General features: G+C 40.7%; 7 protein-coding genes and 4 long non-coding RNA genes across 16 annotated transcripts; 7 read left to right on the top strand and 4 right to left on the bottom strand.

Annotated features, from left to right (window-relative positions):
* Positions 1 to 883: 883 nt before the first annotated feature.
* LOC124144974 lies at positions 884 to 22,463 on the top strand. The gene is made up of 4 exons (XM_046514592.2): positions 884 to 1,348; positions 17,684 to 18,008; positions 19,697 to 20,461; positions 20,911 to 22,463. The coding sequence occupies exons 2-4, from the start codon at positions 17,688 to 17,690 to the stop codon at positions 21,565 to 21,567; spliced, it is 1,743 nt and encodes a 580-aa protein (XP_046370548.2). The 5' UTR covers positions 884 to 1,348; positions 17,684 to 17,687; the 3' UTR covers positions 21,568 to 22,463.
* Positions 22,464 to 24,388: 1,925 nt separating this feature from the next.
* Positions 24,389 to 31,087, top strand: LOC125374346. Its single transcript, XR_007218574.1, has 2 exons — positions 24,389 to 28,552; positions 30,728 to 31,087. It is a non-coding gene; the product is annotated as an uncharacterized LOC125374346 (long non-coding RNA).
* A 6,802-nt stretch (positions 31,088 to 37,889) lies between these two features.
* Positions 37,890 to 42,311, top strand: LOC124144932. Its single transcript, XR_007218579.1, has 2 exons — positions 37,890 to 38,237; positions 41,625 to 42,311. It is a non-coding gene; the product is annotated as an uncharacterized LOC124144932 (long non-coding RNA).
* Positions 42,312 to 49,279: 6,968 nt separating this feature from the next.
* LOC124144975 (solute carrier family 46 member 3-like) lies at positions 49,280 to 65,500 on the top strand. Of its 4 annotated transcripts, none has more exons than XM_046514593.2 (3): positions 49,280 to 49,494; positions 59,891 to 59,921; positions 63,199 to 65,500. In XM_046514593.2, exon 3 carries the CDS (start codon positions 63,255 to 63,257, stop codon positions 64,725 to 64,727), a length of 1,473 nt encoding a protein of 490 aa, XP_046370549.2. In that variant the 5' UTR covers positions 49,280 to 49,494; positions 59,891 to 59,921; positions 63,199 to 63,254; the 3' UTR covers positions 64,728 to 65,500. The 4 variants fall into 4 exon arrangements, with proteins under 4 accessions (XP_046370549.2, XP_046370550.2, XP_046370553.2 ...); XM_046514594.2 differs by having other exon boundaries at positions 49,280 to 49,490; XM_046514597.2 differs by lacking the exon at positions 49,280 to 49,494 and adding an exon at positions 51,614 to 51,724.
* Positions 65,501 to 70,991: 5,491 nt separating this feature from the next.
* Positions 70,992 to 96,738, top strand: LOC124144976 (transmembrane emp24 domain-containing protein 5-like). The gene is made up of 4 exons (XM_046514598.2): positions 70,992 to 71,264; positions 93,186 to 93,303; positions 95,574 to 95,719; positions 96,463 to 96,738. The coding sequence occupies exons 1-4, from the start codon at positions 71,040 to 71,042 to the stop codon at positions 96,694 to 96,696; spliced, it is 723 nt and encodes a 240-aa protein (XP_046370554.1). The 5' UTR covers positions 70,992 to 71,039; the 3' UTR covers positions 96,697 to 96,738.
* A 3,405-nt stretch (positions 96,739 to 100,143) lies between these two features.
* LOC124144933 lies at positions 100,144 to 102,132 on the bottom strand. Its single transcript, XM_046514560.2, has 4 exons — positions 102,004 to 102,132; positions 100,951 to 101,636; positions 100,616 to 100,806; positions 100,144 to 100,362 (listed from the first exon to the last, which is right to left on the bottom strand). The coding sequence occupies exons 1-4, from the start codon at positions 102,099 to 102,101 to the stop codon at positions 100,321 to 100,323; spliced, it is 1,017 nt and encodes a 338-aa protein (XP_046370516.2). The 5' UTR covers positions 102,102 to 102,132; the 3' UTR covers positions 100,144 to 100,320.
* A 1,058-nt stretch (positions 102,133 to 103,190) lies between these two features.
* LOC124144977 (ATP-dependent DNA/RNA helicase DHX36-like) lies at positions 103,191 to 180,177 on the top strand. The gene is made up of 27 exons (XM_046514600.2): positions 103,191 to 103,322; positions 105,490 to 105,680; positions 107,383 to 107,519; positions 109,975 to 110,350; positions 111,207 to 111,352; positions 112,127 to 112,201; positions 141,315 to 141,410; positions 147,429 to 147,511; positions 148,637 to 148,711; positions 149,561 to 149,727; positions 150,102 to 150,183; positions 151,590 to 151,703; positions 153,632 to 153,734; positions 160,155 to 160,242; positions 162,104 to 162,224; positions 163,727 to 163,870; positions 164,614 to 164,731; positions 165,033 to 165,131; positions 165,469 to 165,642; positions 167,156 to 167,242; positions 167,501 to 167,578; positions 171,410 to 171,509; positions 173,356 to 173,452; positions 174,864 to 174,987; positions 175,593 to 175,667; positions 177,299 to 177,376; positions 178,561 to 180,177. The coding sequence occupies exons 1-27, from the start codon at positions 103,276 to 103,278 to the stop codon at positions 178,768 to 178,770; spliced, it is 3,285 nt and encodes a 1,094-aa protein (XP_046370556.2). The 5' UTR covers positions 103,191 to 103,275; the 3' UTR covers positions 178,771 to 180,177.
* A 17,490-nt stretch (positions 180,178 to 197,667) lies between these two features.
* LOC124144978 (2-phosphoxylose phosphatase 1-like) lies at positions 197,668 to 216,076 on the bottom strand. 3 transcript variants are annotated; one of them, XM_046514602.2, is made up of 3 exons: positions 215,926 to 216,076; positions 206,342 to 206,548; positions 197,668 to 199,354 (listed from the first exon to the last, which is right to left on the bottom strand). In XM_046514602.2, exons 1-3 carry the CDS (start codon positions 215,990 to 215,992, stop codon positions 198,171 to 198,173), a joined length of 1,458 nt encoding a protein of 485 aa, XP_046370558.2. In that variant the 5' UTR covers positions 215,993 to 216,076; the 3' UTR covers positions 197,668 to 198,170. The 3 variants fall into 3 exon arrangements, with proteins under 3 accessions (XP_046370558.2, XP_046370559.2, XP_046370557.2); XM_046514603.2 differs by lacking the exon at positions 215,926 to 216,076 and adding an exon at positions 212,420 to 212,841; XM_046514601.2 differs by lacking the exon at positions 215,926 to 216,076 and adding an exon at positions 207,663 to 208,048.
* Positions 216,077 to 217,497: 1,421 nt separating this feature from the next.
* LOC124144935 (putative protein TPRXL) lies at positions 217,498 to 219,658 on the bottom strand. The gene is made up of 3 exons (XM_046514561.1): positions 219,506 to 219,658; positions 218,387 to 218,736; positions 217,498 to 217,605 (listed from the first exon to the last, which is right to left on the bottom strand). The coding sequence occupies exons 1-2, from the start codon at positions 219,540 to 219,542 to the stop codon at positions 218,393 to 218,395; spliced, it is 381 nt and encodes a 126-aa protein (XP_046370517.1). The 5' UTR covers positions 219,543 to 219,658; the 3' UTR covers positions 217,498 to 217,605; positions 218,387 to 218,392.
* A 4,256-nt stretch (positions 219,659 to 223,914) lies between these two features.
* LOC124144936 lies at positions 223,915 to 226,753 on the bottom strand. Its single transcript, XR_006862488.2, has 3 exons — positions 226,676 to 226,753; positions 226,243 to 226,449; positions 223,915 to 223,991 (listed from the first exon to the last, which is right to left on the bottom strand). It is a non-coding gene; the product is annotated as an uncharacterized LOC124144936 (long non-coding RNA).
* Positions 226,754 to 228,145: 1,392 nt separating this feature from the next.
* Positions 228,146 to 229,907, top strand: LOC124144937. The gene is made up of 3 exons (XR_006862489.2): positions 228,146 to 228,225; positions 228,976 to 229,182; positions 229,859 to 229,907. It is a non-coding gene; the product is annotated as an uncharacterized LOC124144937 (long non-coding RNA).
* The last annotated feature ends 29,373 nt before the right edge of the window (positions 229,908 to 259,280 follow it).

A 259,280-nucleotide genomic window follows, 5' to 3' on the forward strand; every position in this document is an offset into this window, starting at 1 on the left:
GTCCAATATTCAATGGCAGTATCAAATACAAAGTACGATGTCAGTGTTGAAGCCAAAGGTTCAGTGATAATAATATTTATCTATCCCCAGAAAGCTTCCAAGATAGGTCAAGGCTGGATATCCGGGGTCGTAATTGATCCTCACACGAAAGCTGGTCTTGATGTAATCAAATGTGAAATGACAGGCACACGCCCGCTCCACTTATATAATCTGGGTAAACAGGTGGCCCAGTCGTCTAAGGCGCCGCGTTCGCTGTGCAGAGTTGCGTCCCTTGGGCACGCCTGAAACCTATGATTGTGGGTTCGAATCCCGGTTCGTCCCGATTATTATTTTAGGTTTGTCAGCACAATACCCATGCTCGTGGGTTTGAGACCAGCATTACTTCGAGCTTTCCTCCCACATTAAGCTGACACGCCGTAACTTAACCGTAATACTGTTAAAAAGCAGCGTTAAACCCAACTCACTCACTTATATAATCTAACTAGTAATACATTATAATATACTTTTATCCTTATGTTGAAACCTTTCATTGTTTTTAGTGGTGAGGTGTAAAAGTCAGCGTCAACTTAATACGATGTATAATACTGTATTTCATTTTATTGATCAATGTGATCAATAAAAGTGACAAATGCGCTTAGGAATTGCGCAACACAGGTCGCGAACTAGTCTAGGTTTCTGCTATATCATCCGGGTACTCACGGAAAAACACAATAACAAAGGCAACAACCAGTCCCGGGGAATTGTTTTAGACCAGTGCCCCTTTAATGTGACATATTAATTGAGTTTGTTGTCTTTATTTTTGTGTGGCCGTTTTGACTTCGCTTTTTGAGGCCATTCTAACATTAGGCCGTTTTGGTCTGTCATCAAAATCGTTTACAGGGAACACCACAGAAATATGGTTGTTGCAGCTTTCCCGTGTACAAATTGATCAATGTAGTTCTATTGCTGATTTATTCCATAAGGTCTTTCCATAATGTGGCTAAAATATTATTTGGAATTTCGCTGATCTGTTTAGACCAATGAAATTGTTCATTAATCCCGCGGGACAAGGCTATAAATAGCTTCTCGGTCTTTCCTCGGGGCCGAGTTTACTGCGTCTCCAGTATATCCACCCCAACGACCTTGAAAGGGTGACTGGCAGAATCGCTGGGACACGAACACTTTGAAGATGATGATAATCAAATGCGGTTGATCTAGACCGTCTGAAAGCGATCATAAGTCAACTGAACAACTCGTCAAGCTATCGAAAGTCAACCCAAGAGAAGACGCGCCACCCGGAGACTTGCAACGCCTTCAGCAACAGCAGGTACCTCCTTCGCGGTGATTGTTTCGCCCAGAATTGCAGAAGGTAACGCCCCTAGAATTTCTCATTATGTATCTAATAACAATCGCAATGCACTAAAATGAAGTCTTACCTATATATGAGCACATTTATTTCTGTTTACAATTAAAAAATAATGACCACATCTTGTCAATTTAATCGTGATAATGCCCCGCCTATGCTAGACGAGTCAATCAGGCGAAATCTTGTTAACGTCACCTGATTTCGTATATCTTCCCAAGCTCCTTCCCAGTGTTAGACATGTTCGACACACGTTATGTGAAGAACATTCTCGATGTACTGCTCTTTGAAAACTTTGCAGTCAGAAGAAATGTCTCTGTCTTAGAACTTCCAATAAAAACGTATATTCTGTTCGATGCTACATCAATCAAACTGCCATAAAACAATCAAGTCTCGTTAATCCGACAATCGGCTTTATCCGACACTAATGATGGGAACCGATTAAATCAGTGCTATTTAGACCCGTTAATCCGACATTCTCGCACTCCGACTCCGACACACCTAATTTGCAACGAATTACCGAAATAACTCATTAATCAGTCTCGTTAATCCGACACCACAGTGATCAGCGTACTCCGTGGTCATCTGCCCTTTACTTCTATTTTAAGTGAAAGAATTTAATAATTATCTAGAAAATAATAATGTGTTATCAGAATCACAAGGAGGATTTCGACACGGATATTCTACTGTTGATAACATGTTCGTATTGCACTCCCTCATCTAATCTATCGCCAATTCTCTTTGCCCTGTACCTAAATGACCTTGAAGAATATCTAAGACAGAAAATATGTAAAGGTATTGATGTTATATCGAAGATGAAGCTATTATTATTTGATCAAACAATCGTGCCTATATTAACATATGGTTCCGAAATTTGGGGATTTGGTAAACTAGATATGACAGAAAAGGTTCACACGGATTTAATTAAACAAAGAATGTTAAAATATTGGTCTAAGATAACTTATAATAAACCAACGAAATTGTGTACTGTTATGTATAATGTATTATTTGCAGACTCCTGTAACCATAAATACAGCTGGCTCGAATATGTTAAAAGACTATTCGATGGATTGGGCCTTTGTTTTATACGGACCCAACAATTCATGCCAAATATAAACGGATTAAAATGTGTTATTAAACAACTATCTTTGATCAGATTAGCCAGACGTGGACAAGTTATGTAAACAACTCTCCCAAGGCAGTATTTTACCGAATAATTAAACATAAACTCCATTTAGAAAATTATCTGCTGTCGCTACCCTGAAGACTCAGTATCCCGATTACTAAAATAACATAGATTACCAATAGAAAAGGGTTGATGGGAAAATATACCGCGGGAAGACATCAGATATTAGCTGATGAATATCACTATCTACTAATATGTCCTTTTCTGCATAACTTCCGTGAGTTATATCTTCAAAAGAAGTATTTTACAAGACCTAGTGCGATACTACTTGATATGTTACTCAATACTGAAAGTTTATCAGATCAAAGAAAACTAGCACAGTTTGTAAAAGAAATCCTCAAGATGCTTAATTAAATGTATGAGTGTGTTGCAGTTAAACGTAAAGTCTCCTGCCTCGTGTCAACATACATCTCCATTTGTACCTTCAATATGTCACAGCTATGACCTTGAAGCGAAATATACGTTTGTTGCTTGTTATTGTGTTGTTGTTGCCCGCGAGTACACAGACTTGTGTTTTGATGCGTGCGAGACGAGTCGTCGAGTAGCTGCATATTTCAACGGCTGCAGACATAAACTTGCTCAACAATAAATAATTACTGCTTTAAATAAACAAAACAGGATTTATCACATACCTAGATTACCTCAATCTCATAAAATCGGATACAAGTTCTCGCTACCACTGAGGACATCCCATTACAAGTATAGTACAAACCGTAAATAACTTTGAAATCGTTGTCGGATTTTTCGAGAGATTTCTGGACATTAGACACTTAAGCTCTCTCAACTGCCCACGACTGACAGTGAGAGTGTGTGTGTTTGGGGAGAGACAGTAGCATCAGTAAATATTCCTGTCAGACACACTTTCAGTGGCCTGTCAGTGATGGGTGATAGCAATCTTTACGTGTGTTGTGAATTTCCAGGCAATTAGAGCTCTACAGATTTGTCTCTGAAAATGAAGAGAGTATTTATTATTAATATATTTCATAACTAATATTTAACAACTGGTATTGTCTGTAAAATATGTTAATTTCAGAGACAAGATGTTCGTCTAAGACATAGCATGTCGTCATTGTTACTGTTTGTGGCTGTTTTAGTTTTGAGGCACACTCACCAAGAAAGGGTGATGACCAACAGTAACACAACCCGAGACACCAACCAATTCCAGATGTAAAATGCAGAGATTGTATAAGAAGATATGAAGATAATATGGAGTAAAAGATATAGCAGAATAGCATTTATCTAGTCAGTTGTGTACGAAAATATCAAAAGTACAGTAGACATTGATGAATAATTAAAACAAATGTTCATTATTAACAAATCAAGTGGGATTTTTACATGAAGCAGAAACAGTATATACTAACTGGATTCAACATTTCACATAATAAGAAATATCTTTCAAGGGCTATAAGCGTGTTCATAAACCTGCAGGTGCAATGGACATCATGTTACTGCCCAGTACATGTGGTGCACGTGGTCTTCTGGTGACATTCATGTAGATGTGAGAAGTTCAGTTAAAACAAACTATATAGAAATAGTTTCATCTTGGTTTTCCTTTCATGTAAATACCATAGTCACCGCTATTTCTTCTAACTTTGATGGCATAAATAAACCATAAAACATAAAACATAAATAAGTACAAAGTAATAAATGTCATATTTGGGATAAAACTTTCTTTGTAAAGTGCAAACCCTAGTAATTTTTGGAGTTGAGTCCCATCTGGGACAAAAATGGAAGTTTGATAAATGGTACTCACAAACTTCGTGTACCACTCTGACAATTGTATATTGGCACGGGTACAACTTTGCAATATGTTCGCTACTTATTAAACCCACTAATTATAAAGTTTAAAATTTTACCCACCATATTATTCTCAAAAAGGTTTGAGGAACCATTTTACATTGCTACGTTAGATTTTGATGAGGTTATTGAGGTATATAATATATCCTTTTAATAATCTGAAGTGGCAGTCAAACATAACAAATGTTATATTTGGGATGACACTTTCTTTGCAAAGTACAGTTTCTCCAGGATTCAAACCCACACTGCCAGAGTGAGGCACCAATCGCCAGCACACAAAGTCAGCGATCTAACCCACTCAGCCACCGAAGTTTCAACAAAAATGAAAGTCCGACAACTGGTAGTCTAAATCACGTACTTTGTGTACCCCCCTGACAAGTGTAAATTGGCACTGCTCCCATGTGCCATTTAGAAAGTGGTCAAATGTAACAAATGTTATATTTGGGATAACACTTTCTTTTCAAAGTACAGATTCTCGTACTTTTTCGGGTTGAGTCATACATCGTATTTTAAGAAAACAAGTGGCTCAAAGTGAACCATTTTTACTGTATTTTCTTAAGAAAATCTATGTCAGAATTGTTCGGTCCGACTTGGCCCGGGCTGTAAAAATCAACTTAAACCTCACAGATGTATCATCAAATGGATTCACATCTTTAGATTAGTATTATATCTACCTAAATACCTCTTTATAGTGTCTCAGATCGCTGTAATTAAAGAAAACAAGGGGCTCAAAGTGAAGCCCCTTTCCCTCTACATTCTCAACATAGTCTCTATCAGAAGTGTTTGTCTTGTGTTGGGTCCGACTTGGCCCGGGCGGTCAAAATCAACTTTAAGCACACAGACGTATCTTCAAATGTGTTAACATCTATAGATTAGTGTTATATCTACCTATATACCACTTTATAATGTCACGGTTCATCGTATTTAAAGAAAACAGGGGGTCTCAAAGTGAATTTTTCTACTGTATTTTCTCAAGAAAATTTATGTCAGAAGTGTTCGGTCCGACTTGGCCCGGGCTGTCTAAATAAACTTAGACCTCACAGATGTATCATCAAATGGATTCGCATCTATAGATTAGTGTTATATCTACCTATATACCACTTTATTATGTCACGGTACATCGTATTTAAAGAAAACAAGGTGCTCAAAGTCAAGCATTTTTACTGTATTTTCTTAAGAAAATCTCTGTCAGGAGTGTTCGGTCCGACTTGACCCGGGCTGTCACAATCAACTTTAAAACACAGATGTATCTTCAAATGTGTTTACATCTATAAATTGGTGTTATATCTACCTATATACCACTTTATAATGTCTCGGTACATCGTATTTTAAGAAAACTAGTGGCTCAAAGTGAACCATTTTTACTGTATTTTCTTAAGAAAATCTATGTCAGAAGTGTTCGGTCCGACTTGGCCCGGGCTGTAAAAATCAACTTAAACCTCACAGATGTATCATCAAATGGAATCACATCTTTAGATTAGTATTATATCTACCTAAATACCTCTTTATAGTGTCTCAGATCGCTGTAATTAAAGAAAACAAGGGGCTCAAAGTGAAGCCCCTTTCCCTCTACATTCTCAACATAGTCTCTATCAGAAGTGTTTGTCTTGTGTTGGGTCCGACTTGGCCCGGTCGGTCAAAATCAACTTTAAACACACAGACGTATCTTCAAATATGTTTACATCTATAGATTAGTGTTATATCTACCTTGGAGCTTCGCATGTTTTGCATGGAAATAGTTTAAAATACGTGTTTGAAATATTATTATCTCTTTCCTGAACCATTTAGACATAAAATGAAGTAAAAGTAATTAGTATTATATCTACCTAAATACCACTTTATAGTGTCTCAGGTCGCTGTACTTAAAGAAAACAAGGGGCTCAAAGTGAAGCCCTTTTCCCTCTACATTCTCAACATAGTCTCTATCAGAAGTGTTTTGCTTGTGTTGGGTCCGACTTGGCCCGGGCGGTCAAAATCACATTTAAACACACAGATGTATCTTCAAATGTGTTTACATCTATAGATTAGTGTTAAATCTACCTACATACCACTTTATAATGTCACGGTACATCGTATTAAAAGAAAACAAGGTGCTCAAAGTCAAGCATTGTTACTGTATTTTCTTAAGAAAATCTATGTCAGAAGTGTTCGGTCCGACTTGGCCCGGGCTGTAAAAATCATCTTAAACCTCACAGATGTATCATCAAATGGATTCACATCTATAGATTAGTATTATATCCACCTAAATTCCACTATATAGTGTCTCAGATCGCTGTACTTACAGAAAACAAGGTGCTCAAAGTGAAGCCCTTTTCCCTCTACATTCTCAACATAGTCTGTATCAGAAGTGTTTTGCTTGTGTTGGGTCCGACTTGGCCCGGGCTGTCAAAATCCACTTAAACTTCACAGATGTATCATCAAATGGATTCACATCTATAGATTAATGTTATATCTACCTATTTACCACTTTATAATGTCACGGTACATCGTATTTAAAGAAAACAAGGTGCTCATAGTGAAGCATTTTTACTGTATTTTCTTAAGAAAATCTATGTCAGAAGTGTTTTTGTGCTTAAGTCACTTGGACATTGTTCAGCTTCATAAACTGTTCATAAGAAACATGTCAGACAGCTTTGACATCATTGATGACTTAGTCTTATGAGATGTGTAAACCTTAGGGGAAATGAGCTCAAGTAAATACAGAAACAGAGGGTCTAAAATTGCCACAGTGTTGGGCCCGAAAGTCTATTTAGGATTTAAACTGTGATTAAGGAAGTAGAGGGTAGAGAGAGAACCAGATAACAAATCTTAACAAAACCTACCTGCCAAACAAGTGCTAGTTCGTTCGTATCCGTCACAAACTGTGATGAACGCACAGTGTGTTCGATGATGGAAATACAGCCCTTCAGATCTTTGTTTACTGAATACACCTGGACCTATGTTCAGTGATATAATTTATAAGATATTGAAGCTACATGGCCGCCCATAGTTTCGTGGAAATGTCCTGGCTACACTTCAAGGTTTCATGCTCAACTAATATATATGAATGTATATAAAGTCTCATCTTGATGTACTTTAATAATGCAACTCGACAAAGAAGATGTACAGATGACTCGACAGCATTTTTGGCAGTCAACTACAAGTACAGGTAAACATGGCTTTTAATGCTCGTGTGTGTCAGGTTGCCCTTACCTCGCCGTCACATCTGTACACAAAGCAAGTGCATATTCTAAACAAGGCTACATTTGAATTTCTTAGCCGTTTACAGATGCCTCGACAACATTTTTCACACATGAATGACTTCAACCTTGGCTCTCAACTAATACAGGTAAACATGGCTATTAATGCTCATGTGTGTCAGGTTGCCCCAACCTCGCCCTCGTATCTGTACACAAAACAAGTCTATAGTCTTAACTAGGCTACAAATGCATTTCTTCAGCCGTTTCAATAATGCAGCGCGCTGTCACAGCATGCTGTGTTAGTCTGTACAGCACAATGTATTTTATTAGTAATTGGTAGATCCTTCATATATCATATTTTTGCCATTCATTTCACATATGCCTCGGTAGAACTGAGGTAGGGGAAGGACTTCTGGTCAGTTAACAAGGTATTCAAATATCCAGAAACTCGTTTATCCGGACAACATTTAAGAAAATTGTCCGGATAAGCGAGGTTCGACTGTATAGCGCGTGATACATGACAAAACAGAAGTGTTAGGGCCTGATTCGCACTTGCTGAAGGGATACCAATGGACCCTGATCATTATACATGACCAAGGGATTGGGCACAAGTGCAGCACTTATTACCACCTTCACCCTATATACAGTTATACATAATATTGCATAATGAAAATTAACAATTTACAGTTGAAGCATCACATTGTGGAAACATAGTGCGCAATATAAATTTATATACAGTGCCAAAGGGAAAAGGGCTTCACTTTGAACTCATGGTTTTCTTTAAATGCGATAAACTGTGACATTATAAAGTGGTATATAGGCAGTTATAACACTTATCTATAGATGTAAACACATTTGAAGATACATCTGTGTGTTTAAAGTTGATTTTGACCGCCCGGGCCAAGTCGGACCCAACACAAGCAAAACACTTCTGATAGAGACTATGTTGAGAATGTAAAGGGAAAAGGGCTTCACTTTGAGCCCCTTTTTTTCTTTAAGTACAGCCATCTGAGACTCTAAAAAGTGATATTTAGGTAGATATAATACTAATCTAAAGATGTGAATCCATTTGATGATACATCTGTGAGGTTTAAGTTGATTTTGAGAGCCCGGGCCTAGTCGGACCGAACACTTCTGACATAGATTTTCTTAAGAAAATACAGTAAAAATGGTTCACTTTGAGCCACTAGTTTTCTTAAAATACGATGGACCGAGACATTATAAAGTGGTATATATGTAGATATAACATTAATCTATAGATGTAAACACATTTGAAGATACATCTGTGTGTTTAAAGTTGATTTTGACCGACCGGGCCAAGTCGGACCCAACACAAGCAAATCACTTCTGATAGAGACTATGTTGAGAATGTAGAGGGAAAAGGGCTTCACTTTGAGCCCCTTGTTTTCTTTAAGTACAGCGATCTGAGACACAATTAAGAGGTATTTAGGTGGATATAATACTAATCTAAAGATGCGAATCCATTTGATGATACATCTGTGAGGTCTAAGTTGATTTAGACAGCCCGGGCCAAGTCGGACCGAACACTTCTGACATAAATTTTCTTGAGAAAATACAGTAGAAAAATTCACTTTGAGACCCCCTGTTTTCTTTAAATACGATGAACCGTGACATTATAAAGTGGTATTTACTTATATATAGATCTTTCCTATAAATATAAACACTATGCACACAGATGGAAAGTTGTATCACGATAGCTAGAAGTATTTGATACGTTTCAAATCTTATTTCGTTTAACGATTGCTCTTTTACATGTTACCAAGATCAGCGACGCTTACACACCGCTCCACTTTCTGGTTTTCAAGCGATTTACTCCGAATTACTTATTTATGGTGCACTTTTTGTTTGGTGATTGTTCATTAATGTCATGTGTGTATGTTGCATCAATTATATGTAGGTATGATCGCCGATAATGAAGTAATTAGCCAGTAACACTTTGGCCCGTCTTGGCCCGGCCCGGCCCGACTTTTAGGCAATGCCTTAAGTAAAGATATAATAATATTTTCAACATGTATTTTAAACCATTTCCATGCGAAAAATGCGAGGCTCCCAGATGTGCCACTAAGTTTTCAGGCTTTTTCCATATGGACGTTTGTATAGACGACCCCCTGTGGTAAAGGGAAGCAATATAGTTTCCAAAAGGGGATATAGAGCGACTGTTTTCAAGTTATTGTATGCCTAAATGGTTCAGGAAAGAGATAATAATATTTCAACACGTATTTTAATCTATTTCCATGCGAAAAATGCGAAGCTCCCAGATGTGCCACTAAGTTTTCAGGTTTTTTCCAAAGGGACGTTTGTATAGACGATCCCCTGTGTTAAAGGGAAGCTATATAGTTTCCGAGACAGGATATAGAGTTACACCTTTTACTTCATTTTATGTCTAAATGGTCCAGGAAAGAGATAATAATATTTCAACACGTATTTTAATCTATTTCCATGCGAAACATGCGAGGCTCCCAGATGTGCCACTAAGTTTTCAGGCTTTTTCCATAGGGACGTTTGTATAGACGACCCTCTGTGTTAAAGGGAAGCTATATAGTTTCCAAAAGGGGATACAGAGCGACTGTTTTATAGTTATATCATGCCTAAATGGTTCAGGAAAGAGATAATAATATTTTAAACCCGTATATTAAACTATTTCCATGCGAAACATGCGAAGCTCCCAGATGTGCCACTAAGTTTTCAGGCCTTTTACATAGGGACGTTTGTATAGACAACACCCTAGCCTGTGTTAAAGGGAAGCTATATAGTTTCCGAGACAGGATATAGAGCTACTCCTTTTACTTCATTTTGTGCCTAAATGGTTAAGTAAAGATATAATAATATTTTCAACACGTATTTTTAACTATTTCCATGCGAAAAATGCGAAGCTCCCAGGTGTGCCACTAAGTTTTCAGGCTATTTCCATGGGGACGTTTGTATAGACGACCCCCTGTGGTAAAGGGAAGCAATATAGTTTCAAAAAGGGGATATAGAGCGACTGTTTTCAAGTTATTGTATGCCTAAATGGTTCAGGAAAGAGATAATAATATTTCAAACCCGTATTTTAAACTATTTCCATGCGAAACATGCGAGGCTCCCAGATGTGCCACTAAGTGTTCCATATTTTTCCAGTTACGACACACATGAGTTCATGGTCAGATCTTTTAACGAATCAAAATGAGGTATGATGACATGTGACAAGGACAGGCCAGGCTCGAAGAGAGCGCGGTTTGCAGTCGATCGAGTCGAATCCCGATCGTTCTAAGTTTCCCCCAGCTAGTGCCGAGTCTGGCCAGTCTGATCCTGTCCTGTATTGATAGATGGGCTGAGAGTAAGTAAAACTATGTGAGTATAAACTGGTGTTGCGTTTCTTTATTATGCGTGTGTGAATGCTGATAGAGACAACTTGGAGTAAGTGTCGTCAGCCCAATCACTCCTTGACGGAGCCGAGCCGCGGTGGACAAGGCGAGTGCTGGTCCCACGTGAAATGTTCTTCATGAATACTGTAATCATGAAACTAACGCAATAATAAGTCAGCACATTAATGCGAGTATAAAGGAACCCTGGCCTCAAATGCGTCATGACATTTATGAGAGTAGCCTTGCAAAAATCACTGTAGTTTCACAATTTAATAATGTAGTATTGGCTGATAGATGTTCGACCGAATAATATCATTTGTTCAATCAACTGTTCATCTAATTTCCATAAATGTATGTTACATTGATAATATGTTCATGGGTTTCTTCTCTGAACGTATAGTGTTGAGGACTACTTCAGTTGAGGATAAGTAACATAAATAATGATGATACTATTTTGATATTATTGTCATTTTTATTCCTTCAGATCATTAAAAAGAGTTATTATGTTTCACATTAAACATAGAGAAAGAGGTATGGATATTGTGGAGATTATTTTTTAGCATCGACATTATTAACATAATTCTTAAAGATATTATGTTTTGTTTATGGTCTAATGCCGCACTCAGCAACTTAAGGATATTACAACATACATTTAGGTTCAGTTGTATTATTTAATTTGTTTTATATTGCAAATGTTACAGAGACCTGATAAAGTAATATAAAAATGTATAGTCGCTATTCTTAAAAGTAAGCATATGTTAGATTTATCAACCGGAAATATTGCACACCAAAGGATAATTATATATCATGACACTATTCTATGTCGAAGTCAACTATATTTGTGTTTGTTATTGCTACATGATTGGTTATGACTCGGTTACGTCATGATAAAGCAATGAGAAATTGACATTTGATGATATAAGACAGCTACGCGATAAATCACAAAGAAGAAGGAAGCGATTTTTATTTCACGATAAAACCTTGTTCTATCATGACGTCATTTATGGAGATTCGAACATGCACTCGCAACTTGAGGACGTCGTAACTTTGATGTTATGAGTGAGAGGGACATGTCCAGTAAGTTGTTCCCAATAGATGTAGCAGTGGCAGGTAGATAAATGCAATGCCCGAACAATCGCATCAGAAAGTGAGAGGGAAATGTTAATCGGTATTGGGAGAAAAGGTACAGACGAGAAAATTGTGAGAATATGCGGGAAAGACCAAATTCAAACCCTCCTGTTCATAAAACGGATTTATCTGGCATTGCCGCGGTCGTACGTAATGTTGATATCACATATAAGAAATAAACGAGTCGTGGTCGTTGTTTATCTACAATAAACAACCCCCAATCGCGGTTTGTTTCTTAATTACATGACCATATACCTTGACATTATATCACAGTTGATTATATCAGTGGACAAAAACGACATAAGCCGTTCCGTCATTACAAAAAACCCTTGCCAAAAGTAGCGCCAACTGCACGATTCCGACAACACCAGGAGCATGCATGTTTCATTATTCACCTTATGAAATGATGACACTGGGTGCTCGCAAAAAGGCGAGCTCATCCCGATCCACTAGTGGCACCCGCTACAAACACATGCAAAGGCAAGCCAATTGTTCACCCGAAAATGCACGGAAACACACGGTACAAGTTAAAATAGAGAATTGCATCAGACATCATTTTGGTCATTGATACGTCAAACCTGGAAATGCCAGCTACACGTCCAACACAAAGACCAAGCCAGGACCCGAATCCTTTAAACCCGCCCAAACAACCCCCTGAGCACGAAGCTTGCATACATTTTCTCCTAACCTAAATTAATCTATACTAGTTCTGAAGTAAATCGTATTTACCCGCATGAATCGCCTTATGTCATTTATTCCCGATAAACAGAGCATGCACACTTTCCGACAGTAATGTGGGGTAAGTCACGCACCAAACCTATACTCTCGATATACATGTTGCTCTTACTTGCCCAACACTATTGGGCTTACAAGATACGTATATTAAAGTGCCATGCTTTCCTGATGTGCTATCATTCTAATTCGAAATAATGACATAAATAGTCACCCTTCAATATTTTTCAAGTTCGGGTTAATCACAAACATATTTGAATATATACCACATCTATACTTACATGTACATGTACTTATCTTTTATACTTTAAAGAATTAGGTGTGTCTATCATACAGACCCCGAAACAAATATGTCCAATACAGCCCAAATTTGGCAAAATGAAGAAAGTCTCTTGGCTCCTTTTTGTTATATTTTATAACTATTGTTTAACAACTTTTTTATTCTGTAAAATATGTTCATTTCAGAGATTAAATGTTATTCTAGCATCATGTCTGTGGTACGTTCACTGCATCAGCGTTGACATAAAAACGATTTTTACATATATAAATACATACAGAGGAAATGCTTAGCATTTATCTTTTAAGGAAGAATGTGGGACTTGCTTAATACATATGTATGTGGACATATATGTATGTACATTTGGATGAATATAGATATACCTCCTTATAGATAGTGATCGTAGATGATTGTAGAACGTGCACGAAGAAAATGGAATAATCATGTGAGTAATCGGGTAAATACCACGTTTAGCAATATTCAGCCATGTTGCGATAATTGTTTCCAACATACAAGACGGACCATGAAATTATGACTTGAATTTGGACCTGGCTTTCTGATGTGATGTAACAACCCATAATCTAATGTAGAAAAAGAGCTAAAAAGCACGAATAAAGATCACGAGATGAAACTTATGTATACATCTGGGCATATATTTGCGTAGTATTACTACGTTAATTCATCAGTATATATGTATTTTGCGCAAAGGATATTGTAGATCGACGCTTACATGCGCATATAACCTATTCACCAGTGCTGTACTATTTAAATCATTTGTCTTGTGATACATATAGATAGGAACATGGAGAGTCTGTCTGAAGAAATATAGACATGCATGGGATCTTTTGGATAGTTGTACTTCACGGTTAGACAAACGCTTAGTCTCTGAAAATACATTATTTTGGTTAAAACGAGAAACTATATTTAAATTTAAAAGGAGCCCAAGTGGGATGGAAATTTCAGCCTGAACCCGTTGAACATCTAGGCTTTTTTCATGTGGGGCTATAGCATTGCAGTAAGGCCTGGGCGGAAGGAAAAATAATTCTTCCCCGGGGAAGTATACGGGAGAGGTTAATTTAATAGCATGTAAGTCGACATGTTGGTTTCTTTGAAATTTCAAGCCACACAGATACCGAAACGAAACATACAAATCATGTGAAATGTGCGTGAAATGTTGATGTTTATCTTTTCCAGCAATAAGAGATACTTCGTCTTGCTATTCTGAGACTTAGTCACTTTTCGTAATGCTGATAACCCATAAAATTTGTTCATTTTGTTTTTAAAAGAGCTCAAAATGATCCCATTTTGCTAAAGTTAACCGGTCTATATTTTTTAAGAATATACTATTGCACATTGAGCGATTATCTCCTTTAGCTATAGGCGTAGTATAGAAGTGATAAATCACGCACTGACCTTGCATTGCTGTACATCGTATCTTATTCAAGCTGTATCACTGAGAGTGAGTGATTAACTCCCTTATCCGAACAGCTCAATTGCGCACTACCTTTGCAATGTATCGTATGTTATTCAGGCAGCCATCGAGAAACGTTCCAGGAAGGAATTTAGGCCAAGCCTGTCACGCGCACTCAATTTTCACACTGCTATTGCGACATATTGTTCAACACGATTAAATACCAGGCTTCTATAAAGTATGACTTTGTTCAATTAACAACACATGTAAAACAACCGGTTTGATATGAGAATTGTTTTATTAGTTGTCTGAATGAACCGGCCACATTTACCGGCTCCAAGCTTGCGCAATTTTGACGACGGACACAGAGATCCGGGAACATTAAAACTTACAATATTGCATGTCACGTCTATGACACATTTCATGCAATGGATATATTTCTTTGTGTTTGTGAATAATTGATAATCCATTTCAAACTTGCTGCCATTTGATAGTGAGTGAGTGAGTGAGTTGGGTTTAACGCCGCTTTAAACATTATTCCAGTTATATCACGGCGTGTCAGCTTAATGTGGGAGGAAAGCCCGAAGTGATGCAGGTCTCAGACGTTTACCACTTCGGTGAAACCCACGAGCACGGGTATGGCGCTGACAAACCTAGAAACATAATTGGGGCGAACCGGGATTCGAACCCACAATCATAGGTTTCTGGCGTGCCCAAGGGACGCAACTCTGCACAGCGAATCGCGGCGCCTTAGACAGAGTCGATTGTACAATTCCGACCAACTCATGACCCTAGGTTTATGAATCACCACCAAACAGTGATGATACCAGGTGTCCGCGGAAAGATGTGCATATCCTGCCCCCACCCCGTCACAAACACATGCAAAGGCAAGTCAATTGTTCACCTAAAAAAACAACAAATAAAAACCAAAATAGGGAATTGCATCGGACATCATTTTTGTCACTGATGCTTCGAATTTGGAAATGTCCACATGTCAACCACAAATCTTGTTGAAAGCTTTACGGGGGCCTTGTATGTTGTAACCTTGATCAAACAACATCTGTGCAAGAGTTGTATGACGCTCTTTAAAATCTTGGTAGAAACAGCATGCTCGATTATATCTCGAAAGTTGTGAAATGTAGTCATCAAGGGCTGCGAGTATATTGCTTGACATTTAGGGAAAATTAAAGTAATCCCTCTTGAAATAGCATTGTGGGAGTGTTTAGTTACTCTGAATCTTTATGCATAGATGTAAACATGAAACATGGCCAAATGACCTTGTTTTGACTTCGAAGTTCTAAATTTATATTCATAAGGAAACAGATGTGCAAGAAGGGGGTACAATTGGGCCCCATGGGGTTGCCCACTTCTTACTTAAATGTCTTACCCCCAAATATTTCATAGATGTTATCAGTGAGGAGGTCGAGAATTTCAGTAGGCTTATGCTTTTATTTTTTGACAAAATGACCTGAATCTGTGATTTTGTTTGTTTGTTTGTTTGTTGTTTAACGCCGCACTCGGCAATATTCCAGCTATTTGACGTCGGTCTGTAAATAATCGAGTCTGGACCAGACAATCCAGTGATGGACATCATGAGCATCAATCTACGCAATTGAGCTCGATGACATGCATCAACCAAGTCAGCAAGCCTGACCACCCGATCCCGTTAGCCGCCTCTTACGACAAGTACAGTCGCCTTTTACATCAAGCATGGGTTGCTGAAGACCTGTTCTACCCCGGATCTTCACGGGTCTGAACCTATGAAGATAGATATGTAGCTATACCAATAATCACCACGTTATGTAACAAAAGCCCAATGGATCAAGGAATAAAGTTTGTCACGTGGGATAGTGGTGTACAAAGTTGGGAAATCAAAAGTTTCACAGACTTGAACCTGGTTCTTTTCATCTTCCCGAGGCAAGAGAGTTAACTGACTCTGAAAGTCCAGTTTACATCCTTGCCAACCTTGCTGGTATTTACATGGAGTTACATTTTGGCTTGACTAACGAGTCTTTGCATAGTCCAATCAAAATCGCGCACCGAAATCGAAACCCGGTTCGTAAACTGTCGTGCAGATTTCGGTCGATTGCAGGATTTACAAAGCATGTGCACCGCCAACTCGTTGTCAGCAGATATTTTCCAAATCTTTTCATGTTTTTAATCAAGGTGCTCACGGGATTTGATGCACTTCGCGATGTAGGACCCGTTTAATCACTATATAGATCTTGATTATCGATCAGATACTATTGACTGGCTGCCACCATTTTGTTTGAAGCAAATGTGATACGAGAGGTGGAATCTGATAAGTCCATAGAAGAGGGTTACAAGGGACATAACTCGTAACAGCCACTGGTGGCGCTACGATCGAGCCCAGTTTTTTAAAGTCAGTTAGCGTTCTTGCCTCGGGAAGATGGTACAAAATAGGAATGGACATGTCTACATGTTTTTGAGTCAAGTCAAACGGTGATGGTTCTGATGCATGTTTTTTCAAGACCCGCATCACTTCGGGCTTTCCCCCTTCATCAAGCAGTCGCACTTTGATAAAACTGAAATACAGTTCAAAACGACGTTAAACCAAACTATCTTCTATAGTCTGGAAGGTAATTTAAGGTACCGACGTTTACTACAATATCTGAAAAACTATCGGACCTACTCCAGTCAAAGTTGGTATGAGATTATTAAACAGTTAAACAGTCGAGAGAGTGCATGGAAATCATGCACGCACGAATACGGTGTTAGCGTTGGGCGTCTCAACGTACGTGATTCCCGCGCACCCTTTCGAGTTGAGTTGATTGGTTCAACTGTGTCATATGGCCCTGTGACGCAGGGGTAGCATTATGCAGATGGCTGTTTCAATGAATGCTCTTTCCACCCGTGACGAACAGGTCTGGTTGTTGATGAAATATAGTGATAGCTAAATAGACAGAGTGTTTATTCATGCACCGATTGTCTTTAAATGTAATATCCAGTTATGTATGACTGTTTAAAAATCTCATACCAACGTTGACCAGAGTAGGTCCAATAGTTTTTTTCAGATATTGTAGTAAACGTTGGTACCTTAAATTACCTTCCAGACTAAATATAACGACGAAATTTGGTTTTATTTTCGTACGTTTGCATTTGATTTTTGTTGATTGGTTGTTTTGAAAGCTTTCGGGTGTGTTTATCTCGGTTACACACAGTATATTTCCCAATATTTTTGTTGTGTTTTATACATGTGCGTATACAGTTAGAGTTCCAGTGTTCACGTGTGACATTCTTTACAGAACCATGCAGACGGAGTCGGTTCCATACCAGCCAGGCATGACCCTGGGCCGAGAATATGACCTGAAGACCTACAGTTCCGGCCTGGACCTATTCACAGACGAATCGATGTCCAAAGTGGAAAAAATAGATCGTCACCGGAATATAGCACACTATTCTGTAATCCAAAAAGCACAAGACGTGAAAGATATGCTTAACGTATCCGGGGAACTCTCACTGAAGGTCAAGGCCAACTTGGTCAAGGTTGAAGGAGCAGGGTCATATCTGAAGGAGTGCCGTAATGATGACAACACGCTGGAAATCATTGCTGTGTCCAACGTTGAAACGGTATGAATCTCTGGTCGTATTACCATGACGGTGTGATGGTTTCACGGTATGAGTCCGATAGGTGTCACTCGCAAGGTCATATGACTCGCATGACAGCATGACTCGATTGACTCTCCCGACAGTTTGACTCACATGACGTTCAATGGTATGAGTCGTATAACGAGACGATGGTATGCCTCGCATGACGGTACGATGGTATGAGTCGCATGACGGTACGATGGTGTGACTCGCATGACGGTACGATGGTGTGACTCGCATGACGGTACGATGGTATGAGTCGCATGACGGTACGATGGTGTGACTCGCATGACGGTACGATGGTATGACTCGCATGACGGTACGATGGTATGAGTCGCATGACGAGACGATGGTATGCCTCGCATGACGGTACGATTGTATGCCTCGCATGACGGTACGATGGTATGAGTCGCATGACGGTACGATAGTATGAGTCGTATGACGAGACGATGGTATGAGTCGCATGACGGTACGATGGTATGAGTCGTATGACGAGACGATGGTATGAGTCGTATGACGAGACGATGGTATGAGTCGTATGACGGTACGATGGTATGAGTCGCATGACGGTACGATGGTATGCCTCGCATGACGGTACGATGGTATGAGTCGTATGACGGTATGATGGTATGAGTCGTATGACGAGACGATGGTATGAGTCGCATGACAGTACGATGGTATGAGTCGCATGACGGTACGATGGTATGAGTCGCATGACGGTACGATGGTATGAGTCGCATGACGGTACGATGGTATGAGTCGCATGACGGTACGATGGTATGAGTCACATGACGGTACGATGGTATGACTCGCATGATGGTACGATGAGTCGCATGACGGTACGATGGTATGAGTCGTGTGACGGTATGATGGTATGTCGCATGACAGTACGATGGTATGAGTCGTATGACGGTACGATGGTATGAGTCGTATGACGGTACGATGGTATGTCGCATGACGGTACAATGGTGTGACTCAAATGACGGTACAATGGTATGAGTCGTATGATGGTACGATGGTATGAGTCGCATGACGGTACGATGGTATGACTCGTATGAGAGTACGATAGTATGATTCCCGTGACTCGTACACTGGTTTCAGACATATAACGGAATGACCCGCATAAAGTATGACGAGTATGACGCGTATAAATGCATGTCATTGACAAGAGTGATAAAAATTGCATACTGCGGGACGTTATGGGGGTATTGCTCGTATAAAGGTATAATTCGTGTGAAAACATCTCTCATGTAGTTTTATTTTAGGAACCACCTTGTGTAGTATGTTTTAAGATGCTTGGGCGAAAGATCAAAGACGACGACGGTACTTTATCCTGTGATAAAGTACATATTTTGAGTTTCATCATCCTGGGCGGAAGTCATATTTACTGTTTTGTTTTTACGACTTAGGGGACTTCTGTAAGGCGGGTTTCTGGGCTAACCTTCACATTTCACATCGGACATCGGGGCGGTCGGGTAGCCTAGTGGTTAAAGCGTTCGCTCGTCACGCCGAAGACCCGGGTTCTATTCCCGACATGGGTACAATGTGTGAAGCCCATTTCTGGTGTCCCCCGACGTGATATTGCTGGAACATTGCTAAAAGTTCGAAATATGTCACATATGTAATTCGTCAAAAAAAAGGAATTAATTAAAAAGGAATTTCTATTACAGGGAACAGAAACCATGAAAGAAACGAAGTTGAAGTCGGGTATAAAGAAAAAACTTAAAGGGAGCCATTTTGTCCGGAGCATCACATACGGAGGTGAATTGCTTGTTCGAATACGGATAAAGAATTCAGACAAAAAACAATTAAACGATATCCATGCTGATTTGAAAGGCAAACTATCATTCAAGGGCGTGGTCGATGCCGGAGCCAAAGCAAAGTTCAAGCAACTGGAAAACGACTTAAGCAGCAGCTCCGAGATCAACATCGACTACTTTTCTACAACACCGACTAGCTACATGCCACGAGATGTTGATGGGATGCTTCAAGTGCTGGATGACTTCAAACGTGAAGTAATGAAGCAAAATGATGGGAAAGGATGCCCATGCAGATGTGAGCTTGTACCTTTGAAATCCCTTTCATCCAACCTCCCAGACATGTTGAAGGACAAGGGCTTAGAGGTTCTTCTTGAACAACTCGAGGCAAATTTTGATGACCTCCTCGCGGCAAGGGATATGTTGGATTCATTTCTGGGAGACGTTGATGTTGAACTGACAGAAAGTCAAGAGGAAGAGGCTCGTGCCATTGAACAGCGTCTCGCGAAATTGCTACGGGTCTACCTGAAGGTAGTAGCAGAGCTGGACCTGACAAAGAAGAAGAGGAGACAGTCTGAACCAATTGATATGGCCTTCAAAGACTACGACTCCGAGAAGAAATTGGGTGGTTTCAGAAAGGAAGTCTCAAAGTTTATATCTAAATTGAAGTCACCCAAGGTAATAAAAATTGCCTTCAAGACAGATGTGTCAGAAAAATAATGCTGAAAAAGATAATTGTGATTTAGATACAGAAAAGGTCGAACAATGGTTCTTATTATGATGCAGTTGATATCCAATCAGTCGAATAGGCGTGTAGATATATCCGCAGAATATTATGTAGACTTAGGGTCTTTCGAGTGATATTTCTGTTAGATTTGTGACATATAAACATTTTTGTTATTGATGAAACATATTCCTCCTTAAAAAGGTCATGGGTGTCATTGCAGCGAAATGACCATTCTGTAGAGTTTTGTGCTTATGTCAAATCCGCTGGTTTCAAGTCAAGATTCCTCCCGATTATGATCCTTGGCCTGTGACAACCATAACATCTAAAGTTGATACGTCATAATGTAACTGGATTTCCAGCTCATAGAGCGATATGACTAACCTTAACCTTGTTGTTTTAGGAGAGCGTTACACCCGTGGCAGACCTACCCCCAGGGGAACCTTTGGATATAATTCTGATGGGTAAGACGAATCGTGGTGCCAGCACAACGGGAAACACAATTTTTGGAGAGAAAAAGTTTTCGAGCCAAATAAGAACAGCTACAATGCTCGTTCAGAATCTGAAGATCAGCGATGCAGTTGGGGGACGGGATCTTAATGTGCTTGATCTTGATGGCGCGGTTGATCAGGCTCTGACCCAGGATGTGATGGTCATGCTTCATCAATCTCGTGTGTGGTTCCGTCACGGCGTTCATGTGGTTCTACTGATCCTGTCCGCCACCGAGCGTCTGAGCAAGGAAGAGATCTCTGCAGTGGAGTCTCTCCGTCAGGCGGATCAGGACATCCTGAAGAAGCACGTCATCTGCGTCTTTACTCGCGGGGACTCATTTCACCGTCAGATGGAGCTGGATGGAAAATCGCTTACATTTAATCAGCATATAGAGTCGGCCAGCGGTCCAATGCGAATGTTACTGCAGGATTGTCAAAATCGTTACGTCTTATTCAACAACACTGAAGCAGATCTTGGGAAGAAAAGAGAAATGGTCATTGATCTTGTTAAACTGATTGACAGCCTAATGAGAGAGAATGGGGGAGAGAAATTGTCCCTAGGCCCTTGAAAACTTATCCGATGACAATGACTCTTGAATTGCTACCTTTAAGTTTGAGGCTTAGTGGTTCGGAGATTCACCTTTGGTTTGAAAATTGGAGAGTGCACCCCTCCTGGTGCATGCAATTTTCTATAGGAAATGGGAGAAAAGTTTCGACGTTGCCAATAGCTAGGAGCAGTTATAGCTAGCTCATTGCTGGTCATAAACAGCAAATCAGGATACCGTGTTTCCTGTATGACACCGGACCTCTTATAATCATCGAGTCTGGACTGAGCAATTTAATTGAAGGTTAATGTCGTGCCTTCAATACGATCCAGGTACGTCAGCATTCACTGACCTTTTGTGTGATATATCAACCCGCCTCCGTGTTGTGGTTTGAGCGTCTGTAGGGGCAGTTGAAGGTCGGTGGTTCGATCCCCTGGCCGCGCCGTACCATAAGATATGCCTTGTGCTCGGTATTTAGGTGATAAACACGGGCTGGTCGGCTTGGAGTCTGTGTCTGAGGGGGGTATTCATGTAACACTGTAGCACTATAAAACCGACATACGTCCGGACACGTACAGTAAGCTACTTTCACTTCACATATAATGTATCAGTGCATAGTTGCACTGTATGTAGTACGGTAATCTTGAAAGTAAATAATCTCAGCGTCTCTATGTACCAGTTACCACAGAGCCTCTATATATCGCCAGCTCAGTGTCCATTTTCACAGCTCTATTTACCACCGGGCCTGTATTTACTGTCTGTTGTGCGTTGGGGAAGCTGGGTGAAATATTTGGAAATACGGTACTGGGCCGCGATCCACATAGCGATCGAAGCGTTAAGACGATCGTAACTCCCACACTTTGTACTGATGTAGCATGGTAATCTTGATATTATACAACCGCCTCTATTTATCGTTAGGTCGGTGTCCATGTACAAATCTCAGTTTACCGCCGGAAACTGGCCGAAGTATTAGGAATTACGGTAATGAGGATTGTTGTTAGTGGGAGACCTCATCGTTAATTGTTTGCACATCATCCCTGTGAAGAATTTGAGTTACAATATTGTCAAAGTGGAAACAATCCACTTCAATCGTGTCCAAAATACCTAATTGTTTCAGTATGTTTCCAAAGTGATGTTAGTCTTTCTTTAACTGTTTTATATATTCAGTAAATGTTCAGCTTAGTTTCAACCGCCCTATCAACATACAGTAAACTACGGTTATAACGAACACGTTTATAACGAACTTACGGATATAACGAATTACTTTTTTGGTCCCAACTATTTGCTGTAGTTATGCTGTATATATGCTTATAACGAACTACGGTTATACCTAACTAAAATTAGTAGTCCCTTTGAGTTCGTTATAACCGTACTTTACTGTACAAGATTAATCAACGTATTAACGACGTCGTCAAGATTCCAACAACAAACTACCCCACCCCAATATATGTTCTTGTGCCACGATGTGTGAACACTGGTTGTCAGATGTGTACCTTGCACATTGACAGTGGTACGTTGTCTATTATCCAGCCATTGCTTCATGTGTGTTCATAGAGTAAACTACGGTTATAACGAACTCAAAGGGGCCACTAATGGTAATTCGAAATAACCGTACTTCGTTATAAGCATATATACAGCATATATACAACAAATGGCCGGGACTAAAAAAAAGGTTCGTTATATCGGTCAGTACGTTATAAGCGTGTTCGTTATAAACGTAGTTTATTGTATTTGGTAAACAGATGTGATGATGCAAAACAAAAGCTTTACAACCTATTTTTTATTAATCAGCTTGGTTCTTGTACATGTTCTACTGTTAAAAGCGGCGTTAAACCCAACTCACTCACTCACTCACTCACTCACTCACTCACTACACCATACATTTCGACCATCCACGGATTCTGCGGGCTCCGAGTCGCCATACTCAAATCAGATCCTGGTTGGAAGGATTTTTCTTATGATTTGTTGTTTGTTGTATTTTAACCATGACTCTAGGTTTATGCAAGTTTTTCAATACCGTTTATATTAATAAAACACTTTCTTTTTATTGCTGGGGGCAAGGGCGGCCAAGTCATCTTAGGCGCCGCGATTCGCTGTACAGAGTTACGTCCCTTGGGCACGCCAGAAACCTATGATTGTAGGTTTGAATCCCGGTTCGCCCCGATTATGTTTCTAGGTTTGTCAGCGCCATACCCGTGCTCTTGGGTTTCACCGAAGTGGTAAACGTCTGAGACCTTAATCACTTCGGGCTTTCCTCCCACATTAAGGTGACACGCCGTGATATAACTGGAATACTGTTAAAAGCGGCGTTAAACCCAACTCACTCACTCACTCTTTTTATTTCTTCATTTTTTCGCGCCTGTATATCTTACCTCATTTCATTTCCCTCATCTGAGTCATGGTCCTTACCTGTAGTAAATTCATGTCAACCTGTCGATGTCGCGTGCTTTTTTACTGTATATTGTTCTTTGAACATTGCTTCTATTTTCTTAACGCTTTTGAGGGCAAGGGGTCAACGACGGTCAGGGTTTTGCCATAGTGGTAGAGCGTCTGCCCGGTAAGCGGATGGTCTGGGGTTCGATCCCCGGCCTCGTCATACCAAAAAGACGTTAAAAGATGGTACTTGTTGTTACCCTGTCTGGCGATCGGGCTAAGACAAGGACAGGTCGGCTCGGAGTCAGTATACTTTGTCTGTGTGGGATATTCACGTTACACTGCGGCATGGTATCTCAGTGAGCCAGCACTATAAATCGGCATCAGTCCGGACTAACACACACACACACACACACACACACACACACACACACACACACACACACACACACACACACACACACACACACACACACACACACACGTCGCTATATAAGTACATTCTTGGACGCGACGTTAAACCTAATTTCACCACGCCTCATAGTTGAAACCACTTTAATAGGTTCTTTTTAAAACTCATCCAAGATATCGAACTGTTTCAATATCTTTCCAAAGTACACCGAAATTCTATCACCTCCTTACGTCGTCGGATCTTACTTCCGATCTTACATGGGTCATTGACCTTGCACCACGTGTTGTAATACCTCCACCTGCAAACTCTGAGAGACATGCTCAAACGCTGAAACCTGCTCAGATCATCTACAGGAGGAGACGGTTTGCGCAGCCAGTCATGGCGTCGGCTGCTGTCGCCGCACCACCGACGACTACGTCCTCGATGAATAATCACCGCCCGTCTTCCTGTATGTGTGCAGGGGCAGTCGGGTAGCCTAGTGGTTAAAAAAGCGTTCGCTCGTCATCCCGAAGACCCGGGTTCGATTCCCGACATGGGTACAATGTGTGAAGCCCATTTCTGGTGTCCCCCGCCGTGATATTGCTGGAATATTGCTAAAAGCGGCGTAAAACCATACTCAGTCAGTCAGTATGTGTGCAAAAGTGCTGTCATGTGTTTGTCATTACTTGTATCATTTCATTCGCCTCTTACGACAAGCATAGTCACTTTTTACGGCAAGCATGGCACACACCTCTGAAAGGGTCCGACCAGGTGGACTGTCCCACTTGTGGTGAGTAAACTGTTGTCTTGTAGAAATGTGAATGCGAATCAACATCTAAAACCTCTGATCGCAAGAGGTGATTCACTGACGACGATATGGCTACATGACAACGTTGTTTTACCAAAATTAGGTCACATTGTATTGCGTGAGTACCAACGTCTTCCCGAGGCAATGGAGTTAACCGACTTTTAAACTTCAAGGGGAAACTTGTCTGTGGAAGATCTTGAATAACATGACGCTGTAACAGAGCACAGTTGTTCCCGTGCAGTGTGGCACAGCTTGGCATCACACACGTGCATATACGTACAAACACACACAAACATGTACACCTCTCACAGCACACACACGTACCCACCCCCGGCACATACATACATGTGCACACACCCCACGCACACACACGTACACTGTAATCTGTAGTCGTGTATGTAATCTGTAGTGTACTATGTAAATCTGTAGCCTTGTATGTAATCTGTTGTGTACTATGTAATCGGTAGCCGTGTGTGTAATCTGTAGCCGTGTATGTAATCAGTAGTGTACTATGTAATTTGTAGCCGTGTGTGTAATCTGTAGCCGTGTATGTAATCCGTAGCCATGCATGTAATCCGTAGCCGTGCATGTAATCTGTAGCTGTGCATGTAATCTTAAGCCGTGTGTGTAATCTGTAGCCGTGTATGTAATCTGTAGCTGTGCATGTAATCCGTAGCCATGCATGTAATCCGTAGCCGTGCATGTAATCTGTAGCTGTGCATGTAATCTTAAGCCGTGTGTGTAATCTTAAGCCGTGTATGTAATCTGTAGCTGTGCATGTAATCCGTAGCCGTGCATGTAATCTGTTGCCGTGCATGTAATCTGTAGCCGTGCATGTAATCGGTAGCCGTGTTTGTAATCTGTTGCCGTGCATGTAATCTGTAGCCGTGCATGTAATCTGTAGCCGTGTATGTAATCTGTAGCCGTGTGTGTAATCTGTAGCCGTGCATGTAATCCGTAGCCGTGTGTGTAATCTGTAGCCGTGTATGTAATCTGTAGTGTACTATGTAAATCTGTAGCCGTTGATTTAATCGGTAGTGTACTATGTAATCTGTAGCCGTGTATGTAATCAGTAGTGCACTATGTAATCGGTAGCCGTGTATGTAATCTGTAGCCGTTCATGTAATCTGTAGCCATGCGTGTAATCCGTAGCCGTGCGTGTAATCTGTAGCCGTGCATGTAATCTGTAGCCGTTGATGTAATCTGTAGCCGTGTGTGTAATCTGTAGCCGTGTATGTAATCTGTAGCCGTGTATGTAATCTGTAGTCGTGTATGTAATCTGTAATCGACTCTGTAAGTTGAAGTGTATTCTGTAAGCTGTATTTTTAACTCTTCCTGGTCCCAGTTTGATCAAGGGAAAGAATGTTGACGAACACCAACGTGTAGGTCACGGGTGGGGCGAGAAGATGACGGCGTCAAGAATGTAAATATTTCACAACATACACAGTCACAGTCGTCATTGATATTTATCCTTGTAATGTAGAAAGTGTATTTTTTGTCATTGTTATTTAATAATATACACGGTAACTGTACAGTATGTATTACACGTAAAACCCGATCCAACACTTCCAGCCGATTGTCTGTGGAATGTCAATACGTGTACATAGAACGTCACCCCGTAACAATGATTCTAAAATCGGCAAATTTGCTAATCAAGACGATTTTATTGAGAAATCACAATTATGAGAGAAGATTTGGGTGATGTCTTAGGATGTTTTGACGCCACAACTCGCGTCTTTCCATAATAATAATAATAATAATAATAATAATAATACATGTAAGTGCATTTATAACGCGCCAGATTCCATTCACCAAGTGGATGCTCATGGCGCTGCACTTTTATTATCCTGGTCATTACTCGATTTTCATTCTCAGCTCCCTGGGGAGTAAACAACCGTAATCTATAGAAAGACGGCAAAAGTTTGAGTGAGCAACGTTAATGTACAAACGTGTGTCTAATTCTCTCCTTTCTGTCATTTAATGTTTCAATTGTAAAAAAGCATACATGTAAATCTAGTTTGTGATAACTTGTGCCCAGTCATGTTCTTGAGAATAGTATTATGTTTTAACTTTAAACTAAGGGACTCGTCATTTATTTTAGGGGGTTGGCGTGGGGATTGGGGTGAGGTTGGCCTCAGGATCCCCCCCGTCTCTCTCTCACACACACACACACACACACACACACACACACACACACACACACACACACACACACACACACACACACACACACACACACACACACACACACACACACACACACACACACACACACACACACACACACACACACACACACACACACACACCTCATTAATGACAAGTCCCTTAGTCACACATTGATGATTCGAGCGGCCCCGACTGTCATTCCGATTTCAACGAAAATACAAGAGTATTACATATAAATATACATCTCTCCTCTTACCTACATCGTGTTTGAAGAGATGTTACTTCAAACCGCCTGACTAAACACGGACCAGGAAGTGGGAGGCTTGTTGAACTTGCAGGAGTAGACGACAGCGAGTTAATGACGGTCGCCATACATAGACGGGGGAATTCTTTTCACAAAATCCATCATTGTCCCCGTGAAGATTTTACTCTCAGTCATCTTATATATTCGTGTAAGATAATATACCTGGTGACATATTTGAAAACATATTTGTTTCTATCTGTTCATATCACGATGATCTCGGGCTTCATATGAGATACAAAGTTGCCTAAAAGCCTTCAAATAGGAGTTCAATTTGCACAGAGGAAGTTTAGCCGCCCTTTGTAAATATTGGTATATCACTGTGCGTCGTGGGGTATGTTTTCTGTTCATTGTGTCCAAGTTTTCATTCCCGCTAAAACAAATTCAGGACCCATGGGATTCTTGGAAAAATGTTAACACAAAGACAGGAGTCCCTTATTTAAAACATATGATGACGTAGAAAACCTTCCACGTTTCACATGACTTGCACTTGACTGGGTAAATCCCTCAACAACACATTTAAATATTTTGTTTAACTTATCCAATATTTAACGAGAAGGGCATATGCACAACTTAAAAACGTTGCCAAAACTCATTCACTATTCAATAATCAAAATTTGTCAAAAACTAGTTTTCCCTGCTTTTGTTAATAACTTAATATTATATTTCAAGATCTATCGAAAACAGGACAGAACACGTGACATACGACGTGCGTTGTCACTATAAGTAAACGTGATGTCAATCTGTCCTTGTATTGTGTGAATCCAAAAGATGGGCTGAAGATGATCCAAAAAACGATGTACATAAAGAGCACCTCTCAACCGGAGTACGCCACTGAGCTTCAGCCGAGACTTGAGGATGGAGGTACTGACGTGTGCACTTACCCTTGTTGCCTGTGTTCTGCTTGTGGATGCAGCTCCTCCTACGGACACAGCGCCTCCTTTTCGCCCTACTTATGAGATACAAGGTGTGTATCAGAGTTTGAGTTGGTATGACTACATCCCCGTGTATGGGTTTAACGCTTAAGAAACATTTGTAATATTCTCTTTAATCACCAGAACAACTGTAAAATATCTCTCACTTTTAAAGGACGACTTTATCTTAAAATCAGTTCATCATCTGAGTATAGACAATGCCTGTGTGACGCAACACCCCTTGTTGCAGCGCGAGAAATCGCGATAAACATGGCCGTCCGAAAACGTATGATGTCCGAAAACCCATGATCCGACGATATATTGGGGACATCCTATTAACCTGCAACTCTTTATATCTATTTTACGATTCACGTTCAATTGAAAATATAACGATAATTGTTTAGTTCAGGTGAAGAAATTAACAGTCGTTACTACTTATAAACACATCAGGGGCGGTCGGGTAACCTGGTGGTTAAAGCGTTCACTCGTCACGCCGAATACCCGGGTTCGATTCCCGACATGGGTACAATGTGTGAAGCCCATTTCTGGTGTCCCCCGACGTGATATTGTTGGAACATTGCTAAAAGCGGCGTAAAACCATACTCACTGACACTATAAACACATCGCAGTTACACGAGTGAATGGATGTTTTTTGAAAGACTATGCCACTACAATAATCCAGCTGATGTTACTGTATCCCTTCATCCGATCGTCTTTTAATAGTCGTTTTTCTTTATGTCACTGTCGGTGGCCACGGATCTTCCTCAAAGAAAAGTCTGCCAATGTGCGTTTTAGAATTTTTAGCGCAAATCTACATCTCCGATTGGCTACAAATCAAAACTAGATTTAACGTGTGCTTCCTATCTCTTCGTTAATCACTAACCTCAATACAACCTCTGAACTCAAACTCGGAACAAAGATCCATGATAAAAAATACAAAAGCGGTGGTGTTTTTTAAGGGCCGCCATCTTACCGGTTTCGATCTGAATTCCATATTCAGAGATAAGTTATGATAAAATGAACTTAACGTATTTGAAGATATAAGTGCTTAAGATAGAGAATTTCGTCGCCTCTTACAACAATCACTGGATACAAGGGATCTACTGTGCCCTGACTCGAACGGAGATCTACTGAACGTGCATGGTGATAACATCCTTATTGATTCGTACACAGATGGCGTTAATCAGTTTTCATGCCATCACCCATTGAAATATCAGGATTTTGTTGTCAATGACGTAATGTACGGACCATTGTTGACGAAATGCAGATTTAAAAACAAATCATAGCGCTGTTTCGAAATTTTACACCAACAATTACACAAGACTCGGTGGGCAAGCCAGAGTTTTTAAAATTATTTTTCTGGTTCCCGTCCGCGTTGGTCCTTTTATTTTCCGGATGTTTAACAAAGGGCAGGTAACTCTAACATTATTTTCTAAAAACGAACGTAGAAATTGGTAATGGCGCACGTGTCAGTGCATGGTGTCTGTCAGGGGATAGTTTTCAGGCTTGTCGAGTGCATTTTAGACATCATGCTACTGAACCTTTATGAATCGCTACGAATTTTTTTTATCTTATCAAGGAGACAACCACTTTTTCCCACCAGGATACGAAGATTGTAAATGACATGCAAACGAGCATGTCTCAAAAGAATCCTAAAACCCGATTTATCGCGTCAGTTTAGGACATACCGAAAGTTCAGACATATAATACTTTTATTTTGGTCCTAATCACCCACCAGCATCGATATAATTTAGTTACTTAACTTAGTCCGTCATCTGCAGATATCTACCTCGTGGGTTCGAATCCTAAATCCACCCTCAGTATGTTTCTAGCTTGATTTGCATTCTACTGATGCTCTAGGTTTACAATGAAATGGTAAGCGTCTGAAATCTGCGTCACTTCGGGCTTTCTTTGCCAACACAACGTGATATAGGCTATAACTGGAACCCCCTTTAAGGTCTTGGTTAGAATTGGTCTTCAGCAACCCGTGCTTGTCGTAAGATGGTCATGCTCGCTGACTTGGTTTATGCATGTAACCCAATTGCGTAGATCGATGTTCATGATGGCAATAACTGGATTGTCAGATCCGGATTCAACTATTTACAGACCGCCGTCATACAGCTGGAATATTGCTGAGTGCGGCGTTAAACAACAAACAGCCATGTGATACCGTTAAAAGCGACGCTAAACCAAACCCATTCACTGATTCACTGTATTTGCTTTTCCAGCTACCATCCTGCCAAGGATTTTTGACTCCCTCTGTCGTATCTGTGCCCAGTTCAACTTACCATGCAGAGGAATTCGATGTTATAATTCATGATGCGGGCACGGCAACACACAGGAAACTCAACACCCGTGAACTATGTGACATGGCTACCACACAGAACAGAACATAGTTAAGAAGAATATCCTGGTGTCTAGCCTATTCCATGTCAACAATACCATGTCATCGGTTATCACACAAAATGTTTTGATTATCTTGTTATAATCATTTGTACTGAAAATATTATATCCCCACTGAAATCAGTTGTTATACTTGATGAGAATCGTGTTATCTGAATATATTTGTGAAAACAAGCCCAAATTAGTGTTTACTTGTTCATTATTATTTTCATACGAACCTTGCCACTTTGCAGATGTCAGTGGTAAGTGCATTCGTGACCACTCGTGTCATTCCGGGATTAGTTGAACGGCGACTCATGCCCCTCTCGTGGTCATTTTACCAACTTGGTCATGTCTTCGCGCAAACGAGCATAGCGAAAAACACAGTTTTGTTCTTACTCAGCCGTCATTGCTGGAGCTGTTAGGTAGCCCAGTGGTTAATGCGTTCGTCACACCGGATGCACTGGTTCGATTCCCTACATGGAAACAAGGTGTGAATCCTATTTGGTGTGTCCCCTGCCGTTACTGTCACTCACTCACTCGTCATTGCTTTGTAATTTTGACACGATTGCCATTTGTTATTCAGTATGGTGAAAAGAATTTGACTGTCACTTTGATTCATGATAAATACAAACTGTATCTAAAATAAAATCGAGCATGCCGTGTTAAGCATTCATTTGTAGTTGGCAGGAAGGAGAGTTGGGCGAGGTGGAACGAAATACGGAAGAGGCATACCGTATTCGACGTAATAAGCGCCCAGGGCGCTCCCCCTATTAGAAATAGGGGGCTCTTATTAGAATATTATTTTGGTGAAAAAAACAGTTTAAAGATAAATTTCGTGGTTTATGCTGACAGCCTGAATGTTCATGTACGACAGATATATTTTTCCAGAATTTAATTGCCCATAATAAAGGTTGCATATAACACACGAATGCGTATCATACGCGAATAAATAAGTCTTGTGTACATTGATCAATCGGAAGGGGTGCTAATTGGGATTGTTCACTAGCCAATATATTAGCAAACATCGCCGTGGGCGCTTATTAGAGCGGGGCGCTTATTACGTCGAATACGGTAATATGCCTTTGTCAGTTACGTGAACCCACAAAGATCCGGGTTAGAATTGGTGTCTATCAACCAATGCTTGTCATAAGAGGCGACTAACGGGATCGATTGTTCAGACTCGCTGACTTGGTTGATGCATGTCATCGTATCCCAATTGCGTGGATCGATGCTCGTGATATCAATCCCTGGATTGTCTGGTCTTAGCTCGATTATTTACAGAGCTCCGTCATGTAGCTGTAACGTTAAACAAGAAACACACACACAGATTGTGTTGGACCACTTACCGCAGTTAGACACTTGTCCAGTACTGTTCACAGCAGGTGACTCTTCGAGTTGCCAGGATATTACGTAATATTAGCAGAAACTAGTGCGGCGTTAAACAACAAACAAACAGTTATTTAACCACAACTGACAGCAAGTCGTATGGCTTTAAAGGTTATTGAAAAGGGGCGAGAAGTGACGAATCTGGTAAGAGAGCATCCATTTGATATGTATGTGTATGTTGGTGTTATTTTTTAGAACAATCCATTTTTTTTCCCGCTATATCAAACAACTATTAATTTATTGAAAATCATCAAACGATTTTGGAAATATTTCTGAAAAAAAAATTCATTTAAAACATCTTCCCAGCCCCGAAAAGAAATCCAATGGATGCTCCCTAACTGGCCGTTGATGCCAAGCTGTGACACACTGCACGGGAACCATTGTGCACTGTTACAGCGTCATGTTATTCCAGATCTTCCACAGACATGTTTCCCCTTGAATTTTAAAAGTCGGTTAACTCCCTTGACTCGGGAAGACGTTGGTACTCCCGCAATACAATGTGACCTAATTTTGGTAAAACAACGTTGTCATGTCGTCATATCGCCGTCAGTGAATCATCTCTTGCGATCAGAGGTTTCAGATGTTGATTCGCATTCACATTTCTACAAGACAGCAGTTTACTCACCACAAGTGGGACAGTCCGCCGGGCGGAGCCTTTCAGAGGTGTGTGTGTGTGTGTGTGTGTGTGTGTGTGCTTGTGTGCTTGTGTGATATTACGCAAATTTGAACAGGTGGGGAGTTTTTGCCACAGAGAGTGTGTGTGTGTGTATGTGTGAGAGTGTGTGTATGTGAATGTGTGTGTGTGTGTGAGAGAGTGTGTGTGTAAGTGGTGTGTGTGTGTGTGAGAGAGAGAGAGCGTGTGTGTGTGTGTGTGCGAGTGTGAATGTGTGTGTGAGAGTGCGAATGCCGGTGAATGTGTGTGTGTGTGTGTGTGAGAGAGAGAGCGAGTGTGAATGTGTGTGTGTGTTTGAGAGAGAGAGAGAGAGTGTGTGTGTGTGTGAAAGAGAGAGTGTGTAAGTGGTGTAAATTCATTGTAACTTTATTACGTTGTTTCCACTGGAATATTTATTGTAACTAACCTAGTTTGTATCTTGTGTGAATACTCACTCGGGTAATGTATTATTTAGTTAGAGTGTGTGTGTGTGAGAGAGAGAGAGAGCGAGTGTGTGCGAGTGTGAATGTGTGTGTGAATACCCACTCGGGTAATGTATTGCGACTAACGTGTGTGTGTGTGTGAATACCCACTCGGGTAATGTATTAGTTAGTGTGTGTGTGTGTGTGTGTGAGAGAGAGAGAGTGTGTGCGAGTGTGAATAGCGAGTGTGTGTGTGTGTGCGAGTATGAATGTGTGTGTGTGAAAGAGCAGAGAGAGAGTGTGTGCGAGTGTGAATGTATGTGTGTGTGAGAGAGAGCGAGTGTTTGTGTGTGTGCGAGTGTAAATGTGTGTGAGGGTGTGTGTGTAAGTGGTGTAAGTTCAATGTAACTTTATTACGTTGTTTCCACTGGAATATTTATTGTGACTAAACTAGTTTGTATCTTGTGTGAATACCCACTCGGGTAATGTTTTAGTTAGTTAGAGAGTGTGTGCGTGTGTGTGCATGTGTGCGTGTGAGCGAGTGTGTGTGCGAGTGTGAATGTATGTGTGTGAGGGAGAGAGTGTGTGCGAGTGTGAATGTGTGTGTGAAAGAGAGAGAGTGTGTGTGTGAATGTGTGAGAGTGTGTGAATGTGTGCGAGTGTGTGTGTGTGAGAGAGAGAGAGCGTGTGTGTGTGTGTGTAAGTGGTGTAAGTTCGGGTAGTGTATTAGTTAGAGTGTGTGTGTGAGAGAGAGAGAGTGTGTGTGAGTGTTCGAGTGTGTGTGATTGTGTGTGTGTGTGTGAGAGAGAGAGAGAGAGAGAGTGTGTGTTTTAATGGTGTAAGTTCAATGTAACTTTATGACGTTGTTTCCACTGGAATATTTATTGTGACTAAACTAGTTTGTATCTTGTGTGAATACCCACTCGGGTAATATATTAGTTAGTTAGAGAGTGTGTGCGTGTGTGTGTGCGTGTGTGTGTGTGTGTGTGTGTGAGTGAGCGAGTTTGTGTGCGAGTGTGAACGTATGTGTGTGAGGGAGAGAGTGTGTGCGACTGTGAATGTGTGTGTGTGTGTGAGAGTGTGTGTGTGTGTGAATGTGTGAGAGAGTGTGTGCGAGTGTGAATGTGTGCGAGTGTGTGTGTGTGAGAGAGAGAGAGTGTGTGTGAGTGTTCGAGTGTGTGTGAATGTGTGTGAGAGAGAGAGAGAGAGAGTGTGTGTGTAAGCGGTGTAAGTTCAGTGTAACTTTATTACGTTGTTTTCCCTGGAATATGTATTGCGACTAACATAGTATCAGGTAGAGTGTGTCGGGTATATTATATTCAGTCCTATGTCAAGTGTTGTATGTTGTAGAATAAGGATCCTGCTGTATATAATTCAATATGTATCAATCATTCTCAATCCTTATAGCATGTTCATTAGATGTTCGTCGTACGAATGTACACGTATGATTGATTGTAAACATTGAGATATAATTGACTGCTGAAAAATGACTCTGTGGCGACTTATACACTCACTGTCTGTTCACTCGGGTCTCGTGTTGTTGTGTGGGATGGTCGTGTACAGTGGTACCTCTGCTTTGTGAGTTGATCACCAATCTCGCGGCCCGTGAAGATCCGGGGTAGAACAGGTCATCAGCAACCCATGCTTGCCGTAAAAGGCGACTAACGGGATCGGGTGGTCAGCGTCGCTGATTTGGTTGATGCACGTCATCTATCTCAATTGCGTGGATCGATGCTCATGATGTCAGTCACTGGATTGTCTAGTCCAGACTCGATTACTTACAGACCGCCGTCATATAGCTGGAATATTGCTGAGTGCGGCGTTAAGCAACAAACAAACCAATCTCGCGGGTTTATATACACCATCTGATTCTCCGTTTGAATCCACCAGGCTTACCCTGACCTGTCTCTTTGTGAACATATTGCATCTAGTGAGGAAGCCCTTCATCCACGGAAGCTGTGCAACCCCATACAGAAGCGTCTTTGGAAGAGATTATCTTCCGAAATTACACACCAGTCAATTAACAGTGCATTACAAGCACTTTGGGTAGGTTCTTCCTCAGCGAGGCAGGACTCAGTCAACTTTATACTCGACCTTTGAAATGAGTTAAGTAAAGATCTTTTAGATGTTTAATTTTCATGGATCCCTGCTCATGTTGGACTACTTGGAAGTGAGAAGGCTGAAAAATTGGCGAAAGCTGCATTAGAATTTGATGAATCAGAACAGAATGACTCAATTTACCTTCTGCAGAATTAGACACCGTCAGTATGACCCATGCTAAAAAAAATGGCAACAAAAATGGGCAACATCCTTAAAAGGACGTCATCTCTCCTTTTATTAATACAGTAAACTACGTTTATAACGAACACGCTAATAACGAACTGACGGATATGACGAACTATTTTTTTGTCACAGCCACTGCTCTATATATGCAGTTCATATGCTTATAACGAACTCCGGTTATAACGAATAAACATTAGTGGCCCCTTTGAGTTTGTTATAACCGTAGTTTACTGTACATTACAAATATCTCGAAACAATCGGAGAGAGGAGATTCTCCTTATCAGACATCGTCTTGGACATTGTGGTCTTAGTGGATATCGCCATGTTCTTTATAAAGACCTTTCTGCACATTGTACAGTGTGTAATCAGCTTGTCAATGTGGCTCACTATTTACTGCATTGACAAAAATATGTAAATCAACGTATGGCAATGGTGGAGTCTCTCAAAGTTCTCAACACTGACCTGGGCGGTCGGGTAGCCTAGTGGTTAAAGCGTTCGCTCGTCACGCCGAAGACCCTGGTTCGATTCCCGACATGGGTACAATGTGTGAAGCCCATTTCTGGTGTCCCCCGCCGTGATATTGCTGGAATATTGCTAAAAGCGGCGTAAAACCAAACTCACTCACTCACTCACTCAACACTGACCTCTCATTGGCTGGACTTTAATGTTCTAATAATATTGTTCGCCATGACGTTCAGAATGTCATTCTTGCTTATATGAAAGCGAGTGGCAGTTTTACTACGTTATTCTCATTTACAATGCCAAGTTCAAGGTCGTAAGTCGACGCGGCGATGACCGCTGTGATCTTTCAACAAAATAATTTGTGAGTGATGCTCTGAAACTTTGTAAAGCAACGATGCTCAAACTATTCCGATACAAGTGGAGTCCGAATATTCTATTTCAAAGTATATTTGGTCGCGATTTCTGCAGATCACGGGCAACTGTTAAAGTTAATGGACTTGACATATGCAAGTAGAATATGTCGATATTACTGTTTTGAGATCTTTTTGTAGTGTGTCTGTGAATTACTGGTGTTTTGTGAAAAATGGTAGTGACTTTTCGGGAGTAGAGTAGACGTTGCAGAGTACAGGTGCACAGTGATTACGACGGCTCCATTCGAATGGCCACCTAATGCCAAAAATAGTCCCGTCCGCATGTGATGTTATTACGTACGAAAGCCCATCAGGACCATATTGGTATTTTGTTTTTTCTCTTTTAAAAGTCGTAATTACGACTTTTTTTCTCGAAATTACGACTTTTAAAAGAGAAAATAAACAAAATACCAATATGGTCCTAATGGGCTTTCGTAATTACGCAAAGTGTAAGAAAGATGTATTTTTATTCAACGGATGAGTAATACGCAGGTGTACCAAATAACAAAGAAAGATACATTTACAGAAAGAGACTATAACAGTTTTAGTATTCCAACAACGTTCAGAGTAAAGAATGCCTTGATCTTGCTTCACAATACTGTTGCAATACAGACCTACATTTCAAACGATATGTGTTATTCTGATCACTAATACTTCAGCTTGAACGTGACCGCCTCCGTGGTATAGTGGTAGAGCGTCCGCCCGGAGAGCGGAAGGTCCGGGGTTCGATCCCCGTCCGCGTCATACCAAAAGACGTTAAAAGATGGTACTTGTTGTTACCCTGTCTGGCGCTCGGCATTAAGGGGCTAAAACAAGGACTGATCGGCTCGGAGTCAGTATACTGTGTCTGAGTGGGGTATTCATGTTAAACTGCGTATTAAACTGGTATCTCAGTGAGCTAGCACTATAAATCGGCATCAGTCCGGACTAGTACAAGCAGCCACACACACACGCACACACGTGCATGCACGTCGCTAAGTGCAATAATCTTGGACGCAACGTTAAACCCAATTTCACCTCACCTCACCTCTTTTAGATAGATAACCTGAAATATTTCCCATCTGCTCGAAAAGCTGAAACATTTGCTCCAGAACATTCCTTTGATGCCGAGTCTTCATTGAAGGTGCATTGCGCACAAAACCAGCCTCCCTGTGATGGATTTGACATGGGTTTTGGGTTACATATGACAGGCCTCACGGTGAGGGGAAGTGTGGTTTAACCTCGCGGTCAAGATATGTGCACTTGAAAGCGGCGTGACAAACCTCAAGGCAATGTAAACGTATTTACCTTTCAAACAATCCCAGAATCCGAGGGGCTCAACCCCGATTAACCAGCTGGCAAATATATGTATAACGTCGTAGTCGGAGTTTGTATACCATTATCTGAAGTGGCCACGCACTCGACAAGCCGAATGGTGACGAAAATGGGCAATGGGCGACGAATGCTCCCTTCGTGAACACTCGCGCCTTTCCGGAACGAAACGAACCCTATTTTTGGCTCCGGAAACTTTCAACTCTTTGTTACGGAACAGTGCGACGTTTGGTGGACAATTCCGAAGATGAAGTATATTCACAGCGTTTAGAGAATGTGTCATTCTGCTTCAGCGGCTGCGGGATGAAGCTGTGGACAAGTGCTCTGCTCCTGTGTGTTCTTGCTGCCATGGTGACAGCAAGACCTGACAGCCATGGTAGAGTCGGCCGTGTTGACAGGAGACCTACTGAGGGCCCTAGTAATCCATGTAAGTAGACATGTAGACATGTATAGTATTTTTATCATGATGTCTGATGAAAATGCTCATAAAATAAACAGAGAGGAAGGCACGTGTGATTGCCTTAACATTCCGATATGCTTGGAGTTGGGTAAAAGAAATCAATCCATGTGTCTCTCTGCCTCTGTCTCTGTCTCTCTCTGTGTGTCTGTCTCTCTCTGTGTCTCTCTGTGTCTGTCTCTCTCTCTGTGTGTCTCTGTCTCTCTGTGTCTCTCTCTGTATCTCTCTCTGTGTGTGTCTGTCTCTGTGTCTCTCTCTCTGTGTGTCTGTCTGTCTGTGTGTCTGTCTCTCTCTGTGTGTGTCTCTGTCTCTCTGTGTGTGTCTTTGTCTCTCTCTGTGTCTCTGTCTCTCTCTGCCTCTCTGTGTGTCTTTGTCTCTCTCTGCCTCTCTGTGTGTCTCTGTCTCTCTCTCTGTGTCTCTCTCTGTGTGTCTCTGTCTCTCTCTCTCTGTGTCTCTCTCTGTGTCTCTGCCTCTCTGTGTGTCTCTGTCTCTCTCTCTCTGTGTCTCTCTGTGTGTGTCTCTGTCTCTCTCTCTCTCTGTCTCTCTATGTGTCTCTGCCTCACTGTGTGTCTCTGTCTCTCTCTCTCTGTCTCTCTCTCTCTGCCTCTCTGTCTCTGTGTCTGTCTCTCTCTCTCTGTGTCTCTGCCTCTCTGTGTGTCTCTGTCTCTCTCTCTCTGTCTCTCTGCCTCTGTGTCTGTCTCTCTCTCTCTGTGTCTCTGCCTCTGTGTGTCTGTCTCTCTCTCTCTGTCTCTCTCTGTGTCTCTCTCTCTGTGTCTGTCTCTCTCTCTCTGTGTCTCTGCCTCTCTGTGTGTCTCTGTCTCTCTCTCTGTGTCTCTCTGTGTGTGTCTCTGTGTGTGTCTTTGTCTCTCTCTGTGTCTCTGTCTCTCTCTGCCTCTCTGTGTGTCTCTGTCTCTCTCTGCCTCTCTGTGTGTCTCTGTCTCTCTCTCTCTGTCTCTCTGTGTGTGTCTCTGTCTCTCTCTCTCTGTGTCTCTCTGTGTGTGTCTCTGTCTCTCTCTCTCTCTGTCTCTCTATGTGTCTCTGCCTCACTGTGTGTCTCTGTCTCTCTCTCTCTGTCTCTCTCTCTCTGCCTCTCTGTCTCTGTGTCTGTCTCTCTCTCTCTGTGTCTCTGCCTCTCTGTGTGTCTCTGTCTCTCTCTCTCTGTCTCTCTGCCTCTGTGTCTGTCTCTCTCTCTCTGTGTCTCTGCCTCTGTGTGTCTGTCTCTCTCTCTCTGTCTCTCTCTGTGTCTCTCTCTCTGTGTCTGTCTCTCTCTCTCTGTGTCTCTGCCTCTCTCTGTGTCTCTGTCTCTCTCTCTGTGTCTCTCTGTGTGTGTCTCTGTGTGTGTCTTTGTCTCTCTCTGTGTCTCTGTCTCTCTCTGCCTCTCTGTGTGTCTCTGTCTCTCTCTGCCTCTCTGTGTGTCTCTGTCTCTCTCTCTCTGTCTCTCTGTGTGTGTCTCTGCCTCTCTGTGTGTCTCTGTCTCTCTCTCTGTCTCTCTCTCTCTGCCTCTCTGTCTCTGTGTCTGTCTCTCTCTCTCTGTGTGTCTCTGCCTCTCTGTGTGTCTCTGTCTCTCTCTGTCTCTCTGCCTCTGTGTGTGTCTCTGTCTCTCTCTGTGTCTCTGCCTCTGTGTGTGTCTCTGTCTCTCTCTGTGTCTCTCTCTCTGTCTGTCTCTCTCTCTGTGTGTCTCTCTCTGAGTCTCTGTCTCTCTGTGTGTGTCTTTGTCTCTCTCTCTGTGTCTCTGTCTCTCTCTCTGCCTCTCTGTGTGTCTTTGTCTCTCTCTCTGTCTCTCTCTCTGTGTCTTTGTCTTTCTGTGTGTCTCTCTCTGTGTGTGTCTTTGTCTCTCTCTGTGTCTCTCTCTGTGTGTCTTTGTCTTTCTGTGTGTCTCTCTTTCTGTGTGTCTGTCTCTCTCTATGTGTGTCTCTGCCTCTCTGTGTCTCTCTGTGTGTGTCTCTGTGTGTGTCTCTCTGTGTGTGTCTTTGTCTCTCTGTGTGTCTCTGTCTCTCTCTGCCTCTCTGTGTGTCTCTGTCTCTCTCTGTGTCTCTCTCTGTGTGTCTGTCTCTCTCTCTGTGTGTCTCTGTCTCTCTCTGTGTCTCTCTCTGTGTGTCTGTCTCTCTCTCTGCCTCTCTCTCTCTGTGTCTCTCTCTGTGTGTCTCTGTCTCTCTCTGTCTCTCTCTGCCTCTCTGTGTGTCTGTCTCTCTCTGTGTGTCTGTCTCTCTCTCTCTGTGTGTCTGTCTCTCTCTGTGTCTGTCTCTCTCTGTGTGTCTGTCTCTCTCTCTGTGTCTCTGTCTCTCTCTGTGTCTCTCTCTGTGTGTCTGTCTCTCTCTCTGTGTGTCTCTGTCTCTCTCTCTGTGTGTCTCTGTCTCTCTCTGTCTCTCTCTCTGCCTCTCTGTGTGTCTCTGTCTCTCTCTGTGTGTCTCTGCCTCTCTGTGTGTCTGTCTCTCTTTGTGTCTTTGTCTCTCTCTGTGTGTCTGTCTCTCCCTCTGTGTGTCTCTCTCTGAGTCTCTGTCTCTCTGTGTGTGCCTTTGTCTCTCTCTCTGTGTCTCTGTGTCTCTCTCTTCCTCTCTGTGTGTCTTTGTCTCTCTCTCTGTCTCTCTGTCTGTCTTTGTCTCTCTCTTCCTCTATGTGTGTCTCTGTCTCTTTCTGTGTCTCTCTCTGTGTCTGTCTCTCTCTGTCGCAGAGATTTCTTTTGACAATGACAGGGGTGTGCCGCCTTTAATTAACGTATCTCCAGTGGTTCAGACTGACTGAGTGTCCATTTCTACCTGGTAAAGGCGGGAGTGCCTAGGAATGTAACTATGGAATCACCCAGTCGTTACTTCTGTACACATTTGGAATGTTACACCCTTCAAGTATTATGGTAATGATTAACGCTCCGTGCCGTCTTAAAATGACCAATTCATCTTTACAAACTTGGAATATTACACCCCAATGTATTGTGATAAGGCAGAGATTTGGGTAAATGAACCGCAGTGACTCCGTACTATCTGTTAATATGTTATCTGTTAATATATTATTTGTTAATATGTTATTTGTTATTATGTTATTGTTAATATGTTATCTGTTAAAATAAAGGGGCACGTGTGGCCTCATCGTCAAAGGCGCCGCAATTCGCTGTACCGAGTTGCGTCCCTTGGGCGCGCAGGAGCCTATGATCTTTGGTTCGCCCCGATTTTGTTTCTAGGTTTGTCCGCACCATATCCGTGCTCGTGGGTTTCACCGAAGTGGTAAACGTCTGAGACCTGCATCACTTCGGGCTTTCCTCCCACATTAAGCTTACACGACGCGATATAACTGGAATACTGTTAAAAGTGGCGTTAAACCCAACTCACTCGCTCTGTTAATATGATTGTATTATGGTTTCAGATGGGGCGCTGTCGATGTACTATGACATACTCTGCTTCTACTGTAGGATGACAAACTTAACATGCCGGAATTTGGACTGCTACACGTTTGGTAGGAAATGAAGAATGATAAAGTTCTTTGCAGAAGCATCGTTCTGAAGATACAATACTTTACAATTGTGTATTAACAGGCATCGTTCTGAAGATAAAGTTCTTGACAGATATGGAACAAGCGTCGTTCTGAAGATGCAATACTTTACAATTGTGTATTAACAGGCATCGTTCTGAAGATAAAGTTCTTTACAGATGTGGAACAAGCATCGTTCTGAAGATGCAATACTTTACAATTGTGTATTAACAGGCATCGTTCTGAAGATAAAGTTCTTGACAGATATGGAACAAGCATCGTTCTGAAGATGCAATACTTTATAATTGTGTATTAACAGGCATCGTTCTGAAGATAAAGTTCTTTACAGATGTGGAACAAGCATCGTTCTGAAGATGCAATACTTTACAATTGTGTATTAACAGGCATCGTTCTGAAGATAAAGTTCTTTACAGATGTGGTACAAGCAGGACATACTTCCCCTTTTCGCGAACACCCGGTGTCATTTCTGATTTTCGGTGATCAATTCATATAATTTCCACCCAATGGAATCGGTTTCGTCGCATAATCGAGATTCTCTGGTGTAAACGTTATATATTTACATTTCTTTTCATGTTTTTGAATTATCAATTGAGGAGAATAATTAATTGATTAGTATATTATTTATCCGACCCAGTTTTGTCTTACGTGCTTGGTAAAATAACCAGTGAATGTCCTCATATTTATTCTTGGAAAGAACAAAACAGAAATCCATGCTTAATTACTACCATTAACATATCAAAGTTCAACAGATGCGTGTATGCGTACGTGCGTGGATGGGTGCTCATCCGTCGCGCACATTTCAAATGATTCTGAGGACACAAGCCACTTCAAAGCTGTACAACACAGACGCATATACTTCAGTCACTTGTCGAGCGGAAGGAGTTCAAACGGAGTTTCATAAACGCGGAGTGTTTGATAACGATAGAATGAAATGGTTTACGAAAATTGATCTTTGAAAATAGAAAAATATTCTTATATTGTTCGTTCGTTGTTTAACGCAACACTTGGCAATATCTCAGCTATGTGACGGCGGTTTGTAAATAATCCAGACAATCCAGTTACTGACATCCACGCCATTGGGATCGATGACATGCATCAACCAAGTCAGCGAGCCTGACCACCCGATCCCGTTAGTCGCCTCTTACGACACGCATGGGTTGCTGCAGACCTATTCCAACCCGGATCCTCACGGGTCAATCTTCTTATAGATATAATTAAACATTAAGGTGTAGCGACGTGGTGACGATTAAGCCAACGGCATCTCATGTGAAGTGAAGTGCAGGGCGACACTGTCGTGTTGTATATAGTGTAAAGCTACACTGTAGTGTTGTATATAGTGTAAAGCTACACTGTAGTGTTGTATATAACTAGTGAAGTGGAGGGCTTCATTGTAGTGTTGTGTATAACGTATATCGTTTAGGGCTCCACTTTCGTGTTGTATCTAATGTAGGGCTATACTGTAGTGTTGTATATAGTGTAAAGCTACATTGTAGTGTTGTATCTAGTGAAGGGCTACACTGTAGTGTTGTATATAACTAGATAAGTGGAGGGCTTCATTGTAGTGCTGTGTATCACATATATATCGTTTAGGGCTCCACTTTAGCGTTGTATATAGTCTAGGGCTCCCCTGGAGTGCTGTGTATAGTGTAGGGGTACACTGTAGTGTTTTATATAACTAGATAAGTGGAGGGCTTCATTGTAGTGCTGTGTATCACGTATATCGTTTAGGGCTCCACGTTAGTGTTGTATATAGTCTAGAGCTCCACTGGAGTGCTGTTGTTATAGTGTAGGGCTACACAGTGTTGTATAAAACTAGATAAGTGGAGGGCTTTATTGTAGTGTTTTGTATCACGTATATCGTTTAGGGCTCCACTTTAGTGTTGTATATAGTCTAGGGCTCCACTGGAGTGCTGTGTATAATGTAGGGGTACACTGTAGTGTTGTATATAACTAGATAAGTGGAGGGCTTCATGGTAGTGCTGTGTATCACGTATATCGTTTAGGGCTCCACTTTAGTGGTGTATATAGTCTAGGGCTCCACTGGAGTGCTGTTGTTATAGTGTAGGGCTACACAGTGTTGTATATAACTAGATAAGTGGAGGGCTTCATTGTAGTGTTTTGTAACACGTATATCGTTTAGGGCTCCACTTTAGTGTTGTATATAGTCTAGGGCTCCACTGGAGTGCTGTGTATAGTGTAGGGCTACACTGTAGTGTTGTTTATAGTGTAAGGCTACACTGTAGTGCTGTATATAACTAGATAAGTGGAGGGCTTCATTGTAGTGCTGTGTATCACGTATATCGTATAGGGCTCCACTTTAGTGTTGTATATAGTCTAGGGCTCCACTGGAGTGCTGTGTATAGTGTAGGGCTACACTGTACTATTGTATATAACTAGATAAGTGGAGGGCTTCATTGTAGTGCTGTGTATCACGTATATCGTTTAGGGCTCCACTTTCGTGTTGTATCTAGTGTAGGGCTACACTGTAGTGCTGTATATAGTGGAGGGCTTCATTAATATATTGTAGTGTTGTGTATCACGTATATCGTTTAGGGCTCCACTTTAGTGTTGTATATAGTCTAGGGCTCCACTTGAGTGCTGTGTATAGTGTAGGGCTACACTGCACTATTGTATATTCATTAGTGTTGTACATAACGTGTATAGTGGAGTGTGTTTGCTTTAATGTTTGTGGATGATATATCGCCAATGACTTATTCCAGTTAACAATTACGAAAGAAAATCAATGCCTTGGAGAAATTTTGTGATACCACGGGTCTGAAAGTAAATTTAGACAAAACTAAAATCATATTTTTTCGTAATGGTTGCCCTTTGCGAAATTATGAAAAACTGTTTTTAATGGTACTCAAACAGAGGTAGTATATTTTTTTATAGATATCTTCGACAGTGTTTTTACTCCAAACATTGTGTGGAGTAGAGCTGAATGAAAGTGGACTCTTAATTGGGTTACCAATATAGAGAATATACTGTTTCATTTGTGTTTGGATTTGCGTAGACAGCCCAAGATGTTGGAAAAATAAAAAAGGTATTAAGAGAAATATATCTCAGCAACCAACTTCCACGTGTTAATGATATTTATCAATCTACCTATCATCTTGTAAATCTATTGTTGTTATCCTGTCTGTCGCTCGGCTATTAAGGGGCTAATACAAGGACTGGTCGGCTCGGAGTCAGTATATTGTGTCTGAGTGGGGTAGTCATGGTAAACTGCGGCATGGTATCTCAGTGGGCCAGCACAATAAAATCGGTATCAGTCCGAACTAGTACAAGCAAACACACACACAGACACTAACACATGCACACGCACGCACGCTTTTCACCTCACCTCACGTTGGAGTGAGTGAGTGAGAACGGTTTTACGCCGCTCTTAGCAATATTCCAGCAATTTCAATCTATTGTGTTCTTAATATCCGCAAAATGTAAACCAAAATAAGCTTGCGTCTCCTAATCTCCAATGACTGTATCATGCCCCCCTGGCCTTTATTTCGAACCCTTGTTTGTTTTCATTTCATATGGGCTGTTCGGGTGGAATTTCCCGAAATGCACACTTGGAAGTCGTGATGTCGTAATTCAGAAACACCTTTGATCTTAAGGGTTTATATATAGGTATGATCACATGTACAGAGCGGTGGTACGTTGTTGAACACCGCAAACATTTTCCAGCACAAACACAGAGGTTTGTTAATAGACTAATCTGAACCAGGCAAACAAGCTATGGGCAATTTTCAAACCACGACCCACTGTCAACGAATCAGCCAAACTACCAAGCCATAGCACCCGCTCTTCAGTCAGGTCTTATGACAAGTAATATCTACAGTAAACAAGGCAGACACAATTTTATGGATAACAACTTCTTTAATACTGTTAAAAGCGGCGTTTCGGTATAGATCCTTATACCGTTGTCAAGCAAGACTGAATGAGTACTTACTTACTTACATTGGAGATTTAACGTGCGCTTTCCGACTGATGCGTATTTCGCACACGGGCCCGGCCAGGCCATTTGATGTGTGCAACCCAAGAGGGGGCTTATATAGAATTTGGGAATTTTGAGATTTGGAATAGATGCCGATGAGGTTGGGGAGGAGAACTAAGGGAGCTGGGTGTAGTGGATGTTTGTTTGTTTATGTGATTTTGATTTGGTAGGTTATTGTGTTTTTAGATGCGTTTTATTAGTTCCGTTTTGATTAAGAATACGCCTAAGGCCTTGAAGTTTTCTGGTTTATTTTGTGGGTTTAGTATTGCTTCTAGAGTGAGAGCCTTGCTTAGATTGAGGGTGGTTTGTAATGCGGTTCGATGTGTTAGGTAGTGTGTGCAGTGGATGAGTGCATGTTCTGGGGTTTCTAGTTGTTTGCAGTGTGGGACATTGTACAGAATATATATAGTATGGGGAGGATTAACAGTAACAACAATTGCATACATGAGTGGTATAACATGAGTAAGTGTTGACAACAAGGGGATATTACTGTCACAACACGATGGACAGAGAACACATAGGTGGAAGCCAATGGGACATGAAGCCAATAAACAGGATAAGTGATTATTGCTCGATGAGTTCATAGTAGGCGGATGGGATGAAATAGCCTTGATCTCTGTTGATTGATGGCTTATGGCGGCGAATGTGGACTGCTTCTATTAGTTTTCTTTTAGTGAAATCATGGAGGTTGTTGGAGAGGATTTGGACGTTGTCCCAGTTGATGTTGTGATTAGGACAGTTGCTGATATGGTCCGAGATGGCTGATTTACTGTCGGATTTAATGGTGGGGGTTTTGTGCTCTTTGATTCTGGTGTTGATGGGGCGGGATGTTTCACTTAAGTAAGATTGTCCAAGGTTGCAGTCAATTTTGTAAACTACAGCTTTAGGCTCTTGGGGGCTGGTTGTGTTCCTGCCGTTGGATCTTGGCATGGTGTTGAGGGAGTTGGAGCTGGTGAAGTGGGTGTCGATGTTGGCTTGCTGTGTGAGGAGGCGGCTGATGATGTGGGAGGTTTTTCCTATGAACGGGAGGGCGATGCGGAAGGGCGCTGATTCGGGTTTAAGGGTCTCAGATCTGGGTGTGGGATAGAGTACAGAGGAGATGACTTTGTCGACGAGATTAAGTGGATAATTGGTGAGGTGGTTGAAGACTTGGCGGAGGTGTTCGATCTCAGGTTTGGGGTAATACACTGTGTGAATGTTATGTTAATATCACAGGAGAGAAGCGCATTCCCTAACAGTCGGCTGACTAAGGGGTCTGGGGCGCTGCCTTTAGCTGTGCAGAGTTGTGTCCCTTAGACTTGCCAGCATATGCTTTCTCTGTCAGCACCACATCTCGGATTATGGATGTCGCCAAAGTTATATAATGTACGACATGCATCTCTTTCCCTCCCACGTAATGTGTGAAGCCCATTTCTGGTGAAATTGCTGGAATATTGCTAAGAGCGGCGTAAAACCGTACTCACTCACTCCAACGTGAGGTGATGTGAAATGCGTCCGTGCGTGCATGTGTGTGTGTGTGTGTGTGTTTGGTTGCTTGTACTAGTTCGGACTGATACCGATTTTATAGTGCTAGCCCACTGAGATACCATGCCGCAGTTAAACATGAATACCCCACTCAGACACAGTATACTGACTCCAAGCCGACCAGTCCTTGTTTTAGCCCCTTAATGCCGAGCGCCAGACAGGGTAACAGCAAGTACCATCTTTTAACGTCTTTTGGTATGATGCGGCTGGGGATCGAACCCCGGACGCGTCGCAATGTAAGTGCAATAATCTTGACGTTAAACCCCATTTCACCTCAACCCACTTTTTTCAAAGGTGCAGTTATAAGACGCACTGATATACTTACGCCGCTTTTAACAGTATTCCAGTTATATAACGGCGTGTCACCTTAATGTGGGAGGAAAGCCCGAAGTGATGCAGGTCTCAGACGTTTACCACTTCGATGAAACCCACGAGCACGGGTATGGTGCTGACAAACCTAGAAACATAATCGGGGCGAACCGAGATTCGAACCCACAATCATAGGTTTCTGGCGTGCCCAAGGGACGCAACTCTGCATAGCGAATAGCGGCGCTTATCAGGACGTGTATATACAACACTTTAATTATTTCCTTAGTTATATCAACGTGAAGTTTTCTAACAATCGCTACAGTTTGTCATAAACACAATTACAACCGCTCTGCACTTCCGATCCTTAAGTGGTCAATGGCGTTTTGTTCGCTGTTGGGGATTGTGACCTTCCGCTCGAATGACCTGAACTGTCTGAATACAACTAGATGTAGTGTGTGGCGTGTTATGAATTATTTACATGGGTTATTAATTCCGATTGGACTCAAAGGTCGAAGATTTAACTAGATCAATAACATTACGACAGTACCACCAAATGTACACGTCCTGCAAGTCGTTCCATTTGTATTGTGTTCGCTTCGAAAATTAACATAGCCGTGGTCAGCAAAACATTTCTTCACACCAGGTGTGGGGGTTGCGAGGCGCCGAAAAGGGGCACGTGGCTCATAATAATCAGGTTTACTTTTATTAATTTGCAACGAACTAAATAAAGTGAAGATCATAAGACCTCCCTCCCTGCAATCAGTTTTGAGTGAGTGAGAGAGTGAGTTTTTCGCCGCTTAAAGCAATATTCCAGCAATATCACGGCGGGGGACACTAGAAATGGGCTTCATAAATTGTACCCATGTGGGGAATCGAACCCGGGCCTCCGGCGTGACGACCGAACGCTTTAACCACAAGGCTAATTTCCTTTGCGTGTTTAATGGAAATAAAAATGACTGACGCGCAGGATTTAAAGTGAGCCGATGCCGAGAAACATAACTGTACGCACAAATAACCTGCAACAGCAGAGCAGTACCTTGATGTAGTCTTATTGCATATTGAGGTGAGAAAGAAAGAAAAAAGAGACACACACACACGTCACTCTCTCTCTCTCTCTCTCTCTCTCTCACACACACACACACACACACACACACACACACACACACACATGGAATGAAGTGGGGAGTTATAAACATCTTTCTTAAATATAATGATGACGGCAACTTTTGCTTGTGCTGTGCGTACACATACACAGATCCGGGTTACAAAAGGTCTCACCAACCCATGCTTGTCGTAAGAGGCGACGAACACGATAGGGTGGTCAGGCTCGCTGACTTGTTTTGATGCATGTCATCGTATCCTAATTGCGTAGACCGATGCTGGTGACGTCAGTCACTGGAGTATCTGGTCCACACTCGATTATTTACAGACCGCCGTCATATAGCTGGAATATTGCTGAGTGCAGCGTCAAAAACGAACAACCAAAAACGTGTACAAACTTAATATAAATATATTTTACAACTTAAATACCGCCGATGCGACATAAATCACCATTCACACGCTCGCTGTTACCCTATAATGTGTTGACCACATAGATAAAAAGCGGAAGGTGCTATTTTTAAAGCATTTTTTTTAAAATTTCGCCGTGTCATGCACACTATCTGAAAGTACTAAATTTATATTCGCCTTTTGACAAAAGTTACATTTACTCGGCAGCTCCCATTCAAGTAAAAACGTTCCTTGGTGCACTCCACGGAACGAGGTTTTCAATATTGCACTGTGCACATAAACCTCGCTGTGAAATGTGTCGCGTCATTGCCGCTTGAGGGGACTGGACTGTCACAATGCAAGGGCGCTGTATATAAGATATAGATTTCGACGTGGGAAATCCTGATCAACATCAACCAGGAAGCATCGTAAGTAAGTCAATATTTGCTTGATATTGTAGATGTAATTATACGCTATTTTCAAATATTTCATTTCTTTTGAAGTCGCCTGATCTGTCGCTGACAGTTGTCTATTTTTAGATCACGTACGCCTGGAAAGCATACATGGATATAACACTTGGACAAATTCCTCTGTTGTTAAGGAAGTATACAGCAAATCTAGCGCCCAATAAATATACCCGTCATACACCTATGATTATTTTCCTTGGTAATGGTTTTGAAGGAAAAGCAGGTCGGTTTTAGGAATTATTTATGATAGCATGAAAAGGGTGTCAATTTCAATCAGGAAGGCGAGATCGTAGCTCCGAGTGTCTGTCATGTAAACTAACAGCTCGTTAGGGAACGTTAACCCTCTGGATGCCGAGTTTTTAGTAGGGTTGTAGAGGAGGGACATATAATTATGTCCAAATGGCATCCAGGAGGTTAAGGTATCATAGGGACGAGTAGAAATTTGCCCTTTTTATCAGCTTAGCTCCATGTTATCATTATAAGGACTAGTTGACTAAAACTGTTAGTTTCTATTGCTGATTCACATAAAAAGTGTGAAAATGAGGACAAATAATAAGACTGGCAAATAAATGTGAACGGAATGACGTAAAGGCAGTCTAGCCCACTTGAAACGTGGCCGATTGCATTATGAAAGTCTTTGACATTTTACCCATTTATATTTTTATGAATGTCAGGCAGGGTTGTCACCCGTTTGTGTTGTGTAGCATGGTAAATAGAAGGTGTGTGTGTGTGTGTGTTTGTGTGTGTGCGTGCGTGCGTGTGTGTGTGTGTGTGAGTGTGTGTGTGTTTTGGCTGAGTGTGGGGGTGTTATAGACTAACATCTAGAGGGTGTGGGTATGAGTGAGGGTAAGGATGAGAGTGTGGTTAAGGGTGTGGGTATGAGGTGAGAGAGCATGTGCGTCTGCGTTGTCGCGACATATGCGGAAAGATAATTTGATTTACTGGTTGAACGTTTTAAGACGCCCAATACTGAACAACTAGTTTTGGACAGTGATGGGTAACGGAAGAAAGTCAAGTTCAACGAGGTTGAGGTGCTGGGCCCCGTTCCTCAAAGCGATCTTAGCACTAAGGTGACCGTAAGTCCCATACTTTAACATTGGCTTACGATCATCGTAGCGCTAAGATCGCTTTGAGGAACGGGGCCCTGGTGAAAAGATGTTGTTTAATAAAGTTTTTAAAAAAATACTTCACTATTTTTTGTCTCTATTTCTACAATCTGTTACCCCTTCTTTGAGAGATGTCATGTTTTCAAGAAGTACAATACATGCAAGAGGTTCGAACATCTATCTATGGAGGGTTGCTTGATCAATTATTTTTTTTTAAACTGTGATTCTGTTACCATCATTTCGAACCAGTCAATGATACAAGGAATTTATCTTGAATATGATTAATATTTGTTTCGGAATGTTCTAAGATAGTTGAAATGTTAACCCTTGAACGCGTTCAGAAATGGTAACGACTTCAAAGCGTTCGTCGAGGTAGATGGAGATAAACCTCATTTGATTTAAATCTTAGGTAATCTATCTGTAGATACGTTCGATTTGTACATTTGCTTAAGCACTCGGTTCCAAATAAAAAAAATAGGCATCGAATCTGTGCTTAGAGTATCTCAAATTTTAAAACACTGGGTTTATCTCTTAATTTAATACCCCCCAAATCTATCAATACCTAATGTGACTGACAACATGTAGGTCATACTCAGGGTCACAACAAAGAATGAATGAATGTTTTATATCCTCTAATAGTGTCGTTATCAAACTAAATAATGTTAACACAGCAAACTACATGTATGTGCATGAACAATGAGTTGTAAGATCACACAGGTCAGTTGGACTGGATTATTTACATTGCTGATATTCTTTCATAGGCATAGAAAAGATTTTAGGTTCTTGAACTATTTCTTTTGACACAATTCTGGTGGATTTGGCCAAAGGTTGTATCTAGAGCTCTGTTGTGACGTGGGTCTTGTGACTCGAGGCTGCTGTGACCTGTCCTTTATACGTACTGAGTGATTCACACACAACGGGATGTTAGTGGGTCCCTCAATAACACAGTCACCTGACTGATAAAATGTGTAGAACCATTTGTCATGGTGAACATTATGTCAGTAACTCCGTGGTCATTATACAGGTTTCATATCATAGGTTGTGGAACACGGCCCCAACAATGGACATGGTAACAGGACCACGTGTCCGGTGAGCATGTGATCATTCATACTGTTTAGTCGATAGAAATGGTATGTGTGTGATGTGAAATGGGTTTGACGCCGTGTTCGAGATAATTATCCCCCGCCCCAACGAAGTTGGCGGGGGATATAAAATTGGGTTCCGCCCGTGTGTGCGTGCGTGTGTGCGTCCCGAAATCGTTTCCGGACCATAACTCAGAAACCGTTAAATATTTCTCTACGAAACATTGCATGTCTATCAGACTCATGCTGAACTGCTGCCTTTTGCTATTTAGGAGTTTTATAAATTTATATTTTTTACGTTTCCATGGCAACAAGTTGGACTTAGGTTCTATAAGGGTGCTGTCCGTTTCCGGAGGGTAACTCAAAAACCGTTAAATAATTTCTTAAAGAACTTTGCATGTGTACCAGACACATACTGAACTGGTGCCTTTTGCTATTTAGGAGTTTTATAAGTTAGACTTAGGTTCTATAAGGGTGCTGTTCGTTTCCGGAGCGTAACTCAAAATCCATTACTTACTTTCTTACAAAACTTTGCATGTCTACTAGGCACATACTGAACTGCTGCCTTTTGCTATTTAGGAATTTTTTAAATTTTTATTTTTTACGTTTCCATGGCAACAAGTTGGACTTAGGTTCTATAAGGGTGCTGTTTGTTTCCGGGGCGTAACTCAAAAACCATTAAATACTTCTTGCAAAACTTTGCATGTCTACTAGGCACATACTGAACTGGTGCCTTTTGCTATTTAGGAGTTTTATAAATGTTTATTTTAGAATTTCCATTGCAGCTATTTTGACATGGCCTAAGAGAAAGGTTGGGTCAGTAACCTGGTTTGGGACCATAACGTGTGAAAATGGCGGGGGATATGGATGACTTCGTCGACTATACGCTTGTTGCATTTTGCGACACGCAAACACGTGTCTCCGTGTCGTCCGGACTAATGCAGGTTTGACAGTGTGCATGCACGTGTGTGTGTGTGTGTGTGTGTGTGTGTGTGTGTGTGTGTGTGTGTGTGTGCTTGTACTAGTCCGGACTAATGCCGATTTATAGTGCTAGCAAACTGAGATACCATGCCGCAGTATAACACGGATAAACCACTCAGACACAGTATACTGACTCCAACCAATCAGGGTAACAACAGGTACAATCTCCTAACGTCTTTTGATAGGACGCGGACAGGGATCGAACCACCGACCTTCCGCTCACCGGGAAGACGCTTTTCCCACTCGACCACGGAGGCGGTCGCATTAATGGAAATCTATATGGAATCTCAATGGGAATTACCCAATTTTCAAGTCCTTATACAGTAAACTACGTTTATAACAAACACGCTTATAACGAACGGACCGATATAACGAACTTATTTTTTAGTCCCGGCCATTTGTTGTATGTATGCTGTATATATGCTTATAACGAACTACGGTTATTACGAACTAAAATTAGTGGTCCCTTTGAGTTCGTTATAACCGTAGTTTACTGTATAATAAGCAGACCCAAAGGAAATGATACTCATAACGCACAGACAATTTCTTATTGTAGAAAATACATTTAAGGTGTGTATCAATATGAAGTCGTACAACCGATATCGGAATTTAGCTAATGATAGCTTGTATCTCCTTACAGCAAGTATTGAAATATATTCTTTAGAAAAAAACCTTTAAATTGCGAATATGTTAAACAGCAGGACCTGTTTTGCACACCACTCTTTCACACCAGTTTCGTTGAAACTGCATCACTCTTCGAGTAAATATGACCAGTTAATTAAAATTGTTCCATGCTCCGACTCCTAAATGCATCCACACATACCCAAATGTCAAAGGGGCGGTCGGGTAGCCTGGTGGTTAAAGCGTTCTCTCGTCACGCGAACTGGGCATGCCAGAGGTTTCAGTACGCTGGGTTCCGCTGGGCTCCAAGGTTCCAAGATTAATTTACCTCGTTAGAGACCAAACAACAGTCACAACATCAACGTCTCCTCCGAAGAAGGCAAAGTCTGTTCGGTTTTCCGCGATTCCAAAGGAATCCTACTGGCGCACTTCCTTCCGAAAGGTTAGGCTGTTAATGGCAAATATTATGCTAATCCGCGTAGGCAACTGTATGAAAATATGAAGGCTAAATGTCGTATAAAACTCATCAAAGGTGTTTTCTACCAGGACAATGCACATATGCACGCGTGTGTTGACTAGGTGGCAACGCATGACTGGCATTGACCACATTGAACATTCTCCGTATTCACCAGATTTGGACCGCCTCCGTGGTCTAGTGGTAGAGCTTCCGCCCAGAGAGCGGAAGGTCCGGGGTTCGATCCGCGTCATACCAAAAGATTGTTGTTACATTTGACATGAATGGACATCATACACGTCTGTGCAGTAACTACCGCCTCCGTGTTCTAGAGGTAGAGCGTCCGCCCGGAGGCGTTAAAAGATGGTACCCTGTCTGGCGCTCGGCATTAATGGGCTGGTCGGCTCGAAGTCAGTAAACTGTGTCTGAGTGGGGTATTAATGTTAAACTGCGGCATGGTATCTTGTGTGCTAGCATTATAAATCGGCACCAGTCTGGACTAGTACAAGCACACACACACACACACACACACACACACACACACACACACACACGTGTGCTTGCACGTTGCTGTTTTAGTACAATAATCGAGACGTGCGAGACGTTAAACCCCATTTCACCTTCTCCCCCCTCCCTCACCAGTTTTGGCGCCGTTAAATGTCTGGCAAGCATAATGCAAATGATGATGACGTCATTTCGGCTTTAGAGGCCTTTTCACACCACCAGGAGAAAGCCTTCCCCACCGGTGGGATCCAGGCATAAAAAAACAAACTGTAGGACCAGTGAAAGAAATGTAGGCCCAAACCTTTTAGCTGAAGCAGGGAGATATACTCTTGAAAAATAAATTACAAAACACAGAGACTGTGGTGATAGATGAAGCCTACGTTTATCAGGAAATTATCAGCTTGTAAAACATCTTTGCGATTACATGTTATACACCATTTGAAAGGTCTAATCCTTCTGTTTATAGACATGACAGTTATGTTTGTCACATGTCTTGAATAATGCTTAACAAATAATTACTTAAATAAACTGCCGTAACTATCAGCCCGAGAGCAAATCTGTCGACCTCGGGCCCACGGGCCGATGTCTATTTCGAACACTGTGTAGGGAGGACCCACCATGACGACTTAAAGAGGTCTCAGTGATGGCCCCTGCGGGTAGTGAACCTGGCGCTGCAAGACGAATGGCCGCAAACCTACTATCAATGCCTGCTTGGAGATCAAAGACAATATCGATCACGTGATTTTGATCCTCCTACCCTCCTTTGCGGGTAACCTCCCAAAACCCCTACATCCCATTTCCCCTACAGCTTAAGACAACAAAGTTCACGGTCCATGGCACTGCTAATCCCTAGTCTGTGATACATGGTTTTCATGACCCCAAGGATGCGCTCAGAGACAGTGTTGTCCTAATTACTTACTATTTGTGAGCAGAATACAGAATACATATTTAACATTAATATCAGATTCGAATTCGTGTTATCACATTTCTTTAAATCACGAAGCAAAAATATATCGTTTATTGTAGAAATAATGCTGGTCATAATAATGATAGCGATGTTGTTTATAAACCAGGTACCAAAAGACTATGGCATCAGATTTGTTTGTTTGTTTGTTGTTAAACGCCGCACTCATCAATATTCCAGCTATGTGACGGCGGTCTGTAAATAATCTAGTCTGGACCAGACAATCCAGTGATTGGCATCATAAGCATCGATCCACGCAATTGGAATACGATGTTATTTAATTAACTTACCTTTTAAAAATAAATAATCAAAATTAAATTGAGCATGCATTTTCACATACACAGCTTGTAATGCTTCAGCATATGTGTTCCTGGATAGCGTGTTTGCCTGGAGGCCGGAAGGTCTGTGGTTCGATCCTATTTCCTTGTCATATCAAAAGACATTAAAAGATGGTACTTGTTGTTACCCTGTCCGGCGCTCGGCATTAAGGGGCTTAAACAAGGACTGGTCGGCTCGGAGTCAGTATATTGTGTCTGAGTGGGGTATTCATGTTAAACTGCGGCATGGTATCTCAGTGAGCTAGCACTATATATTCGGCATAAGTGCAGGCCAGTACAAGCAGCCACACGCTTGGCATCACAATGAAATCACAAACAATGAAGTCAAGACTGATATACAGTCTAGATTCTTTTTGACGGGACATACTTAGTAGAGAGGTCCATTAATCTTTCCAAGGTTAAAATATGTAGTTTTTCCGGAATGACTTAGTCAGCATTATAGCGACATACATTTAAGTGTCATTCCCCGAGGTCAGATAATGCAGGGCTGACGCTTTCTTACTAACAGCACAGGTAAATGCTTTTAAATTTTCATTGCTTTTCGTCAGCTGCTGAAAGAATGATATTAACGTTTCAAGTGTTTACAAGTAAATTAATGTGAACTTCTTTGCGTCTGGTGTTTTTGAAAAAAGGAGTTTGCATCTTTGAAGTTTTTATATTAATTTGTAACACTTTCCTGCGTAACGTTATGTACGAGGTACACAGGTGTGTGGGGGTGATGGCGGCGGGTAGGGGGAGTGTATCTACCGAGGAGCATCGCATATCAACACACCTTTAAACCGTGAACGCCTAATGGGCGAGGTCGACGTCGGTTGTAGAAGAGCTCCAAACCTGATTCGGGGTGGTCGGGTAGCATAGTGGTTCAAGCGTTCGCTCGTCACGCCGAAGACCCGGGTTCGATTCCCGACATGGGTACAATGTGTGAAGCCCATTTCTGGTGTCCCCCGCCGTGATATTGCTGGAATATTGCTAAAAGCGGCGTAAAACCATTCTCACTCACTCACTCCCAAACCTGATTCAGGCGCATCTGTTGAGATCATTTGTGTCAAAACACAAAACCTCCGTTGGGCTATATAGTTATGTGATGATCGTGTGCTAGATATAATAACAGATTTGTGCACCCAGTATGCACACGGACTATCGATCGTCCTCGTTTGTTTTATATTTCTCTCAAAGAACCGGAATTACCATTCGATACTTGGAATCCAAATTTGGCCCGATTTTCATAATCTTTCAAATGACAACATCAAAGAAGAAGGAACAGTTTCGAAGAATTTCAATTCCATGTAAGTATCAACGTTGATACATAGTGTCATAGGAGGGATACACATTATGTCATAGAAAGGATACACATAGTGTCATAGGAAGGATACACATAGTGTCATAGGAAGGATACACATTATGTCATAGAAAGGATACACATAATGTCATGGAAAGGGTACACATTATGTCATGGAAAGGGTACACATTATGTCATGGAAAGGATACACATAGTGTCATAGGAAGGATACACATAGTGTCATAGGAAGGATACACATAGTGTCATAGGAAGGATACACATAGTGTCATAGAAAGGGTACACATAATGTCATAGGAAGGATACACATAGTGTCATAGAAAGGGTACACATAATGTCATGGAAAGGGTACACATTATGTCATGGAAAGGATACACATTATGTCATGGAAAGGGTACACATTATGTCATGAAAAGGGTACACATTATGTCATGGAAAGGATACACATTATGTCATGGAAAGGGTACACATAATGTCATGGAAAGGATACACATAATGTCATGGAAAGGGTACACATTATGTCATGGAAAGGGTACACATTATGTCATGGAAAGGGTACACATTATGTCATGGAAAGGATACACACAATGTCATGGAAAGGGTACACATAATGTCATGGAAAGGGTACACATTATGTCATGGAAAGGGTACACATAATGTCATGGAAAGGATACACATAATGTCATGGAAAGGGTACACATTATGTCATGGAAAGGGTACACATTATGTCATGGAAAGGGTACACATATGTCATGGAAAGGGTACACATAATGTCATAACTTCAACTTACGACTTAATAAATCCACATACTGTTCAGGCTGTCTAGGTCTCACCTTCCACGTAAGGTTGGTTGGTTGTTTGTTTGTTGTCTAACGCCACACTCAGCAATATTCCAGCTATATGACGGCGGTCAGGAAATAATGGAGTCTGGACCAAGACAATCCAGTGATTGACATCATGAGCATCGATCCACGCAATTAGGATCGATGACATGCATAAACCAAGTCAGCGAGCCTGACCACCCGATCCCGTTAGTCGCCTCTTACGACAAGCATAGTCGCCTTTTACGGCTAGCATGGGTTGCTGAAGACCTATTCTGACCCGGATCTTTACGGGTCCTGCCCTCAACGGACCTACCATTTGTATTTTTGTGACAGAGAATTTCTTTACCTTTCAAGGGGAGGAAACATAATTATTATAATTTTTTCAAGCATTTTCTGGGACAAAGGTTTTTAGATAAAATCCCACCCGCATACAAGTATTTGCTACGGATATTTCCAAATTACAATCAAACCATTCAGATACGATGTTACTAATCATTACTCTCTTTAAAAAAGTATTTCCTCTTTAAGGATGAAACAGGGATAGAGGAAGACCCTGTACCGGATCCCTTACCCGTGTCTGTCACCATGACAACTACCTCCAGTGAAGACCCTGTACCGGATCCCTTACCTGTGTCTGTCACCATGACACCTACCTCCAGTGAAGACCCTGTACCGGATCCCTTACCTGTGTCTGTCACCATGACAACTACCCCCAATAAAGACCCTGTACCGGATCCCGTACCTGTGTCTGTCACCATGACACCTACCTCCAATGAAGACCCTGTACCGGATCCCTTACCTGTGTCTGTCACCATGACAACTACCCCCAGTGAAAACCCTGTACCGGATCCCTTATCTGTGTCTGTCACCATGACAACTACCTCCAGTGAAGCCCCTGTATCGGATCCCTTACCCGTATCTGTCACCATGACAACTATCTCCAGTGAAGACCCTGTACCGGATCCCTTACCTGTGTCTGTCACCATGACAACTACCTCCGGTGAATACTCTGTACCGGATCCCTTACCAGTGTCTGTCACCATGACAACTACCTCCAGTGAAAATCCTGTACCGGATCCCTTACCTGTGTCTGTCACCATGACACCTACCTCCAGTGAAGACCCTGTACCGGATCCCTTACATGTGTCTGTCACCATGACACCTACCTCCAGTGAAATTCCTGTACCGGATCCCTTACCCGTATCTGTCACCATGACAACTACCTCCAGTGAAGACCCTGTACCGGATCCCTTACATGTGCCTGTCACCATGACACCTACCTCCAGTGAAAATCCTGTACCGGATCCCTTACCTGTGTCTGTCACCATGACACCTACCTCCAGTGAAGACCCTGTACCGGATCCCTTACCCGTATCTGTCACCATGACAACTACCTCCAGTGAAGACCCTGTACCGGATCCCTTACCTGTATCTGTCACCATGACAACTACCTCCAGTGAAATTCCTGTACCGGATCCCTTACCTGTGTCTGTCACCATGACACCTACCTCCAGTGAAGAGAAAAAGACAACGGAAACTTTTCCACTTTGTTTCGCGAGGATTCTGCTTCAAGGCTTTTAGTTTGATACTGACTCTTGTTCGTGCGAAAGTAAGGGACACGAATAGACCAGTCGTCTGAGGTGCCGCATTTCGCTGTGCAGAGTTGCGTCCCTTTGCTCGTCGGTTCGATTCCCAAATTTATCCTGATTACGTATCAAGGTGTGTCAGCACCATACCCGAGCCGTGCATCACCATCCTACATCCAGCTGACACGCCGCGTTGCACATTAAGTTCTGTTCAAAGGGCAATAAACCAAACCAACTCAATCACTAAAGTTATTTCTGAATTATGCATGAGCGCGCTTTATATATGCAGTCACCGCCAATTGTTCAGGGCGTCAATATTCAAACAAGCGGCACCTGTTGTGATAAAACCCCATGATATTAACGGTCCCGTGATAAAATTATTTCACGAAATCAAATCAAACAATCACATTACTGAAGCTATTTTTTTTATTATAGGGTTGGCTACATGGCGTTTGTATCAGGAAAATAAATTGATATTAGATTAATATTATAGCCCATGGTTCGCAATTGTCCCAGGAGAACGTATCATCTAAAATGGTCTGATTTATCATACAGCATTTTATCGCAAGCTGTTTCCTGAAATGTTCGCATGTTCTGTTTCCAGCTTGAAACTGGAAAACATCGGATGCTGTCAGGTAAGTCACATTATTTCCTGGTTAAGTCTGCCCAGGGACCCGGCACGTAGTTGGTCCATAACACGCCATACTTGTCTCTAGAGACGACAGGTCCCTGTACAGGGTTGGTCCATAACACGCCATGCTTGTCTCTAGAGACGACAGGTCCCTGTACAGGGTTGGTCCATAACACGCCATGCTTGTCTCTAGAGACGAAAAGCCCCGACACAGGGTTGGTCCATAACACGCCATGCTTGTCTCTTGAGACGACATGTCCCTGCACAGGGTTGGTCCATAACACGCCATACTTGTCTCTAGAGACGAAAAGCCCCTGCACAGGGTTGGTCCATAACACGCCATGCTTGTCTCAAGAGACGACATGTCCCTGCACAGGGTTGGTCCACAACACGCCATACTTGTCTCTAGAGACGACATCTCCCTGCACAGGGTTGGTCCATGACACTCAATGCTTGTCTCTAGAGACGAAAAGCCCCGACACAGGGTTGGTCCATAACACGCCATGCTTGTCTCTAGAGACGACATGTCCCTGCACAGGGTTGGTCCATAACACGCCATACTTGTCTCTAGAGACGACATGTCCCTGCACAGGGTTGGTCCATAACACGCCATGCTTGTCTCTAGAGACGACATGTCCCTGCACAGGGTTGGTTCATAACACGCCATGCTTGTCTCTAGAGACGACATGTCCCTGTACAGGGTTGGTCCATAACACGCCATGCTTGTCTCTAGAGATGACATGTCCCTGCACAGGGTTGGTCCATAACACGCCATGCTTGTCTCTAGAGACGACATGTCCCTGTACAGGGTTGGTCCATAACACGCCATGCTTGTCTCTAGAGACGACATGTCCCTGCACAGGGTTGGTCCATAACACGCCATGCTTGTCTCTAGAGACGACAGGTCCCTGTACAGGGTTGGCCCATAACACGCCTTGCTTGTCTCTAGAGACGACATGTCCCTGTACAGGGTTGGTCCATAACACGCCATGCTTGTCTCTAGAGACGACATGTCCCTGTACAGGGTTGGTCCATAACACGCCATGCTTGTCTCTTGAGACGACAGGTCCCTGAACAGGGTTGGGCCATAACACGCCATGCTTGTCTCTAGAGACGACAGGTCCTTGCACAGGGTTGGTCCATAACACGCCATGCTTGTCTCTTGAGACGACAGGTCCCTGCACAGGGTTGGTCCATAACACGCCATGCTTGTCTCTAGAGACGACATGTCCCTGCACAGGGTTGGTCCATAACACGCCATGCTTGTCTCTAGAGACGACAGGTCCCTGCACAGGGTTGGTCCATAACACGCCATGCTTGTCTCTAGAGACGACAGGTCCTTGCACAGGGTTGGTCCATAACACTCAATGCTTGTCTCTTGAGACGACATGTCCCTGCACAGGGTTGGTCCATAACACTCCATGCTTGTCTCTAGAGACGAAAAGCCCCGACACAGGGTTGGTCCATAACACGCCATGCTTGTCTCTTGAGACGACATGTCCCTGCACAGGGTTGGTCCATAACCTGCCATGCTTGTCTCTAGAGATGACAGGTCCCTGCACAGGGTTGGTCCATAACACGCCATGCTTGTCTCTAGAGATGACAGGTCCCTGCACAGGGTTGGTCCATAACACGCCATGCTTGTCTCTTGAGACGACATGTCCCTGCACAGGGTTGGTCCATAACCTGCCATGCTTGTCTCTAGAGATGACAGGTCCCTGCACAGGGTTGGTCCATAACACTCAATGCTTGTCTCTTGAGACGACATGTCCCTGCACAGGGTTGGTCCATAACACGCCATGCTTGTCTCTAGAGACGACAGGTCCCTGCACAGGGTTGGTCCATAACACGCCATGCTTGTCTCTAGAGACGACAGGTCCTTGCACAGGGTTGGTCCATAACACTCAATGCTTGTCTCTTGAGACGACATGTCCCTGCACAGGGTTGGTCCATAACACTCCATGCTTGTCTCTAGAGACGACAGGTCCCTGCACAGGGTTGGTCCATAACACGCCATGCTTGTCTCTAGAGACGACATGTCCCTGCACAGGGTTGGTCCATAACACGCCATGCTTGTCTCTAGAGACGACAGGTCCCTGCACAGGGTTGGTCCATAACACTCCATGCTTGTCTCTAGAGATGACATGTCCCTGCACAGGGTTGGTCCATGACACGCCATGCTTGTCTCTAGAGACGACAGGTCCCTGTACAGGGTTGGTCCATAACACGCCATGCTTGTCTCAAGAGAGGACATCTCCCTGCACAGGGTTGGTCCATAACACGCCATGCTTGTCTCTAGAGACGACAGGTCCCTGCACAGGGTTTGTCCATAACACGCCATGCTTGTCTCTAGAGATGACAGGTCCCTGCACAGGGTTGGTCCATAACACGCCATGCTTGTCTCTAGAGACGACAGGTCCCTGCACAGGGTTGTCCATAACACGCCATGCTTGTCTCTAGAGACGACAGGGCGCGGCACGAAGCTGCTCCATAACACGCCATGCTTGCTGCAAATGGTGGCATGAAATGTTTTGTTGAGCACGATATCCCTAATGCATATGCCGTTTTGACAATGCTCGTCTCATGAGACGACAATCCTCGCTCCATGTTTGCACAGGTTTGGTCCATAATAGGCCACATTTGCAGGAAAAAGACGATGGTGATCTGGAATCGATTCCTTGTCTAGCTAGAAGTTTATTTGGGATAACACTTTCTTAGTAAAGTACAGATGTTCGTACTTTTTGGGGTTGAGTCCCGTCCGGAATTCGAACCCACACTTGCCAGAGTGAGGCACCTAATCGCCAGCACACAAAGTCAGCCATCTAACCCACTCAGCCACCGAGGCTTCCACAAAATGACAGTCCGACAACTGGTAGTCTAGATCACGTACTTTGTGTACCCCTCTGACAACTGGAAACAGGCACGGCTCCCATGGCCGAAATCTATGAACACACGATGCAATTTAGAAAGTGGTCAATTGTAACAAATGTTAAATTTGGGAAAACACTTTCCTAGTAAAGTAAAGATGCTCGAACTTTGTGTGTGTTCATAGCCTTCGGGAATGGGAGCCGTGGCAGTTAACACGTGTGTAGGGATACAGGATAGTTACAGACTGAATTTCTTCTCCAAGGATGACAACAAACAACATTCATTGCAAATTGGAATATTGCTGAGTGGGGCGTTAAACAACAAACAAACAAATTATGCCTTGTATTATTGATTTTCAAACGATTTCGTCACGGGGTAACTTTCAATGTAATTTGCTTTTCAATTTCTTTCAGATATCCGTCTGCGCTACATGCTCAAAACATTACAAGTGTAAACTGACCTCTTTAAAATGGACAGGAAGGAGAATTCCCCTCTTCTTCCAGAAAAGCACGAGAACCGGAAGGTCAGATCCGTTCCTTTCCTCTGGTGCGCAACAGCATGCGCAGTGATCACTTTCCTCGTAGCCCTGGCCAATGCGTCGTCCACGCCGATCCTCAGCCAGTATGTCCACGCCCAAATCCTCAACGGCTACAACACAAGCACGTCCAACGACGGAAGCTCCGCCTGCGGGGTCAACACGACATCTACGACAGATGACCCTTTAGTGAAGGTGCAACAAGAGACGTCCGACTTCCTCCTTCTCCTCGCCGTCGTCAACAACGTCCCTGCGATCTTCATCAACGTCATCCTGGGTTCTAGCTCCGACTACCTCGGCAGGAAGATGTTGTTCTTCATCCCTAGCTTCGGTTACTTTCTCCGATACGTTTTCTGTGTGGTTATCATGGCTCTAGAGCTGGATATCCAATATTTTTACATAGCGTATTTTCTCGACGGCCTCGGGGGGTCAATGTGTGCCTTCCTCGTGGCGAGTTTCGCGTACACGGCTGACATCACGTCTAATGGACGGGAGAGGATCCTGGCAACGTCTGCCGTGGAGGCATGCCTGGCGTTAGCTACCTGCACTGGCATGCTAGTCACTGGGTTCCTTATACCGTTAGTTGGATATCTAAACCTGAACATCATGATGACATGTACGATGTTCCTTGCCAGCATCATAATAATGTTCCTCCCTGAAACAATGGAGAGAGGACCTAACAAGCCGTGGTCTCCTCTGAAGCATTTCAAAAACGTTTTTGGATTCTACTTCTTCAAGAGGGGAAACAGAAGAGGGGCCTACAGCTTAATGCTTTCAATTTTTCTTTTCGGAGTTTTAAGCGTCCTTGGTCGATTTGGCGTTGAAACGTTATACGCTTTAGATCGACCTTTTTGTTGGGATTCTGTTCAGGTTGGTTATTTCGGTGCGCTCAGAAGTGGGCTAACAAGTGTAGGGTCTTTGTTAGCCATCAAATTCCTCCAAAGACACGTTCGTGATCAAACTATTGCTTTGGTTGGCACTGTAGACGCTGCCTTAGCATGTATTTTGGAAGGCTTAGCTACAACCGGATGGATGCTGTATCTAGTTCCGGTGGTCGGCGTGGTGAGTGCGACAACGATACCCATCATCCGGGGCAGTATGTCTCGCATGACGTCACCAACAGAACAAGGCGCCATCTTTGCCGGAATAGGAGTTGTTGAGACTGTTATGAACTTGATATCGCAGGTTGCGTACACCTCCGTGTATTCCGCGACTGTTGGTTCAGTGAAGGGGGCGGTGTTCTTCCTCATGGCGGGGTTAAGTGGGGTGACAGCGGTTTTAATTATTATTTGGATGGCCATTACGCCCCGCTTCGAGCACCTGTACACGGTTCATGTCTCTCCGGCTGAATCGGCTTCGAATTCGAATGAAAATAACGCCCATATTGATAAAAACACAAAAATGTAACTGCAAAGGCAGTGAGTAATTTAACAAATACTGTTTTTGGATTTGTGACTATTTATTAAATCTGTCATGTAAATTATAATTAATTTATTATATGTTTAAAAATTCCATATACTCCACTGCATCTGCCAACTTTCACAAAACGATTCACCATATGACTGAGATGGCTATGTCCAAATGGATAATGTGATAGTTTGTTGGGGTGAAGTTCGTAAACGTTTCTCGGTTTTGTGAAACGCATGTGCACCGGTGAAACCATAGTGCTACGAACTCCTTGTCGGATCCAGGAACGCTTAAGGGAGGTAACTTTGCACAGAGACAAACGTGCCAACCACTGCCCTCATTCATTCTGAACATGTACTGCTAAAAATCATCGGTTTTTTCTCGGTCATTCAGTGAACAGAAGACGGTTTTAGGAATACAGATGTGGACATTATCTCTTGTCCAATGAAAAACCGCTATTTGGTCACATGGAGGACAGTTTTCTTCCCGTAAATGTAACGCGGACAGTTCGAATGGTTGTTTTCTTTAAAATTCTTGAGCGATACGATAATGTAGTACAGATGAGTAAGACACGCACTGAAACAAACCTTATGACAGAGTGGCCTTATGGACTGTCACACATCGTCTGTCGATTATTCAGCACCCGTGAAGCTCCGGGGTAGAATAGGTCTTCAGCAACCAATGCTTGTAAAAGACGACTATGCTTGTCGTAAGAGGCGACTAACAGGATGGGGTGGTCAGGTTCGCTGATTTGGTTGATGCTAATTTTCGTAGATCGATGCTTATGATGTCAATCACTGGATTGTCTGGTCCAGACTCGATTATTTACAGACCGGCGTCATACAGCTGGAATGTCGCTGAGTGCGGCGTTAAACAACAAACAAACAAACAAACAAAACCAGCAATATCCAAGAGATCCATTTTTAGATTGAAAATTCATGTGAATCCCCATTTGCCAGATAAGTTGTTTTAGTCTCTGTATAGAGTTAAATAAAATCATACAACGGGATTACCGAGTCAACACACTGTCTATACAGTGTACAATTTGAGCTAATAACCGAAACAGTGTTATGTATTTTTATTGTACACCAGTGAAGGTCCAGGTCAGAATAGATCTTCAGCAGCCTATGCTTGTGGAAAGAGGCGACTAGCGGGATCGGGTGGTCAGGCTAGCTGACTTGCTTGATGCGTGTCGTATCCCAATTGCGTAGATCGATGCTCTTGATGTCAATCACTGGATTGTCTTGGTCCAGACTGGATTATTTACAGACCGCCGTCATATAGCTGGAATATCGCTGAGAGTGGCGTTAAACAACAAACAAACAGTTTTATACAATGAATCCATTTTACCCAAGTCGGAATCGTCACACGTATCGTCGGATACATAATACGTTTTCGGACGGTCATGATTACTCGCGCTATAACGGAGGTGTAGCATCACATAGACATTGTAAATACTCAGATGAGGGCTTATTAAGAGAAAGTTGTCTTTTATAAGCGAATGAGATGTTTTACAGTTATTCATGTGATTAGAGTGAAAACTGCGGAGATATATTTTGTATGACATCACTGTAATGCCCATGACATTTTAATGATTTACCATTATGTATTATCAATTTATTACTTACATATCTTTCTGTTTAGATGATATTATGCCACACAGCAATAAAATGTTGTTTCTATTGAATGTTTTAAAATTGTTAAGAGGGACGGGAACATTATCAGAGGGTATTATCAGAGGAACATTATGAGAGGAGCGTTATCAGATGGGCGGGAACATTATCAGAGGGCATTATCACAGGAACATCGTGAGAGGAACATTTTCAGAGGGCATTATCACAGGAAGATCGTGAGAGGAGCATTATCAGAGGGGCGGGAACATTATCAGAGGGCATTATCACAGGAACATTGTGGGAGGGGTATTATCAGAGGAACATTATCACAGGAACATTGTGAGAGGGGTATTATCAGGGGAACATTATCAGGGGGTATTATCAGAGGAACATTATCAAAGGGGCGTTTATGTTGAATGTTGTTTTACGCCGCTGTCATCAATATTCGACTCGGCGCGGCCTCTAACTAATCTGGGCCATACCAAGCAGTGGTTCAGGCCACCAGCAACGTAGGATAGGCCGACATACTCCACCAGGCCACACAGCCACCCGATACTCGGTAGTCGTCCTTCCGATAGACATGGAACACCGGGACTTGCTGGCACCCGGAATCCCCACGGAGAGAACCTCTGGAAAATTCATACTCATAAAAACAAAGTCATGAGAAACATGAAATTTATTTTTTTATAGAATTCGCTTCAATATTATTTGCTTGTGAGGGGGTATATACGTAAAACTGGTGTGCACACTGTGTAAATCTGCGTTTTTTTACGTTTGTACACACAGACAATTTATATTAATAAGTCAATAATAATAATAATAATTTCACAGACTACTTATTTTAACAAAAACGCACAAAAACTAAACAACAACACATAAAAGTGAATAATGAACCCAAGCCCCGCCCACCCTATTACCAGCCAATCAACAAACAGTAGTCCGCTACTGGGCGTGGCCTGAAAATGTTTCGGTATGTGGGAACGTAAATGCAACAATTGTGTTTGGTAGGCCAATCAAAAGCCATGAAATCACTTGCAACATATTTAAATGGCGTTATTTATATTTCACCATAACTACGCAAACATTTTCTATGGATATGACCAGTTTTCTTTCTCTAACATTATAGCAACTATCTTGGTTTCCTGGGTTAAGGAGCGCCCACAGGGTACAACTACAGTAAACTACGGTAATAACGAACTCGAGGGGACCATTAATTTTAGTTCGTAATAACCGTAGTTCGTTATAAGCATTCATACAGCATATATACAACAAATGGTCGGGACTAAAAATAAGTTCGCTATATCCGTCAGTTCGATATAAGCGTGTTCGTTATTAACGTAGTTTACTGTAGTTGTATACAATTTCTTGCATGCAACACATTGCATCGTGTGAACAGGCCAAGTCGGGCCAACTTAGACTAATGCAACTTATTGGACGTGGGTTCTACGAAATAGGATGTGCTCTATTATCATGCGACAAGTTGTACGCAACCAGCCAATCAAAACGCTGTGTAGAGCACTATTCCAGGAGAACCGGGCAATCTGTCTATTTAGGTTTATCGTCCCTTATGCACGTCTTTTACAGAACTGGCACACATTGCTGATACCAATGCGGCTTTCTTATCTAGCTTTTACATGTCGGTATAGTGTAAGTAACTTGCAGTGCAGAGTTGCTTCCCTCAAACACCTGACAGGATCCGAATCCCAGAATCCTCAAGCGTGTTTTCATCAAAGCTGTTAACGTCTTAGACCTGCATCACTTCGGGCTTTCTTCCCATAGTAAGCTGACACGTTATGGTATGACTGAAATACTGTTTAAAGCGGCATTCATTTCTGTTCCGTCCGTCTGCTTTCCAGATATATATCATTGATTTTGAAAGGTGGTCGGGTGGCCTAAAGGTTAAAGCGTTCGTTCGTCAAGCCTAAGACCCAGGTTCGATTCCATTTCTGGTGTCGCCCGCCGTGATATTGATGGAAGATTGCTAAATGCGGCGTAAAACCAAATTCACTCACTCACGGATTTTGAACTATTTTTCATACATGATAATCTCTTTTTCGTTCAATGACTATCATTCCGAAATAATCCTGCAGCATGTAATTTCACAGCCGAGACGATCCAATTACAGGGAGGTAACTCTGCCAACCCTGCTCTCCCCGCCACACACCTGTGTGAACAGAATTAAACAGAACTTTATTCACCTCAAGCCGAGGACCTCGGAATATGATTTTTGTTTGTTTGTTGTTTAACGCCGCACTCAGCAATATTCCAGCTATATGACGGCGGTCTGTAAATAATCGAGTCTGGACCAGACAATCCAGTGAGCATCGATCCACGCAATTGGGATGGATGACATGCATCAACCAAGTCAGAGAGCCTGACCACCCGATCCCGTTAGTCGCCTTTTACGACAAGCATAGTCGCCTTTTACGGCAAGCATAGGTTGCTGAAGACCAATTCTACCCCGGATCTTCACGGATCTCGGAATATGAGATTCAAAATACAATGACATTGTATTAGCAGGCATGGTTTAGTCTGAGGCCTTTAACAGTTTTCCTGATAATATCTGTAAATTTACATAATTCTTTAAAGTACTGATAGCTTGAGATAATTAAATAAAATCACGGTGAATCTGTAATGCATTAGGCCTATTCGTTTACGGTATTTTTACAATTTGCGTTGATAATTGAATACGGAAATTTGAAGCAACATCATCAAAATTCAGATTTCTGATCACGCAAGCCAACCATTCGTTATCACTCGGATCTTTCCGTCATCTATTTTTGGCTTGTCTCGGAATGATACGAATGACAACGAATGCATCGATACTGTGATCTAACGCAACGCTCCAGGACATTGGCGCTCTATAGCATAAATCACAATGTATGTTTATTGGGCCCGAGGGGGTCATGAGACCATAAACTATTTTGAAACACGCTTAACGTTCACATGCTGAGGTCATGTCTGTTTAGGCATACCTGCCACAAAGGCGAACGTATTATGTCTCACTTTCGTACCTCTGTGTGGTATTTAGTAGCTGTGGTATTCAGTAGCTGTGGTATTCAGTAGATGTGGTATTCAGTAGCTGTGGTATTCAGTAGATGTGGTATTTTGCAGCAGTGGTGTTTAGTAGCTGTATAAATGAAGACAGAAGTAAATTTTGGATTTGAACTTATTCTTGTCTTGCGACGTATCGATTCAGCTGTACCGTTATCGGTCTTAATTGTGTTATAAACCGTTTTGGAATATTTAGTATCTGTGGTCATTAACTCTTAACATCCATAATTATAAGTTTTTTTTATTTTTAGCGAGTTGTTATTGTTCATTAGTATTTATATGAAGGCTTACACTTTGAATGTATTAAATATTATTATTTGTGATGTTTATAAGTGTTGAATGTAACTATCGTCAAGGCATAGGGGTGACTGCTGAAGCTATCTTCACCATTGCAGTAATTTGTTTAACGTTGCAATATATGACAGCTTGTGAGAAATCAAGTCTGGACCAGACAAACCAGTATTTGGTATGATAAGAAATGACCCACGCCGTTGGGTTAGGATGGAACGCGATAAACCGAGAACATGATCACCCGATCAACTGAATCACCTCTCCTCATCGGCATACTGGGGACCTGTCTAACCCGGATTTCTCGCGAGGCAGCGTATTAGAATGATATATGCCATTAACTTATATAATAATATCAAAAGGTCTTCTTCTACATGGGGCGGTCGGGTAGCCTAGTGGTTAAAGCGTTCGCTCGTCACGCCGAAGACCCGGGTTCGATTCCCGACATGGGTACAATGTGTGAAGCCCATTTCTGGTGCCCCCCGCCGTGATATTCTGGAATATTGCTAAAAGCGGTGTAAAACAACATTCACTCACTATTCTATATACCAAGCCAACGTCCAGTAAGTGCACTACGAAAATATATGTATGTGCCTTTGTCCTGACAGTTTAGTCATGCAGCATCCGTAACACATCCCAATGATTCCATCCTACCGGGTACCCACTTACCGACCAGGTCATACAGTTTAAGACGACGGGGTGTCGTACAAGCCGGTGGACTCACGAACTGACCCCTTTGGAGGAAACACTGCGCACATAGGTTTGCATGTATGTGTAGCCCATGAGGCGCCTTGTCGTCACGACAACAGAGGTTTTACGGTGGCCAAAGACAGCCAGGCTTAGTCTGGTTACCATGGCATTCGCGTGGGAAGAGGGCAAAATATATTTAATAGATATCATTTACGGTTCCACCATGTGTCATGGCAAAGCAGAAGTTCTGCCGTCTTCATGGCACTCCTGTGCACAGTACAGCAAAATATTGATCAGTATTTTATGATACTTCTAAACACCACACGTGTATAACAATGCATGTCACTGCACAATACTTCTAAACACAACACAGGAATACGAAAACGATGAACATATTGCTAATTCACAGAAAAAATACATCGATCTGAAACTCATACAAATAATTTCCAATGAACCGGCAACAAAACTTATATGATAAATCACGAACGCCAAACGCTCAAGGCGACATTTCGAACAGGACAATTAACAGTTTAACAACCGTTATCTTAGCCAATCTACAACAACCTGTTCCCCCTTGAACACACTTGGAAGCGCCCATTTTTATCGACCGCTGTGTTGACATGAAATGTGACAACAGAGGACGGGCATATACAGTGGGTGAGTGAAAATGGCGGCCCGTTACTGTGTTCACTTTCTATCCACGCTTGTTATCACGAACAGATTGTTCCTGGTTTCTACTGAAACTGTACTCGGAGAAAAAGTGGACGATGAATTTGACTTCGATGGCTTGCCAGGTGTTCAACACGAGTTTAAATTTGAAATTGCTGCGGGAAGAGAGGAGTGTTTTTTTCAACGGGCAGCGAAGGGAGCCAAACTCCACGTGTCTTATGAGGTAAGTTGACATATGGTGGGTCTCATTCCCACGTGGTGATTGTTTACAATGACAGGAACCCTTCGTTTAATGATAGTGTTTATCTTTCCACGAACAAACTGTCATATATTCCCAGAGTTGACGTTGAGGCATGATGTATTGAATATTTCTGTATTTGGTTTTTATGGAAAGTATTTATCTTAAACGGTTTAGATATTAAACAAACGTTTTGGTATTCATATCCATGGACATACTGTATCCTTTAATATCAGAAATGACGAATGCCTGCGTCCCAGTGTTTATGGATAAAATGACCCTATTAACTTTGTTTCGAGAGTGAAAAATGCTGTCCTTTTAAAGCAGGATGGTTGTAATTTATTTGACGCAAAGTACATTAAACTGATGAAAATAAATCACGGAACGGATATAAATAGAAGCATGTGTTTGGAAGACCACTATGTTCACCGACCATCACAAAATTTGATTAGATTGTGAATGAATATTCTTTAACGCCGCAGTCAGCAATACTCCATATGTTGCAGCTATATCACGACAGCCTGTTATTCGAGTCTCAAGTTATCTGTCCTCAGCATTGTATTTTATTGTTGTTTATCGCCGCCCTCAGCAATATTCCGGTCTGTAAATCGTCGAGTCTAACCAGTGATTGATATCATGAGCATCGATCCGCGCCCTGTAGGCTCGACGGCATGCAATCGGCCAAGTCGCAGACCCTGGCCAACTGATGAAATGTATACGCTATAGAGTGCTGTGGAACGCGTGCTACTTTATTATATGTTTGTTTGTTTGTTGTTTAACGCCGCACTCGGCTCGGGAAATACCGGAATTTAGACACACGTGTCGTCTTTGTCTTTTGTGTTTTGTTGTTTGACGCCGCACTCAGCAATATTCCAGCTATATGACGGCGGTCTGTATAGAATCGAGTTCTGGACCAGACAATCCAGTGAGCATCGATCCACGCAATTGGGAAACAATGACATGCATCAACCAAGTCAGCGAGCCTGTCCACCCGATCCCGTGACAAGCGCCGTCGCGTTTTATGGCAAGCATGGGTTGCTGAAGACCTATTCTATCCCGGATCTTCACGGGTCCTACTTTATTATAGGTCGGCATGATGTAACGGGAATCTTGTTGACTGCGGCCTTAAGCCCCAAGCACATATACTCGGACAAACCCACAAACGTCGACTGTGAAACATACGGTGATGAATTGTTTCAGATTTAGTAGCCGCGAGACATCACTGTCCCAAAATGATTATTTTATATTCGTCATAAAACAACAGTTATCATTGATACCGTAGTGTTCACAAATAATATACCCCTAGCAGCGTTCGAGTTGAAGTCGCCAAATGTTTAGGAACGCCACACACTTTTTTGTCACTCATAGCTTCATGTGCACGTCTTATCAGTTCTGACCAACATCAATTATAACACAATTTAAACAATAAAATCAAGTTAAATGTGAGGATTCCGGGGTGGAATTTCTCCACAGCAACCTGTGTTGGTCGTAAGAGGATCTTAATGGATCGGGTGGTTAGACTTGGTGACTTGGCGTGTCATCGGACCCCGACGGCGTGAATTGTAGCTCAACAGCTACCTGAACATCACGCACGCACGCACACACGCACGCACACACACACGCACGCACGCACGCACGCACGCACGCACGCACTTGCAATTAGCTTAATATGAAAACCTGTAATATGAAACTACAAACCAAAGACCTTGATCAAGGTCATTCGTGATAGGCTGCGATGGTACACGAATGCCCGATGGAGAATAACAATTGCCTACTGTTGCCTCATCGTAGACAACAGGGCTTATTGTCAACTATCACATCTCTCAATGGCAACGTGTCTATGTTTATATTATGCCAGTATTGATGAGTGAGCGGCCGAAGACAGGTGCGTGTGTCATGATGGAGGGGCTGTGACGTCGGGACGAACAAAAACGTTTTTGATACATGAATGTTATTGTTCACTGACCCACTATATTGTTTGTTTGGTGTTTAACGCCGCATTGTTCAAACTATATGACGGTGGTCTATAAATAATTGAGTCTGGACCAGCCAATCCAGTGATTGACATCATGAACACCGATCCATACAATTGGGATACGATGATATGCATCAACCAAGTCAGCGAGCCTGACCACCCGATACCGTCAGTCGCCTCTTACGACAAGCACAGTTGACTTTTACGGCAAGCATGGGTTGCTGAAGACCTGTTCTACCCCGGATGTTCGCGGGTATGACCCACTATAGAATAGATGGCTGCCTAGTAGATACAGGGTCTGACCGGAGAGCGGAAAGTAGGTGGTTCGATCACCTGGTCAGGTCAGAGCAAAAGACGTTAAAATATGGTACTTGTTGTTACCCTGCCTGGCGAAGTGAGCCAAAATATATGTGTGGTGGTGAGGATGGGGGTGGTGGTAGTGGTTGGGATGGGATGACATTTTATCACGTGACCATCGTCGTGACATCATTTTAGTGACACAGTTGGCATGTTATGGAGTGTTCCGTTGCATTAAGATGGTGTATATCACAAATTTCCCAGAAGTCACATACACTCAGTTTCGCCAGAGTGAGATTTAGATTTGCGTTGACAATCAGTCCTAAAGACTTCAAGGAATATTATTCATAACCCAGGCCACAGAAACCATACATTGTTTATGATAAAAGAGTTATGTTTATTATAAATGTAATATGAAACTTCACTTACGCACATTGCCTGATGAATCCTCATTTAGAAGTTGTTCTACACTGAATGATGAAAAAGTTCTAACAAATTTCAACACGCATGGCTTCTGTCGTCTAGCGTTAGGAACTGAAAGGGAAGTGCGTAATTATGAACAGTGTGAGTTTAGACTGACGTCGATTTATGCAGTATCTCAGCTGTAACACGGCGTCATGAACGTCAGTCTAGACTGACGTCGATATGTGCAATATCTTAGCTGTAACACGGCGTCATGAACGTGAGTCTAGACTGACGTCGCTATGTGCAATATCTTAGCTGTAACACGGCGTCATGAACGTGAGTCTAGGCTGACGTCGATATGTGCAACATCTCAGCTGTAACACGGCGTCATGAACGTGAGTCTAGACTGACGTCGATTTATGCAACATCTAGGCTGTAATACGGCGTCATGAACGTCAGTCTAGACTGACGTCGATATGTGCAATATCTTAGCTGTAACAGGGCGTCATGAACGTCAGTCTAGACTGACGTCGATATGTGCAATATCTTAGCTGTAACACGGCGTCATAAACGTGAGTCTAGACCGACGTCGATATATGCAACATATCAGCTGTAACACGGCGTCGGTATATGCAACATCTCAGCTGTAACACGGCGCCATGAACGTGAGTCTAGACTGACTTCGATATGTGCAATATCTCAGCTGTATCGTTGTATATTGCACACTCCACATAGAGCTGAGAATGAAAATCCATTGATTGGGGGAGGCTATTCACATGGGTGGAATTTCGACACACAGGTCCGACATCCCACATTGGCCACGACAACGTTTTCTTGATGGAACCATTGCGAAATTACTGGAATATTTCTAACAGCGGTGTAAAACCCATCTCACTTAAACTATTATGGCTGGTGTCGGTGCGTCGCATGCAATGATACGGCGCTGGGGTTCAATTCGACCCAACCTTTGACATTTGGAGAAGAAAGCTCTGATCGCTTCGCTATATGTCACCGTGTGATCACGAGATGTCGTGGCCCCCAGAAGATTAAAAGGCACCTTTATAGGTTTCATATGCACAAGCGCTGCATTTAAACGTCTTCCCGTCACTCGTTATAGACGATAGTCCTGAGTCTGGAACACCTAACTGTCATGAAGACTCACCGATGTGAGGCGCTTTAAAGAGGCACCTGCGTTTGTCAAATAATCGCCATCTTGTTTGATTGGGGTCTGAGTCAATAGGAAGTGAACTAGTCAAATCCTTCTTGGCGAACAAACTTCAAATCTTTCCAACAATCGTGGACATGGCCTTGTTGCGTAAGAATTATTTACTGAACACAAATGTCCTTGCCAGAACTAAATATTCGGCTACTCACGCATTCATGAACGGCCTCTGAACCCAATGCTGAATATCATAATAATTTATTGAAAAGGATGTAAATATACATTTGGATTGGATTGCGTTTTGAAAGAGTTATGGAATATTCAGTCGTATATATATTTTGTTCTTTTATGTTCACCTTGAGGAAAATGTCTCGCTTTCCTATTAAATGTTGATGATGATCATTGAAGTAAATTCAAAGCACACATTACGTTTGCTTTTATATCGTAGATACAACGGTTTATGGTAAACGTTTCTTGAATATAGGTGTCAGTTTCACTCGCTTCCCCTTAAACATGTTCATCACATGGCTTGTTCTGTTGTCTGCTCTGTTCCATGTCCTGTTGTCTGCTCTGATGGCTTGTCCCGTTGTCTGCTCTGATAACTTGTTCTGTTGTCTGCTCTGTTCCATGTCCTGCTGTTTGCTCTGATGGCTTGTCCTGTTGTCTGTTCTGGTGGCTTGTCCTGTTGTCTGCACTGTTCTATGACCTGCTATCTGCTCTGATGGCTTGTCCTGTTGTCTGCTCTGATGGCTTGTCCTGTTGTCTGCTCTGATGACTTGTTCTGTTGTCTGCTCTGATGGCTTGTCCTGTTGTCTGCTCGTATGGCTTGATCTGTTGTCTGCTCTGTTCTATGTCCTGTTGTCTGCTCTGATGACTTGTCCTGTTGTCTGCTCTGATGGCTTGTCCTGTTGTCTGCTCTGATTGCTTGTCCTGTTGTCTGCTCTGATGGCTTGTCCTGTTGTCTGCTCTGATGGCTTGTCCTGCTATCTGCTCTGATGGCTTGTCCTGTTGTCTGTTCTGGTGGCTTGTCCTGTTGTCTGCTCTGTTCTATGACCTCATATCTGCTCTGATGGCTTGTCCTGCTATCTGCTCTGATGGCTTGTCCTGTTGTCTGCTCTGTTCTATGTCCTGCTGTCTGCTCTGTGCTATGTCCTGCTGTCTGCTCTGATGGCTTGTCCTGCTGTCTGCTCTGATGGCTTGTCCTGCTGTCTGCTCTGATGGCTTGTCCTGTTGTCTGTTCTGTTCTATGTCCTGCCATCTGCTCTGATGGCTTGTCCTGTTGTCTGCTCTGATGGCTTGTCCTGTTGTCTGCTCTGATGGCTTGTCCTGTTGTCTGCTCTGATTGCTTGTCCTGTTGTCTGCTCTGATGGCTTGTCCTGTTGTCTGCTCTGATGGCTTGTCCTGCTATCTGCTCTGATGGCTTGTCCTGTTGTCTGTTCTGGTGGCTTGTCCTGTTGTCTGCTCTGTTCTATGACCTCATATCTGCTCTGATGGCTTGTCCTGCTATCTGCTCTGATGGCTTGTCCTGTTGTCTGCTCTGTTCTATGTCCTGCTGTCTGCTCTGTGCTATGTCCTGCTGTCTGCTCTGATGGCTTGTCCTGCTGTCTGCTCTGATGGCTTGTCCTGCTGTCTGCTCTGATGGCTTGTCCTGTTGTCTGTTCTGTTCTATGTCCTGCCATCTGCTCTGATGGCTTGTCCTGTTGTCTGCTCTGATGGCTTGTCCTGTTGTCTGTTCTGTTCTATGTCCTGCCATCTGCTCTGATGGCTTGTCCTGTTGTCTGCTCTGATGGCTTGTCCTGCTGTCTGCTCTGATGGCTTGTCCTGTTGTAATCTCGCTTCGTCAGACCTATGTTTACATGGTATGAACTGGTCAACCAATCTTGTAGTTGTTGCTAATCTTTAAAGATCCGCCAAATGAATATTCACTGTATTCCCAAGAAGCTGAAGTAATTTCATGAGCATTTCGGGAAAGCCTAACATCTAAATATATGTCCCTTTCATACATCTGTACATCGTTAATGGGAATTGAAACTACGCTGATAGAAACGAACAAGGAAACAAGGAAAAATATAGGGAAATAAGCTTTACTGTGAGTACATTTGAAATAGCGCATACACATTCAATACATGTCAGAATCAAATGTTCAGATGTGTTTGCGTGCATTGTTTCCAACGCGTATTTGGTAGGCTGGGAACCCAGGATAGCATATCATTTTACTGTGTCTAAAACTAAGTGTTCCCGTATATATTTCAGTATACTCTCAGTATGATCAATACGTGTGTTCAGAACACAGAAGTTGATTAACAAGAAGTCCATGTTAATTTAATTTATTTTTGTTACTTAAAATTGTTTAAATGTTTATTAGACCCGTCTCAACTAAACTCAGTACGGTTTGAATCATTACAGAGCACAGAAATGTGCTTCTAAAGAATCATACTAGAACAGATAGTTAAGCACATGTGTACCGTTTCTAAATTCGAGTATACACGCGTGTGTTTGTCCAGATACTTCTCCTGTCCCCATGTGGGTTTATGAGAACAGGTGGTCATATTGACATTCCCGACCCTGCGGCAGACGTTGCCACCACACGAGGGAAGTTGCTGTGTTATTTGTTTGTGAACACCTTGATAGCGTGTTGTTTACGATGCACACCTCTCCCCTGTCTGCAGATGTGTAGGGTTAGGTCTGATATACAGTAACTATAGGTGCTAGGTCTGATATACAGTAACTATAGGTGCTAGGTCGACGTTTTGTTTGTTTGTTGTTTAACGCCGCACTCAGCAATATTCCAGCTATATGACGGCTGTCTATAAATAGTCGCCTCTTACGGCAAGTATGGCTTCCTGAAGACCTATCCTAAGCCAGGTCTTCACGGGTATTAGAATGAAAATGAGTCCCATACAGTTAATCCTTGTTAGTCCGGACACCGTCATGCCGTTTGCCAGGAACGTCTACGTGTAAGTTTGAGATATTAGTCTTTATCAATAATTAATTCTTGAATTGTTTTTTATTAATCCGAAATAATTCGGAGGGACATTGCCGTCCGGTATAACGGGGTCTCCCGCTGCGAACTAAGAGTTTCTCGTGTGTGAGTCTTGTGTTTTACGTGACATGTTCGAAAAGAAAAAATAACCATCATTCTAATAGCACATTGCGTGTGCGTGTTGGATGGTATATATGGTAATATGATATTCACAAAAGAAACGGTTGTTGCAGCCATGTTAATCGGGGATAACATCGACCTATCGACCCGTGAAGATCCGGGATAGAATAGGTTTTCAGCAACCCATGCTTGCCGTAAAAGGCGACTATGCTTGTCGTAAGAGGCGACTAACGGGATCGGGTGGTCAGACTCACTGACTTGGTTGATGCATGTCATCGATCCCAATTGTATGGATCGGTGCTCATGATGTCAATCACAGGATTGTCTGGTCTAGACTCGATTATTATTAAAAATAATACCTGAGGTTTTAATTTGAAATGCAACGTATCTGATCCACTTGTAAGAAATAATATTTTTTATACATGTGTTCATGCGTGCCAGAAAGCTGATGATGTACAAAATGATGTATTTCATCAAAGATCTCGGTTCATCATCCGCAGGAAGTTACCATGACAATATTTATCCCAGACACCGACTTAATACTTTAGTAGATGCTGTGAAAGAATCGGATGGCGTCTGAGACAGCGTACCAGAGTGGTAGGGTCTTTCATGGGAAGGTGCAATTTGGCGACATCCCCCTGACAGCCATTACTGCTGCATTCATTCCCCACTAACAGTCTAACAAGACATGGGTTTCATCCACGAAACTCGACAGCACTGCCTGTTCTAATCCTGGCCTCGCCAAGGCCCAGTTCAAATATTTACCCACTTGTTTTAGTGAAGTGGGAACGATGCTTGGATAAGGCTGCAGCAATGGTGTCAGTCTGGAGACAAGGTCAAGGCCACATTCCAACGTCGTATCACGGAACTCGTCAACTCATGTCACTCTGTATAAAACATTCGCTTTCATGTTCAGCGAGGGATGCAATACATGGGAAGTATTAATATCTTGTAATAATGCAAGGTTGAATTGGCAGTTTTGCAGCCGCAGAATAACGATCAACTGATCAATCTAATGTACTTGAACACATTGTTTGTGAATTTGTTTTAACAGCAAACATACCAAGGCGAAATATTAGGTAATGCAAAGGTTCTAACACCGAAACTCAAATTGATATTTTTTTAAATGAAAAAGTTAAAATTTTAAATTAAAATTATGTTATAACGATGAAAACAATATGACATTTCTACTGTTTCAAAGAGGACCTAGTCAATCTCAGTATGTTTGAGTAATTAAAACACCACTTTCCTTGTTTTGCTGACTCATAGTGCGATGTAGATAGTTTTGTAGCCGTTGCTTGTCGTGAGAGGCGACTGTATGCTTGTCGTAAGAGGCGACTAACGGGATCGGGTGGTCTGGCTCGCAGACTTGATTGATGCATGTCACCGTATTTCTAGTGCGTAGATTGATGCTCATGATGTCAATCACTGGATTGTCTGGTCCAGGCTCAGTTATTTACAGACCGCCGTCATACAGCTGGAATATTGCTGAGTGCGGCGTTAAACAACAAACAAACAGAGACAACAAATGGCATTGAGTTTGTCGAGACCTTGAGAAGCTCGAGTGCATTTTTTATGCTGAATAAAAGGTTCCAATCCCACTCTGATACTCATCATGAAATATAATACTGTCAACTACGGTTATAACGAACACGGTTATAACGAACTTACGGATATAACGAACTTACTTTTTTTGTCCCGACTATTTGCTGTAGTTATACTGTATATATGCTTATAACGAACTACGGTTATAACGAACTAAAATTAGTAGTCCCTTCGAGTTCGTTATAACCGTACTTTACTGTAGATGTTTGTTGATGGGTGAACTGGGGAGAATGGAGTAGGAAAATACACAATAATGTTACATAAGTTCGTGACATGCAAAAAAGTCATCTTCGCGAGGCAAGGGCATTAACTGACTATAAACCGCTATGGTCAGTTAATGCCCTTGCCTCGAGAAGATGGCAGAGAAGTTTGTTGAACAGTGATGTAAAATATGTTCTCCCGTCCCGTTGTGTTGTCACGTGTGTCCTAAGGATGAAGGTTTGAGTGAGGGATTGAGTGCAGTTTTAAGCCATTCTCACTATGCAAGGTCGCGACAGTTGCTCAATTACTCAATGTCAAGGCCGTAATGGTAGATAACTGTCAGTACGCACACAACCACTGGGGTGGAGATAAGAGAAGTTATTAATGACATTTCCGTTGTGATTTCCCGATATGTAATAGGCTGTCAAATGTGTTGATTTGACCTTATGGTGACCTTTGAACAAAGGTTACACCGTCGAATAGCTATTAATGTGGTTGATTAATGATAAAAACGGTGTTTGCCAAATGATGCCGTCAGCAGATGTTCACAGACCCTGATGATGAAAATAATTTACCGCAAATGGTGATGAGTTATTTTTATATACAAGGAAGTTCAAATTACTTTTACTGGAGTTGTCCAGTGTGTTAGTAGTAGTAGTAGTTGTATAGATCCTGGGGTCCTGGGGGTCACGGGTGTCCCAGCTCAGGAATGCGTCCTATGACAGATCAGTAGTGTCAGGATCCGCTTATCGTAACATACAATTCCCCGATTATGACCCTTGGTCTCTTAGTACCATAACGGGGCGGTAGGGAACCCTAGTGGTTAAAGCGTTCGCTAGTCACACAGAACGCCTCGGGTTCGGTTCCCCACATGGGTACAATGTGTGAAGCCCATTTCTGATGTCCCCCGTCGTGATATTGCTGGCATATTGCTAAAAGCGGCGTAAAACCTCACTCGGCATAATGGGGACCTTTTTAACCCGGATTTCTCGCGAGGCGGTGTATTCACTAAGTAGCATAATCATTGGTTCACCAAAGTGAAAAAAACCATCACCAGACTGCGTCACTTTGGGCTTACCTATCACATTGAATGTTGCCATTACACAGATGAGTAGAGTGTTGGTTTTATTTAATGAAAACACAGGGCTGCTGAGAATTCAAATGTGACGTAATTAGGTCAGGTGTTACTTCGGGTCTTCTAGCCTTTTACTATTACTCGATGAGTATCTTTAAGCTGACACGCAGTGATGTTACTGACACACTGTTCAACGCGGCGTAAAACACAACTCGGTCGCTTGATTCAACAAATTGCTTCCTGTTTTCGTCTTCCCCTCGGTGGGGGCGGTCGGGTAGCCTACTGGGTAAAGCGTTCGCCCGTCACGCCGAAGACCCGGGTTCGATTCCCGACATGGGTACAATGTGTGAAGCCCATTTCTAGTGTCCCCCGCCGTGATATTGCTGGAATATTGCTAAAAAGCGGCGTAAAACCATACTCACTCACTCCCCTCGGTGGACCCAACCAGTGGTATGCAGCACTGAGTTACGAGAAAGGTCAGTCTAACATTAACTGCATGGTGGACTATTAGGTGGTGTGTGATATTTGAGTAATGGGGCTATTATCAAGGAAGTGGAAGGTCGCTATAGTCCGTATTAACATGTGCTGTAGGCAAGATGTCATGAATAATACATTAGTTGTTGAATAATAGTGTGAGAGATCGATGACGTTTGTATATATAATAAAAATAAATATTAATCAAAGGTAATCTTTGTTAAACGTAAAGATAATTAATCAAAGGTAATGTTTGTTAAACGTAAACATTCCAAAGTTAATTTTCTTTGAAATATTTGTATTTTTAAATGTTCATGTGGAGAAATATTTCTCTTGCTTGTTCAGTTTCGATTAGATATTTCTTGGACCGTAAAGCTAAGTTAATTCAACGTTAAACACAGGCAATCGCGTCCATTTACGCGCCACTAATTGTGATGTCACAGAATTTCTGTTAACAAATTTGACCAAACTCCAAACATCGATCTCCCGATTCCTACCAGTGCGTAACACTGATCTGAACCATTCTTCATAAAGACTGGTTTCCGTATGCATTTGCGTTGCGTCGCTTTTAATACGCATTGACGCGGAATTTTGGTATCGTTCTCCAATGAATCTGTTTGCATTAGCCGTCATGTGTTCAAACGGATGAAAAATATATATACAGTAAAGTACGGTTATAACGAACTCGAAGGGACTACTAATTTTAGTTCGTTATAACCGTAGTTCGTTATAAGCATATATACAGCATAACTACAGCAAATAGTCTGGACCAAAAAAGTAAGTTCGTTATAACCGTAAGTTCGTTATAAGCGTGTTCGTTATAACCGTAATTTACTGTACCTTGTAATCGGATCTTTTGCCTATAGTGTGCTGCTTCAGTTCATTGACCCCGTGGAGATTAAGGGTTAGAATAGGTAAAAAGTAAATAGAAGGTCAAGCAAAACTAGATTTGTAAACACACATAAGGAGATTATAGGAACAGGAGATATTGAATACACTGCTTGAAGCGGGTCCGGTCGCCCAACCCGTGTAACGTGATACATCCCGTGAAGAAGCTGAGATGAAATGGGGTTTAACGCCGCGTTCATGATTATTTCACTTATAACGCGACGTGAGCTTGCACGTTGTGTGGGTGGCAGTTTGTACTAGTCCAGACAAATGCCGGTTTTATTGTGCTGGCCCATGCCATGCCCAACTTAGACAAACTTCACTTACTCCAATCCCAATTGTGTGGATCGGTGCTCATGATGTCAATCACTGGATTGCCCGGTCCAGATTCGATTCTTTACAGACCGCTGGCATATAGCTGGAATATTTCTAAGTGCGGCGTTAACCTTTAGCCTGCTGAATTGTTTTCACACTTCTTAGCCCTGCCTGCTGGATTAATTTTAGCATATGGCACTGTAAAGAGGGTGGGTGATTTCAAACGGTCAGTGCTTCATTAAACATGGGCCAACTAAAGAAATATTTCGCACATTTATTCCTGATAGAAAAATACACATTACTATATAAAAATATCCTGATGTTTTCGATCATACCAAGGTTAAGACCAAAGCGAACACAAAATTTGTAAATTTTCTTGAACTTACCTTAATTACGTGATTGAATGTTGAATGTGTTACATATTAGGAATGTATTTAAATCGTTGAATCTGTGCAAACTGATTCCAGTAATCATATCTCCTATATCTTAAATTTAACTGAGGCGAAATTCGATTTTTTTTATCGCGAAACAACAGCACGATGGTAAATTATAAACCATTTCAGTAAATATATTACGCAAAGGTTAGACAAAATAAAAACGTAATTTTCGAGGTCATCAAGTCAATTGCTAAAAAGTAAATATTAGGCTTTTTACAACGTGTCATGTTATAAAATCTGGAGGATACAATAACTGACTCATAAATATTCACCAACCCTAATTTCAAATGTTTGGGTTGATTATTTTCGATATTAAAACACAAATCCCCTGTCGTAATTGCAAACAGACGAACGAAAATCAAACATGGCGCGCTTCGTCCGACCTCATCATAAAATATTGCTATTTTTATAACAACAAAGTATACATTGCCTTCATATGTACACCTTAGGGAAAGTTGATGATCTTCGCAATCGACGAGTGTTTCATTTGTAATGTTTAGTTTAATTTGACGAGAGTGACACGAAAATAGAAATCACGAAATCTGACAGCAGAAGTGCAAAGGTTACCGGATGTGATGTCACAGACAGGGGTCGTCTGCTGATATCCTTTGTTGAGATAAAATAACAGTAAATGTTTACACATTTCGTCTGTCACAGCCAGAATAAACACATACCACTACATAGGCTTAGTAATAGCCACTCATAAGAAATAACAAGTGACTTTGACCATATAATTCACATAATAGCAATACCCATTTGACCTTGTATGCTCCCGTGACCCGGAAACGGTAGTAGATGTCAAAGTGAAGCAGGCAAGTTTCTCAGTATCTTTCATTTGAAGTTTTGGTGGTTTAATATTCAGCCTTTTATTTTAAGTTGAATACAGATATGATTCATGTAACTGTGAGGTATGCTGGTGATATTGTTACCATGATCATTGTGTCAAACGCAATAATTGTACAGATTTCGTCGATCGGCAATGACCACCCTCCTCAGCAGGTGCGCGAAAATGGGCGTAACAAAAACAATATTTCAAAATAACATTCATGCTTTCCTGAATGTGATAAGATATTCGCATCTGCATGATCATATGTTAATAAAATACTCATTAAATATATTTCAGTTTCAGTTCCACATTATATGAGGGATATTTTAGTGTGTTTTATGAGTGTTGCTCTTATAATACTATGACTGAATTAAGAACAATTTCAGACAACATTTATAAATAAAATTGCACCATAAATTGTAATACCTCCCTGGTTGCATATTCTGTTCTGTTGGAGGAAAGTACATGGGAAAACATCCTGCCTTATGTGTTTTCCTGAGTTCTTAGTAATTAAAAATTATGTATTTTTTGTTTGGTGTTTAACAAAGCACTCATCAATATTTCAGCTATACGAAGGTGGTCTATAAATAATAATAATAATGATAATAATGTATTTAGTTGGGCTACTTTCATAGCATACGCAGGTGTCTTGACAGTGATGCTAGTTTTGGGAGCATTAGAACAAGTATGTACCATATTTTACATCATCAATTAATGTTTCCATGACAATATCCATAAATAAATAAATAACAACGATTTTCAACAAATATATATACATTTCATAGGCACAATTTGTTTTTGTTTTTTGTTTTTTTTTGCAAACAAAATAATTGTCAACAACCATAACAGTAAAGAGTAATATGAACATGATTAACAGGACAAACATATGTGCAATCTTTTAATCATGGAGACCTGGGTAGCACGTTATTTTATAATTTACCAATGAATGGTACCTTTCGAAACATGGAACGGGACACATGTAAACATTGCAGCTCTTGCAAATGAAAACGGTCTGATGCCTTCTTGCAGATCTGTTTGAGCAAACTACACAATCGTTGCACGACATCTTACCTTTTGGAGTCTTTTCCTGTGTCTTACCTGGGAAATGGCGAGCTGTAAGTCTGGCAGGACGCTCCAGGTTGGCTGCAGGACGCCCAGGTCTTCCACTTCCAAGTCGCTCGTATCCCTCCAGGAACTTGGTTGCAATAACCAATCTAAATTTCTCAGAATTGACCCTCTTACCTGGGTGTGCAGCTTTGTAAATGACAAGTGCATTGTTGAAAGAGAGTTCCATGAGGTACAAAAATACCTTTTTCCACCACTTACAACACCTGTGGAGCACCATGTAATACTGCAGTTGCTTGTCTGCCAGGTCCACGCCTCCCATGTGCTGACTGTATAACTGAACTGCCTTTGGTTTTCTTACCTCCCTGAAGTTGTTTGGTGCAGACCTTGATCTTACTCTTTTCAAACAACAAGAACCATTGTGAACACTGGTCAAAAGGTTTACTTTTCTTTTATCTGTCCATGTGATATACAGGAATTCATTATCACGAAATAAATGCGGATCATCACCAGCCTTGGGTCGGGCATCCTTGACAGGCTGCGGTACATCCAGTCGGTAGGCCCTCAGTGTTCCACAAGCTCCTGTCTGGTTGTCAGATAATTCCTGGAAAAGAGTGGGAGAAGTGAAAAAATTGTCCATGTACACATGGTGACCCTTACCATACAGTGGTTGACACAATGACGTGACAACCTCGTAAGTCAAACCATGTGGTCTCCCTCCCTCCTGTCTCCCTGTATAAACCTGCCAGTTCCACATGTACCCGGTCCTGCTGTCTGCCAGACCCCATGACTTGATCCCCCACTTATGTGGCTTATTTGGCATATATTGCAGCAAACCTGTTCGACCCTTGTATGCTATCATACTTTCATCAACAGATACCTCCCTGTCTGGTTGAAAGTGCCCCTGCCATCCTGAAACAAGAATTGTCATTAGAGGTCTTATTTTGAATAATTTGTCATGCCTTGGATCCTCTTTGGGGAAGTCTTTGGCATTGTCATTTAAATGAAAAAACATCATGATCTGTATAAACCTATCCCTGGACATGATGGCTTTGAACCCTTTACATTCAATTAGTGGGTCACTTGACCAGTAGGATTCATAAGATGGCTTTTTTGACAGGCCCATCACTAACAAGATAGAAATGAAAGCCCTCATTTCGGAGGTGTCAACATTTTTCCAGTTATTCGCACGTGAATGTACTTTCAACGTGTCCATGTTATCAGCCATAAATTGCGCCGCATACCTGTTAGTTTCAGTGACAAGTAAAGCAAACACTTCATCACTGAAAAAAAGTGAGAAGGCATCAAACTCACTGAGATTTTCACAAATATTTCTTGGCCCCGATCGATCAACAAAATCTCTTAGCCATGGTGTTTCGCTGGCTCCGACTGAGGGGTCCTCTAAAATTTCTTCTTCGGCGTCTTCAATGTCCAAATTGTCCACTTCTTCCAAATTCACGTCATCGAACCCGAAAAAATCGTCATCCCCCTCGCTGTCCGAATTTCCGAAAATTTCCCTAAAATCTTCGATCGCGGAAGCCATAATGTAACTTCAAACGTTTTGTTGCCTTTGGGCGGAACGCAAAGTAATTCGAAAACTTTTGAAATTTCTATCAACCGTGACTACCCAGGTCAATTAGTAATAAACAAGTGATTATGTTTACAATAGATAATTACGTCATTTCCTTTTATTTTGGCGGGAAAAAAATTCCGGAACTTTCTCGAAGCCATCCATTTTAGATCGGGGCGTGGCTGTCCGCTTTCAGCAGGTACGATAAAATTGCAAGTATTTCGATATATTTTTAATCTACATCATATTTTGTTATTGCATTCTTCAGTCATAAAGCTATTGCGTTCAGGTTTTGTGTTTTATCAGTTATTTTCATGTATCAGCTCGGCGATAAGCTTATTAGTGGTTATGTTTTCAACAAAACAAATCGCGAGTTATGTCACGCCCACACGTGTCATCTTCGCTCATCAACAGCTGGTCAATGCCGATGTTCGCGAAAGTTTTTCTCACGAAACCATTTACGAATTCATTAAATATTAGATTTTTAAAAAGACTGATAAATTTAAGCATTTGAATTTAGAAACTTAAGTTACATATTAAAAATGTGAAGTTATGGTATTACGGCATCGCGGTGCAGGTAGAGTTGTTTGTTTACCACCGTTGCCATGATCGTGTCCGCTTTATCCAGTCGATGGTGTGACGACCAAAGTTGTTTTTGTTTACATTTAATTAAACCTAAAGTTGCTAATTTTTAGAAATGAAGGTACTCCAGTGTTTTTAGTTCATAAAAGAACACACAATTGGGATCAAATTAAAAAAAAATACTACATCTAAAAGAAAATATCGGACGGCATGCCACTCAACGTGAAGCGCCTGGAGTCAACAATGGCCGTTACGGATGGCTATGTGCCGAGAAAGTGGGTAGATAGTTTTTTAACTCGCGGGATTTTCTTTTTGAGGTAAATAAACTAATTAAGGTTGTGATATTTAGCAAGCTTAGCATTTATGCATATCATCCGTCATTTAATTGATACGCAAAGCCAACTTGGTATGCAGTTATTGCGAGTTTTATTTTGGGGTGTCGTTATGCTATTCGCCTGTCGAACTGGTTCGACAGTAGCAACACGGGTAGTGACAAACTCTGTCGAACTGGTTCGACAGTAGCATTGAGAGCATTAAACAACAAACAAACTTACTCCAAGCCAACCAGTCCTTGTTTTATTCCTTGTTGAGCGGGGACAGGGAATCGAACCCCGACCTTCAACACTCCGGGGAGACTCTCTATCCACAAGACCACTGCGGAGGCTGTCCAAAAAGGGGCCTGCATGGGGTGTATATGTTTCTGTAGGCAGGAAGGTTGTGTATATAGGAGCCCGGTCCCGTCTATGTATCACTTGTACAGGGGACACAGCAACCCATACGTGCCGTAAGAGGCCACTATGCTTGTCGTAAGAGGCGACTAACGGGTTCGGGTGGTCAGGCTCGCTGACTTGGTTGATGCATGTCATCGATCCCAATTGCGTAGATCGATGCTCATGATGTCAATCACTGGATTGTCTGGACCAGACTCGATTATTTTTCGACCGCCGTCACAGAGCTGGAATATTGATAAGTGTGGCGTTAAACGACAAACACACGAAAAGGGGACAAAGTCAGCTGACTACGTATTGTTGCCTTACTTTAACTGCGGAGTCAAGGGTGTGGAAAGATATTTCCGGTTTAATGTTGTCTTTTTTTTAATATATTCCATCTTTTTTAAGTTTATCTTGTATCATCTTTTAATCTAGTATCCGTCGTTCCAGAGGTCTGAGACACTGCAATTTGTTGTGAGGAGTTGCTCCCCTAAGTCATGCCCGGATCATATGGTATTTGAATTAACATGAACGCTTTTTTTCGACACCACAAGACGCTTTCCTCTACGATGTCGATAGCTTTCTGCTCTGCATAACACAAAGTCGTCTCATTATCAAGTGTATCAAAGTGTCCAGGGTTAGAATAGCACCTGGCATACCATTGTTGGTCGCAAGAGGCGACTAAATTGTGTCCGTCTGTCAGGTTTTGTGACTTGGCTGTTATCATGCACGGTGCTTGTCGTAAGAGGCGACCAACGGGATCGGGTGGTCAGTCTCGCTGTCTTGGTTGATGCATGTCATCGTAACCCAATTGCGTAGATTTATGTTCAAGATGTCAATCACTGGAATACCTGGTCCATGGCCCCTTATTGATAGACTGCCGTCCTATAGCTGAAATGTTGCTGCGTGCGGCGCTAAACAACACTCACTCACTCACTGAAGTGTGATATGCTGACATGTTTGTAAGACACGTCAGAGTGTAAAATTTGGGTTGGAAGTGACTTTGGGGTAAACTATCTGAATAAATGATGCTTTAGTAACATTGCACTTTCTGAAGGAACCAGATTGAACGGTTAATAGCACACTGAATGCAATTACCATGACTTGGCAAATGAATTTAACATTTCATCACCGTTGAAACAACTGGCGCGCGGGTCCCAATTTTCAACGCGAGAGTGATGACAGCTTTTGCACAGACATGTCGACAGCTGTCTCCGTTCAACATGTACCACGCTATTGACTAAAGCCCACAAACCAAATTAAATACACACAGTCAGACATTGACTGCGAATGCATACTGTTTTAATTATTTATTGATAAACAATTAAATTAATTTAGCTTTATTTGGCTATTTTAGTTTTAGGCCTATTTTTATCACTTATGTCGATCCGGAAATCAGATCCTGATTGCGGACGAAAAATTTAAATTATAGTACAGTAAACTACGGTTATAACGAACACGCTTATAACGAACTGACGGATAAAACGAACTTACTTTTTTGGTCCCGACTATTTGCTGTAGTTATGCTGTATATATGCTTATAACGAACTACGGCTATAACAAACTAAAATTAGTAGTCCCTTTGAGTTCGTTATAACCGTACTTTACTGTATTATGTTTTCTCTCCACATTGTGACTGTTCACATTGCCATCTCTTAAGTTTGTTAAGCATTAAGATAAAAGGGATGCATGGATAATGGACCGTAATCTTTTCACAATTTATAGCTTAACCGGTACTTCTAGTGTGTGCCTTTGATGCCATGTAATCCTCTGTAATCAAATATTTAACATTCCTGTCATATTTCACAAAAAATGCTAAAAGGAATATAAAATAGGAAATTCTTTCAAAAACAGACCCATAATAAGTGTAAATTTATATTTTAATCTTTATTTCGAGCACCGACCATTGATTTTGAAAAAAAAAACATCCATAAACCACACGCTTTATTATACAGGGCAAAAGAAAGCTTACACTTGAAACTTGGATTTGACCAAACGGCATCAAAACGGTTCTATGCTGGAAACAATTACTGACACATTGCCAATTTTTGGCACAAAAACACAACTATGATACCCGTATCAAATACAGCACCTCCGAGTAACTATTTCTTGTTTGTTTCATTTCTAGCGGGGCGGTCAGGTAGCCTAGTGGTTAAAGCGTTCGCTTGTCACACCGAAGACCCGGGTTCGATTCCCGACATGGGTACAATGTGTGAAGCCCATTTCTGGTGACCCCCGCCGTGATATTGCTGGAATATTGCTAAAAGCGGCGTTAAACCATCACTCACTCACTCACTCATTTCTAGTCGCCATCAAATATGGACATATACTTTCTTTTGACCGGCAGTTTATATGATTCGCCGCCTACCCGTGCGTACAGGAGGCTTTAAACTAAACACAAATCCTTTACGATTGAGAGTCATTCAGAAGTTGGAGCACAAAGTAAGGAAGAGATATGTGGATCAAAAATTGTAATAAAGAAGTTGTTTATCCATATATCTTATCCTTGCTTACAACTCTTTTACAGACCGTAATAGTTAGAGAGAAAAAAAGATACCACAATGTTTTCCAAACGTATTTAATTCCATAAATTCACTAGGCTAATGTTTAAGCAATACAATGAATACATGTTAATCAAGATCGAATTCGTGCCATATTGTAAATTAATATGTAAATATGATAGTTGGTCAAGAAGTTCACAATGTCGCGAGAACTTCAGTCTGAAAAAGGTGCACATATTTTAGGTGAAATGACATTACGTAACAAGACTGTTTCCTAGACAGCTTAATCTCAGCTCAACGCCCGAGGAGATATTTTCGGATGACATTTCAGCTTTTGAGAAAATACGGCTGTCATATACGTCAGATAAAAGCGATTATATGCACTACTTCTCACTTAGACATACTGTGTGGATGACAAAGATGAATGATGCAAATTACTGTACTGATGTTGGCTGACTGGTGACACAGACGCACGCTACAGACTAGCATCTGTATCCAAGACTAATGACAAGCCTCGATACGCCAGATGTTCAAATGCACCTGTCTCGCAAACGGTATCGACCACACGCTATAAACCGACTATACTCTGTACATTGATTTCGCGATTGTTGTCACCCAAGCTGCATTTAATAGACATTTGACATGTTATTACTAATAGTTGCGACATAATTAAACTTTAGATTATATTTATCAATGGAGTTTGGCACCACCTTGTTTTGCTGGAATCGTCCATTGTGGAAGAAGGGGGGCGTTTTCTGAATTGACATTTGTGGGCAGTGTCGGAGTGTTTGTTACTGCGATTTACATTGCCATGTACATGATAGCCCGATCCGTCTTGTTGATTGTCCACATGTCACACTTTGCAACAAATATCACATGAATGGAGGGTTATGATTTGCGGGTCAAATATTTATTCATCCATCGTCAATCACGGTCTGCAAAGGCAGTCGTGTGCAACATCAGGATATTTAAGTTTTAAAATGGGGCCTTGGTTGCTCAATCGTCACCATTTTCAACGAATGATGAATTCAAACCTGTTCTTTTAAGAATTATTTTATACATGTACTTTCCCTTTGAAAAATGCGTTAAGCTAGGAAGAGATACTTAAATATGTGTAGTTTGAACCAATTGCATCATGTTTAATAATACGCTGTCGCAGTAAACATATAAACATATGTGTCATGCTTAAGGTGAGTGTGTGCGCGTGTTTGGATTGAAGAAAAGTTACAGAAAAAAGGTTACGGGAATAAAGTCTTTGGAAAAAGGTTACATAAAATAATAATTTTAATTTTAATATAACAATATGTGTAATATTATCACACATTGTGAATGCACGGGTGTTTGGTTATATATTGTTGAGTGAGTGAGTGAGTGAGTTTTACGCCGCTTTTAGCAATATTCCAGCAATATCACGGCGGGGGACACCAGAAATGGGCTTCACACATTGTACCCATGTCGGGAATCGAACCTGGGTCTTCGGCGTGACGAGCGAACGCTTTAACCACTAGGCTACCCGACCGCCCATATATTGTTGAGAGAAAGTATTCTTTCAATTGGTAATTAATCTTAAGGTTAATATGGGGATATGTGATGGGTTTGTTTGTTCGTTTCTTGTTTAACGCCGCCCTCGGCAATACTCCAGCTATAAGACAGAGGTCAGTAAATAATCGAGTCTGGACCCGACAATCCAGTGACTGACATCCTGAGCATCGATCACGCAACTGGGAAACGATGACATGCATCACCCAAGTCAGTGAGCCTGACCGCCCGATTCCGTTAGTAGCCTCTTACAACAAGCATAATTGCCTTTTATGTCAAGAATGGGTTGCTGACGGCCTATTCTACCCCGGATCTTCACGGGTCTATGATGGGACAATGTGGTCAGGTCACAAGGGATAACAATTAATTTAATTTACGTTATACTTAACTCAGGGTACATGTGACGCTATGGGACTTTAAGGAACAATGTGGTGTCTATGGAATGACCACGAGGCAACGGTTGCCAGTGATTCGCGAACAAGGGTGGGGGAAAATATCAACCTTGTTGGCCACCACCATTCCACCGTAAGCTAGGAATGAAAATGCAACCGTCGCCATTGTCCTAGCATAAAGTGCCATCGGCAATCCTGTCAAAAAAGGTTTTTGAGGAAGTTTGTCCGTCTTCAAAAACATTTTAAGAATCAGTATGGACATCGCTGAAGAAAATATGTAGTTTTGGCAAGGAGTTGGGTGGAAAATCAGACTCCACAAGCAACTTTAGACTTTGAATAAAACACAGTGAATAATGCTGTGTAAATTTTGTGAATCCAATAAATTGTCATCGATGAGTTTGTAACTTTTTTTTCCCTGTAACTTATTTTCGTACCCAAATCTGTAACTTCTTTTCCGGTAACATTTCTTCCGGTCATCCGAGTTTGAACCCGAACAATATTTCAGGTATATTACAGCATGTGAAGGTAAGCCCGGCTCTAAAACCTTGGAGAAAACCTCGAGCACTGGCATGGTGGTAACAAACCAAGCATAACAATCAAGTTAATTCTGGAACCAGAACCAACAAATATTGGATCCTTGCTCGCCTAAGGGACACAACTCTGTGGGAATGGCGACGCCATAGACGACTGGGCCACTCGTGTCCCCTGCTGAAGATGATGTTGCTCTATGTACATGTATCCTGGTTGGCAAATATTTAACGGGCTACTATTTGTTTGTTTGCAGGTTTTACGAGGAGGAGATAGGAATATCGACTTTTTCTTGCGGGATCCCTATTTTAACGTAGTGGACGCGTATTATATGAAGACAGACGGAGCTGTAGAAAAAGATATAATTGAACCAGGTAATATATCTACGCATGTTACTGTACAATTGAACCAAGTATATAATCGGCGTATTTTACAGTATGATAGAATCAGCTAAGATCTATACGTATTTTTACTTTATAATAGAACCAGCTGAAATATCTACGCATGTTACTGTATAATTGAACCAGGTAATATATCTACGCATGTTACTGTATAATTGAACCAGGTAATATATCTACGCATGTTACTGTGTAATCGAACCAGGTAATATATCTACGCATGTTACTGTATAATTGAACCAGGTAATATATCTACGCATGTTACTGTATAATTGAACCAGGTAATATATCTACGCATGTTACTGTGTAATCGAACCAGGTAATATATCTACGCATGTTACTGTATAATCGAACCAGGTAATACATCTACGCGTGTTACTGTATGATTGAACCAGGTAATATATCTACGCATGTTACTGTACATTAGAACCAAGTATATAATCTGCGTTTTTTACAGTATGATAGAATCAGGTAAGATCTATACGTATTTTACTTAAAAATAGAGCCAGCTGAAATATTTACGTATAATTGGACACTTAATATATCTACGTACATGTATTTGACTGTATAATTGGACAGTTTAATATATCTACGTACATGTATTTGACTGTATAATTGGACAGTTTAATATATCTACGTACATGTATTTGACTGTATAATTAGACCAGGTAATATATCTACGTACATGTATTTGACTGTATAATTGGACAAGGTAATACATCAACGCACATGTATTTGACTGTATAATTAGACCAGGTAATATATCTACGTACATGTATTTGACTGTACAATTGGACCAGGTAATATATCTACGTACATGTATTTGACTGTATATTTGGACCAGGTAATATATCTACGTACATTTATTTGACTGTACAATTGGACCAGGTAATATATCTACGTACATTTATTTGACTGTATAATTGGACCAGGTAATATATCTACGTACATGTATTTGACTGTATAATTGGACAAGGTAATATATCTACGTACATGTATTTGACTGTATAATTGGACCAGGTAATATATCTACGTACATGTATTTGACTGTACAATTGGACCAGGTAATATATCAACGCACATGTATTTGACTGTATAATTGGACAAGGTAATATATCTACGTACATGTATTTCACTGTACAATTGGACCAGGTAATATATCTACGTACATGTATTTGACTGTACAATTGGACCAGGTAATATATCTACGTACATGTATTTGACTGTATATTTGGACCAGGTAATATATCTACGTACATGTATTTGACTGTACAATTGGACCAGGTAATATATCTACGTACATTTATTTGACTGTATAATTGGACCAGGTAATATATCTACGTACATTTATTTGACTGTATAATTGGACCATGTAATATATCCACGTATGTTACTATATAATTTTACAAAGGAATATATCTGCGTATTTTATTGCATAATAGAGCCAGATAAAATGGCTACTTACATTGTGCATGTTGAATAAGGTTATCATAAGCAGATATGAGTGAGTCAGTTGGATTTTACACCTCTTGTAGCAATATTTCAGTTACGACATGGTGGGGACACCAGAAAAAGAAAGCTTATAGTGCACTCATATGGAAATAGAACCCGCGTCTTCAGCGAACATCAGAGGACCTCGCGATATGGAATGTTAAGATCGAATCACGGCACTATTCTCCAACTTTTAGTTTGATATGATATAGAGCTATTGCAGTGATTATAATTCAGATTCGAGTGGGTTATTCTTTGAGTTTTGGAATTGTAAAATCAGCTAATTTATGTTTTGTGACAAAGTTGAAAAGCGATGATCAGGTGCCCGTATCACTGCCACCTGGCCCGGCATGTGTGTCATTGTATGTGATTCTCGTTAAAAGATGGTACTTGTTGTTACCCTGTCTGGCGCTCGGCATTAAGGGGCTAAAACAAGGACTGGTCGGCTCGGAGTCAGTATACTGTGTCTGAGTGGGGTATTCATGTTAAACTGCGGCATGGTATCTCAGTGTGCTAGCACTATAATCCGGCATCAGTCCGGACTAGTACAAGCTGCAACACACACACGTGCATGTACGTCGCTATATAAGTGGAATAATCTTGGACGCGACGTTAAACCCAATTTTACCTCACCTGTATGCGATTCTGCAGTTAGTTGAGCCTTTTACGGACGCTTCGACGACCTTTCATAAACCACTTGTCTCAGGTGCACGTGTCTTCTGATTTATCTGACCTCTTTGTCTTTTGCCTTTCAGGAATCTATCAAGTATGTTTTGACAACACACAGAGTCGATTCGGCTCTAAATTAGTATTTTTCTATCTTGTGACGTTTGTCATGGAACAATGGTCCAAGTACGTCATGGAAGTGACGGAGATACAAGGACTTGCATCCAATTTTTCGGTATGTACGGTAAAGGTACCCGACTTCCAATATCCCAACCCTGATACCACGACTTTTAACTTGATGGCACTTATGTAAAATTTATCCGACCTGGTTCAATTCTGTTGCAGTGGGATTTATTTCAGCCCAAATCTGTTTTCTTTTTAGATTCGATAACGACATTGAAATAATTCATGAATTAATGCAATTAGAGTTTTATGCAAATCCATTCATGATATACAAATGTAATATATTATGGCTTCTTAGTGAATTCCCCGTGATGATCCGGGTTAGAATTGGTCTTCATCAACCCATGCTTGTCGAAAAAGGCGACTAACGGGATCGGGTGGTCAGTCTCGATGCATGTCATCTTATCCCAATTGCGTGGATCGATGCTCATGATGTCAATGACTGGATTGTCTGGACCAGAATCGATTATTTAAAGATCGCCGTCATTTAGCTGGAATATTGCTGAGTGCGGCGTTAAACAACAAACAAACAAGACCACATACAATATACATCTGTTATATGATATATGTGTATCTGAGTGAGTGAGTGAGTGAGTATGGTTTTACGCCGCTTTTAGCAATATTCCAGCAATATCACGGCGGGGGACACCAGAAATGGGCTTCACACAATGTACCCATGTCGGGAATCGAACCCGGGTCTTCGGCGTTACGAGCGAACGCTTTAACCACTAGGCTACCCGACCGCCCCTAATTTATGATATATATATATGATATACGTGTATCTGATATACCCAGGCCTCGCTGTCGGATGTGGAGATCTCCCTGAATGAGGTCAAGAAGCACCAGATGTCGAGCCGGCTCAACGTCATCCGAGACTGGTACCTCATCATGGGCAACAACCGCTACGTCGGCTACTGGTCCGTGGCGCAGTGTGCTGTCGTCGTTGTTGCTGCAGCGTGTCAAGTTTACTTTCTCAGACGCCTCTTTACAGTTCCCGTCGTCACATCCTCATCTAAACCTCGTGCCTAAATAAATCATGCTTTTTTTATATATAAAAATTGAGAAATAGTTGGTTGGTTTCCTTATTGCTTCAGAAAGATCTTTGAAACATTCGTCACCACTCGCCCTTTTCCGTAACCTTCAAGAAGCGGCTTGTGCCGGAAGGAATGCATTCGTCACCACTCGCCCCTTTCCGTAACCTGCCGAGAAGACTCGTCCCCTATCGATGAATGTTATGTGAGATAATACCACAAACCAATCAGACTGCGCGTTTGACTTCCAGTACTTCGGTCAAAGAATCCATCAGTAATTAGTTTTTACTTACCATATGCCTTGAATTAAAAATATATCCAACATACAGTTAAGTGTGTTCAAACATGCTGTATAATACCGTAGGTCACGATGTGTTTTAAATAGCATCTGGGAAATATATATATGTGGGGAAGATATAGGTGAATCATTACGCAAGGAGTTGACAATTCTTTTCGCTATGCTCGTTTGCGCTCAGACGGAACCCAGTTGTAAACAAATGCCACGAGAGGGGCACGAGTCGCTATTCGGCTTGTCCCGGAATTACACGAGTTGGTCACGAATGGGAAGGAGTGGTCACGAATGCTGTTTTTTCTCGAACTGACACGATTGGTATCGAACACGTGTCTTTTCGGGACAGTTCAAGTGGCATTCGTTACCAACTCGTGTCATTTCGAGACAAGCAGTATTGCGGCTCCGTATGAATTATGTAAAGGCGCGAAAAGCAAAAGTCTCCATTCATCTTATTCCTGACCAGACAATCCAGTGATTGACATGAGCATTGATCCATGCAATCAACCAAGTCACCGGGCCTGACCACCCGTTACATTTAGTCGGCTGACCCGTGAAGATCCGGGGTAGAATAGGTCTACAGCAACCTATGCTTGTCGTAAGAGGCGACGAACGGGATCGGGTGGTCGGGCTCGCTGACTCGGTTGATGCATGTCATCGTATCCCAATGGAATGGCTAGATGCTCATGGTGTCAGTCGCTGGATTGTCTGGTCCAGATTCGATTATTTACAGACCGCTGTCATATAGCTGGATTACTGTGCGGCGTTAAACAACAAATAAACAAACAAAAACTGCTGAAACGTTGGTACAAGATTATGTATGTTCCTGCAGGTGGTGAGGGCAGGGGTGGCCCAGTCGTCTGAGGCGCCGCTATTCGCTGTGCAGAGTTGCGGCCCTTGGGCACGCCAGAAACCTATGATTGTGGGTTAGCCCCGATTATGTTTCTAGGTTTGTCAGCACCATACCCGTGCTCGTGTGTTTCACCGAAGTGGTAAACGTCTGACACCTACATCACTTCAGGCTTTCCTCCCACATTAAGCTGACACGCCGTGATATAACTGGAATACTGTTAAAAGCGGCGTTAACCCAACTCACTCACTCACTCCTCCGGGTGGTCGCAAGTACTGAGTCAGTTCAGAGGATACAAAGAAAGAGAGGACGATCTTGTATGGGTAGCGACTACTATTGTCATGGAACAATTACAGACAATGCCTTTAGATAATCGATTTTGGTGTCTGTATTTCAATATGAGTATGACACTCTCGTCAGCAAATTATTACATGATACGAATTTTAAGAATTGCTATTTTACACAGAAAGTGAGATGGAATATTATTAAGAGTGATATGCATGCACGCTTGTGTACGGCTGCTGTATTGTCCGCTCTGTGCCGGTTTTATAGTACTAGCGAACTAATATGCCATGACGCTGTTTAACACGGATAACCCACTCAAACACAGTATATTGTCTCGGGCTGACAAGTCCTTGAATGTCCCTTTAAGCCGAGCGCCAGGCAGGGTAACAACAAGTGCCATCTTTTAACGCCTTTTGGTATGACGCGGCCGGGGGGTCGGAGCACCGACATTGAGTTCTATCCACCAGACTATAGAGGTGGTCTTATTACAAAATCACAATAAGTGGTGCTTCACTTTTTTCCATATGTATATATTGTTAAGATGCCTGCAACCTCCTTAAAATCAGATCTAAGTACGATGTGTAACGGTAGCGAGCACTGTGATCTGATTTAAATGAGCTTGAGATGTCTGTCAAAGATTTACCGTTTTCGTTACCAGTGGAATCAGCAATGGTGCATCTTTGACAAATAAAAGATCTTATTAATCAAATTCATGTAGTTTTACGCCGCAGTCATCAATAGTCCATCAAAATCAAGGTGGTCTGTAAATATTGAATCTTGGTCCGGCAATCCAGTGGAGCCAGAGTACGAGTAAAGATTAATACCGTCGCCACACAAACAACGAGCAGACACATAACAACCACTCATTTTAGTCTGCTTTTACAACCAATGCAGACCGAAGACCTTTCTGAATCCGAATGCCCACATGGTTAAATTGATGTATTGTAGAAATACTATAATAATAATGAGTCCATTTGTATGGCGCCAAACTCCATACCAGCTCGTATGCTCGTGGCATACATTATTAACCCAGTCAATGGATCAGTGAGCACTGGACTCTCATTCTCAGCTCCCTTGGGGAGTATACAACCCAAGCTGGCTGTGAAGCGTTAAAAGGTTAACAGCCACATCTCATCCTTCCGGGTACCCACTTGCCACTTACCAAAGGAGACACCACATGTGGTACATGTGCTTCAGTGTGGAGCAGGACCGAAGCCCTAGAAACTCTCAGGAGTCAAGCTGCTGAACGCGGTCACCCCTCGTCTACTCTCCGAGACCGACGTTGCTTAACTTCACCTGATTAGTGATTAGTGATCTGTGGGCTGTGCACAGGACCACATGCCACCACTACTCCACATTTTATAGGGACATTTTTTTTTTTATCTTTCCACGATACACAAACATGATTCTCATTATGTGTCAAACTATATGACATATCAGATTATCCCTATGAGTGAGTGAGTTGGGTTTTACGCTGCTTTTAACAGTATTCCAGTTATATCACGGCGTGTCAGCTTAATGTGGGAGGAAGGCCCGAAGTGATGCAGGTCTCATACGTTTACCACTTCGGTGAAACCCACGAGCACGGGTATGATGCTGACAAACCTAGAAACATAATCGGGGGGAACCCACAATCATAGGTTTCTGGCGTGCCCAAGGGCCGCAACTCTGCACAGCGAATCGCGGCGCCTCAGATGACTGGGCCATCCGTGCCCCCACCATCTAACATACAGAATCTTGTACCAACGTTTCAGCAGTTTTTTTGTTTATTTGTTGTTTAACGCCGCACATTAATCCAGCTATATGACAGCGGTCTGTAAATAATCGAATCTGGACCAATCATAGGTTTCTGGTGTGCCAAAGGGACGCAACTCTGCACAGCGAATCGCGGCGCCTTAGACGACTGGGCCACCCGTGCCCCCTATCCCTATGAAACGTTGAGTAGAATTCAATACCTGCCATGAAATGCAAAGACATGTCATGGTTTGAACAAATTCCACCGACAAATATCAGGTGCGGTAGAGACAGTTTAATTCAGTCTTGACAGAGATAATACATTGAAACGAAAAGCACTTTATGTACACTTTATAAAAAATGTTGAACAGACATACAAGAATTCTTTCTATAATACGAAAGATTTGTTTCATTTCCACATGATGACAAGGGTCATCCAGAATGGCGCAGTGATGGTTTCGCTTTCATCTTGGTCTGAGAAAGAAGCCAACGAATCTATGGAGAACCTGAAACACAACATGCTTACATTATATTAACGTCCAGCCATGGCAGCGGTAGATGCAGCCTTAATTTTATCGACCACGTCTGCACGTAAAACATACATAATGTTCAAAAATAAGTTTGCTATAGTCGTCGAAAACGAGATGTCTTAGGCAGTACAAATGGGCCTGTAGTACAATCAACTTTAGAAAGTTTAATTATGAATTATGAAAGGCTAAAGGCAAGTGTTTCATTTTGTATGTGAAAATATTAACTTACCGAGGAAATTCGTTTCCGAAGAGATTTACTTTTCTGACACTTCACTCTAAGGGTTGTCGGTTCATCCGAGTGTTCATTGATATCCCCGGTGTCAGGTGTTGGGCGGCCAAACAGGCAGTACATAATATTTACAGGCTGCACACCAAGGTCACGGCCGTCTGTGGGGTCGCTGGTGTAGCAATGATCTTGTACTAAAATGAAATGATGATTAAACCTTAAAATTCACCTTAAACTTCTTTAATAGTATAACATTATTTCGATTTTTTTTTTTAATAAAAGAAAGAATAGCTATCTGTCTGTGTCTATTTGGGAAACTTTCAAAGTATTGGACATACCGTTTAACTTGAAGTCCGGATCTTCTATGCAATAGCGTGAGATCGGCCATGGAGGTACGATGTCAAATCGATCAACGTTCATGTCCTTGTTGTTAATTAAAGCCTCCGAGCTGACCTCCTGGATATTGGTGGTCATCAGACTCGCCAGCTGAACTTTATCAATCCATTCCTTCACCTTCTCTCTGCCTCCAACTCGCTCCACCTCAACAACAACTCTCTCCTTCCTCGAATCTTTATGTCTCCTGCTAAGATTCTTCCTTCCCAATTTTGACCTTCCAGTTTTGTCTGCGTCTTTCTCAAGAGCCAGTCTGTATACATCTCCCAGCTGCCACCTCTTTCCAGCATCTCTTATATTATTATCCTTCTTCGCTACTTTCGGTCCATTCTTTCCGGCTTCTATCACATCCATCCGTGTTTTCTCGGGACCATCCGCCATCGTACTCCTCTTTCTATCCTCCTTCACCATCCTTTCTTTCCTCTTTATGCTCTCTTCATATCTCCTCGCTCTCTCTATCTCCTTCCTGTATCTACTTCCTTTTGTCTTCTGCTCTCTTCCTTTCTTCATCAGTCTCGCAGACTCTCCGCTTCCGCCTCCAACTTTTCTTGACTTACAAAGTTTGGAATCATTCATCCATTCCGGCACTGGCTCAAAATCGTCAGGTGGTATATAGAATATACGTGGCATCCTTAAAAGAAGTCATGGTTAAAATAATAAGAGGACTAAAAGGAAAATGGGACATTCGTGCTTTCACATTCACATTTAATGGCATCTAAGTAAAATGAACGCTTTAAGTATAATGTAACTTGCTTTGTCCGTTATGTACATGTTAACTACAACTTGTAATGGCGCGGTTTAGTACATAGCCTTGTGGTTAATGCGTTCGCTCGTCACGCCGAAGACCCGGGTTCGATTCCCCACAAGTCCATTTTTGTTATGCATTAAATATTTCTAAAACCTTTACTCATTCACTTAGCAATAAAAAATGAAAACGTATTCTCTTGTGTGAATATTAGAAAATATTGATAAGAAATAAACACATATTAAGTACTTACTTTGCTGAAGATGGTGATACAGTATTCAATTTCAAACAAAACAGATAACTCGTGGATCTTGTCGTTTTATAGTCACAACTACTTTTCAATGTCTGCATAGATCTGCATGAACAGAACAATAGGCCCACTCACCTGGCAACCACATCCCATCATGCTTACATTGTGTTCTTGTGACGTCATTCGGATTGTGACGACAAAGACACTCTGACGTCATGAGCAAGACTAGGCTCGGCAATCTGCCAACAGAGGGCGCTGACAACACCAGTGACTTTTTTCCAGACTTGTGTTTGTGACGAAACATATAGAAGTAACGAAGGGGAGGTTGATTACTAGTGAGTGAGTGAGTGAGTGAGTGAGTGAGTATGGTTTTACGCCGCCTTTAGCAATATTCCAGCAATATCACCGCGGGGGACACCAGAAATGGGCTTCACACATTGTACCCATGTTGGGAATCGAACCCGGGTCTTCGGCGTGACGAGAGAACGCTTTAACCACTAGGCTACCCGACCGCCCTCTTGATTACTATGTTTATATATCCGGAATGAAATTTAAAACAAACAATATGTCCCAATTCCTTCTTATTGTTGTCAGTGTTATTATATTCGACACCAAACAATTGACAGAAAACAATTTTATTCTTTGATCTGGGGCGGTGGGGTAGCCTAGTGGCTAAAGCGTTCGCTCGTCACGCCGAAGACGATTTCTAACATTACAACGCGTGAAGCCCATTTCTGGTGTCCCCCGCCGTGATATTGCTGGAATATTGCTAAAAGCGGCGTAAAACCATACTCACTCACCCATATGCTTAGATCAGACGTAACAAACTGTATGTATTCAATATATTATAGGACAGAATGAAGGTACAAGAGCATAATATTTCATCATATATGACAGTAAATACAAATTAATGCAAGAAGAATGATTGATGGTGAATTAAGTTTAGTGATGAATACAAGAATGTCTCCATGTTCTGTCCGTGTTTGGACACTGCGTGCTAATAACATGGGCCTGTGATAGAAAACCTTTTAATATACGAAATGTTGAGAGGTCTCCATGAAAGCATAAAAAATAACTAGATGCATCGTACCAACTTCATTTTAAGTCGATTTTGAAAAACAAGTAATTCGCCGTTTTGTTACATTTTCGTTTCGTTTACAACAGACTCCGCAATTTCATACATTAAATGTCGCTTCCGGTTTTGGTCATCACCAAACAACACTACATGTGATTCTAAGTGATGCTACTGACATTATACTTTTGTGAATCTGATATATGATCAGACGGCTGCTCATTGCAGCTGACGCCTCAAAATTAACGAGGTATTATTTTCAAGTTTATTACCGATTTAAAATAAGACCGCTGTCATTAGACGAGTAGTGCTGTTTGACCGTGCAGTGGTGTTGACGATTCTCTGTTCAGACACAGTCGCTCTGTCGGACTCACTGTGTCTGTGGGATGAGATGGGGTTTCTGGATTCGATAACAGATTCACAGACACATCACAATCAAATATATAAATACAATATTAATATCTACCTTGAGTTTAAATGCTGGTTGTTATGTTGCAAGAAAACACCTGCAATGGTATCCGTCGTGTTTTTTGCAAACAGATACATTCAATTACAGAACCGAAGATTTCCTAAGTAGAATCTGTACTCAATACAAACATATTGTATCAAACATCGTTAGAAACTAACAGTTTTCGTCCATGAGTCCTTATAATGATAACATATAGCAAAACCCTTAAAAAGGGCAAATTTCAACTAGTCCTTATGATACCTTTACCATTGGGCAGTTTGACAAGGACTACAGGACTAGTGCCAATTTCTAATTAAAATTAGATTAAAAAAACATATTTAATATTTTCGTGGTGGAAAAACCCAGGAAAGTTCTTTTCATGCTGAATAGCCATTGTCGTCACTTCTGATTTTAATAAGGTGTGTTGTCAGTGAACTGGGCCATCATACTCTAAAGTGACAGGACGTCGACTGTTCTGAAGCACTGTTTTGTAAACAATAGCCGATAACCCCCGAGCTCACTGGGTTCTGCTTGCCTTATTTCGCGCGAGAATTTTCCAGTGACCACAACACGGATGTAGGCTTATCATGTGACCAGACATTTCTCTAACAAACTCACTTACTCTGAAATTGGAACAGACGGGCCTAATGCAAGCCTTTTGGTGGGCTTTACATATTGTTTTGCATAATTATATAGACATACTACCACAACCGTGACACTGAGGTGTATCACAGTATAGCTTTACACATCAAAGTGACCGTATCGCTAGCTCTCCATAGGGCTTTGATATCAACACATGGAGGACAAATACGCAAATGAAAATAATTTTTCACGTTTTAAAATGTTTTCGGAATGAGTAATGTTTTTCTAAATGTGTAGAATCGTACAAACTTAAACAGATGAAAAACACATGACTTCATAAGATGTGATAATACGATAGGTACAAGGCAGGCTGCAAGGAACTCTGGGTAGGAGAGTGATTGGCTTCATATAACCGAGGCACGTTTATATTGTAATCTTGGCTTTGATAAACACTGGCTTCTAATCTAATCAAGCTGATAATTATTTTTTTGTAACTCATCCGCTTGCTACAATTTGCCTCTAATAAAAAACATGACTGACGCCAGTGTGCCTTGTGCAGCGGCAGAGCTTGTGTTGTCAGCTTCACTGTGCGGAGCTCATTTGTTTTGGTTTGAGAATTGAATAGGTCATTATTTCATGCATGATTTAAGAATACACAGAACCAACGATGTACTGTCCTTTGGAAAACAAAAGAAGTTTTAGTTATTTCTGGGTAGATTTCTTGGCTCAAATCCTGACTCAGTTTACATGGTTTCACTCTCTTATCATTCTTATAGCTGTCGTCCAGAACACCAAAAAGGGTTACACTTAGACGATCATGATACAAAACCAACAATATTGTCATGTTTCTACTGAGAGCGGGGGCACGGTTAGCCCAGTCGTCTAAGGCGCCGCGATTCGCTGTGCAGAGTTGCGTCCCTTGAGCACGCCAGAAACCTATGATTGTGGGTTCGAATCCCGGTTCGCCCCGATTATGTTTCTAGGTTTGTCAGCACCATACCCGTGCTCGTGGGTTTCACCGAAGTGGTAAACGTCTGTGACCTGCATCACTCCGGGCTTTCCTCCCACATTAAGCTGACACGCTGATATAACTGGAATACTGTTAAAAGTGGCATTAAACCCAACTCACTCACTCATTCTCCTGAGAGGCAACTATACTTGTTGTAAGAAGCAACGAACGGGGAAGGGTGGTCAGACTCGCTGACTTGGTTGTTGCATGTCATTGTATCCCAAATGCTCATAATATCAATCACTGGATTGTCTGGTCCAGACTCAATTATTTACAGACCGACGTCAACAGCTGGAATATTGCTGTGTGCAGTGTTAAACAAAAACAAACAAACAAAGTATTGTTCAAATGTTCTTTACTGCTGATATTTTGTTTCAGATTCCTGTCGACTGCAGATATGTACGGCCGGGGTAGGGGGCAGAGAAGTGACTCCTGGGGAGGACGCTCAGGCAGAGGGGGGCGAAGTTATGGAGGCAGGAGGCACGACGATGATGGGGACAGGCATGGCAGGAGGGACCGAGGTCACCAGAGACATGGCGGCAGAGGCTGGAGGGATAGCAATGTGGATGGTAACCATGGTAATTTGTCAATACTGTAACAGCCCGACCGCCTCCGTGGTCTAGTGGTAGAGCTTCCGCCCAGAGAGTGGAAGGTCCGGGGTTCAATCCCTGGCCGCATCATACCAAAAGACGTTAAAAGATGGTACTTGTTGTTACCCTATCTAGCGCTCGGCATGAAGGGGCTAAAACAAGGACTGGTAGTACAAGCAGCCACACACACACACACACGTGCATGCACGCCGCTATATAAGTGCAATAATCTTGGATGCGACGTTAAACCCCATTTCACCTCACCTCACTGTAACAGCCCTCAAGGCTCGGTGACTTGGGTGAGTACGAGTCATTATATCCCAATGCCTTGGATCTTTGCTCTTAATATCAATCACCGGTTTGTCAGGTCCAGACTGGATTATTTACACCCGCTCATCATACTGATGGAATATTGCTGAGCGCAGCGTTGAACATCAAATGTAAGATAGCTACGTGATAAATTGCAAAGAACAATGAAGAATGAAGCCTGGTTTATATCACAGTAAAATTGTTCTGTCATGACGTCATTTCTGGAGATTCGAACATGTGCTAGCAATTTGATGATGTCGTAAAGTGGACAGCATTATTTTTGAGAGGGAAGTGTCTTGTGTCTAGTTGTTCCGCATAGATGTAGCTAGGCAACGCAGATAAAACGCAATGGCCAAACAATAGCATCATAAAGTGGGCGAGAAATGACTATCGGTATTGGGAGAAAAGGTACAGATAATCGCCAATTGACAATTGTGAGAATATCTGGGAAGTACCAAACTTAACTCCCCTGTTCATAAAATGGACTTGTCTGACATTGCCAAGATTGAATTGTATTCAGGGAGTCATCATTATTTAAATACGGGTAAATATTTTCAAATATTGTACAATTTGTTGATTTCTCATATATGAAATAAACTCATGCGCCCGTCATGGTTTATTCTCCATGTACTTTTTTATTGTACGATAAACATCTCCCACTCATCTTTTTTTTCTTTAATAAGCAAACTACAGCAGGATGAATCGCTTCAGGTTAATTAGTCCCAGACTATCTCTGAGTGTGTCAGGAAGATTTGGAATAATTTGAAAGAACTTACTCAGTTAACATATACCCTTGTGGGGAGACCTGTGAAGATTCCGGGGTAGAATTGGTCTTCAGCAACCCATGCTTGCCTTAAAAGGTGACCATGCTTGTCGTAAAAGGCGACTAACGGGATCGTGTGGTCAGGCTCGCTGACTTGGTTGCTACATGTCATCGATCCCAATTTCGTGGATCGATGCTCATGATGTCAATCACTGGATTGTCTGGTCCAGACTCGATTATTTACAGACCGCCGTCATATAGCTGGAATATTGCTGTGTGCGGTGTTAAACAACAAACCAACCAACCAATCTAAACGTAGTCCCTTGTGTTGAGCCGGGTTAGAATTGCTACTCTGCAACCTGTGCTGGTTGTAAGAGTCTACGTAATGGATCGGAGGGACAGATGACTTGGATGATGGTCATCATACCTCATTGGTGTGAGTCGTTGCTCACAATATCGACCACTGGTTTGTCTGGTCCAGGCTCAATTATTTACTGACTGTATGGTGCTGAGTGCCGCATTGAACAATAAAGATGCACAGTTAACATGTGACAAGTATGACGCTACATACCAATATTTCCCTGATGATGCTTATGACTGTACATACAGGCAGCAATGATGGTGATAGTCGTGGCGGCGGCAGTGGCGGCGGTGGTCGGCCCCCTCCTGGTCTTCGAGGTCGAGACATTGGAATGTGGTACGCAAGACGAAGCAAGGACAAGAAGGAGAAGCAGGACAGAGAACAGGTGGGTGGCGCTGGTGTCAGTAGTAGGTGGGTGGTGCTGGTGTCAGTAGCAGGTGGGTGGCGCTGGTGTCAGCGCAGGTGGGTGGTGCTAGTGTCAGTAGTAGGTGGGTGGTGCTAGTGACAGTAGTAGGTGGGTGGTGCTAGTGTCAGTAGTAGGTGGGTGGCGCTAGTGACAGTAGTAGGTGGGTGGTGCTAGTGTAAGTAGCAGGTGGGTGGTGCTAGTGTCAGTAGTAGGTGGGTGGTGCTAGTGTCAGTAGTAGGTGGGTGGTGCTAGTGTAAGTAGCAGGTGGGTGGTGCTGGTGTCAGTAGTAGGTGGGTGGTGCTAGTGTCAGTAGTAGGTGGGTGGTGCTAGTGTCAGTAGTAGGTGGGTGGCGCTGGTGTCAGTAGTAGGTGGGTGGTGCTAGTGACAGTAGTAGGTGGGTGGTGCTAGTGACAGTAGCAGGTGTGTGGTGCTAGTGTAAGTAGCAGGTGGGTGGTGCTGGTGACAGTAGTAGGTGTGTGGTGCTAGTGTCAGTAGTAGGTGGGTGGCGCTGGTGTCAGTAGTAGGTGGGTGGTGCTAGTGACAGTAGTAGGTGGGTGGTGCTAGTGACAGTAGCAGGTGTGTGGTGCTAGTGTAAGTAGCAGGTGGGTGGTGCTGGTGACAGTAGTAGGTGTGTGGTGCTAGTGTCAGTAGTAGGTGGGTGGCGCTGGTGTCAGTAGTAGGTGGGTGGTGCTAGTGACAGTAGCAGGTGGGTGGTGCTAGTGACAGTAGCAGGTGGGTGGTGCTAGTGACAGTAGCAGGTGGGTGGTGCTAGTGACAGTAGCAGGTGGGTGGTGCTAGTGACAGTAGCAGGTGGGTGGTGCTGGTGACAGTAGTAGGTGGGTGGTGCTAGTGTAAGTAGCAGATGGGTGGTACTGGTGCCAGTAGTAGGTGGGTGGTGCTGGTGTCAGTAGCAGGTGGGTGGTGCTAGTGTCAGTAGCAGGTAGGTGGTGCTAGTGATTGTAGCAGGTGGGTGGCGCTGGTGTCAGTAGTAGGTGGGTGGTGCTGGTGTCAGTAGCAGGTGGGTGGTGCTAGTGTCAGTAGCAGGTGGGTGGTGCTAGTGTCAGTAGCAGGTGGGTGGCGCTGGTGTCAGTAGCAGGTGGGTGGTGCTGGTGTCAGTAGCAGGTGGGTGGTGCTAGTGTCAGTAGCAGGTGGGTGGTGCTGGTGTCAGTAGTAGGTTGGTGGTACTAGTGTCAGTAGTTGGTGGGTGGTGCTAGTGTTTGTAGCAGGTGGGTGGTGCTAGTGTTAGTAGCAGGTGGGTGGTGCTGGTGTCAGTAGTAGGTGGGTGGTGCTGGTGACAGTAGCTGGTGGGTGGTGCTAGTGTTAGTAGCAGGTGGGTGGTGCTAGTGTCTGTAGCAGGTTGGTGGTGCTAGTGTCAGTAGCAGGTGGGTGGTGCTAGTGTCTGTAGCATGTGGGTGGTGCTGGTGTCAGTAGCAGGTGGGTGGTGCTAGTGTCTGTAGCATGTGGGTGGTGCTGGTGTCAGTAGCAGGTGGGTGGTGCTGGTGACAGTAGCAGGTGGGTGGTGCTGGTGTCAGTAGCAGGTGGGTGGTGCTAGTGTCAGTAGCAGGTGGGTGGTGCTAGTGTCAGTAGCAGGTGGGTGGTGCTGGTGTCAGTAGCAGGTGGATGGTGCTAGTGATTGTAGCAGGTGGGTGGTGCTAGTGTCAGTAGTAGGTGGGTGGTGCTAGTGTCAGTAGCAGGTAGGTGGTGCTGGTGTCAGTAGCAGGTGGGTGGCGCTAGTGTCAGTAGCAGGTGGGTGGTGCTGGTGTCAGTAGCAGGTAGGTGGTGCTAGTGATTGTAGCAGGTGGGTGGTGCCAGTGTCAGTAGCAGGTTGGTGGTGCTAGTGATTGTAGCAGGTGGGTGGTGTTAGTGTCAGTAGCAGGTGGGTGGTGCTAGTGTCAGTAGCAGGTTGGTGGTACTAGTGTCAGTAGCAGGTAGGTGGTGCTGGTGTCAGTAGCAGGTGGGTGGCGCTAGTGTCAGTAGCAGGTGGGTGGTGCTGGTGTCAGTAGCAGGTAGGTGGTGCTAGTGATTGTAGCAGGTGGGTGGTGCCAGTGTCAGTAGCAGGTTGGTGGTGCTAGTGATTGTAGCAGGTGGGTGGTGTTAGTGTCAGTAGCAGGTGGGTGGTGCTAGTGTCAGTAGCAGGTTGGTGGTACTAGTGTCAGTAGCAGGTGGGTGGTGCTAGTGTCAGTAGTAGGTGGGTGGTGCTAGTGTTAGTAGCAGGTAGGTAGGGCTAGTGCCAGTAGTGGGTGGATGATAACACTAGCTTGTTGTTGGTGCTAGTGACAACTTTTTATTTTGTTACATCAAATTAATATATTATATATCAATGCATATTTACCATGTTTACATTTTATATTTTCATACATGCATCTTTGAATACAGTGTGCACATTTAAATGTTTATTGATGTACAATACTGAACTAAATATGACTGCTTTCAGAGGCCAACAGTTGCCATGGATTCAAGCAGAGAAAATCACATTCGTGACCTCCTTGACAAAATCAACTCTTCAGAGCCACGTGTAGACATGTTCGACAACCAACACACAGGGCCAGCTTCACAATCCAACTCGCTCGACAACAAAGCCTGGGCATCCAGCTCTCCTCCAGACATGTTCGACAACCCGTACGGCGAGGCCAGCAGCCGGCCGCAGACTGCAGGGAAAGGAGCAAGTGCATTCCCCAAAACTAGAGACTTGAGAGACGACAAGGAGGAAGAAGACACAGAAGAGGAAGTGCCGTCCATGTCGGCCATTATAGAATATTCAAAGGCAGAGGATGAATACCCACTGGCAGAGAGCTCTGTGGATTTTGAAGGTTCGTCTTCGATTTTGGTACTAGGATCGAAAAATTCATTTGGCACATCGCTATACTTTGGGCCATGCATCAGTGAGAGACTGATGGAGTGAGTTGGGTTTAACGCCGCTTTTAACAGTATTCCAGTTATATCACAGCGTGTCAGCTTAATGTGGGAGGAAAAGCAGAAGTGATGCAGGTGTCAGACGTTTACCACTTTTGTGAAACCCACGATCACGGGTATGGTGCTGACAAACCTAGAAACAAAATGAGGGGGAACACACGCTCATGCCCATACATGTATCATGAGACTAAGTATTGATACTTATTAAGCCTCAAAGTGAGATTGACCAATCAGAGAGCAAAACTACTGACCCCACCTGAGCCCATATACCGTCAGTAATTTTTTTTTATTTTTGCATGTAAATGTAATAAATGGTGTGCAGCAGATTTACTCAATGCGTGCATCCCGGGTAGCCTAGTGGTTAAAGCGTTCGCTCGCCACGCCAAAGACCCAGGTTTGATTCCCGACATGGGTACAATATGTGAAGCTGGAATATTGCTAAAAGCAGCGTAAAACCATACTCTCACTCACTCACTCACTCACTCACTCACTCACTCACTCACTCACTCTTATAAATGAATATGTGAAAAATAACTTCACAGACCTCTTATTTAACCATTAACACTCAAAATACTGTGGAGAACAATACGAAATCAGTGATATTAATCAGTTCAATAATGCAATACAAGCCCCACCTATTCTTTTCGCAGCCAACCAGGAAAGTAGTCTGCTAGTGGGCGTGGCCTATTTGCTTGGTTAGCTAACCAAATGCCTTGGAAACACTTGCAATCTATTCATTGGTCATTGTTCTAGGTGCCAAGTATGCTGATGAGCCGTGGGATCAGCTAGGTCATCTGAGTGACAGTCTCCTGAAGGAGTACAACGAGAAACAGCTGCAGCCCAACTTCCGGAAGATGATGACATTCAGGGAGAAGCTGCCATCATTTGAAATGAGGGAGGTGAGAGCTTTCTAACTAACCTCTGTACAGACAGTGCTAATGAGAGCTCTAAGCTAAACTCTAGGGCGGTAACGATTCACTGATACCTACAATATCATCGATACATAGGTGCACACGATACTTGAATCGGTGATGTGAGATCGCGCTAAACAATAAATAGAGACCTCCGTGGTCTAGTTGAAGTGCGTTCGCCCGGAGAGCGGAAGGTCCGGGGTTCGATCCCGGCCACGTCCTACCAAAAGACGTTAAAAGATGGTACTTGTTGTTACCCTGTCTGCTGCTCGGCATTAAGGGGCTTAAACAAGGACTGGTCGGCTCGGCGTCAGTATACTGTGTCTGAGTGGGTTATTCATGTTAAACTGCAGCATGGTATCGGAGTTAGCACTATAAATCGTCATCAGTCCAGACTAGTACAAGCAGCCACACAAACACACACACACGCACACACAAACACACACACGTACATGCATGTCACTATATAAGTGCAATAAACTTGGACACGACGTTAAAGCCAATTCCACCTCACCTGCAAATAGAACAGGAACTCAAAGAGTTACCTGCCATAGTGGCAGAAGTAGCATTGCGTATGGCAGAACACAAAACATGGTGGCTGAGGCACGCCAACTAACTGTCACATTTAATAACCATCCCTTCATATAAGACTACTCTTTGGTGTTGTTTTTATTGTTCAAGTTTTTGAGATAACAATAAATAAATGTATGAAGAAAACGTGTGTTTATGTGTAAATGTCAAAAACATGTGATTGCATTTCAGAAACTGATGGATGACATAAACAACAACCAGGTTGTTGTGATCAGCGGTGAAACTGGCTGTGGTAAAACAACACAGGTAGGTTGTTTGTTGTTGTCACCAGCTATGATGCAACTACTGAAATAAAATCTATGGGGATTTTTCAGGTTTTCAGTAGGTCCTCAGCAACTTATGCTGGTCGTAGAGGCGACTAAAATGTAGAAGAAACTAACATTTTAGTCCACTTGTCCTTATAATGATTATATACAGCAAAACCCTTAACAATGACAAGTTTCTACTTGTCCTTATGATACCTTAACTATTGGGCAGTTTGGCAAGGACTACAGGACTAGTGCCGATTTCTACTGCTGCTAAACAGATGGTCAGACTCGGGGACTGAACTTGTGTGTCGTCCCTCCGATGATGTGGGACATGTTCATACTATCAATCACTGGTTTGTCTGCTCCAGATTTGCCTGTTACAGGGCATTGTCATATAGCTAGAATATTGAGTCTGGCGAAAGAACACAGACAAAGAACTACATTCACTATATTCCACCTTTTCATACATTTCTTGTTGGCAGCCGTGAAGATCCGGGGTAGAATATGTCTTCAGCAACCCATGCTTGTTGTAAGAGGTGACTATGCTTGTCGTAAGAGGTGATTGGGTTGTCAGGCTCGCTGACTTGGTTGATGCATGTCATCGTATCCCAATTGTATAGATCTCATGATGTCAGTCACTGGATTGTCTTGTCCAGACTATTATTTACATACAGCTGGAATATTGCTGAGTGCGGTGTCAACATAAAACAAACAAAAATCATGTTGGTTGGTTGGTTTGTTGGTTGTTGATTAATAGCATGAGCATCGATCCACACAGTTGGGGATCAATGACATGCATCAACCAAGTCAGCAAGTCTGACCACCCGATCCCGTTACTCACCTCTTACGTCAAGCATTGTCGCCTTTTACAGCAAGCATGCGTTGCTGAAGACCTATTCTACGCCGGATCTTCACGGGTCCAAAAATCATGTAGGCAGGGGTGTCCAAAAAGGGAATTAGGTGGACTCTTGCCCAGTCACTGGTTTGAGTGAGTGTTGTCTGTTGTAATATGACTGTAATAACGTTAAATGTGTATCAAACATCTATGAAGACATTGAACATCAGAATGTGTTTGTGACTTTTACAGCTGTGTGTTGTCTGTTGTAATATGACTGTAATAACGTTAAATGTGTATCATACATCTATGAAGACATTGAACATCAGAATGTGTTTGTGACTTGTACAGCTGTGTGTTGTGTGTTGTAATATGACTGTAATAACGTTAAATGTGTATCATACCTGTATGAAGACATTGAACATCAGAATGTGTTTGTGACTTGTACAGCTGTGTGTTGTGTGTTGTAATATGACTGTAATAACGTTAAATGTGTATCATACCTGTATGAAGACATTGAACATCAGAATGTGTTTGTGACTTGTACAGCTGTGTGTTGTCTGTTGTAATATGACTGTAATAACGTTAAATGTGTATCAAACATCTATGAAGACATTGAACATCAGAATGTGTTTGTGACTTGTACAGCTGTGTGTTGTCTGTTGTAATATGACTGTAATAACGTTAAATGTGTATCAAACATCTATGAAGACATTGAACATCAGAATGTGTTTGTGTCTTGTACAGCTGTGTGTTGTCTGTTGTAATATGACTGTAATAACGCTAAATGTGTATGAAACATCTATGAAGACATTGAACATCAGAATGTGTTTGTGACTTGTACAGCTGTGTGTTGTCTGTTGTAATATGACTGTAATAACGTTAAATGTGTATCATACCTGTATGAAGACATTGAACATCAGAATGTGTTTGTGACTTGTACAGCTGTGTGTTGTATATCGTAATATGACTGTAATAACGTTAAATGTGTATCAAACCTGTATTAAGACATTGAACATCAGAATGTGTTTGTGACTTGTACAGCTGTGTGTTGTCTGTTGTAATATGACTGTAATAACGTTAAATGTGTATCAAACATCTATGAAGACATTGAACATCAGAATGTGTTTGTGACTTGTACAGCTGTGTGTTGTCTGTTGTAATATGACTGTAATAACGTTAAATGTGTATCAAACATCTATGAAGTCATTGAACATCAGAATGTGTTTGTGACTTGTACAGCTGTGTGTTGTATATCGTAATATGACTGTAATAATGTTAAATGTGTATCAAACCTGTATGAAGACATTGAACATCAGAATGTGTTTGTGACTTGTACAGCTGTGTGTTGTCTGTTGTAATATGACTGTAATAACGTTAAATGTGTATCAAACATCTATGAAGACATTGAACATCAGAATGTGTTTGTGACTTGTACAGCTGTGTGTTGTCTGTTGTAATATGACTGTAATAACGTTAAATGTGTATCAAACATCTATGAAGACATTGAACATCAGAATGTGTTTGTGACTTGTACAGCTGTGTGTTGTCTGTTGTAATATGACTGTAATAACGTTAAATGTGTATCAAACATCTATGAAGACATTGAACATCAGAATGTGTTTGTGTCTTGTACAGCTGTGTGTTGTCTGTTGTAATATGACTGTAATAACGTTAAATGTGTATGAAACATCTATGAAGACATTGAACATCAGAATGTGTTTGTGACTTGTACAGCTGTGTGTTGTCTGTTGTAATATGACTGTAATAACGTTAAATGTGTATCATACCTGTATGAAGACATTGAACATCAGAATGTGTTTGTGACTTGTACAGCTGTGTGTTGTCTGTTGTAATATGACTGTAATAACGTTAAATGTGTATCAAACATCTATGAAGACATTGAACATCAGAATGTGTTTGTGACTTGTACAGCTGTGTGTTGTCTGTTGTAATATGACTGTAATAACGTTAAATGTGTATCAAACATCTATGAAGACATTGAACATCAGAATGTGTTTGTGACTTGTACAGCTGTGTGTTGTCTGTTGTAATATGACTGTAATAACGTTACATGTGTATCAAACATCTATGAAGACATTGAACATCAGAATGTGTTTGTGACTTGTACAGCTGTGTGTTGTCTGTTGTAATATGACTGTAATAACGTTAAATGTGTATCAAACATCTATGAAGACATTGAACATCAGAATGTGTTTGTGACTTGTACAGCTGTGTGTTGTCTGTTGTAATATGACTGTAATAACGTTAAATGTGTATCAAACATCTATGAAGACATTGAACATCAGAATGTGTTTGTGACTTGTACAGCTGTGTGTTGTCTGTTGTAATATGACTGTAATAACGTTAAATGTGTATCAAACATCTATGAAGACATTGAACATCAGAATGTGTTTGTGACTTGTACAGCTGTTTGTTGTCTGTTGTAATATGACTGTAATAACGTTAAATGTGTATCAAACATCTATGAAGACATTGAACATCAGAATGTGTTTGTGACTTGTACAACTGTGTGTTGTCTGTTGTAATATGACTGTAATAACGTTAAATGTGTATCAAACATCTATGAAGACATTGAACATCAGAATGTGTTTGTGACTTGTACAGCTGTGTGTTGTCTGTTGTAATATGACTGTAATAACGTTAAATGTGTATCAAACATCTATGAAGACATTGAACATCAGAATGTGTTTGTGACTTGTACAGCTGTGTGTTGTCTGTTGTAATATGACTGTAATAACGTTAAATGTGTATCAAACATCTATGAAGACATTGAACATCAGAATGTGTTTGTGACTTGTACAGCTGTGTGTTGTCTGTTGTAATATGACTGTAATAACGTTAAATGTGTATCAAACATCTATGAAGACATTGAACATCAGAATGTGTTTGTGACTTGTACAGCTTTGTGTTGTCTGTTGTAATATGACTGCAATAATGCTAAATGTATATCAAACATCTATGAAGACATTGAACATCAGAATGTGTTTGTGACTTGTACAGCTGTGTGTTGTGTGTTGTAATATGACTGTAATAACGTTAAATGTGTATCAAACATCTATGAAGACATTGAACATCAGAATGTGTTTGTGACTTGTACAGCTGTGTGTTGTCTGTTGTAATATGACTGTAATAACGTTAAATGTGTATCAAACATCTATGAAGACATTGAACATCAGAATGTGTTTGTGACTTGTACAGCTGTGTGTTGTCTGTTGTAATATGACTGCAATAATGCTAAATGTATATCAAACATCTATGAAGACATTGAACATCAGAATGTGTTTGTGACTTGTACAGCTGTGTGTTGTCTGTTGTAATATGACTGCAATAATGCTAAATGTATATCAAACATCTATGAAGACATTGAACATCAGAATGTGTTTGTGACTTGTACAGCTGTGTGTTGTCTGTTGTAATATGACTGTAATAACGTTAAATGTGTATCAAACATCTATGAAGACATTGAACATCAGAATGTGTTTGTGACTTGTACAGCTGTGTGTTGTCTGTTGTAATATGACTGCAATAACCTTAAATGTGTATCAAACATCTATGAAGACATTGAACATCAGAATGTGTTTGTGACTTGTACAGCTGTGTGTTGTCTGTTGTAATATGACTGCAATAACCTTAAATGTGTATCAAACATCTATGAAGACATTGAACATCAGAATGTGTTTGTGACTTGTACAGCTGTGTGTTGTCTGTTGTAATATGACTGTAATAACGTTAAATGTGTATCAAACATCTATGAAGACATTGAACATCAGAATGTGTTTGTGACTTGTACAGCTGTGTGTTGTCTGTTGTAATATGACTGTAATAACGTTAAATGTGTATCATACCTGTTTGAAGACATTGAACATCAGAATGTGTTTGTGACTTGTACAGCTGTGTGTTGTCTGTTGTAATATGACTGTAATAACGTTAAATGTGTATCAAACATCTATGAAGACATTGAACATCAGAATGTGTTTGTGACTTGTACAGCTGTGTGTTGTCTGTTGTAATATGACTGTAATAACGTTCAATGTATATCATACCTGTATGAAGACATTGAACATCAGAATGTGTTTGTGACTTGTACAGCTGTGTGTTGTCTGTTGTAATATGACTGTAATAACGTTAAATGTGTATCAAACATCTATGAAGACATTGAACATCAGAATGTGTTTGTGACTTGTACAGCTGTGTGTTGTCTGTTGTAATATGACTGTAATAATGCTAAATGTGTATCATACCTGTATGAAGACATTGAACATCAGAATGTGTTTGTGACTTGTACAGCTGTGTGTTATATATCGTAATATGACTGTAATAACGTTAAATGTGTATCAAACATCTATGAAGACATTGAACATCAGAATGTGTTTGTGACTTGTACAGCTGTGTGTTGTCTGTTGTAATATGACTGTAATAACGTTAAATGTGTATCAAACATCTATAAAGACATTGAACATCAGAATGTGTTTGTGACTTGTACAGCTGTGTGTTGTCTGTTGTAATATGACTGCAATAACGTTAAATGTGTATCAAACATCTATGAAGACATTGAACATCAGAATGTGTTTGTGACTTGTACAGCTGTGTGTTGTCTGTTGTAATATGACTGTAATAACGTTAAATGTGTATCAAAAGTGTATGAAGACATTGAACATCAGAATGTGTTTGTGACTTGTACAGCTGTGTGCTGTCTGTTGTAATATGACTGTAATAACGTTAAATGTGTATCAAAAGTGTATGAAGACATTGAACATCAGAATGTGTTTGTGACTTGTACAGCTGTGTGTTGTCTGTTGTAATATGACTGTAATAACGTTAAATGTGTATCAAACATCTATGAAGACATTGAACATCAGAATGTGTTTGTGACTTGTATAGTTGTGTGTTGTCTGTTGTAATATGACTGTAATAACGCTAAATGTGTATCAAACATCTATGAAGACATTGAACATCAGAATGTGTTTGTGACTTGTACAGCTGTGTGTTGTCTGTTGTAATATGACTGTAATAACGTTAAATGTGTATCAAACATCTATGAAGACATTGAACATCAGAATGTGTTTGTGACTTGTACAGCTGTGTGTTGTCTGTTGTAATATGACTGTAATAATGCTAAATGTGCATCATACCTGTATGAAGACATTGAACATCAGAATGTGTTTGTGACTTGTACAGCTGTGTGTTGTGTGTTGTAATATGACTGTAATAATGCTAAATGTGTATCATACCTGTATGAAGACATTGAACATCAGAATGTGTTTGTGACTTGTACAGCTGTGTGTTGTCTGTTGTAATATGACTGTAATAATGCTAAATGTGTATCATACCTGTATGAAGACATTGAACATCAGAATGTGTTTGTGACTTGTACAGCTGTGTGTTGTCTGTTGTAATATGACTGTAATAATGCTAAATGTGTATCATACCTGTATGAAGACATTGAACATCAGAATGTGTTTGTGACTTGTACAGCTGTGTGTTGTCTGTTGTAATATGACTGTAATAACGTTAAATGTGTATCAAACATCTATGAAGACATTGAACATCAGAATGTGTTTGTGACTTGTACAGCTGTGTGTTGTCTGTTGTAATATGACTGCAATAACGTTAAATGTGTATCAAACATCTATGAAGTCATTGAACATCAGAATGTGTTTGTGACTTGTACAGCTGTGTGTTGTCTGTTGTAATATGACTGCAATAACGTTAAATGTGTATCAAACATCTATGAAGACATTGAACATCAGAATGTGTTTGTGACTTGTACAGCTGTGTGTTGTCTGTTGTAATATGACTGTAATAATGTTAAATGTGTATCAAACCTGTATGAAGACATTGAACATCAGAATGTGTTTGTGACTTGTACAGCTGTGTGTTGTCTGTTGTAATATGACTGTAATAACGTTAAATGTGTATCAAACATCTATGAAGACATTGAACATCAGAATGTGTTTGTGACTTGTACAGCTGTGTGTTGTCTGTTGTAATATGACTGTAATAACGTTAAATGTGTATCAAATATCTATGAAGACATTGAACATCAGAATGTGTTTGTGACTTGTACAGCTGTGTGCTGTCTGTTGTAATATGACTGTAATAACGTTAAATGTGTATCAAACATCTATGAAGACATTGAACATCAGAATGTGTTTGTGACTTGTATAGCTGTGTGTTGTCTGTTGTAATATGACTGCAATAACCTTAAATGTGTATCAAACATCTATGAAGACATTGAACATCAGAATGTGTTTGTGACTTGTACAGCTGTGTGTTGTCTGTTGTAATATGACTGTAATAACATTAAATGTGTATCAAACATCTATGAAGACATTGAACATCAGAATGTGTTTGTGACTTGTACAGCTGTGTGTTGTCTGTTGTAATATGACTGTAATAACGTTAAATGTGTATCAAACATCTATGAAGACATTGAACATCAGAATGTGTTTGTGACTTGTACAGCTGTGTGTTGTCTGTTGTAATATGACTGTAATAACGTTAAATGTGTATCAAACATCTATGAAGACATTGAACATCAGAATGTGTTTGTGTCTTGTACAGCTGTGTGTTGTCTGTTGTAATATGACTGTAATAACGCTAAATGTGTATGAAACATCTATGAAGACATTGAACATCAGAATGTGTTTGTGACTTGTACAGCTGTGTGTTGTCTGTTGTAATATGACTGTAATAACGTTAAATGTGTATCATACCTGTATGAAGACATTGAACATCAGAATGTGTTTGTGACTTGTACAGCTGTGTGTTGTATATCGTAATATGACTGTAATAACGTTAAATGTGTATCAAACCTGTATTAAGACATTGAACATCAGAATGTGTTTGTGACTTGTACAGCTGTGTGTTGTCTGTTGTAATATGACTGTAATAACGTTAAATGTGTATCAAACATCTATGAAGACATTGAACATCAGAATGTGTTTGTGACTTGTACAGCTGTGTGTTGTCTGTTGTAATATGACTGTAATAACGTTAAATGTGTATCAAACATCTATGAAGTCATTGAACATCAGAATGTGTTTGTGACTTGTACAGCTGTGTGTTGTATATCGTAATATGACTGTAATAATGTTAAATGTGTATCAAACCTGTATGAAGACATTGAACATCAGAATGTGTTTGTGACTTGTACAGCTGTGTGTTGTCTGTTGTAATATGACTGTAATAACGTTAAATGTGTATCAAACATCTATGAAGACATTGAACATCAGAATGTGTTTGTGACTTGTACAGCTGTCTGTTGTAATATGACTGTAATAACGCTCAATGTGTATCAAACATCTATGAAGACATTGAACATCAGAATGTGTTTGTGACTTGTACAGCTGTGTGTTGTGTGTTGTAATATGACTGTAATAACGTTAAATGTGTATCAAACATCTATGAAGACATTGAACATCAGAATGTGTTTGTGACTTGTACAGCTGTGTGTTGTCTGTTGTAATATGACTGTAATAACGTTAAATGTGTATCAAACATCTATGAAGACATTGAACATCAGAATGTGTTTGTGTCTTGTACAGCTGTGTGTTGTCTGTTGTAATATGACTGTAATAACGTTAAATGTGTATCAAACATCTATGAAGACATTGAACATCAGAATGTGTTTGTGACTTGTACTGCTGTGTGTTGTCTGTTGTAATATGACTGTAATAACGTTAAATGTGTATCAAACATCTATGAAGACATTGAACATCAGAATGTGTTTGTGACTTGTACAGCTGTGTGTTGTCTGTTGTAATATGACTGCAATAATGCTAAATGTATATCAAACATCTATGAAGACATTGAACATCAGAATGTGTTTGTGACTTGTACAGCTGTGTGTTGTCTGTTGTAATATGACTGTAATAACGTTAAATGTGTATCAAACATCTATGAAGACATTGAACATCAGAATGTGTTTGTGACTTGTACAGCTGTGTGTTGTCTGTTGTAATATGACTGTAATAACGTTAAATGTGTATCAAACATCTATGAAGACATTGAACATCAGAATGTGTTTGTGACTTGTACAGCTGTGTGTTGTCTGTTGTAATATGACTGCAATAATGCTAAATGTATATCAAACATCTATGAAGACATTGAACATCAGAATGTGTTTGTGACTTGTACAGCTGTGTGTTGTCTGTTGTAATATGACTGCAATAATGCTAAATGTATATCAAACATCTATGAAGTCATTGAACATCAGAATGTGTTTGTGACTTGTACAGCTGTGTGTTGTCTGTTGTAATATGACTGTAATAATGTTAAATGTGTATCAAACCTGTATGAAGACATTGAACATCAGAATGTGTTTGTGACTTGTACAGCTGTGTGTTGTCTGTTGTAATATGACTGCAATAACCTTAAATGTGTATCAAACATCTATGAAGACATTGAACATCAGAATGTGTTTGTGACTTGTACAGCTGTGTGTTGTCTGTTGTAATATGACTGCAATAACCTTAAATGTGTATCAAACATCTATGAAGACATTGAACATCAGAATGTGTTTGTGACTTGTACAGCTGTGTGTTGTCTGTTGTAATATGACTGTAATAACGTTAAATGTGTATCAAACATCTATGAAGACATTGAACATCAGAATGTGTTTGTGACTTGTACAGCTGTGTGTTGTCTGTTGTAATATGACTGTAATAACGTTAAATGTGTATCATACCTGTTTGAAGACATTGAACATCAGAATGTGTTTGTGACTTGTACAGCTGTGTGTTGTCTGTTGTAATATGACTGTAATAACGTTAAATGTGTATCAAACATCTATGAAGACATTGAACATCAGAATGTGTTTGTGACTTGTACAGCTGTGTGTTGTCTGTTGTAATATGACTGTAATAACGTTCAATGTATATCATACCTGTATGAAGACATTGAACATCAGAATGTGTTTGTGACTTGTACAGCTGTGTGTTGTCTGTTGTAATATGACTGTAATAACGTTAAATGTGTATCAAACATCTATGAAGACATTGAACATCAGAATGTGTTTGTGACTTGTACAGCTGTGTGTTGTCTGTTGTAATATGACTGTAATAATGCTAAATGTGTATCATACCTGTATGAAGACATTGAACATCAGAATGTGTTTGTGACTTGTACAGCTGTGTGTTGTATATCGTAATATGACTGTAATAACGTTAAATGTGTATCAAACATCTATGAAGACATTGAACATCAGAATGTGTTTGTGACTTGTACAGCTGTGTGTTGTCTGTTGTAATATGACTGTAATAACGTTAAATGTGTATCAAACATCTATAAAGACATTGAACATCAGAATGTGTTTGTGACTTGTACAGCTGTGTGTTGTCTGTTGTAATATGACTGCAATAACCTTAAATGTGTATCAAACATCTATGAAGACATTGAACATCAGAATGTGTTTGTGACTTGTACAGCTGTGTGTTGTCTGTTGTAATATGACTGTAATAACGTTAAATGTGTATCAAACATCTATGAAGACATTGAACATCAGAATGTGTTTGTGACTTGTACAGCTGTGTGCTGTCTGTTGTAATATGACTGTAATAACGTTAAATGTGTATCAAAAGTGTATGAAGACATTGAACATCAGAATGTGTTTGTGACTTGTACAGCTGTGTGTTGTCTGTTGTAATATGACTGTAATAACGTTAAATGTGTATCAAACATCTATGAAGACATTGAACATCAGAATGTGTTTGTGACTTGTATAGTTGTGTGTTGTCTGTTGTAATATGACTGTAATAACGCTAAATGTGTATCAAACATCTATGAAGACATTGAACATCAGAATGTGTTTGTGACTTGTACAGCTGTGTGTTGTCTGTTGTAATATGACTGTAATAACGTTAAATGTGTATCAAACATCTATGAAGACATTGAACATCAGAATGTGTTTGTGACTTGTACAGCTGTGTGTTGTCTGTTGTAATATGACTGTAATAATGCTAAATGTGTATCATACCTGTATGAAGACATTGAACATCAGAATGTGTTTGTGACTTGTACAGCTGTGTGTTGTGTGTTGTAATATGACTGTAATAATGCTAAATGTGTATCATACCTGTATGAAGACATTGAACATCAGAATGTGTTTGTGACTTGTACAGCTGTGTGTTGTCTGTTGTAATATGACTGTAATAATGCTAAATGTGTATCATACCTGTATGAAGACATTGAACATCAGAATGTGTTTGTGACTTGTACAGCTGTGTGTTGTGTGTTGTAATATGACTGTAATAATGCTAAATGTGCATCATACCTGTATGAAGACATTGAACATCAGAATGTGTTTGTGACTTGTACAGCTGTGTGTTGTCTGTTGTAATATGACTGTAATAATGCTAAATGTGTATCAAACATCTATGAAGACATTGAACATCAGAATGTGTTTGTGACTTGTACAGCTGTGTGTTGTCTGTTGTAATATGACTGTAATAATGCTAAATGTGTATCATACCTGTATGAAGACATTGAACATCAGAATGTGTTTGTGACTTGTACAGCTGTGTGTTGTGTGTTGTAATATGACTGTAATAATGCTAAATGTGCATCATACCTGTATGAAGACATTGAACATCAGAATGTGTTTGTGACTTGTACAGCTGTGTGTTGTCTGTTGTAATATGACTGTAATAATGTTAAATGTGTATCAAACATCTATGAAGACATTGAACATCAGAATGTGTTTGTGACTTGTACAGCTGTGTGTTGTCTGTTGTAATATGACTGTAATAACGTTAAATGTGTATCAAACATCTATGAAGACATTGAACATCAGAATGTGTTTGTGACTTGTACAGCTGTGTGTTGTCTGTTGTAATATGACTGCAATAACGTTAAATGTGTATCAAACATCTATGAAGTCATTGAACATCAGAATGTGTTTGTGACTTGTACAGCTGTGTGTTGTCTGTTGTAATATGACTGTAATAATGTTAAATGTGTATCAAACCTGTATGAAGACATTGAACATCAGAATGTGTTTGTGACTTGTACAGCTGTGTGTTGTCTGTTGTAATATGACTGTAATAACGTTAAATGTGTATCAAACATCTATGAAGACATTGAACATCAGAATGTGTTTGTGACTTGTACAGCTGTGTGTTGTCTGTTGTAATATGACTGTAATAACGTTAAATGTGTATCAAATATCTATGAAGACATTGAACATCAGAATGTGTTTGTGACTTGTACAGCTGTGTGCTGTCTGTTGTAATATGACTGTAATAACGTTAAATGTGTATCAAACATCTATGAAGACATTGAACATCAGAATGTGTTTGTGACTTGTATAGCTGTGTGTTGTCTGTTGTAATATGACTGCAATAACCTTAAATGTGTATCAAACATCTATGAAGACATTGAACATCAGAATGTGTTTGTGACTTGTACAGCTGTGTGTTGTCTGTTGTAATATGACTGTAATAACATTAAATGTGTATCAAACATCTATGAAGACATTGAACATCAGAATGTGTTTGTGACTTGTACAGCTGTGTGTTGTCTGTTGTAATATGACTGTAATAACGTTAAATGTGTATCAAACATCTATGAAGACATTGAACATCAGAATGTGTTTGTGACTTGTACAGCTGTGTGTTGTCTGTTGTAATATGACTGCAATAACCTTAAATGTGTATCAAACATCTATGAAGACATTGAACATCAGAATGTGTTTGTGACTTGTACAGCTGTGTGTTGTCTGTTGTAATATGACTGTAATAACGTTAAATGTGTATCAAACATCTATGAAGACATTGAACATCAGAATGTGTTTGTGACTTGTACAGCTGTGTGTTGTCTGTTGTAATATGACTGTAATAACGTTAAATGTGTATCAAACATCTATGAAGACATTGAACATCAGAATGTGTTTGTGACTTGTACAGCTGTGTGTTGTCTGTTGTAATATGACTGTAATAACGTTAAATGTGTATCATACCTGTATGAAGACATTGAACATCAGAGTGTGTTTGTGACTTGTACAGCTGTGTGTTGTCTGTTGTAATATGACTGTAATAATGTTAAATGTGTATCAAACATCTATGAAGACATTGAACATCAGAATGTGTTTGTGACTTGTACAGCTGTGTGTTGTCTGTTGTAATATGACTGTAATAACGTTAAATGTGTATCAAAAGTGTATGAAGACATTGAACATCAGAATGTGTTTGTGACTTGTACAGCTGTGTGTTGTCTGTCGTAATATGACTGTAATAATGCTAAATGTGTATCAAACATCTATGAAGACATTGAACATCAGAATGTGTTTGTGACTTGTACAGCTGTGTGTTGTCTGTTGTAATATGACTGTAATAACGTTAAATGTGTATCAAACATCTATGAAGACATTGAACATCAGAATGTGTTTGTGACTTGTACAGCTGTGTGCTGTCTGTTGTAATATGACTGTAATAACGTTAAATGTGTATCAAACATCTATGAAGACATTGAACATCAGAATGTGTTTGTGACTTGTACAGCTGTGTGCTGTCTGTTGTAATATGACTGTAATAACGTTAAATGTGTATCAAAAGTGTATGAAGACATTGAACATCAGAATGTGTTTGTGACTTGTACAGCTGTGTGTTGTCTGTTGTTATATGACTGTAATAACGTTAAATGTGTATCAAAAGTGTATGAAGACATTGAACATCAGAATGTGTTTGTGACTTGTACAGCTGTGTGTTGTCTGTTGTAATATGACTGTAATAACGTTAAATGTGTATCAAACATCTATGAAGACATTGAACATCAGAATGTGTTTGTGACTTGTACAGCTGTGTGTTGTCTGTTGTAATATGACTGTAATAACGTTAAATGTGTATCAAACATCTATGAAGACATTGAACATCAGAATGTGTTTGTGACTTGTACAGCTGTGTGTTGTCTGTTGTAATATGACTGTAATAACGTTAAATGTGTATCAAACATCTATGAAGACATTGAACATCAGAATGTGTTTGTGACTTGTACAGCTGTGTGTTGTCTGTTGTAATATGACTGTAATAACGTTAAATGTGTATCAAACATCTATGAAGACATTGAACATCAGAATGTGTTTGTGACTTGTACAGCTGTGTGTTGTCTGTTGTAATATGACTGTAATAACGTTAAATGTGTATCAAACATCTATGAAGACATTGAACATCAGAATGTGTTTGTGACTTGTACAGCTGTGTGTTGTCTGTTGTAATATGACTGTAATAACGTTAAATGTGTATCAAAAGTGTATGAAGACATTGAACATCAGAATGTGTTTGTGACTTGTACAGCTGTGTGCTGTCTGTTGTAATATGACTGTAATAACGTTAAATGTGTATCAAACATCTATGAAGACATTGAACATCAGAATGTGTTTGTGACTTGTACAGCTGTGTGCTGTCTGTTGTAATATGACTGTAATAACGTTAAATGTGTATCAAACATCTATGAAGACATTGAACATCAGAATGTGTTTGTGACTTGTACAGCTGTGTGCTGTCTGTTGTAATATGACTGTAATAACGTTAAATGTGTATCAAAAGTGTATGAAGACATTGAACATCAGAATGTGTTTGTGACTTGTACAGCTGTGTGTTGTCTGTTGTAATATGACTGTAATAACGTTAAATGTGTATCAAACATCTATGAAGACATTGAACATCAGAATGTGTTTGTGACTTGTATAGTTGTGTGTTGTCTGTTGTAATATGACTGTAATAACGTTAAATGTGTATCAAACATCTATGAAGACATTGAACATCAGAATGTGTTTGTGACTTGTACAGCTGTGTGTTGTCTGTTGTAATATGACTGTAATAACGTTAAATGTGTATCAAAACTGTATGAAGACATTGAACATCAGAATGTGTTTGTGACTTGTACAGCTGTGTGTTGTCTGTTGTAATATGACTGTAATAACGCTAAATGTGTATCAAACATCTATGAAGACATTGAACATCAGAATGTGTTTGTGACTTGTACAGCTGTGTGTTGTCTGTTGTAATATGACTGTAATAACGTTAAATGTGTATCAAAAGTGTATGAAGACATTGAACATCAGAATGTGTTTGTGACTTGTACAGCTGTGTGTTGTCTGTTGTAATATGACTGTAATAACGTTAAATGTGTATCAAAAGTGTATGAAGACATTGAACATCAGAATGTGTTTGTGACTTGTACAGCTGTGTGTTGTCTGTTGTAATATGACTGTAATAACGTTAAATGTGTATCAAACATCTATGAAGACATTGAACATCAGAATGTGTTTGTGACTTGTACAGCTGTGTGTTGTCTGTTGTAATATGACTGTAATAACGTTAAATGTGTATCAAACATCTATGAAGACATTGAACATCAGAATGTGTTTGTGACTTGTACAGCTGTGTGTTGTCTGTTGTAATATGACTGTAATAACGTTAAATGTGTATCAAAAGTGTATGAAGACATTGAACATCAGAATGTGTTTGTGACTTGTACAGCTGTGTGCTGTCTGTTGTAATATGACTGTAATAACGTTAAATGTGTATCAAACATCTATGAAGACATTGAACATCAGAATGTGTTTGTGACTTGTACAGCTGTGTGCTGTCTGTTGTAATATGACTGTAATAACGTTAAATGTGTATCAAACATCTATGAAGACATTGAACATCAGAATGTGTTTGTGACTTGTACAGCTGTGTGCTGTCTGTTGTAATATGACTGTAATAACGTTAAATGTGTATCAAAAGTGTATGAAGACATTGAACATCAGAATGTGTTTGTGACTTGTACAGCTGTGTGTTGTCTGTTGTAATATGACTGTAATAACGTTAAATGTGTATCAAACATCTATGAAGACATTGAACATCAGAATGTGTTTGTGACTTGTATAGTTGTGTGTTGTCTGTTGTAATATGACTGTAATAACGTTAAATGTGTATCAAACATCTATGAAGACATTGAACATCAGAATGTGTTTGTGACTTGTACAGCTGTGTGTTGTCTGTTGTAATATGACTGTAATAACGTTAAATGTGTATCAAAACTGTATGAAGACATTGAACAGCAGAATGTGTTTGTGACTTGTACAGCTGTGTGTTGTCTGTTGTAATATGACTGTAATAACGCTAAATGTGTATCAAACATCTATGAAGACATTGAACATCAGAATGTGTTTGTGACTTGTACAGCTGTGTGTTGTCTGTTGTAATATGACTGTAATAACGTTAAATGTGTATCAAAAGTGTATGAAGACATTGAACATCAGAATGTGTTTGTGACTTGTACAGCTGTGTGTTGTCTGTTGTAATATGACTGTAATAACGTTAAATGTGTATCAAAAGTGTATGAAGACATTGAACATCAGAATGTGTTTGTGACTTGTACAGCTGTGTGTTGTCTGTTGTAATATGACTGTAATAACGTTAAATGTGTATCAAACATCTATGAAGACATTGAACATCAGAATGTGTTTGTGACTTGTACAGCTGTGTGTTGTCTGTTGTAATATGACTGTAATAACGTTAAATGTGTATCAAACATCTATGAAGACATTGAACATCAGAATGTGTTTGTGACTTGTACAGCTGTGTGTTGTCTGTTGTAATATGACTGTAATAACGTTAAATGTGTATCAAACATCTATGAAGACATTGAACATCAGAATGTGTTTGTGACTTGTACAGCTGTGTGTTGTCTGTTGTAATATGACTGTAATAACGTTAAATGTGTATCATACCTGTATGAAGACATTGAACATCAGAATGTGTTTGTGACTTGTACAGCTGTGTGTTGTCTGTTGTAATATGACTGTAATAATGTTAAATGTGTATCAAACATCTATGAAGACATTGAACATCAGAATGTGTTTGTGACTTGTACAGCTGTGTGTTGTCTGTTGTAATATGACTGTAATAACGTTAAATGTGTATCAAAAGTGTATGAAGACATTGAACATCAGAATGTGTTTGTGACTTGTACAGCTGTGTGTTGTCTGTCGTAATATGACTGTAATAATGCTAAATGTGTATCAAACATCTATGAAGACATTGAACATCAGAATGTGTTTGTGACTTGTACAGCTGTGTGTTGTCTGTTGTAATATGACTGTAATAACGTTAAATGTGTATCAAACATCTATGAAGACATTGAACATCAGAATGTGTTTGTGACTTGTACAGCTGTGTGCTGTCTGTTGTAATATGACTGTAATAACGTTAAATGTGTATCAAACATCTATGAAGACATTGAACATCAGAATGTGTTTGTGACTTGTACAGCTGTGTGCTGTCTGTTGTAATATGACTGTAATAACGTTAAATGTGTATCAAAAGTGTATGAAGACATTGAACATCAGAATGTGTTTGTGACTTGTACAGCTGTGTGTTGTCTGTTGTTATATGACTGTAATAACGTTAAATGTGTATCAAACATCTATGAAGACATTGAACATCAGAATGTGTTTGTGACTTGTATAGTTGTGTGTTGTCTGTTGTAATATGACTGTAATAACGTTAAATGTGTATCAAACATCTATGAAGACATTGAACATCAGAATGTGTTTGTGACTTGTACAGCTGTGTGGTGTCTGTTGTAATATGACTGTAATAACGTTAAATGTGTATCAAACATCTATGAAGACATTGAACATCAGAATGTGTTTGTGACTTGTACAGCTGTGTGTTGTCTGTTGTAATATGACTGCAATAACCTTAAATGTGTATCAAACATCTATGAAGACATTGAACATCAGAATGTGTTTGTGACTTGTACAGCTGTGTGTTGTCTGTTGTAATATGACTGTAATAACGTTAAATGTGTATCAAACATCTATGAAGACATTGAACATCAGAATGTGTTTGTGACTTGTACAGCTGTGTGCTGTCTGTTGTAATATGACTGCAATAACGTTAAATGTGTATCATACCTGTATGAAGACATTGAACATCAGAATGTGTTTGTGACTTGTACAGCTGTGTGCTGTCTGTTGTAATATGACTGTAATAACGTTAAATGTGTATCAAACATCTATGAAGACATTGAACATCAGAATGTGTTTGTGACTTGTACAGCTGTGTGTTGTCTGTTGTAATATGACTGTAATAACGTTAAATGTGTATCAAACATCTATGAAGACATTGAACATCAGAATGTGTTTGTGACTTGTACAGCTGTGTGTTGTCTGTTGTAATATGACTGTAATAACGTTAAATGTGTATCAAACATCTATGAAGACATTGAACATCAGAATGTGTTTGTGACTTGTACAGCTGTGTGTTGTCTGTTGTAATATGACTGTAATAACGTTAAATGTGTATCAAACCTGTATGAAGACATTGAACATCAGAATGTGTTTGTGACTTGTACAGCTGTGTGTTGTCTGTTGTAATATGACTGTTATAACGTTAAATGTGTATCAAAAGTGTATGAAGACATTGAACATCAGAATGTGTTTGTGACTTGTACAGCTGTGTGTTGTCTGTTGTAATATGACTGTAATAACGTTAAATGTGTATCAAAAGTGTATGAAGACATTGAACATCAGAATGTGTTTGTGACTTGTACAGCTGTGTGTTGCCTGTTGTAATATGACTGCAATAACCTTAAATGTGTATCAAACATCTATGAAGACATTGAACATCAGAATGTGTTTGTGACTTGTACAGCTGTGTGTTGTCTGTTGTAATATGACTGTAATAACGTTAAATGTGTATCAAACATCTATGAAGACATTGAACATCAGAATGTGTTTGTGACTTGTACAGCTGTGTGTTGTCTGTTGTAATATGACTGTAATAACGTTAAATGTGTATCAAACATCTATCAAGACATTGAACATCAGAATGTGTTTGTGACTTGTACAGCTGTGTGCTGTCTGTTGTAATATGACTGAAATAACGTTAAATGTGTATCAAACATCTATGAAGACAGTGAACATCAGAATGTGTTTGTGACTTGTACAGCTGTGTGTTGTCTGTTGTAATATGACTGTAATAACGTTAAATGTGTATCAAACATCTATGAAGACATTGAACATCAGAATGTGTTTGTGACTTGTACAGCTGTGTGTTGTCTGTTGTAATATGACTGTCATAATGTTAAATGTGTATCAAACATCTATGAAGACATTGAACATCAGAATGTGTTTGTGACTTTTACAGCTGTGTGTTGTCTGTTGTAATATGACTGCAATAACCTTAAATGTGTATCAAACATCTATGAAGACATTGAACATCAGAATGTGTTTGTGACTTGTACAGCTGTGTGTTGTCTGTTGTAATATGACTGTAATAACGTCAAATGTGTATCAAACATCTATGAAGACATTGAACATCAGAATGTGTTTGTGACTTGTACAGCTGTGTGTTGTCTGTTGTAATATGACTGTAATAACACTAAATGTGTATCAAACATCTATGAAGACATTGAACATCAGAATGTGTTTGTGACTTGTACAGCTGTTTGTTGTCTGTTGTAATATGACTGTAATAACGTTAAATGTGTATCAAACCTGTATGAAGACATTGAACATCAGAATGTGTTTGTGACTTGTACAGCTGTGTGTTGTCTGTTGTAATATGACTGTAATAACGTTAAATGAGTATCCAACATCTATGAAGACATTGAACATCAGAATGTGTTTGTGACTTGTACAGCTGTGTGTTGTCTGTTGTAATATGACTGTAATAACGTTAAATGTGTATCAAACATCTATGAAGACATTGAACATCAGAATGTGTTTGTGACTTGTACAGCTGTGTGTTGTCTGTTGTAATATGACTGTAATAACGTTAAATGTGTATCAAACATCTATGAAGACATTGAACATCAGAATGTGTTTGTGACTTGTACAGCTGTGTGTTGTCTGTTGTAATATGACTGTAATAACGTTAAATGTGTATCCAACATCTATCAAGACATTGAACATCAGAATGTGTTTGTGACTTGTACAGCTGTGTGTTGTCTGTTGTAATATGACTGTAATAACGTTAAATGTGTATCAAACATCTATGAAGACATTGAACATCAGAATGTGTTTGTGACTTGTACAGCTGTGTGTTGTCTGTTGTAATATGACTGTAATAACGTTAAATGTGTATCAAACATCTATGAAGACATTGAACATCAGAATATGTTTGTGACTTGTACAGCTGTGTGGTGTCTGTTGTAATATGACTGTAATAACGTTAAATGTGTATCAAACATCTATGAAGACATTGAACATCAGAATGTGTTTGTGACTTGTACAGCTGTGTGTTGTCTGTTGTAATATGACTGCAATAACCTTAAATGTATGTCAAACATCTATGAAGACATTGAACATCAGAATGTGTTTGTGACTTGTACAGCTGTGTGTTGTCTGTTGTAATATGACTGTAATAACGTTAAATGTGTATCAAACATCTATGAAGACATTGAACATCAGAATGTGTTTGTGACTTGTACAGCTGTGTGCTGTCTGTTGTAATATGACTGCAATAACGTTAAATGTGTATCATACCTGTATGAAGACATTGAACATCAGAATGTGTTTGTGACTTGTACAGCTGTGTGTTGTCTGTTGTAATATGACTGTAATAACGTTAAATGTGTATCAAACATCTTAGAAGACATTGAACATCAGAATGTGTTTGTGACTTGTACAGCTGTGTGTTGTCTGTTGTAATATGACTGTAATAACGTTAAATGTGTATCAAACATCTATGAAGACATTGAACATCAGAATGTGTTTGTGACTTGTACAGCTGTGTGTTGTCTGTTGTAATATGACTGTAATAACGTTAAATGTGTATCAAACATCTATGAAGACATTGAACATCAGAATGTGTTTGTGACTTGTACAGCTGTGTGTTGTCTGTTGTAATATGACTGTAATAACGTTAAATGTGTATCAAACATCTATGAAGACATTGAACATCAGAATGTGTTTGTGACTTGTACAGCTGTGTGGTGTCTGTTGTAATATGACTGTAATAACGTTAAATGTGTATCAAACATCTATGAAGACATTGAACATCAGAATGTGTTTGTGACTTGTACAGCTGTGTGTTGTCTGTTGTAATATGACTGTAATAACGTTAAATGTGTATCAAACATCTATGAAGACATTGAACATCAGAATGTGTTTGTGACTTGTACAGCTGTGTGTTGTCTGTTGTAATATGACTGTAATAACGTTAAATGTGTATCCAACATCTATCAAGACATTGAACATCAGAATGTGTTTGTGACTTGTACAGCTGTGTGTTGTCTGTTGTAATATGACTGTAATAACGTTAAATGTGTATCAAACATCTATGAAGACATTGAACATCAGAATGTGTTTGTGACTTGTACAGCTGTGTGTTGTCTGTTGTAATATGACTGTAATAACGTTAAATGTGTATCAAACATCTATGAAGACATTGAACATCAGAATGTGTTTGTGACTTGTACAGCTGTGTGGTGTCTGTTGTAATATGACTGTAATAACGTTAAATGTGTATCAAACATCTATGAAGACATTGAACATCAGAATGTGTTTGTGACTTGTACAGCTGTGTGTTGTCTGTTGTAATATGACTGCAATAACCTTAAATGTGTGTCAAACATCTATGAAGACATTGAACATCAGAATGTGTTTGTGACTTGTACAGCTGTGTGTTGTCTGTTGTAATATGACTGTAATAACGTTAAATGTGTATCAAACATCTATGAAGACATTGAACATCAGAATGTGTTTGTGACTTGTACAGCTGTGTGTTGTCTGTTGTAATATGACTGCAATAACGTTAAATGTGTATCATACCTGTATGAAGACATTGAACATCAGAATGTGTTTGTGACTTGTACAGCTGTGTGTTGTCTGTTGTAATATGACTGTAATAACGTTAAATGTGTATCCAACATCTATCAAGACATTGAACATCAGAATGTGTTTGTGACTTGTACAGCTGTGTGTTGTCTGTTGTAATATGACTGTAATAACGTTAAATGTGTATCAAACATCTATGAAGACATTGAACATCAGAATGTGTTTGTGACTTGTACAGCTGTGTGTTGTCTGTTGTAATATGACTGTAATAACGTTAAATGTGTATCAAACATCTATGAAGACATTGAACATCAGAATGTGGTTGTGACTTGTACAGCTGTGTGTTGTCTGTTGTAATATGACTGTAATAACGTTAAATGTGTATCAAACATCTATGAAGACATTGAACATCAGAATGTGTTTGTGACTTGTACAGCTGTGTGTTGTCTGTTGTAATATGACTGTAATAACGTTAAATGTGTATCAAACCTGTATGAAGACATTGAACATCAGAATGTGTTTGTGACTTGTACAGCTGTGTGTTGTCTGTTGTAATATGACTGTAATAACGTTAAATGTGTATCAAAAGTGTATGAAGACATTGAACATCAGAATGTGTTTGTGACTTGTACAGCTGTGTGTTGTCTGTTGTAATATGACTGTAATAACGTTAAATGTGTATCAAAAGTGTATGAAGACATTGAACATCAGAATGTGTTTGTGACTTGTACAGCTGTGTGTTGTCTGTTGTAATATGACTGCAATAACCTTAAATGTGTATCAAACATCTATGAAGACATTGAACATCAGAATGTGTTTGTGACTTGTACAGCTGTGTGTTGTCTGTTGTAATATGACTGCAATAACCTTAAATGTGTATCAAACATCTATGAAGACATTGAACATCAGAATGTGTTTGTGACTTGTACAGCTGTGTGTTGTCTGTTGTAATATGACTGTAATAACGTTAAATGTGTATCAAACATCTATGAAGACATTGAACATCAGAATGTGTTTGTGACTTGTACAGCTGTGTGTTGTCTGTTGTAATATGACTGTAATAACGTTAAATGTGTATCAAACATCTATGAAGACATTGAACATCAGAATGTGTTTGTGACTTGTACAGCTGTGTGTTGTCTGTTGTAATATGACTGTAATAACGTTAAATGTGTATCAAACCTGTATGAAGACATTGAACATCAGAATGTGTTTGTGACTTGTACAGCTGTGTGTTGTCTGTTGTAATATGACTGTAATAACGTTAAATGAGTATCCAACATCTATGAAGACATTGAACATCAGAATGTGTTTGTGACTTGTATAGTTTTGTGTTGTCTGTTGTAATATGACTGTAATAACGCTAAATGTGTATCAAACATCTATGAAGACATTGAACATCAGAATGTGTTTGTGACTTGTACAGCTGTGTGTTGTCTGTTGTAATATGACTGTAATAACGTTAAATGTGTATCAAACATCTATGAAGACATTGAACATCAGAATGTGTTTGTGACTTGTACAGCTGTGTGGTGTCTGTTGTAATATGACTGTAATAACGTTAAATGTGTATCAAACATCTATGAAGACATTGAACATCAGAATGTGTTTGTGACTTGTACAGCTGTGTGTTGTCTGTTGTAATATGACTGTAATAACGTTAAATGTGTATCAAACATCTATGAAGACATTGAACATCAGAATGTGTTTGTGACTTGTACAGCTGTGTGTTGTCTGTTGTAATATGACTGTAATAACGTTAAATGTGTATCCAACATCTATCAAGACATTGAACATCAGAATGTGTTTGTGACTTGTACAGCTGTGTGTTGTCTGTTGTAATATGACTGTAATAACGTTAAATGTGTATCAAACATCTATGAAGACATTGAACATCAGAATGTGTTTGTGACTTGTACAGCTGTGTGTTGTCTGTTGTAATATGACTGTAATAACGTTAAATGTGTATCAAACATCTATGAAGACATTGAACATCAGAATGTGTTTGTGACTTGTACAGCTGTGTGGTGTCTGTTGTAATATGACTGTAATAACGTTAAATGTGTATCAAACATCTATGAAGACATTGAACATCAGAATGTGTTTGTGACTTGTACAGCTGTGTGTTGTCTGTTGTAATATGACTGCAATAACCTTAAATGTGTGTCAAACATCTATGAAGACATTGAACATCAGAATGTGTTTGTGACTTGTACAGCTGTGTGTTGTCTGTTGTAATATGACTGTAATAACGTTAAATGTGTATCAAACATCTATGAAGACATTGAACATCAGAATGTGTTTGTGACTTGTACAGCTGTGTGTTGTCTGTTGTAATATGACTGCAATAACGTTAAATGTGTATCATACCTGTATGAAGACATTGAACATCAGAATGTGTTTGTGACTTGTACAGCTGTGTGTTGTCTGTTGTAATATGACTGTAATAACGTTAAATGTGTATCCAACATCTATCAAGACATTGAACATCAGAATGTGTTTGTGACTTGTACAGCTGTGTGTTGTCTGTTGTAATATGACTGTAATAACGTTAAATGTGTATCAAACATCTATGAAGACATTGAACATCAGAATGTGTTTGTGACTTGTACAGCTGTGTGTTGTCTGTTGTAATATGACTGTAATAACGTTAAATGTGTATCAAACATCTATGAAGACATTGAACATCAGAATGTGTTTGTGACTTGTACAGCTGTGTGTTGTCTGTTGTAATATGACTGTAATAACGTTAAATGTGTATCAAACATCTATGAAGACATTGAACATCAGAATGTGTTTGTGACTTGTACAGCTGTGTGTTGTCTGTTGTAATATGACTGTAATAACGTTAAATGTGTATCAAACCTGTATGAAGACATTGAACATCAGAATGTGTTTGTGACTTGTACAGCTGTGTGTTGTCTGTTGTAATATGACTGTAATAACGTTAAATGTGTATCAAAAGTGTATGAAGACATTGAACATCAGAATGTGTTTGTGACTTGTACAGCTGTGTGTTGTCTGTTGTAATATGACTGTAATAACGTTAAATGTGTATCAAAAGTGTATGAAGACATTGAACATCAGAATGTGTTTGTGACTTGTACAGCTGTGTGTTGTCTGTTGTAATATGACTGCAATAACCTTAAATGTGTATCAAACATCTATGAAGACATTGAACATCAGAATGTGTTTGTGACTTGTACAGCTGTGTGTTGTCTGTTGTAATATGACTGCAATAACCTTAAATGTGTATCAAACATCTATGAAGACATTGAACATCAGAATGTGTTTGTGACTTGTACAGCTGTGTGTTGTCTGTTGTAATATGACTGTAATAACGTTAAATGTGTATCAAACATCTATGAAGACATTGAACATCAGAATGTGTTTGTGACTTGTACAGCTGTGTGTTGTCTGTTGTAATATGACTGTAATAACGTTAAATGTGTATCAAACATCTATGAAGACATTGAACATCAGAATGTGTTTGTGACTTGTACAGCTGTGTGTTGTCTGTTGTAATATGACTGTAATAACGTTAAATGTGTATCAAACCTGTATGAAGACATTGAACATCAGAATGTGTTTGTGACTTGTACAGCTGTGTGTTGTCTGTTGTAATATGACTGTAATAACGTTAAATGAGTATCCAACATCTATGAAGACATTGAACATCAGAATGTGTTTGTGACTTGTATAGTTTTGTGTTGTCTGTTGTAATATGACTGTAATAACGCTAAATGTGTATCAAACATCTATGAAGACATTGAACATCAGAATGTGTTTGTGACTTGTACAGCTGTGTGTTGTCTGTTGTAATATGACTGTAATAACGTTAAATGTGTATCAAACATCTATGAAGACATTGAACATCAGAATGTGTTTGTGACTTGTACAGCTGTGTGTTGTCTGTTGTAATATGACTGAAATAACGTTAAATGTGTATCAAACATCTATGAAGACATTGAACATCAGAATGTGTTTGTGACTTGTACAGCTGTGTGTTGTCTGTTGTAATATGACTGTAATAACGTTAAATGTGTATCAAACATCTATGAAGACATTGAACATCAGAATGTGTTTGTGACTTGTACAGCTGTGTGTTGTCTGTTGTAATATGACTGTAATAACGTTAAATGTGTATCAAACATCTATGAAGACATTGAACATCAGAATGTGTTTGTGACTTGTACAGCTGTGTGTTGTCTGTTGTAATATGACTGTAATAACGTTAAATGTGTATCAAACATCTATGAAGACATTGAACATCAGAATGTGTTTGTGACTTGTACAGCTGTGTGTTGTCTATTGTAATATGACTGCAATAACCTTAAATGTGTATCAAACATCTATGAAGACATTGAACATCAGAATGTGTTTGTGACTTGTACAGCTGTGTGTTGTCTGTTGTAATATGACTGTAATAACGTTAAATGTGTATCAAACATCTATGAAGACATTGAACATCAGAATGTGTTTGTGACTTGTACAGCTGTGTGTTGTCTGTTGTAATATGACTGTAATAACGTTAAATGTGTATCAAACATCTATGAAGACATTGAACATCAGAATGTGTTTGTGACTTGTACAGCTGTGTGTTGTCTGTTGTAATATGACTGTAATAACGTTAAATGTGTATCAAACATCTATGAAGACATTGAACATCAGAATGTGTTTGTGACTTGTACAGCTGTGTGTTGTCTGTTGTAATATGACTGTAATAACGTTAAATGTGTATCAAACATCTATGAAGACATTGAACATCAGAATGTGTTTGTGACTTGTACAGCTGTGTGTTGTCTGTTGTAATATGACTGTAATAACGTTAAATGTGTATCAAACATCTATGAAGACATTGAACATCAGAATGTGTTTGTGACTTGTACAGCTGTGTGTTGTCTGTTGTAATATGACTGTAATAACGTTAAATGTGTATCAAACATCTATGAAGACATTGAACATCAGAATGTGTTTGTGACTTGTACAGCTGTGTGTTGTCTGTTGTAATATGACTGTAATAACGTTAAATGTGTATCAAACCTGTATGAAGACATTGAACATCAGAATGTGTTTGTGACTTGTACAGCTGTGTGTTGTCTGTTGTAATATGACTGTAATAACGTTAAATGAGTATCCAACATCTATGAAGACATTGAACATCAGAATGTGTTTGTGACTTGTATAGTTTTGTGTTGTCTGTTGTAATATGACTGTAATAACGCTAAATGTGTATCAAACATCTATGAAGACATTGAACATCAGAATGTGTTTGTGACTTGTACAGCTGTGTGTTGTCTGTTGTAATATGACTGTAATAACGTTAAATGTGTATCAAACATCTATGAAGACATTGAACATCAGAATGTGTTTGTGACTTGTACAGCTGTGTGTTGTCTGTTGTAATATGACTGAAATAACGTTAAATGTGTATCAAACATCTATGAAGACATTGAACATCAGAATGTGTTTGTGACTTGTACAGCTGTGTGTTGTCTGTTGTAATATGACTGTAATAACGTTAAATGTGTATCAAACATCTATGAAGACATTGAACATCAGAATGTGTTTGTGACTTGTACAGCTGTGTGTTGTCTGTCGTAATATGACTGTAATAACGTTAAATGTGTATCAAACATCTATGAAGACATTGAACATCAGAATGTGTTTGTGACTTGTACAGCTGTGTGTTGTCTGTTGTAATATGACTGTAATAACGTTAAATGTGTATCAAACATCTATGAAGACATTGAACATCAGAATGTGTTTGTGACTTGTACAGCTGTGTGTTGTCTATTGTAATATGACTGCAATAACCTTAAATGTGTATCAAACATCTATGAAGACATTGAACATCAGAATGTGTTTGTGACTTGTACAGCTGTGTGTTGTCTGTTGTAATATGACTGTAATAACGTTAAATGTGTATCAAACATCTATGAAGACATTGAACATCAGAATGTGTTTGTGACTTGTACAGCTGTGTGTTGTCTGTTGTAATATGACTGTAATAACGTTAAATGTGTATCAAACATCTATGAAGACATTGAACATCAGAATGTGTTTGTGACTTGTACAGCTGTGTGTTGTCTGTTGTAATATGACTGTAATAACGTTAAATGTGTATCAAACATCTATGAAGACATTGAACATCAGAATGTGTTTGTGACTTGTACAGCTGTGTGTTGTCTGTTGTAATATGACTGTAATAACGTTAAATGTGTATCAAACATCTATGAAGACATTGAACATCAGAATGTGTTTGTGACTTGTACAGCTGTGTGCTGTCTGTTGTAATATGACTGTAATAACGTTAAATGTGTATCATACCTGTATGAAGACATTGAACATCAGAATGTGTTTGTGACTTGTACAGCTGTGTGTTGTCTGTTGTAATATGACTGTAATAACGTTAAATGTGTATCAAACATCTATGAAGACATTGAACATCAGAATGTGTTTGTGACTTGTACAGCTGTGTGTTGTCTGTTGTAATATGACTGTAATAACGTTAAATGTGTATCAAACATCTATGAAGACATTGAACATCAGAATGTGTTTGTGACTTGTACAGCTGTGTGTTGTCTGTTGTAATATGACTGTAATAACGTTAAATGTGTATCAAACATCTATGAAGACATTGAACATCAAAATGTGTTTGTGACTTGTACAGCTGTGTGTTGTCTGTTGTAATATGACTGTAATAACGTTAAATGTGTATCATACCTGTATGAAGACATTGAACATCAGAATGTGTTTGTGACTTGTACAGCTGTGTGTTGTCTGTTGTAATATGACTGTAATAACGTTAAATGTGTATCAAACATCTATGAAGACATTGAACATCAGAATGTGTTTGTGACTTGTACAGCTGTGTGTTGTCTGTTGTAATATGACTGTAATAACGTTAAATGTGTATCAAACATCTATGAAGACATTGAACATCAGAATCTGTTTGTGACTTGTACAGCTGTGTGCTGTCTGTTGTAATATGACTGTAATAACGTTAAATGTGTATCAAACATCTATGAAGACATTGAACATCAGAATGTGTTTGTGACTTGTATAGTTGTGTGTTGTCTATCGTAATATGACTGTAATGATGCTTAATATGTATCATACCTGTATGAAGACATTGAACATCAGAATGTGTTTGTGACTTGTACAGCTGTGTGTTGTCTGTTGTAATATGACTGTAATAACGTTAAATGTGTATCAAACATCTATGAAGACATTGAACATCAGAATGTGTTTGTGACTTGTACAGCTGTGTGTTGTCTGTTGTAGTATGACTGTAATAACGTTAAATGTGTATCAAACATCTATGAAAACATTGAACATCAGAATGTGTTTGTGACTTGTATAGTTGTGTGTTGTCTATCGTAATATGACTGTAATGATGCTTAATATGTATCATACCTGTATGAAGACATTGAACAGCAGAATGTGTTTGTGACTTGTATAGTTGTGTGTTGTCAGGTCCCCCAGTTTATCCTGGACAACTACATCAAAAATGGGATCGGGTCTCAGTGCCGAGTCATCTGTACACAACCCAGGAGGATCAGTGCAATATCCGTGAGTCACATGTTGACATAGTCGCGCGTTAACATAGTCACACATTAACATAGTCACACGTTAACATAGTCACACGTAAACATGGTCACATGTTAACATGGTCACATGTTAACATAGTCAAACGTTAACAGTCACACGTTAACATAGTCGCACGTTAACATAGTCACACGTTAACATAGTCGCGCGTTAACATAGTCACACATTAACATAGTCACACGTTAACATAGTCACACGTTAACATGGTCACATGTTAACATAGTCAAACGTTAACAGTCACACGTTAACATAGTCGCACGTTAACATAGTCACACGTTAACATAGTCACACATTAACATAGTCACATGTTAACATAGTCAAACGTTAACAGTCACATGTTAACAGTCAAATGTTAACATAGTCACGTTATAATGGTGACACGTTAACATTGTCACACATTAACATAGTCACACGTTAACATGGTGACACATTAACATAGTCACATGTTAACATAGTCAAACATTAACATAGTCACACATTAACATGGTCACAAATTAACATAGTCACATATGATCGTAGTCTCAAATCACTTTGACATAGTCACATGTCATGTTAGTCACCCGATCACTGTCATACACCACATTTCAACAACATGTCTCACGTTAACATAGTCACAAGTTAACGTAGTCACACATAAACATAGTCACACGTTAACATGGTGACACATTAACATAGTCACATGTGATTGTAGTCACATGTTATGTCCTTACAAACTAACTTGTCACATATCATTAACATTGTCTCATATGAAGATAAGTATATAATGTGAAGTTTTCTGCCATATTCATTGGCCAGGAAGTGTACACCCTATGGTTATGACTTGAGTTTCTGAAAACAAAATGGGAAATACCTGGAATTGTAAATACCAAAGCCAATCAAATGTCTCCGTTTGTTGGAACCTCCTAATGTTATTGTAGCTGATATGTTGAATCTGCTTGATCTCTTTATTATTTAATATAAGAATGTTGTGTTGTTTATTTCACGATAAAACATTTTTCTATCACAACGTCATTTCTGGAGATTTGAACATGCACTTGCAACTTGATGACGTCATATATTGGAAGACGTTATGTCGGAGAGGGAGATGTCTAGTGAGTTATTCCCCATAGATGTAGCTGTGCAACGCAGATAAACGCTCTGCCCCTCGTGGTTTATTCTCCCTGCAGTGTTTTATTGTATGATAAACAACTCCCACTTGTCGTTTATTTCTTAAATAAAACGGCGGTCGGGTAGCCTAGTGGTTAAAGCGTTCGCTCGTCACGCCCAAGACCCGGGTTCGATTCCCGACATGGGTACAATGTGTCAAGCCCATTTCTGGTGTCCCCCGCCGTGATATTGCTGGAATATTGCTCACATAAACAAAGTCATATGTGATAATACAGTGCACAATACCAGTCACGTGATAATACAGTGCACAATAACAGTCACGTGATAATACCGTGCTCAATAACAGTCAAATGATAATACAGTGCACAATAACAGTCACGTGATAATGCAGTGCACAATAACAGTCACGTGATAATACAGTGCTCAATAACAGTCACATGATAATACAGTGCACAATAACAGTCACTTGATAATACAGTACACAACAACAGTCACATGATAATACAGTGCACAATAACAGTCACGTGATAATACAGTACACAATAACAGTCACGTGATACTACAGTACACAATAACAGTCACGTCATAATACAGTGCACAATAACAGTCACTTGATAATACAGTACACAACAACAGTCACATGATAATACAGTGCACAATAACAGTCACGTGATAATACAGTACACAATAAACAGTCACGTGATAATACAGTACACAATAACAGTCACGTGATAATACAGTGCTCAATAACAGTCACATGATAATACAGTGCTCAATAACAGTCACGTGATACTACAGTACACAATAACAGTCACGTCATAATACAGTGCACAATAACAGTCACTTGATAATACAGTACACAATAACAGTCACGTGATAATACAGTAAACAATAACAGTCACGTCATAATACAGTGCTCAATAACATTCACTTGATAATACAGTTCACAATAACAGTCACGTGATAATACAGTGCTCAATAACAGTCACATGATAATACAGTGCACAATAACAGTCACGTGATAATGCAGTGCACAATAACAGTCACTTGATAATACAGTGCACAATAACAGTCACGTGATAATACAGTGCACAATAACAGTCACGTGATAATACAGTGCACAATACCAGTCACTTGATAATACAGTACACAATAACAGTTACTTGATGATACACAGCTCAATAACAGTCACGTGATAATACAGTGCTCAATAACATTCACTTGATAATACAGTACACAATAACAGTCACGTGATAATACAGTACACAATAACAGTCACGTGATAATTCAGTGCACAATAACAGTCACGTGATAATACAGTGCTCAATAACATTCACTTGATAATACAGTTCACAATAACAGTCACGTGATAATACAGTACACAATAACAGTCACATGATAATACAGTGCACAATAACAGTCATGTGATAATGCAGTGCACAATAACAGTCACTTGATAATACAGTACACAATAACAGTCAAGTGATAATACAGTGCACAATAACAGTCACGTGATAATACAGTGCACAATACCAGTCACTTGATAATACAGTACACAATAACAGTCACGTGATAATACAGTACACAATAACAGTCACGTGATAATACAGTACACAATAACAGTCACGTCATAATACAGTACACAATAACAGTCACGTGATAATACAGTGGACAATAACAGTCACGTGATAATACAGTACACAATAACAGTCACGTGATAATTCAGTTCACAATAACAGTCACGTGATAATACAGTGCACAATAACAGTCACGTGATAATACAGTGCACAATAACAGTCACATGATAATACAGTACACAATAACAGTCACGTGATAATACAGTACACAATAACAGTCACGTGATAATACAGTGCTCAATAACAGTCACATGATAATACAGTGCACAATAACAGTCACGTGATAATACAGTGCACAATACCAGTCACTTGATAATACAGTACACAATAACAGTCACGTGATAATACAGTACACAATAACAGTCACGTGATAATTCAGTTCACAATAACAGTTAAATGATAATACAGTGCACAATACCAGTCACGTGATAATACAGTACACAATAACAGTCACGTGATAATACAGTGCTCAATAACAGTCACATGATAATACAGTGCACAATAACAGTCACGTGATAATACAGTGCACAATACCAGTCACTTGATAATACAGTACACAATAACAGTCATGTGATAATACAGTACACAATAACAGTCACGTGATAATACAGTATACAATAACAGTCACGTGATAATACAGTGCACAATAACAGTCACGTGATTATAGCCACAATAAAAAAGTTGCGTGATAACAAAGTCATACAATAACACATTTGCACAATAACACTGACACATAATAATAATATTGTCAATCCAGAGCTCTAGATAAGCTTTTCATTATTTGGGTATTTTACCCATGGGTTTGATTTTTATTGGGTATTCAAATTTTTTACCCACATGTTTCTTTACATTTGGGTATTTTAACTTGAAAACCTGTTTCATAACAATCCCTGTAAGTCATGATCATTTAACCAAATAAATAGTAGTTTACACGAATGTTATTGTCTGTAAATGAATTTCGCGATCGGCTGACAGTTGTTCTAGGTAGAGGTATGCATGTGGTCAGCTTGAGCTGGCTTGCCGTGCACGGGAGCACTTAATTGACCGAGCTGCTAAACGTAACCATGGAGATGCTGGGGGTGTTTGGGTGAATGTTTTTATTTTAGAAGTTGGGAACATGGTTTAACCCTTTCGCCCCGACTGCCCGATTTATCGGGCAGGATAAACCGTGTCCCAGGACCCGGCTGCCCGAAATATCGGGCAGCGTAAGCCGAGGCCCAGAACCCGGCTGCCCGATAAATCGGGCGGCGCGAGCGTGTTTACAAAATCGCTCTTTCTACTTCCTTTCTCGTGTGTAATCTCGTTCTAAATATGGAAACGAGATCTACACGTATTGACACGTCATTCGATGGAATTTCCCCGTCTTTTTGGCGCGAAAATCGCGGGTATGTCACCTGTTTTCGCGACAGGTATTTTTCTCGCTTGAATCGTAAATCAAGCGTAATGGCGGCCAACTACGATTCGGATAGCGATCAGATGATTAACAACGACTATATCGGGAATAATAATGTGTTTGAATTGAATAATTTACGCGAAGGGGAGAGGGAATTTCGCGAATATTTTCGTGAAGATTTTGACGGTTTCGACGAGGTGTCCCCCCCCCGCCAACTTTCGAGAATGGGAGTGGCAGAGGGACACACGACAGTGGAGACATGAGGGATTTTGAAGAGGCGACCGGATTCAAGAATATATATTGACACGGTGAGTGAAGAGTCGTGCTATTGATTTTTTCCAACTGTTTTACAATGATTCTGTGTTTGAACAGATTATCAGTGCGACGAATGAGAATGCAGCCTACACGTGAACGAGCGATCACAACAACAACAAAGGTGAGTGGCATGACGTATCTGTTTCTTTTTTTAAAAATTTATTTTTCTGATCGCAATCCGAATTGTAGTTTGCCGGTTTGTCGTATGTCCTTATATTTCGCTCAATTTGAATAAAATTTATTTCCATATTCATGTTTGTTTTCTTGTTTTTTACATCTTAATTTAAATTTTAGTAACTGTAATGATTATTTATTTATTAATTGATTTAATAAAGTACTGATTTAATTTATTATGCAATTGTAAATAGCAGTGTATTGTAAGTATGTTATCACAACTTGTATATTTGCAGAACTTGAATTTACGATCTTTCCGTCCTTTTACAATGTTTCCCTCTTCAGATCAATCTGTGTTATCTTCCCTGTGATGTCATTCTTATAGTAGCTGTGGTTCAATGTTCAGATAATGTGATAAATAACTTTTTAAAAACTTAAATACTTAATTTTTGTTTCAAATCCTGAAAAAGAACAAAATAAATCAAATATTTGTGTTTTTACCTGTGTTAACGAGTTTACCTGCGTTAACAAGTTTACCTGTGTTAACGAGTTTACCTAAGAGGCTGTAAGTGTATCATAAGTAATATGTGACATCAGTATAGAAAACAAAGTCAGTACCAAGAGTTGTAAACTTGTTTATTTGTTTACAGATGTGCATGAAGAGAATTTACCTGTAACACCTGGGATTACCTGTGCCGTCCAAGATGACAAGACCACTGTGTTATGTTTACCTTGTATCTGTGATTTATTTTTGTGATTTGTAATACAATTTGAGCCAAAATTCATTGTCTGTTTTCATTTTTTCAGTGTTTTCAAGTTTTATTTCACTTGTAAACACCTGTAATTAGAAAATAACAAAGGTTAGAGACAATAACAACAAAGAATATTAAAGTATACTTAATCCTCTTTACAATGGTATATGATAAATGTATATTAAAAGCAAGTTTCTGGTAGAAAAAGTGCATCAAAAATGATAGTGTGATTTTCCAATAATACTGCCAGGGAGGCCAGTGTACAGGCCTTGTCAGTGTCAGGGACTGCAGGGTCTCAAGGGACATAACTCTGGGGCAGCCAGTGATGAAAGAGTTAAGCACGTTTCCACATAGGATCGAAGAAGAAGGAAAAATGCAAAGTGTGAGATAGGATAAGGATATGAATATACAATTTTTACTAAAATTTCCAATAACATAGTTTGACAACAGTCACAATATCACCATGATACTGGCAATTTCTGAAGACTTAGGGGTCAGATATTGGCTGATGAGCAGGTCGGATATTGGCTGATGGGGTCCAGATAATTCCCTGAAGTGGTAAATAAGTTCTTTAACATAAATAATTTGTTTACTCTCTGTGTCCTGAACTTAAGTATTTCCATTATTTCGATGTAACCCTGGCAACCATTATTATCTTTTCCAGGTGGCAGAGAGAGTGGCGGCGGAGCGGTGTGAGAGGTGTGGGGGGACAGACAGCAGTGTGGGGTACCAGATACGTCTCGAATAGTGAGTTACACTCAACAATTACTTCCTAAACACTATACATGAGATCTGCTCTTTGAAGTTTATATTCATGCTTGACGAGTTGGTGACATGCACATATATAAATAGAAAGTTGCGGTACATTGGAATCTGTCGAATCCGGACTACATTGGAGCCACACATGTATTCCACTTTAGGCAGAAGTCCAGATTAGTGAGGTTAAGGCAGGAGATGAGAAACGGTTGCCAAAAGTATTTATTTTTGTAGTTAATTCAGATGGTAAGTGTAGTTTAGTTTTATTGGATTCTGGTGTATGGTGATGACGAACTCAAAGGAACCACTAATTTTAGTTCGTTATAACCATAGTACGTTATTGGCACATATACAGCATATGGCCGGGACCAAAATCACAATTTTTTACTTATCCTGCATTACTCCTAAATGCAAACACTGCTTACCTTATGACAACAAGAAGTCAGCACAAGGGTGATGGTCTTGGGTGAAGAAATACAGATGTTGTTGATTCCAAGTCCCATTTTTTATACGGACCAATTACCACCACAGAGTGTTTGAAATCAACACCCGAACAAAATGCCTCTCCTGAATGTGACTTCGACATAGACCATACAAAGTTTTAGTTTAAAAAACTGTTTCCCAAAGTAGTAAGAGGAGGGAAGTCCTTATTCAAAAAGACGTCCTGGTTGTGTTGAGTACTGGTGCTATTGCCCTTTGCTTCAGTCATGAAAGAAGACTGATTGGACACCTATTTTTAGGATTGTGTCATTCCAACAGGAATCCAAACTATGGTGTTATTGTGATCGGGGTTCAGGGTATTTATGATAATAGGATGGATATACAGTGCCCTGGATGATCAAGGATCGGAATGGTGATGATGATGATGATAAATCTAGTGTGTGAGTGAGTATGGTTTTACGCGGCTTTTAGCAATATTTCAGCAAAATCCCGTCAGGGGGACACCGGAAAATGGGCTTCACACATTGTACCCATGTGGTAAATTGAACCAAATCGCCCGATAAATATGATGATGATGATGATGATGATGATGATGATGATGGTGGTAATTACGATAATGACGATGGAAGTCATGATTGATGGTGATGATTATGAAGATGATGTCCTATTTTACAGCAAGTTACCGCGATTGAATGGCTCCATTCTGTACTGCACGACTGGGATTGTCCTCAAGTTTCTTGAATCTGATCCGTGAGTATATAGTGATTTGACACAATATTTTCTGATTCATCTAACATTTTGCTTAACATGTTTAATTCAGTTTGGAATTGCACTGGTCTATAGCAAGCATGTTTGTCAATGTACATTATGGGGATCTTTAAGATAGCTACGCGATAAATCGCAAAGAACAATGAAGAATGAAACATGGTTTATTTCATGATAAAACATTTTTCTATCATGACGTCATTTCACCCACCTTTGCATAAAATAGATTTTTCCAACATTTCCGAGGTAGGATTCTATTGAGGGAGTCATCATTTTTTAATATGGGTAAATATTTTTAAAGCTTTTACATTTTATTGTCATCCTAAAAGAGGTTGTCCATAAGGCTAAAAAAATGTTTTGGTTCTCAGGCACCACCCGCATCATCTTAAAGCCTGCAGCACATTTTGTTTTTATTTCCATTTTTAAAAAAAATAAAAAAATCCTAATACTTACCGTAAAACTTACAAAAACAAAACGTGCAATGAACTTTATGATGATGTGGGCAGTGCCTGAGAACCAATACTATTATTTTCTTTAGCCGTATGTTGATCCCTCATGGTTTATTCTCCCTGCAGTGTTTTATTGCATAAATAAACAACTCCCACTCGTCGTTTATTTCTTAAACAATTGCACTGCACATGATGCACATGATGAACACCCATTAAAATACAGCCTTCAGAAGTACACATATATCTGTTTAATACCGGCCCAGGGACAGTATTCTGACCTTGGATCTCCAACTGGTTATCCCACCATGTGTAAGACCATGTTTCAGGTCTACAGTAAACATAAAAGTGTATGTTTGATAAAGCGTGTTCCTTCTCTTGTCTCCAGGCTGCTGCAGAGAGCGACCCACATTGTCCTAGATGAGATCCATGAGCGTGACCTTCAGTCTGACTTCCTCATGATCATTCTCAAGGACATTCTACCTCGCCGACCTTCACTCAAGGTCATACTGATGAGTGCCACACTAAATGCAGCAATGTTCTCCAAATACTTCAGTGAGTATTACTTGATATAACAATAATATCCTTCACAGTGTTGTTGCCGATAATTAACTCCTTCAAAAATGAACTCACTGTCCAAATACTCTTCTGTTGCCAGGCAAAACATTGATGACAGTTTAATTGTGAATTATAATCGTGATAACTTTCATTCACAACTATCAATACACATAATATTTGTCATATTTTGACCAAGAAATGCAAACATTGCTGAAGGAGTTAAAATCAGCAGCACCAATAAATAAAGGTTCATGACAGAATGAACCTCCATCATCAGTAACAGAGGTTGACAAGTTGTCCGCAGGTAGGAATTTTCATGTAATTGTTGGATGCCCATATCTTTACTGGGAGCTGATCTGCTTTGTCTACAGATGACTGCCCTCAGCTGAACATCCCCGGCTACACATTCCCTGTGGAGGAGTTCCTGTTGGAGGACGTCATCGAAATGCTGAAGTAGGAACCTTACTCTTGCTATAGGGAGCCTGTCTTTCCTCTGCACTCACCATAGGGAGCCTGTCTTTTCTCTGCACTCACCATAGGGAGCCTGGCTTTTCTCTGCACTCACCATAGGGAGCCTGGCTTTACTCCACGCTCACCATAGGGAGCCTCGCTTTACACCAGATTCACTGTAGGGAGCCTCACTTTACTCCACACTCACTATAGGGAGCCTCACTTTACTCCACACTCACTATAGGGAGTCTCACTTTACTCCACACTCACCATAGGGAGCCTCACTTTACTCTACACTCACCATAGGGAGCCTCACTTTACTCCACACTCACCATAGGGAGCCTCACTTTACTCTCCATTCACTATAGGGAGCCTCATTTTACTCCACACTCACCATAGGGAGCCTCACTTTACTCTACACTCACCATAGGGAGCCTCACTTGACTCCACACTCACCATAGGGAGCCTCACTTTACTCTACACTCACCATAAGGAAGCCTCACTTTACTCCACACTCACCATAGGGAGCCTCACTTTACTCTACACTTACCATAGGGAGCCTCATTTTACTCCACACTCACCATAGGGAGCCTCACTTTACTCCACTCCACCATAGGGAGTGAGTGAGTGAGTGAGTTGGGTTTTACGCCGCTTTTAACAGTATTCCAGTTATATCACGGCGTGTCAGCTTAATGTGGAAGGAAAGCCCGAAGTGATGCAGGTCTCAGACGTTTACCACTTCGGAGAAACCCACGAGCATGGGTATGGTGATGACAAACCTAGAAACATAATCGGGGCGAACCGGGATTCGAACCCACAATCATAGGTTTCTGGCGTGCCAAAGGGCCTCAACTCTGCACAGCGAATCGCGGCACCTTAGACGACTGGGCCACCCGTGCCCCCCTTACCATAGGGAGCCTCACTTTACTCCACACTCACCATAGGGAGCCTCGCTTTACACCATACTCACCAAAGGGAGCCTCGTTTTACACCATACTCACCAAAGGGAGCCTCGCTTTACTCCACACTCACTATAGGGAGCCTCGCTTTACTCCACACTCACCATAGGGAACCTCACTTTACTCCACACTCACCATAGGGAACCTCACTTTACACCACACTCACCATAGGGAACCTCACTTTACACCACACTCACCATGGGGAACCTCACTTTACTCCACACTCACCATAGGGAACCTCACTTTACAATCAACCATGGCATTGTTAGATTTAACCATCCTAAATTTCATTTTGAACCAAACACAAAGGTGTTTCAAGGTAGTTGGACCCATCAGAATTGAGTATGTTTGAATTCATGGTAGACTCTGGTTTAATGAGTGTAATGTATAATATCAGAGGTTGATGCAGACCAGATTCCACAGTTAACGCTTGGTCCTACATCCTGTCAGGTATCAGCCGGACTCAAGTCAGCCACAGCGTCGGCGACCTCGGGGGAAGCGTAGCCGTGAGGCGGATGAAGAGCGGTGGAACTTTGAGGCCTGGTGCAGAAACCTGGAGGGGAGGTAACTCTACCTTTGCATGTCATCTCCAAGTATTGCTATGCAAGTCACGCCAATGTTAAGAAAGCGTCACCTCGCCAACTTAAATTTGCAAACAGAGGTTGTTAAACCCACAATAAGTTTGCCAACTTGTGTTTTCACATGACAGATATGTGTTGTTAGTTAGTTTTGCTTCAATTCTCTCGAGACCGCCTCTGCGGTCTAGTGGATAGAGCGTCTGACTGGAGAGCGGAGGGTCAGGGCGTTTGTTAAACCCCATTTGACTTCAGCTCACCTCATTTCTCACAAACTATGACGCCACTTTGCAGCGGGCATAAGTAAAAATCATGTGATATGTTTGTGGTATTTGACTGGTTGTAAGTACAAACCTATGTTAGAAAACCATTCTCACATCAAAATCAAGTTTGAAAACTGTGACTAGAGCGGAAGGTTCGGGGTTCGATCCCCAGCTGCATCATAACAAAAAACGTTAAAAGATGGTACTTGTTGTTACCCTGTCTGGTGCTCGACATTAAGGGGCTAAAACAAGGACTGGTCGGCTCGGTGTCAGTATACTGTGTCTGAGTGGGGTATTCATGTTAAACTGTGGCATGGTATCTCAGTTGGCTAGCACTATAAAATCGGCAAAAGTCCTGACTCGTGGAAGACACACGCAGACACACACATGCATGCACATCGCTATATAAGTGCAATAATCTTGAAGGCGACGTTTAACCCAATTTCACCTTACCCCACCACCCCAGACCCGTGATTGTCTGGTCCAGACTCGATTATTTTACAGACCGCCGTCACATAGCTGGAATATTGCTGAGTGCGGCGTTAAACAACAAACAAACAAAACCTCACCACCTCAAAATGTATATGTGTGTGTATTAGACAACAACAACTTTCTTTACGCATCCTCATACAGAAGGAGACCACTTTCTGACATGGAGTCATGGATTAAGAGAGTGTGTAGACGATATGTTGCTTGACCCATGTGGATGAGGGAGGGTGAGACCAGAAATGGTCTTCACACATTTTTAGCTGTGTGAGAAATCACTTGGGCATTGACGGTTTAACAATTAGGGTACCCTGCCACACCCATTCACACATTTTAGCCATGAGGGGAATCTCTGTGACAAGTTAACAGTTTAACCAGTAGGGTAAACTGCCACACCCAGCATCTTGGAGTCTCCCATTTGAGAAAGCTGATTGTGGGATGAGGTCAAAAATAGATTTTTGTTGTTGAAAATAACAACTGCTTTCTGACAATGTGAAGCCCGTGAAGATCCAGGTTAGAACTGGTCTTCAGCAGCTTATGTCATTGTTTTCCAATTAAATTGATGCTTGTGATGTTAGTCACTGAATTGTCTGGTCCAGCATCGATTGTTTACAGCCTGCTGGAATATTGGTCCCCCGCCATGATATTGCTGGAATATTGCTGAAAGCGGCGTAAAACCATACTCACTCACTGAAGAGTGCGGCTTTAAACAAACAAACAAACAAACAAACAAACAATAATTAACCAAATGAATCAGGAAACCCCTTCTTCTAGGTAAATACTACTTGAAATGTTGAAGTGTATACAAAGTAACATTACTTTTCAGATGTTAAGTGGGGGCACGGGTGGCCCTGTTGTCTAAGGCGCTGCAATTCGCTGTACAGAGTTGCGTCCCTTAGCATGCCAGAACCCTATGATTGTTGGTTCGATTCCCGGTTAGCCCCGATTATGTTTCTAGGTTTGTCAGCACTATACCCGTGCCCGTGGGTTTCACCGAAGTGGTAAACGTCTGAGACCTGCATCACTTGGGGCTTTCCTCCCACATTAAGCTGACACGCTGTGATATAACTGGAATACTGTTAAAAGCGGGGTTAAACCCAACTCACTCACTCACTCCGATGTTTTGTGATTGGTGCAAGTGATATGCAGTTTTGGTGTTCTGTTACAGCTACTCCCGCTCCACCATCACCGCCTTGCAGAACATGGACTTTGACAAGATCGACTTGGACCTGATTGTCTCCCTTATCAGGCACATTGCTTTAAAAAAGTCGGTGAGTTGAAAGATAGTACTTGTTGTTACCCTGCTTGTCATAAGGGAATAAAACACAGTCTGGTCATCTGAGAGTCAGTTTACTGTGTCTGGGTTGGGTATCCATGTTACACTGTGGCATGGCATTTGAGAGGGCTCACACCATAAAACTGGCTTTAGTGGTCGCAGTTGGTCCTGTGCACAGCGCACATAGCACAAATCAGATAAAGTTAAGCAACGTTGGTCTCGGAGAGTAGTCGGATGGGTGACCACGTTCAGCAGCTTGACTCCTGAGAGTTTCTAGGGCTTCGGTCCTGCCCCACAATGAAGCACATGTACCACATGTGGTGTCTCCTTAGGCAAGTGACTTTGTTCACAATGTGCCTCTGTTCACCCAGCAGTGAGTGGGTACCCGGTAGGATGAGATGGTAATGTGGCTGTTAACCTTCTAGTGCCTCACAGGCAGCTTGGGTTGTATACTCCCCAGGGAGCTGAGAATGATTGTTGAGTGCACTCTGATCCAGTGACTGGGGTAATAATGTCAAAGCACTTAGAGCATGCTTATGCATGGAGAACAGTGCCACATAAATGGACTGTTATTATTATATTTAGTCCAGACTAATACAATCACAGACAAACACATGCACGCATGCAAGCACACACACACACACACAATGTCCGAACATTGTATGTCTTATCAGATGTCATTCCAACATTTTGTCTTTGGGGGGAGCAATCCTGGTATTTGTCCGTGGCTTGGGGGAGATCGGTTCATGTCTACCTGTATCTTGTAGGAGGGGATCCTGGTGTTAGTCCCTGGCTGGGGGGACAACAGTGGTTATGTTCATGTCTACCTGTATGTTGTAGGAGGGAGCGATCCTGGTGTTTGTCCCAGGCTGGGGGGACAACAGTGGTTATGTACATGTCTACCTGTATGTTGTAGGAGGGAGCGATCCTGGTGTTAGTCCCTGGCTGGGGGGACAACAGTGGTTATGTTCATGTCTACCTGTATGTTGTAGGAGGGAGCGATCCTGGTGTTTGTCCCTGGCTGGGGGGGACAACAGTGGTTATGTACATGTCTACCTGTATGTTGTAGGAGGGAGCGATCCTGGTGATTGTCCCTGGCTGGGGGGACAACAGTGGTTATATTCATGTCTACCTGTATCTTGTAGGAGGCGATCCTGGTGTTAGTCCCTGGCTGGGGGGACAACAGTGGTTATATTCATGTCTACCTGTATCTTGTAGGAGGCGATCCTGGTGTTTGTCCCTGGCTGGGGGGACAACAGTGGTTATATTCATGTCTACCTGTATCTTGTAGGAGGCGATCCTGGTGTTTGTCCCTGGCTGGGGGGACAACAGTGGTTATATTCATGTCTACCTGTATCTTGTAGGAGGCGATCCTGGTGTTAGTCCCTGGCTGGGGGGACAACAGTGGTTATATTCATGTCTACCTGTATCTTGTAGGAGGCGATCCTGGTGTTTGTCCCTGGCTGGGGGGACAACAGTGGTTATATTCATGTCTACCTGTATCTTGTAGGAGGCGATCCTGGTGATTGTCCCTGGCTGGGGGGACAACAGTGGTTATATTCATGTCTACCTGTATCTTGTAGGAGGCGATCCTGGTGTTAGTCCCTGGCTGGGGGGACAACAGTGGTTATATTCATGTCTACCTGTATCTTGTAGGAGGCGATCCTGGTGTTTGTCCCTGGCTGGGGGGACAACAGTGGTTATATTCATGTCTACCTGTATCTTGTAGGAGGCGATCCTGGTGTTTGTCCCTGGCTGGGGGGACAACAGTGGTTATATTCATGTCTACCTGTATCTTGTAGGAGGCGATCCTGGTGTTAGTCCCTGGCTGGGGGGACAACAGTGGTTATATTCATGTCTACCTGTATCTTGTAGGAGGCGATCCTGGTGTTTGTCCCTGGCTGGGGGGACAACAGTGGTTATATTCATGTCTACCTGTATCTTGTAGGAGGCGATCCTGGTGATTGTCCCTGGCTGGGGGGACAACAGTGGTTATATTCATGTCTACCTGTATCTTGTAGGAGGCGATCCTGGTGTTAGTCCCTGGCTGGGGGGACAACAGTGGTTATATTCATGTCTACCTGTATCTTGTAGGAGGCGATCCTGGTGTTTGTCCCTGGCTGGGGGGACAACAGTGGTTATGTTCATGTCTACCTGTATGTTGTAGGAGGGAGCAACCCTGGTGTTAGTCCCTGGCTGGGGGGGGGGGGGGGGGACAACAGTGGTTATGTTCATGTCTACCTGTATGTTTTAGGAGGGAGCGATCCTGGTGTTTGTCCCAGGCTGGGGGGACAACAGTGGTTATGTTCATGTCTACCTGTATGTTTTAGGAGGGAGCGATCCTGGTGTTAGTCCCTGGCTGGGGGGACAACAGTGGTTATGTTCATGTCTACCTGTATGTTGTAGGAGGGAGCGTTCCTGGTGTTTGTCCCTGGCTGGGGGGACAACAGTGGTTATGTTCATGTCTACCTGTATCTTGTAGGAGGCGATCCTGGTGTTAGTCCCTGGCTGGGGGGGGGGGACAACAGTGGTTATGTTCATGTCTACCTGTATGTTGTAGGAGGAAGCGATCCTGGTGTTTGTCCCTGGCTGGGGGGACAACAGTGGTTATGTTCATGTCTACCTGTATGTTGTAGGAGGAAGCGATCCTGGTGTTTGTCCCTGGCTGGGGGGACAACAGTGGTTATGTTCATGTCTACCTGTATCTTGTAGGAGGCGATCCTGGTGTTAGTCCCTGGCTGGGGGGACAACAGTGGTTATGTTCATGTCTACCTGTATGTTGTAGGAGGGAGCGATCCTGGTGTTTGTCCCTGGCTGGGGGGGACAACAGTGGTTATATTCATGTCTACCTGTATGTTGTAGGAGGGAGGGATCCTGGTGTTTGTCCCTGGCTGGGGGGGGGGGGGACAACAGTGGTTATGTTCATGTCTACCTGTATGTTGTAGGAGGAAGCGATCCTGGTGTTTGTCCCTGGCTGGGGGGGACAACAGTGGTTATATTCATGTCTACCTGTATGTTGTAGGAGGGAGGGATCCTGGTGTTTGTCCCTGGCTGGGGGGGGGGGACAACAGTGGTTATGTTCATGTCTACCTGTATGTTGTAGGAGGGAGTGATCCTGGTGTTTGTCCCTGGCTTGGGTGACAACAGTGGTTATGTACATGTCTACCTGTATGTTGTAAGAGGGAGCGATCCTGGTGTTAGTCCCTGGCTGGGGGGACAACAGTGGTTATGTTCATGTCTACCTGTATGTTGTAGGAGGGAGCGTTCCTGGTGTTTGTCCCTGGCTGGGGGGACAACAGTGGTTATGTTCATGTCTACCTGTATGTTGTAGGAGGGAGCGTTCCTGGTGTTTGTCCCTGGCTGGGGGGACAACAGTGGTTATGTTCATGTCTACCTGTATCTTGTAGGAGGCGATCCTGGTGTTAGTCCCTGGCTGGGGGGGGGGGGACAACAGTGGTTATGTTCATGTCTACCTGTATGTTGTAGGAGGAAGCGATCCTGGTGTTTGTCCCTGGCTGGGGGGACAACAGTGGTTATGTTCATGTCTACCTGTATGTTGTAGGAGGAAGCGATCCTGGTGTTTGTCCCTGGCTGGGGGGACAACAGTGGTTATGTTCATGTCTACCTGTATGTTGTAGGAGGGAGCGATCCTGGTGTTTGTCCCTGGCTGGGGGGACAACAGAGGTTATATTCATGTCTACCTGTATGTTGTAGGAGGCGATCCTGGTGTTTGTCCCTGGCTAGGGGGGGGGTGGGGGGGACAACAGTGGTTATGTTCATGTCTACCTGTATGTTGTAGGAGGGAGCGATCCTGGTGTTAGTCCCTGGCTGGGGGGACAACAGTGGTTATGTTCATGTCTACCTGTATGTTGTAGGAGGGAGCGATCCTGGTGTTTGTCCCTGGCTGGGGGGGACAACAGTGGTTATATTCATGTCTACCTGTATGTTGTAGGAGGGAGGGATCCTGGTGTTTGTCCCTGGCTGGGGGGGGGGGGGACAACAGTGGTTATGTTCATGTCTACCTGTATGTTGTAGGAGGAAGCGATCCTGGTGTTTGTCCCTGGCTGGGGGGGACAACAGTGGTTATATTCATGTCTACCTGTATGTTGTAGGAGGGAGGGATCCTGGTGTTTGTCCCTGGCTGGGGGGGGGGGACAACAGTGGTTATGTTCATGTCTACCTGTATGTTGTAGGAGGGAGTGATCCTGGTGTTTGTCCCTGGCTTGGGTGACAACAGTGGTTATGTACATGTCTACCTGTATGTTGTAAGAGGGAGCGATCCTGGTGTTAGTCCCTGGCTGGGGGGACAACAGTGGTTATGTTCATGTCTACCTGTATGTTGTAGGAGGGAGCGTTCCTGGTGTTTGTCCCTGGCTGGGGGGACAACAGTGGTTATGTTCATGTCTACCTGTATCTTGTAGGAGGCGATCCTGGTGTTAGTCCCTGGCTGGGGGGACAACAGTGGTTATGTTCATGTCTACCTGTATGTTGTAGGAGGGAGCGATCCTGGTGTTAGTCCCTGGCTGGGGGGACAACAGTGGTTATGTTCATGTCTACCTGTATGTTGTAGGAGGGAGCGTTCCTGGTGTTAGTCCCTGGCTGGGGGGACAACAGTGGTTATGTTCATGTCTACCTGTATGTTGTAGGAGGGAGCGTTCCTGGTGTTAGTCCCTGGCTGGGGGGACAACAGTGGTTATGTTCATGTCTACCTGTATGTTGTAGGAGGGAGCGATCCTGGTGTTTGTCCCTGGCTGGGGGGACAACAGTGGTTATGTTCATGTCTACCTGTATGTTGTAGGAGGGAGCGATCCTGGTGTTTGTCCCTGGCTGGGGGGACAACAGTGGTTATATTCATGTCTACCTGTATGTTGTAGGAGGGAGGGATCCTGGTGTTTGTCCCTGGCTGAGGGGGGGGGACAACAGTGGTTATGTTCATGTCTACCTGTATGTTGTAGGAGGAAGCGATCCTGGTGTTTGTCCCTGGCTGGGGGGGACAACAGTGGTTATATTCATGTCTACCTGTATGTTGTAGGAGGGAGGGATCCTGGTGTTTGTCCCTGGCTGGGGGGGGGGGGACAACAGTGGTTATGTTCATGTCTACCTGTATGTTGTAGGAGGAAGCGATCCTGGTGTTTGTCCCTGGCTGGGGGGGACAACAGTGGTTATATTCATGTCTACCTGTATGTTGTAGGAGGGAGGGATCCTGGTGTTTGTCCCTGGCTGGGGGGGGGGGACAACAGTGGTTATGTTCATGTCTACCTGTATGTTGTAGGAGGAAGCGATCCTGGTGTTTGTCCCTGGCTGGGGGGACAACAGTGGTTATGTTCATGTCTACCTGTATCTTGTAGGAGGCGATCCTGGTGTTAGTCCCTGGCTGGGGGGACAACAGTGGTTATATTCATGTCTACCTGTATGTTGTAGGAGGGAGCGATCCTGGTGTTTGTCCCTGGCTGGGGGGACAACACTGGTTATGTTCATGTCTACCTGTATGTTGTAGGAGGGAGCGATCCTGGTGTTAGTCCCTGGCTGGGGGGACAACACTGGTTATGTTCATGTCTACCTGTATGTTGTAGGAGGGAGTGATCCTGGTGTTTGTCCCTGGCTGGGGGGGGGACAACAGTGGTTATGTTCATGTCTACCTGTATGTTGTAGGAGGGAGTGATCCTGGTGTTTGTCTCTGGCTGGGGGGACAACAGTGGTTATGTTCATGTCTACCTGTATGTTGTAGGAGGGAGTGATCCTGGTGTTTGTCCCTGGCTGGGGGGACAACACTGGCTATGTTCATGTCTACCTGTATGTTGTAGGAGGGAGTGATCCTGGTGTTTGTCTCTGGCTGGGGGGACAACAGTGGTTATGTTCATGTCTACCTGTATGTTGTAGGAGGGAGTGATCCTGGTGTTAGTCCCTGGCTGGGGGGACAACAGTGGTTATGTTCATGTCTACCTGTATGTTGTAGGAGGCGTTCCTGGTGTTAGTCCCTGGCTGGGGGGACAACAGTGGTTATGTTCATGTCTACCTGTATGTTGTAGGAGGGAGCGATCCTGGTGTTTGTCCCTGGCTGGGGGGACAACAGAGGTTATATTCATGTCTACCTGTATGTTGTAGGAGGCGATCCTGGTGTTTGTCCCTGGCTAGGGGGGGGGTGGGGGGGACAACAGTGGTTATGTTCATGTCTACCTGTATGTTGTAGGAGGGAGCGATCCTGGTGTTTGTCCCTGGCTGGGGGGACAACAGTGGTTATGTTCATGTCTACCTGTATGTTGTAGGAGGCGATCCTGGTGTTTGTCCCTGGCTGGGGGGACAACAGTGGTTATGTTCATGTCTACCTGTATGTTGTAGGAGGGAGCGATCCTGGTGTTTGTCCCTGGCTGGGGGGACAACAGTGGTTATGTTCATGTCTACCTGTATGTTGTAGGAGGGAGCGATCCTGGTGTTTGTCCCTGGCTGGGAGGAGATCAGCAAAATCCACAAGATGATGCAGGCAGACAGGATGTTCACCTCAGGTGAGTTGCCTCCCCCTACTGTCAAAAACCACTACCAGAGGGACTGGACACAAGCAGAGTAGTAATTGAGATGGCTGAAGCCAGGGATTTTCCTGTATCTTTCTATTTCTGAGGCCAAGGGAACCACAGTCATGCTTTGTGTGGATCCCAGTCATGGTTATTGGGGGTCCATACACCAAACAACAACTAATGAATCTGGTATTTGAGAAGCCGACCTGTGAAGATCCAGGGTAGAATAGGTCTTCAGTAACCCATGCTTGCCGCAAAAGGCGACGCTGCTTGTCGTAAGAGGCGACCAATGGCATCGGGTGGTCAGACTCGCGGACTTGGTTGATACATGTCATCTTATCCATATTGTTTGTGTTCCTATCCATTTTTCATGCAATATTGTGTGCCCTGTCCAACCATAGGTGGCAGACATGTGTTCATTTGCACAATAGGCCTACACAAGGTTGTCAAAAGTGGCACAAGGGGGCACAGGTGGCCTAGTCGTCTGAGGTGCCGCGATTCGCTGTGCAGAGTTGCATCCCTTGGGCACGCCAGAAACCTATGATTGTGGGTTTGAATCCCGGTTCGCCCAAATTATGTTTCTAGGTTTGTCAGCACCAACCGTGCTCATGGGTTTCACCGAAGTGGTAATCGTCGGTGACCTGCATCACTTCGGGCTTTCCTCCCACATTAAGCTGACACACCGTGATATAACTGGAATACTGTTAAAAGCGGCGTTAAACCCAACTCACTCACGAAGGTGGCACAATATTTGGTATTCAAAGTTGTGGGTTGGAGGCTCCAATTTGTCCTGATTCAGTCCATTTCCCATCATGCCCATGTATTTTACAAATATGGTAAATGTCATTTGGGGCACAAAGGTAAAAGTAATCCTATTAATGCCAAGATGGCGCGAAAAAGAGAGAATGATGAGTTAATGGGCTTGGTCACATGGTTCCGGTGCGCATGCGCAGAGTGAGGGTGCGTTTGGGTGAGCTGTTTTCTCTGTTCTTTGGGAACAGCACAGGACTTTTCCACTACCTATTCGGAAGAGAGAGAGAGATAAGCAATAAGTATGAGTCAGGATAAGTATAAATGATATTTTTACTCTAAAAAATACATTTTTTAAGTAAGGGACATTATTTATTGATATTGTACAAATGAGCTATTTCAAACATAGAAAACATAAAATGAGAAATTACTTTATACTATGACACAGCCAAATGTTTTTGTCAGCTGGTGCAGAAGAACAGGTGTTTTTCATTTTTGGTCATCTCTGCTTTTGTTGTTTAGGCTGAAAAAAAATAGTCTTGGTTCTCATCATAAAATCTGCCGCACATTTTGTTTTCATTTCCATTTTCCCCCCAAAATATAAAAGAATCATAATACTAAAAACAAATATGATCCAATATAACACGCAGTTACTTACCTTAACATACGCGCTGCTTTACCGTGCATCAAATTTCACAAACTAGTGGGGACGGTCGGGTAGCCTAGTGGTTAAAGCATTCGCTCGTCTCGCCGACAACCTGGGTTCGATTCCCGACATGGGTACAATGTGTGAAGCCCATTTCTGGTGTCCCCCGCCGTGATATTGCTGGATTATTGCCAAAAGCGGCGTTAAACCATACTTACCCTAACCTACTTGCCTTTACATGCGCACTGGACCGCCTCCGTGGTCTAGTGGTAGAGCGTCCGCCTTTGTGGCCATTTTGACTTTTTTGAGGCCATTTTGACTTTTTGGAGGCCGTTCTGACATGAGGCTGTTTCGACTACAACCCCAACCAGGCGGGTAGCTCAGTTGATAAAGCATATGTCGAAGGTCGTGGTTCACTTCTGGCCATGTGTGATTTCACCGTGTCACTTGTTTCAGATAAGTTTCGCATCATCCCACTTCACTCACTCATGCCAACCGTCAATCAGAGGGAGGTGTTTGATAGGCCGGCACCTGGAGTCAGGAAGGTTGTCATAGCAACCAATATTGCTGAAACAAGGTTTGTTGATTTCATTGTTAGAATTTTGTAGATGTAATGGAAATGAACAGAATTTTTTTAATGATTAGGAAACATGATAGGACTTTGAATTGTGTCTGTGTGCCACACGTTTTCGATCTTAAAACAGTTGTCCAACCCACATAGCACTTAAAAAGTCTGTGACAGTGAACAAGTTGATTTTCTTTTCCTAGCTGTCTATTCAGTTTTCTCACTTTATCTGCCCCAATAAGTAAGTAATAAGTAATAAGTAAGACCCAAAACCTTGAAGTTTGAGGTCTGTCATGAATAATCCTTAAATACAGATTATTCCTTGAAGATCGATAATCCTTAAATACAGATTATTCCTTAAAGATCGATAATCCTTAAATACAGATTATTCCTTAAAGATCGATAATCCTTAAAAACAGATTATTCCTTGAAGATCGATAATCCTTAAATAAAGATTATTCCTTGAAGATCGATAATCCTTAAATACAGAATATTCCTTGAAGATCGATAATCCTTAAATACAGATTATTCCTTGAAGATCGATAATCCTTAAATACAGATTATTCCTTGAAGATCGATAACGTGCCTTGAAACAACTTTGAATTTTCCTGACTAGTCCCCACATAAAGAAATTTAAATACCTAACAATAAATATATCTTTTAATAGTTTGGAATTAAAATTGCAATCTGTTATAAATTCCAAAAAAACAATTTGTGTCTGATCTATTTAGTGTCAGTAACCATAGAGTTATGGCCTTTCCAATGGCTGCTTCAGTTACTGCTTCTTTTAACAGATGACTAAATTGGATTGGGTAATCTGTCTTGGTGACTTGGCTGATTGGTGTCATTGTCCCCCGCCGCGCGAAAGCGCGAAGCGGGGGATATAGTATTCACGACCGTCCGTACGTACGTCCCACCTGTTTGTTGCCACGATATCTCAAGAACTAAACACTGGATTGTCTTCATATTTGGAACTATGGTGTATATACAGACTCCGTAGACACCAGTCGGTTTTGGTGACCTTGACCTCATTTTCGAAAATCTGCTTTTGGAGTTGGAAAACAGTGTTGCCACGATATCTCAAGAACTAAACACTGGATTGTCTTCATATTTGGAACTATGGTGTATATACAGACACCGAAGACACCAGTCGGTTTTGGTGACCTTGACCCCATTTTCAAGGTCACAGCAGGCAAATCTGCTTTTGGCGTTGGAAAACGGTGTTGCCGCGATATCTCAAGAACTAAACACTGGATTGTTTTCATATTTGGAACTATGGTGTATATACAGACTCTGCAGACACCAGTCGGTTTTGGTGACCTTGACCCCATTTTAAAGGTCAAGGCAGGCAAATCTGCTTTTGGAGTTGGAAAACGGTGTTGCCGCGATATCTCAAGAACTAATTGCTGAATTGTCTTCATATTTGGTACTATGGTGTATATACAAGCGGGGGACATTTCGTCACTTTGTGACAAATACTTGTTGTACTCTGACTCTGACGTTGTGTGTTTCAGCATTACTATCGACGACGTCGTGTACGTTATCGACTGCGGCAAGATCAAGGTGAAGGACTTTCAGCCAGAGAACAACCTCAGCACCCTGGAGGCCAAGTGGGTCTCCAAGGCCAACTCGAAACAGAGGCGTGGCCGAGCGGGCAGGTGGGTGTCTGGAGTCTTTGGTCAAATTCAGAGACTTTTGATTGTGGGTTTGATTCTCAGATTTGTCTTAATTATGTTTCTTGGTTTGTGAGCACAATACACATTTTCATGGATTTCATCAAGGTAGTAAACATATACGAGCTGCATTACTTCAGACTCCCTCCCACTGTGTAACTTAAATACTGTTAAAAAGGTGTTAACCCCATCCATCCAGCCATCCATCTATTAAGCCAGCCAGCCAGCCATTCATCCATTCATCCATCCATCCATCCATCCATCCATCCATCCATTCAGCCATCCATCCATACACGCACGCAGCCAACTAATCACCCGACTACCCAACGAACCAACCCTCCAAGTAACCATCCATCCATCCTTCCATCACTCCATTCATCCATCCAGCCATCCAGCCATTCAGCCATCCATCCATACACGCACACAGCCAACTAATCACCCAACTACCCAACAAACCAACTCCCCAAGTAACCATCCATTCATCCATTCATCCATCCATTCATCCATCCATCCATCCATCCATCAATACACGCACGCAGCCAACTAATCACCCGACTACCCAACGAACCAACCCCCCAAGTAACCATCCATTCATCCATCCATCTGTCCGTCCATCCAACCAACCTAACGCCCCAGTAAATGGCATAAAGACATTTTCCTTTTTCAATCAACATCCTTCTATTTCATTACAAAATTTGAAAATAGTCTTTTGGAATGGTCTGTTCCAGAGTTCAGCCCGGTGTGTGCTACCATCTGTATACGGGTCTGAAGTGGACGGAGGTCGATGATTACCTCCCCCCAGAGATTCTGCGGACTCGACTTGAGGAACTTTGCCTGCACATCAAGGTCAGACATACTCTTGCAATTTTATATCCCATAAAAGTAAATGAAATGTAGGAGCAACACTAATTAAGAAAAAAAATTATTTGATGATTTTTTTGTGAAAAGATTTTCTCTCGTCTTTTTTACTATGTTAATTTTGAAAAATCAAATTAATTATTTTCTTGTTATGAATTGTAACCATAGTATTCTCTTTTAATAATTGAAGAATTTATTGGTTTCATTCAGCAAGAACAACAGACTGTACTGTTGTAATGCATTATTCGTCATCATGATAGTTCTGGAATTGTGGTCTTGGTGTTTTCAGCTGTTAAAGTTGGGGAAGATTGAACCGTTCATAGCTAAGGCTATCCAACAGCCATCTATGGAGGCGCTACACAGGGCCATCATCACGCTGCAGAATTTGGTGAGGCGCTGACCGTCATGTGAAAATCAAGATTGGGGACAGTTGTTCAGTGATAGTCAAGGGGAGATAATTCAGTCGGCTAATTTTTCAAATTATCCCCCCTTGACCATTGACATTTGAAATGATGCAGTTAAATAATTATGATGCGAAATGTTATTTTTATGAAGTCCTTTTGTTTTCATGGAGACGTGTGACATTACTATCACAGTAGGGATCTTTTTACTCTAATGTAGACATGTTTCTGAGGAAGAATCCCTTCTAAGACAGACATAGTCAATAGGATCGTAAGCTGGTGATTGTGATTTTATGGCCACTATAATTTATATATGTGTCTCAGAATGCCTTGGACAAGGATGAGAACCTGCTTCCTCTCGGCTATCATCTGGCGCGTATGCCGGTCGACCCTCACACGGGGAAGATGATCCTGTTCGGCGCCATGTTCTGCTGTCTGGACCCCATCCTCACTGTTGCTGCCAGCCTCAGCTTCAAGGACGCCTTCTTTATACCTCTGGTAAGACTCAGCATTGTAGTGTATGACTTGGGAATAACCATCAACAACAATAAGTGCATTTATAATGCGCCAGATTCCATTCACCAAGTGGATGCTCATAGCGCTACACTATTATTACCCTGGTCAATGGATCAATATGCACCTGATTTTCATTCTCAGCTCCCTGGGGAGTATACAACCCAAGCCGCCTGTGAGGCGCTAGGTTAACAGCCACATTACCATCTCATCCTGCCGGGTACCCACTCACTGCTGGGTGAACAGAGGCACATTGCGAACAAAGTCACTTGCTTAAGGAGACACCACATGTGGTACATATGCTTCATTGTGGGGCAGGACCTAAGCCCTTGAAACTCTCAGGAGTCAAGCTGCTGAACGTGGTCACCCATCCAACTACTCTCCGAGACCAACGTTGCTTATTTTCACCTGATTTGTGATCTGTGCGCTGTGCACAGGACCACATGCCACCACTATAAGTGGAATAAGTGGAGATGTTGTTTTGTTTCAATTAGTTCCCTTCCAATGGAGCAAACATTTGAGTTTCACTGGATGGATGGGGGTGGTAGGGTGTTCTGAAAAAATAATCCCTTGTTTTACTGAAAACATTTCATATGCTTTGCGTAGTAGGAACAGGGGCAGTCGGGTAGTCTAGTTGTTAAAGTTCGCTCGTCACGCCGAAGACCTGGGTTCGATTCCCGACATGGGTACAATGTGTGAAGCCAATTTCTGGTGTCCCCCGCCGTGATATTGCTGGAATATTGCTAAAAGCGGCATAAAACCATACTCACTCACTCATAGTAGGAACAAATAGAATGGGCCCTTTTCTTGCAGACAAGTGTCCAAAGAATATATTTCTTTATTTATACGGGGCGGTCGGGTAGCCTACTGGTTGAAGCGTTCCCTCGTCACGCCGAAGACGCGGGTTCGATTCCCGACATGGGTACAATGTGTGAAGCCCATTTCTGGTGTCCCCCACCATGATATTGCTGGAATATTGATAAAAGCAGCGTAAAAACTTCACTCACTCACTTAATGCATACAATTTTTTAACTTATCCTGCATTACCTCTTTATGAATTTACTGCTGTTATTTGACAGAGAGATGAAGCTCTGTGAGAATGATATAAATCATAAATAAACGCTGAATAGTGAACAAGCAAGGGATGACAGAAGATAGCTGGAGCTTTATTACACATGACTTGTCAGTCTGGTTGACAAGCAGCAATGTGATGATCCGTGACGTCATCACTCACTCACTCACATAAACAATTGCCTGTAAAAGGCGACTATGCTTGTGGTAAGAGGAGACTAACAGAATCAGGTGGTCTGGCTCGCTGACTTGGTTAATGCATGTCATCGTATCCCAAATGCGTGGATCGATGCTCATTTTGTCAATCAATGGTCCAGACTCAATTATTTACAGACCGCTGTCATATAGCATGAATGTTTCTGAGTGTGGCGTTAAACAAATAAATAATTGCCCGAATGTGTTTGTAAATTACCTGGTTATTCCGCAGGGCAAGGAGGAGGAAGCTGACCGGGCGCGGAAGGCGTTGTCCGAGGATTCCAAGAGTGACCACGTCATGCTCATCAAGGCGTACGAGGTAAGGACAACAGTAAAGCAGTGCACATGTTAAGGGAAGTAACTGCGTCCTATGTTGAATCACATTTTTTTTATGTGTTATCTTTTTTAATTTTTGTTTTTTGAAAATGGAAATAAAAATGAAACATGCAGCAGACTTTATGATGATGCGGGCGGTGCCTGAGAACCAAGACTATTAATTTTTTTAAGTGGTTAATTTGGTAAAAGAACCCATTGCTGAAACTAATCATTGCTTTTAAAAGTTATCTTTCCTTATCAGGGCTGGGAGAGGGCAAAGTCCCGAGGAAACGATCGAGACTATTGCTGGCAGAACTTCCTGTCTCCGAGCACATTGCGGGTAAGTAAACGTTCCCTCCACTGCCACTGTGTGCTACAGTTCACCAGGGGGCAAGGGGGGCCCAGACGTCTAAGGCGCTGCGACTCGCTGTGCAGAGTACTGTCCCTTGGGCACGCCAGAAACCTATGATTGTGGGTTAGAATCCCTGTTCACCCTGATTATGTTTCTAGGTTTTATCAGCCCCATACCCGTGCTCGTGGGTTTCACCAAAGTGGTAAACATCTGAGACCTGCATCACTTAGTGCTTTCCTCCCACATTAACCTGACACACCGCGATGTGACTGGAATACTGTTAAAAGTGGCGTTAAACCCAACTCACTCACTCACTCACTACAGTTCACCATATGCACAATATAGCATATGTACACAACACCCCAAACTTGTCTTTATGCATTCATTTCAGAAAAGTTTAGCCTTGGTTGCCCAATAGAAATTGTACTAGACGAAGGCTTCCGTCATCTTCCTGAGGCAAGGGTGTTAACTGACTATAAAAGTCCAGATTCCACCCTTGCCGAACAAGGCTGGAATTCCGGAGTTACATTTTGGCTGGACAAACGAGTCTATGCATAGTCCAATCAAAATCGAATAACGAAGAAGACATCCAGTTTTTAAACAACATGGCTTCAAATGTGCAAATTTCAGTTTTTGCAGGATTTGCAAAACATATGTAATATTTTCATATTATTAATCAAGGTGCTGAAGTGATTTGATGCACTTAACAGTGTAAGACCCGTTTTATCACAATATAGATCTTGATTATCGATCAGATCGTCCTGACTGGGCTCAGCCATTTTGTTTGAAGCAAATACAAGTGACATTGGAGATGGAACCTGATTGGTCAATAGAAGGGACATAGATGGGACATAACTCATAATAGTCACTGGTGGCACTAGGTTCGAGCGCAGAAATTCCATCCTATAGGTTTGAAACTGGACTTATATAGCCAGTTGGCTCCCTTGCCTCTGGAAGATGGGCTTCTGTCAACATGGCCTGGGACCAAACTTTGCAGACTGATATATTCAATGTAGTGTGTAATCGTACAGTTTGCCTTTACAGCTGTTGACAGACAATAAGGTGTGTATTGTACAGCTTGCTATTACAGCTGTTGACAGACAATATAGTGTGTAATCGTACAGTTTGCCTTTACAGCTGTTGACAGACAATAAGGTGTGTATTGTAGAGCTTGCTATTACAGCTGTTGACAGACAATAAGGTGTTTATTGTACAGCTTGCTATTACAGCTGTTGACAGACAATGTGGTGTGTATTGTACAGCTTACTATTACAGCTGTTGACAGACAATATAGTGTGTATTGTACAGCTTGCTATTACAGCTGTTGACAGACAATAAGGTGTGTATTGTACAGCTTACTATTACAGCTGTTGACAGACAATAAAGTGTGTATTGTACAGCTTGCTATTACAGCAGTTGACAGACAATATAGTGTGTATTGTACAGCTTACTATTACAGCTGTTGACAGACAATAAGGTGTGTATTGTACAGCTTGCCATTACAGCTCTTGACAGACAATAAGGTGTGTATTGTACAGCTTGCCATTACAGCTGTTGACAGACAATAAGGTGTGTATTGTACATCTTACTATTACAGCTGTTGACAGACAATATAGTGTGTGTTGTACAGCTTGCTATTACAGCAGTTGACAGACAGTATAGTATGTATTGTACAGCTTACTATTACAGCTGTTGACAGACAATATAGTGTGTATTGTACAGCTTACTATTACAGCTGTTGACAGACAATATAGTATGTATTGTACAGCTTACTATTACAGCTGTTGACAGACAGTATAGTATGTATTGTACAGCTTACTATTACAGCTGTTGACAGACAATGTGGTGTGTATTGTACAGCTTACTATTACAGCTGTTGACAGACAATAAAGTCTGTATTGTACAGCTTACTATTACAGCAGTTGACAGACAATATAGTGTGTATTGTACAGCTTACTATTACAGCTGTTGACAGACAATATAGTGTGTATTGTACAGCTTACTATTACAGCTGTTGACAGACAATAAGGTGTGTATTGTACAGCTTACTATTACAGCTGTTGACAGACAATATAGAGTGTAATCGTACAGCTTGCCATTACAACTGTTGACAGACAGTATAGTGTTTAATCATACAGCTTGTTATTACAGCTGTTGACAGACAAAATAGTGTGTTATCGTACAGCTTGCTGTTACAGCTGTTGACAGACAATAGAGTGTGTTATCATACAGCTTGCCATTACAGCTGTTGACAGACAATATAGTGTGTATTGTACAGCTTGCTGTTACAGCTGTTGACAGACAATATAGTGTGTATTGTACAGCTTACTATTACAGCTGTTGACAGACAATATAGTGTGTATTGTACAGCTTACTATTACAGCTGTTGACAGACAATAAGGTGTGTATTGTACAGCTTGCTATTACAGCAGTTGACAGACAATATAGTGTGTATTGTACAGCTTACTATTACAGCTGTTGACAGACAATAAAGTGTGTATTGTACAGCTTGCTATTACAGCAGTTGACAGACAATATAGTGTGTATTGTACAGCTTACTATTACAGCTGCTGACAGACAATACGGTGTGTATTGTACAGCTTACTATTACAGCAGTTGACAGACAATATAGTGTGTATTGTACAGCTTACTATTACAGCCGTTGACAGACAATGTGGTGTGTAATCGTACAGCTTGCCATTACAACTGTTGACAGACAGTATAGTGTGTAATCGTACAGCTTGTTATTACAGCTGTTGACAGACAAAATAGTGTGTTATCGTACAGCTTGCTGTTACAGCTGTTGACAGACAATATAGTGTGTTATCGTACAGCTTGCCATTACAGCTGTTGACAGACAATATAGTGTGTATTGTACAGCTTGCTGTTACAGCTGTTGACAGACAATGTAGTGTGTATTGTACAGCTTACTATTACAGCAGTTGACAGACAATATAGTGTGTATTGTACAGCTTGCTATTACAGCTGTTGACAGACAATATAGTGTGTTATCGTACAGCTTGCCATTACAGCTGTTGACAGACAATAAGGTGTGTATTGTACAGCTTACTATTACAGCTGTTGACAGACAATGTGGTGTGTATTGTACAGCTTACTATTACAGCTGTTGACAGACAATAAGGTGTGTATTGTACAGCTTACTATTACAGCAGTTGACAGACAATATAATGTGTATTGTACAGCTTGCTATTACAGCTGTTGACAGACAATATAGTGTTTATTGTACAGCTTACTATTACAGCTGTTGACAGACAATATAGTGTGTATTGTACAGCTTACTATTACAGCTGTTGACAGACAATATAGTGTGTATTGTACAGCTTACTATTACAGCAGTTGACAGACAATATAGTGTGTATTGTACAGCTTACTATTACAGCTGTTGACAGACAATATAGTGTGTATTGTACAGCTTACTATTACAGCAGTTGACAGACAATATAGTGTGTTATCGTACAGCTTGCCATTACAGCTGTTGACAGACAATATAGTGTGTATTGTACAGCTTACTATTACAGCTGTTGACAGACAATATAGTGTGTATTGTACAGCTTACTATTACAGCTGTTGACAGACAATAAGGTGTGTATTGTACAGCTTGCTATTACAGCTGTTGACAGACAATATAGTGTGTAATCATACAGCTTGCTATTACAGCTGTTGACAGATAATATAGTGTGTAATCATACAGCTTGCTGTTACAGCTGTTGACAGACAATATAGTGTGTAATCGTACAGCTTGCTGTTACAGCTGTTGACAGACAATATAGTGTGTAATCGTACAGCTTGCTGTTACAGCTGTTGAAGGACATGAAGGGCCAGTTGGCCCAGCTGTTACTGGAGCTGGGGTTCATCAAAAACAAGAATCCGAAAGACCTGGCGGCCAACGTCAATTCTAGTAAGTCAAATTTCTAAGACCTGGGTACCTTCTGAATATATTTGTGAAAAATAGTGTAACAGTTTTTCATATTGTGCTGATAAAGACCATGAGTAGAGAGAGGTTTCCCTGTTGCTGTAGGCAGAGTAAGTTGCAGTGAAGTATTGTTTGTTTTGTTTGTTTGTTTGTTGTTCAACGCTGCACTCTGCAATATTCCAGCTATATATGACAGCGGTCTGTAATAATCAAGTCTTGACCACACTCCAGTGATGGACGTCATGAGCATCAATCTACGCAACTGGGTTATGATGACATGCATCAACCAAGTCAGCAAGCCTGATCACCTGATCTCGTTAGTCTCCTCTTACGACAAGCCTTTAATAGAAAGTCACTGCTGTCAGAAAAGTCTTTAAGCCTGTAAAGTTTATATCAGGATAAGATTGTTTTCTGTTCTCTCGTTGAACAAGACCTTAGCCATGATAGTTGGGGTTTAATAAAGAAAATAATTAAATACACTACTGCTCACAAGTATTTACCTCTTCTTATTGTGAAATTTTTGTGATTGTTTTACCACAGCAGCACAAATACAGTAATTCTGCAAAGTCGGCCCATTCTGCAAATTTTCAACAGTAATTCTGCAAACATCCCACAGTAAATCCACAAAAGTTTTCAGAACTATACCATCATAAACATGTTGTTTGTTTGTGTGTAACACTGCACCCAGCATTATTCCAGTAGAGATGTAAGTATATTTGAGTAGTAGTGTATTTCTATGCATTTTGTATTTCTTGTAGACATTAAGGACAGCTACATTGATAAGATCCATATTAATTTGTTTACGCAACTGTTATAGTTAGGTTTATATTTCTTAAAGACAAATAAAGATGTTTCTGATACAGATGTCTTGCAAAATCTTTAAAATCATTTCTTTCCTGGAACTTAAAAGTTCTTTTTGGATTTTCTGGCTAAACAAATATCTTATTCCTTTGTGTTTCATATCATCCTTTGTTCATCGTTCTTGTGATGCAGAGGGCGGTCGGGTAGCCTAGTGGTTAAAGCGTTTGCTCCTTACGCCGAAGACCCGGTACAATGGGTACAATGTGTGAAGCCCATTTCTGGTGTCCCCCGCCGTGATATTGCTGGAATATTGCTATAAGCGGCGTAAAACCATACTCACTCACTTACTGTTCAACACTTAAGGACTGACTTGTATTTATTTGCTGTTTCATTCCTTTTCGGCCTTCAGTCTCAAAAGGATTATATGGACAATGAATATGTCAAAATGTCCTGTGCATGATACATGTGAACAGAGAGGGAATTCCCTCGGCTGTAATCTTGGGATTCCCCGACATTCCGCAGTAATAAAAGTAGTCCGCCTCGGTGGACGTGGCTTAATTTTTTACATTCATTGGGAAATGAATGCAATAACAGGTGACCAATTCAGCTAATCAGAATGCAGGAATTTCAATGAACACAACGAAATTTTAATTATTGTGATATACCGTATTCGACGTAATAAGCGCCCAGGGCTCTCTCAAAATTAGAAAAAGGGGGCTCTTATTAAAATATTATTTTGGTGAAAAAATCAGAGTTGAAAGATAAATTTCGTGGTTTATGCTGACAGCCTGAAATGTTTATATCCGATTGATGTATTTTTCCAGAATTTAATCATAATTAAGAGTGCATAAATACATCTTTTGTACATTGATCAATCGGAAGGGGTGCTTATTGGGATCGTTCACTAGCCAATATATTAATAATATCATCGTGGGCACTTATTAAAGTGGGGCGCTTATTACGTCGAATACGGTAACTGAAATACTATTCAAAGCAGCGTTAAAACCAACTCACTCTCTCCTTTGTGCAGATAACTACGGGCTGGTGAAGGCAGTGCTCTGTGCAGGACTTTATCCCAATGTAGCCAAAGTGGCTAAATGTCCGAGACCAGGGGCACCGCCGTACAAGTAAGTGACATGATCATCACCATGTTTAACTCAGCAAATCCACCGAGGAACCCTCAACTTCAGTAAGGGGTGGTCGGGTAGCCTAGTGGTTAAAGCGTTCGCTTGTCACGCTGAAGACCCAGGTTCGATTCCCGACATGGGTACAATGTGTGAAGCCCATTTCTGGTGTCCCCCGCTGTGATATTGCTAAAAGCGGCGTAAAACCATACTAACTCACTAAGATGGAGAGAGTTTGTAGCTAATCCCACAATCAAAAAACAAACAGCTGCATTAGTTTAGTGGCTGTTTAGAAAACATCACAATGGAGGTCACTCATCTACAAATAGCACTCACTCAACTTCAGTGAACTAGGCTTATATGTTATAATTTGGGGGAAACTCCTGAATTTGGCTTATCAGGACGACTTCAACACAATGAAAATATTGAAAAATCAAATCAAGATATCCGGGAACAGTTAATGATGAATGAAGAAGAAATCAACCCGAAACCAGACATTTCATTTTCAGGCAACTGTAAATTTATCTGGTGAAAGTGAGGTAGTCATATTAATCCCACTGATGTGGAAAACTTTTAATAATGCTGCAAAAATGATCATACCTCTGGCATGTCCAAGTACACAAGAATGGCTAAAATGAGAGAAAATGGAGAAAGTCATACTATGGGCCAAGACCCAGCAGGAATTATTTACCATGATATTATGTTTCACTGCTTTTGTCCACATCCTAATGACTTGCTCATGTTCAAAAACACGCTTCCTGAAAACATCAAAATCACGCTTCCTGAAAACATCAAAATAGGCAGATTGGACACAGTCTTGCCTTTCCTGTTCATCTTTTGTTGATGTAAGTCGCAACATGCAGTTTTTGAGTCGGACAAATGAACAATAAACACATCTGATAATTTTCATCATTTGAAAAACCTCTCGTTTCTGTAATTATGCAAATCCCCGGGCTGATACAGCTCTTATCTTACATTGTCCTTTGATGTCCATGATGCTTCATGGAATGGTCTTTATGCATGAGAAATAATGATTAAAATGCTCTTTGGACAATATATATACGAGACTTTTTATAACTCATTCATGCAGTACTTGAGGGACAGGTTCAAGTTCTTTGTCATTTATAGGGGCACGGGTGGCACAGTCATCTAAGGCACTGCGATTCGCTGTGCAGAGTTGTGTCCCTTGGGCACGCCAGAAACCTATGATTGTGAGTTCGAATCCCGGTTCACCCCGATTATGTTTCTAGGTTTGTCAGCTCCATACCCGTGCTCGTGGGTTTCACCAAAGTGGTAAACGTCTGAGACCTGCATCACTTGGGGCTTTCCTCCCACATTAAGCTGACATGACGTGATATGACTGGAATACCGTTAATAGGGGTGCTAACACTAACCCACTCTTCGTTATTTTCAGAATGGTGTCACTCTACACTCGACATGAAGGCAAAGCCGATGTACATCCTAAGTCTGTCAACTCCAGAGAGAATTTCTTTGAGTCCAAGTGGATGGTGTTCTACCACAAGTTAAAGACGACAAAGGTACTTTTGCAGTGGGACCCGTGAAGATCCGGGGTAGAACAGGTCTTCAGCAACCCATGCTTGCCATAAAAGGCGGCTATGCTTGTCGTAAGAGGCTCAGTTGATGCATGTCATAGTATCCCAATTACGTGCTCATGACATCAATCACTGGATTGTCTGGACCAGACTCGATTATATACAGACCGCCATCATATAGCTGGAATATATAGCTGTCCGTTTTTGCTATAATTGATGGTAGTGGTCCCGTTGGCTATGTGAGGTGAAATTGGGTTTAACGTCACATCCAAGATTATTGCACTTATAGGGGGCACGGGTGGCCCAGTCGTCTAAGGCGCCGCGATTTGCTGTGCAGAGTTGCGTCCCTTGGGCACGCCAGAAACCTATGATTGTGGATTTGTCAGAACCATACCCGTGCTTTCCTCCCACATTAAGCTGACACGCCGTGATATAACTGGAATAATGTTAAAAGCAGCGTTAAACCCAACTCACTCACCCCCTATGATGCTCTAATATATGTGAAATCGTGAAATCGTGAAATATAACTTCTGGAAGCCTGTCGTATGAATCAAGTGTTGGGTGTATTCCTGGTATGTTGTTTGTTGTAGGTGTACGTCCACGACTGCACGATGGTGTCGCCATATCCACTGCTGTTCTTCGGAGGAGACATTGGTTATGGGAAGGTTAGATTTCTCCATGACTTTTCAATTAGTGCCATCATGATAGTAATCCTTTGACAATACTGCAATGAATAACTGCAAATCTACTCGCGTGCTGTCAATCACTATAACTACGCTGTCAGTTTCAAATAAAATTTCATGGCAACAGACTTTTGCTGATTAAACATGTCTTCATGCAGTATTGTCTTTGGCTGTTTCTACAGATGCACACAATTTGACGTATTTCTTTTTAAAGTGGTGGGGCGGTCGGGTAGCCTCGTGGTTAAAGCGTTCGCTCGTCAGGCTGAAGACCTGGGTTCAAATCCCGACATGGGTACAATGTGTGAAGCCCATTTCTTGTCTCCCCTGCTGTGATATTGCTGGAATATTGGCGTAAAATAGCGGCGTAAAACCAAACTCACTCACTCACTTTTAAAGTGGTGATCCTTAGCAAACTTTGAGTAGTATGCCTCAAATGAGTGAAAAGGGCAGATTTTTCAAACTTCAAATGGAAATTTCAGTATGAGCGAGTCCTTGACCCAAGATGAAGTTTGTATTGTTTATAGCAACATCTCCTATAAAAATCAGCTGGCGTCAAAGATTTGCTCATGTTCAAGTATTAGTAAAGTCTTTACAAAACCTCTCAAATCTGCCGACCCGTGAACATCGGGTAGGAATAGGTCTTCAGCAACCCATGCTTGCCATAAAAGGTGACTATGCTTGTCATAAGAGGCGACTTTTGGGATGTTATCTTGTCCCAATTGCATGGATCGATGCTCAAATCACTGTCTGATCCGGACTCGATTATTTACAAACCGTCGTCATATTGCTGGAATATTGCAGAGTGCGACATTAAACAACAAACAAACTCAAATCTGTCTTTTTGATACTTTTTATCTTTGTCTTGGTATTTAGCATCATCAGAATTTCCGAAATGAACAGTGATTCGTGCTCATTCATCTAAACATATCTGTAATTACTTTCATAAATTCTCAAATGTATTGCTCAGCTTCTAAATTATGCAGATCTTGTGGGGCAGAAAGAGCCTTTATCCTACCTCACCCTTTGTCATCTTCCAAGATGAAGAATGTTGTTTTTGTTGTGATTCGATCTCCCACAATGTAGATTCTGGCCCAAATAAGTCCCAGTACCCCAGGGGATTACTGATTTCTCATTAGTTGTACCTCTGTTGCATTTGGATAGTTAACCCTTGTGAAGATCCGGGGTAGAATAGGTCTTCAGCAACCCATGTTTGCTGTAAAAGACGACTATGCTTGTCGTAAGAGGCGACTAACTGGATCGGGTGGTCAGGCTCTTGACTCTGTTGATGCATGTCATTGTATCCCAATTGCGTGGATCGATGCTCATGATATTAATCACTGGATTGTCTGGTCCAGACTGAAATATAAACATGCCGTCATATAGCTGGAATATTGCTGAGTGTGGTGTCAAACAATAAACAGATAGCCCATATAACAATCTCATTAAAGTCGGGTCTTTATTCCACTTTGATACCTCTCTGCGTGAAGATCTGAAAAACCTTCCCTCCTTTGAAGAAACACAGAGGAATTGATAGAGTCTGAGTAGAAGGTCCAATATTGGTGAGATTGCCCACATGTGGAAGATGTCTAACTGTCTGTTGTTTTGTTGATGAGGATGGGGACCAGGACACTGTGTCTGTAGATGACTGGATCGTCTTCAAAGCCTCACCCACCACAGCACAACTAGTCAAGGTATGTATTCTCCACGGTGGGGAATCACTGCCATGATCTTTCATAGCCCAGTGGAGATTCTGTGTTCCCAGCAACCTATGCTGGTTGTAATAAGCAGGGGCGGTCGGGTAGCCTAGTGGTTAAAGCGTTAGCTTGTCACGCCGAAGACCCGGGTTCGATTCCCGACATGGGTACAATGTGTGAAGCCCATTTCTGGTGTCCCACGTCGTGATATTGCTGGAATATTGCTAAAAGTGGCGTAAAACCATACTCACTCACTCACTCACTGTAATAAGCGACGAACAGGATCGAGTGCAGTGACTTAGTTGATTGTGTGTCCACGTGCTCCAATGGAGTGGATCGATGCTCATGATATCAATCACTGGATTGTCAGGTCCAGACTAGATTATCTACAGGCCGCTGTCATGTAGCTTGAACATTGCTGAGTGCAGCGTTAATCACATACACATGCAGGTATGCTTGAAGACACACACACACACACACACACACACACACACACACACACACAAAGTATGGTTCATGATAAAGGTTTTAACAGATTCACCACAGCACAACTAGTCAAGGTAAGTTCTGTGTGGAATCACTGCCGTGATTCTGTGTTAGAATTGGTTTCCAACAACCTATGCTGGTTGAGAAAGGCAACGAACAGGATCAGGTGCAGTGACTCAGTTGATTGAATGTCAATGTATTCCAACTGAGTGGATTGTTGCTAATGATATCTGTCACTGGATTGTCGGGTCCAGACTAGATTATCTACAGGCCACCGTCGTTTTGTTGGAGTATTGCTGAGTGCGGTGTTAAGCACATACACATGCAGGCTTGCATAATGACACGCACACAAAAAGTAAAGTTCAAGAAGGTTTTAACAGATTTATCTTTGAATATAGAGAATCTCACCTGAGTGTCTTTTGATATCAAATATATCAACACGAGTTGATAAAAGTGGAAAAATTCCCAGGCTTGCCGAGGATTTTTGCCACTTTTATGAATGAGTGTTGATATATTTGATATCAAAAGACACGAGGGTGAGATTTTATTTATCAGTGTAGATATCGCTTGATCTCATCCAAGCGATATCTCCTGTGGGAGCCAGTTTTGGATGATAAAAGGTTATCTCAAGTTTTGACAGACAACTGTCACAACTGTTTTTCCTGCCCTCATGATGAGCTCACATTTCCTTGCAGGACCTGCGCCGTGAGTTGGACAAGTTACTGGAGCACAAGATCACCCACCCAGGACCCACCAGCTGGAGTGAGGCGGAGAAGGAGGGGGCTCTCATGCGGGCCATATCAGACCTCATCACTACAGATGAAGATCAGTTCCAGTCCGGGGCACTGCCAGCACATTCTACAGACTCTCAGCATCACAGAAGGAACAGACATAAACGTTGGTGACGCTTGTTTCAGTTTGTGGAGCTCAAGGTCTTCATGCTAGGATGATTAGGGGAACTGCCAGCACATTCTACAGACTCTCAGCATCACAGAAGGTACAGACATAAACGTTGGTGACGCTTGTTTCAGTTTGTGGAGCTCAAGGTCTTCATGCTAGGATGATTAGGGGAACTGCCAGCACATTCTACAGACTCTCAGCATCACAGAAGGAACAGACATAAACGTTGGTGACGCTTGTTTCAGTTTGTGGAGCTCAAGATCTTCATGCTAGGATGATTAGGGGAACTGCCAGCACATTCTACAGACTCTCAGCATCACAGAAGGAACAGACATAAACGTTGGTGACGCTTGTTTCAGTTTGTGGAGCTCAAGGTCTTCATGCTAGGATGATTAGGGGAACTGCCAGCACATTCTACAGACTCTCAGCATCACAGAAGGAACAGACATAAACGTTGGTGACGCTTGTTTCAGTTTGTGGAGCTCAAGGTCTTCATGCTAGGATGATTAGGGGAACTGCCAGCACATTCTACAGACTCTCAGCATCACAGAAGGAACAGACATAAACGTTGGTGACGCTTGTTTCAGTTTGTGGAGCTCAAGGTCTTCATGCTAGGATGATTAGGGGAACTGCCAGCACATTCTACAGACTCTCAGCATCACAGAAGGAACAGATATAAACGTTGGTGACGCTTGTTTCAGTTTGTGGAGCTCAAGATCTTCATGCTAGGATGATTAGGGGAACTGCCAGCACATTCTACAGACTCTCAGCATCACAGAAGGAACAGACATAAACGTTGGTGACGCTTGTTTCAGTTTGTGGAGCTCAAGGTCTTCATGCTAGGATGATTAGGGGAACTGCCAGCACATTCTACAGACTCTCAGCATCACAGAAGGAACAGATATAAACGTTGGTGACGCTTGTTTCAGTTTGTGGAGCTCAAGATCTTCATGCTAGGATGATTAGGGGAACTGCCAGCACATTCTACAGACTCTCAGCATCACAGAAGGAACAGACATAAACGTTGGTGACGCTTGTTTCAGTTTGTGGAGCTCAAGGTCTTCATGCTAGGATGATTAGGGGCACTGCCAGCACATTCTACAGACTCTCAGCATCACAGAAGGAACAGACATAAACGTTGGTGACGCTTGTTTCAGTTTGTGGAGCTCAAGGTCTTCATGCTAGGATGATTAGGGGCACTGCCAGCACATTCTACAGACTCTCAGCATCACAGAAGGAACAGACATAAACGTTGGTGACGCTTGTTTCAGTTTGTGGAGCTCAAGGTCTTCATGCTAGGATGATTAGGGGAACTGCCAGCACATTCTACAGACTCTCAGCATCACAGAAGGAACAGACATAAACGTTGGTGACGCTTGTTTCAGTTTGTGGAGCTCAAGGTCTTCATTCTAGGATGATTAGGGGAACTGCCAGCACATTCTACAGACTCTCAGCATCACAGAAGGAACAGACATAAACGTTGGTGACGCTTGTTTCAGTTTGTGGAGCTCAAGGTCTTCATGCTAGGATGATTAGGGGAACTGCCAGCACATTCTACAGACTCTCAGCATCACAGAAGGAACAGATATAAACGTTGGTGACGCTTGTTTCAGTTTGTGGAGCTCAAGGTCTTCATGCTAGGATGATTAGGGGAACTGCCAGCACATTCTACAGACTCTCAGCATCACAGAAGGAACAGACATAAACGTTGGTGACGCTTGTTTCAGTTTGTGGAGCTCAAGGTCTTCATGCTAGGATGATTAGGGGAACTGCCAGCACATTCTACAGACTCTCAGCATCACAGAAGGAACAGACATAAACGTTGGTGACGCTTGTTTCAGTTTGTGGAGCTCAAGGTCTTCATGCTAGGATGATTAGGGGAACTGCCAGCACATTCTACAGACTCTCAGCATCACAGAAGGAACAGACATAAACGTTGGTGACGCTTGTTTCAGTTTGTGGAGCTCAAGGTCTTCATGCTAGGATGATTAGGGGAACTGCCAGCACATTCTACAGACTCTCAGCATCACAGAAGGAACAGACATAAACGTTGGTGACGCTTGTTTCAGTTTGTGAAGCTCAAGGTCTTCATTCTAGGATGGGGGCACGGGTGGCCCAGTCGTCCAAGGCGTCGCCAGAAACCTATGATTGTGGGTTCAAATCCTGGTTCGCCCCGATTATGTTTCTAGGTTTGTCATCACCATGCCCGTGCTCGTGGGTTTCACTAAAGTGGTAAACTTCTGAGACCTGCATCACTTCGGGCTTTCCTCCCACATTAAGCTGACACGTCGTGATATAACTGGAATAATGTTAAAAACGGCATTAAACCCGCAAGGATGACTAGGGGCACTGATAGCACATTCTACAGACTCTCAGCATCACAGGAGGAACAGACATAATTGTTGACGGTAGTGGTGTTTCATTTTGTGAACTGTGGCTGTTCTTGATACAGTAAAGAAATAGAGGCACTGGCAGCTCATTCTACAGACTCTCCGCTTCGAAGGATGAAGGAGAATGGGGTAGCTCAGTGGTTAAAACATTCACTTGTCACGACGAAGACCTGGTTTCGATTCCCCACATGGGTACAATGTGTGAAGCCCATTTCTGGTGTCCCCCGCCATGATAGTACTGGAATATTGCTAAAGGTGGCGTAAAACCATGCTAACTCACAGGATGAATAGACATTGATTGTGAGGATGATAATGGAATCACCATCAGTTGTGGACTGTAGCTGTTGATGTTGCTCTCAAAATCGGAGGAGTGGGAAAGGTTATTCTTGTTAGTCACTGCGAGATCTTCATCCTAGGTACGGATGCTGGTTGTGTGGTCTGACCATAGCTCATGGCCAACCCTGCTACACTGTCCTGACAACACAACTGGCGTAACTATGGTTATGTACCTCCTCCTGAGGTTTCATGGATGAGGAGTGTTTTGTGGATGAGGAATGTCAAAGGACCTGCACAAGAAGATGGCTTGTGTTTTGAAATCTTGCTGGAGTGCACATAGAGTTATACTCAACTGACTGTAAACCTGCGGGGTTTGAACCCTGTGTGGACGTGGATTAACAGTGGTCCCAAAATGCAACTTATTTACATCAAGTGATTGAAGTTAATTTGGGAGATTGGGAATATGTATTGACAATTGCTTCTGACTTGGGCTCTGCTGAATTTTCCAAAATACATGTCTTACAAAAAGCTGATGGTCCATTTTGACACTAGGGGGCGCTGAAGTCTTGACTCAGCACTTTTTATGCAATATACTTCATATAAGTAATTGGATGATTTCATCAAAACTAATCAATTACTCTTTTAATATTTGGTGCCAAAATAGGGGGATTACAACAAGCTACACAGTCATCCTCAAGAGGTAAGTGTTCCGATATATTTCCAGTGCAATAGTACTTGTTGGGCATACAAAATGACAAAAAATAATCAATATTTACACTTTCATTTATTCCCTTATTTCACATTTAAAATATTTTTTTTGCATAAAACATATTTTCTGCAACAGAAATGTATTGAAAATTAAGATTATCATTTTATACCATTCCTTGTAATTAAAAGGTTTGAGTGATATACGTGACCAGGGTCATTTCTTAAATGACACAAGGTAGATGGTGTTTATCAAATTTATGTCAAAGCACCTTGACAAGCTCTGTAAAGAGGTTATCAGTTAAAATACCTCCTGTTAGAGTCTATAAAACAAATTGATCTCCAAGGTGGTATTTTACGGCAGCATTAATTTACAATAATTACCCATTAGGGTAACTTATAGCACTTGCAATGAGGATCTCTGCATAAGAAGGTTAATTTTTTATTTGGCCTAAAAAATACATATTCATTACATATGTAACTATTATAATTAATTTTTTCTTCATAATATTTTGAATTTCTTCTTGCGAATCAAAATGACCACGTAATTGTTAGGAGTTAAGATAGATTTCCGCTTTTCAAATTTGCATGTCAAGAATTACACAGTTACTGACCATTTGATTTTTGCCTGCTGTAAAAGTCATGATCTTGTTTGGTTCGACACAAATTGCTGTTTAGGCTATTTACTGTCTTTAGGTTCTCTAGATGCTTAGTGACGTGCGTCCAGCTCACATCATCCAGGCCTGACAACCATACCACATCAATCTCGGACAGTGAAAGTGATGTAGACACTGATGAAGACCTGTCACTAATCCTTACGTTGTCTACATCTGAATCATCAGGGATGGTCGTCAGTTGCTCAGTGATGCGGCTTGCCATTTGATCATCAACATACCAAACAATTTGGTAGGTTTTATCTTCCAACATTGCAGCCATGTCCTTCTGGTGCAGATAGAACAGGAGTTGGTGTGTGAGCATTTCTTAATACACTTGATACAAAGTCTGTTTGTTGAACCATCCAAGCCTACAAAGAGGGGCTTATCATCTGACCATGAACAACAGTTACTGTCCAGGTACTGGCTGGATCAACACGAGACGTAAATACTGTTGGCTTCTGTACCATGGGCTTTTGAGAAAGTGTCTAGTGTCAGCGACCATCACCAGAGAAGAAGTTTCTACCCAAGCCATAGCTCACCGGTGTCCAGAGGACTGCATGTCAGGGGCTACCAGGGGACAATGACGAGAACAATATCGAGATGGATGAACGTGAATCTCAGTCACTGGACAACCAGGCCATTCCTTCTCAGAGTTGATTAAGCAGGTGATGCCAGATGTACACCCCAAGGTTGAACCTACATCCCAGAGGCTAGAAATTCCAGGATCCTATGGTCCATCAACCACTTCCAAATGTCATGTCCTTCCATGGCCGACTTTCACGAAGCAAATTATCAATCGGGCTAATGATGGCCTTTATATATTCGGCAATGACAGGTTGCAGCGACCCTACTTGAAGAGTGAGTGAGTCAAAATTTAACGAACATACCAGACATGATAATCTGTTCCCCGACCTCATTTCAAGGGGAGGGGCATGGGTGGCCCAGTCGCTGCAATTAACTGTGCAGAGTTGTGTTCCTTGGACAGCCAGAAACCTATGATCAAGGGTTCGAATCCCAGTTCACCCGATTATGTTTCTAGGTTTGTCAGCACCATACCTGTGGTGGGTTTCACCAAAGTAGTAAACATCTCTGAGACCTTCATCACTTTCCTCTCACATTAAGCTGCGATATAGCTGGGAACATTGTTAAAAGCAGCGTTAAACCCAATTCACTCACTCGCTCACTTGCTCACTTTAGGCTGGTGAAGGGGCGGTCGGGTAGCCTAGTGGTTAAAGCGTTCGCTCGTCACGACGAAGACCCGGGTTCGATTCCCGACATGGGTACAATGTGTGAAGCCCATTTGTGGTGTCCCCCGCCGTGATATTGCTGGAATATTGCTAAAAGCGGTGTAAAACCGAACTCATCAGAGTAAGTGAGAGAGTAGGGTCTGACGCTCACTCACTCACACTCACTCACTTAGGCTGGTGAAGCAACAGGATGTCGCTGCCTATGTCAAGAATCCAAACACACATGATGGAGATCGGCTCTCACATCAACTTGTTGTGGCAGGAGTTTGCCTTGTTATTCCCCCGATGCAATTGTACAGCAGCATGCTAGGAGATACATCCATCCCAGGGGCAACAACACAGATGCTACATCAACATCAATGCAATTGCGTTTGTAATTGACGAGGACATGAGTCAAGTAATTCATCTGTACACACAGTCCCAGGGTGTGTCTACTCATCTGCAGCCCTGTGAAGATCCGGGTTAGAAACGGTCTTCTGCAACCCATGCTTGTACCCCGTGAAGATCCGGGTTAGACTAAGTTTTCAGCATGCTGAAATTGGTGACTATGCTTGTCATAAGAGGCTACTAACGGGATCGGGTGGTATCGTATCCCAATTGCGTGGAACGATGCTCATGTCAATCACCTGGATTGTCTGGCCCAGGTTTGATTATTTACAGACCACCGTCATACAGCTGGTATATTGCTGAATGCGGCGTTAAACAACAAACAAACAAAACAAAACAGCTGCGGCCATCAGAAGGGGAAAGTGTTGACCTTGCAAATGGTCCAGTCACGGGATGCCTTCTATTCAACTATCAGAAAACATTTCTGGAATTGAGAATTGGAATTGAATTTGTGTGCACCTTATATTCCAGACTGGAGATGTCAGACATACATGACATTGAATTAGTATTAATCAAAAGAAGTATGACTTGACAGGATTCGATGGTGTGACCCAAGGAAACATTGGTGGAAAAGCCAAACGAACAAACTTTGTATCAAGTGTTTTATCTCTTCTATCTGCACCAGAAGGACATGGCTGCAATGTTAGAAGACAAAACCTACCAAATTGTTTGGTATGTTTATGATCAAATGGCAAGCAGCATCACTGAGCAACTGACGACCATCCCTGATGACTCAGATGTCGACCACGTAAGGATTAGTGACAGGTCTTCATCAGTGTCTACATCACTTTCACTGTCCGAGATTGATGTGGTATGGTTGTCAGGCCTGGATGATGTGAGCTGGACACACGTCACTAAGCATCTAGAGAACCTAAAGACAGTAAATAGCTTAAACGGCAATTTGTGTCATACTAAATCAATGGGTAACTGATTCATGGCTTCTAGGTATGCACATTTGGATAGTGAAATATATCTGAAGTACTTCAAACATGTGGTTATTTTGATTCACAAGAAGAAACTCAAAATGTTACGAAGGAGAAATTATTTACCAAGTTATATATGTAATGAATATGTATTTTGTAGACCAAATAGCATATGAAACTTCACTGCATGTGCGATACGATACCCCAGTGGATAATTATTGTAAGTTGAAGCAGCCGTAAAAATACCGCCTTGGCAATAAAGTTGAGAAATGCTTTCGTGCTCTCTGTGAAAGATTCTTACAAAGTATTTAAAATGACAAAGTTGTCAACAAACAAAATATGACCCTGGTCACTAATTTCTATACCAAAACATAAATATTTTATGCAACATTTTGTTTTTAATGTGAAGTAAGGGAAGTGAATGAAAAGTGTCAATATTGACCGTGATTTTGTGTGCCTGCAAGTACTATTGCACCGGAAATATATCCAAACACTTACCTCTTGAGGATGACTGTGTAGTTTGTTTTCTGTTTTGAAACCAAACAGTGAAAGAAAAAATTAAAAGTTTTGATGAAAACATCCATTTTCTGATAAGAAGTACATTGCATAAAAGGTATCGAGTTAAGACTTCAGCACCCCTTAGTGTGAAATGGACCATCAGCTTTTTGTAAGACATGTATTTTTGGAAAATTCAGCAGGGCTAACAAATAGTCTGCCCAGAGTCAAGATGTAAACAAGAGGTTTTTGATTTCAAGAATAAATAATATGAAACATGGAAATAACTGGAAGAAATGAAATTTTGCCTCAATACCCATTTGGGGGTGACCAAAATATTCAGCCCCAAGTCAGAAGCAATTGTCACCTGATGTAAATAAGTTGCATTTTGGGAACACTTTTAATCCACCTCTCACAGGGTTCAAACCCCGCAGGTTTACAGTCAGTTGAGTATAACTCTATGTGCACCCATTCCAGGACACTCCAGCGAGATTTCCCTGTTCTTGTGCAGGTCCTTTGACACTCCTCATCCATGATCTGACCACACAACCAGGATCCGTGCCTTGGATGAAGATCTCGCAGTCCAAAACAACACAATCATTGTATAGCAGAAACAGGTCTTTATTAAAAATATTAATTTCAACTGGTTACATCTCTTGTAGACTCAGAAGAAATAACATATAAAAAATGCTAAAATTGGCATATAAAAAATATGGTGTAAATAGTCCTATTAATTGTATATCTCGTACAGATCAGTAGGAGTAAAGCCATATCGTCTGCACCCTGTCTCACATGTTGCAATCTCTCCTGCAGAAATGTGAGGTCCGTGCAAGGAAATTATCAATACTAATCAACGTTGCCCTGCTAAAAGCGCACCTCCATGCAGAGAATATGGGCATCAATATGACAAGTTAGTCAAACACCGCTGTGTCGAACTTACGCTCGTCTCGAAATATGAGCTTGGTCACTGCATATTCTGCATAACTTGAAGAATTTACCCTTAAACCTCGACACAACAGTGTTTGACAGTATTTAATGGAGTACAGGCCATGACAAATGATTAGATTCCTGCCTGCCTGCCTGCCTCACAACACTTGCATTTTATTGTTCAGAAGTATCTACAGGGGAGCGAGTTGGGTCTAACGCCACTTTGAACAGTATTCGTTATATCATGGAGTGAAAGGTTCGTGGTGGAGGAAAGACCTACAGATGAAGAAAGTCATGCACCTACCTCACATTCTAGCAATTAAATCTAAGATTCCAAACTTAGTGCCCTTGGCATTATCATTTTATACAAAATGTTCTTATTTTCCACAATTCAGAATCATTTTAACATTGAAATTAAATAATGCAATAACTAAGCATTTAAGGCTCTTCCTCAAAATTGGTGCAGTTATTAGTGAAATACAAGTCCCCTCACAAAGCCATTATCGGTTATAATAGCCTGGGAAATATTTCATTCTAATTGGGGAATTTGCATCAACATTTAACCTACCAACCCAAGCTCTGCATGGAGGTGAAAAATCCCTGTTTTAAGCACACAAACAAAAACAAAATCAAAATGCTCACGTCAGGAAACAGATCCATCTAACAACAATCTCACAGGTTACAAACTCTCGTGTAGAAGAATGAGATTGTCCTAGTGATAACAACAATTGTCATAAAATTGGTAAAAGTAGCACTAAGTAACAAAAAACCTCCATGCACCTTTAACTGCAAGATGATATACATGTCATTGATCATGTTACAAGCATTTACAAAAAAAAGCCGTTTTTGTACAGAAAAACCCTGTTAATCCATACAGTACCTTTCTCAGTGGCATCATCCAACACGTTTCTGGAATCACGTTCATACACATATAATGTCCCTTCAAACTTAAATACTACTCAAAAGAAGTTAAGGATCACCTGAATCTTTCAAATTACAATAGTTAATCTCTCATGCCATGAGAGATTAACATTATCAATATGAAAGAATCGGGTGATTCTTAACTTCTTTTGAGTAGTATATATGGTAAAGGTCTTGATAGTCCTGGAATAATGAGGTACCGGATTAACAAGGAAACTCCTATTTAGATTGACATTCTAACACACCAACCCATCACATTCTCTGTGCAGAGGGAACCAACACAAAGCCAAATGTGTTTATGGGTACCTCATAATTTATTGCACTGTCACAGTCTATCCAGTTGTATAATGGGTACCTGTAAGGACTCTTTTGGAAGAGTTCTGCCATTAAGAAGGGCTGGCATCTCTGAGGAAAAGAATTCTTACAGGTTCTGGTACCAGGGTTCAAACAGGCAGAGAAATGGTGAAAATTTGCATATTGCTCCGAACCTTTGACAGTTCTTCAAATTTTCACAAATAGCAAAGCATCATTTCTTTCGTTTCCAAAGTCTTAAAAACAACCTTAACCATCTCACAAAATATATGACCAAATGAGGGGGGAATCCTGCATGTGGAGTTATCTCCCTTTGTATTATTAGACTTCAAGACAGCATAGTGCATACATTCATTACATCTGTCAAACTTAGGGTCTGTAAGTCAAGGAAATAAATCTGCCTTTCCAAAACATACCTATTCAAAACAAACTGAAACATTTGTTGAACCAAAACAATAGATGTATTGCTTTGAAGAGTGAGCCCCGCCCATCGGCCTCCATGGGCCAAAGATTCACAGGCACAAAGTGCGTGGCGTAAAAACATTTGATTAAGCAGAGCTACAAAAGTTTTGATTATCTCACAGCTTACAATTTCTCTTGTAGAAAAGTGAGAAACTGAAAATATAAGTCGTAGCACTGACATGCTAAAAAACAAACAGAAAAATAAACATATATAACAGTACCCTAAATAACAATACACAACATTACACATGGAATCAGATCGCATCCCGTCTCTACACAGAACAACTCCTATTATGTCAGTAACCAGTTGGTAATGGAGGGAAGTACACTTCATATATACTCACCGTCAAAAGAAACGCGAATAATAGAATCATAGAAACATGGAAAAGTATGTACGTCAGTCAAGTGTTACCATAGTGTCTATTCTTATCGCGATATGATGCACGTTATTTCCAAACTTTACACGCTAACCCTGCACGAGACAAATGGTGCATCTCGAGTCATGGATCAATGACATCACATTTGATGCGTTCATGAGCGTCGGTTCATACACAACAGTATGTTCGTTTCTGCATCAAACCAATCTAATATCCCGCGTTTCTTTTGTCGGTCAGTATACTTATTGAGATGCCACTTTACGATGAGTTTCACAGCAGCCTGATCACCGGATGGAACGGAAAATCCAGTATACACAAATGTCTTGAATGATGTTAACATTAACTTTTGTTAACATACAGCAATGTTTTTGATTTCACTATTTTTCTGCTGAAACTTTTTTTTTTCCCAAGGAATGGACATAATATGATTGATTGGAGAATTTGTCATACTAGATACCAGATACCAGATACCAGATACCAGTACGACATAATACCAGATGCTTCATTTTTAAATTCATCTTATATAAATAAGTCCCTTTTCCATAAACTGTCCTCTGAAGTTTTAATGGTATGTCTTCCAAACAAAAGTTACCGTATTCGACGTAATAAGCGCCCCACTCTAAAAATCACCCACGGCGATAATTGCTAGTATATTGTCTAGTGAACAATCCCAATTACCACCCCTTCCGATTGATCAATGTACACAAGACTTAACTATTCGCGTATAATACACACGCGTTATACACACTAATTATGGGCAATTAAATTCTGGGATTCAACATGCCAACAAACTCAATTTCCTGACTTTTCAATAACCTTGAGATAACATCATTCTCCTGGTCTGTTAAAACTACTCTACCCTGTTCATTGAAACGCCTTCGCATCATGCTCCGCAGCTGCTGCCATCATAATAAATCACACGTAATTTAAACTGCAATCATAACATAAAATTAGAGTCTGTATTCAGAATTTGACGAAATGAAACAATGGCTTACACAAGTTACAGCAATCAGTCTTCATGCTTGAACAGTTATTGATTTCACACAACCCGATAAGTCACACAACAGTATCATGTTCAACCACATGTTACAGTGTCGCATCAAAGGTGTATTCAAATACCACCACCGACTTACACCTGGATACAACGTATGTGTCAGTCGTGTTTACACGATTCTACATACCATTCGAGGTGAAACGATACATCGATGCACCGTGACTTTTCATACGATACACAATACATTTTTTCTGTATCAATACAAGATATACTTGCTAAAATGTATAATGTATTAATGATGCCCTGGCATTTTCGTCAAGAATTGCAAAACATGTTGTGAACTTCAACCTAAAAATAGCTGTAACGAACATTATCTACAGCTATCTTTTCCTTTTGAACCTGCTCTGAAATATAAGAGTCAAGATATTTTTCACGTTATTTGACGTCAATTTGCGTATTGCGATACGTATGTTGACCTTTGTATCGTGATATGTATTGTGATATGTATCGTATCGTGACCTTGCCGTATCGTTTCACCCCAACATATTTTACATGATAAAAGACATCAAAGTGGACTCCATGAGAATTACATTGAATAAAAAAGAACATCCAATGAAACAAAACAAACATTTTCATTAAAACGTCTCAGCTGATAGTTTCTTGTTGTAATATATTTGGTCTCAGTAATGCCACTCGTGAAGTAATCCGAGACTAGTGGAATTTTTAAAAGGACTGGTAGTTTTCTGAGAACAGAAAAGTAAATAAACTAGTTTGATATGTCAAGGTTTTGTTCATTTGCACAGTGGCAAGCATGAAGACTAGGCCACAATAAATTACTAGATTTCCATCCACATTTATAAAAAATATTTGGGGAAGCATTTCATTTGTTGCTGAATCAGAACAGTAGTTGTCAATGGATGTGATTTGCATGAACACTGGGTAGCACTATGGATATGGTGCATTTCAACACAAGGAAACAACGATTTTCTTCGTCTGGAGGTACTTAAATACAATATGTGATGTGAGTGAGTGAGTTGGGTTTAACGCTGCTTTTAACAATATTCCAGTTATATCACGGCGTGTCAGCTTAATGTGGGCGGAAAGCCTTAAGTCTAAGACGTTTACCACTTCGGTGAAACCCACGAGCACGGGTATGGTGCTGACAAACCTAGAAACATAATTGGGGCGAACTGGGATTCGAACCCACAATCATAGGTTTCTGGCATGCCCAAGGGACGCCACTCTGCACAGCGAATCGCGGCGCCTTAGACGACTGGGCCACCCGTGCCCCCAATAACTTGATGTAAAGTGGGGTGTTTGGTATTGAGGCCGGCAGGGGTTTGGCAGTGTAGCATGGGGATACAAAAATCTAATTATTTATTATAGCTTAAATTGTATTACATCATTGATATGTTTCATTCATATATGCTATCTCACAATTCAAAGCATCATTCAAAATAAAACCTCTTTAACATGACCTCCAAATGTAGCATTTAAATAACATAACAAACAATGGCGACACACAATGAGACAAAGTCAGATCAGAAGTAAATTTACACTCAAAATTTGGCACTCTCACATGTTACAACTTCTCTTGTAGAAATGCAAGAAAATTGCACAAATAAATAAACAATATTGTCATTAACATTATCACATCCTCATACATTATGGCAGTAAGTAAAACTACATAAACAAAACAAGGTCATCCATATGTCCCCCTCCTTGTGTGCTTACTACTGTAAACCAACCAGGGGAAGGGGGTATTTAAAAAAAAAAGAAAAAAAAAAGATCATAACAGAAAATGATTAATTCTCGACGGCGGTTTTCAACTTTTTAAAAACCTCGATTCATGGCACTGTGCACTATGTATCGTGACCCGTGAAGATCTGGGTGGAGAATAGGTCTTCAGCAACCCATGCTTGCCGTGAGAGCCGACTATGCTTGTTCTAAGATGCGACTAGCGGGATTAGGTGGTCACGCGTGCATGATGTCAATCACTGGATTGTCTGGTCCAGACTTGATTATTTACAGATTACCATCATATAGATGGAATATTGCTGAGTGCGGCTTTAAACAACAAAGAAACAAACTACACATTTTCTGTTCCTAACTTCTGCCTTGATGCAGCTCGTCAGGCCAAACCGTTATATTTTTTGGTCACAGATATGACAAACTGGAGCCAAAAGCCATAAACAAAAAAACAACAAAAAGAATATTACATTTACCCAACAACTTACTCGAATAGATTTCTTTTCAAAGAAATGGCTTCTAAAAGGGTAACTAAACTTTCCAAATAATAATACATCAAATACTATCTTTTGACACCAAATAATAACAAACTAACTACAAAAGAAAATCCTTGTACAAGTAAAATTATGAAAAATGTTTTACTTTAAACAGAATTAACATATATCAATTCCCAACTGACCCAAACAACGTAATACCAAATAAAAGAAAACAAAATTTACTTTCACAAAAAAAAATAAAAAAATTATTGGTTTGCAAAAAATCTGAAAAGCATATGTAAAAATAAAGTGGCCTTTTTCTGCAAAACATGCACACAAACAAGCATGTTTGGTTGAACAGAATGCAGGAACATACTTCTAACGCAACCATCCTACATCGTCACGTCATTAATACAATCGTGTTCTCCAGCTTCCAAGAATAAACAAATAATTGTCTTAGCACTTGATCCCCCAAAAGACAACATACTGGTACACTGTGAAAAACAACATTTGTCCTCTCATGATCACAGAGCTTTAACTTGGAGCCGATTACTTCATGAGTGAATAACCATAATTTCTTTCCACACTCTAGTTTTTGAAGTATGACTAACAATTCTGTTGACCTTTCTGTCTGATGTAAAATAAACCATGTAAATTAGATAAAAACATTTTTATTTTTTTTAGATGATCCTATACCATGTTAATCTCACCATCTCATCAATAGTTACATAAAACTTGTTTTATGATTTTCCTAAGAAGTCTAGATTAAGAATGCAAAAAGACTTATTTGATATCTTATGTTTTTTCTTGAAAAATAGTTTTTAAAAAATATGAAAAAAGTAAGCTTAGGCTTAATGATAAACAGCACTAAATCATTATTTTTTATAATATTATTGCATTTGGATTTTTGGGGCAGTCTCATCAACATACACTTTTTATAAATTACTCCACTCCTAACTTGTATTTTTCATTCTGGTGGCCCTTTTCTTCACTTTTTAATTTATTCTATATTTCTTTGTTGATAATATATTATCTCACACTAGTCAGATATGCTTATACATTTTATACACAGTTCTCAGCTTGCTTGCACAGTGCACTTAAGTTACGAGCACCTTGGTTCAGTCTGGTGACAGACAGACCCAAATATTGATAGTTCCCAGCATCACTGTCAAATATACAGGCCAACATTCGTGACATACTGTATCCGTTATAACAAGCTGGGTCATGTGCATTACACTGCTGTTAGGATCAGCAACAACCTTCAGAGATACCTTATCTCAGCCAAGTCCAATGTCATTATTCATGCTGATAAGTGTAGAATGAGGTGCAAAATTCTTTTAAAAAATAATATCACTTTGTTCAGGAAAACTTGTCAAAAGTTTAAGCCACGAGAGAAATTGGTTTAAAGAATTGTGTGAAATGAAAAGTCTTTTTTCTTGAGGAATTAAAATACGTTTGGAGAAAATTTTGTTAATTTTGCAAGCTTTTATTATTTAAATTCTAATTTAAGTCAAAAAGCTTTTTGTCTAAAAGTTTAAAGGCCTAAAACCGCATATCATTTTCAATTTTACATAATGATGCTCTTTTGGAAATCCATAAAACGTGTCCTGGACTTTGACCACCACCACCTATTAAACACAAGGTGAGGTGAAATGGGGTTTAACGTCGCGTCCAAGATTATTGCACTTATAGAGCGACGTGCATGTACGTGTGTGTGTGTGTGTGTGGCTGCTTGTACTAGTCCGGACTGATGCCGATTTATAGTGCTAGCTCACTGAGATACCATGCCGAAGTTTACCATGAATACCCCACTCAGACACAGTATACTGACTCCGAACCGACCAGTCCTTTTTTTAGCCCCTTAATGCCGAGCGCCAGACAGGGTAACAACAAGTACCATCTTTTAACGTCTTTTGGTATGACGCGGCCGGGGATCGAACCCTGGACCCTCCGCTCTTTGGGCGGACGCTCAGGTGGGCCCTGGTGTTACAGAGGAACATATCTCTTGGCAAGTTACATTGGTGCCATTGTTCCGAGTATGCCTTTGTTCACCCAGCAGTCTGTGGGTACCTGGTAGTTTGAGTGAGTGAGTGAGTGAGTTTGGTTTTACGCCGCTTTGAGCAATATTCCAGCAATATCACGGCGGGGAACACCAGAAATGGGTTTCACACATTGTACCCATGTCGGGAATCGAACCCGGGTCTTCAGCGTGACGAGCGAACACTTTAACCACTAGGCTACCCGACCGCCACCCTGGTAGTTTGAATGTGACTGTTAACCCAGCGCCTCACAGGCAGCTTGGCTAGTATACTCCCAAAGAAGCTGAGAATGAAAGCTGAGCATTCACTTGGTGAATGGCATCTGACACATAATAAAGGAAATTATTTTTATATTATTATTATTATTATTATTATTATTATTATTGTTATTATTGTAAATGCATTTCAATTATATAGAACAATTACCCGTTACTACTGTTTTTCACATTACATTGCACTGCAGCTTTTAAAATTTGTATAGATTAACATGACACTGTTAAGGGGGGGTGCCATCTCCGTGTATGACGTCTAACATTTAACTATCAAGTTATCATGACACAATAAATAGCTGTATATCAGTCACGTAAATTGACCACGCCCTGATTTACCCCACCCCTTGATTTATCCCTCCAGCAGACAGCTCTGACCTCAGAAAGCTAACATCAGGTAGGATTGCAGTAACCCTGTTTTCTTGGAAAATAAATAATCAATTCTGTCATGAGATTACAACTGACAACAATTACCGTATTTGACGTAATATGCGCCCCGCTCATATGAACACACACGCCGATCTTTGCTAATATATTGGCTAGTGAACAATCCCAATTAGCACCCCTTCCGATTGATCAATGTACACAAGACTTTTTTATTCGTGCATAATACGCACTTGTGTCATATATTAACATTTCAGGCTATCAGCATAAACCACGAAATTTACAATCTTTCAACTGTTTTTTTCTCTCACCTAAATAATATTCTAATAAAAAAAACCTATTTCTAATTTTGAGAGCACCCTGGGCGCTTATTACGTTGAATTCGGTAGTCATGAGAGCTGTTTGCAAAGTTAGGTTTCATAAAAGATGAGTCACTTTTCAATGTCATCAAAGATGTAGGTGTTTGTTGGATTTGGACTATTTAAACACTTAATCGCTTCCTTCACTTATCCTTTGACAAGTCATGCGATTCTCATTTATGCAATGTGACGAAGAATTTCCTTGTCACAATAAATACATCATGGTAAATCCCACATCTGATCTGCCTAAACATCTGGCTTTTAGAAATGAGCATCCCTCCAGGGTGATATTACAAATGCAAGTTCAAGAAGTGGACTTGGGCCCTGTTCACAAAGCAATCTCCAGCACTACGTCTACCATAAATCTATGTTAACATGTGGAGTTATGATGGTCATTGTGATACGAGCACCTTGCACAACAGGGCCCTGGCTATCAGGGACTTATCTACGATTCAAAACTAAGTGCCCCTGGCATGCAATTTTGAAATTTGTTATTTTATTCAAAATGGGGATTTTTTTATAAAAAATTATTTCTTAAATTCAGAGGTTTTTTAACACTGTATTCACGAGATTGCATTCAGTGCAATAACATAAAACCCCTTCAAATTTACTGGTTCTGTTATCAGTGAAATACAGGTTACCTCTACCAAGCCAAAATATAAATTTTCAAATTCATAATTTAAATTTGGGAATTTTTAATGACATTTGTTGCAGATGGGGTCAAATATCGACCCCTGACCAGGTCCAGATAAATTCCTGGCAATCCTCTGGAAAATGGATTAAGAACAAAACTGTAATGATTTTCTTTCCTCCCATAAATTTCTTACATGTTTTGGAGATGGGTGTGACTGGTAAATTATAATGGGTGACTTTACATTGATAAGGCTACATTTTTAAAATTTTAAGTTTCATGGATTTATTCCAACTTTTCCAAACAAGGTCGGTCGAAATAAAAATTTAAAAAAATAGTTATGTCAATCATTTACTTATTTATATGAAAGTCAGTCTGCCGTGGAGTTAACACTGCAGCTGGCTTCTTGAATCACTGATAGTGACAGACATAGAATTTATATACAACATTTTATATTGTATACGAAGGTCTCTAATAATTGTTACTCGCGAAAACATACTAAAAATAATTTTTATGTTTAATTTATATCTTTTCCAGCTGCTTTTCAGTAGGGGTGGCGGGTCTGTGAAACAAAAAATAAAAAATGTGTTGTCTGAAGTAGGAGTAAGCAAATATTTCATATTTGCATTATATTTTCCTTACTGCGGGTCAATCACAAGGAAATAGTTTCTGTGATATTCCAACTTCCTCTACACATATCAAACTTTTCCTCCTGAAATTTCGTAAGGAGCAGTGTGAAAATTTGAGAGTTCAATTGATTTTTTACTTATTCACTTCAGATTTACATAAGCCAATCTAAGAGGCCCTAGCTTCAAATCAATTAATGCTGAAATGGTTTTGTCAATGTAGAACCTGTTAAATTTAATAACTAACCAATGGCTGCCTTACTTGCAAAAGCACTACACTAACTATTTTATTTTAAACAAAACAAAAAAACTAGAAGATTTTCATATTGATGTCATTAGTTTCTTGTTCTGGCTCTAAAATTTAAATTTAAAATTTAAATGTTTCTAAACTTGTTTAATAAGACTGTAAACAAATCCTATTTGTCATGTTTGTATGCTTTGGGTTTTTTTATCTTTAAAAATAATCAACACAAATAACAGTTTAATATAAAGATCTATCCATGAAAAATAGAAAGGTCAATAAAATCTGTCAGCCTGAACCCAAGCGACAATAATTTCCAAGAAAAACCCGTTTAAGGGACACACAATGCTTGGATGAACACAGCTGGAATTGCAGGAATGATTTCTGTCTTACATAGGCTTACATTGCTTAAAACACATTTCAACAATTTGTTCGTTTGTTTATGCTGCAATCTGTAATATTCCAGCTGTATGACGGCAACCTCTAAGTAATCAAGTCTGGTCCAGACAATCTGTGTCAACAATTCTGCAAACCTAGTTACAAATAAGAAAGTCACAAAATGACCACCTCGAAATATGTATCATGATACCTAATCATGTTAACTTGCACTGTTTTTGTTTGAAATCCTCCATTACAATTGGCCCTTAGCGCTAAGATGATCGAACTCACATACTTTCACATAGGCTTACGATAGTCTTAGCGCTAAGATGATCGTAACTCCGATACTTTCACATAGGCTTACGATAGTCTTAGCGCTAAGATGATCGTAACTCCGATACTTTCACATAGGCTTACGATAGTCTTAGCGCTAAGATGATCGTAACTCCGATACTTTCACATAGGCTTATGGTAGTCTTAGCGCTAAGATGAGCGTAACTCCCCTACTTTAACTCCCCTAAGATCACTTTGTGCAAGATGGCCCCGGTCTAGATAAATCCCTGAAGCATGTCTGCTTTATTTTGGAGGTAACCAAAGAGACACAGATATTACCAGCTTGTTGGAATCAATGAGCACCTATTCTACCATAATCAGGTGAAGTCTGGGATTCCAACCCACGATATATATTTGTTCACTAAGAGGTTCAATGGTGTTCATGGTGTTGGGTGAAAAGGTTTGTTTCTGGGAGTTGACTATCAGGCTGAAGGACTCTGTGATTCCAGGATTTGAGGGCCATTGCTGAAATGCCCCTCTTTCGGAAGCAAACACTGACCAATGCATTTTACAGCTATTGGACAACTGCAGAAGCCTGCAGTCAAGCTCAAAATGGATATACAAATTGTGAAACAAATTAAACTTCACAACAGCTATGAAGTCTTTTTTGCAAAGAATTCAGTCATATATGATTTATGCTGTTATTGGTTTTATGGTGTTTTTTTAACCCAAACATGCAGAACTCATTCATGGCTTCTCAGATTTCAAAGATATTTGAAGTTGATTCCTCCAGACTTATAAGGTCATTAAAACCTGTCAACAACTCATAAATAGATATCATGTGTTATAGCAAGCAGGAAAATAGTCATATTCTTGACAATTGTTTCCTGCTGAAAATGATAAAAGGATTAAGATATGCATTCAGTGTAATAATCCCCGTCTTTGAAACTACTTAACAGTGACCTTGTATAATATTCACTCACCACTTCAAGACCAAGCATTGAGGCATTCAGATCTGTACTCACAGCGAGTCTATCAGATACATCAATTCCATTCAAAAATATTTTAACAATCAGATCTTTTGATTGGGGAGATTCGTGAATCTCAAACACAAGCCTCGAAGCTAACGGAAGAATTTGTTCCACAGGCAATCCAAGGACTGTCATCACCATGACAACAAAGTCTTCCTCAGCCGCCATAACCGAAAACCTCTCGTCCCCACTTCCAGCCAGCCATTTGAACAATCTCTCAAAAAATGGATAAACGTTCAGATGTGCATAGCTTTTGAAAGTAGTTGTGGACGTTATGTGATTGAGATAATCATTAGCTGACTGGAAAACATCATCTAAATTTGAAATGCTGATGTTGAAACAGGTGCCATCTTTGCATGGATGTTGCCTCCTATCACATACCCATGACGAAAGGAAGGACACGATTTCACGAGGGGCAATGTCCGTATGATAAGGAATGCTTATTTTTTCATTGATGCTCCTCTCGATTTTGGCAGTTTCCTTAAATATATGAAACCCTCTTCGAACTACTTTTGCAATCTGGTGTTGGAGGAAATCAGATTTGGGGCAGGAGCATCTATGACTGGGATATATTTGACAAAAATTATTCAAGGACTTTTGGACAGTTGTCGAAACAAAGTCTTTCTCATGAAGCAGGCCATGCAGAAACGCAAAAATGCTTTGATAGGCAGCTTCGTCTTGTATGCAGTGCGCTGTCAACATCCCCTCCACGGAATACGGTTCATCGAACCCAAATTTGGAATATTTTCTTCCAATGTATTCACCTAAAAGTATATGCTGGGTTGTCCCAAGGGGAGACAACTCCTCATACTCACAGAACGGTGAATCGGGGTATGGTCGAAATATTTTGAATCCATCTTTCTTTGATCTCATATGACGATAAATATCAGCAACTTCGGGGAAACTTTGAACTTTGCGATGGCTTGCGAGGTTGGCGTGGTGCTCAAAGTCACAGCTAATATCGGGACTGGTCATGTTTTCGAAATCAATCTTTGTGGCTCGCTGTCCCGGCGAGATCAGGATAAGAACCTTCTTCAAGTGGTAGCCAGGAACTGAAGAACCTGAGAAGACAAGAAATAAAGCATCATGTCAAACCTGGGGGTTCAATCGGTGAACGTAATACAATGTTTCATCATTTTGTAGTGACCTTTCCCAATATGTGAACGTTTGGGTGAACCCTGTCCTTCCTTGACAGAGAGTGAGTGAGTGAGTATGGTTTTACGCCGCTTTAAGCAATATTCCAGCAATATCACGGCGGGGGACACCAGAAATAGGCTTCACACATTGTACCCATGTCGGGAATCGAACCCGGGTCTTCGGCGTGACGAGCGAACACTTTAACCACTAGGCTACCCGACCGCACCCCCTGACAGAGATATCTGCAGAGCTCTAGTTAAGCTTTTGGTTATTTGGGTGTTTTACCCAGGTGTTTGATTTTGATTGGGTATCCACAATTTTTAGAGGGTATTCAAAAAAAATTTACCCACCCTTTTCTTGACATTTGGGTATTTAACTAAAAACCTGTTTTGTAACAACTCCTGTAAATCATTTTTTTTGTTAATTTTTTTTTTTTTAATTTCCAATCGGCAACTAATTAAGATACAACATGTACCTTGACTCGGCACGATGTGCTTTTTAATTGGCATCTGTCAGTATATTTGTCTTAGAAGCTTTACCGAATGTAACTGTCGGTAAGTGAATTTGGCGATCGGCTGATACACAATCATTTTATGTAACAATTGTAAAATACTCAATCGTTTTATCTAATAGCTATAATATACACATTAATTTTACTTAAATAGCATACCGTATTTGACATAATAAGCGCCCAGGGTGCTCTGGAAATTAGAAATAGTGGGCTCTTATTAGAATATTATGTTCGTGGTTATGCTGACAGCCTGAAATGTTTATAAATATTTTTCCAGAATTTAATTGCCCATAATTAAGGGTGCATATAACGAGTGCGTATTATACGCGAATAAATAAGTCTTGTGTACATTGGATAATCGGAAGGGGTGCTAATTGGGATTGTTCACTAGCCAATATATTAGCAAATATCCCCGTGGGCGCTCTTTAGAGAGAGGCGCTTTTTACGTCGAATACAGTATTTATAGTTTTTGTTGTGTATTTGATATGCTAGGAATTCATTGTCTGTGTATCTGCGCAAGTTATCTCAAGCTCTGCAATGACAACCTCCCCAAATGGTCACACACAATGTTTCCAGCCTAGCATTGGTCCCAATCAACCTAACCTGGTCAAAAGAGGATCAAAGCTATCGGTGGCCTCGTGAATGGTCAGGCATGGATGGCATTTCATGGTGCCCCTAGGGACTGGATCGTCGTCTGGTCCAGATTTGATTATACGTGCATACGTGCGTGCATGTGCTTTGGTTAACGCCTCACTCTGCAATATTCAAGCAATACGGCAGCCGTCTGCAAATATTCACACATGCGTTCACACACACGAACACACAAAATCGAGTCTGGACCAGACAATTCAGTGACTGATGTTGTCAGCAACTATCCACGCAGCTTATCTCGAGCTTTGCATCTGGATATAGTTAGTTAGTTAGTTAGTTTGTTGTTTAACGCCGTACTCAGCAATATTCCAGCAATATGACCGCGGTCTGTAAATAATCATGTCTGGACAAGACAATCCAGTGATTGATATCATGAGCATCGATCCACGCAATTGGGATCGATGACATGCATCAACCAAGTCGGCGAGCCTGACCACCCGATCCCGTTAGTCGCCTTTTACGACAAGCATAGTCGCCTTTTACGGCAAGTATGGGTTGCTGAAGACCAAATCTACCCCGAAATCCTCACGGGTCGCGTCTGGATATATTTTGCCCTAGTTCTTACTACTACCAGTGCCGCCGTCATATAGCTGGAATATTGCTGAGTGAGGCGTTAAACAACAAACCAACCAACCAACCAACTACTACCAGTGAAGATTTACAAGTCAAGGTTATTGGTTTACCATTTCAAGGTTGCAACTTGGCACTGGCCTGCTAGCCCTGAGTGACAGCGTCAGTCTTGTTTAATGTGAGAGGGAGCCTAATGGCCAGTGGAACAGAGTTTCTGACTTTTAATTAGATATGTTTTGTCACTTTTCAGGTAGTTAGTCTTTCAGGTTAATTTGCATCCCTAATTACAAATTTGTGCTAACCAACGAGTTTGGGCAAGTCGATATGATAAGTATAGCAATACCCATATTTATGTCAAATCACGTGGAAACTTTTCGACTTTAAATATTTCAGAGCAGGTTGAAAAGGAAAAGCTTACTGTAGACATGTGTTTGGAGCGGGAACTCTTAGTAGGAAACTTAAAACTTTATTTACAACATATTTTGCGATACTTCACTGACAAATAAACCGAGTTGCAGGTTATTTTTTTTCATGTTTTTAGGAAGCATATCATCTTGTATCGATAAAGGAATAAACGCATCGTGCATCGCATGTCTGCCGAGTTTCACAGCCAGATGAACACAGGAATGAAACCTGGGTGTGACAAGCAAGTACTCAGTCACCTGGGCTAACCCTTTTCCCCTTCATGACAAATGACAGATCAGTATCCAACATGCCTGCACATCTCATTGTAACTACAGGAAATGCCTTGACTTACACTGTGACTAGGTCTAGCAAATTAAAATCGATAATCGGAATTATCACCGATGGAAAAAATACTAATGATTATTTATATTTGTTTGTTTGTTTGTTTGTTGTTTAACGTTGCACTCAGCAATATTCCAGCTATATGACGGCGGTCTGAAAATAATCGAGTCACAATCCAGTGATTGACATCATGAGCATCGATCCACGCAACTGGGATCGATGAGATGCATCAACCAAGTCAGCGTGTCTGACCACCCGATCCCGTTAGTCGCCTCTTAGGACAAGCATTATTGATAAGAAAATTGTGTCACCAATAATATCTCACACAAACTATTGCCATGAAATAAAGTTTAGATTTACCAAAAACAGACTTGTTATTTTCTATAATGTCAATTGCTAAAGATGGAAAGTAACTGTTGTTGTTATATCTTGAATGTCCACAAAGTAATCCCTGCATAAATGTGCCACCATTCTCCAGAGGAGTTAAAAAAGTTTATTTCTTTAGGACTTTTTTTTGGCACATTTGCTCAAAGTTACTTTTCCGATTTATATACAGTGATCCCTCGCTATTAGACTCTTCGATAAAGCGCTACCTCGGTTACTACGCGCGGTATCGCATAGCTCCAAAAATGTATGTACACTTTTAATACTGAGAGTTTTACACAGCCGTGATTGTATTGTTGTTCACTCTGTACTTGTGTAATTAATTGTGATTGGCTCTTCACTCATAGCGTCTGTTTCTACCATTATCGATCGATATTTTCATGTAAGTAGACTACATTCACATTAAATGTGACAGTTAAGGCTTGTAAATAATAACAAACGGCGAAAACATAATGGATATATATTTTTACACTATGAACGGTAAACAACTTGTATCATTGCAATGTGCGAAAAGGCGAAGATCGTGAGATTGGCCGAGCGCGCTCCCCCGCCTAGGCCTCGGTTAAACGGCTCATCGTCTATAACGCCCACCAATTATTTGGACCCCATTGGTAGCGTTGTAGCGAGGGACCACTGTATTAGTTAACAATTATCGATCTCTATGATCTGTAACCACAGCTAGCCCTAACTGTGATCCAATCTCATTAAAATAAGATCATTTTCATCATTCGGGGGATGGCAAGAGTAAAAGATCTGATTAAAGTCAGTCAGTGAGTTGGGTTTAACGCCGCTCTTAACAGTATTCAAGTTATATCGTGGCATGTCAGCTTAATGTGGGAGGAAAGCCCGAAGTGATGCAGGTCTCAGACGTTTACCACGGTGAAACCCACGAGCATGGGTATAGTTGACAAACCTAGAAACATAATCGGGACAAACCGGGATTCGAACCCACAATCATAGGTTTCTGGCGTGTCCAAGGGACACAACTCTGCACAGCGATTCGCTGCGCCTTAGACGACTGGGCCACCCGTGCCCCCAGATCTGATTATAATGAAAATGCATTGCAACTCAAATCAATATGAATTAAGTTGCTATCTAATCCTTTGCTTGGTGCCCACGTTTAATAAACACATTTCTGCAGATCTACACACATCTCAATCTGTCCTTACCAGCACACTTGACTTTTGATTTATGCTCTCATATATTTAAAAACATTAAAAACAATAAGCAAACAAGACACTAACTTCAAGAAAAACAAGATACAAAAAACAACATTTGATGCCTGAGTCTTGTCACGTAATGTCCCTCTTATCAGTAGCTTGCAAGGTAAAGTATTTGCAGTGTTCTACCAAGAAACTAGACATTAAGTGCTTTTTTATTTGTGTTTTGTTAACATCGCACTCAGCAATATTCCAGCTATATGACGGCGGTCTGTAAATAATCAAGTCTGGACCAGACTATCCAGTGATTGACATCATTAGCATCGATCTACGCAATTGGGATACGATGACATGCATCAACCAAGTCAGAGAGCCTGACCACCCAATGCCGTTAGTTGCCTCTTATGACAAGCCTTTTACGGCAAGCATGGGTTGCTGAAGATCTATTCTACCCCGGATCTTCACAGGTGTAATATTAATTGAGGACAGGGACCCCTTCAGCATAAATACACGGGGTCATTTTCAAAACTTATGGGGCCACACTTTGAGAGACCATGTAAAACTTGAAACCCAATAAGCAGGTTATTGATACAGAATCACCGTCCACACGTAACACAAGTGACATACAGCAGGTTTAGCATGGCATCTTTCTAAGATGTAAATTACTGCAGCTACAACATCCGAAGTCAAATATTTCGCCTCAACAGCTTGTCTGTCATCACTGCTGTTAGCATGTCTCTTTAAGGTACTCGTTCTAAAATCAGAATTTACTTTGACATTGAACAAGTTTTCACATGATTTCAACAAAGCTGACATGTCGTAGTATTTCGTTGAGCTTTGCAGCAACCACATGTAGTCTCGAAGCCATGTTCACTGAAAATTTCTACATTTCTCGGTTTTTCCACCTTTCCTCAGACTGTCACCATGGTTACTGTGTATCGCTAACATAACTTGTGGTTGGCGATTCTGAAATCCTGGGGTCATCTGAGCAGAAACATCTTTGGCATTATCAAAACCATGACTACAATATTTGGACAAATGTGAAAGCTTGATGATGATTGGACCATTTGTGACTTTAAGCCAATTTAAGTTACTGAAGGTAAATTGAGACGCAAAAAGCAATGACGTTTATATTTGATAATAGAAGTAGCTGTTTTGTTGATGTGTTCTGTTTTGGAAACAATCAGCGACTACCATAATTATAAAAAATAAACCCCTCTACATGAAAGCGCCCGATGTCCCACTGAGCTGAATATTACGTGCCCATCAGTAAACTATTGCGAGAATCCCGCAAGGCCGCTGCCTCTGCAGCGCACTGTTTTTGTGAAGCCATACATTAGCGAGTGAGTGAGTATGGTTTTAAGACGCTTTTAGCAATATTCCAGCACGGCGGGGGACACCAGAAATGGGCTTCACACATTGTACCCATGTCGGGAATCGAACCCGGGTCTTCGGCATGACGAGCGAATGCTTTAACCACTAGGCTACCCGACCGCCCAAGCCATACATTAAACCATGGATGGAATTTCCCTTATTTGAGTGAAACAGAACACACAGGGACAGTAAATTTATGTCTATGCAACAATGGCTCTGAATGCAACTGAATGGGTCTTAAAGATTCAAACAGACATATTCTTTTCGCACCCTATGGACTTGCTATACAACCAGGGGTCCAGAAAATTTAAAATCCCAATCGGACATTTGCATTTAGGCCACGCCCCCTTCAAACAGCGTATTTTAGTACGACTTTTCACACACATTACAAGTTTACGTATTCATAATATGATGAATTATGAATTGTTTCAATTAAAATTGTTTAATTCACCGGACAATTAATAACAAATAATATCATTGTAGATTTACATGGAAAACATACGTTTGTTTCTGTTATAATAACGATCTGTTAACATAGTGAACGGTCTAATTAATATTCATGAGTTATATTCATGAGTCTGCTCAAGTGTACGCGTTGTAACATTTGGATCGATACTATTATCCCATATTTGGTTATCACGTGACCTCACAGGAAAAGTGTTTTTTTAAACTAAAGATTTTTTTAAAAACAAGACAGATAATTTAATCACAAATACTAAAATATCGTTGATAGCAATAGTTATTTGAATACTTTTTTCATCTGTACTTAATTATTGACCATAAAAAAATTGGATATCGATCGTCTGAGAAAGCAAAATGGCGGTCAATCAAGATTCAATATACGACTAGCTACTGAAAACAATAAAATCTGCAAATCCTCATTTTATGTCAACCAAGTGAAAGTCGTTAGCCACGACTTACAAAATGATCGTCAAGACTTTGAGGGTTTGGCAGATCCGCTCGACTGATCTGCATCGGTCGACTGGCTGTCGTCACGCTTTCGCTTCTTGTCTGAGGTTACGTATTGTAGCATTGTGAGGATAATGAGGTACATCGATGATGCAAGGTATTAATGTACAGTTGTAAACACCTTTCACTCAAATTAACAAAATGTTCTCAGTAATTAATCCTCCATTAATCAGTGTCAACTCAGTTTATTGCCTATTACAGTGATTGACCGATTGGACTATCATGTAGGTACGATGTATTTACAGCAATCAAAACAAAGAAAGCTTGTCAGTGTAGATAATCTTCATTGTGTTGCAACTGCAGACAGAAACTGCTCAGTCCTAACTGTTGATCATGTCCGGTCAAAATTTAAGAATGTCCGGACAATACTTTTTAAAATGTCCGGTAAGCAATATTTTAAAACGGACATTTGAGATTCCCAATCGGACATGCCCGGCGCATATGACGATTTCCGGACCCCTGTATACAACTTATAAGCATACATTCTTTGATTATACGAGTTGTGGATGCAATTTTTTGTGTCCGGCAAAACTATTCATATCTACCTTCACTCCCTGAGAAAGCATTTTCTGACAAACGACAGTAGTCCATAAACCCGGGATGAAACAAGGGATCTGATTGGTTGTCCACGGTGAATCGCATCGCATTTCCTCCATTATTCTCTTCTGGGGTCCATAACAACCTCTGGTCGTCACCGGACACATGAAGAGATGGATCGTCACCGTGGATACACGGGAAGCACAAGCAAAACACTGAAAACATCAAGTACATAAAATCAACTTTTATCATCATAAATAAAATAGGAAGAGAAAGGAACTTGTATTGTGTGGACAGATTTAGATTCAACATGTATTTGTTTTACAACCACACAATCCTGTCTACTCTGCTATACAGCCACACAATCCTCTCTACTCTGCTATACAACCACACAATCCTCTCTACTCTGCTATACAACCACACAATCCTGTCTACTCTGCTATACAACCACACAATCCTGTCTACTCTGCTATACAACCACACAATCCTGTCTACTCTGCTATACAACCACACAATCCTCTCTACTCTGCTATACAACCACACAATCCTCTCTACTCTGCTATACAACCACACAATCCTCTCTACTCTGTGATACAACCACACAATCCTCTCTACTCTGTGATACAACCACACAATCCTCTCTACTCTGCTATACAACCACGCAATCCTGTCTACTCTGCTATACAAACACACAATCCTCTCTACTCTGCTATACAACGACACAATCCTGTCTACTCTCCTATACAACGACACAATCCTTTCTACTCTGCTATACAACCACACAATCCTCTCTACTCTGCTATACAACCACACAATCCTCTCTACTCTGCTATACAACCACACAATCCTCTCTACTCTGCTATACAACCACACAATCCTGTCTACTCTGCTATACAACCACACAATCCTCTCTACTCTGCTATACCGCCACACAATCCTGTCTACTCTGCTATACAACCACACAATCCTCTCTACTGCTATACAACCACACAATCCTCTCTACTCTGCTATACAACCACACAATCCTCTCTACTGCTATACAACCACACAATCCCCTCTACTCTGCTATACAACCACACAATCCTCTCTACTCTGCTATACAACCACAAAATCCTCTCTACTCTGCTATACAAACACACAATCCTCTCTACTCAACTATGCAATCAGCCTCAAGAGAGACCAAGCGAGTAAAACTAAAAGCATACTGAATACTCCCAAACCCAATCAATACCCAATGTAGAAAGTACTCAGCGGCCCAAACAATTATCTGGAGGCCCCCTGAAATAAAAACAAATAAAACAGCTACAAGTGAACCCCCTCTCCCCTTACCTGTAAGGGCTGCCATGATTGAAATAAATCTGTCACCAGTGGTGTGACAATGATAGCCTATAAATGTCATCATGGACAAGCGACGTGATCATCTGCACATAATTTTACCGGTCTAGCCCCTAACCCAGCAGTCTCTACACTTATAGGGACATCACCAACAAGCATCCAGCTGCTAAATATTAGCCTGTGGATCTACATCAACAGATGTGAAGCATTTAATGAGACGAGACATTAAACATCTGATGATGGAGATGTTTTGACACAACAATTGTACTTGTTATTCTCCCAGCAAGCTTATTTTCAGTAATAAAGATGATAATCAAAATTGTTTTATCTATCCCGTAAATGTTTCTTTTGATATTTTATCATGCATTGTGCTTCTATTTCAATAGTTCTGGTTACAACAAAATGAAAGAAAATATTTACGATCTCATTTGATTAATAGGATAATTATTATTCATAAGGAATGTTTAGATATGTTGGATGGTCATACCTGTATCATAAATACCAAAAGCTATCTATTAACAGAAAACTGATTTTGTGGATTTGTCCAAGTTCACTCCCATAAACGGAACTGCAACATTCTGAAGTTTTCAAATTGTCCCCATTAAGACAACAGATGTGCCATGGTGACTCTCATATTGAAAATATTTTCCTCAATGAAAATATACAAAGCGAAAACTCCAGTACAGCATATTTTCTACAAAATCACAGTGAAATATGTGATGGGTTGGTTAGTTTCAAATCACACACCTGAGAAGCCTTGTATCTCGGTTAAATTAGTATATATATTAAAAATTGATTGAAACATTGATCCATGTTATTACAAGTGTCCTTGGTCCAGCTGTCAGTCATTAGTATTTTTCTCAATCTCATTAAAATCAGATCTTAGATCTCGCTACCGCCAAACAGGGTGAGGTGAGGTGAAATTGGGTTTAACGTCGCGTCCAAGATTATTGCACTTATATAGCGATGTGCATGAACGTGTGTGTGTTTGTGTGGCTGCTTGTACTAGTCCGGACTGATGCCGATTTATAGTGCTAGCTCACTGAGATACTATGCCGCAGTTTAACATGAATACCCCACTCAGACACAGTGTACTGACTCCGATCCGACCAGTCCTTGTTTTAGCCCCTTAATGCCGAGCGCCAGACAGGGTAACAACAAGTACCATCTTTTAACGTGTTTTGGTATGACGCGGTCGGGGATCGAACCCCGGACCTTCCGCTCTCCGGGTGGACGCTCTACCACTGGACCACGGAGGCGGTCACCGCCAAACAAAGATCTGAGGCCATCCCATTACGGGTCACGTTTCAACTGTCACTTTCATGATCTGGTAAGTAGCGCTCTGATTGGTCTTTTCAAAGGTAACTTGAGTCAAACATGATAGATTAAAATGGGCAAGACCGTTACCTACACATAAACAATAGTTTTCATGTCATTTTGTCTTTGATCCCATCTTGCCGTAAAAGGCGACTATGCTTGTTGTAAGAGGCGACTAATGGGATCGGGTGGTCAGGCTCACCGACTTGGTTGATGCATGTAATCGTATCCCAATTGTGTGGTTCGATGCTCATGATATTAAACACTGGATTGTCTGGTCCAGACTCGATTATTTACAGACCGCCGTCATATAGCTGGAATATTGCTGATAACGGCATTAAACAACAGGAAAAAAAGAAAGAAAAAAGAATGGATGGTCAGGCTTGGTGATTTGGTTGACAGCACGTCATGGTACCTCTTCAGCATGGACTGTTGCTCGTAATACCAATCACTGGATTGTCTGGCCCAGATTTGATAACATACAGGCCGCCGCCGCCATATATATATATATATATATATATATCCACATAAAAGGTCATAAAAATGTAAATGGGTAAAATGTCAGCTGCCACAAAGACTGTCATAATGCAATCGGCACCGTTTCAAGTGGACTAGACTGCCTTCTCGTCATTCCGTTCACATTTATATTTGCCAGTCTTATTATTTGTCTTCATTTTCGCGCTTTTTATGTGAATCAGCAATAGAAACTAACACTTTTAGTCAACTAGTCCTTATAATGATAACATGGAGCTGAATTTCTACTCGTCCTTATGATACCTTAACCGCCTGGATGCCACAGGGACATATATATCCCTCCTCTACAACCCTCAGTTTGAAGTCGAACAAAATTCAAAATGCATCACCCACACAAATACACTTCACAGTTTTGAATAAGGTGGGAAATTCCCTGATCTGTGATATCTTCCAATGACCTCTGAAAATTAGGTACATCGTAAATGTCGGCATTTTTTATATACATTACTAAATCACTACTCATAGCGTTATTTGCATGTTTTGAAATATAAATTTCGGATATTTACTCGGAGAAATGAATTTTAAAAATAGCATATTAGTGATCACGGGTATCTGTCTTTTATGAAATCACCAATGATCATTCCAAAACGTCTCCGATAACCCTAGAATCGTTTCAAATGTTTTTGAAAATATGCAAACACGAATGTGAACTTTCCGTCATATTGGATAGTGTTTACAAAATCACGTTTCAGGTACACCGGTTATGAGACACCTGTAACATCACGTATATTTCAAACTTAGCTGCGATACATACATCCTTGAATTCCTCATACATTTTAGAATCAAATGACCAATGGTCTTTGTCACCAATACAAAGTGGCTAGATGAAATCAAGCAAAATAAGTTTGGTGTGAAAACAAGTGGTGCGCTGGAAAAACTGCACTTGTTTGAAATGTAAACAAAGCAAAATTCAGATTTTACACAGTGTAACATTTTCTACCTATTTTGAGCTATCCATTCCTCAGTTCGTTCACAATAATATCATATTGGCTCAACATTTTCAGAATATGCAAAGGAAGAGAATCGTAGGAAGAATTAGGGAATTTGAAATAGATACATTGCAATGATTTGATATTTTCAACAAAAAATTGTCAAAGTCACCGTCCTGTGTGACGCCATGACCGACGCAAAATCACGCACAACGACAACGGTATTCACTTTATCGGAATTTCTTTTCCGTTGGTTCCAATGGTTTTGCATTATATAAATCAATGGGTTCTTTCTTTTTTTCAATATTGTGATCACAGGATATTAAACTGTTTACTTTATTTCTCCAAGAATTGGAAAAAGTATTAAAAAAATCCATGCCAGGTTCCCCGTTGGTTCAACCTTATACAATTATCCTGATAATTTTATACCAATAGAGCTTTCATCGCATCTTTTATTGTTTAATTCTGAGATGAGACGAAGAGAAGTAATAACATATTAATGAACAAATATATGTCCAATATTGAATATAATTTTGGTTGTTTTGAAATATTCTTTTGTGTATTTCATTACGTAAATTGATGCCAAACAGGTGCATGTCTTGTCCAATTTAGATGCACGATAAACTATCAAATTGTTTACATATTCAAGACATTATTTACTTGGTGAAAGCAGTCATTTTATGTTGCGTCGAAAAAGAGTCAAATTCCGTTTTCCACATCGAGATTTTCCATACCATGAACGAAAATTAGGGGAGATATATTTTTATCAAAATACCAGAGTCGTCTTTCTCCGACATTATCAAAGACATAAAACCAGCCATGACGTCAAAAGGAATGGTGTTATTTATTTGGTATTTCATTACATTTGATGATAAGGCTTGTGCTCCATTAATAATGGTGCTACATCAGTAACATTACACTTACAGTTTCAATATCGATAATTGTCGCACAGTACTTTTATCGGTGTACAAAAAAAAGCGGAGGAATTTACTGTTTTTCAATGCAGAATATATTCTCGGACAACACTTAGAAGTGTCTTTTTCAAAACCGGTTTAATATTTGCAGTTAAGTTTACACCATCAAATAGGAAATTTAATATTCTCCACCTCTGCGTAATTTTATAGCCAGAGGTAGATCCAGTGCCGCGTGAGCACAATTCACGCACAACCTTCACTTTACCGATCTTAGGAAAATGTGCATCAGAAAAAAACCTCGGCATCCAGAGGGTTAACTATTGGGCAGTTTGGCAAGGACTATTGGACTAGTGCCAATTTCTAATGCTGTGAATACTCCTAGCATACCTTGTGAGAGGTAGAAAAGTTAAGAATACAAGACACTTTAGATTTGTACTTGTTTTTATTTCATTTATTAGAATGTTGTCATGTGCATAATGCTTCATTTTCACAGTTGATAGGATGACCACCAATTGGGTCTTGCAGATAAAAATATTGTATGCACATTTTATTGAATTATTATTAAAGGTGACTGTATCTTTAACTTACAGAGACAATTTAACACACATCAAATAAGCACACTGACCATGTTATAGTTACTTTCTGAATCACATCGTTCATTTGGTGGTCTTGAGTTTTATATTCATATTCCACAGATCATACTTTAGCACAGGGGCTTGTAACGCTAAAAATAGCAGCTATAGGATATATGGTCACACCCAGTGTCAGTATACTATATAAAAGGCAACTTTATATAGCATACTGACACTGGGTGCGACCATACATCTTGAAGCTGCTATTTTTTTGCGTTCCAATTAAGCACCTGTGCATTTAAGTACTACATATGTTTTTATTAAACTTATTCTACCCCATTAAACAATTTCCAGATGTCAATACAATCTCAACAACCAAGTGATGGACGGGTGATTGATCTGATTGAGATGCTCCGAGGTCAAGGTGACCTACTCACCGAGATCTAATAGATTATTTTGTAAATATAGGCCTAAATAACACCTACCTGGCAGACCAAGGACACACAGTCGCAGGATGAAAAACTCCACATGCATCCAAGACACCATTTTCCTGCAGCGAAATTGGCTCTTGGGTTCGAAAAATGTTTTCACGTTTCAAAGTCATTTAGTCTATAAGTGCACATTCACGAACCATAAAAAAATCTATTACTTCCCGGCGAATGTTCTCGTCTACTTCGTCAAAACCACGTGTTTTTCAATCGCACCATCAGGATCGTTTCTACCATTACACCAATCGCAGCGGACTGTGTTGAAGTCAAATGACAATGTATATATGACACGTGTAAATTCATGACACGGAAAGACGACTGGAGCTCAGGTAGTGATGCTGTCTCCTTCAACACAGCCCGACTTCCATAACGACGACCTGAAACTGCACGTTGTCGTACGAGGGAGCAGTCATTTACTTCCGTACATTATATAGACTTGCTGGGGTGCGTGTTTATATTATTTTCTTCGGGAGACAGGTACTTCAACGGCCTTCCCATTAATAATTACCATTGCTGTCCGATGTTGTTTTATGGGCACGTGGATCTAAGATTCCTCCGTTATAAGACAGATAAATAATTACCAACTGCAAAATAATAGGCCCACATCAGCTGTACACAGAAACCATATACCGATATATGGTCACTGCCCTATATAATTCAAAATAATAAAAGACAAAAATAATAAAAAATATTTTTTCCTAAAGGTAGGGACAGGTAAAGCACATTCTACCCCACATAGCAATCTGAAATTAGTATGGACCCGTGAAGATCCGTGGTTGAATAGGTCTTCAGCAACCCATGCTTGCCGTAAAAGGCTACAATGCTTGTCGCAAAAGGCGACGAACGGGATCGGGTTGTCAGGCTCGCTGACTTGGTTGATGCACGGTCATCGATCCCAACTGCGTGGATCGATGCTCATGATATCAATCACTGGATTGTCTGGTCCAGACTCGATTATTTACAGACCGCCGTCATATAGCTGGAATATTGCTGAGTGCGGCGATAAACAACAAACCAACTTAAATGAGTATGAATAACAATTGAATGGGCAAATGGGATTGAAATCTCGCAAGCGGGGTTAAAGGTGATAAATTTGTTATAAGAGCATATACTTATTAACGGCATATATCCATATGTTAAATAACACCATAAACGTCACCATTACGTCACTGAACATAACGGCATAGTATTCAACTGGATGACGTCACATAAGACGATCGGCAGACACAGTGAATGACTTTCTCAATTTAACGATGCATCGGCAATGTTTCAGACAATATAGCGACGAGAACAAGTTATGAGTTTACAAAAACACATACAATATGTTACCAATACATCAAAGTTGTATTATACTCCAAAAACAAACATATTTAACATTTTCAGTTTGTGAAGACTACGGAAAATTGGCAGAATGGGTTCAAGTTGTAAAGAAGTTAAAATAACCGACTTTGGTTGTCTGTCAACTCAATTTTCATGCATTGCTTCATATCAAGATAACAGTTAATTATAAGCCTCATTTTACAGAGACAATAAGCCAGTCTAGGTACAACTCTTTGCTCAAAATATCAATCACTGGAGTGTCTGGCCCATACTCGATTATCCACATATGCTTTTGGCGTCCGTGATGGAACTACCGGCCTTCCGTATGGAGGAGTTTTGTTCGACGCCACACCCAACACTATTGCGACTGTGTATAACCCTGCGGACAAACCGGAGGTCAGTGGTATGAGCAGACACCCACGACATCCGGCTAATAGCCACCATAGTTTCGAACCCCCCCCCCCCCCCCCCCCCCCCCTCTATTTTTTGAAAACCAAATGTAAAATGTAGGCAGCAGTAAATTTCTGAGAGAGGATTTGATATTTTGAACCCCTCCCTTTTAAAAATGCTAGCTCCGCCCTTGATGCCAGCCACTGGCTTGTTTGGCCCAAACTCGACTATTTTTCAGGCCACCGTCGTATAGCTGGTATATTGCGGCGTTAAACAAACAAACAAACAGACAAACAATTTACGGACAGAAACCCTGCCGTATCCTTACAGCTACACACCTCAGAATCTCTGTACTAGCAGGAACACTAATGATTCTAGAACGTACGCACGCACGCGTGCACGAACCAGGATGCAACTAAGACATATATCTATTATATGCATAACCTTACAGGTGAAATGTCCGTATTTATAAACACTTATATAAATTCAAATCGCTTCCTTCTTTACCCATGTAATCAAACCCCATCTACGCTGATATACTCTGCAAATTGATTCAACGCACATTGCATTAAGGTGAAGTGGAATTTCAAGTGTAGCGTTGCATGCATATCCGTCATATTATATTGAAATTATTTAGGGACTGATCATTTATTATAGGGAGGGGGGCATGGAAAGATATTTTATTTTATTTTATTATTTTATTTTGTTTTTTTCTTTATATATTTGTTTTATTTTTTTATTTATTTATTTATTTATGTATTTATTTATTTTAATTTTTTAAATAATTTTTTAAAATTTAATTTTATTATTATTATGGGGTTTGTGATTTGTCAGCAAATTATGATTCAGTCTAAGACCAATCGAACCAGCCTCATATAGTAAATTACCAATCCCTGATATGCAGTGAACGTTGTTGAACGCCGCCCCTCCGTTCCAGCAACATCTCTGAAGGTACATCACAAACAGGTTTCACACAATGCATGGGTCTTCGCCTCGATGATGGAACACTTTTAAACATAAGGCCACCCCCCGTCCCCGTACATGCAATTCTTTAGAGAACTAAGATCAAAGGTGAACGTTTATACCTTAAAAATATACTGCCGGGCAAAAGAAAGTATAATGAGTGAGTGAGTGAGTTTGGTTTTACGCCGCTTTTAGCAATATTCCAGAAATATCACGGCGGGGGACACCAGAAATGGGCTTCACACATTGTACCCATGTCGGGAATCGAACCCGGGTCTTCGGCGTGACGAGCGAACGCTTTAGCCACTCGGCTACCCGACCGACCCTAAAAGAAAGTATAAACCCATGTTTGAAGGTGTCTAAAAATGACAAAAAAATGTTATTCGATGTTGATGTATTTGATACGGGTGTCACGAAAGTCACGAAACACGTGTTTAATTTGTGAAATTGCATGGTGAGTGATATGAAATACGCACTGTTTACCAGCTACTGCTCCGTGATCACAATAAGCCCCCGGGCCTATAATTAGTATCACCATGTCACGATCAGGCGATAAAGACATTCTTGTGCAACATATTCCCACCAATAGAAACTTTTTAAAATTAAAGCAGAGAGACCACTGGAAACCAAAAGACCACCGGAAACAAACGTCCTTTCATTTCGTTTTTAAGTCAGTTTGTTATATATTATTTAACATAGGGTTGTTATTAAAGACCAAAACGACTCCTTTAATAGGTTTTATAACCTGCCCGTGATTCTACACTCAACGGCATATGGAACATCAATAAGCAAGAACTGAGAAAAGAGAGTATATTGTAGTATATACCCACGTTTGATGGTGGCTAAAAACAAACAAGAAATGTTGTTCGATGGTGGTGTATTTGATGTGGGCATCATTGTTGTGTTGTGGGCCTTAACTGCAATGTTTCGGCGACGATTTTCAGCCCAGTAACGTTTTGACAACGTTTGTCCTTTCAAGAGTATACTTTCTCTTGCCGAACAGTTCAGTTTCAGAGCTGTGACTGGGGGAAATCAGTGCTTGAAAAAAATATCTTGATACACATATAAACCAAAGTGACCTTCAAGATAATCTTATTTGTTTACATGTTTGAAGTCATTCTGTATACACTATATGACACAGTCAAGTGATGGGGTTGTGTATAGGGACCCGCCCCGGATTCACCACACGGGAAGGAGACAAAGTACATACTGCAACACTAACTTATTAACTGCTCTTGAACACTGCTACAAGTATAAACGAAATATTCTTTGCTGCTACTGCTGTTACTACTACCACTATGACCACCACCACCACCACCACCACTACTACTACTACTACTACTACTACTACTACTACTACTACTACTACTACTACATCTACTACTACTACTACTACTACTACTACATCTACTACTACTACTACTACTACTACTACGATTACAACACTATACTATATTATGGAACCTAGGGCTATAATAGTTATGACTACGACCCGATGATGTGTGAAACCTAGGGCTATTATAGTTCATGATCACGACCATTTGTGGAACCCAGGGCTATCATAGTTCATGATCACGACCATGTGTGGAACCCAGGAACCCAGGGATATTATAGTTCACGATCACGACCTTGTGTCGAACCCAGGAACCTAGGGCTATTATAGTTCATGATCACGACCATGTGTGGAACCCAGGAACCCAGGGCTGTTATAGTTCATGATCACGACCATGTGTGGAACCCAGGGCTATTATAGTTCACGATCACGACCTTGTGTCGAACCCAGGAACCTAGGGCTATTATAGTTCATGATCACGACCTTCTGTGGAACCCAGGCACCCAGGGCTATTACAGTTCATGATCACGACCATGTGTGGAACAAAGGGCTATTATAGTTCGTAATCACGACCATGCGTGGAACCCAGGGCTATTATAGTTCATGATCACGACCTTGTGTGGAACCCAGGAACCCAGGGCTATTATAGTTCATAATCATGACCATGTGTGGAACCCAGGGCTATTATAGTTCATGATCACGACCATGCACGAAGCCCAGGGCTAATGTAGTTCATGATGATCATCACACCTGGAACATGGCTGGAATAGTTCATGGTTAGACTCATCCTCGGCACCCAGGGCTAAAAGTGGTCACCCAAGGCTAATCCATGCAATGCCACCCAAACATTAAGGATGGTCTATACTTATCATTCAATTGTTATTTTCAATTTCTAGTATGTATAGCACTCCATTTAAGGATAAATAACACCAGAATGTATCATGGACACGAGAAACAGCTGTGTTCTGTAAACCATGAGGAGGACCACACATTTCAACTGTAACACATCCGGTTCATTTACAATAATAACAGCCCTGTCCTTATGACTTGAAGCAATAATAAATCAAACTGTACATGAAAGGATTTTATTTAATATCGATGGATATACAACAACATAACAATAACAACAGATTCGATATCCGTGAACAAATGCGATTGACGCAACAGCTGGCTCTCCCTGAAAAATAACGAAACAGTGTTATCATATGATAGTGAGTGAGGACTATTGTCACAGTAGTTTTGACCTGTACCATTTTCTAGAAATCTAATAACATATTTAATATGTGGTTGAAATAACTTAAATACCACAATCAGACAGGCTTTTATTATAATTTTGAAGCATGGACATATTTAACGGAGTATTTATGTCTTCGATATGAGTTTGCCTTTGGGTCAGAAACCAACTATGTGTCCAAAAACATTATTACTGTGTATTAGGAACGTATAATACTCAATGTGGATCTTTTCATTATACAGAGACGTATCGAAAATGAAATTAATCTAAATTTTAAGGTTGCGTAGATGGTGTTTAAAAACTTATGGCGGACCACCTAGAGAAATAACAACATAGCTATATGGCCTTTTAACTTATAATTGGTTGTGGAAGTCATGGATCGACACTCACACTATCAACCACTGGTTTGTCTACTCCTAGGATAAAACACAGAATTGTGCTAATGGTGACTACGGCTGAAAGTCTCCCATTCTCCACACAATGTACGAGATTCGTTTGCTGTTTAACGTCGCACTCAGTATCACTCCAGCTACACGACAAGGACAGGTAGATAATCGAGTCTGGGCCAGATGAACCAATGATTGATATTATGAGCTACGGGGTATGACGACATGCGATGAACCAAGTCACCAAACTTGCTAATCTGATAAATTGAATCATCTCTTACGAGAAGCATAGGTTAGAGAGGACCTATTCTAACCAGGAATCCCGAGGGGTAACTTACGAAAGCTTATTTTCCGCCTGTTGTGAGGATGATGGGGAGGTAGTTGGTGTGGCTGTGACCGCCGCCGCCGCCGTGGGAGAATGGCACGGGGATGGGGATGGGGTAGTCCTCGGAGGACGACTCAGAGGACTCGGAACTTCCCCCACATCCACATCCGGAACTTGAGGAGGACCCGGAGGAGCTGGAGGAAGGAGACGAGTGGTGGTGGTGGTGGACAATCGTCTCCTCGCTGCTGCTGTAGCTGCTGTCGCCGCTGCTGCTGCTGCTACTGCTGTGACGGTGGTGTCGGTGACGATGGTGACGGTGACGGTGTCGGTGACGGTGACCATTTGTGGACATCACCAAAACGACTGAAAGATCAAATAAGGTGAAGATTGATGTGTTTATTGCAGTCACGTTTCTCGAGTGTGGAAAGAATGTGGAAATGCGTTTTAGTGTGTGCGTGTGTGTGCGTGTGTGTGCGTGTGGTGGGTTTTGTGGGGTGGTGGGAGGCACAGTAGTACACCCTAGTAGCAGCATAGAAATCATGTTTCTACAACTTATTTCCCGATTGAAATGTCAGATTTCCTCTGTAACATTAATATATTTTATTTCCCCTCTTTCCAAAAAGTCAGCTCATTCTGAAAGCTTTTTTTGTTTGTTTGTTGTTTAAAGCCGCACTCTTCTTCATGGCCTGTGGCCCTTTATTATGCAGTATAGATTTGAACATGTACGTGTTTGAAACAGAAACATGTCTCCATGTAACTGGGATAAAAAAAAGAACCCATTACTGTTAGATTGAGATACATATACAAAGTAGAGACATCTTATGGATAACAAACTTCTATATATACTGTAAAGGCGACGTTTCGGTATATATCCTTAAGTGTCATCCGTCAACTTCTAAGTAAGGCCTATCAAACAATTGATTTTCACAATTGAGTTAGCAGATAAATGTTGCACATTTACGCGTATTCATACAGTTTGTACATCGTTTTGTATTAACAATTATTTGCAGTCAGTCTTTAAATATTCAAAGTGGAGCTCGATCAACTTGAGTTAAACTTGCTGGGACTGGCTATTAGTTCAAGCCGGGTCCTCCTTTACGCTCTACCTCTGAATCGAGTCTGATCTACTTACCGAGAGTCACAAGGAGTAGAGCTGATATTCTCTGCATGGTGATGCTAATCTTGTTGTTGTGTAGACAGAAGATGAGAGTTGTATGAATCGTTTGGTTTTTTGTACGTATTTATACCTCTTGATAACGGAAACCTGGCCGCAAGCGACATTCTATGCTCCGGGCACCTGCTGGTCAATGTGGTCACTATGTACGATGTTTTAAGGTCCAGAGAAGATTAGCAGGCTAATCCTGCGGACAATGCTACCGCGGCCCAGCATGGGTGTGGCCACTGCCGCATTGCTCACAAAATAGAAATACCGTACGTTATACAGTATTGTTATATTAATTAAGATTGATTTGTTTGAAGGATTAGATGAGTTAGTTTGACATGACTTCGGGTTATTCAAAAGTCTAACTTTGAAGGAAAATTCATAAATCGTTTCTTCTTACAACCATATGAAAGATCTGATCATGTTATGCAAATATATTATATGAATCATGTTATATATTTTGTCAAAACAGACTTGCATATATTTCAAGTATTTTCTTATTCATATTGTGTTTTCATATATATTCAGCCGATTATTAACACGTTCTCAGATAAATATAGAATACTAAACGAGCTCCCGTGTAATACCAATTTTATGAAACGAGTAATAGTTGTGGTATCTGACGTGCGAAAGCGAGTCAGATACCACAGCTATTCACGAGTTTCATAAAATTGGTATTACACGGGAGCTCTTTTAGTATTTTATTTATTACTTGTCATTTATAACGTTTTTTGAATTATACTGTTGAGTATGAATAGGCTGACACCTACACTATTCACGGCATAGTCCAATTGAGTTTAACAGAATAATCACGTCAAAAGTTGAAACGTATGAATTTAATACCATACAACGGTCCACCTTTAGAATTCACAAAATTATCGTAGGGCTAAGACTATCGCAACTCACATACTTTAACTTAGACTAACGACTGTCGTTGCGCTACAATACGATCGCCTTGTGGAACGGGCCTTGCATCTCCAAGTTTACAATAACGTCACAATACCCGATGACGTCATTTGTGAATTTTGTTGCAAGATCCATCGGCGAAACAATGCCATGTGACGTCAGCCTAGCAACAAGATTGCTGGGGTCATCGAGTGTGCATAAGCTCCTCTCAGTGATCTATCAACTCCACACGCAGTGTCGTTGAATAAGCCAAGGGATGTTGAGAGCTTTCAATTTTTGTTCGTGAAACGTTTTCCGAGATACATAAGCACACGTGTTGGTATTACACAATGTGTAATACAGCTGTATGTTTATTAAACGGGTGATCTCTTCACGGGCAAGTAATAAGACCGATATTATTATCTGACCGAATAATATTTTTTCTTTCCTTTCGTGATCAAAATGTGTTATTGAATGGAAAATGTGTCGACTCCCTGCCTATAACGATATACAGAACAACCCGTATATATGTACCATTGTATATGGCATAAAAGTGACTTGTGCCTACTGGATCAACGGGATGTTTTAAGACATGTTTCCTTTTATTACCTACGAGGGCAAACATATCGGGGTTTATAAAAATCATATGTGCCCTAGGGTCATATCACGTCACGAGACAACAGTGTATTGTTTCCGTCACCCGGACGGCATTGTTTACGTCATTCCAATCATATTGTGACGTGAGGTCGGAATGACGTCACACTAGAAACGACGTCATAGCTGAGGATTGTTGACGTCATTCGACAAATTGTGGTTCCGCTGCTGTTGCGACTTGCTGTCCAAAAAGGAAAACGCTAAAATTCGTCTCTGTATGTGAACATCTTCTTCAGTAATAAATAGAACATTATATTTGTGTTCATGTCATACTGTGTTTACGACACCCGTGCCTAAATTCCGGTATTGTCCTCGCTATGGCTTGGGAAATACCGGAATTGAGGCACACGTGTCGTCTTTGTCTTTTGTGTTTTGTTGTTTGACGCCGCACTCAGCAATATTCCAGCTATTTGACGGCGGTCTGTAAATAATCGAGTCTGGACCAAACAATCCAGTGATTAATATCATGAGCATCGATCCACGCAATTTGGATACATGACATGCATCAACCAAGTCAGCGAGCCTGACAACCCGATCCCGTTAGTCGCCTCTTTCGACAAGCATAGTCGCCATTTACGGCAAGCATGGGTTGCTGTAGACTTATTCTACCTCGGATCTTCACGGGTCGTATGCAATGGACACTCAAAAAAAAGCATCCATGTATTCACGGGGAGTTAAGAACATGTTTCAGCTGGGCCCATTCAATAACTCATAGCACACGGGCTGTAGCTTGATTGCGTTCAACAGTCAGGCAGTTGCCCATTTTCGATCTAAGCTTTACATGACACATTTGAGTGCTGAAAATGCGTGGAACATATTTTAGTGTGATTACTTATCATTTAAAAAAACAACCTGCATATATTGTCAATAAAAAAATGTATTCCAGAAGCAGGTGCTCTCGAACCTTTCATCGTGTAGATAGAATCGATGTTCCACGTTCATTAAGTTCCTATGTTCAATAACAGGTGATTCGGGGAGTCAATGAGTTCAGCCAGCCGTGACAATCTACGAAACACATGTTGATGATGGATAGATTGTCATATTATAACGTATATGGCATCATATCCACGTGTTTTGTAGCGGAGCCCGCCCACTCACATCCTACTCACCAGCTTCGTAAGTTTCGCATCTAACAGTCTAACTGAAAATATGACTGTATAACTATGTGGGTGTGTGGGGTGGGGGGGGGGGGGGGGGGTGGGGGGGGGGGGGGGGGTGGGGGGGGGGGGGAATGGGGGGTGGGGGGGGGGGAATGGGGGGTGGGGGGGTGGGGGGGGGGGGGGGTTCTGGCGCAACAATAAGATTTTTTTAATGATTTTTTTGGTTTAACTCAGCACTCAGCAATATTCCAGCTATATGACGGCGGTCTGTAAGTAATCGAGTCTGGACCAGGCAATCCAGTGATTGCTATCATGAGCATCGATCCACGCAATTAGGATCCATGACATGCATCAACCAAGTCAGCGAGCCTGACCACCCGATCCCGTTAGTCGCCTCTTTTGACAAGCATAGTCGCCTTTTACGGCAAGCATGGGTTGCTGAAGACCTATTCTATCCCGATTTCGATAGATGTAATACAAGAAACAAGATACGTATAATCTAGTTTGACGCAACCTGTATAGACATTCCGACCACGATCTAACTGTATTCACTACACACCTGTTGCCCAGAAACCAATTTGAGATGATTGGTATCAAACATATGTATGAGATCGAATTCCAGGCCCGATTGGCTACTCCGTGGTGATGACGGATTATGACGGACTACTATTTTGTTTGGTAGATAAAATTGACACAACTCAAACAATGATCGGGTATATTTCAACAATTTTGTGAAAAACTTGCATAAAACTCATCTGAATATTTAAAACGTGAACATTGAAGCTTACGTAAAATATAAGAAGAGGGGCCGTTCCATGTGATGGGTGACCAGCCATCTTCATCCAAAACTGCATGTTTCCTGACATCGTCAGTCACTTTGAATTTTGCTGCAGTCAGCTTTCTTCAGCCAAGTAGCGATGACTTCTTTGTTGAATCAACGCAACACAACTGTCTAATTATAAACAGAAATCTACTCGCACCAGTACCGCTTGAGTGTCAGTCGATCACGTTTAACGTTGAAGCAATCTGTTTTAATCTTTATGTCACATAGTTCTTATTAATGCGATAAAACTATTTCTGTAATCATAAGAAATCTCTGCTAAAAATAAAGTCCTTCTATATCATACGCACTGAATCACTATCAATTGACTTTCCTTTGCATGTGTTTGTGACGGGTACCACCGGTGGGATACACTCCCTTTTTCCCGAATACGTGGTATCATCACTATTTGATAACGCTTCATAAACACATGATCTTGATATAGTAAGAATCGTACTCTGGACTCGAGTGGTCAGGCTCGCTGACTTAGTTGATGCATGTAATCGTATCCCAATTGCGTTGATCGATGCGCATTATGTCGATCACTGGATTGTATGGTCCAGACTCGATTATTTACAGACCGCCGTCATATAGTTGGACTATTGCTGTGTGCGACGTAAAATAACAAACAAACAAATAACCAGCGTATGTTTTTCATTTCTTTTGCCATCTAAATAGCCCACAAAGTACGTTCTGTTCAGTGAATGATTTGTTTACCTTTTACATTGTACAAACCACAGGCTTCTTAGCATACTGAGACTTTACCTTTGAGATAGTGTCTTTCACTAAACAAATATATTTCTGTCTTTCAACAGCCTGTGCGTTTATGAATCACTTTCGCACACATTAGTTACAATTACAATTAATTTGAGAGAAGCAAAAATTTAAAAAACTAAAATAAAATAAAACACAAATATTTTCCACACAGTTTATTGATGCACGTCAACATTTGTATTTCTATTACTCTATCTTCAGTTGTGGCCCTCGTGCGTGTCACCTGCAAAAGACAAAGGGTTTAACATTTATTTCAGACATGGGGCGGTCGGGTTAAAGCGTTCGCTCGTCACGCCGAAGACCCGGGTTCGATTCCCGACATGGGTACAATGTGTGAAGCCCATTTCTGGTGTCCCCCGCCGTGATATTGCTGAAATATTGCTAAAACGGCGTAAAACCATACTCACTCACTATTTAAGACATGATATTTAAGACATGGTTGATGTGGTAATTCGCATTTACTATAAACAAGAGGGCTCCGCAAATCCGAGATTAATCACATTAACAGTAAATGTAATGCCTGCGCGTGACTCGCTTAAATATAGAGGGGTTTTGATGGAGGTATTCTAAATATTCGATGCTACACCCAACTGTTTATTCATGTTTGTGAAGAAGGCATGACGCTTGTGAAAAAATATCCCCAAAAATCGTTGAGTGGGCTACTTTATGCTCGGATAGATCTTACAGCATGCTGGAGACGTGTTTTCAGTTGATAATTACTATTATTCAACGTTTTACTAAAGTGTACCTTATTTCCAATATACTTTGGTATTTCCTTCAATTTTAATATACTGTTGAAAAACGTAAGCCTATATACTAGTTGAATACTACTAATATTAAACGCTTGACTAAATTGTAGCTTATTTCCTATATACTATTTTCTCCACAATATATTTATTTAGAATATAGTTTTGAAAAGAGTAAGCAGCTATTCCTCTTTTAATTTCACGTCTCAGTGATATTCATAATAAATTGAAATAAATAAATACATATGAGCCACTACAGACATACGAGTATTTATTTTCAATATAAAAGAAGCCACCGAGCGATACGCAAGGGTTGGAAGACCTAAAGTAACACATGACCTAATAACGTCACGTCTTAAGGGGCATTCACACGGTACAACTAGTTATATACAATTTGTTGCATGCAACACATTGCATCGTGTGAACGGGCAAGTCGGTCCAACTTTTGACGTATGCAACTTGTTGGACGCGAGTTGTACGAAATAGGACATGTTCTATTTTCATGCGACAAGTTGTATGAACGCAGCCAATCAAAACGCGTATGAACATCACGTGACATTTACACGTCAATTTGTAAACGTCTGAGACCTGCATCACTTAGGATTTTCCTCCCACATCTAGCTGACACGCCGTGATATGACGGAAATACTGATCAAAGCGGCGTTAAACCGAACTCACTCACTCTGGACCCGCGTCGGATGCTAATTGCTGAAGTGCCGAGGTCTAACCCCTGGCGTCGATTTCGCTGATTTATTGCTGAGTTCAACATATTTCAATGCATTTAAATAATTGTAATGACGAGTGCATACCCTTTCAAACCTAATACGATTAACTGTGTTCATTTTATACATCAGACACCCACTTATGGTAAAAAGTCTAACCTGTTAACAGAGATAGGTGACATTTTTGACATGACATCCCGTATGTTTGACATAACATTCCGTATGTTTAACATGACATCCCGTATGTTTGACATGACACCCCGTATGTTTGACATGACATCCCGTATGTTTCACATGACACCCCGTACGTTTGACATGACACCCCGTACGTTTGACATGACATCCCGTATGTTTGACATAACATTCCGTATGTTTAACATGACATCCCGTATGTTTGACATGACACCCAGTATGTTTGACATGACATCCCGTATGTTTGACATGACACCCGGTATGTTTGACATGACACTCCGTATGTTTGACATGACATCCCGTATGTTTGACATGACACCCCGTTTGTTTGACATGACACCCCGTATGTTTGACATGACATCCCGTATGTTTGACATGACATCCCGTATGTTTGACATGACATCCCGTATTTTTGACATGACACCCCGTATGTTTGACATGACACCCCGTATGTTTGACATGACATCCCGTATGTTTGACATGACACCCCGTACGTTTGACATGACACCCCGTACGTTTGACATGACATCCCGTATGTTTGACATAACATTCCGTATGTTTGACATGACATCCCGTATGTTTGACATGACACCCAGTATGTTTGACATGACACCCCGTATGTTTGACGTGACATCCCGTTTGTTTGACATGACACCCCGTATGTTTGACATGACATCCCGTATGTTTGACATGACATCCCGTATGTTTGACATGACACCCCGTATGTTTGACATGACATCCCGTATGTTTGACATGACACCCCGTATGTTTGACATGACATCCCGTATTTGACAAGACAAATATAAATACTAACCTGTCAGCATCTACCTGCCAGCGTTGATGAGTGCCTGAAGTAGAGCGGCGTCTTGGGCCCCGTTGCTGCCGCTGTGGCCACCACTGCTGCCGTGATGCATGGGGACGGGGTAGGGGATGGGGTAGCTGGAGGAGGAGCTATGGTGGGAGGAGCCAGAGTGACAGCAGGACTTCTTGCAACACGCGGACGTCAGAGAAAACAGCATAGCTGCGGAGATAGAATGTAGTGAAATGATTAGATTGGAGATATATAGATAAAAAAGGTTGTCCCATAAAGACGTTGAAAAGCCATGGAATAAGTTATGTCACAGTGGCTTAAGAAACGTCTCACATTTTACTGATGATCTTCGTTGATTCTCGTAAGAAAGCATTGACACGTTATATTAATTTCATGTAATGAAAATAAAGGAGTATAGAGTATTTCTTTGTCTTACCACAGAAAGCAAGGATAAGAAAGATCTTGGCGGACATCTTGGCTTCGTTCAACTGTCTTCGTAACTTAAAGTCAGGAAATTAGTGCCGTCTATTCTTCAGTACCACATTATATACTCACGGGAGCACTGCCCACTGTGCTGTGTGTGATGTTTGATTGAGAAGTGTCACTTTGGTTAATTTGGCGTCATGTAGCGACGCAGGTCCAATCACACGTCGCGACTCGTAGGGAGTTCTGAGGAAGACAAAACCGACATAAATGTATCATAAAGTATTTTGAAACACAAGTTGCTTAAGTTATTTTAAAACGAACATTATCAAGAGAATTGTTGAAGAACTCACAATAACTCTGTATATTCTGACTGTGTATACCTATTAAGCTGAGATTTTAATAACGAGTACCTTTGTGGTTTTGTCTGGGAGATCCCTAGGGCGGATGAGGGTTATTCATATGGTGACACAACAAACAACACTGCTGGTGAGGAGAGTCCTGTGGTTCCATTAAGGGAGAATAATAAAATATTTTGAAACACATCTTAGTAAAATTGTTTAAACACAGATGTTACTAAGGGGGTTGCCATAAAACCTAATCTACACAAAGGTTATCAAGTCTCACATTTAATCTGATAGATTCTCGTAATTTTGTGTTAAAGTGAGGTCAGTGAGAGAGTGAGTATGGTTTTACGTCGCTTTTAGCAATATTCCAGCAATATCACGGCGGGGGACACAATTTGTACCCATGTCGGGAATTGAACCCGGGTCTTCGGCATGACGAGCGAACGCTTTAACCACTAGGCTACCCGACCACCCCTAAAGTGAGACCAGGACGCTAGTACCATATTAGTTGTGTTTGACAGGGTTCTGAATGCGACTGGGACCATCCATGCTGCGTCGCAGCAAGAAGCACTGTTGGAAAGCCGTGGGGTTCGTTTGAAGAAGAATAACTGTACTATTCTCCAGATGAAACGTGCACCTGTCTTTGATATAGGAACTATAGAAAGATTTTAACAAAATAAGGTAGCACAGATAAAAACTAATATCAGAATCATGTATTTCTACATTGACGGACCAGTTTAACATACTGGGACTCGCCATGACACATGACAGGAGGTCCGCATTAACGTGGTGAAATGAAGTGTCCAGAGAAGATTAATATAAACAGATGCAGATCTCGTACTCATTTCTCTTTCGATAATAAACAATGTGTTCCCCGGTCACACGGGAGTCTCGCGAAAACGCGCAGGGATCTCGTACATACCGCGCGGGGTTCCCGCACATAAAACGTGGAGGTTACACACACACCGCGCGGGAGCCTCGCACATACCGCCCGGGGTTCTCGACGCCTTCCTCCCCCCACACCAAGGAGACAGAGGGGTCGTTCAAACTGGCCTGTTTTATCTCAGCTCGCATGAGGTAGTACGACATGGTATAAAATGAATACAACGTGCATATGTTTCATTCAGTTTGCTTCAATCTCGCCGTTTCAGAGTTAGAATCATCCACTCGACTAAGATAATGGCCACCAAATTTCTACGTTCAGTCGTCCTTTTCGGTAAGATACCAGTTGCAATGTTATTAATGTAGTGTTTCTTTTCAACTATTGGACTGTAGGGTGTTTAGCGAAACAGGAAACAGGAAGTTTGAAGTTGAATTCTTCTTAGAGTTTGGAGATATGTGAGCATAGAGCATCAGGTTAACATGTTGTAAAAAGAAAGTCCTCCAGTATTACCCTATGGGTGAATGTAATTTGCTATTCGTTTTTTAAAAATATTTTTGAACGATCTCGGTTAATGAGAAGAATTGCATAACTCGCAAAACAAAAACAACTTAAATTTGGACTTAAGCTGTAAACTCCAGGTGGCATACTAAAGACTTCATGGTACCATTCATAACATCAAAATATATTTCATCTCGTTTTCGCGAACACTTGGTATTATCACTATTTGATAGTGATTAACAAGCACATGCGTCTTCGATGGTGAAATGGAGTCTGCTGTTAGTAGCGGTTTCTCATGAATATTGAAATTATAGTTTTTTTAAACTTTTATCTGTTCTTGCATAAAACTATTGCCGCAATGTGGTTACCGACTACATCCTCTCTCAATCCTGCACTTTACCCTGACGTGTGTGTCACCATATTCGTCATTGTATGATACTCCTCGTTTGTTCTCGATAGATTTAGTGTATTCTCTGACGGTGTGTCATCTGATCCAGTATATTATCATATTATACGTTTTTGCATAACTCTTTCTATATTCTTCTTGCATAACTCTCTCTATATTCTTCATATTTTCTTTTGCAGCTGTGTTGTTTTCTCTGACGTCCGCGTGTTGCAAGAAGTCCTGCTGTCACTCTGGCTCCTCCCACCATAGCTCCTCCTCCAGCTACCCCATCCCCTACCCCGTCCCCATGCATCACGGCAGCAGTGGTGGTCACAGCGGCAGCAACGGGGCCCAAGACGCCGCTCTACTTCAGGCACTCATCAACGCCGGGAGGTAGAGGTTTACAGGTTAGTAATTTGCAAATTAAAATATGCTTAAAATTGATGTTCTTTACATGAAGGATAAACCGGTAATTTGTTACGGATAAGAGAGAAATGAAGTTCAAATGCAATGGCTGTAATATGTGCAAACCCATTTCGGATCTGAAATCAATGTCTCGTGTAGGGACACATTTTTCCCAGTAATTTTGTGTGTGTGTTGTTTAACGCGGCACTCAACAAAATCTCAACTGTGTAACGGCAGTCTGTAAAGAATCGAGTCTGGACCAGACAGTCCTGTGATTGATATCATGAGCATCGATCTATGCAATTGGATACAATGACATGCATCAGCCAAGTCAGCGATCGTGACCACCCAATCCCATTAGTCGTCTCATACAAGCATGGGGAAGACCAATTCTAACCCGAATCTTCAAGGGAATGCTTTCCAGTAATACAACAAGTCTGTTTTGTAAAGTTATTGACATCATGATAGAACAATGTTTTATCGTGAAACAAACAACGCTTCGTTCTTCATTGTTCTTTGCGATCTATCTCGTAGCTATCTTATATTGTGATTTATGTCCACATGACATGCATAATGCCCAGGTATGCTCACATATCAAACTTCAGAATAGCCTGTTTATTGGACATAAATATTTATTACCATCTGTATATACATATGTGTACATTTATTTAATTTCAGATTCAGAAGAACCTCTGCATGGGCTATCGCCTTGATCAACTGTGACAAATATTAAATAAACATAAACATAAACATAAACACACTTGCTGTCTGTTTTGTCTTACTAGCTGATTCTGCCCAGTTACGGGTGATACAGGACAGCCTTCATCTGTCTAAAGGCTAGAGTGAGTGAGTGGGTGAGTATGATCTTACGCCGCTTTTAGCAATATTCCAGCAATATCCCACATTGTACCCATGTGGGGAATCGAATCCGGGTCTTCGCGTGACGAGCGAACGCTTTAACCACTAGGCTACCCTACCGCCCCCTTTAGGCTAGAGAGTGAAAAGGGCAGTGAATGAGTGGGTGCATTTGGGTAAACGCCGCTTTGAATTATAATATGTCAGCTCTGTGGAAACTCACGTGTACTTGGTGCTGACAAACCAAGACTTATAATCAGGGCACATTTGGGATTCAAAACAACGATCAAAGGATTCTGGCATGCCTTAAGGACGCAGGGGGCACGGGTGGCCCAGTCGTCTAAGGCGCCGCGATTCGTTGTGCAGCTGCGTCCCTTGGGCACGCCAGAAACCAATGATTGTGGGTTCGAATTCCGCTTCGCCCCGATTATGTTTCTAGGTTTGTCACCACCATACCCGTGCTCGTGGGTTTCACCAATGTGGTAAACGTCTGAGACCGGCATCACTTCGGGCTTTCCTCCCACATTAAGCTGACACGCCGTGATATAACTGGAATACTGTTAAAAGCGACGTTAAACACGACTCACTCACCTAAGGGACGCAACTCTGCACCGCGAAATGCGGGGACTCAGACGACTGGGCCACCCGAGCCCCAATGAGTAGGATCGTGTCTGGCAGTGAGCTGATTATACAGTGATACGGATGGAATATTTCTTAAAGCAGTGTAATACCTTATTCACTCACTCACTCACTCACTAAACCATAAATTAGGTGTGGAACTAGTTCATCTAAGCAGCGGCTATTTCCTGGCAGATAGGTTCCAGTTGTCAGATTATGGTCACTGAGTTTCACTATGGTAAACATCTATACTTTAGACTTTCCTTCCATATCAAGCTGACTCTTTGTGACGTTATTGGAATACTGTTCAGGGAAGACAGAGCACCATTCAGCATTCACATGCAAATAGCTCACTGAAACATTCCTCCTTTATTAATACAACATATAAGCATTAAAGTTTGCAATAATTTTTTGAAGAAATTACTTTTTAATAAAGAAGCTAACTCCCCTGGATTAACCCTCGACCAGCGCTTAACATGCACACACTACATTTCTAATCTGGACCCACTTGCACAAAGCGATCTTAGCGCTAAGATAATTGTAATTCCCATACTTTAACATAGGCTTAAGATGATCTTAGCGCTAAGATCGCTTTGTGGAAGTGACCACGGGTCATTTCTTGACAAAGCGACCTAAACCTCATGAGGTCCTTCGGCGTAACAGACTGGGGTGTTGAAAAACAAACAAGATCACTATAAACAAAACACTCATTCAATCCAAACTGGACACGCCCCTCCCGTTTTAAATTTACTTCCAAATACATGCAATAACAAATAAGTTCTATACAATATAAAGCCCTTTAAATAGCCCTCGTTTACTAGAACTGGGTCCTCCTGAAAAGTCTACTCACACTATCCGGCACACACTCCATTACACCCAGGAGACACCAAATCAGCATCAAGTGATGGGCTGTGCCACAACACAACACACTATCTGAGTGAGTGAGTGAGTTGGGTTTAACGCCGCTTTTAACACTATTCCAGTTATATCACGGCGTGTCAGCTTAATGTGGGAGGAAAGCCCGAAGTGATGCAGGTCTCAAACGTTTACCACTTCGGTGAAACACACGAAACATAATCGGGGCGAACCGGGATTCGAACCCACAATCAAAGGTTTCTGGCGTGCCAAAGGGACGCAACTCTGCACAGCGAATAGCGGCGCCTTAGACGACTGGGCAACCCGTGCTCCTTCAGACAATATCTGAAACAATAACAACAAAATACAATAACACCAACAAAGCCACCCTCAAGAAATTCAATGGAGGCACCCATGCCACCCTATCCAAACCCACCTACACTATCCCTCCTCACCCACAACCTAAACAACATACCACGTCCCACTCTGAATACCAACAAAAATGTCAACACCCCACCACATTCGACACAACCCAACACACAACATTTCGACAACACTCCAAACTAGCAAGAGAAAAAAGAAAAATCAACAACGACGCACAACCACATCTACCCAAACTGGCAAAACCACCCAAACATATGGACAGATGCAGCACGCAAAAAACCCCAAACAAAACAATTGTTCTTGATATCCATGTACGTCAGCCTAAACAAATTACTACTTAGTCTTAAGACTGGGTCATATTTTGCCGACATCCCTTTATGTATAAAATGAGTGAGTGAGTTGTGTTTAACGCCGCTTTTAACAGTATTCCAGTTATATCGCGGCGTGTCAGCTTAATGTGGGAGGAAAGCCCGAAGTGATGCAGGTCTCAGACATTTACCACTTCGGTGAAACCCACGAGCACGGTTATGGTGCTGACAAACCTAGAAACATAATCGTGCCGAGCCGGGATTCGAACCCACAAACAAAGGTTTCTGGCGTGCCCAAGGGACGCAACTCTGCACAGCGCATCGCAGCGCCTTAGACGACTGGGCCACTCGTACCCCCTTATGTATAAAAGGATGTCATGCCTCCCTCCCTACAATAATGACCAGTTCCAAAATGATGTTCAAATTAATATATAAAAATACACATAAAACAATAGAACTGTGCCATTGTTTTCGTCCCCAATAAATGACTAGTCCCTTATAATCTTTTAACCACTGTTCCCTTGATCATCACTCTTCTCTATCAATATTTACCACCTCAGTATAAAACTGTCTCACACTTGTATGCAGCCCCTATAACCCACTGGCAGTACTCTCAGCAATAACTTTATGAAAAGTTGCCAGTCTGCAGGCAAGGTTTAGAGCAATCCCTTACAAGCTCATCTTCCAAACTGCCCAGCAGAAAAAAACATGTTGATTTTTCTTCATTTCGGATCGGGATCTAAATTCACTTGCTCGCAAATTTCCCGTTGACCAACCACACTTCACAGACTTCACATTGTTAGCTCCATTGATACCTTTTGTACCCCTCGATATAGGCTTTACATTGTTAGCTCCATTGATACATTTTGTACCCCTCGACATAGGCCCTATATTGTAAGCCCCATTGATACATTTTGTACCCCTCGACATAGGCTTTACATTGTTAGCTCCATTGATACATTGTGTACCCCTCGACATAGGCTTTACATTGTTAGCTCCATTGATACATTTTGTACCCCTCGACATCGGCCTTACATTGTTAGCTCCATTGATACATTTTGTACCCCTCGACATATGCTTTACATTGTTAGCTCCATTGATACATTTTGTACCCCTCGACATAGGCCTTACATTGTTAGCTCTATTGATACATTTTGTACCCCTCGACATATGCTATACATTGTTAGCTCCATTGATACAGTTTGTACCCCTCGAAATACGCTTTACATTGTTAGCTCCATTGATACATTTTGTACCCCTCGACATATGCTTTACATTGTTAGCTCCATTGATACATTGTGTACCCCTCGACATAGGCTTTACATTGTTAGCTCCATTGATACATTTTGTACCCCTCGACATATGCTTTACATTGTTAGCTCCATTGATACATTTTGTACCCCTCGACATATGCTTTACATTGTTAGCTCCATTGATACATTGTGTACCCCTCGACATAGGCTTTACATGTTAGCTCCATTGATACATTTTGTACCCCTCGACATATGCTTTACATTGTTAGCTCCATTGATACATTTTGTACCCCTCGACATCGGCCTTACATTGTTAGCTCTATTGATACATTTTGTACCCCTCGACATAGGCTTTACATTGTTAGCTCCATTGATACATTTTGTACCTCTCGACATATGCTTTACATTGTTAGCTCCATTGATACATTTTGTACCCCTCGACATACGCTTTACATTGTTAGCTCCATTGATACATTTTGTACCTCTCGACATATGCTTTACATTGTTAGCTCCATTGATACATTTTGTACCCCTCGACATAGGCCTTACATTGTTAGCTCTATTGATACATTTTGTACCCCACGACATATGCTTTACATTGTTAGCTCCATTGATACATTTTGTACCCCTCGACATCGGCCTTACATTGTTAGTTCTATTGATACATTTTGTACCCCTCGAAATACGCTTTACATTGTTAGCTCCATTGATACATTTTGTACCCCTCGACATATGCTTTACATTGTTAGCTCCATTGATACATTGTGTACCCCACGACATATGCTTTACATTGTTAGCTCCATTGATACATTTTGTACCCCTCGACATATGCTTTACATTGTTAGCTCCATTGATACATTTTGTACCCCTCGACATATGCTTTACATTGTTAGCTCCATTGATACATTTTGTACCCCTCGACATCGGCCTTACATTGTTAGTTCTATTGATACATTTTGTACCCCACGACATATGCTTTACATTGTTAGCTCCATTGATACATTTTGTACCCCTCGAAATACGCTTTACATTGTTAGCTCCATTGATACATTTTGTACCCCTCGACATATGCTTTACATTGTTAGCTCCATTGATACATTGTGTACCCCACGACATATGCTTTACATTGTTAGCTCCATTGATACATTTTGTACCCCTCGACATATGCTTTACATTGTTAGCTCCATTGATACATTTTGTACCCCTCGACATATGCTTTACATTGTTAGCTCCATTGATACATTGTGTACCCCTCGACATAGGCCTTACATTGTTAGCTCTATTGATACATTTTGTACCCCTCGACATCGGCCTTACATTGTTAGCTCCATTGATACATTGTGTACCCCTCGACATCGGCCTTACATTGTTAGCTCCATTGATACATTTTGTACCCCTCGACATCGGCCTTACATTGTTAGCTCTATTGATACATTTTGTACCCCTCGACATATGCCTTACATTGTTAGCTCCATTGATACATTGTGTACCCCTCGACATCGGCCTTACATTGTTAGCTCCATTGATACATTTTGTACCCCTCGACATATGCCTTACATTGTTAGCTCCATTGATACAGTTTGTACCCCTCGAAATACGCTTTACATTGTTAGCTCCATTGATACATTTTGTACCCCTCGACATATGCTTTACATTGTTAGCTCCATTGATACATTGTGTACCCCTCGACATAGGCTTTACATTGTTAGCTCCATTGATACATTTTGTACCCCACGACATATGCTTTACATTGTTAGCTCCATTGATACATTGTGTACCCCTCGACATATGCTTTACATTGTTAGCTCCATTGATACATTGTGTACCCCTCGACATAGGCTTTACATTGTTAGCTCCATTGATACATTTTGTACCCCTCGACATATGCTTTACATTGTTAGCTCCATTGATACATTTTGTACCCCTCGACATACGCTTTACATTGTTAGCTCCATTGATACATTTTGTACCTCTCGACATATGCTTTACATTGTTAGCTCCATTGATACATTTTGTACCCCTCGACATAGGCCTTACATTGTTAGCTCTATTGATACATTTTGTACCCCTCGACATATGCTTTACATTGTTAGCTCCATTGATACATTGTGTACCCCTCGACATAGGCTTTACATTGTTAGCTCCATTGATACATTTTGTACCCCTCGACATATGCTTTACATTGTTAGCTCCATTGATACATTTTGTACCCCTCGACATAGGCTTTACATTGTTAGCTCTATTGATACATGTTGTACCCCACGACATATGCTTTACATTGTTAGCTCCATTGATACATTTTGTACCCCACGACATAGGCTTAACATTGTTAGCTCCATTGATACATTTTGTACCCCACGACATATGCTTTACATTGTTAGCTCCATTGATACATTTTGTACCCCTCGACATAGGCTTTACATTGTTAGCTCCATTGATACATTTTGTACCCCACGACATATGCTTTACATTGTTAGCTCCATTGATACATTTTGTGCCCCTCGACATATGCTTTACATTGTTAGCTCCATTGATACATTTTGTACCCCTCGACATCGGCCTTACATTGTTAGCTCCATTGATACATTTTGTACCCCTCGACATATGCTTTACATTGTTAGCTCCATTGATACATTTTGTACCCCTCGACATCGGCCTTACATTGTTAGCTCCATTGATACATTTTGTACCCCTCGACATAGGCCTTACATTGTTAGCTCCATTGATACATTTTGTACCCCTCGACATCGGCCTTACATTGTTAGCTCCATTGATACATTTTGTACCCCTCGACATACGCTTTACATTGTTAGCTCCATTGATACAGTTTGTACCCCTCGACATCGGCCTTACATTGTTAGCTCCATTGATACATTTTGTACCCCTCGACATCGGCCTTACATTGTTAGCTCCATTGATACATTTTGTACCCCTCGACATATGCTTTACATTGTTAGCTCCATTGATACATTTTGTACCCCTCGACATATGCTTTACATTGTTAGCTCCATTGATACATTGTGTACCCCTCGACATAGGCTTTACATTGTTAGCTCCATTGATACATTGTGTACCCCTCGACATCGGCCTTACATTGTTAGCTCCATTGATACATTTTGTACCCCTCGACATCGGCCTTACATTGTTAGCTCCATTGATACATTTTGTACCCGTCGACATATGCTTTACATTGTTAGCTGCATTGATACATTTTGTACCCCTCGACATTTACAATCCATAACTTACTTATTTAATTTTACTTTGTATTATACGTTGTTAAACAGGATCGGGTGGTCAGGCTAGGTGACGTGACAGATGGTGCATCGTCGTTTCCGATGACGTGGACATTTGCTCATGTTGTCAGTCATTGCTCTAGATTCGATTATTTACAGGCGTTGGAACTGTAATATTTCTGAATGCGGCAATAAATAACTTTCACGCACGTATTTGACCTTAAGATGAAGTGTGTTTGATAGAACAACGAATGACATTCGTTTTATGATAAAAGGATCCTGAAATCAGACTCTCCTTTCTTAATCTGAGTGAGTGAGTGAGTGAGTATGGTTTTACGCCGTTTAGCAATATTCCAGCAATATCACGGCGGGGGACACCAGAAATGGGCTTCACACATTGTACCCATGTCGGGAATCGAACCCGGGTCTTCGGCGTGACAAGCGAACGCTGTAACCACTAGGCTACCCGACCGCCCCTCACAATAGGAAATCTCCAGATGATTTTCAGTTGACACAACACCAGCATATAACATATAGCATATAACAGCATAGGTATTTTACAAATGCAACAGCATGCCAGCTTAATGTGGGAGAAAAGCCCGAAGTGATGCAGGTCACATACGTTTATCTCTTGGTGAAACCCGACATCATAACAGAAGGATGAAAATCAAAACGAATCAACCGAAATCAACGGATCCTGAGACGACCTGGGCCATCCCTACCCCTGAGGTAAACTGAAAATGCTTCAACGGTGAAACTCACTCACTCACTCACTCTATATCAATGAGAGAGATAGTGTTTGATATATATTTTATTGAGGTGGGTTGATGAACTCATTGACAAGGAAGGCACGATGTGTGCTTTTCATAACGTTTATTTGGTAGTTTTCATAGATGATCAAAATGTCGGCCCAAGCAACAGAACATCTGAATCGGAAAGTTTTGTTTGTTTGTTGTTTAACGCAGCACTCAGCAATATTCAAGCCATATGACGGCGGTCTGTAAATAATCGAGCCTGGACCAGACAATCCAGTGATTGACATCATGAGCATCGATCCTCGCAATTGGGACCGATGACATGCATCAACCAAGTCAGCGAGCCTGACAACCCGATCCCGTTAGTCGCCTCTTATGACAAGCATAGTCACTGTTTACGGCAAGCATGGGTTGCTGAAGACCTATTCTACCCCGGATCTTCACGGGTGAATCTGAAAGTAAATGAATATACATATATACTGATGAAAAGAAATGAGAGAAAAAACAAAAGAGAAAAGGGCATGGCTCATGTCGTATGTTTGACAGGACACCCCATATTTTTTACCTGACATCCTGATTGTAAGCCAGGACATCGCAATATTAATCAGCCACAGATTATTTTTCACAAACTGTTGCAGGAATGAGTGATGGTTAAAAAGACATAATCAAATTTAACAACAGTTATTTTAATAATTATCCATTACATACAAAAAACTCGGTTTTCTCTCCTTTGACCCTCAGCTAATACGTTTTTGCTCGTGTGGTACTTTATACATATTGTTCATAATTCTTTGATAATGTTTTTCCTAATCATCATTATGATTAAAATGCATTAAAATGTTAAGGCGCTTGGCAACTCATGGTCCACCGTATTACATCTCCATTCTATTATGATGAATACCGCTAAAAAAATACCATTTATTATTACAAAATCATTTGCGAAATTTGGAATCCAAGCCATATAACGGAGAGGGGCATCAAAATCGGCTCTATATGGTGTACACATGTGGTGAATTGGTGTGACGAGTCAACGCTTTAACCTCGCTAGACAAACCCCATCGCCAATGCCTTTGTCGGATAAGATTATTTATATAAACAAATGTCAAATCAGATTAGAAGTGTTGTATATTTCATGCAGGTGGTCACCAGAATAGTCACGTGATGTCATGGTTACGAGTTTAGCCAATCGGGAAACACTTCCGTTGCACGTGTTTTTCCTGCGCGTGAGCTAGACTCTATTGATCGAAGCAGACGACGCTTACTTTATCAAATGCACCGGTGCATGTTAAATTAATTTCAACAAGCTGTTTAGAATTCATTTAAAATTGAGATTACAATGGGCTTAGACCCCTATTTCTCATGTTTATAATTATTATTATTCACGAACTACTTTGAACGCTGCGTTTAAAACTTTGGTGTGTCATGTGCATTATGAAGACTTTCACGAAGAAACATTATTCAGCTTGATTTCCTGCCCTGCCGGATGTTTTCACTCTGGAGAGGACGTTGGAATATAACGACAAGGTAAGTGCAGCAATATGTAATTAAACAATCTGTTGGTCGAACATATTATTATGTAAACGAATAATCGCTGTGGCTGCAGGGATTCGCAGATTATGTGATTTTGTATTCGATACAAAACAGCACCAGGTCACCAGGTCACCAGGCCGGTAAGAGCGTTTCTCTGTCACTGTACATGTGTGTGTGCGTGCGCCCGTCCGTCCGTCCGTCCGTGCGTGTGGAGGGGGTAGGGGAGATTGTCCTATGTCGTCCATGAATGAAGCATGTTATTTAATGTTAGAATACAGCATGTACATAAAACATATTGATTCTAAATTCTGTTTATGTTCTTACACCTATGTCGTTGGTGTTTTCAACTTGACCAATTACACAATTATAATTATATTTCAACCGCATTACTATGGAAAGACCAAGGATGGGTTTCCCACATCTTACCCAATTTGGGTACAAGACTCGGATTTTCGTCAGAGGAGCGAACGTTTAACATGGTTTCTCCATACAACACCAGTTATGAAAACAAGAGAAAAAAGTTTCGTTGCCGTCATAACAGCTTCCTCGACACAATTATGCAGCGTTAATATATATATTTTTAGATAATGAATGAATGAATGAGTTTGATTTCTACGCCGCTTTTGGCAATATTCCAGCAATATCACGGCGGGGGACACCAGAAATGGGCTTCACACATTGTACCCAGTTCGGGATTTGAACCCGCGCACACTATACACATACCGAATTTTTTGTCCAACGCCTCCACACATTGGCCAACAACATATGCACACAAACAGAGTATTTGCTGCGAAATGACCGTTTTAACCATTCATTGCAGTTCTATCTTGTCCAGCTCCGCTATGAAAGGTGTAGTAACACCAATACATGCTGGTTTTTTTTAAACCTGCCAACTGTTGGTGTAATATCAATAAAACTTGAAACGAGTTTTGGTCCGTCCATTCAGCAGTCTTACCCCGACGGGGGTAGTTGTTTGGTCCGCTGTAAGCAACCGCAAACTTGGTACCAGTGTCTAAATAGGGTGGGGTGAGGTTAGGTGTCACTTTTTCCATCGGAATTTTATCAACAAATCTTCACAAGGTGAGACTTTGCTAAACCCCTGCACCCATTGACCGACATCTACATGCATACACAGATTTTTTTAAAACGAATTTAGATTCAATATATATGGCAATTGGTTTGTTTTGAATTTTGTTTTGTCAAAGATAAATAAAAAATATTTGCTTTATATTATAATGAAATTTGAAATTGCCGAGAATACTGTCGATGCATTAAATGGCTTGAAGAGTAAAGCTAGATTGTTTTTTTATATTTTGATATATAAAGCTCGAACGGAAGTTTGTTACTGATCGTGATATAACGATCAGTTGTCGAGGTCATCGGTTGTTTTGCAGTTTCTACATTGATCACTGTGGTGTTTAGTTGCAGAGTTTAGATCTGCAATGGATCTGTGAATTCTTGAACTTATTTTGTCCAAATGGGTCGAGTAAGAAAGAAATGTGCCATTTACTAATACTTTTAGTGTGAAGGGATTTATGTCCATTTTACAATTTGGAATATAAATTTTGAAATTTTGAAATTAGATGCTATTTTATCTTAATGTTTTGATCCCCTTGCTAAGGTTAAGGGTTTTAGAGTTGTCAGGGGTAGATAATAGGTCAGATAATATAAGTAATGTGTTGAGGAGGTTCCAGTTCTTGCCCTTAAGGGATTACTTAATAATGGACTTTTAGTTTGTGTGAGTTCCCTGAAGAATGAACCTTCATAGAGTGTGGTCCAAACTGAATGAACGTCGGGGCTTGACTGGCGCCAGCAATGGCGGCGGGTATATGATGGCTGCATGGGGTATATTCCCGTGTTGTTTCAGGTTCAATTAACTTGCCTTTACATGTGTTTGTGACGGATGCCACCGGTGGTGCAGGATACGCTCACCTTTTCGCGAACACCTGGTTTCTTTATTATTCTCGAGTGATTCATAAACACATGCAATCGTACATGCTCATGACATAGTCGGAATCGTGCAATCGACTCGTGCAGATTTCTTTTGAATGTGGTAAGGGTATTGTCGCTTTTATTTATTTGAAGAAGAATGGGGGCAGGACTTTTTTTGGATTGTGGTAGGGTCGGAAGCTTTAGATGGAGACTTTAGTGGTGGAGGTTGAAAGCTGTTGGCGAGTCGGACGTTGTGCTGGTGTTGATGACGGAATGTTGCTGTCACTGTGGCTGATAGTACATGCAACGGCCGATTATACCATGAAATAATGTGAATGATTGAATCATAATGAGTGCGTCTTTTAATGTTTTGGCTCCAGCTCAGATGCGTGAAACCCTATCATGATCAGTTCGTGTCGTATGTTTTAGCTTCAGTTGTGACATCCCACTTCCTACAATAACGTCTTTTAATGTATTAGATCTCAAGTTGAGATCCTATCTCAAGACGATGCAGACATTCTCGTTTTAAATTTTATGGTTATTGAAATGAATTGGTATTTTAATGTGCAAATTCTGTTGAGGCCCATGTTTTATTAAGATGAGTGTATCTTTTTATAGCTCCAGCTAAGACGCATTACTTCCATAATAATGAGCTTGATCTTTTTCGAAGCGACCGCAGCCCTAAACTTATCGTAAAGTTAACGTAAGGAAAAAGTAGGCTATCGTTGCCTATTTTCGAAACTATCGTAGCCCAAAAATATCGTAAGATTGTCACAAATCTGCGATAGTCCCATACCTGTCGTAAGTTTATGTTATCTTCATCCAAGATGGCGGCATACTTTGCCATAGATATTTTTCAAACAAATAATCTGCTTTACGTTAAAAGATTGACATTTCATTTTGTTAAACTGTGTGATTCAAATTGACACTTCGAAAAAACACGAAGAACGCATGGAAGATATCACGTTAGAAATGTTATTAATCGCGACAGCGATCCTCATAAATATGGAGTCGATAGCTTACAATACATTTCTATCCATGCTGAAGAAGTGTGAAACAACAAACTTTTCGATAATTTGGGAAGGATTAAAATGGAAGGTGTCGGCAGGCTCTAAGTTATGACCGTGACCTTACTGATAACTCAAGGGCAGCTGATCTAACTGATTAAGAAGGAAATACATGTGATCACATATCCGTATAGTATATTTGTATAAAGAGTATATTTAATGTTTTTCTAGCAAAAGTATTGTGTTTGGTTTCGTTTTCAAAACAACACCTAGGTTATCTATATTACTGAGAGACAAATATTTTTGATACAAGTGATTACATATTTTCTATTGAATAATCGCATTCTTTAAGAACGGGTGATTAACGACATAGATGTACTCCATTATATATTGCAATTTATTGATATTTTGAGAGCACATATTTTCGTATCGCGATATCGAGAACGGCGATTTGAAAAATCAAGTAAAAAATGGGTTCCCATGCTCATTTCGGTTTAAATTGTCCTAAAGAAGTAACATATTTTGAACATTGTCCAAATTCACTTTCCAATATATTTTCGCAGAAAATGTTTATTGAATGAAATTTACTGATCAATTTAAAATAGACATTTTCACCACAATAATCTTTGAATTTTGCATTCAATTGACCGATTTTAAAATAAAAATTGATGTGTTTTTTTTTTAATTTATGTGTACATTTACCCGTTTTATATTCACAAAATATAGACACATGAGACCATTCAAACAATAATATAATTGTAATGGACAGGGTCACCGGACAAATACTATTAATTGACCCACAGCAATGCTTTCAGACAAGACAAGCGTCATCGAACTACGTTCTGGGTTAGATGTTATGCATTGACAATGTAGATATTTCGCTCCTCAGACAGATTTAAATCATATCTGACAAATCAGTTTATGAACTCTTCTTGATTTGAAAGGAAAGAAGGACTACATTAACTTGTGGCGTGTTCCATGAGACAACATAACTTGACAATTCCTAAACTATCTTCCTTAGTGAACGAAAGTGTCACTTTCAAATTTTGATAACAAATTATGGACCTAGATAGGTTTAAAAAATATACATCATCTAAATACAAATTGCTTGATATTGTATTTGAGTCCTTTGTTTATTCGTGAAATATATTGGTTATGTAAATAACAAAAGAAACTTACATTGTCATTGTAACTCGCTCGTGGGTGCGCTGCTTCCTGAACAATTTTTGTTTTGAGTGTTTCCAGGTATAATGTTAGTGGTTTCTCTATAAACTTGACTTTTGACATAAACACAAAAAACAAGCAGTATTGTGAAACTGACCCAGCATAAATCATGTAACTTCAGACTTGAACACGCATCTTAAATGCTGAACGCCTGCTATTCGATCATAGGTCTCGTCATTGTCATTTAGAATAACGTCTCTTTATTACTTTCGTCCTTAACTTTGTACGCTATGTGTTTACAAAAAGGTCTGCTTTCTCGCGAGAGGATCATTAGAAGGGAAAATAGTGAAGTATCTTCTTTGCACATTATTTCAATTGAAATAACTATTATGTGGCAACACTACACTTATTGATAATAACATTTATTGGTTTGAAAAATGCCTTTGCATAGCACAACATTCGCTCGTCACGCCGAAGACCCGGGTTCGATTCCCGACATTGGTAAAATGTGATATTGCTGGAATATTGCTAAAAGCGGTGTAAAGCCATGCTCACTCACTCACTTTGCATGGCACACGAATGCTGTTTGTGTTCGGGTGGTCATGGTATCATTTATCATAAGAACAAAACGTCTACATATTGGACATATGTCACTCAAAAGGTTGCGTGTTAAACAGTGTGACCTGACAGTGTGATTAATAATATGCATTCCGTGTCACTTCTCGATGTTGTTGTTATTGTCTGGGACATACCCGTGACATCACTGGAAAACAGCCCGCTTTTTCAATCTCGAACACAAATGAGTTCTCTGATAGGGATCGTAACTTTATACGACCTGCGACATATTTAAGATAGTTTCGAAAATGTATTTGTTCTTAAACTTGAGACATCATATCTTTGAACGTAAGTTGTTAAGATTAATCTATCTAAGATCGCTTCGAAAATCTAGACCCTGGTCTCTAATGTTTCAGCATTCAAAGACATTCGTGATGGTTTATTTCCAGTACAGTTTTGGTGAATGAAAGTAATGGAATTATTTGTAATATATTCTTGGTGTTGAACTTCGAAAATATAACTAACACAATCTTCAAAATTAATGGTTTTCAGTTATTATGTCTTTCCTTTTTTCTTTTGGCCTCGCTCAATTACAGCTTGGAGGGAACATACACAATTTAAAATTGTGAAAAAAGAACTGTGAAATGCACAGTGAAAAAAACAAAATGAAAACTATTTAAAACGTCAAAACGAAATCACAGTTAGTCTACACTGAAATCATTTTGTCATTCGGAAATCGATTATGAATTTACCTACATATTAATTTTCGTGTAGATCTAATGTTATATATACTGTTTATGTTATAAATCGAACCATGCGAGATTCTAATACATGCGGCTAAAAAATTAAAAAGGTTGTTTAATATTGGGTCCATTTTGACAGTTTTCTCACTGTAATGCACTTAATCAACTAAATGCACATTATTTTCTTGGAATATCAAACCTTTAAACAGATATGAAAAGCACATTCGTCAACATACCAAAAATAGAAAACGGCTCCAAATATTCTAACAGTGTCAGTCTAGTGATAAACGGTCTCATTCACTCGTCGGTTGCCGTGGTAATCTTCCCATTCGTGATGTACTAGTCTACTTTCTAGTTCTGTCAAAGAGAATATATTATTATTTGGAAACTGAAACCAAGTGTATCCAATTTCGACCACAATATTAGATCAGCTGTTTGACGTGACGTCATCCACGTCACAACACTCAGGGTTAAATCACACGCACCTGTCCAGACGACAAAATCACAGCGGCGGAAAATAACCGACCGTCTATTTAGCCTACACAAATACAATTGAAGATTGTAACGTCATTGAACTAAAAAACAAAGCGTTTACTTACTGCTGAACACTTGCAGTAGATTATCATACGTTAATCGAGAGTTGAATCTACATCAATAATTTGTAAATTTAATATAAATTGGATCTAATATCCATGGCAGAATGTTGGAAATACGAGCAGTCGTTCTATGACAATATATTCCATTTTCTGAGAAGATTTACAATGTATATTTGATGATGTATATACATACATAATTGATAATCAATTATCTTGTACAATCACAACATGTACCATGACTCGAGGAAAATACTATTTCAGCAAACGAATCAAAGCGCCATTATCACAGTTTCGATGAAAGGAAAAACAAATCGAAGTCAAACCTTACAGCACATCGTATCCATAAGCGGTTAACCCAAATGCAAAATGTAATCATTTTACAACCCGTGAAGATCCGGGATAGAATAGGTCTTCAGAAACCATTGCTTGCCGTAAAAGGTGACTATGCTTGTCGTAAGAGACGACTAACGGGATCGGGTGGTCAGGCTCGCTGACTTGGTTGACGCATGTCATCGTATTCCCAATCGTGTGGATCGATGCTCATGATGTCAATCACTGGATTGTCTGGTCCAGGCTTGATTATTTATAGACCGCCGTCATATAGCTTGAATATTGCGGCGTACGGCGTTAAACAGCAAACAAACAAACATCATTTTAGAAGTTATGTCGATGTATTCAATATTTCTTTCATGTTTGTGTCGCGTGGACTGTCGACGGAAAAGAGGGCCGAGCTACCACATGTGAAACCGACCTTGACACAATTTGTTTACAATATAGCATCGACTAACGTTAGATGTCGTGCCCACACTTTTGAAATCTCTTTTTGTGACAAAATGTGAAACGGTCAGGCCAAACCATTCACACGGTCAGGTAGTTAGAGCAACAACACATGACTCTTAGTCATTTCGTATGAAAAAAGTAGGAGTTATTTGTGGAAACGGGCGAGCATGTAGGGCATCTGGTAGACAAGAAATCGCGGCACCGCTATGATGCGAACGTGCCCTTTTGATCACTTCGGGCTTGTACATTCATTGTTTACGTTTTGATCATGGACTTGCTGCCCATAAATATACACTATACGACCGCTATCATTCCACATCTTAGGTTTGAATATTTTTTGTAAATCAGCATCATTAACAGAAAGACAATCTGCACTGTCGCTTTGTCTCTTGCCCCTTGCTAAATCGATCCGTGAAGATCCGGGGTAGAATAGGTCTTCAGCAACCCATGCTTGCCGTAAAAGGCGACTATGCTTGTAAGGGGCGACTAACGGGATCGGGTGGTCAGGCTCGCTGACTTGGTTGATGCATGTCATCGATCCCAATTGCGTGGATCGATGCTCATGATATTAATCACTGGATTGTCTGGTCCAGACTCGATTATTGACAGACCGCCGTCATATAGCTTGAATATTGCTGATTGCGAGAACTCACACATATTTATGTGACTTGAATATCCACATGATCATGACAAATATAGATAATAAGAATTCATGGTTACAGTTCTGAGTTTCGTCCGTGCGGCTTTATGCTAGAGAATGTGCATGGGTGTGTTGGTATGGCTTGAATTCTACCCTTTGAGTGTCTGAGAACCTGTAGAGTTCTGAATCCAGGTCTAGAACACTTTACATGCGTTCTAAAATTGTTACAGCGTCAAAACACGTTGACACGTTCTAAATATGTTTGCAGAACACTCCTGTTATGGGTCCACAACATCAACAGTTCCTTTCGTCCAAGACAGTCAGCAGACAGCCAAGTAAGTGGCAGCAGAGGAAACAATGCGACGCCAGGGAAGAACGCCAGCAGACCTTCTAATTAAGTTTGGAAATATCTTACCTTGGCTTCGGCATTACTCTTTTTCTCACCCAAAACTGACTAACGGGATCAGGTGATCAGGCTCGCTGACTTGGTTGACGCATGTCATCTATCCCAATTGCGTGGATCGATGCTCATAATGTCAATCACTGGCTTATCCGGTCCAGGTTCGATTATTTACAGACCGCCGTCATATAGCTTGAATATTGCTGAGTGCGGCGTTAAACAACAAACAAACACTTCATATAATGAGTTGCTCTCTAGTGTTTCAGCTGCAGTTACGATGCATCACTTCATATAATGAGTTGTTCTCTAATGTTTCAGCTTCAGTTGTGAGCACCACTTCATATAATGAGTTGGTCTGTAATGGTTCAGGTCCCCATTCATATTCTCTCCATCATGGTCTTCGGACATATATTCAGCCTGTGAGCGCTTATCATCAAACATCATCTAACCACCATCAACTTTCAAGACTTCAAACCACTATTTTCCAACAGCACTGAAGTTCCTTATTGTGCCTGACCTTCAGCTCAAGCGTCCCAAGCGACCAGCCGCCATTGTTACTCAGCACCCACGGCTTTTTCAAACTACTCTTATTTTTTTTTACTGTCACTCTTTTTCTCTCCTTTTTTCTTATGGATTCATCTTTTTCTGCCGGGGTAAATATGATCTCCCCCTTTTCCACCCCTACTGCATAAATTGCCAAGCCGAAGGCAACACATCCAATCCAAATACATGTCCCATCAAACAACAACATATTCTAAAACTCAACAAAAATATTAAACAATCAGACCTCCCCAAACCAGCCCCTCATACAATTACACAACTGATGATCAAGAGGACAACTTTTACCCACTCACGGACCAAACCCTAGACTCATCGTTCAGCTCATTTCACCCCTCCTACCATACCCTACCCCAACCCAAACCACAAAGACCTCCACACAAAACTAGCCATCGAGCCCAAACACACTCATCCTCAATCACACACACAGTAGTCTCAGCCCACATCCACCCCACCCATAGCTACAATGCAGACAGGCTCCCAAACACCCACCCACCCACATGCACGCACGCACGCACGCACGGTCACGCACACGCACATCAACACCACCACCACAAACCAACACAATCACCCAAACACACTATAATCTAGCAACTCAAATGCTCCCCCACACCCACACCGACCCACCCACCCAACTCAGTACACACACCCAGGCCCCATTACATCACCAAAAACAGGAGAACTTATCCAGCCAACAAGATTCAAAACAGGAAAACAGCAACCCCTGCAAACATCACCCGACAAAAACTACACAGCAACACGAACAAAATAGTTTATAGTTGCTGCAATCCTTTTGAAACTACGATCTGGCTACCAAGTCCAAAGTTTACCAAAAGTCTTTAAAATTAACTAAGTAACTAACTTTAATTTTACGACCAAATTAAACGACCCCCCCCCCCCCCCCCCCCCCCACACACACACACACACGCACACACACATACAATGTTATTTATCAGTACACGTCTTACTCTATCAGCAATGGTGATTATACAATGGAACTGCAATGGTCTCAAAGCCAATGGGCATGAACTTGAGGCCCACACGGTCCAAAATATAATCCAACCACTATTAATAGTTTTACAGGAATCATGACTATCCCCTAAAATGGCCTTCAAAGTTCCAATTTATTCGGAAAGACGGACCCCGCCCCATCAATTATCCAGACGACATTTCTTTCTTGACATCCTCTACTTCATTAAACCTAATTAAAACCAAAATACAGTCTGCACTTGACAGTATTCAAAAATGGTCTAGTAAGTGGGGCTTTCAAATAAACATTGAAGAAATCACATTTCAAAAAGAAGAAAAATTTCTAGGAGTCACATTTGACCAACACCTCACCTGAACCCCCTTAAATTTCAAAACTGGTCAACTCTTGCAAAAAAGACTTAAACCTAATGAGGGCTATCAGAGGCACCGACTGGGGATCAAACAAACAAACACTTCTTAGTATATATAAAACAGATACAATCAAAAATAGATTATGCCGCTCCGGTCCGAAGTGGCATTACAAGTACAAATCATAAGAAACTAAAATCTATATAAAGCCCCAAGAATAGCCACAGGTACCAGGATTGGTACTGCCCACAATACACTACTACTATTGACAGGTACACTTTCAATCACACACCGCGGACATCAATCTAGCTTAAACTACTGGACTGGGGCCCAACATAACCCAATATACAAAACACTCACACAAAAATATGACAACACTAAAAAACCTACAATGATAAAATTCAAAACCCACCCAGAAAAAGCCCCATACCTTACTCGCCTATACCAACTATTACATACCCACAATCTCACCAACATTAAACACACTCCCCATCCCAACATTATTTGATCAACCAGCTGCAGCACCAGAAACAACAGACACCTCACTACACAGTGTACTACATACACAACCCAACATCTCCCCTACAGAAAAAAAAACATCATTAATACTTATCCACATACATACCAACTTGCCACCCCCCACACACATATACTCTGCCGCCTCACAAGATAAGAACAATAACACAGGACTAGGTATCCCTATAGACGAGGCAAAACCAATAACCCCTAATTATCATTATAAAAATTATACTTATACTATTAGCCATACTTACAGCCCTCCATCTAGTAAAAACCCTCAAACAAAACAACTTTCTAATTATTTCAGACTCTCCTGGCTCGTTAAAACAAATTCAAAACAAATATTCCAAAACCCGACCCGACTTGAGAAACAACATCATCCATTTCATTCCAGACTTAAAATCAGAAAATAAATCTATAAGTCAACACAGGGTACCTGGCCAACCCAACACACCTGGAAACAACATTGCAGACACAGCAGCTAAAATAGCCATAACTCATCCATGCCCATCCATTGATTTTCACACTTCCAAAGTCGAGCTGAAACATAAATATACAATCCATCCAAATTCAAACTTCTGCTGAATTAACCTGGATTAAGACTATATTTCATAAATCTATCTATAAATGCCACAATTATAACAATTCGACCTTTTTTGATAAAAATATTCCGTATTATCAGTGGCAATACAAATCTTAACTATAATTTATTTAAGCAAAAGAGACATCTAAATGGTAACTGTACAAACTGCCTCATTCCGGAAGATCTAGATCCCATTTTTAACCACTGTCCACTTAACAGCACTTTCCACCCTCAACTATATCACTCTATCCCATCTCACTATCAGCACAATATTTCCTAACTATTCAGTCCATTCAACCATCCAACGATATACAACCCCATTATCAATTTCATTCTTAATGCTAAACGCAGGGACAAATTTTAGGACATCCTAAACAAGCTGGATGGACTTAAGGGGTTTAACGCCCACTTCGCAGTTATTGTATGTCGTGGACGGGGTAGGTGGGGAATAATAAATATAAATAATAGTTGAATAAGAGTAGATCACCATACCCAAAAAAACTGTAACTGGAGGGACATAATCCTATCACTAGACAGCTATTACTATAATGTACACAGCTAGTGTATTTAAGTATATTTAATATAAAGAAAAGATTAAGACATAGTGTATACATTTAAAGAAAGAGATGTTGTTTATAGAAAAGGATGGCCTGAAGTGGGAAAGAAGCAGTCTAAACTATCCTAGTGGGGTAGTAATCTAGATGTAATGTCACATTTATTTGGGAGTGGTAATGGATGCAGTTAAGCTGCAGTTAGATGTGGGAACCTAATAAAGAGACCCGTGAAGATTTCGGGGTAGAATAGGACTCCAGCATCCCATGCTTGCCGTAAAAGGTGACTCTGCTTGTCGTGAAAGGCGACAAACGGGATCGGGTGGTCAGGCTCACTGACTTGGTTGATGCATGTCATCGATCCCAATTGCGTGGATCGATGCTCTTGATATTAATCACTGGATTGTCTGGTCCAGACTCGATTATTTACAGACCGCCGTCATATAGCTGGAATATTGCTGAGTGCGGCGTTAAACAAGAAACCAACCAACAAACCAAGGAAGAAAAGGGGGATAAGCGCCTAGCGTAAGTCTCTACCGGCTGGGGAAGGGCGAGAGATTCAGTGGGTCGCGCGTTAGCCGTGAGTGATAAGCTGAGGTTTTTATGACATTGGCTGGTTGAACGGTGTTATTGTTAATGGCAATAGTGAAGTGAATTGACAGTCGGCGCTTGTAATTTCCATCCCGATCCGAAATGCGTAAAAGTTTGTTTACATTAGTAAGTACTCCTGTAATGTAAGCAAACATTTTCCCATTTAGGATCGGGATCGAAATATCCAACGCGACTTGTCTCCTACGACGTCCGCGCTCGAAATTCCACTTTTCAATAACACTTGCGTAGAACATCAATTACCCAGCTAACTGTCCATGTCAAGGACACAATTACACTGCTCAGTGCCACCAATCGCCTCCCTACCTCGCCACCACGATTCCCCACCCCAGCGATTATAGACTTAGGCTAGGGTCTTATTCTCTTTTTCTTGCTTTAGTAGGCCTAATATCTAATTACAGCTTATATTTAATCCATTTATAACCCATTATGCTATACTTTATAAATATATATCGTTAATACTATATTAGGGTAGTAGGAGCGGTTGACATTATATTGTCATATTTTTTATAATTTAGCGTTTGAAGGCTCTTCCAAATTCATTAAACCATTTAAACCCTCTCTTGTAATAATAACTTAAGATATAATACATAATTATTAATACATTATATGAAAACATTATAGACATTGGTGTTATTAGATAGTTTTTTCCCCTTCAGTTATATTTTTTGGGGTATGGTGATTTATCTATATTTATAATATTATTCATATTTATTATTCCCCACCTACCCCGTCTACGAAAAACATTAACTGTGAAGTAGACGTTAAACCCCCCAAATCCAGTCCAGTCCAGGTTCAGCTCCAGTTGTGATGTGCCACATCATGTAATTGGTTGGTCTCTCACCTTTCAGCTCCAGTTTTGACGTACCACTTCCATCTAGTATGAGCTGATTTTTTATGATTTATGTCCAGTTGAGACGCATCACATTGACGAAGCAGATTATTTTTCCAGACAGAATCATTTTTTCAATATTATGGTGTAAACTCGGTGCTACTTTAACTCCATAAAGTTTCCACAGTCACGGTGACTTTGACTGAATGTAAGCATGTCCTTCTACAATTGTAGGTTATACCTAGACGACCAAGGTGCCTGGACATGGGTTACACATTGCAACTGTCCGTGGTCATGTGGGCTCCATTCTGAGAAAGCCATGCTATGCTGGACTTTCCCTGTGAAGAATGTGGTCAGTAGATATAGGGGTGTATTTTGCTGGTCCGAATGTTCCGAGTAGTAGGGAAAGTATAACCTTCCGCATTCATTGTGAAGTGTAAGAATGAGTTGCGGGTGCTGTCCACACCCAATGATACCCCAGTTACCGTAGAAAGGCAGTTGTAGTGTCAGCTGAGGTCGTCTGGAAGTCTGATCTTAAGAGCACATATACTGATAGATAATAAAAAGCTCTCCGCTTCAGGTTAAAATGAACAGATACACTGTCTCCGATTGACCATTAATTTAGCACAAAAGTCAGTGCAAAGAATTGGAGTTTAGGACCTCTGTGGTGTGTACCCGTTCCGGCAAGTAACTTTGGCAGAGGCTTATAATGATTTGCGTATCACTACCAAAGGATCATCGTGAAAACAAAATCAAGGCTCTATAGTCTATATTGAAATGTACCACCTCCAGTAACGAAGATTTAGTCTTTTAATGTAATAGATCAAGTTCAGACGTGCAAAATCCTATTTTAACGAGTTGGTCTTTCAATGTTTCAGATCAGTTTGAGAAGCGCCACTTCCTGGCATAATGAGTTGGTCTCTGAAGTTTCAGCTCCGGTTGTGACACAGCACTTCATATAATGACTTGTTCTTATGTGTATCAGCTCCGGTTGTGATGTGCAACTTCATTTAATTAGTTGCTCTCTAATATTTCATCTCCAGTTGTGACGCACCACTTCATAACACCCGTGAAGATCCGGGGTAGAATAGGCCTTTAGCAACCCATACTTGCCATAAAAGGCAACTATGTTTGTTGTAAAAGGCGACTAACGGGATCGGGTGGTCAGGCTCACTGACTTGGTTAATGAATGTCATCGATCCCAATTGCGTGGATAGATGGTCATGATGTCAATCACTGGATTGTCTTGTCCAGACTCGATGATTTACAGACCGCCGTCATACAGCTGGAATATTGCTTAGTGTGGCGATTAACAACAAACAAACAAACAAACAAACAAACACTTCATATAATGAGTTGGTCTCTAATGTTTCAACTCTGATTGTGATGTGACGACACTCCCTGAGTTCGTCTCTAATGTTTCAGGTCCAGTTGTGATGCTCCACTTCATATTGCTTGGTCTCTAATGTTTCAGGTCCTGTTGTGAGCACCACTTCATATTAGTTGGTCTCTAATGTTTCAGGTCCAGTTGTGATGCTCCACTTCATATTGGTTGGTCTCTAATGTTTCAGCTCCAGTTGTGATGCTCCACTTCATATGAGTTGGTCTCTAATGTTTCAGCTCCAGTTGCGATGCGCCACTTCATTTTAGTTGGTCTCTTATGTTTCAGGTCCAGTTGTGAGCACCACTTCATATAATGAGTTGGTCTCCAATGTTTCAGATCCAGCTGTGATGCACCACTTCATATAATGAGTTGTTCTCCAATGTTTCAGCTCCAGTTGTGATACTCCACTTTATATTAGTTGGTCTCTAATGTTGAGCTCGAGTTGTGAGCACCACTTCATATAATGAGTTGGTCTCTTATGTTTCAGGTCCAGTTGTGAGCACCACTTCATATAATGAGTTGGTCTCCAATGTTTCAGATCCAGTTGTGATGCACCACTTCATATAATGAGTTGTTCTCCAATGTTTTAGCTCCAGTTGTGATGCTCCACTTTATATTAGTTGGTCTCTAATGTTGAGCTCCAGTTGTGACGCGCCACTTCATATAATCAGTTGGTCTCTTATGTTTCAGCTCCAGTTGTGACGCACCACTTCATATAATGAGTTTGTCTCCAATGTTTCAGCTCCAGTTGTGACGCACCAGAACATATGAACAAATGAGTTGGTCTCTAATGATGTCGCTGCAGTTGTGATGAACCACTTAAATAAATGTGTTGGTCTCTTATGTTCCAGCTCCAATTGCGATACGCCACTTCATTTTTGTTGGTCTCTTATGTTTCAGGTCCAGTTGTGAGCACCACTTCATAAAATGAGTTGGTCTCCAATGTTTCAGCTCCAGTTGTGATGCTCCACTTTATATTAGTTGGTCTCTAATGTTGAGCTCGAGTTGTGACGCGCCACTTCATATAATCAGTTGGTCTCTTATGTTTCAGCTCCAGTTGTGATGCTCCACTTCATTTTAGTTGGTCTCTAATGTTTCAGGTCCAGTTGTGAGCACCACTTCATATAATGAGTTGGTGTCTTGTGTTTCAGCTGCAGTCTTGAGCACCACTTCATATAATGAGTTGGTCCCTAATGTTTCAGCTCCAGTTGTGAGCACCACTTCATATTAGTTGGTCTCCAATGCTTCAGCTCCAGTTGTGAGCACCACTTCATGTAATGATTTGGTCTCTTATGTTTCAGCTCCAGTTGTGATGCTCCACTTCATATTATGAGTTGGTCTCTAATGTTTCAGCTCCAGTTGTGATGCTCCACGTCATATTAGTTGGTCTCTAATGTTTCAGGTCCAGTTGTGAGCACCACTTCATATTATGAGTTGGTCTCTAATGTTTCAGCTCCAGTTGTGATGCTCCACTTCATTTTAGTTGGTCTCTAATGTTTCAGCTCCAGTTGTGAGCACCACTTTCATATAATGAGTTGGTATCTAGTGTTTCAGCTGCAGTTGTGAGCACCACTTCATATAATGAGTTGATCTCTAATGTTTCAGCTCCAGTTGTTCGCACCACTTCATATTATAAGTTGTTCTCTACCTTTTCAGTTCCAGTTGTGACGCGCCAGTTCCTACTATTATGCGCTGATTTTTTATGATTCATATCCAGTTGAGTCGCATCACATAGACGAAGCAGATTTTTTTCCACACAGAATCATTTTTTTCAATATTATAGTTTAAACTCGGCGCTACTTTAACTCCAAATAGTTTCTATAGTCACAGTGTGTTTGACTGAATGTAAGAATGTCCTTCTACAATTGTAGGTTATACCTAGACGACCAAGGTGCCTGGACATGGGTTACACATTGCAACTGTCCGTGGTCACGTGGGCTCCATTCTGAGAAAGCCATGTTATGCTGGACTTTCTCTGTGAAGAATGTGGTCAGTAGATATAGGGGTGTATTTTGCTTGTCCGAATGTTCCGAGTAGTGGAGAAAGTATAACCTTCCGCATCCATGGTGAAGTGTAAGAATGAGTTGCGGGTGCTGTCCACACCCAATGATACCCCAGTTACCGTAGAAAGGCAGTTGTAGTGTCAGCTGAGGTCGTCTGGAAGTCTGATCTCTACAGCACACATAGTGATAGATATTAAAAAGCTCTCAGATTCAGGTTCAAATGAACAGATACATTGACTCCGTTTAGGCCACCATTTAGCACAATAGTCAATGCAAAGATTTCGTTTTATGGACCTCTGTTGTGCATACCCGTTCCGGCAATTACATTTAGTAGAGTTTTATAACGATTTGCGTATCACTACCAAAGGATCATTTCGAAAACAAAATCAAGACTAAAGCCTATACTGAAAAGCACCTCCTTCAATAACGATGATTTAGTCTTTTAATGTTTTAGATCCAGTTCAGACGTACAAAATCCTATATTAATGAGTTGGTCTTTCAATGTTTCCAAATCATTTGAGAAGCGCCGCTTCCTGGGATAATGAGTCGGTCTCTAATGTTTCATCTCCAGCTGTGACACGCCACTTCATATCAGTTGGTCTCCAATGTTTCAGCTCCAGCTGTGAGCACAACTTCATTTGATGAGTTGGTCTCTAATGTTTCAGCTCCAGTTGTTTATGCTTTACTTCATATTAGTTGCTCTCTAATGTTTCAGGTCCAGTTGTGAGCACCGCTTCATATTAGTTGCTCTCTAATGTTTCAGGTCCAGTTGTGAGCACCGCTTCATATTAGTTGCTCTCTAATGTTTCAGGTCCGTTTGTGAGCACCACTTCATATTAGTTGGTCTCCAATGTTTTAGCTCCAGTTGTGAGCACCACTATATATACTCATTTGGTCTCTTATGTTTCAGCTCCAGTTGTGATACTCCACTTCATATTAGTTGGTCTCTAATGTTTCAGGTCCAGTTGTGATGCTCCACTTCATATTAGTTGGTCGCTAATGTTTCAGGTCCAGTTGTGAGCACCACTTCATATAATCAGTTGGTGTCTTGTGTTTCAGCTGCATTCTTGAGCACCACTAAATATAATGACTTGGTCTCTTATGTTTCAGCTCCAGTTGCAAGCACCACTTAAAATTAGTTAGTCTCCAATGTTTCAGGTACGTTTGTGAGCACAGCTTCACATTAGTTTGTCTCCAATGTTTGAGCTCCAGTTGCCAGCACCACTTCATATAATGAGTTGGTCTCTAATGTTTCAGCTCCAGTTGTGATGCTCCACTTCATATTAGTTGGTCGCTAATGTTTCAGGTCCAGTTGTGAGCACCACTTCATATAATCAGTTGGTGTCTTGTGTTTCAGCTGCAGTCTTGAGCACAACTTCACATAATGAGTTGGTCTGTAATGTTTCAGCTCCAGTTGTGATGCTCCACTTCATATAATGAGTTGGTCTCTAATGTTTGAGCTCCAGTTGTGATGCTCCACTTCATATTAGTTGGTCTCTAATGTTTCAGGTCCAGTTGTGAGCACCACTTCATATAATGAGTTGGTGTCTTGTGTTTCAGCTGCAGTCTTGAGCACAACTTCATATAAAGTGTTGGTCCCTAATGTTTCAGCTCCAGTTGTGATGCTCCACTTCATTTTAGTTGGTCTCTAATGTTTCAGGTCCAGTTGTGAGCACCACTTCATATAATGAGTTGGTATCTAGTGTTTCAGCTCCAGTTGTGAGCACCACTTCATATAATGAGTTGGTCTCTAATGTTTCAGCTCCAGTTGTGATGCTCCACTTCATATTAGTTGGTCTCTAATGTTTCAGCTCCAGTTGTTCGCACCACTTCATATTATAAGTTGTTCTCTACCTTTTCAGTTCCAGTTGTGACGCGCCACTTCCTACTATTATGAGCTGATTTTTTATGGTTCATATCCAGTTGAGTCGCATCACATAGACGAAGCAGATTTTTTCCAGACAGAATTATTTTTTTCAATATTATAGTTTAAACTCGGCGCTTCTTTAACTCCAAATAGTTTCTATAGTCACGGTGTGTTTGACTGAATGTAAGAATGTCCTTCTACAATTGTAGGTTATACCTAGACGACCAAGGTGCCTGGACATGGGTTACACATTGCAACTGTCCGTGGTCACGTGGGCTCCATTCTGAGAAAGCCATGTTATGCTGGACTTTCTCCGTGAAGAATGTGGTCAGTAGATATAGGGGTGAGCACTCACTTCATATAATGAGTTGGTCCCTAATGTTTCAGCTCCAGTTGTGATGCTGCATTAGCTCTCAGATTCAGGTTAAAATGAACAGATACATTGACTCCACTTCATATAATGAGTTGGTCTCTAATGTTTCAGCTCCAGTTGTACGCACCACTTCATGTTATAAGTTGTTCTCTACCTTTTCAGTTCCAGTTGTGACGCGCCACTTCCTACTATAATGAGCTGATTTTTATGATTCATATCCAGTTGAGTCGCATCACATAGACGAAGCAGATTTCTTTCCACACAGAATCATTTTCTTCAATATTATAGTTTAAACTCGGCGCTATTTTAACTCCAAATAGTTTCTATAGTCACAGTGACTTTGACTGAACGTAAGCATGTCCTTCTACAATTGTAGGTTATACCTAGACGACCAAGGTGCCTGGACATGGGTTACACATTGCAACTGTCCGTGGTCACGTGGGCTCCATTCTGAGAAAGCCATGTTATGCTGGACTTTCTCTGTGAAGAATGTGGTCAGTAGATATAGGGGTGTATTTTGCTTGTCCGAATGTTCCGAGTAGTGGAGAAAGTATAACCTTCCGCATCCATGGTGAAGTGTAAGAATGAGTTGCGGGTGCTGTCCACACCCAATGATACCCCAGTTACCGTAGAAAGGCAGTTGTAGTGTCAGCTGAGGTCGTCTGGAAGTCTGATCTCTACAGCACACATAGTGATAGATATTAAAAAGCTCTCAGATTCAGGTTCAAATGAACAGATACATTGAGTCCGTTTGGGCCACTATTTAGCACAATAGTCAATGCAAAGATTTCGTTTTATGGACATCTGTTGTGCATACCCGTTCCGGCAATTACATTTAGTAGTTTTATAACGATTTGCGTATCACTACCAAAGGATCATTTCGAAAACAAAACAAGACTAAAGCCTATACTGAAAAGCACCTCCTTCCATAACGATGATTTAGTCTTTTAATGTTTTAGATCCAGTTCAGAGGTGCAAAATCTTAATTAATGAGTTGGTCTTTCAATGTTTCCAAATCATTTGAGAAGCGCCACTTCCTGGGCTAATGAGCTGGTCTCTAGTGTTGTAGCTCAAGTTGTGATGCGCCTCTTCATGTTGTGAGTTGGTCTCTTATGTTTCAGCTCCAGTTGTAATGCGCAACTTCATATAATGAGTTTGTCTCCAATGTTTCAGCTCCAGTTGTGACGCACCAGAACATATGAACAAATGAGTTGGTCTCTAATGATGTCGCTGCAGTTGTGATGAACCACTTAAATAAATGTGTTGGTCTCTTATGTTCCAGCTCCAATTGCGATACGCCACTTCATTTTTGTTGGTCTCTTATGTTTCAGGTCCAGTTGTGAGCACCACTTCATAAAATGAGTTGGTCTCCAATGTTTCAGCTCCAGTTGTGATGCTCCACTTTATATTAGTTGGTCTCTAATGTTGAGCTCGAGTTGTGACGCGCCACTTCATATAATCAGTTGGTCTCTTATGTTTCAGCTCCAGTTGTGATGCTCCACTTCATTTTAGTTGGTCTCTAATGTTTCAGGTCCAGTTGTGAGCACCACTTCATATAATGAGTTGGTGTCTTGTGTTTCAGCTGCAGTCTTGAGCACCACTTCATATAATGAGTTGGTCCCTAATGTTTCAGCTCCAGTTGTGAGCACCACTTCATATTAGTTGGTCTCCAATGCTTCAGCTCCAGTTGTGAGCACCACTTCATGTAATGATTTGGTCTCTTATGTTTCAGCTCCAGTTGTGATGCTCCACTTCATATTATGAGTTGGTCTCTAATGTTTCAGCTCCAGTTGTGATGCTCCACGTCATATTAGTTGGTCTCTTATGTTTCAGCTCCAGTTGTGATGCGCAACTTCAGATGAGTCGGTCTCTAGT

This window comes from Haliotis rufescens, unplaced genomic scaffold (genome assembly GCF_023055435.1).
Source record: "Haliotis rufescens isolate VD_foot unplaced genomic scaffold, xgHalRufe1.0.p SCAF_55, whole genome shotgun sequence".
NCBI lineage: Eukaryota > Metazoa > Mollusca > Gastropoda > Lepetellida > Haliotidae > Haliotis > Haliotis rufescens.

Bases quoted from the DNA above. Each gene is read 5' to 3' on its own strand.
- LOC124144978 (XM_046514601.2), bottom strand. From the start codon at position 207,735: ATGATGACATTTATAGGCTATCATTGTCACACCACTGGTGACAGATTT. The intron at 206,549-207,662 runs GTAAGGGGAGAG...TGATGTTTTCAG, and splicing joins AATCATGGCAGCCCTTACAG to TGTTTTGCTTGTGCTTCCCG. The intron at 199,355-206,341 runs GTAGATATGAAT...TTGTCTTCTCAG, and splicing joins TGCTTTCTCAGGGAGTGAAG to GTTCTTCAGTTCCTGGCTAC.
- LOC124144975 (XM_046514593.2), top strand. From the start codon at position 63,255: ATGGACAGGAAGGAGAATTCCCCTCTTCTTCCAGAAAAGCACGAGAAC.
- LOC124144935 (XM_046514561.1), bottom strand. From the start codon at position 219,542: ATGCAGAGAATATCAGCTCTACTCCTTGTGACTCTCG. The intron at 218,737-219,505 runs GTAAGTAGATCA...TTGATCTTTCAG, and splicing joins TCTACTCCTTGTGACTCTCG to TCGTTTTGGTGATGTCCACA.
- LOC124144976 (XM_046514598.2), top strand. From the start codon at position 71,040: ATGGCGGCCCGTTACTGTGTTCACTTTCTATCCACGCTTGTTATCACG. The intron at 71,265-93,185 runs GTAAGTTGACAT...GTTTGTTTGCAG, and splicing joins AACTCCACGTGTCTTATGAG to GTTTTACGAGGAGGAGATAG. The intron at 95,720-96,462 runs GTATGTACGGTA...TGATATACCCAG, and splicing joins GACTTGCATCCAATTTTTCG to GCCTCGCTGTCGGATGTGGA.
- LOC124144977 (XM_046514600.2), top strand. From the start codon at position 103,276: ATGATCAGACGGCTGCTCATTGCAGCTGACGCCTCAAAATTAACGAG. The intron at 105,681-107,382 runs GTAACCATGGTA...CTGTACATACAG, and splicing joins GAGGGATAGCAATGTGGATG to GCAGCAATGATGGTGATAGT. The intron at 165,643-167,155 runs GTAAGACTCAGC...GTTATTCCGCAG, and splicing joins ACGCCTTCTTTATACCTCTG to GGCAAGGAGGAGGAAGCTGA.
- LOC124144933 (XM_046514560.2), bottom strand. From the start codon at position 102,101: ATGCAGACATTGAAAAGTAGTTGTGACTATAAAACGACAAGATCCACG. The intron at 101,637-102,003 runs GTAAGTACTTAA...ACTTCTTTTAAG, and splicing joins GTATCACCATCTTCAGCAAA to GATGCCACGTATATTCTATA. The intron at 100,363-100,615 runs GTAAGTTAATAT...GTTGTGTTTCAG, and splicing joins TTCGGAAACGAATTTCCTCG to GTTCTCCATAGATTCGTTGG.
- LOC124144974 (XM_046514592.2), top strand. From the start codon at position 17,688: ATGCAGACGGAGTCGGTTCCATACCAGCCAGGCATGACCCTGGGCCGA. The intron at 18,009-19,696 runs GTATGAATCTCT...TTTCTATTACAG, and splicing joins CTGTGTCCAACGTTGAAACG to GGAACAGAAACCATGAAAGA. The intron at 20,462-20,910 runs GTAATAAAAATT...TTGTTGTTTTAG, and splicing joins CTAAATTGAAGTCACCCAAG to GAGAGCGTTACACCCGTGGC.